Source organism: Mesoplodon densirostris, chromosome 17 (assembly GCF_025265405.1).
Source record: "Mesoplodon densirostris isolate mMesDen1 chromosome 17, mMesDen1 primary haplotype, whole genome shotgun sequence".
Lineage (NCBI taxonomy): Eukaryota > Metazoa > Chordata > Mammalia > Artiodactyla > Ziphiidae > Mesoplodon > Mesoplodon densirostris.
In genome coordinates, this window is record NC_082677.1 from 48,919,864 (window position 1) to 49,202,586 (window position 282,723).

The 282,723-nt window shown below is 40.5% G+C and overlaps 3 protein-coding genes and 1 pseudogene across 11 annotated transcripts; 2 read left to right on the plus strand and 2 right to left on the minus strand.

Annotated features, from left to right (window-relative positions):
- Positions 1–12,605: 12,605 nt before the first annotated feature.
- On the minus strand, positions 12,606–16,023 carry LOC132477339 (proline-rich protein HaeIII subfamily 1-like). Its single transcript, XM_060079634.1, has 2 exons — positions 14,514–16,023; positions 12,606–14,131 (listed from the first exon to the last, which is right to left on the minus strand). Exons 1-2 carry the CDS (start codon positions 15,013–15,015, stop codon positions 13,992–13,994), a joined length of 642 nt encoding a protein of 213 aa, XP_059935617.1. The 5' UTR covers positions 15,016–16,023; the 3' UTR covers positions 12,606–13,991.
- Positions 14,765–220,415, plus strand: LMO7 (LIM domain 7). Of its 9 annotated transcripts, none has more exons than XM_060079624.1 (32): positions 14,765–14,943; positions 15,333–15,403; positions 84,019–84,089; positions 97,243–97,312; positions 121,925–122,031; positions 158,258–158,288; positions 159,074–159,187; positions 163,790–163,988; positions 168,003–168,255; positions 169,215–169,493; positions 170,811–171,530; positions 172,514–172,543; positions 180,480–180,597; positions 182,707–182,849; positions 184,160–184,592; positions 186,488–186,796; positions 195,701–195,815; positions 196,870–197,031; positions 197,892–197,998; positions 199,292–199,352; positions 201,078–201,134; positions 202,991–203,016; positions 203,646–203,750; positions 204,738–204,830; positions 205,245–205,495; positions 206,412–206,477; positions 208,593–208,645; positions 211,302–211,515; positions 214,377–214,655; positions 216,973–217,081; positions 218,195–218,297; positions 219,656–220,415. In XM_060079624.1, exons 2-32 carry the CDS (start codon positions 15,344–15,346, stop codon positions 219,676–219,678), a joined length of 4,761 nt encoding a protein of 1,586 aa, XP_059935607.1. In that variant the 5' UTR covers positions 14,765–14,943; positions 15,333–15,343; the 3' UTR covers positions 219,679–220,415. The 9 variants fall into 9 exon arrangements, with proteins under 9 accessions (XP_059935607.1, XP_059935612.1, XP_059935613.1 ...); XM_060079626.1 differs by lacking the exon at positions 14,765–14,943 and adding an exon at positions 15,045–15,178 and having other exon boundaries at positions 197,811–197,998; XM_060079627.1 differs by lacking the exon at positions 14,765–14,943 and adding an exon at positions 15,045–15,174 and having other exon boundaries at positions 197,811–197,998.
- LOC132477774 (protein FAM204A-like) lies at positions 64,554–69,109 on the minus strand (annotated as a pseudogene).
- Positions 220,416–223,341: 2,926 nt separating the features above from the next.
- Positions 223,342–234,041, plus strand: LOC132477433 (WD repeat and SOCS box-containing protein 1-like). The gene is given in 2 exon segments (XM_060079777.1): positions 223,342–223,448; positions 232,959–234,041. Coding segments are annotated over 2 exon segments (1,119 nt in total). The 3' UTR covers positions 233,971–234,041.
- The last annotated feature ends 48,682 nt before the right edge of the window (positions 234,042–282,723 follow it).

Genomic DNA, 282,723 nt, shown 5'->3' on the forward strand with positions numbered 1-282,723 from the left:
AGATCATATTTCATTTCTATGCACAAGAGAACTGTGCATATTTCTTTTATAACTCGGACATGGTTTAACTTAAAAAAAAATCTCAAAATAGCTCAAGTTAGCAGACATGCAATTTTAGCAAGGATGATTGGAATTTTGGCCTTTCCTGTAATACAATTATATCCAAGCAATCCAAGCATACTGCTCATTAGAAAACATTTTTATCTGAATCTTTTACTCCTGGGGGCCAAGAATGCTGTTTTTCTTTTTCTTTTTTTTTTTTTTTTTGCGGTACGCGGGCCTCTCACTGTTGTGGCCTCTCCCGTTGCGGAGCACAGGCTCTGGATGCGCAGGCTCAGCAGCCATGGCTCACGGGCCCAGCCGCTCCACGGCATGTGGGATCTTTCCGGACCGGGGCACGAACCCATGTCCCCTGCATCGGCAGGCGGACTCTCAACCACTGCGCCACCAGGGAAGCCCCTGTTTTTCTTTTTTTTTTTTTTTTTTTGCATTACGCGGGCCTCTCACTGTTGTGGCCTCTCCCGTTGCGGAGCACAGGCTCCGGACGCGCAGGCTCAGCAGCCAAGGCTCACGGACCCAGCTGCTCCGTGGCATGTGGGATCTTCCCGGACCGGGGCACGAACCCGTGTCCCCTGCATCGGCAGGCGGACTCTCAACCACTGCGCCACCAGGGAAGCCCCTGTTTTTCTTTTTTATAGCTATGTTTATGGAATGTAAATCACCCTGAGCAATTATTTTGACATTTCAAGTTATTATAACTATTCATTCTTCATTTATAGCTATTTGAATTTTGACAAATTTCAATACAGTGACAAAACAAGGTCAGGTACATTCAATATAAGGTTATGGTGTACACCTATTTTAATTTGTTAGATCTACTATGAAGAAAATGAGGATATACAATATTTCACTTTTTACAGTTGGACTTCCTATACTAAGAACAGACCTCTGAGCTCTGGGAATTTTGAGGCAACTGATCATTGCCCAGTGTCTGGGTATGTGTGGGCTGGCTGTATCTCAGGGAGGGAGTCAACAGCACAGAAGGTAATAGTCCCTTGACTACTTCTATATTGTTGCTTTGAAAACAGCAAGGCAGAATGTCCTCATTTGGCTTTCTTCCGGAAACACATGCAGACGGCAGAGAGGAACTCAGTAGAAGGTTAAGAAATAAATACTGCAATTGAGATAAAAATTAAGTCAATATTCCAGACTATTCCCAGGCACATTTTACCTGAACTTTTATTGCCAATATTCACAGTATCACAGATAATTAGCTCTGTCTTATCTAGTTTATAATCATTGTCGATCTCTTACACTGGTAGAATATGCACGGATGGTGGGAGATATTAATATAGCATAAAGCATATTGTAATTTGTAGCATGCTTTCACATACAAGGTGATGAGGGCATGCAGAAATGTCAGCCAAGCTACTTGAAGCCAGTTGTAGTTTAGGTTTGCGGGCCCAGTGTTATTAAGATCCTGCTGGACTTTGCTTTGAAAAGTTTTTCTCATTCTTCTTCTAAATCTTGTAATTGTTAAGTACTACCTTCATAATTCATGCTCCTATTCTAATCATGCTTTTAAGCGCTTTAAGAATTCTAAGCCCAGGGATCCCTTCAAAAGGACCTGACTAGAAATGGATGCTTATGGTGGGTGCCATGCTGATTTACAACAACTATCCTAACCTGACATTAGATCTATTCAACAGATACAGCAATAAACATGGAGGATACTGATGTCTGATTCTGAAAATTTTAGTTATGCACATGAAGAGTTTCTTTTCTCTACTGCGTTGGCTGAGTATATCAGGATACCAATTGAAAGAAGATCTGAAAATTAATAACTCCTGCTCTTTTGATTTAACATCCAATAAACTTTTCTCTGGCCATAATGGCTTAAAGAACTAAGCACTTCCTTGGCAAAGAGTTTTTCTGGCATGAAATATTACTGTAAAAATTTTTTTGTTGTATAACTTAAAATGAAAGGTTGATTTTACATTGCATTTATTTTGCAAATGATATGAAATTTCTACAAGCCACTAGAAGAGCAAAAATAATTTTAAGTGTCTCTAAAATTTGAATTAAAGTAAAAATATTCTTAGTATTTTATCGGGTACATATTTGTGTTTGACTTTTTTGGGACCAGCACTTATGTATCTTGGTATCTCTGCTAGCTAGTATAGTGCCTTGGAGACTCAGTAAATGTTTGTTGTTGCTCAGTAAATATATGTTGATTAGTTAATTTTCATTTTTCCCCATGTTAATGGTTTAGCTCTCCTAGTCATGAATTTTTATGCAGATATAAATTTGGAGATCAAAAGAAATTCTGGAAGGACTATTCCTATTAAGGTAAAAATTCTCTCTCATTTCTAAGCCAGAATCAGAAAAGTCAAAGCATTTTTTGAATAATTAAATTGATAATTTATTGTAGGTGTTGTCAAGTAAAATTTTTCTTTCAAAATGGTGAAAACCTAAGCTATTGAAGCTTATCAATTTAGGTTTGTTTTTTGTCTTTTTTTAGAAGGAAGTTAAGAGTGGCTTTATTATTAACAGTAAAGTAGATACCAGGATAATACAAAACATAAAAAACAGAAACAAAGAGGAACATTACATAATAACAAAAGAGTCTATCCATCCAGAAGACATAGCAAACCTAAATGCTTGCACCAAAAAATAGACTTCAAAATATGAAAAGCAAAAAATGATGAAATTGAAAGCAGAAATAGACACATCAAGGCCCCTTAATTTAGATTTATTTTTAAATACGTTATAGGAAGATAAAAATTATTGAAAATTTGGCCATGGTATAATTATTAATAAGATTTTAGAAAGTGAAATGATGGGTAAGTAACATTCTTCTGGCCTATTCCACCACTAGGAGAATAAAGTCAGTTCATAAATGCATATGATACCCTGGTGTCTCTTGGGTATTCCTAAATCTTTGATCTTTTGGAGTTACATCTCCTTTAATTTTCAAATAGAATGCCTTAAATGACTATTCTAGCTTCCCCAAATATCTCCAAGGATTTTAAAGAACATATGTATCTCCAGCCTTCTCTGGTTCAATTGTATGCTTCTGTTGAATTGTCAATTTCTTTTTTTTTTTTTTTTTCTTTTTTGCTGTACGCGGGCCTCTCACTGTTGTGGCCTCGCCCGTTGTGGAGCACAGGCTCCGGACGCGCAGGCTTAGTGGCCACGGCTCACAGGCCCAGCCGCTCTGCAGCATGTGGGATCCTCCCGGACCGGGGCACGAACCCGCGTCTCCTGCATCGGCAGGTGGACTCTCAACCACTGCGCCACCAGGGAAGCCCCTGAATTGTCAACTTCTGTTTCAGTCATTCAACTATGACAGACACTGATCTTTCCCAGGTAGCACTTTGCCTCATGTAGGACATTACCGTACCCTTCAAAGCACCACTAACATAAAGCTGTGTATCCAACTTTACCAAAGGTCTCCACACTTCAGGAGAGAATTAGAATATAACAATGTCCACCACTACCTTACATCTATACTTTGAATATAACTATATCTCGAATCTAAGGCAAAAGAGTTAAACCTTTTGCAGGTATATCCAGCTTCCTAGCCATTCTGCCCCACATCAGAGTCCACCCTGTACTTGTTTGTTGGAGAAAACACCTTTCATAAATATTTCACAGGGCCAACTTCCATCCTACTTTGAGAATATTCCACTCACTACGTACAGGAGTTGGTTTCTCTCTAGAACTCATTAGACATCCTTAGACACAAGAATGCACACAGGGGGACTTCCCTGGTGATGCAGTGGTTAAGCATCCGCCTGCCAACGCAGGGGACACGGGTTCAAGCCCTATTCTGGGAATATCCCACACGCCGCAGAGCAACTAAGCCTGTGTGCCACAACTACTGAGCCTGCGCTCTAGAGCCTGCGAGCCACAACTACTGAAGCCCACGTGCCTAGAGCCTGTGCTCACAGCAAGAGAAGCCACCACAATGAGAAGCCCACGCGCGGCAATGAAGAGGGGCCCCCGCTCACCGCAGCTAGAGAAAGCTCGCGTGCAGCAATAAAGACCCAATGCAGCCAAAAATAAATAAATAAATTAATTTAAAAAAATTGCTGTTGTTTAAAATAAATAAATAAATATAAATAAATAAATAAACAAAGTGACCCATACATTCAAGGAAATCCCTTTGCTTTGTTTCATAAAGAACTTTCTGAAGGAGGTGGGACCAAAGCTGGCCTCTTCTGTGGTCATTTCCAATCCTTGAGGGAACACCTGACTCTCCTCTGTGTAGACTATTTCATGGCTGTGCTGGAACTCTGAAGAATAGACAAAGGCTTCAGTTCTTTCTTTTTTCTTTTTCTTTTTTTAAAGGTAGAATATTTATTTATTTGTTTGTTTGTTTGTTTGTTTGTTTAGGCTGTGCTGGGTCTTAGTTGTGGCACTCGGGATCTTCATTGCATCGTGCGGACTTCCTACTGTGGCATGTGGACTCTTAGTTGCAGCATGCATGCGGGATCTAGTTCCCCACCAGGAATGAACCCGGGCTCCCTGCATTGAGAATGCAGAGTCTTACCCACTGGACCACCATGGAAGTCCCATGGTGTTCATTTCATAGCTGTTTTGTAAGGTCTCTTCACTCTGCATGATGGTGAGCATGAGATGTGCTAGAGATCACTCTGATCTCACTACTGATTCCCAGACAACTACTAGGGCTAAATCTAGGAGCACAACTTAGGTCTCTTATTCCCCAGGCCAGTCCATTTTGTAGTTTTGGAAACCTTTCCTTTTTGAAGCTAATATTTTTTTCAATATCCACCCACTAGTCACAGAATAGGAAGAATGAAGGGGTTATTTTAAAAAATGTAGTTTGAATTTTTACAAGTTTCTTATAATATATGGCTGTTTCCTCTCTGCAAAAATAAAATGAAATATATATATATATATATATTTTTTTCCGGTACGCGGGCCTCTCACTGTTGTGGCCTCTCCCGTTGCGGAGCACAGGCTCCGGACAGGCAGGCTCAGCGGCCATGGCTCACGGGCCCAGCCGCTCCGTGGCATGTGGGATCCCCCCGGACCGGGGCACGAACCCGTGTCCCCTGCATCGGCAGGCGGACTCTCAACCACTGCGCCACCAGGGAAGCCCAAAATGAAATCTTTTATACTTCAAAATATAAATAAAAATGGCTATTACAATTCTAAGTTAATAACACAGTAAATGCTGTGCTTAATTTTTCTTCCTGTTTTTTTTTTAGCAGAACAAGTTGAACAGACAGTAATGTTGTTGCTCGTTTCAAGTAAACTTAATGAGAGGCCAGGTAGAACTTCTGTGCCAGAACATAAAATCACTAAGAAAGAAAATGTTTTAGAGAAAGCAGGGCTTGACTATTCTTATCTTTGATTATCATTACTAAATATATCCTTTTAGGGAAAATACAGAGTTCAGTTTACTCATTTCACTAGGTTGCAGGAAGAAAAGTTTAGTAAACAGACATTCCCTCTTTCTTCTTACCCAGAAGCCCCAATAGTTTATTTTAAAGATAATTTTAGGGTAAGTCCTTTTGATCTTACTGCTATCAGAGAATTATAGTGTGGTTCTGCAAATCTGGCTAGAATGCAGGACCTTAACAACAAAAAAACCCCAACAAAAACCAAAGTCTTAGATTCTCTGTTAAATCATTTGAGTTCAACGATAGGAAACTCTTGTACGTGCCGAAAAAATGAAACAAAACAAAAAACCCCAAAGCCTTAAGATCTTTACAGTAGGAAGAAAATAACCAACTACTCTTCAAATTATGGGGTTGGTCCCATGTTTTGAAAGTTACCATCTCTACTGGTCTCTTAATGAGCTGTCTGTGCACACAGGGGGAAGGTCAGTAAGAGTCAAGGGCTTCTGTCTAGACTATCCCATCTACTCTAGCAGATTCAGAAGATGTGTTTAGGACCCCTGCCTTTATCCACTGGGCAAAGCACTCATTATCATCATCTTAAGGCTGTACTGAAAACTTCCTCCGTATTTGTCTGCCTTTTGGGGGAGTGATATAATACAGGATTCACCTAGAATATTTTCCCTTTCTGCTTCCTGCACATCTACATTCCTCCCTCTTACCTTCATCTCTTAAATATTGTCTGTAACACTGTGGCTACTTTTTTCTCCCTGGCTTCCATTTCCAAATGTAGGATTAAACCTACCTTTCTGAATATCATTATGTAAGTACTGACAACATCCGTAATCCTTTAATTACCAACACTGAAGGATATATTTTTGTGGGCAAAGATGGGATAATTAGAGTTTTATCATTATATATATATATTTTTTTCTGTTTACATGAACTTTTATTTTTTCCAGCTTTATTGAGACATATAACGTATATTGACATATAACATTGTGTAAGCTTAAGGTGTACAACATGATGATTTGATACACGTGTAATTGCGAAATGATTACCATAATAAGGTTAGTTAACACTTCCATCACCTTACATAATTACCATTTCTTCTTTTTTGGGGGTTATAACACTTAAGTTATACTCTTGGTAACTTTCAAGTATATAATAAGGTATTGTTAACTATAGTTACTATGCCGTACATTAGATCCCCAGAACTTATTCATCTTCAATCTGGAAGTTTGTATCCTTTGACCATCTTTCCATTTTCACCAGTCCCTGCCCCTGGCAATCACCATTCTAGTCTCTATTTCTATGAGTTTGGTGTTTTAAGATTATATATATATATATCTAATATATGTGTATATTTTCTTTATCCATTTATCCATTGATGGACAGTTTGGTTATTTCCATGTCTTGGCTATTGTAAATGTTGCTGCAATGGATATGGGGTTGCAGATACCTCTTCAAGATACTGACTTCATTTCCTTCAAATATACATTCAGAAATGGAATTACTGGATTACATGATAGTTCAATTTTTAATTTTTTGAGGCATCGCCATACTATTTTCCGTATTAGCTGTATCAATTTACATTCCCACCAACAGTGCACAGGGTTCCCTTTTCCCAGCATTCGTGCCAACACTTATCTCTTGTCTGATGATAACCATTCTAACAGGTGTAGGATGATATCTCATTGTGATTTTGATATGCATTTCCCTGATGATTAGTGATGCTGAGCATCTTTTCATGTGCCTGTTGGCCATTTGTATGTCTTCTTTAGAAAAATGTCTATTTTTTAAATCAGATTTTTGTGTGTGCTGTTGAGTTGTATGAATTCCTTATATATTTCAAATATTAACCTCTTATCAAATAGATGGTTTGCAAATACTTTTTCCATCTACATTCTGTAGATTACCTTTCATTTTGTTGATTGTTTCCTTTGCTGTGCAGAAGCTTTTTAGTTTGATGTAGTCCCACTGGCTTATTTTTGCTTTTGTTGCCTGTACTTCCTGTGTCATCCAAAAATCATTGTCAAGACCAGTGTCAAGCAGCTTTCTCCCTATTTTTTTCTAGGAGTTTTTCGGTTTCAGATATTACAATTAATTTATTTCCTGTTAGTTTCTGTGAACGGTATAAAATAAGGGTCCAATTTCATTCTTTAGCATGTGAATATCTGGTTTTCCCAACACCATTTACTGAAGAGACTATACTTTCCTAATATGTATTCTTGGCTCCCATGTCAAATAATAGGTGACTATATATTTGTGAGTTTCCTTCTGGGCTCTTGATTCTCTTGCATTGGTCTATGTGTCTGTATTCATGCTAGTATCATACTATTTAGAGTACTATAGCTTTGTAATAAAATTTGAAATCAGAAAGTGTGATACCTCCAGTTTTGCTCTTCTTTCTCAAGATTGCTTTGACTATGCGGGGTCTTTTGTGGTTCTGTACACATTTGTCAATTGTTTTTTCTATTGCTTTGGAAAATGCCATTGGAATTTTAATAGGGATTGCACTGAATCTATAGATGACTTTGGGTAATGTGAACATTTTAACAATATTAATTCTTCTAATCCATGAACACTGGATATCTTTTCATTTAGAATTTGTGTCTTCTTTAATTTCTTTCATCAGTCTCTTGTAATTTTCAGTATACAGATCTTTAACCTCCTTGGTTAAATCTATTTCTAAGTACTTTATTGTTTTAAAATAGGATTATTTTCTTTCTTTTTCAGGTAGTTTGTTGTTAGTGTATAGAAATGCAAATAATTTTTGTATGTTGATTTTGTATCCACAACTTTACTGAATTCTTTTATTGGTTATAAGCTTTTTGGTGGATTCTTTAGAATTTTCTCTATACAAGATCTTATCATCTACAAACAGAGAAAATGTCATTATATTTAATATATTTTTTCATCTACCTTCTAGGAGTGATTCTTCCTGTTAATAAATGTGTTTTATAAGCTTGAGAAATATACCGGCCATTCGGATGTTGGCTATCTCAATCCACGAGGGTTGACCTTTTTATGAACCATATTCAACCAGAGTATAAAACTCAGTTATTTTATTAGAAGTGTTTCCACTGTACCTGTCTCTTCTTGCAATTCTTTCCAGCCACAAAGTCCCTTCGTTCTTATCATCTTTGCCCCAGGCTTCATCCAGCCCAGTGCTTCCCTGCCCCTTCCTCTTTCGTAACACAGAGTAACTCCTTTCCCCCAATTCACCTAACTCCTCTCTACTCTACCCCACACACTTGTTTAAAAAACCCTGGGCACCTCTACTGAACCAAAGCACTAATCAATGAAGCCAGTCTCTCCCTGTAGAGCAGTGGTTCTCAACTGGTGGTGATTTGGCCCCCAGGAGACATTTGGCAATGTCTGGAGACATTTTTTTTTTTTTTTTTTTTTTTTTTGCGGTACGCGGGCCTCTCACTGCTGTGGCCTCTCCCGTTGCGGAGCACAGGCTCCGGACGACGTGCAGGCTCAGCGGCCATGGCTCACGGGCCCAGCCGCTCTGCGGCATGTGGGATCTTCCCAGGCCGGGGCACGAACCCGTGTCCTGTGCATCGGCAGGCGGACTCTCAACCACTGTGCCACCAGGGAAGCCCTGGAAACATTTTTGATTGTCACAGCTACAAGGGTGCTACTAGTATCTAGTGGGTGGAGGCCAGGGATGCTGCTAAATATCCTACAATGCACAAGACAATCTCTTATGACAAAGAATTATCCAGCCCAGATTGTCAATAGTATACCTGTTGGGAAATCCTACTGTAAGGAAATTCTTATATTACCTTCAGTAATCATTGGTGTTTTCTACTCTGCTCCTATTAATGTTTTATTACTTCTGTGCATTAAGTTATATATTTTATACCCATACGTACACCAGTCAATAAGCAATTGTTGAATACCAGATACGTGTCAGGCAGAGTTAGGCACTCCTAAGTTGCTCATAGTTCTATGAGGAAGACAGACACTATAATACCTCGTGATTGAAGGGGCTATGATTACATAAAGAAAAGGTACCTGGGCTTCCCTGGTGGATCAGTGGTTAAGAATACGCCTGCCAATGCAGGGGACACGGTTCGAGCCCTGATCCGGGAAGATCCCATATGCCGCAGAGCAACTAAGCCTGTGAGCCACAACTACTGAGCCTGTGCTCTAGAGCCCACGAGCCACAACTACTGAGCCCGCATGCCACAACTACTGAAGCCCACGTGCCTAGAGCGTATGCTCCACAACAAGAGAAGCCACCGCAATGAGAAGCCCGCACACCACAATGAAGAGTAGCCCCTGCTCGCTGCAACTAGGGAAAGGCCACGCACAGCAAGGAAGACTCAACACAGCCAATAAATAAATAAATTAATTTTTTAAAAAAAGAAGGGGTACCTAATGTAGCCCAGGATGATCTGCAAAGATATTTTGAAGGGTTCTGAGAAGGAAGAGGCCTGAATTGAGCCTGGAAGAATACGTAGGAGAAAGCCAGGCAAAGAAAGGGAGAGAAGCACGTTTCTCATAAAGGGAAAAATATGGGTTAAGACACATGGTTAGAGAAGAGGGCAGCAGCAAGTCCTGAGGATGTCAATGTGCTGGCAACGATCAGACGGCCCTTAAGCTGGCAACTGGGAGTCCTTGAAGGAGAAGCTAATTGGGTAGAATGATAAGATTTAATTTTAGAAAGGTCATACAATTTCTGAAATCTGGCTGAGAGCTAATGAGGGCCTGAACTAAAGTGGAAATGAGGATGAGTAAGAGGGGCCAAGTGGAGTGATATTGAGGAGACAGAACGGACAGGACTGGGGATGGGGTGGACATGGAGGTAAGAGATGCGGAAGTCCAGCATGACCCCCAAATTTCAGGTGTGGTACCATTTACAAGTCAGGGGAGGCAAGGGGAAGTTTGTGGGATGAGATAGAAAGTCAATTTTGGACGTCTCTTTGTGTCATACAAATGTTTTCGTTTATAAAAGTAGTATACATGTCTCTTACCAAAAAATTGTAGACGAGAGAGAAGTATGAAATGTCCATTCAACCAGTGTTAAACTTTGGATGGAGTTTCATTTCGTTTTGTTTTGGCTGTGCTGTGTGGCTTGCAGGATCTCAGTTCCCTGACCAGGGACTGAACCCCGGCCACATCAGTGAAAGCCTGCAATCCTAACCACTAGGCCACCAGGGAACTCCCATTTTTTGGGAGGGAGTGGAGTTTTTTCCAATTTGTTCTATGTGGAAAATTATGCATTTTAAAAATACAATCAGTGGGATGAATTGGGAGATTGGGATTGACGTATACACACAAATATATATATATGATAGGTAACTAATGAGAACCTGCTGTAGAGCACAGGGAACTCCACTTTGCTGTACAGTAGAAAGTAACATAACATTGTAAAACAACTATACCCAATTAAAAAAAATGCTTATGGTTTCCTTTGCTGTGCAAAACACATATATATGGAATTTAAGAAAAAAAAATGTCATGAAGAACCTAGGGGTAAGACAGGAATAAAGACACAGACCTACTAGAGAATGGACTTGAGGATATGGGGAGGGGGAAGGGTAAACTGGGACAAAGTGAGAGAGTGGCGTGGACATAGGTACACTACCAAACGTAAAATAGATAGCTAGTGGGAAGCAGCCACATAGCACAGGTGCTTGGTGCTTTGTGACCACCTAGAGGGGTGGGATAGGGAGGGTGGGAGGGAGGGAGACGCAAGAGGGAAGAGATATGGGAACATATGTATATGTATAACTGATTCACTTTGTTATACAGCAGAAACTAACACACCATTGTAAAGCAATTATACTCCAATAAAGATGTAAAAATAAATAAATAAATAAATAAATAAAAATGCAATCACAAATTTGGGTGCTTTATAGATGTTTTTTTCCCCACTTTGTAATATATTTTTAAACATCTCTCTGTGTCATTGAACATCCTTTTACATTTTTATTGACTGCACAATATCTCACTCTATGGAAGAACCGTAATTTACCCCACCATCCCTAGTTTAGATTGCTTCGAGATTCTCATTTCTAGCAAATCATGTGTAATGCCATCACAGGTTGAGTCCTCCAGAAACTGACAGAAATGCCGCTTGAAACATAAAATATTTATTAGGGATTGACCCCAGGGAAGTGAAGAGGGAAGGAACAGCAATGGGCCAGGGAGAAGCTCAACTATGACAGGCTGACTGCTTCAACAGACCTCATCTCTACAGAAAGGGCGCATCAGAGTTGTCCTGAATTGGGTGGAAATGACTGGGCTTTTATAACCTCAAGTCATCCAGTCACCAGACAAGGGCTGCTCTGGCAGGGGCATGGCCTCAGGTGAGGCTGCACTCTGTGGCTGAGGTAGACTTCCAAAGGGAGGTTTGGCCAGTGCATCTCTGTGTCCACTGCAGATGCTCATTGTGTGCATATATCTTCACTCATATCCTTAGGATAAATTCCCAGAAGTAGGATTGCTGCAGTAGAACGTGGGCATTTTAAAAACTTTTAATATTTATTGCAAAATTATCTTCCAGAAAGATGGGTCACTTTCTCCTACCAACAGTTCAGTTCATCACTAATATATAAGAACATGACAATTGTACTGTTTTATGTATTTAAATATTGAAAGGCACCTCAAATTCTTTTGGAAAATAAATAATATCTGTGATGTTTTGTTTTTGTGAATTTCATTTTTAACTCCTAAGGCAGGTTACCTTTCTCTATAGAGCTGTATAAATCTTTCCAAAAGGATAAAACACTCTAATGACCGATGGTAAGACACAAAGAACTGGATTTGGGTCTTGTGAGTTGCAAATCTGCAACACTGAAGAGAGAGAAATGGCTGGTGCTTGAGCTGACTTGAAACAGAATTTGCAGTACCCTATAGCTCTTTTCCTGTGAGTATTTGAGCAAATAAATGAAATTCCCACTTATTAGGAAAAATCCATATTTGACACACTACTGTTAGAGAGAGATGAACGAGAAATAACCACCATTTATTAAGTGCCTGCTCCATGCCAAGCAATGCCCTTGGCTTTTACATACACCATCACATTTAATTCTCACAAGAACCCTTTGAAGTAGTTATCATCGCCACATTTTTCAGGTGAGGAAATTGAAGCTCACAGAATCTGGTAACTTGGTAACCTTAGTCATACAGGTTCCCAAGCCTGTGCACTTCTTGCCATCCTGGGCTGCTGCCCCCAAAGCTGTAAGTCAAGTGACACAGCAGTAGCTTTAAATGGTATAGTATATATATATATATATATATATATATATATATATATATATATAACAACTGTAGTAACAGTAACTCTCATGAAGCTTGCAGAATGTCTGTCTTTCTACTGGGTTGGCAGTCCATAGGATTCACTGTCTAAAATTTAAAAATTTTTGTAACACTTATGATACCCAGCACATTACACATACAATGTGCTCACTAAATATTTAATAGAACAGGTCTTGAATAGCCAGAAAGAAATTTCTTCCTAGTTTCGTTTATCCTTTCATCCTCATTTTGGGTTTGTCCTGATCATGGTGTCATCAGGAGGCAAAGAGATGATCCAGTCAACGGTTTCCCACTTTAGCAGGAACAACTGTGAGCTCTTCTAAACAGACCCACTGATTACAGACAACGCCAGTGAAAAAAGGGTTGGATGGAAATAAACATAACAAATTCCTCTAGAAGTCACCCCAATCGGGAAAGATGCTGGTGAAATCTTTATTCAGAAGTGTAAATGAGTTTAATCTAGCCTTTAGATCTAACTTCTAGGTAACAGGAAATAGTGAGGGAAGAGAACTATGTTGAAGACACCACAGAGAAGCCATAAGACAAATCTAGAAGTCTGCCTAGTTTCTTTTTAAGAAGATAATGTCATTCTAAAAACGGGGAGGGGGTAGAGTGGGAGAGAAGGAGGAGGCTATTCTAGGCTAAAAAAAAAAAAAAGAGGTAACCGAATGCAATGTGTGGTTATTGTTTGAGTTCTGGTCTAAGTCAGCTGTAAAAGACATTTTGGAATCCATTGGAGGAATCTGAATCTGGACTGGGCATATATTAATACCAAGTAATTAAGGTTAGCTTTAGTTAGGTGTGAAAATGGTAATATGGTTATGTAGAAAAGCGTTCTTTCAAGAACGAGATGTAGAGAGGAAATATCTATTTTTTAAAAAATTTATTTTATTTATTTATTTTTGTCTGCGTTGGGTCTTCTTTGCCGCGCGCGGGCTTTCTCTAGTTGTGGCGAGCGGGGGCTACTCTTGGTTACGGTGCACAGGCTTCTCATTGTGGTGGCTTCTCTTGTTGCGGAGCACAGGGTCTAGGCGCGCGGGCTTCAGTAGTTGTGGCACACGGGCTTAGTTGCTCCATGGCATGTGGGATCTTCCCGGACCAGGGCTCAAACCCGTGTCCCCTGCATTGGCAGGCGGGCTCCCAACCACTGCGCCACCAGGGAAGCCCTGAAATATCTATCTTTAAGTGGGAAATATGTATATTTTCAGCAGAAAATGTGATGAGGTAAATAAGGCAAAACTAGGTTTTAGCTATCCATTATACTAGTCTCTCTGCTCTTTAACGTCGTTTTGCATCAAAAAGAGGATCAACCAGGAAAAAAAAAAAAAAAAGGGATGGCTTCCTTTACCGGAGTAAGAACCGATCTTTATCTTCTTCCAACAGTGACAACATCAACGTGTGGCCCGGATAGGGCTTCAGGAGCATGAAGCGAGATTCCAGGGAGCCTAGACAGACGAGCAGGTTCCTTTCCGGAGATCTGATTTCTGTGGGAAAAGAACCCGCGTAAGGCAACCCTTGAGCCTCCGACCCTCCAGTCCTGCGCACCTACCCAGGCGCCCTGCGGATGGTGAATAACCCGCCACCTTACTGATCCCTAAGTGTTCCCAGACCACGCAGGGTGGCGGGTGTGACGCTCAGGGTGAGGGCGGGAGAATGCTGGGTTTCCCTCCTCTCCGACCCTTCGCGGAGGGATGGGGCCTGGGTGGCAGGTATCTTCCGCCTCACCCACCTGGAAGCGAAGCGGAGAGGGGCTGGCCCAGGCTGGGGCAAATGGGCCGCACCTGCCAAGGCCACTACCCTCACCTGCCGCCAGGAGAGCTCTGGCCGCGGCAGGGGGCGGAGACCCGGGAGTGCGGACGTCCTCACCTGGCGGCGGGGCGGGCGCGCAGCGAACTCCGCCGGAGAGGGAGCGGCGCGCTGCGAAGTCGGGCCGCAGGTGAGGGCGGCGGGCCGGGCCGCGCTCCACCGCGGGGGACGTTTCTTGGCTGGGAAAGGTGCAGTTGTGAGCAGCTATTCCTGGTATGTCAGGCGGGCCGGGCGGCCGCGAGCCCTGAGGGCGCCGCTTCCCGGGGCCCCGGCAGAGGGAAGGCGGCCAGGCGGCCGGAGGCGGGAAGGATGCAGACAGGATGCGGGCGCGGGGGCACATCTCCTCCGGGCGGGGCCGCGGTCCGGCGGGCGGCGCGGGAGCGGGTGCGTGGCCCGGGCCACGGCCTCCTGGCGGACGGTGGCATCCCCTGCGCCAGACTGTCCGACCACAAAGGCCGCTGCGGCCGGGAGCCCCCGAGCGCGGCTGCGGGTAGGGTGGGGAGGACGGAAGCGGCGGCTGGGCGGCCGGGGGTGGGCGGCGGGGGTGCGCGGGGCGGGGCATTCCGGGAGGGCGGCGGCCGCGCAGCCACTTTTGAAGTCCAAACAGTCCTCGGGGCCGGTGCCGCGCGCCGCCTCTGGTAGCCCTCTCCGCCTCCCGCGCTCTGCCTGGGTCTCCGCGGCGTTTTCAGGAGTTTAGAGAAAGCCCCGGCTTCAAGTTCTCGTGGGTTCGAAACTTTACCAAACTGCAGGGCGCAACAAAGGGTCAGAGAGCCCGGGCGTCTTGCAGCCGGAGAGAGGCCGGAGCAGCGGGCCGGACGCGCGCGGCACTCCCGCCTTTCCGCACACCCACTATGTCTCTCTCTCCCCCTCTCCCCCTAGTTCTGGAAGTGATGGAGGAGGCGGAGGCCGACTGCGCCCTCGCGTTCGCCGAGGCCCAGAGATGGGTGGAGGTGAGTGCCTTTACTCCTCTTCCCTCCGCACGAGTTGGCGGCCTCGCGGCCGCTCCCGCCACTCTGCTTTCAGCCGCCTCCCGGACCTTAGCTGTCGCAGCGCCTCAGCCTGGTTCGCTCAGCAGTTTGGGGGACTTGAAAGTTCTGCGCCTCCTAGGATTTAACGTCCAGCGAAGCTTAGCGCTGCCCCCCGCCCCCGACGGTCTCGCTGGCTTCCCCGGAGCTCCTCTGCCAGGACAGAGTCGAGAGCTTGGCCCCGCGGGTTTGGGGACCGCGCATCTCTGTGGACCAACCCACGTCCGCGCCAGGACGCCTGGGATGTCCCTGCTGGGCAGAGACGGCCCAGGGTCCTCGGGAGCGTTTCTTTGGGGGTGTCTAGAAGTGGAAATGCCTGAAACATACCTGCTTGGGCAGCGTATTGTGTGTTTTGTGGGAGGGCAGATGGAGGAGGTTATAGACACCTGTGGCGCACCTGGAGAGATGCTTTCTCCGAGGCAGCTTCCGGAGCCCAGGGTGTGTGAGTCAAGGCGCGTACGTTTTCCAAAGTCGGCATTGATAAGACTAAGACATCCTGAAATCACTCACTCAAGGGTTGTTAGTTTCCCAGCTGTGCCTCAGGGAGGAGATCTTCCGTTCCCCTCTTTGCCGTTAAAAAGGAGATGGTCTCTTGGAAGTTCCTTGATCAACGCATTCGTGTTACGTTTGTCTGTAGAAAGTTAACACCAGGACTTCTAGCCGTTTTATTATTGGATGAAAAAGATGACTTTTATAATGATGCTAAAGAAGTCTTCCGAGCAGATGTGAATCAGGAACCAAAAGTATTGCCTTTACCAGCCTTGCAGTCATTTAAGGGTTATTGATGCCACGTGCTGGCCTACTCAACGTATTTAAAAATTCAAATTAGGATTAAAGGTTATTCCATGGAAAAACAATACATTCAAGAATCCCAAAGCAAACAGTACTTTAAAACAATTCATTTCTCCTTAAAGAAGTAAATTATGTATGTGGAAAAAAAGATAAACTTTACATGTTATGTTTTTCACGCTAAAGGAAAGTGAATGTATCATTACCCACTAGAGAGTGGCGGGAGATGGAGATGGGGGTGTCTAAGAAATTAGCTTTGCCGTCTTTTTGTACTGAAACTTGAGCTGGCTTGAAGGTGACTTAGAACGGGGTGAGGGGGTGAGGGGAGGGCGTGGGGAGGTTGGGAGAAGAATAAACACTGTATTCTGAATTGAAATGAGGGTGGAAAAATTCCAGCAATGTAGTTAAGAGACATAACTTCCCCCATTCATAAACCTTGAAAAGTCAAGGCTTCCAAAGGTACTTTTCCATTAGCAGTATGTGTACTGCACAATCTTAGAAATCAAACTTACCCTTCTGTGTTTGAATGTTGAGATGGAGAGAGGGAGAAGGGAAGAAATATGGGGATACTTTTTTGGCCATACAGGGCTCCTGTGTGGGGTTTGTATCTGCAAGTTCTGTATTTGCTTCAGGGAATCTGTGAATATGGATGATTTTACATCCTTTCCATTTTCAGTATACAGATTTTTGAAATCTAAACATCTTTGTGTGTGTGTGATAGCTTGCTTATAATTGGAGACTCCTGTGAGAAATTTGTATCTAATAAACTCTGGGGAGGTGCGTTGTGATAAAACGCACCTGTGTGCACGGTAAATGCGCTCATCTTCCCACCACCGTCCCACTCCACCTAAAAGTGTGTGTCAGCAATGATTTGGCAACTCTGTAAAGTGCTTTGTTCATCATTAGCAGAAAGCCAAATCTTCCTAAAGGCTTTGCCACATCATTTTAATATGGTGAACTCTTATGAAATTAAAATTAAGTGACTTTTTTCCCCTAGTGCCACAGGGAGCGAGACAGCACGTTCCCTGAAGATCCGTGAATAATTTACATCTTCACATATACTCTTGGGATACTCGGGACACTGAAGTGATAGCACTGTGTTCACTGTTAGGTTTACGTTATTTCTCCAGTTAGTGTCCAAGTTTATCTGTCTCCTTAGCTTTGCCTTTATAACCAGAGCACATATTTTAAAATATTGCTCTTGCCAAAAGAAGCAGAGTGAATGAGTGTCTCATTCCACAACCACTTAACCCTGAGGACCCCTAATTTGAGGATAAAATATTGATTCCAAAGTGTATTTATAAACTATTTTGGAAAGCAAGGAAGATTATAGTGTACATCTTTCTCCTGCTTACTAATAGTCTTGCTCCATTTTTCCATTTCTATCATACGTTCTTCTACATACGTTGAAGCATAAGTGGTTCATTCATATATATATATGTTTTATATATACACAGTACACATATATAAACATATATGTATTATATTATGTGAATTATATCATTCATATATATGTATTTATATATATACATATAACACAAATAAATACATTAATATATTATATACTATAATATACATATTATATGTATTGTATGTAATATGCATAGAATATAATCTGCTACCTTTATTCTCAGCTGCAGCTTTGACCAACCCAAGGTCAGAAAACTCCGATAACCTTGTAAATCTTTGAAAGATGACCGGAGTCCATGGCAGTATGTCTTTGCCATTTCCATTCTCCATCAGCGATTTTAAATAACTAATGTATTATTCCCACAACCAAAGTTAAAGTCTTACATTTGTTTTGTTTTGGGAGGAGGAGAAAGGGTAAGGTGAGGGCTAGTGCTTGTTATTCTGCCAATTATTGTCATTTCATGACTCTTTTTGTTTATTTCAAATTGTTTCTTCGCTCTTTAAAAGTTTACATGTACTTCTGGTTAGTTTCATATTTGAAATCAAAACAAATGTAGGAACATAACCTTTTAAGGTAATCCAACATCATGATTTTGGATTATTATCTGGTTGGAAATGTGCTTTGGAATATTAATAATGTATTGAGCTAGTTTATGATTAAACACGGGTTGAAAGCCAAATAGTGTAATGGTTTGAAGGCAGAGGGGAAGCTTGATTCTAGCGAGGTCATGGAGTGGGAGAGGAAGTGGTAGAAAATGCAGCCTGGACCCTCTAATTTTAGTCCTCTTTTCCAGCACCTTTTAATTTTCTGTACCTAATAGTTGCCTCTGTCCCTCTGTTTATGGAGCATTTAAAAACCTGTGATAAACAGACAAGATACCAGTGAAATTGAAAACTGAGTATAGTGCTCATTGCATTGGTTGGTCACCCATTCCAGTCTGTGACTTAATGTTCCTACCTAGGTTGAGGTTTAAACACAGTAGTAATTTTTATGGCTGGAGCGGATCAGGCTAACTTAATTCAACACCTTCCTGCTCACCTGCCCGTCTTGTTATCTCTGTGTTCGAAGTTTTCAGTATCACTGTCACCCTGTAGAAGGACCAAAAGGGATGCCAACTTGAGCTCATTGCCATGCCTGGCACCAGAATATGAATCCTTCCCCAGTTACTTCTAACCGGTCTGTTTCTCCACCTGCCCCATTTTTATCCTTTGGGAGTTGTGTGCTGGTCATCACTTTTGTTTGCCTTTAGTGCTAAATTTTTAAAGAATCACACTCTGTGGGTCCCCCATTGATATTTATAAAATTCGCCTAAGTGGTTTCCCTCTTTCTCTGTAAACTGCATCCCTTCTATTGGTAGTTTCCAACCTGTGTTCTGGTGTGAAAGGGTTTGCTGGGTGCACTTGAATCCTCAGTGCATACCAGTGTTGTCTGTAGACTAAATGAAGGTCTCATGATTTGTACTGTTGCTTTTCAAATGGATGTAGAGTGACGTAAACATGCATTTGAAAATGTTACTGAATTCATAGAAACATTTCTGGTAATTATATATAATTTCAATGAACAGATATTAAGCTTGAAAAGACTCTGATGGTAAAACTTTGTTTAAAATTTTAAATGTTAGAAAGCAATTCTTACACTAGCTGTTGCAATTAAAATTAGTTTTTCAGAATATAAACCTGATTTTGTTTTTTGTTTTTCTGAGGAGCCATGAAAAGATTTTAAAAGTCCACATTTACATTAAGCTGTGATGTGTAGCATTCACAGCCCTTTACAATCTGGTCTCCGTCTGTATATCTATCTTTATTTTTTGCTCATTTTCTCCATTACTATTTGCATAGTTGCCAGACATTAAAAGCACAGATTTGTACAGATATCCCCAGAACTTATTTATCTTGTAACTAGAAGTTTGTACCTTTTGACCACCTTCATCCAATTCATGATGACTGCCATTAACACTGCTGTACAGTATATTTGAAAGTTACTAAGAGACTAAATCTTAAAAGTTCTCATCACAAGGGAAGAAGTTTTTTGTAACTATATGAGGAGATGGATATTGACTGAGCTTACTGTGGTAATCATCTCACAATATATATCAAATTGTTAGGCGGTACACCTTTAACTCATACCAAGCTGTGTGCCAATTAAATCTCAATAAAGCTGAAAAAAAACCCCAAACACCATTTTGGAATCAAATCATTGTTCAGGTCCTGGCTCAGCTTCTTAAATGCTGCAGGCCTCAGTCCGTGTTCTTCCTTGAGCCTCCAGTGGTGCTTACGCCAGTTGAATGAGATGCTGACTGTAAAGGAATTAGTGCTCCGTAATCCTTGCTTGTGTTTCCCCGCCCCACACAGCGTGCTGTTTTCTCACCTCCAGGCTGTTGTGTGTGGAATGCCTGTTACTCCTTGTTTACCTGGTATGTGTTGCCCCTCTGCATTCTTCCATGCTTGGGCTCTACAGTCAAGCTTTATGTGAAGCCTTTTCTCGGCCACCAAGCCTCCCCCCCACCCATTCCTTCCTTATCACTATGGCTGGTATGGATTTTTCTTTTTTGCTCTCTGTGGTGTAATTACAAACGTTCTTCTGTATTAGACTTAGACTAGGCGCTAACTGAGGGCAGGAACAATAGCTTGTCTTTTGCTTGAGGATTTGGCACAGTACCAGGTGAACACTTGTTGAGTGAATGTACAGTCCTAAGGCTGGAGCTTGAGCAAAACCTAAGGACCAGGACTCTTTCCTTCTCCCAGTGGAAATGTGCATCAGTGTCCAAAGCTGAGCTTGTTGCTTTGGCAGTTGGTTGGGACCAGCTACAAGATCCGCCCTCATCTGGGTGCCAGTGTGTACTTACCTGTTTACTCAGTATTTCCTCTCCTGCCCCAACCCTGTTCCTCAGTGAGGCCGCTCTACTTCTGCCTTTTAGTTACTGGTTTTCCTCATGGAGACTTACATTCAGTTGTTCTGTTATCCAGAAAATGCCTATGAAGTGCCTACTCTGTACCAGGCACTTGCTGGGCTTACTGATTCAACTGCCAATTCTTTAGTATCTCCCTAGGACCTCCAGACAGAGTGCACCCCATGGGGAGCAGACCTGCACACAGACCCTGCAGCGCCATCAGATAATTGCTGTGATGGAATTTTGCCCCGTGTGTATGATGATGGCATTTGGGAGGCAGCCTGAGCTCACAGAGGAGGCGGCACTTGAGTCGAGGCTGGAGTGGGGCTGACACCTTTGCCCCCTGAGCTAGAGCATTGTGACCTTGTAATTTGTTGAGAGATCTTGAGGTTGCATACAGCACAACTTTCAGCAGTTGCTTGGAGTCGTTTATTTATTTTTTATTTTTTACATTAAAAAAAAATTATTTATTTTTGGCTGCGTTGGGTCCTCGTTGCTGCGTGTGGTCTTTCTCTAGTTGTGGCGAACAGGGGCTACTCTGTTGTGGTACACAGGCTTCTCATTGCGGTGGCTTCTCTTGTTGTGGAGCACGGGCTCTAGGTGCGCGGGCTCAGTAGCTGTGGCTCGCAGGCTCTGGAGTGCAGGCTCAGTAGTTGTGGCGCACGGGCTTCGTTGCTCCACGGCGTGTGGGATCTTCCCAGACCAGGGCTCGAACTCGTGTCCCCTGCACTGGCAGGCAGATTCTTAACCACTGCGCCACTGGGGAAGCCCCACAGTAGTTTATTTTTGTTCAGGTAATCTTTGCATGCAGCGAAATGCATAGATTTTAAGTGTAGAGTTGCAGGCTATACCTTTTTGTCAAATGTATAGGCCCATTTACCCAGCACCCCAATCATGTTATTGAATATTTTTACCACTCAAGAACGTTTCCTTCCAGAAGGGCACATCAGTCTTTCCCTCTCCACTCTTCAGATTTCTAGCATCATAGATTTCTCAGGGCAGTTGTGAGCAGCCAAGGAGTGTCTTGATGTCAGTTTGTTTCCTTTTTCTTTAGGCAGCATCTTACTATTTCTTAAACACATCCTCTTTATTGAGCAAATAAGAAAGGATCCCAGGACAGGAGGGGTGGCGAGAGATGAGGGCGTTCACAGAATTCTCTTGGGAAGGAACTGGTTCACACAGAGAGGAACCAGGGCAGAGATGCTGTTAGAACAGCTTGATTCCAGGAAGGGTAAACAGACATGACAAGGTATTTCCTGAGGAAGTGGGAGGATTCTAGCAGTGTCAGTCATTCTGGATCCTTCCAGTGTACTGGTACACTGAAAGCTAGAAGCGGACCTCTTCTTTTCTTTCTTTTTGTTTTTTTTTTTTTGCGGTACGCGGGCCTCTCACTGTTGTGGCCTCTCCCGTTGCGGAGCACAGGCTCCGGACGCGCAGGCTCAGCGGCCATGGCTCACGGGCCCAGCCGCTCCACGGCATGTGGGATCTTCCCGGACCGGGGCACGAACCCATGTCCCCTGCATTGGCAGGCGGACTCTCAACCACTGCGACACCAGGGAAGCCCTGGATCTCTTCTTAAAGTGGGGGAAAATACTAGGAACTGGTCCCTTTAATAAACCAGAGGGTTCTTGAACCGGCTAGAGAAATGAACTCCCTGGGCCAAAGGAAATGAATGATTTTTTGATTCTTGATGCACATCGTCAAGTCACTCTGTGAAAGCTTTGTGCTAATTTGCAGCCATGAGCAGAGGCTGGGGGCCCCAGCTTCTCATTATTCTGGCCAGAATTAGAAATTGTCATTTGCATTTTCCCTCTAAATAAATAGACGAAAGATATACATTCTACTTTTTCTTAGGTCACTAATGAAGTTAAACATTTGTCTAACCGATGACTCATTGGGTTTTCTCCAGTAAGGAAGGGTGAAGCTGAAACAGGGAGGGTTCTACCTCCTCTAAATGAGGTCACAAAAGGCTCAGAGGGCCCCTGGCCTGGTGAGGTAAGTCTCTAAGGTCATAGGCCAGGGTAGGGCCATTGAGGAAGTGTCCCCTGAGTTGTGTCACTTTGCTTTTGGGTTGTTTGGAGATAGGCCCGTTGAGTTCTGAGCACAATTATGAGATAAAGAATGGAACAATTGGCTGTTTTTTTTGTTTTTTTTTTCTCACTGCTGTGGCCTCTCCCGCTGCGGAGCACAGGCTCCGGATGTGCAGGCTCAGCGGCCACGGCTCACGGGCCCAGCCTGCTCTGCGGCATGTGGGATCTTCCCGGACCGGGGCGCGAACCCGTGTCCCCCGCATCGGCAGGCAGACTCTCAACCACTGCGCCACCAGGGAAGCCCCAAATGGCTGTTTGAAGGAATTCTTAAAGCTTCTCCGAGGCTGAGAGAGGAGTAATTTCCCCGGTGTGTGGAAGGAAGTGTGCGATTCGTTCAACCCATTGGGCTCTTGGCCTTCTGTGCGGTGCTCCAGGGCACTCTGTCTCTGGACGCCCAGAGGGCTTTGGGTGGTCAGGGATTTCTACTGAGATTAACTGGCTCCTTTTATCTCCTCCTTCCTTTCAAAATTACTTCTCACCATAACAGCATTTGAGTTTTAGAAAAGCACTAGTTTTGACAACGTTAGTTAAGAAAAACCAAGCAACATCAGCACATTTATCTGATTCTTTTAGTTCGGAGAAATAGATTGTAGGTGAACTCTTTCATTTATTACATCTATTATCTGCAGATTGAATTGTCCATATTATTCCTGTGCTCTACAGTCCCTGACAGACAGTTCTCAGGTTCTTGTTGAACAAATGAAAGTTTTGTGTCCAGTCAAAAAGTTGGCTGATTTAATTGATGTCTGTAGAGCTCCTTAAATCTGTTAACTGTCAAAAATTTATCTGGGGCTTCCCTGGTGGCGCAGTGGTTGGGAGTCCACCTGCCGATGCAGGGGACATGGGTTCGTGCCCCGGTCCGCGAGGATCCCACATGCCGTGGAGCGGCTGGGCCCGTGAGCCATGGCCGCTGAGCCTGCGCGTCCGGGGCCTGTGCTCCGCAGCGGGAGAGGCCACAGCAGTGAGAGGCCCACGTACCACATAAAAAAAATTTTAAAAAATGTATGTGAGCCCGAGGAAATGATAAACTATGTGTTGTACCCGTGTTTACTCTTTCCGAAGGTAATTGTCGGGTATGTTTCTTTAAAAACACTTTTGATGTACTCAGAGCTCTTAATAAGGATGATACCTGTCATATATGCACAGCTTTGAAAACAGGTTTAGCGCACTCACTCTGCCACTTACAGATGAATCGCCACACGGCCCCATAAACAGCCTTTTCAAAGACTGTAAAATCCTCCCTGATAGGCTTCTCAAAGCGTGGTTCTAATTCCCGGGTATAGGATGCTCAGTTTGGTGCTTACGTGTGTTTAGATGACAGTGCGCAGCCCTAGACATCACATCTGTCTTTAAGTACCTGGGGGATTGTCTTAAGGAGAGCAGATAGAAAAGTCTTCCGTGGGCTTAGAGGGTAGAACTGGTAATAACTGATTGAGCACAGTGAGACCTTTGACTCAAGTAGTTTAAAGACCCTTCTATAAATAAAGAGCTGTCCTACACCAGAATGGACTGACTTGAATGGTGGGTTACCTCCTAGTGAAGGTTTTCCAAGAGTAGGTAAGTAACTGACAGTTAAAGCAACTAGTATTTATTTTTTTTAACTATGTGGAAGACATGTGGCTAGAGCATCATACTCACATGCTCTTATAATGAAGGACTATTATTACCCAAATATGTGTGTGTGTGTGTGTTTCCAGATGAGGGAAAAGAAGGGTGAGAGGTAAAATAATTTGCTCAAGGAAACACTAGAACTAGTAAGTGGTGGTTGGGGATTTGAACCCAAACAATCTGACTCTTAATCAGTATATGCTGTTGTTCAAGAGGGACACCGGTCGGTAAGTCGTGGTGAAGGATTTATGTCAGGAAGAGAATGGGCTGTCAGTCTTCATTCCAGCTAAAGCTGTAAGATTAGCTGCTTTCTGTTTATGACAAGTCCTGCACACACAACAGGTTCTGTCTTGTGATGTTAGTGCCTGGAAAGCTCATGATCAAATATTATGTAAGCTACAGCATTGCTAACAGACACTCTTGAGTAATTGCAGACTTTAGGTTTGTACATTCTGGTGTATCTAAGTGCTCCATAAATCCTTGAAAGGGTTACAGAAGGGAAACATGGTTATATGATGACACTGAGTTATACTTTGTACTGCAGTAGGAGATAAATTTTATCTAACTAGTTTCTTCTCTAAACAATGTATAAAATTCCCAATTTTTTCTCTTATACTACCTGATTTTAAGTGGTACATGGTATATCAAAATTGTACAGTCTGTTACTGTATAGTGCTTTGAAATATATTTCATATTTTTGATGAGGATACTTTCTAGTTAGTGTTTTAGACTTTTAAGGACTGAAGCCAAGATCATGATCAAAGATTTTGCATTCTTGACTAGATTTAAATTTGACCTAGGTGTCTGAGCTGGGAAGGAAATACCTGATTTATTTTACTATATCACCATTTCATAATATTCAAAGGAAGGGTGGTTGTTACCAACCTTGTTACAAACTTTGATTCTGGAATGCTTTCTCATTAGAGTTTGAGGTCTCTCATTCTACCTGAGGAAGGAGAAAATAAACAAGCATTTTACCTTTACTTCTTGAGTGGTGTCCAGTCAATTTGGAATTTTACCCTATTGCCTGAAAAAATATCGTCCATATATCAGTAGCGTCAGACATAGTTGGCCACACCTTCTTTCTTGAAACATTTTCTTCAATTGCCCTCTGGGGTTTTCCTCCCATTTAACTTGGTATTTCTGATTTTCCTTTGCTGAATCCTAATTATTTGGGTAAATATTAGAGTGCCCTGGGGTTCATTCATCTTTCCATATTGTCTCTTCTTTGTCTCCAACCTCTCCCTTGCGGGTGTTATGAGATCCATAGCTTTGTACACCTTCTGTGTGCTGATAGCTTCCACATTTATATTCCTGACCCTGACATTGTCTCTAACACCCCCCTCATATATGTATGTGTGTACACACACACACACAGTCTCAAGATTTCCAATTGTAGGTCAAATAGGCACATCACACCTTGTTCAAAACAAAATTCTTAGTTCCTCTCCCTCCCTACCACCCACCTACTCATCCCCTCAATGTTTCCCATTTTAGTAAATGGCACCACCGTCCACCCACTTGCTCAGGTTCCCAACTTCAAAGTCACTGTTGCCTCCTATTTTTATCACACCCCACATCCAGTCTGTCAAGATATCCAAGTGGCTATATCTCCGGATACACCCAGAATCTGACCACCTCTTACCATGTCCATCATCGCCTCCCTGCTTCCAAAGTAACAGCCAGGTTCCTCTTAAAAAAAGTGAACCAGAGATTGTACATTCACCTCTTGCCCTCTCTTCCCTCCACAACGGCTACCATTACATTGAGAATAAAATCTGAGTTTTTAACCCGTGGTCTCCAGGTCCCCCCACATGACCTATTCCCTGTTTGCCTATCTCCTCTCTGCTCCCACTCTCCATCTTGCTTGCCATGCTCCAGTCATCCTGGCTTCCTGCTATTCCTTACATGTGCAAAGAAGGTTTTTATTTTAGGGCATTTGCATTGCTGTTCCTTCTGCATGAAAGCATTTCCTTCCCCTATTCAGATCTCAGCTTAAATGATACCTCCTCCTCCCTGTCTCCCTTTCTTTTTTTTTTTTTTCTGCGGTAGGCGGGCCTCTCACTGTTGTGGCCTCTCCCATTGCGGAGCACAGGCTCCGGACGCACAGGCTCAGCGGCCATGGCTCAAGGGCCCAGCTGCTCCGCGGCATGTGGGATCTTCCCGGACCGGGGCACGAACCCGTGTCCCCTGCATCGGCAGGTGGACTCTCAACCACTGCGCCACCAGGGAAGCCCCGTCTCCCTTTCTATAAAATATCAGCCTTGTGACCCCATACTCTTACATTTCATAGCACTTATCATCACTTGCTGTTGTATGATATATCTTTTGGTTTGGCTGTTACTCCCACAAGAATATGAGTGTTTTGATTTGTTTTCAAGCCTTGAATAGTGCCAGGTATTTAGTAGGCACTCAATAAATGGATAAATAAATGGATGAATGAACAAATGTCTTTTAATTCTTTACAGTTGATGTCTTTCTCACTCTGATGTGACTGACTTTCAAGCTGTGCTTCCCTCAATAAGACAAGTTGGTTTTGTTATATTAGGGTTTTGTTGGTTTTGTTTTTCTTGTTCAAGTTCAGTTCTGGATTGAGCAAGTTCAAAGCATGTTTTTAAAAAACAAGTTTAAACCATGTAAAATTGACTTTGCTCAACCAATTGTAAAGATGCCCAAAGGTAAGCAAGTATCATAAGGTAAGAAACATCCTAGAAAATTTGAAGATGAGCCTCCTTAGCTGAATATCCTGCACTGGGGACAATGCATCGTCACGAAACTCTGGGTTTTAGTTATGAAAAACATCTTACAGCTCCCTGACCGGTGTCCTCCAGCTTGAGCGTGGACCATCCCCAGGAGCTAACTGGAGACAGAGTAGAAGAAAACAGCTTTACCTTGTTCAAAAACAAAAGAAAATAATTACAAATTTGAGAACAAAAACACTTCTTTCTGTCCCATCTCAGACATCTGAGTCTACTTCACGCTTTCCCAGTGCTGCACTTTACACCAGTTTTTTCAGGAATCATTCTGAGATGGCACATAAAGCCGAGAAGCACAGGTTTCCAAAAGAGCTTCATTCAGAAATGAGGGGAAAAGGGAAGCTGAAACTTTTCGTCTGTTTTTATGCAAGCCGACTTTCTCTTAATGTGCTTTAAAAAAATTATTCCTCCTAGCTGTCCTATGGATTAAGTGATAGTGCTCTTTTCATAAATAGAATTTTTTATTCTGTAAGTTTCAGGTGGACAGCATTATAATTCGACATCTGTATACACTGCGAAGTGATCATCAGCACAAGTCTAGTTACCATCTGTTAAATATAATTTCTTTACAGATGAGGGAAGAGTGGCTCAGAGAAGTAGAGTTTCTTTCGCAGCACTGCTGATACTGTTAGAACAAGTGTTTGAAGTTATATTTTTCTCTCAGAAGAACTCAAGCTCTCAACCATTTCATTCACCTTCCTCTGTTTCTCTTCCTCTTTTATGACTGTACCTGATGTTTTGGCACGTACACGCTCTGTTGTACTGTTCCATATGTCTGCCTCTGTCTCTCTTTTTTTCTTATTTCACAATTAAAAAGCATAAGAAAGTGCTCAGACTTAATATAAATGTGATGTAAATTCACACTAAGATGTAAGTAGATACTGTTGAATAATTTCCTGCCGTTGGGATGAGACGGGCCTAGAGACAGCATGTGTGTGTGCGTGTGTGTGTATTGAGGAAGGGGAGGGTTGGGCCCTGGCTTTGGTGGTTCTTCCTGGGGCTCGTCCTGGCAGGGAAGAGACAGTCCCAGGGCAGCATGGGGATAAGTGTGAACGTGTTGGAGAGCATATCTCTGGGGAGATGGGAGAAGCATTTGGAAGCTCTTCGAGAAGGTCCTTCTGGAGCTGGACCAGAAAGACGATGGAACACAGTGTGCAGGGCAGTTGAGTTGGGTAGCAGTGGTGCTGGCATGAGCAAGGGCCTCTTGGATTGTTCTGTTGGCAGGACAGAGAAGCTCATCGTCTACTTAGTGCGGAAGGTGCTTATTTGAAGGTAGTGAGAATTTCAAGCCCAAATTGTGGATAAAGAAGTTACTTTTTTTTTTTTCCTGTGAATGTCATGTCAGGTGAATGTTGGAACCCATGGGACAGAATGGGACAGTGGAGGGGAAAGACCATATCACCTAGAAGATCAAGGTGCTTGCCTTGGGAGTCAGTGTCTTCTGTTAAGAGGAAAGAGAGGTTGTGGTCCGAACGCAAGGCAGGAAACTAGGAGGGTGTTAGGGAACTCTAAGGGAAATGTTGGTTCCGTGAAACGTAGAAAGGAAGAGGATTGTCAGCAGCGTTCAGGACTAAAAGAAGTGATCAAGGGAAAAGAAAATGGAAAAAGCCCATTGAATTTGGCAAGAGATGTCTCTCACTTGTTGAAAATAGAGCTTTGGCTTGTTAATGAGAGAGCCAAATGAAGCCTCAGGAAATCCTTCTGGGAAGTCTCAATATAGGCGTGCGAGTGCTCTGAGAGAAGAGGTAGGGAGAGCTATTCAAGAAATCTAGATTCTCTTTACTTGTGTTAACAAATCCACTCCTTAGCCCCAGCTTACATATACTAAAGGTTCAAACCCTTCATACTTACGGGGAGTACACTCTAGGACAACAGGTCCGAAGGCATCATTGTGGTCTCTACATGAAGTACTAAAGTTGAAGCATACTGTTCTCTTTTAGAAATCTGTGCCCATCACATGCTGGAGATCATCTGGAAGCCATTTTAATCTCCTGAATTTATTTCCTGTTTCCTTAGCAGGGAAAATGTCTCTTTTGTCCTCAGGGTTTTTAGCCGATAATAACTTGGTGAAGTAACTTTGTTTACAGTATTTAGAATAAGTATATCTTTTTAAAAAAATATCTTTATTGGAGTATAATTGCTTTACAATGGTGTGTTAGTTGCTACTGTATAACAAAGTGAATCACCTAAACTTATACATATATCCCCATATCCCCTCCCTCTTGCGTCTCCCTCCCACCCTCCCTATCCCACCCCTCTAGGTGGTCACAAAGCACAGAGCTGATCTCCCTGTGCAATGTGGCTGCTTCCCACTAGCTATCTATTTTACATTTGGTAGTAAATGTAAAATAGATATTTGGTAGTTATTTTGGTAGATATTTGGTAGATATTTTACATTTGGTACTGTATATATATCCATGCCACTCTCTCACTTCGTCCCAGCTTACCCTTCCCCCTCCCCGTGTCCTCAAGTCCATTCTCTACATTTGCGTCTTTTATTCCTGTCCTGCCCCTAGGTTCATCAGAACCTTTTTTTTTTAAATTTTAATTTTTTAGATTCCATAAATACGTGTTAACATACGGTATTTGTTTCTTTCTGACTTACTTCACTCTGTATGACAGTCTCTAGGTCCATCCACCTCACTGCAAATAACTCTATTTCGTTTCTTTTTATGGATGAGCAATATTCCATTGTATATATGTGCCACATCTTCTTGATCCATAGAATAAATATAAATAGTTTTGATTTAGTGACTCTAAGAAGCTTAAGGTCATATTAACCAGAAAACAGATGGTAATAAAAGAAATAAAACTTTTAAATATAGATGCACATCGTTGCCATGAAGGTGTACATTTTTGGCCTGTTGGGTCTGTTTCTTTTCTGTGTTTAGCGTGGTATCGTGGCGAGAGTGGCAGGGTTTGAGGTAGTACTGCATAGGCATAGCTCGTACATGGCAGGTCCCAGAGTAAAAGGTGTGACATGGACAAGACACGTAGCATCCCTAGGCGTAAATTCTTACTACTGTAGAGTGAGGGTTGCAAGGTGGTGATAAGGTTTAAAAAGAAAAGAATTTTGGGAGATGTGTAGGTTACTCAACAAAGTGTCCATGTTAGTATTATTATTCTACTTGCATTTGTATACAGTCAGAAACCAGATGATTAATTGATGACTTTTTTGGTCTTCCCTAGAATGGCTGATTTTTATGGATGTGTGTGTACGTGAGCGCACGTGTGCCTTTGTGTGTGTGAATCTCACAATGCACTTAGATAACTTGCTGTGTATTCTAACCTCTGGTTTTCAAATATGGGTCTTTATTAAGTTCTTCTATATTGTTATTAAGCTGTGATAAAAATCCTTTCATTTATAAGGACTTGAAGTTAGAATGAACAAAATGCCTTACGAGTAATGAATTGTTTCTTTTTGTTGTTGTTTCTACTTTTTTTTTTTGGTTGTGCTGCACAGCCTGCGGGATCCCAGTTCCCCACCTAGGGATCAAACCCTGGTGGGTTTGGCAGTGAAAGTACAGAGTCCCAACCACTGGACCACTGAGAATTCCCTGAATTGTTTCTTTTTTTTTCTTTTTTTTTTTTTTGCGGTACGCAGGTCTCTCACCGTTGTGGCCTCTTCTGTTGCGGAGCACAGGCTCCGGATGCGCAGGCTCAGCGGCCATGGCTCACGGGCCCAGCCGCTCCGCGGCATGTGGGATCCTCCCGGACCGGGGCACAAACCCGTGTCCCCTGCATCGGCAGGCGGACTCTCAACCACTGCGCCACCAGGGAAGCCCTGCCTGAGACCTTTTAAGTTGAAGGAAGAGAATTCCATATTTATTGCCTTGTTGAAAACACTGCCATGTATTCTGTCCTCACTGCTGCTTTCCGTTCAGCTACTAGTTTCAGATCAGAGAGAAGCGTATGTAGATTACGTGCATTAAGAGTCTTTTCACATAAATGGTTTTTTTCGTCTCTGTGCCTTACTGTTATTTCAGTTATTCTTTGTTCTTCATGTGTCTTTTTTATCCTTTAAGTTACTTTTCATGTTTTGTGTGTGTCTTTGAGTCATCTCGTTAATTTTGCTTTTCTGCTGTATTCAGTTCGGAAGAGGCAACTGTAAGATCCTTTCAATAAAGACACTTTCTGATGTCATCCTAAAAGTGAGCCTAATGAGCTATTTTAGAAAAGAGAAGCTTTTACCCTTTCCATGAAGAAAGGAAATGCATCTTTAGGTGTTTTATTCAAAGGATAACATTATACAACTGCTGGTTTTTAAGCCAATTTGCAAACAGTTTTAGACTTGGAAAATGCTTCTAAGTCCTGAAAGGTATCACTTGCCAAATAGCTGATCCTTGTGAAATTTGGCCTGACTTCTGGGACAAGAATGTGGTTGACAGCCACACTGCAATTTACAGTAATCCTTTTTGTGTAAGGAAATGAATCTTCTTGGCTTGATAAACTCCAGATGAGTTTCTGGCTCCTTGATTATTACCAAGTCATTTAAAATTAAGGTTTCATTATTCGGTTTAGGCACAGCCACCCTCTCTGTGCTTGTAATGGCCAATGTGATGTAAAAATCCTTTGTACAACTGAAGCATTTTGGGAAAAAATTACATTTGGGTGGGTCATTTTGGGGCAGAAGCTTATGATGTGCCTTAAGGAGATCAAGTTGAAGACCCATAGGAAGTTCTGCTGGTGTCATAAAGGAGAATTTTCTTGGAAGCCCACCTAAATGTTTCTCCTTAACTTTTCATCAGTCACACTTTTCTGCAAAATAGTCTGAAAAATGTAGCTGGACACGTAACTGCTCCCAACAATACGGCAGTTTCATTACTGAGGAAGAAGAGGTTGACAGTGAAATCTCTGCCATACTTATTTTCTGATTGTTCCTTTTTTTGTAGCATTTTGCTTTATTATGATTGCAATCTAGTGTCTTAGCTCTTTGAAGATATTATAATTTTTCCCCCTTACTCCCTGCATTGTCTCTGTCTTCCAAGCTCCTTTTCTGTTTTTTCCCTTTTGACTTTGGTCTCTTTTAAATTGGAAGTTAGACCACTGTCTAACTGCTCTCTAGATTTTCTGTCAATTTCTGTATATGGAGCCATGTTCCTCACTACCCTCCGTACCCGGAGGACCCGTTGCCTCTAGACTCTGATTCTTTTCTGGAGGAACTTGCCTGCTTTGGTTCTGCACTACGCCTTTGCATGTCCTGAGGTTGGAATTTCCTCCATTCTGTTTGGTTGGTTACCACTCCTCCGTCTACTTTCCACGTCCAAACGTTTGTTCACGGTTTTCTTCCACTGTTGTCTCTTTTTGAATTCCCTTTGTCTTTGTGGATTAATGCCTTACATTTCTGTTTTGTTATTTTGGTGAGGTTTTGGGAGGCAATGGAGAGAAATGTGTAGCCAGTTCATTGTGTTCAAGCAGAAGTCCAGTGTGTGTGTGTGTGTGTGTGTGTGTGTGTGTGTGTGTGTGTGTGTGTGTGTGTGTGTGTGTGTGTGTGTCTACAATAGAATAAAAGAGTAGAAAAACATGGGTTGAATGATGGTTATAACTATTGCCTAGGTGAATTTCATACTAGTAAAATAAATGCCACCTTATATAAACTTTTAAAGAATCCTATCTTATTGTAAAATCAAATTGAGGAGCTTGTATAAATCTTAAATACATACACTGTAATGAGGCAAAATTTAAATCACAAATAAAGGGATAGTGAATGCAGGACAAGCAGAAAATGAGCATAAGAAAGATAAACTAAAGCCACAGATGAGTTGCAGTTTCTGCTATGTTTTCTAATACGTGTGCTAGTAATAGGTCATAAACTTCATCTTTGTAGCAGTTAGTTCAGTTCAGAGACAGAATCTTGACCCTATCTGTGCCTTTCACAGCCTGGCTTTTTTTTTTTTTTTTTTTTTTTTTTTTTGCGGTATGCGGGCCTCTCACTGTTGTGGCCTCCCCCGTTGCGGAGCACAGGCTCCGGACGCGCAGGCTCCGGACGCGCAGGCTCAGCGGCCATGGCTCACGGGCCCAGCCGCTCCGCGGCATATGGGATCCTCCCAGACCGGGGCACGAACCCGTATCCCCTGCATCGGCAGGCGGACTCTCAACCACTTGCGCCACCAGGGAGGCCCCACAGCCTGGGTTTTATGCACACTCTTTCACTCACCTCTGAAAAAACTTGGCCCTTCAAGGGAAAAAAAGGAAGTTGACATGAGTATCTAGGTTCTAGTCACTTCAAATAACTGCATCCTACAAAGAAGAGAACAGAAGATCAGAGAGCCTGAGTAACCTGCCCAAGGAAGAGCAAGCCATACCTCCAATCCTGGCTTCAGTCCTGCTGTCCTGTCTGCGACATCACAGTTGCTTCCAGTGACACCCCTTCTGTGAATGTTTCCCTAAATGAGACCGGCACTTCACTTGTTATAATTAGTTGTTTGTCTCTTTGCTACAAGCTTCTTCCTCTTTTTTTACCAAAGATTTAATATTTATTTGTTCCGAGTTTTATTGAGATATAATTAACATATAACTTTATTACTTTAAAGAGTACAACACAATGATCTGATATAAGTATATTTTATGAAATGATCAACACAGTAAGTTTAGTTAACATCCATCACCTCACATAGGTACAGATATTTTTTCTTGTGAGGAGAACTTTGAGATCTACTGTCTTAGCAACTTTCAAATATACAAATCAGTATTGTTAATTGTAGTCACCATGCTGTACACTATGGTGCAAGCTTCTTTTTTTTATTTTTTATTTTTTAATAATTTTTTTTATTTCTGCTTTATAACAAAGTGAATCAGTCATACATATACATCTGTTCCCACATCCGTTCCCTCATGCATCTCCCTCCCTCCCACCCTCCCCAGCTGCAAGCTTCTTGAGAGGAGTTTCCAAACCACCTAGGGCCAAGTACAGTACCTGGACCCTTAATGATGGCTCAGTAGAATTTTCTTGAAAGGAAAAAGTGTGGAATAAATTTAGTGCTTTGCACATAATACTGGTACTATAAATCCTTACTGAATGAGACCTGCGACTTGGTGACTTAGACGTGTAACCTCTGGAGGAAAGAAATGCTGGGGCAGAGAAGGAAAGCTATCAGTACAACTGGAAACAGTGTGTAATGGTGCTGGTATTTTGTGGTCAAAGGGAGTGTATTCCAAGTCTGATGACAGAGCCCAATAAATAGTTTTCTGTTACTCTAGTGAATTTAGACCTGTAATTCTGGCATCATTAGTCAATAAATAATTCACAACTTGACCTTAAGATTATTGGAGATGTTTATATAATACTCATACATAAACTTAGGTTAGATTTTACTAATCACATAATGCACGGTGATCTTAAAGTTAGCAAATAAATAATTTAAATTCATTTTGTACTTTTTCTTTTCTTTGCAACCATGGTGGGTCTCTCTATGGTGAGTGTAATAGAATCATAAGACAACACAGGATCTTGGGGGCTTTTTATTTTTTTTTCATATAAAAAATACCCCTTTCTCATTTTTTTCATTAATACACTATCCTCTACCCTTTCCCCAAAGAAGAAATTTGGAATGTATATCAGGATCCTAGCAGGAAACAGACCACAACTCACATGATTCAGATGAAGAGTTTTTAAAGAAGGCAAGGTCTTACAAACGTGTAGAAAGAAGTAAGGGAACCACTAAGAAACAAATCTGGGGCCATTGAGGAGGGCAGGCAGGTTTGAGTTTTAGTTGTGAAGTTTCTTGAGAGGCAGTGGGAAGGAACAGGGGAAAAAATACCCTGATCCTTCTGTTATTCTTTGTCACCTTCATCTGACACATCTCGTTGGACAAATCCAGTCAGAGGCCCGTTGGCTAAATAACCAAGATGATGCAGTCCTCAGGGGGACAAGAGGGGGGTGTAATCAGATCGGGGGTGGGGGGAGCTAGAGAATAGATTGGGTTGGAGGTGAGAGCAAACAAACTAACCAGCATAGATTTCACCCATTCGCATCTCTTTCTTTTTGTGTAGCCCAATTTTAGGTCTGGACTGAGAATTTTCCTTGTAAGATTTTGATCTTAAGAGTCCTCTTTGAACATTATTATACATTCCAGTCTCATTACTCAGGATCTTGGTCTACCATTGTTTCTTCTTTTTTCATCTCAAGATCTCTGATACATGCTTAGATATACTTCTTTCTCAAATATTTTCCTTAGGTCCTATTTTGGGTAAAAAAGTTTCTGAAGCTTTGCATATCTGGAAATGTCTTTCTGTTACCTCATGGATGAATGATTCTTGTCTGGCTAGAGTTTTAGATTGCAGGCTTCATACCTCTGAAGTCTGTAGAGATGTTCCACAGGCCTCTCATTTCTAATGTGGTCGGGGAGAAGTTTTTGTAACTAGTTCTTCTTATCTGGAAGCTTGTTATATTTTTTCGTGTAATATTTTGATCAGAAAATATCAGATTTTATTCAACTCAGTGAAATTTTATTCCATTTGTTTAATTATCACTCCCATCTTTATTCACCTCCTTTTGTTGGTACTTAGGTCTCCAACAGCTCTCCCAGAAGTCTACTCATGATCTCTGTTTGTAATTTTGCTCTGTGGCTGACATTTCTTTGAGGCCTCTGATCTTGGTAGTGCTGATGTTTCAGTTCACCCGCTAATTTTTTTAGTTCATGGATTATACATTTTTTAGGTTACAAAAAGGATGGTTATAATTTTTTGGTATTGACTTGAATTTCCTGAAGTGCTCGTTTTTTGCTCACGTTGTCGTCTGAGCCTGGCAGTAGCTCTGTTTCATTAGGAGTTGGGAAGATTTTTCTTGTTTATTCTTCCTTTGGCTGCTGGGCCCCCGTAGATATGTAGTTATTTTGCCTTGTCTCCTCATTGCAGTTCAGGTCCAGCTTCTGGGCTTCCTTGTATGATGGAGGCTTGGTGGTTTCTGTCCGTGTGGTGGGCAATGAATCTGTTGGTGGGTCCTTGGTCTGTCTATCTTGAGACACCGGCAGGAAACTTCTGTGCTCTTATGTGTGTTTATGCTCTTCTATCCTTGTCTGGTGGGGATACATCCCTACCTGCTCTCATCCTGGGGCCTGTGGAAATTGACTGTGTTCCCTTAGGGATTCAGGTCTGTCTGTGGGTCACTTCTCCCTAGGAGCCACTCTGGTCAGAGCTTTACCCTGGGGCTCTTCCACCGTTGGTCCCCCAGTTCTCTCATGCGGAAGGGGAGACAGTCGTGCAACAACTCCTTGTGTACTTGTTGGGGGCCTGGTATCTTGCCTGGAGCTGTGGGTCCAGGGGAAATGTATGGCTTAGATTTGAAGTTAGGAGAGGGAAAAAGGCTGTACATATTTAATATGCTACCACCTCCACTATATTTAAACATCTCTTAGGCTTTCTATAGATACATTATTAATATTTATCATGTTTTTGACCATCTATTCAGCAATTCAGAGTGGTTATTCACCTTTGCAGTATGTTTAAAAGTTTAACTTCAGAGTCTTTGAGTGCATAAAGATGTTTTTGCATTTCAAAATCTGGACTGTAACATTTTCTCTTAAATTATGACTTTGGAGTAAATGCAGGCAGATTTTGTATACTAACTGGTTGTCATAGTTATGGTTTCAGAGATGCCATGTTTAGCCTGTGGTTAGTAGACTTTAGAACGTTTGTAGTCAGTGGAGAGAAATCCTAGACAACAATTTTCATTTGGATGTAAAATGTGTGGCTCTTGGAAAGGTCACATCAATTCTGTTGGCTATGGAAAAGCTTAGTTCAGGTCTGGCACACTGGCAGCCTTTCTAAGGACTGCCCTGTGAAGAAGATTAGACTTTAGGACCCTTCTTTGCCTTCCCTTCTTGAGGGAGATTTGATATGATTGTTTCAAATAACTCTTCTGTCACCTTTTGTGAGAAAAACAAACTCGTCCTGTGATGATCTCAAATAGTACTGGTAGGCAGGAATAATTTTATATTTAAAAAAAAGTAAAATTAATATCCAATTCATAGGAGCTCATCTTTGGGGATAGAAATTACTACTAAAGTTTTTGTCACCCACAAGTAACCTTGATTATTAAGTGCCATTTAAAAATAAACGTTAGCGAGCTTCAGTTTTGTCTTAAATTTTTCATGGTCGCTATATTTTGTTCCTTTAGTACATTTTTCTGTCCTATTTTGGACCATTTAAGAATGGGCCCATTTTAGGGAGGGACTGATTAAACATTCATTTCTTCTTGAATTTATTTTTGCATTTCATAAGATTCCAGGAATATATCCATTCTCTTTAGATTTTCAAATTGTAGTTAATAGTTTGTAATATTCTTATAAAAAACTTTATGTATTTACTGAGATAATGTTTATTGAGCACTTACTGTGTTCCATGTGATATAATTAATGGGACACAGCAACAAACAAGTAGGTATAAGTCCCTAGCCTCGTGGGGCTTACTTACATTTTGGTGGGGGAGATAAAAAATAAATGAGCTGACGTTGTATTAAAGTTTTGTTTATTGCTCCATTTTAGTCTGGTTTTTTGCTCATTGTAGTTTATCCTTTCTAAAAAGAAAATTTTAAATCCCACCACACTATCCAGAGGTATGTGTATCTTACTGATCGTTTCCAAGAACCAATTTTGATTTTATTTACTTCTATTTTTGGTGTGCATGCCGGGGATGGGATTCCTATTTCATGGTTTCTGCCCTTCTCTTTAATATCAATCTTTTATTTTTTTATTTTTTTATTTTCTGCGGTACGCAGGCCTTTCACCGTTGTGGCCTCTTCCGTTGCGGAGCACAGGCTCCAGACGTGCAGGCTCAGCGGCCACGGCTCACGGGCCCAGCCGCTCCGTGGCACGTGGGATCTTCCCGGACCGGGGCACGAGCCCCTGTCTCCTGCATCGGCAGGCTGACTCTCAACCACTGCGCCACCAGGGAAGCCCTAATATCAATCTTACTTCTTGTTTCTTGGCTTTTACTCTTGCTTTTTCCAACTTCTTAAATTCCCAGCTCATGGGGCACGGTGCCTTCAGTTATTGCCCTGGGAGACCCAGTGATTGCTGTCTTGCCCCTTTTCTAGTCTCAGGGTCTTGTCTTTACTACTTTTGCTTTGCTTCAGAGCTCTCTGCTTGCCAGTGGGAGAGGGGCACCTCGGTCTCCCGAGGTTGTCGAGTTAACCCCATGCTGTGCCATGAGGAGAAGCTACCTTTGTTTCCTAAATAGTATTCCATTCGTTTGTCATGATTCCTTAGAAACCCATTCCCTGGAGTTTTCGAAATTTTATTTGAGTCTCCCTCCTGAGTAGTAGAAGAGATGCCTTACGCCTGGTCAGGATTTTCAGGTGCGGAGCAGGGTTGGCTGATAACAGGTACTCTGTCAATGGAATTTAGAATGTCAGTAAGGGAGCATGGGGTCTCCAGGAGCACAGTTAGGTAATAACGCAAGGCCACAGCTATTTTTGCAAACTTGTATTTTGACATTTAATCTTCCCACTGTTTACTTCAAATCCCTTATTCTAAGAAGTTTTGATTATTCTCTCCAGCAGTAATTCTTCCTCCTACATGTTATTCTCCTACTTTATTTTTACCTCTAGTGTAGATAGCCATATCTTTTAGCTTTTTTTAAAAAATTGAAGTATAGCAAAATGAGTAAGTTATACATATATATTCTATATTCCTATATAATATAATATATATTTTCAGATTCTTTTCCCTTATAGGTTATTACAAACTATTGAGTAGAGTTCCCTGTGCTATATAGTAGGTCCTTGTTGGTTATCTGTTTTACATACATACAGTAGTGTGTATATGTTAATCCCAAACTCCTACTTTATCCCCCCCCCCACCCCTTTCCCCTTTGGTAACCATAAGTTTGTTTTTTATGTCTGTGAGTCTGTTTCTGTTTTGTACATAAGTTCATTTGTATATTTTTAAGATTCCACATGTAAGTTATATCATTTGATATTTGGCTTTCTCTGGCTTAACTTCACTTAGTATGATAATCTCTAGGTCCAATGGCTGAGTAATATTCCATCGTGTGTGTGTGCATGTATGTATATATATATATATCTCACATCTTCTTTGTCCATTCATCTGTTGATAGACATATAGGTTGCTTCCATGTCTTGGGATAGCCGTCTCTTTTAAAATAGTGATATTTGCTTGGCTTCCTCTCCCATCCTAATGTGGGAACACTTGAAGGGCTGAGGCCCTGTTTTTTTCATCTTTGTGTTTCCCATAATACTGTGTGTGTGTGTGTGTGTGTGTGTGTGTGTATACAGATATACATAGTATGTGCCCAAAAAAGGCTGAGGTGTTATTAAATTAAATATTGTCACATACTAGTTTTAGACAGAAAAGGTAGCTTCTTGACATTGGATGGCCAAGAATAAAATTCACATACATGAATTTTCCATGTGCTTTGTAAACTGCTAAGTGAGACCATGAGAAAGTGACTGAACTTCTCTGTGCTTTAGTTTTCTTATTGCAAAACGGGAGTCAAACCTGCTTCATGGGGTTTGGAGGATGAAATGACACAAGTACAAAGCTATTTCAACTGGAGTTTTTAAGGAATGCAGAAGACGTGGACACCAGAAGTAATGAAAAGGGCCAGATTCCAGAAAAGGTAACTAAGACACTGGGAGCACACAAAGGGATAAACAGTGACTCTGAACCAGGACTGACTCCCAACCTCTGCCTCCTGTTTCTAGTTTCCCTTCGCCCGCTTGCTGGGGAGTTACAGGAGGCATGAAAGGTGCCCCCGTGCCAGCACTCTCAACGTTCCGAGTGCGTCTGTGCCTTGTCTCCTTCTGTGCTTTATTTTTATTTTATTTATATTTTAATAACTTTATTGAACTATAATTTACATCCCATAAAATCCTGTGCTTTAGTAAAGATTCTTAAGCATCCCCCCTACCCTATGAAATTGTTGTCACTACATAGGGTTACCTTTACAGCTGAACAATCTTTTTTTTTTTTAAATAGGTATGTTTCACTACTAGAAATGGTAAATCACAAATGTTTTGTATATGGAATTTATAACCTTACATTCTCATTTACCTGCCAATTTAAATTTTCTTCTTTGGGTTTTCAAATTCTTTTTTTACGTGACAAGGAATGCGTTTAACTGAATGGCTACTCAAGCCTGACCTTAACTCACCCTTAATCATGTGTTAAACTAAATTTCTTAATGTTCCCAGAGTTCCTCTCTGTGGTACTCATGGAATTTTTAGAAACTGATCATTTCACAAGGACTATAATTTTCAGCTGCTTTTTGGCTTTCTCATTTATCTTCACATACTTGAAGTATTAGACAGTTTTTTACAGTTACCCCGAGGAGGGAATGATTAACCCCTGAAAGAGGACTTTGTGAGCAAAGACGTTGATTTAAGTGTCTCAGGTTCTCATCTCTCATATTGTTGCTAGGGAAGAGTGGCAGATGAAGTTCCCATTTTACAGGTGAGGAAACTGAAGCGCACTTAAGAACCTAATACACAGCTTCCAAATGGTGGAACTGAGGGCCTCTGATTTTAATCCTAATATCACTTGCGGATTGAGAATATTTTCCTGTGGATTATTCTAGTTGTTAATTAAAAGTAGAAGTAAAGTTTTGAAATATTCAGTTTTAACTCACTGAGTATTGTTGATTTCCTGGTATGTGCCTAGGAAAAAGAAGACCAATACATCCCTAGGAGGAAAGCAGCTGGCCTTGGGGAATAAAACCAAGCCCTGACCCTGTTCACAAAGGAGGGGACCTCTTATTAATTCCCTTTAATTATCCCACCAACCTTTTTTTCCTTTTGGACGTTTTCCGACTTTGATTAATGCTCAGAGTTTCAAGGAGCACTTGTAGCATCCTTAAGCTAAATAATGTCTTTGAAGGGACCAACACACTGAGTTTCTCATTTGCTTTTAAGGCTGATGGTAACTGAGATGACTTGTTATGTAGGGGACAAGAATACTGATGATTGCTAGTGAACTTTTGAGATGTCCTTCATGACTGTGTATACAGTTTACCTGATCATAGCAAAGGTAATAAATCTGTTTTAATTGCTAAATATAAGACTTCTGTATCTTAAGGATTTTCTCTGAGATATCTGTAGTTTAAATTTAGATTTGTAAAATATTTAGTCATACTTTTTTTCAAAGTTCAGGCATAATTTTTAAATTTTTTTTTTGCGGTACGCGGACCTCTCGCTGTTGTGGCCTCTCCCGTTGCGGAGCACAGGCTCCAGACGCGCAGGCTCAGCGGCCATGGCTCACGGGCCCAGCCGCTCCACGGCATGTGGGATCTTCCCGGACGAGGGCACGAACCCATGTCCCCTGCATCGGCAGGCGGACTCTCAACCACTGCGCCACCAGGGAAGCCCTCAGGCAAAATTTTTATTCCTTTTCATATCTCATGCTTCTTTAATCCATATAATTTTAAATAGAATTTTGAATTAAGATTTTGAAGTTTTAATATGTTTTAAACTATCAGTTTAAGAAATATGAATTTAAAACAGTATACATAATAATACTGAAGTTACTAAAATAAAGTGCTGATGTTTTTATTTACCTCCCTGGGTTAATGTTTTAGTAGGGCTAGTCCTACCAGTTTTAGCATGGTTGGGGTCAAATGCTAACTGTTAAGTAAAATGGGTTAAGATTTACCTTTAATTGTCTTTAAGCTAATCATTTACAAATTGTTATGCTGAGGAACACAGGATAAAGACATTGCATTCTGTTGAAAGGTAAAAACAACAACAAAAATTCTTCTTCCTGGGGTGTAATGCAAAAAAGTGACATAAAATTCATTGTACTACAACTTTAGTTATTGCTTATTTTGTCTTTAAGAATCAAAATAGGACTTCTAAATGCTTAAATAAAAACTTTTTAAGTTTCAAAATCTTGTGATGAATCAGTACTAATGGTGAATACCGGTATATTTTAGTTTGGGGGCCGTTTCTGGTTTTTATGTCAGATGTTTAAGATACAAAACACTTATGTATTGCTTCTCATAAAATGAGAAACATTTACGTGAATATGATTTTTTTTTGTTGTTGTTTATTTTTTTATTTTTATTTTTTATTTTTTTATTTTACAAATTTAATCAGTTATACATATACATATGTTCCCATATCCCCTCCCTTTTGCGTCTCCCTCCCACCCTCCCTATCCCACCCCTCCAGGCAGTCACAAAGAACCGAGCTGATCTCCCTGTGCTATGCGGCTGCTTCCCACTAGCTATCTACCTTATGTTTGGTAGTGTATATATGTCCATGCCGCTCTTTCACTTTGTCACAGCTTACCCTTCCCCCTCCCCATATCCTCAAGTCCATGCTCTAGTAGGTCTGTGTCTTTATTCCTGTCTTACTCCTAGGTTCTTGATGACATTTTTTTTTTCTTAAATTCCATATATATGTGTCAGCATACAGTATTTGTCTTTCTCTTTCTGACTTACTTCACTCTGTATGACAGACTCTAGGTCCATCCACCTCATTACAAATAGCTCAATTTCATTTCTTTTTATGGCTGAGTAATATTCCATTGTATATATGTGCCACATCTTCTTTATCCATTCATCCGATGATGGACACTTAGGTTGTTTCCATTTCCGGGCTATTGTAAATAGGGCTGCTATGAACATTTTGGTACATGTCTCTTTTTGAATTATGGTTTTCTCAGGGTATATGCCCAGTAGTGGGATTGCTGGGTCATATGGTAGTTCTATTTGTAGTTTTTTAAGGAACCTCCATACCGTTCTCCATAGTGGCTGTACCAGTTCACATTCCCACCAGCAGTGCAAGAGTGTTCCCTTTTTTCCACACCCTCTCCAGCATTTATTGTTTCTAGATTTTTTGATGATGGCCATTCTGACTGGTGTGAGATGATATCTCATTGTAGTTTTGATTTGCATTTCTCTAATGAGTAAAGATGTTGAGCATCCTTTCATGTGTTTGTTGGCTGTCTGTATATCTTCTGTGGAGAAATGTCTATTTAGGTCTTCTGCCCATTTTTGGATTGGGTTGTTTGTTTTTTTGCTATTGAGCTGCATGAGCTGCTTATAAATTTTGGAGATTAATCCTTTGTCAGTTGCTTCATTTGCAAATATTTTCTCCCATTCTGAGGGTTGTCTTTTGGTCTTGTTTATGGTTTCCTTTGCTGTGCAAAAGCTTTTAAGTTTCATTAGGTCCCATGTGTTTATTTTTGTCTTTATTTCCATTTCTCTAGGAGGTGGGTCAGAAAGGATCTTGCTGTGATTTATGTCATAGAGTGTTCTGCCTATGTTTTCCTCTAGGAGTTTGATAGTGTCTGGCCTTACATTTAGGTCTTTAATCCATTTTGAGCTAATTTTTGTGTATGGTGTTAGGGAGTGATCTAATCTCATACTTTTACATGTCCCTGTCCAGTTTTCCCAGCACCACTTATTGAAGAGACTGTCCTTTCTCCACTGTACATTCCTGCCTCCTTTATCAAAGATAAGGTGACCATATGTCCGTGGGTTTATCTCTGGGCTTTCTATCCTGTTCCATTGATCTATCTTTCTGTTTTTGTGCCAGTACCATACTGTCTTGATTACTGTAGCTTTGTAGTATAGTCTGAAGTCAGGGAGCCTGATTCCTCCAGCTCCATTTTTCGTTCTCTTAAGATTGCTTTGGCTATTCGGGGTCTTTTGTGTTTCCATACAAATTGTGAAATTTTTTGTTCTAGCTCTGTGAAAAATGCCATTGGTAGTTTGATAGGGATTGCATTGAATCTGTAGATTGCTTTGGGTAGTAGAGTCATTTTCACAATGTTGATTCTTCCAATCCAAGAACATGGTACATCTCTCCATCTATTTGTATCATCTTTAATTTCTTTCATCAGTGTCTTATAATTTTCTGCATACAGGTCTTTTGTCTCCTTAGGTAGGTTTATTCCTAGATATTTTATTCTTTTTGTTGCAATGGTAAATGGGAGTGTTTTCTTGATTTCACTTTCAGATTTTTCATCATTAGTATATAGGAATGCCAGAGATTTCTGTGCATTAATTTTGTATCCTGCTACTTTACCAAATTCATTGATTAGCTCTAGTAGTTTTCTGGTAGCATCTGTAGGATTCTCTATGTATAGTATCATGTCATCTGCAAACAGTGACAGCTTTACTTCTTCTTTTCCGATTTGGATTCCTTTTATTTCCTTTTCTTCTCTGATTGCTGTGGCTAAAACTTCCAAAACTATGTTGAATAAGAGTGGTGAGAGTGGGCAACCTTGTCTTGTTCCTGATCTTAGTGGAAATGGTTTCAGTTTTTCACCATTGAGGACGATGCTGGCTGTGGGTTTGTCATATATGGCCTTTATTATGTTGAGGAAAGTTCCCTCTATGCCTACTTTCTGCAGGGTTTTTATCATAAATGGGTGTTGAATTTTGTCAAAAGCTTTCTCTGCATCTATTGAGATGATCATATGGTTTTTCTCCTTCAACTTGTTAATATGGTGTATCACGTTGATTGATTTGCGTATATTGAAGAATCCTTGCATTCCTGGAATAAACCCCACTTGATCATGGTGTATGATCCTTTTAATGTGCTGTTGGATTCTGTTTGCTAGTATTTTGTTGAGGATTTTTGCATCTATGTTCATCAGTGATATTGGCCTGTAGTTTTCTTTCTTTGTGACATCCTTGTCTGGTTTTGGTATCAAGGTGATGGTGGCCTCGTAGAATGAGTTTGGGAGTGTTCCTCCCTCTGCTATATTTTGGAAGAGTTTGAGAAGGATGGGTGTTAGCTCTTCTCTAAATGCTTGATAGAATTCACCTGTGAAGCCCTCTGGTCCTTAAATAAAAACTTTTTAAGTTTCAAAATCTTGTGATGAATCAGTACTAATGGTGAATACCGGTATATTTTAGTTTGGGGGCCGTTTCTGGTTTTTATGTCAGATGTTTAAGATACAAAACACTTATGTATTGCTTCTCATAAAATGAGAAACATTTACGTGAATATGATTTTTTATATAAAATAAATCAAGTAATGTAATGACTAGGGAATAATTAATATTGGTAACTAATATCTTTGTCTTCATGTATTTCATCTAGAACTTAACATTTACCAAATGAAAAGTTTGATTGTCTTTTTACCAACTCTGCAAGGTACATGTGGAATCCAATGATAGGGTTGATTTAATTTAGATAATTTCTGGTCCTTGAAAGGATATTTCTAAATATCTTTGGAAGGCAACAATAGGTATATGTGTTTCTGCTCATAGTTTTTTGGGAAAAATTTATGTTTCATGGTTGAAATTGATAGCTGAAAAATATTGTTTTCAATTAGAAAAAGCATTTATGTACTGTTTTTGTGTTTAGTTATTTTAAAAATCTGAAAGTAATTGATTTAATTCTTACTGAATTATATACAACTGATAGATAAAATGTGGTTTATCTCCTTTGAAAATATACATCTGTTCTTTAGGTTTGACTATTTCCTACACATTTTTAAAAATATAGTCTTCTTTCTAGAAATTCCCTTCATTTTCTTCCCTGTGTCAAGATGCTTTTATCAGTGCTTTTTTTCTGTGATATTTTCTCTTTGCTTTGCAGTGGTGCCTCCGATTTTTTTCTTGGTTTTTAAATTTGGTAAATGGGATTTCGGGATAGACAAAGGTGAATGTAGGAAGTCTGTCGATAAATATTCTTAAATATTGCTTTTAAATCTAAAAAGTTGCTTCAATTTAAACTTTACTATTCCAGTTGGCTAAGAGAACACAGGAATGTGACCTCTTCTCAAGCCGGGCTTCTTGCTCACTGTGGACATACAAAGAAATGTTTTCTAGTCCTTTAAGTCCACTTTTATATATATCCAAACATTCAGAAATATGTTACATGGTCTTTCTTGATCTCATCATCGCCGGTTTTTACACATTCTGCATTCATAGTACAAAATCATTGTAAGATAGTATTCCTGTAGCCAGCATGGTAAGTCTTATTTACATGAGTATTCTTTGGGGCCCTAAAGCTGGTAAAAATGCACTTTCTTTTACTGAGTTGAAATTAGCACAACGGCAGAGGGTCAGATATGTGTATGGAATAAAATTTTTTTAGTACTTTTTACTTTTGAGGAAATAAAATGGCTACTCTGAATTATACTAAATGCTTCATAGTAGTTTAAAATTTTCTTTCATGCTCTTATCCTTCGGTGGAATAACCTATTAGATTTTTTAGTAATTTCTTTAGAAATTTACAGCTTTCAGAAAACTTTCAATTTTTTGACTGAGGTAAATTTTAGAAGCAATTAGAGTTCAGAAAGAAATATGTTCTGATAGTTTCCTTTTTTCTGTAGTATAATAATTGTTTTTTTTATATATTCTGCATATTTGGGAGTAGTCATTTATTTTATAAACTTTATATGAGAAAAGATCAGATTTACTTTTGGATTCTTATTTTGTAAGTTAATAAAATTTTAGTCTGAGTGGAGTAATTAACTTGATATATTTCTAATTCAAGGGGCAATTTGTATCTACTTGGCCTACATTTTATATGTTCTGTAACTATCCATTATTGAAGGCTAATATAGTTAATATAGTAGGGATTTTTACAAGCCTTGGTAGTTAATTAAATGTATATTTTCTATTTAAGATCCTATTTTCTGCGTTATGAAAAGAAAATTGTGAGAAGATAGTTAGATGATATATCATAAAGTATTAGGATTTTTTCCCAATAATTTTTGGTGTAAGAATATTCTAGTGTGTTTCTGATTTCAGTTGGAGTCAAAGCAAACTTTTGTTTTTAATTTGGTAATGTTTTGGGGGTTATTTGTATTGATATAAACCATACTTACAACTTACACCGAAATGCGTTTTAAAAATTGACAATAAATTGGATTCTATTTGGAAGATGGATGTTATGGTGACTGTTTAATTTTGTAATTGTAATATTTTTTTGAAAATGAAGTTTTCCCATTTCTTAATTCTTTGTGTCAGGATTTCGAAACTTTAGAAAGTGGAAATCTTCCTAAAGTGTTTTCATTTCTGCTCCATTAGCTCTAGGATGAGGCATTTAATATTCTTGATCACTTAGAATGGTGTAGAGTTGCTGCTGCCCTGGGACCTTACTGTGTTCCTAAGGCCGTTCCAGCCTTCTGCAGGGATGAAAAGGCAGCACACTGGTCCTTTCATTCTCTCCCTGTATTCACATCCATTCACATCCAGTAAATAGTCCTAGGCTGTTAAGAGAGGACTCACGTGTAGGCTGTTTAACTTACCAGGCCTGGGGACTGTTCCCCTCTGCATCTGCCCTCCTTGACAAGCGAGAGTGTGGTACAGAGTGGTTCCAGCACTCCAGGCCCCCATACCCAAATCCATGCACGCTCAAGTCCCTTGTATAAAGTGGCCTGGTACAATTAGCCCTTCGTGACCTTGGGTTCCATATCAGCAGAGTGACTTGACTTGTCACTCTGCTGCTGGTCCCTCCCATTTTCTTCCTTTAGTATTTCTCATTGTTTACTTTGTAAACTTTATCTGAAAAACATAGCTAATCAGAGTGCTTTTTCATTTCTCTATGAGAGCTAGACCATCTTAGCTCTTCACCTGTCATCTTAGAATTTTTTCCTGGTGACCCAACATGGTTACTGGGTATTTTTTTTTTTTTTGTGGTACGCAGGCCTCTCACCGTTGTGGCCTCTCCTGTTGCGGAGCACAGGCTCCGGACGCGCAGGCTCAGCGGCCATGGCTCACGGGCCCAGCCGCTCCGTGGCATGTGGGATCTTCCCGGTCCGGGGCATGAAGCCGTGTCCCCTGCATCGGCAGGCGGACTCTCAACCCCTGCGCCGCCAGGAAAGCCCAGTTACTGGGCACTTTGTTATTTCTCCACCATCAGAAATGATTCCTGTCACCCGTCACATCTGTCCCCAAATTCCTTTTCTTCACTTTATTTGAATGCTGAGAGGTCTGAAATACTTAGGTAATGGAGATTCTTCTATAAAGGAGAAACTCCTAATAATTTTGACATTGGGAAGTAGGATGAATAGCTTGCTTATATCCTCGTAAGCCAGGTTGTCAACCCATGTATTGATATTTCTAACTGGGAGAATGATTGAATTTACTTCTTCATTAGATTAGTATCTATTAAGGATTGTGTGTGTGTGTGTGTGTGTGTGTGTGTATTCAATGCATGAGTGAAATTCTGGGCCTTATTCTGGGGGTACAGAAATGAGTAGCCTACGTTATATTTCTTGGTTTAGTTGTCTGATAAATGTCATCAGGCAGACAGGCAGAGGGAGCTATGGGGGAGGATAGAGCACGCCAGAATCAGACTGTAGGGGAAAGATTAGGAAATGCTTTCCAAAGAGGCTGTACTTAATCAGAGTTGTGGCCATGGGTAGGTGTTAGCTGGGATACGTGAAACTGAAAGGCTTTTCTTCTAAGGAGAGGGAACAGGGTGTGCAGCACATGAGAGAGAGGGGCGTGCTCAGGGAATTCCCTGAAGGTTGGCATAGCTGGAGCTTCCAGGGGCAGCTGGACACCAGAGGGAACCATCTAAAGCAGCAGTTTTCAAGGTGTGGGTTGAGACCCCTGTGGGTCCCTGAGATCCTTTTATTTATAAAACAATACTAAGATTTCATTTGCCCCTTTCACCCTAATTCTCTCAAGAGTATGCTAAGAACTTTCTAGATGCTGCCCTGTGTATGATGATATCATTGTTCTCTTGTTTAACGGGATGTGTGCTTGTGGATTCTTGTGCTTTAAAAATTTCTCACTTTAGGGCTTCCCTGGTGGCGCAGTGGTTGAGAGTCTGCCTGCCGATGCAGGGGACACAGGTTCATGCCCCGGTCCAGGAAGATCCCACATGCCGCGGAGCGGCTAGGCCCGTGAGCCTTGGCCGCTGAGCCTGCGCGTCCGGAGCCTGTGCTCCGCAATGGGAGAGGCCACAACAGTGAGAGGCCCGCGTAACGCAAAAAAAAAAAAAAAAAAAAAAAAAAAATTCTCACTTTAAATTTCTAAAACAGTAAATAAATATTGATAGATAAGCCCACATAAACAAAAGTTCTTCAGGACCTTCAGTAATTTTTAAGAGCGTAAAGGAATCCAAAAATCAGAGAATGCCCTTTTAAAGAGTTTGGATTTTATCTTGAGTGTTGTAGGGAGTCATCAAGTAACTTCTGCAAGAGGGTGATGTGTTCAGTGTTCTTAGAGAGCAGGGGTGCTGATAGAAACACCAAGTGCTTAGGGGCCAGCCTGGGGCAGAGAGACTGTTAAACAGCTATGGCTGTAATTCCGGAGAGACGCGAGGGTTCGAGCTACTTTTGGTGGGATACACATGGTGGTGCAAATGGGGAGACCAAACGGGGTAGAATCAGTGGTTCTGGGAGGGTTTGGCTGTGAGGAAGAAGTCCAGCTCACTCCCAGGTTTTTGATGTGGGATGCTGGCAGCCAGTGGTATGATAAACTGAGTGGACAGGTTTGTTTGTTTTTCTTCTCCCCAGCCTTTTATAGGTATGTTCCTCTGTTTTCTGGCTTCTGTTGCCTCTGATGAGAAGTAAGCTGTAATTCAAATCATTGTACTCCTGTAAGCAAAGTGTCACTTTTCTCACCTTGTTTTCAGGATTTTCTGGTTATACTTAGGTTTTAGCAGTTTGATTCTGATGTGTCAAGGAATTATTTTCTTTGAATTTATCCTGCTTGGTATTTGCTTATCTTCTTGAATCACCAAATATGTTTCCCAATTTTTGAGGAAAGTTTGGCCATTATTTTATCAGATTATTTTTTTCCTGTCACATTCTTTTTTTCTGGGACATCAATGACAATTGTTATGCTATTATGTTGGACATTTTAACAGTATCCCTCATGTCGCTAAGATTCACTTTTTTCAACCTTCTATCTTTTCTTCAGATTGAGTAATTTGCATTGATCTATCTTCAGCATATCTTCAATATCTTCAAAGGGTTCGCTGACTCTTTCCTTTATCATCTTCCTCCTGCTGTTAATATCGTCCAGTGAAGTTTTTATTTCAGAAATTTTATTTTTCATTTCTTGAATTTTAATTTGTTTGTTTGTTTGTTTGTTTTGCGGTATGCGGCTCTCTCACTGTTGTGGCCTCTCCCATTGCGGAGCACAGGCTCTGGACGCACAGGCTCAGCGGCCATGGCTCACAGGCCTAGCCGCTCCGCGGCATGTGGGATCTTCCTGGACCGGGGCACGAACCCGTGTCCCCTGCATCGGCAGGCGGACTCTCAACCACTGCGCCACCAGGGAAGCCCACTGTGCCACCAGGGAAGCCCTGTTATTCAGTTTTATAGTTTATATTTCTCTGCTGAGATTGTCTTTCATTATTAGCATTTTTCCTCTCTATACCTGAGTACTGTACCTAAAATGCTTGCTAATTAGAACATCTGAAACATCTTAGGATCTCCCTTGATTGACTTTTCCCTTGGGAATGAGATCCTGTTTCCTGGTTCTTTTGTGTCAACTTATTTGGACAGTATCCTGGACATTATAAATGATGAGTTGTGGGAACTCACAATTCTGTTACATTTTGCCAAGAAGTGGTATTTTAATTTGTTTGTTTTTGTTTTGTTTTTGGTTAAAGCAGGTACTTCATTTGCCTGGATGCAAACTGTAAATTCTGTTTTACCTGTGGTGGTGGCAGCTTAAGTCTCAGTTCAGCTCTTTTTCCCTTAGTCTGGTGCTTGGAGTCTGCCTGCACGTCTGTGGTTTGGGGGCCTTCAGAGATTTGGGAGGAGTTTTTATGCTTCCTTTCTCTAGCTCTGTCTGGCCTGGAATGTCCCTCTCATCTTCTGGTGACTGTGGTTTCCTGGGCTCTGTCCTCTAGTGCTGAAGCCCAGTGAGACTGTGCGAGTTCTACCAGAATTTTAGCCACTTGCATGGTACAGACTGGGGCCTGTCCTCATCTAGCGTAGTTCATTCATTCTTTCACGTGTCAACTCACCTCCAGTCATTGCTTGTTTTCATTTCTTCCTCCAGGGCCTTCAGAAAATTTTTTTTTTTTAATATATTAGTCCTAGGGTTGTAGTTCTTGTCTGTGTGAGAGCTGGTCTGATAGGAGTTATTTGGCCATCCCAGAGGTGGAATATGGTATTGTATTGGTATTATTTACCAAGAAAGAGAGATTATAGAAAGACAGTCTAATTAAGTGGGAGGTGAGAGGAGTAGGAGGATGAATTTGATTTTGGTCGCGCTGAGTATGATGTTAACCAAAGTAGTTATCCACCAAGTGGTAGTTATGGAAGTGGGACACTTAGAGGTGTGGTTTGGGCTGGAGGTACAGATGTAGGACTTCTAAACATGCCAGTGATAACCAAGATCATGAGAGTGGATGAGCAAGGAGGAATGTTTTGAACCAGAGGACTGACCTGAATTCATAACTCTGGGGAACAGCTGTGTTTAAGAGGTAGGAATAGGATGAGGAACCCAGGAAGGAGATTCAAAGTGGAAGTGGAATACAGTGGACCCTTGCACAGCATGAGTTTGAATTGCGCGGGTCCACTTATACATGGATTTTTTTGGTCATCGATTGTGCACTACAGTACTACATGATCCACCAGCCATTTGTTGAATTCATGGAACTGTGTATACAGAGGGTCAACTGTAAAGTTATACTCGGATTTTCAACTGCGTGGAGGGCACCCCTAATCCCCTAGTTGTTCAAAAAGTCAACTGTAATTTGTAAGGGAATGTTGTTAAAGAAACCAAGCTGGTGATCAGCAGTTCTTAACCTGGGATCTCTTGACCCGGTTGGTTCAGGATTAAGTTTCAGGGGGTTTCTGAACTCTCTGCAGTGTGTGTATGTGTAGGATTTTTCTGGAGAAAGGGTTCATACCATTCATCAGATTTCCAGGAAGGTTTGTGACCTACAAATAGTTAAATGTTGAAATAAACAGTATCAAAACAACCCAATCGAAAAATGGGCAGAAGACCTAGACATTTTTCCAAAGAAGACATACAGATGACCAAAAAGCACATGAAAAGATGCTCAACATCGCTAATTGGTAGAGAAATGCAAATCAAAACTACAGTGAGGTACCATCTCACACCAGTTAGAATGGCTATCATTAAAAAGTTAACAAATAATAAATGCTGGAGAGGGTGTGGAGAAAAGGGAACCCCTCTACACTGCTGGTGGGAATGTAAGTTGGTGCAGACACTATGGAAAACAGAATGGAGGTTCCTCAGAAAGCTAAAAGTAGAATTACCATATGATCCAGCAATCCCACTCCTGGGCATATATCCAGACAAAACTATAATTCAAAAAGATACATACACATCTATGTTCACAGCAGCACTATTCACAATAGCCAAGACATGGAAACAACCTAAATGTCCATTGACAGATGAAAGGATAAAGAAGATGTGGTACGTATATACAATGGAATATTACTCAGTCATAAGAGAGAACCAAATAATGCCATTTACAGCAACGTGGATGGAACTAGAGATTATCATACTAAGTGAAATAAGTCAGAAAGAGAAAGACAAATACCACATGATATCACTTATATGTGGAATCTAAAATATGACACAAATGAACCTGTCTATGAAAGAGAAACAGACTCACAGTCAGAAAACAGACTTGTGGTTGCCAGGGGAGAGGGGGGTGGGGGACAGATGGATTGGGAGCTTGGGGTTAGTAGATGCAAGCTATTACATATAGAATGGATAAACAACAAAGTCCTACTGTGTGGCACAGGGAATTATGTTTAATGTCCTGAGATAAACCATAATGGAAAATAATATAAATAAGAATGTATATATGTGTGTAACTGAATCACTTTGCTGTACAGCAGAAATTAACACAACATTGTAAATCAACTATACTTCTATAAAAAATAAAAAAATAAACAGTGTCAAATTAAAGTTCAGAAAAATGACTGGAGAGTGTCTATTTAATCTACAAATTTGGAGCTCACTAGTGGCTTAGAGCGATTTCAGGGTGCAGGTGGAAGACAAATTGGACTTCACTGAGAAGTGAATCGGAGATGGAGATGCAGAGCTAAGGGCAAGGAGTATAAAATTCTCCTGCAGGAAGAGTGGATGGTAAGGGGAGGAGAGATTGCCTGATAGAGGGGAGTAAGATTAAGAAAAGCCTAACAATGCCCTGCCTGGCCTCATGTGTCTCAGGGCCCTTGCCACACTATCCCCTTTGTGCTTATGTCCTGAGATTTTTAGTTTGTGAAAGCTGCTCTGCTGTCAAACTCTGGAGACTGCTTGTGTGGGCCAGCATGCCCGCATTCATAGCTTTTGATCCCAAAGATGTTATGAGCGCCATGACGACGACGATTTGTTTTTCTCTTTAGTTTGGTGTTCTTTCCCTATAGCACATTTTATTTTACTCTGCATATAGTAAAGGCTTAATGTCAGTGGCGTCAGTTTCAGGTTATGGGATAGGGCCATGATCCGGTGGAAACAGTGGTCCCAGTGCCAAGGGTGTAGAGAACATCTCTGGTGCATGGTTTCCCTTACAGCTCTCCATGGATGCTCTCAGGTCCCTGGGGGGATTCCAGGTTGCTATGTATGAAGGTTTCCCTGTCGTAAGCCCTTAGAATAGGGAAAGGCTTTCAAAACGTTGTCCAGGAGAAGTAGGGAAGTATGGAATATATCCCCCGCTCCCCATGCTCCCTTCCCCCGACCTTTGGACTTCTTTTCTTAAGAGAGAAGTGTGATTAGATGGGAAGACACTAGGCTGAACTACTATGGGAATCAGAAAAGTAGGCTGAACTGGGGAAACTGAGATTTTGTAGCTTTCTGAACTCATCCTGATATCCTTCAGTTAAAGGAAATCTGCAAAATAGCTATTGTGGCTCATTCCTATTGCTTGTTTTATTTTCTGTCGCTGAGAAGTAGAATAATTTTCAGCCTGCCTGTGTCCCCTCCTCACCCAAGCCAGCTACCTTAACACTAATTCTAGTTACTTCCAGCCCTAATGAAGCCGTGCATTGTCACTGTACTTCTAATATCAGATAATGGTGAAAATAATTGATCAAAGATTAGATGAGAGCTAATTCTCTAGCAACATTCAATTCTTTAAGAAAAAAAAAATTTTAATTTATTTATTTTTTGGCTGCACTGCAGGGCACGTGGGACCTTAGTTCCCCAACCAGGGATCAAACCTGTGCCCCCTGCCTTGGAAGCGTGGAGTCTTAACCACTGGACCGCCAGGGAAGTTCCTCAACTTTCAATTCTTATACTAGAAACTTGTTAAGAAATGAATCTATAGTTGGATAAATTTGTGGTAAAGACATTTTGGACCCTACCCTTCTCAGACTCCTAGCCAAAGAATAAAATATATCAAATCAGTTTAGAAGTTCCAGCTCCAGAGCCAATGCACTGCCCTCCTCACCTCTGTGAAAGCTGTGTATCACCTTGAGTTGTCACTGCTTGGTGAGAAAGTACAGGGCAACTGCGCACAGAAAGTGGAAAAAGTTCACAGGGCTTCTGAGAAGCCTGAATGCTTTGGATAATCTTCATATTTTGTTCACTGCTTAATTTCTAAAAGTACAAATGGAAACGTAGTATACACACTATTCCGTTCCATGATTTTGGTACTTAACAGGATAGCTTGACAGCCCTTATATATTGGCACATAAAGGGCTTTAAAAAGTTTTTGACAGTTGCAAAATCTAATATTTGTAATTACTGTATTTTATTGACTGGATGAACTAGAGTTTATTTAACCTGTCCCCTTTTGATAGGTACTAATTTTTTTCTGATTTTTATAATTATAAGCAACGCTTTTGCAAATGACATTGGGCGTACGTCATTTTGCATGTGTGCGGTTATAACTGTAGGATGAGTCCCAGCAGCTGAATTGTTGTTTTCCTCTCTAGAGGGTCTGCCAGTTTACACTCCCACCAGCCACGTAGGAGAGGGTCTGTTAACCTCTATTCTTATTCTTTGTCAGAAAGATGAAGATGGTATCTTGTAGTTTTGATTTTGTATTAATCTTATTTATGAGATTGACCATCTCTTAATATGTTTAAGGGTAATTTGTTTCTTTTCTGTTAACTATATTGCTTCCTCCTTTTTGTAAGAGCTCTTTATTTATTAAGGAAATTGGCTCTGTCTAGGATGTGAGCTGCAAGAATTTTTATTTTGTGTGTGTGTGTGCACGTTGGTTTGTGTTTTGACTGTTTTTCTATGAAGAAACTATCTTTGTACGTAGTTGAGTTTATTAATCTTTTCTTTTGTGGTTTCTGGGTTTTGTATCATAGGGACCTTTCTCATTCCTAGAGTACCAAAATCTCCTAGTTTCTTTAGGTTATTTTGTAGATTCATCTTTTATACTTTAAAATCATTGATCTATCAGGAATTAACTTACTCTAAGGCATGAGCTATGGATCTAACTTTCTTTTTCCCTCAGATGGCTACCCAGGTGAATTCACCTCTTTTTTTTTTTTTTAATGTGATCTACCTATGGCAGACATTACAAGTTGTCTATCTGATATCCATTCTTCTCTTGTCACCCTTTGAACAGTGACATTTATGAGAATATTAGTAAATCCAGATGAAAAGATTTGTCTTCTTAGACACCCTTGTGCTGAGAGTGTCCATGTGTCACAGGTGACTATAGGGTGGAGCTTCCAGGAGAGCTATTGCCTGGGTGACAAAGAGGGACAGGCTGATAGCATAACCCTTTGGTTTTATCCTTTCCCTCTTTTCCTGCCTAGGTGAGGGTAGAAGGTACATATGGCCAGCATTCGTAGGCCATCGGGGAAATGACTGTGGATTACACTTTGAGGATGGATACTAAGAACGTCACAGAAAAATGTAACGGAAATAAAACCCTTGTGGAAAAAATTCCAATCTCTGGCAGCAGAGGTCAGAGTGCTTCTGTGTATGTGTATGTTGGCAAACTCAAAGCAGAGGGTGAGGGCTTCCCTGGTGGCGCAGTGGTTGAGAGTCCGCCTGCCGACACAGGGGACACGGGTTTGTGCCCCGGTCCGGGAAGATCCCACATGCCGCGGAGCGGCTGGGCCCGTGAGCCATGGCCGCTGAGCCTGCGCGTCCAGAGCCTGTGCCCTGCAATGGGAGAGGCCACAACAGTGAGAGGCCTGCGTACAGCAAAAAAAAAAAAAAAAAAAAAAGGGTGAAATACAATGGAAGAATGCAACTAAACAGAAGGACCTACTTCTTAGCTTTTATTCATAATATATTGGCCTTCCCCAAATTGGACACGAAAATTGGGGTATTCACAAAACTACAATGAAATATGAAGGCATCTCAAACCAAATGTGTTGGTTTTCTCACTGGGTTGTAGCCTGGTTTTTGAAAGGTAGAGAAAATCTGCTCAAAGGATGTGATCTATTTGGTTTCAGCTTACAGACAATATCCTGATTAGAGTAATGAAATAAATAGTATCCAATATTTAAAAACTAGAGGTTGAATTATAAAGGAAATACAAGTAATAATTTATTGAAATTACTGGATCGAATCTGCCAGCAACAGCAAATAGTTGTGGTGAATATATGGTTTCAGAGTCAATTTCAACTCCCCATCCCTGCTGTTTATGATTTTATTTTCAGGTTAGATTATAACAGAAGAATGTTCAAACATATTTGTACCCTGTATTTCCTTTCAGTTAAAGTCTTTTCTAAACCAGATTTAAGTTAGGTTCCACAGTTGTAAAACAAATGTTTTCATGAAACAATGTTTAAACAGACTTATTTAGGAAATTGAGCTTTATTTTTTTTAAGGTTGATACATCCTCCCCCCCCCAATCTTAGCATTTGTTTCAGTTCCAAAAATAAACTTAAACACACTTTTTTGGAATACATTCTCTCCTCTATGGTGTTGATGGAAGTCTGAACCAATGAGCCAAATCCGGAGACATCTCTGTCGCTAGAGGCAAGCTCTGGAGGTGGTGGGTGAGCTTTCTCAGAGGGAGCTCTGTATCTAAATGTTACCCAACCACTCATTGCTGGAATGCTATTCTTTAAACAAAGAATGAGTTATTCACTTGGTTGAAGAAGGTGGTCAATGAGACATGATGCTTGTAACAGAAAATTGAACATTTTTTAAAAAATTAATTTATTTTTGGCTGTGTTGGGTCTTCGTTGCTGTGCGCGGTCTTTAGTTGCGGCGAGCGGGGGCTACTCTTTGTTGCAGTGCATGGGTTTCTCATTGTGGTGGCTCTTCTTTGTTGTGGAGCATGGGGTCTAGGCATGCAGGCTTCAGTAGTTGTGGCACGCAGGCTCAGTAGTTGTGGCTCACGGGCTCTAGAGCACAGGTTCAGTAGTTGTGGCGCACGGGCTTAGTTGCTCCGCAGCATGTGGGATCTTCCCGGACCAGGGATTGAACCCGTGTCTCCTGCATTGGCAGGCAGATTCTTAACCCCAGTGCCACCAGGGAAGTCCCTGAAGAACATTTTATCAATTGTCTCCCTCTTCGTAAATGTCTCCTCCTTGTGAAACAGACACACACACCACACACACACACACAGATGTCATTTACACGGTGCCTCTTCGAAGAAGCAAAGTAATAATTAAAATACAGGGGAAAATTTAGAAAGTTTCCCCTAAAACTGCACATATTTTTAGAAGATTGCATATATAAAGTGTAGCCACCTTCTTGTTTTTTTTTTTTTTTTTTTGCGGTACGCGGGCCTCTCACTGCTGTGGCCTCTCCCGTTGTGGAGCACAGGCTCCAGACGCGCAGGCTCAGCGGCCATGGCTCACGGGCCCAGCCACTCCGCGGCACGTGGGATCTTCCCGGGCCGGGGCACGAACCCGTGTCCCCTGCATCGGCAGGCGGACTCTCACCCACTGCGCCACCAGGGAAGCCCCACCTTCTTGTTAAAAGCATCCTTAGCATTCTCTGCGGAGCAGAGTAGACCATCCGTACACGTTGACGGAATGGATGAATAAAATTACACTGTCAAGTGCAGCATGTTAATTATGGGACTTTCTCCAGACTGAGTATTTGACTGACTTGATGAAACAGTGACTGTGGCTACTCATTGATCTCTGTGATTGCTAAAGGAATCATAGTTAACAGAAACAGATTTTTCAGAGCTTGCCCTGATGCATCTAAGCTGTACACAGAGAAGCCAAGCCCTGGAAGCTGGTTTCTTTACATTAATATGGATGCCTTCTCAGTGTCTTTGACTGCAGCGGGTCAGTGAACCTGAGGCAGTGTAGCAGGTAATGTAACACCAGGGCGGGGGAGCAAGAATTTGTGAGGTGTTGATTCTCTTGAATTCCGTGAATGTCCCTCTCTTTGTATCAATCCACACCTGAAGATTAGGTTTGTTCTCCTCTGGATAAAACATTCTTTATTTAATGCATTCCACAGCAGCTACCAACTGAATGTGAAATTTAAACCTTGTTTCACTAGCTAACAAAGATGAGAAGACATTGCATTATTAAAGCTTTTAGCCAATAAGAGGGGTGTTAGGTACATAAGTTGAGGACAACCCCGCCCCCTTCGTTGTTTTTAAAACAGAAACAACTATTCAGGGGTAATACTTTTCTGTAATAAGGTGGCAATTCTTTGATGATAACACCTAAGGCCTTTTTCAAGGGCTTTTAACCTATTAAGTGTTTAAAATTGTAAATTGAACTTATTACTTTCAGTCTGCAATTGAAGCTTTTAATACGAAAGCTATGAAGTTTTACTTTTGGATCAAATTCTGGTAGCTCAGCTTTTATTTTGTGCCCAAGATAAGAGCAACCTATCTTTCTTTTTTAGAGAGGTTTTTAAGGCCTTGTTTATGGTATAGAATGAGCCCAAGTATTTTTTTTTTCCTGGATTGTTTTCCATGATTTTGTTTAATTCAGAAGTGACATAGCTAATCCTACATACATTAAACACTAATAAAACCTGCATGTTTGGAGTAATGGCATGGACACTGGTGGGAGATATAGACCTCGGAAAGTCCTCTCTACATAAATCTACACTAATACTTTTCACTAATTAGAGATTAATTTATTTAATGGTTCTTTAAAATTGCAGTTCTTTTCTGGGAGAATTAACAATTATCATTCAATTTTACCAGTATCTGCCATCAGATTTTGACTCACTGGGGATATGTTTTGTATTGATGTTTATAAGCTGCTTTATATTTAGATACTCATTCAATAAATAGGAGTACCTACTATGGGCTAGTGACTTTTGTAGGTATTTGGGATATATTAGTGAAGAAACCAGGCAAACATACAGAGTAACTGTAAGTGTTAAGTTTATTACATAATTCAGCCAAAGTGTTAAGTTTATTACATAATTCAGCCAAATTTACTGATTTTACTGAAACTCTTATAGTAGAAGTTAGCTAGATTTCTTGAACGCCTGAACGACCTTTTTGGCCAACCCAATAGGCTGTGCATTCATCCCTGCAACCTTAGTTTTTAAGGAATATTTTCTTTTTTTTTTTTTTTTTTGCTGTACGCGGGCCTCTCACTGCTGTGGCCTCTCCCGCTGCGGAGCACAGGCTCCGGACACACAGGCTCTGTGGGATCCTCCGGGACCGGGGCACGAACCTGTGTCCCCTGCATCGGCAGGCGGACTCCCAACCACTGCGCCACCAGGGAAGCCCTAAGGAATATTTTCTAATGGGGCTCCGCAGAGCAGAGTTTCCATGGCGACCTTTGGAAGATGGGGTGGGGATGGGATTTATAGACTAGTGTATATGGCTCTTCAGTGATGCTCAGAATCTTCTGCCCCCCACACCCCCTTTTTTTTTTATTAGACCAGCTCTACGCCTATCAGTTTACACATGGGAATTCAGTATACTATTTCTTTAAAAAGGAGCAATCTACTTTAGGTTATAAATGGAGTGGGTGAGTGTTGGAAAACGAAGAATTATCTTTTTGTTTGAAATTTGCCTTAGACAACAGTGGTTTAGATATTCTGTGATTAACCTTTGTTGTCATATTCTGTGTTCATCTATGAATTTAACTTCTTTCTTGTCTTTCCAGCTTGGTAAAACTGTTCAGGACACTAAACAGATGATTATCTGAAATCCACAGCTCTCTTAGATGAAAGTTTGGAAACGACCTTATACATAACCTGGCATTTGATCATGTTTTTTCTGCTCACTCCCTCAGATGAAGAAATGATGAGAGGGTATTTGTATCAGCTTTTGCCATGATCATGCTGTGTCACAACTTTGAAGTGTAGTCTTTGGACCACCTGCATCAAAATAATCTAGAGTGCTTTTTAAAGCTACAGATTCCCAGCTCCCACCCTGGACCCACTGACTCAAGTTTAAGAATCACTATCTTAAACCTCGTTTCATATCAGCTCAGATAATGGCAACATTTCTGATAGCTGTTTCACATCACGTGTCTCATATCTTTTTTTTATTGAGGTGTAATTTACAGTGAAATTCACCCTTGGTAGTGAATTGAGATCTGACAAAATGCAGACAGTTGTGTGACTGCCACCTACATCAAGATACAGCAGTTTCATCCCCACCGCCCCCCTCCCCCAAATTTCCTTGTGCACCTTTTGTAGAGGATCCTTCCTTGTTTACCCCCTGTCCCTGGCAACCACTGATCTGTTTTCTGTCCTTGAAGGTCCTTGGGGTTTTGTCATTTTGAGAATATCATATAAATGGAATCATACTATTTGTAGCCTTCTTTCACTTAGCATAATGCATTTGAGACTCATTCACGTTGTTTGTATCAGTACTTCATTTTCGTCGCTGAGTGGTATTCCTGGAACAGATGTACCTCAGTTTATCAATTCCCATTTGAAGTATATTTGGGTTGTTCTTAGTTTTTGGCAATTATGAAGCCACTGTGAACATTCATGACAGGCTTTTTATTTCACTTGAGTAAATGCTGAGGCATGGGATTGATGGGTCTTCTTGTAAGTGTATGTTTAACTTTATCAGAAATTGACAAACTGTTTTCCACCTTGATTCTTTCTCTTTATTACGCAAATGATGTTGAGTACTTTTTGTGTGCTTAGTTGCCATTCATATACCTTCTTTGATGAAGTGTTTGTTCAGATTATTTGCCCTTATTTTATTTTTTTAAAGTGTTTTCCTTTTAATGTTTAGCAATTTTCATGACATGTGAATAGTATTCTAAGCTGTTAAATGGTAGAATGGGAACTGCCTTGTTCTGTGACTTTTTTTTTTATATATAAATTTATTTATTTATTTTTGGCTGTGTTGGGTCTTCGTTTCTGTGGGAGGGCTTTCTCTAGTTGCGGCGAGTGGGGGCCACTTACTCTCTCGGCCTCTCTTGTTGTGGAGCACAGGCTCCAGGTGTGCAGGCTCAGTAGCTGTGGCTCATGGGCCCAGTTGCTCTGCGGCATGTGGGATCTTCCCAGACCAGGGCTCGAACCCGTGTCCCCTGCATTGGCAGGCAGATTCTCAACCACTGCGCCACCAGGGAAGCCCCTTGCCCATCTTTTATTTTTTTTTTTATTTATTTTTTTGCCCATCTTTTAAATTGGGTTATTTGTTTTCTAGAGTTCTGTTTTCTGGATACAAGTCGTTTATCAGTTGTGTTTTGCAAAAATTCTCCCAGTGGTTTGATTTTTTTTTTCAGTGTCTTTCAAAGAGTAGAATTTGTGTCCCAGCACTAATTATTGTCATCCTTATTTAATGCAATCATATATTTCTGTTTTTCTTCACAGATTCCTATTCAGCTGTGCCATTCTTCTCTAGTACTTTTAAGCCCACAAACATATCAAATATATCCACTGGCAGTATGGCGTAGTGGGAAAGAGTATTTTCTGTGTATCCAAATTTGGTCACTTTGACATTTCATAGTCATTTTTTTCTTTTTAAAATTTTTATCATCAAAGGCAGAAAGTCTCATGGGAAAGGCATAGGAGTTGGCCAAGCTTCTTATGAAAATTTGGTTCAGTAAGAGAAAAAAATAGAGGCTTAGCAATTCTGTAACTTAGCTAGAGAGTGTCAGAGCCTGAACGGGACAGCAGGTGTCTGACCCAAAGCTTGTGCTTGTTACTATGTACTGTCCATTCTTCACTAACCATTTTACTCTTCTTTGTCTGTTTCAGTGAAGAGCCTTAGTTTTTTCTTCTTATGTATTGTGATGTACAGTTTACAGAGAGCTTTGGTTGACAGCTATTGAGTAATCTTAGAGACCCCTTCAAGGTTTGATCATCTATGACATTGTGCTTTATTGGATTAATTCTGGTAAATTCCACCCATCTTCAGCTATTTGTAAGTTATTGCGTAAAAGCAGTGATATTGGAAAATTTAAGCATGTTTTCTGTAACTTTCCAATTCGTTATCCCACAGGTAAGTTTCCCAGAACTTGTTAGATTATGAAAAAAGGTTTTGCCTTTGAGTATCCTTTGGTTTAGATTTTCCACGGAATTTGCCTCCATTTCATTTTGCATAGATTTAGTAAACATCCTGTAAATGCAGACTTGAACTTGGAGTAACCTGCGTTTGCAGTTTCTGTGAACCCCGCTGGCCTCCGGGAACTAGGCTGCCACACCACAGATTTGCGTTCTTTCCCCCTTCTGGCTAGAGTTGACTCATGTTTGTGTAAAGTTGAAGGAAACTAAAGCCTCATCCCACACTATTGTCTTCCAAAAGCATGCCAAAGAAAGAGACCAATTAAAAGATGAAAGCCTGGCAATGCATTTTAATCTTCTGCCTGGTCTGGGTGGCCTCCAGGCTCTGTGGAGGAGAGGAAGCAGCAGAGCCTGTGGAACATTTACTTGGATTTGTCCTATGGAAACTAACTCAGAACTCAGCTGCTCACGGTTTGCACCGAAACAGCTCACGAAGAACAAGTTGAAATGAAAGCCATGCTCTCCGGCCGACCTTTGAGTGCAAAGCTCTGTGAGGCCTGCAGTGGTGGCTGACACACACAAACATTCAATAGTGAGAGAAGTTGGAGGAAGCCTGCATATAGAGGAAGTATCTGCGGGTTGTGACAAATGACAAAAAAATGATACAATTTAGTAGCAAGTTTGATGGTCCTTTATTCAAGGGAAGATAATTCATGGATGTGGGGGAGTACTGTTTCTGAGGGATTTGGGCAAAAGCGAGTTGACAGAGCCTTCGAGGCAGCAACATGGACATTGCATGATTGACCAGGAGGCCAGGAGTATCCTGGGAAGGCTAACAGGTCTAGCGTTTTCTAGCGTGAGGTGAGCCGAGCTGGAGGATTGGGGTCCGTGTATGTTAGGTGTCCTTGGCAGTTTTCCGTAAGTGTAGGCTGACTTAGGTTTAGGTTTGTGATGTGGGCCGGTCCACTGGAGTGGCCTCCATTTTTTATCAGCCGTAATTATGTATATGAAATAAGGGGTGATGAAGAGGGAGAGAGTGGCTACTTCAGTTATATCAATTTACTGTGAAAGAAGGCTCCGGCATCCAAGATTTCCCTCTTACCTTTTTTTTTTTACCCCCCCCCTTTTTTTTTTACAAGGGGTAAAATATGTTGACACTGGCTTTGTGAGAGGGGGCTCAGCTATGACAGATTAATGGACTGTGTGCAGATGTGTCTCTAGGCAAGGTTTGTGGAAACAATACCTGAAAATAAATCCTTACAGTGAAAGAACTGGCGGAGCATTAGGAGAAAGTGGGTTACGCGTGCAATTGGTCATCCCGTGGGGGATGAGAGACCCTCTACAGGGTCTGCCTGCATGAAGGCTCTTCTCCCTGTTCTGGACTTGTTATCAGTGACTCTTTCCAGAATGTGTTTCTATAAAGTGACTACTGTTTATATGGAAGGGCTAAACCATGACTGTATTAGGATTTGTTTGGTCAGAAATATTTGGCTGTCATGTGAGATTGAAGTCTTAAGTCACTGGAATAAAGGATGTGTAACTGTTGAAGGGAAAGGACTTGGGAAAGCTCCAGAACACAATACGAGTAATTTGGGAGAAAGCTGTGATAGGGGATAGCACTTCTGGGCCACCAGAGGGCAGCATGCATTCAACAACTATTTTCTGAAGTCTGCATTTTCAAGTACCACTGAGGACTGTGTGAAAGGGGGGCAGACCCTGGAGTGAAGTCAACTTTGTACTGATTTTATGCTCATTCCATCCACCTTGGATGACTCCAGCAATATGTCATTTTTTGTCTCTCCATCTTTTTCTTTCTCCCCAAGCAGAGTTATTCCACGGCTTTCAATATATATCTCTATGTAGCACTTACTATATTTTTCTGTTTTTTACTGAAATATTTTATTTGAAGGAACATAAAAATTAATTGCTTTTACCATGTGACTGTGAAGAATTAACTGCACCTTCCCAATAAAAATTTAATCGTTACTTTTATGACATGAAAGTAATTAAAGTCATTTACAAAGACAATATCAATTGAGACTCACCCAGTTATAACTAATCCATTATAAACAAATAACAATCTTAAAATTTCAGAATAAGTATCATTAAACTGAATTAGAATATAGGAAGCTCATTGGCTATGCTATAACAAATAGATGAAAACTAAAATGGATTTTACACTCTAGGGCTATATAAGTGTTAAACATTCTAATTTCTTATACAGATAACAGAAAGCTTCATTTCATTATTGTAAGCTCCCAAAATTTATGCTTATTTTTTCTACTTCTGTCAACTTCCTGACACATTTAACACAAGCATGGAAATCTTTTCAGTAAATTGAGCATGTGCAGCTCACACATGTAATGAAGGATACTGGCCAAGTGACATACGTCTCATATTGTTTGAGTTTCCCATCTATTCTTTGCTTCAGACCCCCATACAAGTTTATTCTTTTCTCAAGCAACCTGTGAATTTGAAGTATCTTTTTTGGCTTTTACAGAGTTGGGGCTGGCAGCAGCTCTGATAGTTTTACAACAAGCTCTCCTGTAGCCATTTGGTTGCTGAGTCCTCAGCTTTCTCCATTTTTCAGTTGTCCACAGCCTGGTCTATGCTCTTGAAGACCTGACTTATCATTTCTTTTTCTTTTTTCAAACCTATCCCTGACTCCAAAATACTGAATACGTTCCTTCCACTGGGCTTTGTTTAAAGATTGTTTCTGACAAGGTGCCCCTTCATTCTTCATTTTATCTTTTCTGGAGAGTTTCTTTCCGCCCCACTTCCGCTTCCCAGGCTTGAGGTCAGGGTTTCATGTTTGGAATGCTTTTTATGCAATTCTTGAAATTTATTCCACATATTTAAGGGAATTCCAGAAAGGCACACTTCATGTGCATTTACATGTGGCTCTGTTTCAGTTTTTGGTCTAAGAGAAATCTGAGATTTGTTTCTCTCGTTATCTGACCTTTCTCTTCCTGTGAGTTCAGGCTTCATCGGCAGAGTTCAATGCGACATCACGTAGGTCAGGAGGAAGCAGCCCACGCCCTGTCTTTTCCTGAAGTTCAAGTCTTTAAGAGAGTAGCTCTGGGCTTCCCTGGTGGCGCAGTGGTTGAGAGTCTACCTGCTGATGCAGGGGACATGGGTTCGTGCTCCGGTCCGGGAAGATCCCACGTGCCACGGAGCGGCTGGGCCCGTGAGCCACGGCTGCTGAGCCTGCGCCTCCAGAGCCTGTGCTCCGCAACGGGAGAGGCCACAACAGTGAGAGGCCCGTGTATCGCAAAAAAAAAAAAAAAAAGAGAGAGTAGCTCTTAGAAAGGTACACCTTCTCCTGCTGGCTGCACACCTGGAAGCCTGCAGGTTCTCCGGCAGAGCCTCACTATAATCCCAATGTGGGAAGAATCCCTTCCTGGGCATAACACTCAACGGCCAGGTCCCAGGTAGGATTTCTAGCCTGTTGACATTTTCATGCACTGTAAGTGTTTTCCAGGATTCTCTGATTATAAACATAGTCCATTTTCTCAATGGGAAGCATCCTTACCCCCTCACTTTGGTGGGACAGAAAACCCCTTTCCCACCAAAGAGCTTGGGAAGGTGCTGAGCTGCCCCTTCCAAGGAAAATATGGGCCTGGCTGGGGTCTCCTCTGGCCCAATCTGCCCGTGCTGGGCCTCCTGGCAGATCCTCTGGAACTGTCACCAGGAGCCCAAGCCCATATTTAATTTTGTGTTAGGCTTTATGGGCAATGGATCTTTGTTAGGACTGCTCAACTCTCTCTGCCCATTGTAGTGAGCGATCTCATTGCAACTGATTGGAGTTTGGGTTCCAATAAACTTTTATTTATAAAAACAGTTGGCGGGCCTGGGTTTGGCCCATAGGCCCTAGTTTACCCACCCCTGGTTTAAGATGTGGTTCTCAATAAATTAGGTTAATAAGTTATTTTGTCTCCCATGTTGCTTTAACATAGTACTAAGCAAATGCATAAAGCACACTGATTTTGTTGAATATACTCTGGTGTACTTTGAATGTTCTTTGTTCAGTGATGAAGAGTTATTTCCAATGGGGAATAATAATTATAACTACTTTTTCTGGTAATGCTTCAATGAAGTTCTCAGAAAATATGTAAGGGATCGTCTATATGTTGTATTTGTAAATATTTAATTTACAGTTAAAAACTGGAGATTTGATTTTAGTAAATGAAAAGTGCTGATAAGTGCATTTGGAGTGTATAGTCTAAGCAAAACTGAAAGGTTTTTCTAAACCAAACTGTGACCGAGAAGAATGTTCTTAAAAAGCTTTAAAAAAATTAGTTTTGCTTCAGGTAATGTGAATGTAGCCAAAATATCTCTCTGTTTATAGACCAGTGACTTAATGTTTGAAGTATTATTCATCCCATCAGTCTCCTGGGTGTGTGTTGAGTAGACGTGTTTTCAGTGTAGTTTCAAAATGCAGGATGGTTTATCATAAGAAAAAAATGCAGGATTTGTGTGGTCTTGGCTTGACGTAGTGTCACAGGTTACTGACTGTTAAATGTAATACGGAAATGCTTAAATCACACCGAGGTCTTCCCTGTAGCCGCCTAACCTCTTGTATCCTTACTGTCAGCCTTTGTCCCACCAAGATGGAAGAACTTCGGTCATGGTGCTCAACGCTTGGCCTCTTGGTCCAGTGCCCTGCTTCCTCCCAGAGCTTTCCACTCTGTCCCCTGGAACAATTTTATGGTGAACCCGCCAACATTTACCCCTCCCCTAAACCTTCTCTTTACCTCTTTGCCTTAAGAGAAAGCCAGTCCTCCTTTTTTCCTGTTGCCTTCTCCAGTGGAGTTTGCCATCTCTCGCCCACCTCAGGGCTGGAGGAAGTGGCCACTTCCAGAGAGTTAGCCTGAAATGTTCACACAGCAGTATCTATGTCTTAGACCAGTGGGTTAGACTGTCCAATATCCTTCTTCCTCACTGCTTGCTGACCTCTGACCTCTCACTTGCTCCTTTTTATTCAGTGAAGACTTGAGCACCTGACTCATGCATCCCTCCTGCCCTGACCTGCCATCACCCTGGGTAACAGTGTAGACTGGGAGGGTGCATCAGGTTCTCTCACTTCCCAATCCATGATATCCTTTCCTACTCCAGCCACTTTCTTTGACACCCTAATCCTGGATTTAGTTATTTCCTGGAAGGGCTGCACTTTTGCATGATTAAATCCCAGCATCTTACTCTACAGCTTACTCAGCAGCTTCAACTAAACATGCTTAGTCAAAACCCCTTTACTGGGCTTCCCTGGTGGCACAGTGGTTGAGAGTCTGCCTGCCGATGCATGGGACACGGGTTCGTGCCCCGGTCTGGGAGGATCCCATATGCCGCGGAGCGGCTGGGCCCGTGAGCCATGGCCTCTGAGCCTGTGCGTCTGGAGCCTGTGCTCCTCAACGGGAGAGGTCACAATGGTGAAAGGCCTGCATACCGAAAAAAAAAAAAAAACCAAAAAAAAAAAACCCTTTACTTTCTTCCTTCTTACCAGCTGCCTGTCTCTGCTTCCCTCCCTGCTTAGTGTAGTCTGCACGGTCTAACACTAAGCCGCTTTCTTGAGGTCGTCTTCAAACTGGCTCTCTTGTCCTCTCACATCTACCTGGGAAAACCCAACTGCTGATGGCCTGCTCAGGTAGTCTTGATCTGCACGAACTCCAGGTTGCCCCAACCGTACTTGTGTGGAGTGGGTCCCAACAGATCCCAGCTAGTTTCAGAATCCTTGGTCTACTCAGTGTCTCTCAATTAAGAGGTTATTTACCCAGGACCTGCAGGAGGGCTGCAGTTCCCTCCATTCTTTTCTAGTTATCTCTGGATCCTTCACGCATGTGTACAGCTGCTCATGTTCCTTCGGGGTTATCCAGTCCAGTTTTAGCTCTTTCAACCTGAAGCATCACTTCATGCCAGTTATCAGATGGCTGTGCCTTCTCCCACAGTGTCTTCCTGGAGGTTTAACTCCAGGAAGATTTAACTCATTTCATCAAGACTTTTGTAGAAGGCAGATAAGACCAGTCACCTTCAGTCTTAGTTCGACTTTAGACTTTGACTGGATGCAATTCAGAAGCATCTTGCCTTGCTTAGACAAGCTAGAGTTCGTAAGGCACTGTGCATACTCGTGTGTAAATTAGTCTGCTCATTTTGAGGATTAAGAGTATGTTGTTACAGAAGCTGTAACTTGGCTTGATTTCTCACGTTGAGATGCCGGGAAGTGGCGTGGACGTGTATGGTTCTCCCCAGTCCACGACTCTCGCGATCATTTTGGGTCAAGTGTGTGGGTAGGTGTGTGACCCAGCCTTTTGTTGTAATGCAGTTACCACAGTGGCTTGGAGCATCAGCTTAGGGTTCAAAAAATAACAGCATTCGTGGCATAAACAATGATCATTGTCACCAGTGAAAGCACTTATTAAACAACCACATTTTGAAAAATGTCCAAATATAGTTGAGTAATGAATGCAGGCGGTTTTAAGTCTTTTGTTCTGCACTGACGTTTGTTCTATTATTAGCCTCTTTCTGGAATATGGCTTTCATGGTGTGGCCATTAAGGAATTCATCAAAATTTCATGTGGCCTGCATGGGTCTCCATTGTCTGTGGCTGCCATCTGGCTCTGCTTTAGGCTGGGGCGATCATTATTTCATGCGGCGCTCCCGGTCCCCGTCCCTGCCGATACCCAATCTGTTTTCCTTCTCCGGCTTTTCTGTCTTCTGACTTCATTCTCTGTTCCAGGATGTAGGACGTCTGTCATTATTCTCTGTTAGGGGAGGAAAATATTAGTTCACGCTGGTTTTCGGCTTTTCCTTTTCCCCTAAGACATTAGTTAGGGCTTTCATGTGCTGCCAGAAGCTCTCAGGTGTTTTTCCCCAGCGTAGGTACCATCTGTCTGATCCAGGACTCTTGTTCCTGGATCACGGCCTGAGAGGTAGGGAGGCTGGTTTGCTCTCCCATCCCCTCCCGCTTTCCACTGCTGCCTTTTCTTTTTCCTGAGCTGTGTTCTTTTAGTCTCTGAATCTGAATTAAACCTTCTCTGTATATCTCACACAGCAGTTTCTCTTTACTTTTTCACCTTTTGGCCTTTAGGAGAAGCGAATTAAGATACATTTTTTTCTTACAGATGTTTGTTGTTGTGTATGTTACTCAGTGGGGGAGGGCAGGAGAAGATGTGGAACCTTGACGGAGGTTCCTGAGCTCCAGAAAGTTTCAGTGTAGGACAGAAGAGCAGACACGGCCACTTGATGGTGACATAAGGCACAACGGGGTATCTACTGAACGAGTGGCTCAGAACATCGGTCTCACAGAAGCTGTAGATGGAGAAGGACTCTTTTGGGGGCAGTGGTGTTTGGGGAAGACAGTGGAGGGGGTACACTTGGAGTTGTTGAGATGGAGGGATGAAGGCACTGGAGGATGCTGGTTTCTTGTGTTTACACAGAATCAAGGAATCACGTGTGAGAATCCAGGGGTGAAAGACCTAGAGGGAGGGAGGGAGGGAAGCCTTACCCTAAGGACAAATGGACCTTTGGAAGATTTTGAGCAGTGGTTTTTGATTTTTAAGGCATGATAGGTAGCCTTTGAAGTACAGAGTAGAAAAGGGGGAGATTAAGGCAAGGTGATCAGTAGGTTGTTGAAATGTTACATTTGCCCGAGGAGAGAAGCCAAGAACTGGGGTGGAGAGAATGACATGGATTTGGAGGGGCAGGAAGGTTCATGCTCGCGTTTTGAGTCTGGGCAGCTGGGAGGGTGTTGGTATCGTGATTTCAGTAGAGAAGTGAGGTGTGGCGGTTCAGTCCTGGGTGAGAGGGTGAGGTCTGTCTTACACGTGGTGAGGTCTGGGTGCTCAAGAGGAGATGCTCAGCGGGGAGGTGTGAATATGAGGCTGGAGGGGCGCTTCGCGGGGAGGACAAGGGTTGGAAGTTCAGGGCTACCTGCTTGGAGTTTGTAATTGAATGAGCAGAGTTTAGGAGGTGGAGGAAGGCCACTGAGCAGGTGAACTGAAGAATCTGGAGGGCGTGGTTGGCAGGTCAAGCTTCACGGTTTGGAGCAGGGTGAAGTAATTACCCTGGAGAAGTTTTCCGGACTAACCCATACCCTCCTGCCTTGCACACATTCTGTCACACCCAGCTGCCCTCTGCCAGGGATCCTTCTCGGTTTTGCCTGAACATTCAGACGCATCTTCAGTTTGTTGTGCTTGGTTGCCTGCCCATATTATCTCCTCCCTTTTAAAGCATAGTTCTAGGCTCGGAGAGCAGAATCCACGTATAACCTAAGCCTCATAGAACCCAGATCTGTGAGCTTCCCTGATGCTTTACTGGATGAGAGAGAAATCATCCAGAGTACTGAGAGGAATCTTAGAAATCTCACCCATATGTTCGAACATTTTTTATATCAGGAGTTTACTTTCTGCAAAAATGCAGATCATTCCACATTGGAGAATTTTATTATGGTAGAAAATTGTTCCATGTAGTTGGGTCCCAGGTCTACAATTTAAACAGATTGTATATCTTAACGTGCAAATTTTTCTACAGAAGTCTCAAAATCTATGGTGTGTTTCAAAATCAATTTGGTAGAAACACATCAGAAGCTCTTATAGAAGAATAAAGGAGACAGATTAGTGGTGTTTATATTACTTAATTATTTTCAGCCGTATTGAGGTATAATTGACAAGGCAAACTGTAAGATATTTCTCTTTTTTGTTTTCATCAAATGTTGCTTGGTGATATGTTTTTAAGCTATTTTGTTGAATTTTTAAAAAAATGTACTTGGATCTAGCCGTGAAAACTAGGAAAGAGTAATTCCCCAACTGAGGGATTAAACTGCAGTTTATACCTCTGCAGTACCAGGAACTTGCCAGCAGGTGGTAGCAGAGAGCAGGAACAGATTTCCTGTTCGGTTTCCTTCGATTTCCAATAAAGAACCAAAGAAAGCATTTGGAGTTGTGAGCGGTAGTGATGATTTACTCCAAATTCTTTTTCTTATAAGGAAATCAAGACTCACAGAGCTCTAGATACCTAACACTGAAGCAATGTTTATCGTAGACCATTCTTAGCAAAACTCCGTAAGGGCACTTCTGGAAAAGTTGAACTTCAGGTGTCTGTCTAGGCTGTCTGAATCAGGCTCGCTTAGAGAAAGGCCTGGGACCTGTATTGTTTTACAGGCGCCACAAGTGATTCTTTTACACGCTAAATTCTGAGTCAACGAGTGAGAGTCCTTCCTACAGGGCAGGATTTATGCTGGGCCTTCAGAATGCAATGAAAATCCCTGAGGATTTTCAAACTGACATGCCTGCGGGGCCAGCCAGGTGGTGAGCTGGGGCGAGGAAGGGTGGGTGTAGCAGATGGGAGGATAGGGTCTGTGGCTCTCTGCAGAGTGTGTTCTCCCCGGGGCCGCCCATCACTAACTCAGGGCAGCCAGTTGTGGCTTATGAGATAAGGCATGCCCAGCGTTGGCAGACATTTCTTTTTTAAAGAGAAGCTGGTAATCCAGATCTCTACTCCCTCTTGCCCAGCGTTGTGCGTGGGCCAAACAAAACGTGTTCAGGTTGGAGTCAACCTGTCAGCTGTGACATCCCCTTCAAGGACTTAGGCCAGTAGAGGAGCCACGAAGGCGAGTACACATGTGCCTGCAGTGATGTGAATGTCACGGGCAGCCAGGAGTTGAAGGCGCAGCGGGGGAAGAGGGAGCCCTCAGCGCTGCATGAGGGGGTCAGGCACACGTCCTGACATTGAGCTCTCAAGGTCAGTGATATACATATATTTTTTTTGGCAGGGGGGAAACAATCTCATCCATTTGTATGGGCAGAGTCTTCCTTCTGTTATCCTAAGATGGAACATTCATATCAATCTTTTCACGTGTCACTATACCAGGATACAGTTGTCCCTTGGTATCTGTGGGGGATTGGTTCCAGGACCTCTTGGGGACACCAAAATCCGGGGATGCTCACGTCCCTCAAATAAAATGCCCTAGTGCAGTCGTCCATCCGTATTCGTGGGTTCCACATTCCCAACGCTCAGTACAGAGGGCCGACTGTGGTGTTGAAGAAGTTACTCTCAGTCCTTCCGTTTTTATAGTCTTGAAACAAAATTAAAATTATTACTAAATTAAATTATTACTAACATTATTACTAAAAACTAAAATTATTACTCAGCCAAGGATATTTTAAACTAATAATTAGATGTGTTATGGAGCCCTGAACAATATCTTTTTTTTTTTTTTTTTTTTTGCGGTATGCGGGCCTCTCACTGTTGTGGCCTCTCCTGTTGCAGTGCACAGGCTTCGGACACGCAGGCTCAGCGGCCGTGGCTCACGGGCCCAGCCGCTCCGCGGCATGTGGGATCTTCCCAGACCAGGGCACGAACCTGTGTCCCCTGCATCGGCAGGCGGACTCTCAACTACTGCGCCACCAGGGAAGCCCCAATATCTACTTTTGAGTTAAATAATCTGGAAACTTTGCTGATCTATTAAGGCCCTAGAAAGAACCTAGAGGAAACTTTGTTCCTACAAGTCATTTGAGGAAATCTGATTTCTGAACCATTCTGTTGTGGGGATGGTAATTAATTCACAAAAGGAGCTAATGTGGAGGTGCTATGGCCCTCTGTGTCCCATCTTACCTGTGTTTTCTGTTTTGAAACCATATACGTAAAGTGAGCTATAAAAAAAGGCCATAACTGCACTTGAGAAAACTTAGGGTTGTAGAATTGTTTAGAGATAATGCAAAGATGACACATTTAAAAGTAAAAAGATAGATGCAAATACATAAAAGGAAATATCATGATTAAAACATTTCTGTATGTGAGGTAGTGGGCTGGAAGTTTCACTTTGCAAATTTAGACCTATTCCTATGAAATTATAAATAAGTTTTTTAGGGAGATAGGTGTTTAGCAGATAGTAAACAAATTACTTTAATAGCTTAACATATATTGAACTTCCTTTGTGTATGGGGTATGAGATGGTATTGAAAGCCTTTTTAAAAGTCTTCTTTATTGAACTTGAATAAAATGCGCAAATTTTTAAGTGTACAATTCATTGAGCTCTTTTAGAACATGTTTATTGAGATATAATTCACAAACCATACAATTCACCCTTTTGAAGTATACAGTTCATTGGTTTTTAGTGTATTCGCAGGATTGTGCAACCCTCACCCCAGCCTAACTTCAAAACGTTTTCGTCACGCCCAAAGACACCCTATGCCCATTAGCACTCACCCATTCTTCCCTTCCCTTCTTCCCTGGCAACCACTAATCTACTCTCTGTTGCTATGGTTTTGCCGTCTCTGGGCACGTCACAGAAATGAATCATAATATGTAGTCTTCTGTGCCTGATTTCTTTCACTTAGCCTCATGATTTCTAGGTTTGTCCATGATGTAGATGTATCAGTACTTCATGATATTCCATTGTATGGTTATACCATCTTCTGTTTATTCATTCATCAGTTGATGGATTGATGGGTTATTTTCAGTTTTTTGGCTAATACAGGTAATACTGCTATGAAAACTCATATGCAGGTTTTCGTGTGAACATGTGCTTTTATTTCTCTTGGGCATGTACCTAGGAATAGGAGTGTAATTATCTCTCTGCTTCCTAGAAATTCACTGTTGAATGGGAGGAAGGCTGACGATTGTGTACCAGAAGGACGACATTGTTAGCTTGCAGTAGGAATCCATCAAGAATCATTTAGGCAGCTCCTGTGTCACAGGTCACCTCAAGTTCGTCCCTTAATGCCAAACTTACACTGGGGAGTAAAGCATATCCTAGGGGTGTGACTATCCATTTGAAGTTCATGTAAAATAAGTAGTGACTCTCACCTGTAATACAGATACACTATTTCCCAAAATGAATGTTTCCCACAGTGATGACTCTCATAGTAATTCACCGGGAGGTAAGCAGGTTAATTGTTGAGACTTGCTAATGTGTGTGTGTGACATTTCTGCACAAAACAATGATGTCTCTTGACCCTGAGAACCAATGATTATATTAAGCATTTGAACTCTACTTAAACTATCCTGATAATGGATATTCATGTCTACATGTGCCTTGTGTGCTATTTATTTTAAAAACTCCTTGATCGAGGAGGAAAAAATTTTTTATGCACTAGACTAGGCTTTTGGTAGACTTTTTTTCCTTTGCAATATTTTACCTATTGTCTGCAACAGCATAAATTTGGAGTCTGAACTTGTATTTATAGACAAAATGTACTCTATACTTTAGAAGTAGTTTTGTGATTCTTAACAGAACAAAGTATAGCTGTAAAACTTGAGCACATTTTTGTGTGTGATGTTTTTGGTGAATTTAACTAGCTGCTAATAGGGCTCAGGTTGTCTTGGATTTTGTATCTAGATGAAACCTCATATATAAATTGTCAGCCCTGGAGCAAATCTTTCTTCCCTTGGTTTTATTTAGTTCTTTCCAGTTGTTTTCCATTTGTGGCTTATTAATAGTTGTGGTTTAGCAAAAATAATCGGAGACTCTAAGCTAAAAGTTGGTATCAGGAAGTGGCCACTTCTCCTGGACCAGAAATTATGTTTAAACTCATTCTTTTTTTCCCCCCCCAAAATATCTGAGTGTAGCTGGCATTTGGCCTAATGATGATTAAGAATTTGGAGGGTTTATAAAGACAGTTGGCTTTTAATTATCCAGAACACACCGGGAGCTGGTACTTTGCTGTTTGTCTTCCCTTCCCGGCTGCGTGAAGACTTGGGAGCCTTCCCAAGAGAAGGGCAAGTGGGGAGGTGTAATTTACACTAGCCGCTAAGACCAAGGGCTGACCATGGGCAGTGGGGCAGAAAATGTTTAGATTTTTGACCACTATGAGACTTTTGGATTCCATTTAGAATTCAGTGATCTGTGCAATTCTAATACCACGATTTTGGAAGACTGTGAGTTGGCTTTGGGTTTGCTATCAAGTGATATTAGCATTGGCAAAAATAGTCCTGGTATATGCCGGGATATTATGTAGTATGATGCCAAATCTTGAGAGGCCAGTGACTTGAGAATTATGTCACTTAAAGCAATGCTGAATATACAATATAAGTTAACCAAGAACATGCTGTAATTCAGAGGCTTAACCACATTTTAGAGAGATGCCTAGGCTTAAAATGCCATTTTGACCACATATTTCAAAACAGGGTTATTAGACTTCTAAAGAGGAATTTCCAAGAATTGCTTCATCTTTTTATATTCTGGTGCCAAGCACGATGCCAGGTATGTGCACAGCAATTGTCACTCATGATTTTTGAATGAGTGAATAACCAAATACTTTCTTAGTATCTTAGTTAAAATTAAGAAAGATAATTTAGGGCTTCCCTGGTGGCACAGTGGTTGAGAGTCTGCCTGCCGATGCAGGGGACACGGGTTTGTGCCCCAGTCTGGGAAGATCCCACATGCCGCGGGGCGGCTGGGCCCATGAGCCATGGCTCTGAGCCTGCACGTCTGGAGCCTGTGCTCCGCAACGGGAGAGGCCACAACAGTGAGAGGCCCGCGTACTGCAAAAAAAAAAAAAAAAAAAGATAATTTAAATGGAAAATTGAATTCTAATGTATTCTTCGGTCTGGAAAAAATTTATGTAGCAAACCAGTGGTAAAATGCTCTCAACTTTGAGGTTTTCATCTAAGAATATTCCCTTTTAAAAAGGTGTATCACTAGAGTGGTGTGTTTCCATAGAGTCTTGTATGTGTTTGTTCTTGAGCTAGTGACAAAACTAGGGTGAGTGATTTTTGGGAATTGAGGCAGGTTCTTCTTCTAAAATACAATCAATCTCCACCCTCCCTACCCCCCATACACTTGAACTTTAACCAGCAGTTTTGCTTTTTTGGGGGTCTTGTTCTTCCTTGCTTCAAATACTTGTAGTGCAAATATTCATCAGAAGAGTAACTAGATTTAACGTAAGTGACTAGTGTGTGTAAGCCGTATTTCAACCAATGAGAAGTTGGGTAAGACAGTCCTGCCCTTGAGAGTATGCAGAATAGATTGGGATGGCTGGGAATAGGTCCCTAATTACATTGTCAAGTTCACTCAGTGCTTCCGTAGACATTCTCACTGGATGCTCACTGCCTGTTATGTAGGGACTGACCTAGGTCTCAACTCAAGCAAGCATAGTTTTACTCAGTTTCCCCATGTCAAGATGGGGTAAGAGTGTCCACCACACAGGGTTGCTGTGAAGATTAAGGGAGATTGTGCACGAAGTAAACAGAGTAAGGGTTAGCTGTCAATCCTGGAACCCCTTTTCTAGCTGAGAAGACTGAGGCCTGGGGAAATTGGGAGACTTCATTATACAAAGGGGTCTGAGACTCCGTCTCAGCTTCTTGACTTCAAATTTTTATTAGTTTAAAAAGGACACTACCCAGACTCCCAGGTATCGAAACCAAACTTACGGTTACCAAAGGGGATACGTTGGTGGGGGTGGGGGGAGAGATAAATCGGGAGCTTGGGATGAACATACACACACTACTATGTATAAAATAGATAACCAACAAGGACCTACTGTATATAGCACAGGGAACTCTACTGAATATTCTGCAATAACCTATATGGGAAAAAGATCTGAAAAAGAATGCATACATGTATTCAATATATGTATAGCTGAATCACTTTGCTGTACACCTGAAACTAACACAACATTGTAAATCAACTATACTCCAATAAAATAAAAAAAAATAAGATAAAAAGGACAGAGCCCCACCCTTTTTGGAAGAATTGGTTTCTCTAAAATTGTGAATAACAACCTTTTCAGTAATTTTACTCTGGGCAAGGAAAGAGCTAGAAGGTAGACTTTTTTTATATTTAAATTATGTTTAGTTTTTACCTATTATTTTCGACTGTGTGCCACAGTTCTTGCATTATAGGTTTTTAGTATGTGTGACCAATGAGATTCGTCAGAGTTTTTGAATCTTGAATAATGTATACGTCTCATGGAATTCATTATAAAAATTGGACCTGTTTTGCGACATGGGAATCATATAATGATTGCTTCAAAAATGAAGTTTGATGGAAGAAAGGAGAGAAGGGTGTTTTTAATTCTTTGGTGGCTTCTTAGAGACTGAAAACACGACAGCTCCTTGATGTGTGCCAGCCTGGGGGGGAGTCTCTCTGTGGAAACCATGTCCTATAAGGGCTCTCTCGTTGGAAGGTGGGATACTAGGTTATGTTTCTTAATGAAAATGTTAAAGCAGACCCATTGTTTGTGAATTGCTTCATGATGTGGTTCCTGTGTTCCCCAGTGCTTTCTGAGGGTAAATATTCCTTGGGTTTTTTTGTTTGTTTTTTGTTTTGCCATATGCGGGCCTCTCACTGTTGTGGCCTCTCCCGTTGCAGAGCACAGGCTCAGCGGCCATGGATCATGGGCCCAGCCGCTCTGTGCCATGTGGGATCTTCCCGGACCAGGGCACGAACCCGTGTCCCCTGCATCGGCAGGCGGACTCTCCACCATTGTGCCACCAGGGAAGCCCCCCTTGGGTTTGTTTTTTGGTTTTTGGTTTTTTTGGCATGACTTTGGTTGAAGTGATTGGCATGATGATTTTATGTGTGTATCTTACATGTCCTGATGTAGTAGCTGATCAATCAATTAGTAACTTAATTTGGAATCAACTCTGAGCCCAGTTGAAGCTCATCATCTAGTTTTTTGTCAGCAAACATCCCTTTCCCTCTTTTAAAACAAGCTCAAATGGGCACTGTGTTTTTGCACTGTGATTCACAGAAAAGCATGGTGGAGAGTGCTTTTGGGATTCTAAACATCTTTTAAATGGCTGCTTAAAAGGAACTGAAAAATTTAAACGAGATGAGTGCCTGCTGACTTGCATTAGTGAGTGTTTTGCTGATATAAAGTGGTCTTTGAAAAGTTCCCAGAATGTTTGGGGTTTAGGTCATGTGGTTTCTTGGCCAGAATTGGAGCTGAGATGTGAAGTTTTAGAGAAACTTGTTGCTTAGATTGGTGGGAAATCTCATCCAGTGAGAGGATTTAAATAAAGCTGTAAACAAAACAGTAAAGGGTATGAAGATAATTCCCATTGATATATTAAGTTAATATATTTCATAACAAAAGAAATGGGTTTTTTTTTTGAAATTTGCCAACTTGGCACTTATTGAGGGTGTATTCGGTTGGTAGGTATTTTATTCCACAACATATGCCCTTTGAAAGCTTTGTATCAAGGGCTTCTTTGGAGGCTACAGGTGGTAGGACGGGTTTGACGGCAGTGTTTGTGCGGTGTGTACCTTTGGCGTGCTGCTCCGCCCTTAACATGCTCAGGGGGAGTAATTATAACTTCACAGGAAGCATCTCACCCAAGAGCCTCACACTTGGCCCTGTTGCTTCTTAGCTTCTTTCCAACAAGATGGCTGCTCAGCACACAGGGACACATGGCTGGAAGATGCAGTGGCCTCGACTACAGTGTGTAGTCTTTTTTATTTTCCTTTTCTTTTTGCAGATATCAAATATTTTCACATATCATTTGTGGGCTGTGAAGCAGATATGGCAAATACTTCTTTCCCTTTGAAAATTAGGGGACTGAGCAGTAACTTAATAGAAGTGTGCAGAGTGAGATGGGTCCAGGATTAAACCCCAGATGAAATCTGATGTACGTCTTAGGTTATTTCAAGTGGTACTGATTTTATTCAACTGCATTAGGAAAATATGGAAAGGGACAAGGAAGAGGGAAGAAAACAAGTTTTTACAGAAGGCAAGGTGTGGCCGTTTGACGACATAGTGATTACTCCTGTTTGTGTTGACTTTTGATAACTCAGTGGGAAACACGTGGTCTCTATTTAGTTCCTATGAATCACAGCCTCGTTACATAAAATGTATCACACCTCAAATAGCTTGCTAATGAGTGAGGTTGAAAATTATTGAAAATCACAATGAGTAATTGTTAGATTAGAACTACCAAACAATTTTTCTTTCAAAATTCTGGAATTTCTTTTAGCATACTGAATTCTTCAAATACGGATGCATTCACATTTTAAGGTATGATTTCATTTTTTTGAACAAAACAGCCTTCACTCTATTTTGAGGTCCTTTCTAGATCTCTTTAATTTTTTTTTTTTTTTTTTTTTTTTTTTTTTTTACAGTTTCCAGCATATAGAAGGTAGTCCAGTGGAGTTTTATAATGTAACTCAGTTTCTTCCTTTTAAGTAAAGGATGTTACTTCTGGCAACATGGACTTTCTCTTTGCTAAGATGAAACTTTTTATCTTCATTCTACAGAGGGATAGTAATAGCTAATTGTGCTAACATTGCTGAATGCTTTTTCTGAATCAGGCAAGTGCTGAGGGCTTCATATGCAGTATCCCATTTAATACTCTGTGCAGCCCTGTGACTTTGGTACTTTGTATCTCTGTTGCATCCCTGAGAAAACAAAGAGGTTAAGCACCCTGTCCAGGGTTATAGGTAGGAAATAGTGGGGCAGGGATTCACAGGCTCTAGAGCCCCGCCCTGGCCTCACCTGGCCATGGTAGGTGCCGTGCTGTGTTTTGCTGTGTGTTTCTTTCTTTTTTTTTTTTTTTTTTTTTGGCGGTACGCGGGCCTCTCACTGTTTGCTGTGTGTTTCTTAAGGAACGTGGCCCAGGCAGCTGCTATAGACTGAAAATCCCTGCTATGAATTTATGTTCTCTTTTTAGTTTAAAACTCTTGGGAAAACTTTTTTGTTTTAATTTCTTAGGAGAGGTCTTAGATGAGTTTTTATTTATATGGATATATAAATTGCTAATTAAAAATTTTAGTTTACAGTGATCAGATGATTTTCCTTGTTGAGCTTGAGGTAGATAGTATATACAGTATGAACATTTTGTAATGTTCATGAAAATGTCAAGAGAAATGCTGAAACCATTTACAGATGAGTTTTCATTTTATTAACATTTAGAATGCCACTTTATCACACACACACACACACACATACACACACACAGTCATTATGTGTTAAGACACAAGTCTTCTTTTTTTCAGGAACATTGAAAAAAAGTTAATTCAACATTTTTTATTTACAGAGTTACCTTTTTAATACCCTTAACAGTGGAGGATTATTTTTGAAGGCACACTGCATGGTAAAATACATTAATTTAAATTTAAAAAGTCTGAACACAGATGGAAGACAACTTAATTTTTTTCTTAGTTTAGAAACACTTTGTGTCTGATGCAGTTGAGACATTCTCTTACTGAGTGCTTGTAAAATGCTGTAGGTTTTTGGTATCTGTTCCATGTGGATGATTCTATAACTTTCTAGAAAGTTAAACTTTCTGAACCTCAACCTTCTTACTAGTGAAAGGGGGAATAATAAGGATTATTAAGCTTAAGGATGTGTGCATTTCATAGATGAGAAAAATTACCTACATGAAAACTGGTGTCCTTCTCTTCCTTTATCCTTTAAATGTAGGTGACACAGGAAATTGACCTAAATCTGATGGAATCTGACTTCTTTTGAATATTTTTTAAAATATTAATTTATATATCTATTGCACAAGAAACACCTGTGGTTACTACAGAATATACATAAGCAAAAAAATACTAAAATTAGCTATAATTCTACCACTTAGAAATAATTACTGTTAATATATTTATTCTATATTTATTTATATAATGCATACTTATATATGCATATTTATATAATGCATAGAGTTGTAGAAATTAGGATCATACTCCATGTACTTTTTCACAAATTGCTTTATAATTAATATGTTCAGTATTCTTTACAAGTGATAAATCCACTTTTCTGACATGAATTGAAATTTCATGAAGTTTTCTGTTTTATGGTTATGTTATAATTTATCTGATTTCTTATTGTTGAGCATTCAGGGTGTTTTAAGTTGTTGCTATTATGTGTAATGCTGTGAAGCAGTTCTACTGATGTCTCTGAGTTCTTGTCCTGTTGCCTTAATATAAATTCCTAGATCTGCACATAGTGTGCCCAAGAGAATGTGTGTTTAAGATGTCAGACACATTTTACAAATCGCCTTTAGCAATGGTGGTGTCATTTTATATTATCTTCAATAGTGTACAGAGCATGCCAGATTCCCATGTCTTCAAAATATAGACTATCATTTAAGAATCTATTTAGTTTTTACATTCTATCTTTGTAAATACAGTATAAATGGAGTCTGGTCTTATATCATCGTTATTTAGATTTTGATAAGTGTATATGTACAAGAGTACATTCATATTTTGACATATGGAGGGAGGTGGTCTGAAATCCGCTACATACTATGATTTTGCCTTTCTCTAGTCTTTTTGGAGAAATGAACCACTCTGGATAGTTGGGATTTCTAAATATCTCTCTCTATTCCATTATTTCTACTTTGTTAATATTCTGAATCTAATTCAGCTTTTTTGTCTATATGGTGCAGAGGTATTCTTTTTTTTTTTTAACTTAAAAAAATTATTTACTTATTTATTTATTTTTGGCAGTGTTGAGTCTTCGTTGCTGCGTGTGGGCTTTCTCTAGTTTCAGTGAGTGGGGGCTACTCTTCGTTGCCGTGGGTGGGCTTCTCACTGTGGTGGCTTCTGTTTGTTGCAGAGCACAGGCTCTAGGCGCACGGGCTTAAGTAGTCGTGGCACACAGGCTCAGTAGTTGTGGCTCATGGGCTCTAGAGCACAGGCTCAGTAGTTGTGGCGCCTGGGCTTAGTTGCTCCACGGCATGTGCAACTAAGCAGCCCTTAGTTGCTCCAGGGCTCTAACCCATGTCCCCTGCATTGGCAGGTAGTTTCTTAACCACTGCACCACCAGGGAAGTCCCCAGAGGTATTCTTTTGAGGGCTAATTATTGCGATGTGTTGTCAGCGTGTTACTTGAAGGTTGATGTGTGTAATGAGGTTAAGCATATACCTCTGTGAGCTACCCTCAGGTACTTGATTGCACTGCATCTTGGCCATTATAAGCTAATAAGTAGGTGATATTTACCCTGTTTCAGATGAGCAGACTGGGGTTCATGGAAGCTATTCAACTTGCTTAAGGTCACACAGCTACTAGATAATGAAAGTGGGATTTGAATATATTTTTGTCTGACTTGCGCCCTTTCTCCTTCTATTTCGTCACTTGCTACACTGCCTCTTGACTGGCCCATCCAGTGCTGTTGACGGTCACTCTTCACTGCTCTCCATGTGTCTGTGGGGCACAACCCTTCTTCCTTCTAACTCACTGCTTCTAATCTACCTTGATTGGGGAACGTAATCCCTAGATTATTTCAGTGGTGGGTAATTGAGTATTGGTGGCTCTGAGTGGCTTTCCTAATAACTAGAGAGAATGGGCTTTGACATTTGCTTTGGCTGTTCCTGGGACTTTTTCATGCTTTTTAGCTTTGGGTAGGAGTTCCCAGATAAAGGAGATACTACTGTGTTTTCACTAGCTGGGATTAGTGCTCACCTTGAGTGTGTTTTGGATTTATTTGGGGAAAATTCAAGAGAGTTTGTGCTGCATAGGTTACCTGGGATAATCCATGGGTCACTCAAGGTTATCCCTGAAGGAATATACCATTCCATTTGGATATGTTTTACTGAATTTTTAAACTTTGTGTTTTACTTAACGTGGCTGTGAGCTCCTTGCATTTTTTTTTAGATCCACACCCAGTATCCAAGTAAACGCACGTAACGGAGACACTCAGCAAATGTTTAATTCTTGCAGCAGTGTAGCCCTTCTGTAGATTAATGACCTTTGTAGGAAAGGATCTGCTACTTCTTCCTGCATTTGAGTGTGTCACCTCCTGGCACAGGTTCCTGTCCCTGTTTATAGAGCCAGCTTATGAGAAACTAACTTTAATTCTAGAAATAGCCATTGTTTCGTCAGTTACCCATTATTATGTGTACCTATGGCACTGTTGGGTGTTGTGGAAAAGATGCAGAAGACATACAGGGACTCTAGGTAGACGGTAAAGGTCACAGTGGTGAGTAAGGACAGCAGGAGCTTTGTAGCTCACCTAGGGTTTAAGATTAGTGACTTCCCAATCAGGTTTCCGAGATCCGATTTCTCCCTGAAGTGTCAGGTGGAGCAAGGCTTCTGCTTGTGGGTGGTGGGTCCGTCTCTAGGGCGGCTGCTGTCCCAGCCGTTGTGGTACACCTGCCCACACCCTTGGCTGGGGACTCAGTCCCAGGGTATCCCTGGAGCACCTTTTCCCTACATGGCCTCCATTTTCTCTGCTACTCTTGTCCCTATGGAATCCCCTTTCCTCCCAACCACTCCACCCTCAGAAGACAGAGGAAGACAGAACTGGTAGACATTTTTTCAGCAGTTTCACTAAGAACATTGGTGGCGGTAACCGTAGATGGGCTGTTCATATGTAAAAGCCTTAAGTGGGGAATTGTCTGTTTAGAGTATGTACCATCTTCCCTCTCTGTCTTTTTGTCTCTCAGTGTCAGGATTTAATCTTTTTCTTCCTATTGCAGTACAAAGCTCTTTACACAAATCAGGGCCATTTCATGAATACGTTTAAGGAGAGTCACGCCCTCTGCTATTTAGCTTTGTAATGAAACTTGAGGAATTTAAGGGTGGAATTGAAATTAATGATGTGCGTATACAGTTGGTATTTCAAGTTTATATCTTAATCTGGTTTTATTTACTCTTAGTAGAGTAGACTGCCCATAGGGCTTCTTTTTTAAATAGAAAATATGCTGGAAATTAAGCTTCTAACTTTTGTTTATCCTCCATAAAATGGTTGCGTCATAGAAAACACTCGTGGTTTTTTCTGTTTATATTTGTTCATACTAAAATGGTTAACCTTTCTCTTTGTAACATAGAACAGTGCATAGAATTTCCTGTATGGAACAACTTTTGGTGATACATGCACATTCTCCAAGTATGATATTAGATGCATGTTAATTAATCTGATGCTGGATTTGACTTGTGTATAATCCCTGATTTAGAGAAAACTAATACCCAAATATGTCTTTCAGGCAGTGACAGAGAAGAATTTTGAGACAAAGGATTTTCGAGCCTCCCTGGAGAATGGCGTTCTGTTGTGTGAGTAAGTATTTAAAGCATTAAAAAAATACTTCAAAAGCAAAGGGGCACGTGCGCGTGTGCGTGCGCGTGTGCGTGCGTGTGCCTGTTATGAGGTGTCTTCATCCCTCCCCCATGGCCACCATAGTCATTGATATGTCTTCTTGGTAACAAGTGAGATTTGATCCCTGCAAATTGACACCCCGACAGTACCAGACCGTAGGAAGGGGTTATCGGTCTCTGTATCTAAAGATAACATTGGTGAAATATATATTATTTTAAATTAGTAAACAAGAAAGATTCTGTTATTGCTTGATGGGCCAGTAGGGGTGGGTGGTTGAGAAGCAAGCCCTATCGCATAGCACCAGCTCTCACTTGCTGTGGATATTCTAATGTATGGAGTTGCCTGGTTTAGAAGTTAATATAAAGCTTGTTTCCTTCATCAGTAAACAGTGATGATTGTAGAACAAGTTTAGGCTGTAGCAAATATTTCTTTGAACCTTTAAGTGGAGTCATTACATTACCACAATCAATTTGAGTCCCAGGCCAGCCATTCATTCAATTAATATGACGTTACTGAGAATCACATCTGAGGCTTTGGTTATCCTAAGTCAAACAGGCTTGTGCCACGATTGATGGTATGGGGCCTACAGTGTATGTTTAGTGTATTGTTTTGATCCCCACTGGATGCAGAGTACAGTTAGCCGGGTGGTGACCTTTGGGGGTGAGGGGCAGACAGTCTGTGGAATAGAAGAATGCAGTCCTGGCTGAGGGTCCAGGTTGCAGACGTGAGCAAATAAAGTATAAGAATGTACTTGTGTATGTACCCACATTTTTGAAACCACTTAAGTATTCCAATCTAGACACTTATCACATAAGTATTTATGGAATCTGTCCACAAGCAAGCACTGGGAGTGTATGTGTTCATACTTAGATGATTTTGATTATCCTTTTAAAGGAAGGTTGTTTGCAGCAAAGATCAGGAGTCAGAGGGCCTAGGTTTGATTCCTTGCTTCATACTTTTGGACATTTGAGCAAGTGACTTAACATCTGAGCCTTATTTCTCATCTGTAAAGTGGAGATCAGGGTATCTGATCTGCCTAATTCACAGAAGTGCAAAGTTCTATAATACATATATTAAGGTTTCCATAAACTATCAAACTTTGTATGAATACAAGTTGTTGCTAGGAAGACGGCCATGAAATAAGTCTTTATCTCATCAGCTGTGTTGATAGGTGTTCACACTTCTTTGTCTTAGAGCAGTGTTATTAAGTTGAATCATATGAAGTGTTGATATTCAACCACCTGTGACCTACAGAAATGTCAATTTCATGTGATTCTACCTAATATGTAGTAGGACACACATATGAATAAGGGTCACAAGTAAAGTTTAAGGGATGTTTCTTGTCCTTTTCTGATGCCACATTCAGAGTTGTTGTTGCCAAATAGTGTTTAAACTAATCTTAGTAGGTCACGTGGCTAGCTCAATTGGTCACTGATAGGAAATTATCTTGGTTTGCAAATTTTATGTTTTATATATTCTAATGTGTTCAGAAGATGGAGGGAAAAATGGTTGTTAGACACATGTGATCTGAAAAGAACCTTAGCTATGAGTGTAGACTATTTAGAGCTTTGCTGCAAAACAACTTTGATGTCAGTTTTAAGCCCCATAAGTCAGGATAGGAGTTAGGTGGGCTTATGTAGGCAGTGGGCCTATGGAGCACAGAGTTGTTTTTAGACATATGAAAGCATACAACCCAAATAGGTGATCTTTTTAAGAAGTCACTTTGTGGTTATACAGTTCCAGTGATGAACTATTACTCAAAATATTTTTAGGGATCCCCTTTTGGGGGCATAGCCTCCATAACTAGGTCCTTAAACATACTTGAGAGTGACACTTAGTGTTTTATTTAAAACGCAATTTATGCAGCAGCCTAAATTACTTGAGGTGATTTCCAAAAACTATATCCAACCTGAGTATATTGTTACCAGTGAGAATATTCAGAGTTGATAAAAAACTGTTTTGATCACAGGCAGTACTGTTAGGTTAAATATTATAAGTTCTACCTTAATGGTCACAGCAAACATTTAGATGCATGTTTAGAGATATATTAGTTTTTTAAAAATGTCATTTAAATTCACAACTTCCAGAAGCTCATTCTTAGATTGTTTCCTTATTGCAATAACACCAATTTGGGGTTTTGTGCATTACCAGCTAAGTCTAATCAATCTGTTCAGTACACAGTATTCTTTATTTTTATTTTTTAAATTTATTTATCTTTGGCTGTGTTGGGTCTTTGTTGCTGCGCGTGGGCTTTCTCTAGTTGGGGTGAGCGGGGGCTACTCTTCATTGCGGTGCGCGGGCTTCTCATTGCAGAGCACAGGCTCTAGGCGCATGGACTTCAGTAGTTGTGGCATTCAGGCTCAGTAGTTGTGGTTCACAGGCTCTAAAGCGCAGGCTCAGTAGTTGTGGCACACAAGCTTAGTTGCTCCGCGGCATGTGGGATCTTCCCGGACCAGGGCTTGAACCCGTGTCCTCTGCATTGGCAGGCGAATTCTTAACCACTGTGCCACCAGGGAAGTTCACCCAGTATTCTTTAAATGAATGTTTCCCAAAAGTAGTGTCAGTAAATATTAAGCTGTGGTAATCAGTAATTTTAGTTTATGATGGGATCCCAAAGTACCACATGATGTTTGTATTAAAAAAATCTCTTAATGGTGAATTGCATTATTTTTAGCCACTGGTTAATGAAGGCATTTTAATCTAATAGATGTAGTGTTGGAAAAAAGTCCAGGTAACTATATTCTGTGTAAATTTATAACTAAAGAAAAGCCTAGCTGGTTGGTCTACAAAATGATTAAGCATCATTGATCACATATGCCTGAGTAGTTATTATGTCTAAGAGGAAAGCAAAACCTGCTATCCAGAAGCCTGGTATTGTAAACCCTGACTTTTAAATTAGTGGTAAATATAGTAAGCTGTCTGTCTTTGAGAATATTTTGCCCATCTGAGATCTCAAATTTTAGCTGAAATATGACTTAAAAATAAATTCAGATTTTTAAAATATTCTATAGGAAAAGGCTGACTTCTCTTTGGTTCACTGCCAGAAAAATTACCAATTCTTGTGAAATATAGGGTCTGCTTATTGCCCTTTAAAAATCTCTAGGCATCCTAGTTCATTATCACCATTAAACAGCTTTCTTATTATTTTATCTAGTAATTTCAGCAGTCTTTTATGCTTTAGTAGGAGTTTATCCTTTTTGAACTGGCATTCTGGAATATCAAAGTCAAGAGTTGGAGGAAATGAGCTCATTATAGCTTTTTCCCAACTGGCACTGTACTGACATTTCAGATAGTTTAAATTGGGTATGAACTCTGCACTGAGGTTTCAGACAAGATACACATCTGAATAATGAGGGTAGTTACGTGCATTTATTGCCTTTTAACCTGAAGTTAGTATCTTCTGTAAATCATTTTAGTATCATTTACTTTGATTGACTGTGGGATCCAATCAGTTGAGGGCTAAAGAATACTCCCCCAGTTAGAGTCTGTTGTAGTAATTATTGTACTGTATACCTTAGACATGCAGTCTCTCTTGGCTTTCTTAAACAGTGAAATGTGAACGAAATCTAATTTGTTTTTTTTTTTCTAATTAGTAAAAGGATTGACAGGGGTCTGTAAGGTGATTTCAACTCCTTGTTATAATTTTCTGTGAATTTTATTAATAGTATTCATTCATCTGTCTCCTATCTTCAGTGTTTATTAGGGCTCCTGAAGACTCCCTTACTATATATTTAAAAATATAAGAGATTTGCTACTACATAAGTATCTGCAGTCCTCTCTTGCTCTGTGGTTCTGCAGAATTATTTCTCTTTAAATATATTTAGTTGGAGCATATCCAGCTAGTGATTAGTAATTTCATAGTTACTCATCTTACGATAGCGATCTTGGAAATATTTAAATGGAAGCATTGTTTATGATCTTTATGAAGTAAGAAGATGTATTTGAAGGTAATCTTACTGGGTGTGTCTCTGGTTACTCAGTCAGTACTTCCCATCCCTGGAATAATGCCAAGTCTTTGCTCTGTCCCAAGTCAGCCATGCAGACGTTTATGCCTTTTTGAACTCACAGCTCACATTTGTGAGGAAACTCTTCTCACACTGGCACCAGGCCTTCCTTTCCATGACTTGCAGCTTGCAAAGAGTGGAGCAAATAAACATTCACCTCTTGGTTTGAGAAAACCTGTTTCTATTTATATCTGCTATGTGAATACTATGCTGTCTTCCTGAAATGACTGTAGTATTTTGTTAAAGGTGCATTCAAAAAAAGAAAAAAACTATTAAAAAATACTCCTGTTAATTTACTGTGGGATACTCGAGTGATTGTTTTAAGACATCAGACAAGATAGAGACCTTGCCACTTCTCATTCATGCGAGAGAGCTCTGTCCTTTGTTAGAGCTGGAGACTTTTACACGCTGAGTGACAGTGACATCAGTGGATTCAGGGCCTCCTATGCAGAGCTCCATGTAAAGGTAAAGCTCAGAGGTCCTTCTGAAAGGATGAAGGCTTTTTTCTTAGAGCTCTTACTGGTTTTGAATTTCCTGAGGACAGGTGCATTCATACAGCTCTCCAGCTCACCAGCGCTATCAATGGACCCTGATCTCATATTATGGCCATTTGAAATTTAAGTAATAAGAACTATTTTTCTTCACTTAAAGTGATACAGACTTTGAAGTTTCTATATTATTTGATAATCCAGTAGTACGCAAAGATGTACGTGTTCAAGCTCATAGAGATAATTAAAAAAATTAAAACTGCTTTCTTTTCATGGCAGTGTTTTATGGTTGCCATCTGTGTGCAGGCTTTTTAAGCTTCACAGTCAATTTTTTCTGTAATTTTTTTTTTTTTTTTTTTTTTTTTGCGGTACGCAGGCCTCTCACTGTTGTGGCCTCTCCCGTTGCGGAGCACAGACTCCGGACGCGCAGGCTCAGCGGCCATGGCTCACGGGCCCAGCCGCATGTGGAATCTTCCCGGACCGGGGCACAAACCCGTGTCCCCTGTATTGGCAGGCGGACTCTCAACCACTGTGCCACCAGGGAAGCCCTTCTGTAATTTTATATCCACATATAGCAAAACGTAATTTTTTTAAAAGTAGTTTTTCAAGTTGAAGGTCAGCTTGGCAAACATCAGTTTAAAAATTCACTTCTGTAATGGTAGTCATGTTATACAAGTTTTGCAGAGGTTTTTTTTTACATTGTGGCCTTAGACTTGAATGTGGAAAGCTTTGGTCCTGTCTCATGAACTTGCACGTACCATCTACAGGGCTTTCTCATCCTAAATATAAATTACTAAGAGGAGGGCACACAACATTTCAGTGCTAGGGTCTCTGAGGAAAAAAAAATGAGAATGGTGTTCTACTAAAATTAAATAGGAGTAATGTATGTGCTAAATGTGTGTAATATAAACAATTTATATTAAAGTTGATCAGAAAAAAGTTATTTTTGAAGTAGTTTCTTGATGTCATGAAGGCTCTCAGGTAGGTAATGGAAAACCACGTGTTGGCCAGGAAATGGTGAAAGTATAGGAATTCTAGTCAGTGCAACGAGAAGTATTAAGAAAGGGAAATGAATATTGCAAAAAGGACAAATATATAATGATATCACATCAATTAAAAGTAGAGTAGGGCTTCCCTGGTGGCGCAGTGGTTGAGAGTCCGCCTGCCGATGCAGGGGACACGGGTTCGTACCGAAAAAAAAAAAAAAAAAAAAAATTAAGAATAAAATTACCATTTAATCCAGCAATTCCACTTCTGGTTATTTTCCCCAAGAAAACGAAAACACTGATTCAAAAAGATATGTGCACCCCTAAGTTCATTGCAGCATTATTTACAGTAGCCAAGATATGGAAGCAACCTAAGCACCCATTAAGAGATGAAGGGATGAAGAGGAGGTGGTATATATGCACAGTGGAATATGACTCTGCCATAAAAAGAATGAAATCTTGCCATTTGTGACAACATAGGTGGACTTAGAGGGTATTATGCTAAGTGAAATGTCAGAGAAAGACAAATAACATGATTCACCTAAATGTGGAATCTAAAAACCAAAACAAGTGAACACATATAACAAAACAGAAACACAGTCATAGAGAACAAATAGGTGGTTGCCAGAGTGGGGGGTGGGGAATAAGTGAAATAGATGAGAGAGATTAAGAGGTACAAACTTCAGTTATAAAATAAATGAATCATGGGAGTATAGTCAATAATATTGTAATATCTTTGTATGGTGACAGATGGTAACTAGATTTATCATGGTGATCATTTTGTAATGTATAGAAATATTGGATCACTGTGTTATGTACCTGGAACTAACATAGTGTTGTAGGTCAATTATACTTCAGTAAAAAAAAAACCCAAACCCAAACCTTATGTATACCAGAATATAGCCTGGATTAAAATAATAAAAAACTGAGAAAATAAAATAGAAGAATTAAAAAAATTTTGGAGGCAGTTTAAAATTCTAAGCTTTGAAGGAATAGAAAAAATGCAGAAAAAATAGACTTGAAGTTTTATGAAATAGATAACTCTGGCAAATAACATTCTGGGAAAAATATTTTAAGCAGAATTGGCTTAAATATTATCTAGAGTTCAAATAAACTGGTAAGATACACATTTGAAAATCTCAATAGACAAATGAGCAAAGGATGTGACCAAATACTTCACAAATGAGGAAATACTACTGGAAATAAATAGTAAAATCTCTACCATCAATAGTAAGAAATAATTATGTTTAAATCAGATACGAGGGCTTCCCTGGTGGCGCAGTGGTTGAGAGTCCGCCTGCCGATGCAGGGGACACGGGTTCGTGCCCCGATCCCGGAAGATCCCACATGCCGCGGAGCGGCTGGGCCCGCGAGCCATGGCCGTGGAGCCTGTGTGTCCGGAGCCTGTGCTCCGCAACGGGAGAGGCCACAGCAGTGAGAGGCCCGCGTACAGCAAAAAAAAAAAAAAAAAAAAAAAAAAAAAAATCAGATACGATTTTTAAATTGAACTAGTAAATAATTTAAAATCTGTTAAAAAAATGATGGCCGTATTATGGCAAAGTAGTCTATGATATTCTCAAAATGACCAGTTGAGTATAAGCTGGTACAGTGCTGAACAGCAATTTGGCAGTATCTATCAAGTAATTATATGCTAGTTTATTTATTAATATAAACATATTTATTTATCATAAAGGTTATAAGACTTTCCCCAATAATTCTTTTGTTTCGGACTCTTAAGAAAAGACTACAAAATGGGAAAAAGGTATGCATAAAGCCTCTTCATAGTGGAAAATATTAAAAAGAGCTTAAATATCTAAAATGTGATACATAAAACATTGGTAAAATTTTTTATATCCCTTTCAAGCAGTGCATATAAAGCCTGCAGCACTAGGGAGATCACGCAGTAGATCTGACAGGCAGAGGGAAACAGTGTTGCTGTTTTATCATACCATGAGGTAGACACAGGAATGCTACCTGCTGATGCAAAAGTAAATTGGTTCATATTGCCAGGTTCCTTTCCAGACAAGTACCAAGAGCTTGTCACTGATGATTTTATTTCTAGAAATAGAATATAAGAAATGATAAGGAGCATGGTCAAAGATATATATACAGACATGCATCCAAGCATTTTTACAGTGGCAAAAGTTGGAAAGAACCTGAGTTCGACTGTGAGAATCCTCTGATTTATAGGACGGGATGGAGCAGAATTTGCGATGTTACTTAATAGTAAAGAGCAGAACCAGGACAGGAAACCAGAGTCCTCCTGCTAACACGTATGGCTACTGATGTTGTATTGGGAAATGTCCTCCTACTCAGCAAGATCCATTAGTGCCATAATTGTTGAAGTTGCCTAGAATAAGAGGACTCTGCTGTCACACCGCTTGAGCTTTGCTAGACTCACTTGAGGATGCTTCAGGCATAACAGTGAAGCTAAACAGAAAGTCCTATCATCATGAAATGATGAGTATCAATGTATTGGTACTGACTTGTTGCTGCTTCACTGACTTTCCTATCTTAGCATGTATTGTTAACCATTTATTTGTGTTGTATCCTAATTCAGCAGTATTCAAAATTACTGCCACAGGAATTCTGGAAATCAAACTTATATTAATTTTACTACTAGTCTTTAAAAATACCAATACTAAAGTAATCATAAAATTCTGTATTGAATGTTTTTTTTTTTTTTTTTTGCGGTACGCGGGCCTCTCACTGTTGTGGCCTCTCCCGTTGTGGAGCACAGGCTCTGGACGCGCAGGCTCAGCAGCCATGGCTCACGGGCCTAGCTGCTCCGCGGCATGTGGGATCTTCCCGGACCAGGGCACGAACCTGTGTCCCCTGCATCGGCAGGCGGGCTCTCAACCATTGCGCCACCAGAGAAGCCCTGTATTGAATGTTTTTAAACTTTAAAATTACATATGCTTATTACTTTACCCATGGATGTGTGATCACTACTCAAGGTGGTTTTTATTTTTAAAATATTACAACTTATGAATTTAGCTGTAGATAATTAATTAAAAATCTCAGTAAAGTATGGACTTATGATAACCATTCTAAATTAATATATCTGGTAGAGAGCTTACTCTCTCTTTTTTCAAAAAATATTTATTTACTTATTATTTATTTATTTATTTATTTAGGCTGCGCCAGGTCTTTGTTGCGGCCCTCGGGAATCTTTGTTGCGGAATGCGGGCTTCTTAGTTGCGGCAGGAATGCGGGATCTAATTCCCTGACCAGGCATCGAACCTGGGCCCCCTGCATTGGAAGCATGGAGTATTACCCACTGGACCACCAGGGAAGTCCCTAGAGAGCTTACTCTCTTGATCAGCATTTGACAATCAGGAGAGAACACTGAAGATTGACTTGTTTAGTAACAGAAAAAATAACAAAGAAGAAAAGCACAAAATCATGTCTAGCATTTGAGTGAAACTAAAAAAGTTCTTCTGAATTTATTTCTACAAAGAAGAGAGAGATTTTGAATCATTCACAGGAAAATTTCTGCATTAGAAGTTAGTGGGTTTATAAAATATTTGATATGCCAGGTCCTTTGATAAGTGCTAGGAGATGTGTTTGGAATGAGAGAACATCCTTGCACTTAGCGGCTTCACTGGCTGGTTGCTCTGTGGCTGATCCCAGGGCAGTGCTCTGTCTTTACTTGACATCTGTTTGTTGAGCAGAGTCTGCATCTCGAAGAAACCTAGACAGATGATTGTGTCGAGTAACAGATAAAACAAGGCATTGCTCCTTAATTTGTAAGGAAATGTGAAATATCTTTAGTATATCTTTTAAACAAATACTTAGCTTACTGATAGGAAGAGTTTGACTAATGTGGGGATATATGTTTAGAAAATGCAGCCGACAGAAAGATATTAAAAATATGTATGTGTGGGGCTTCCCTGGTGGCGCAGTGGTTGAGAGTCCACCTGCTGATGCAGGGGACACGGGTTCGTGTCCCGGTCCGCGGGTATCCCACATGCCGCGGAGCGGCTGGGCCCGTGAGCCATGGCCGCTGAGCCTGCGTGTCCGGAGCCTGTGCTCCACAATGGGAGAGGCCACAACAGTGAAGGCCCGCATACCGCAAAAAAAAAAAGTATGTGTGAATGACTAACCAAATACTTATAGGTTAAAAAGTTCACTCTCATTGCACTGATATGCTCTTTGATGTCAGTCTTTCTGGTACATTTGGAAAAACTCTTTGGAAATAGGAAGTCAAAAGATGTCTCTCGATTTTCTACGTCTGCTGAAGAGCTTTCTGATAAAGGGGAAATGAGATTTGGCATTTGGAACTAGTTCCTGGAGACCAAGAGACAGAGCTTCACATTCTAGTTCTCATTAAAGCCTTTTATAACTGAGCCAGACGCCACATTGAGCTCTATGTGCAGTTTTCTTGGAGTGTTGCCTCTGACTTATATTTAAAGTCAGGTCACATTCACTGGTGACGAGATTTCTGAACAGAGGCAACTTCCTAGCATCTGTTATGTAACTCAACTCCCTTGGAGGGAGAGGACAATACATTTTGGGGAGGAGGAGAAGAGGAAGTAGATAAAACTGGAGGAAAGAGATGAAGGAGAGGGGTTGTAGTCCTTTTTGCGGGAGGGCTCTACCATGGGAGATAGCAAGTGACTAGGTGTCTCCTGTTCTGGTTTTCATCTTACTAAAAGAGCACACCCCTGGTATGCTAGCAAAGCACATGGCCATGAGGGAAAGCTTGGGGGAGTCGAGGTATGATTCTACATAGGATTAGAGGGGTGGGGCAAAGGGATGCAGGCAGATAAAGTGGTCCCTTGACTGCCTGTAGTTCCTTGTGTACAGAGGTATCTGGAAAGTTAGCATGTTATATGGTTCTTAAATAGAGCCAGTGACCTGAAGCCAGTGTTGTGTTTAGGAATTCCACATGTGTAATTGAAGAATGCCTATTATGCAAAGAAGTTCCATTTGTGAAAGAGAGTAGTATCTCTCTTGTGTGGCACTTGTATTTTATTTGACATAAGACTAAGCCCTATTCCTTTAGATAGACTTAAATTTCACAGAATTTTAGATTTTATAAAACCTGTTTTTCTCCCCAGAAGGAATATCCTAATCTTCCTTTAATTGTATATGAAAATAATTACTCATGATTCATAATCCGATTGGATGTTCACTATTTGCCAAAACTATATGAGCATTTTCTCCATATTCTAGTGCTTAGAACTGATACCATTTTAACAGTTGACAAAATAAAACAGCATTTTCCTCTAGTGACACCACTTCTTTTAGAGGGTAGTTTGCATGTCATCCAGAGTGTTGTTTTTCCTTGTGGTTATTTCCATGTTTGTACACATACGAGGAGGCTCAGGAATGGATGCCAATCCATTGGGTGTATGTTGCTTCTAAGTAATAGCTCTGAAACTTTCTGATGAGGGAGGAGTCCATTGACTCATTATTGGGAGACGTCATTTATCTGTGCTGTTTCCTTTACCTCTATCCCTTGCCTCCTTTGGCTGACTTAATTGAGAGTAGCCTGTGTTATTATCCATTCCAGAAACTGTATTTTTAAAAAAATTCTCTCGATATTACTAACGCTGTAATACAAAAATGGTAAGTGAAGTAAACAGGTAAATTGAATGATCTGGCCAAAGTTACCAGTGACTCAAGTGGGTGGAGGCAGAATTTATGACACTGTTCCTTTAATAAGGACAACTGATGTCAGACTTCCCTGACATTTTATAAGGTGCCCCAGCTCATAATGGTGTCTAACTGTTTTTTTTTTTTTTTTTTTTTTTTTTTGCGGTACGTGGGCCTCTCACTGTTGTGGCCTGTCCCGTTGCGGAGCACAGGCTCCGGACGTGCAGGCTCAGCGGCCATGGCTCACAGGCCCAGCTGCTCCGCGGCATGTGGGATCCTCCCGGACCGGGGCACGAACCCGTGTCCCCTGCATCGGCAGGCGGACTCTCAACCACTGCGTCACCAGGGAAGCCCCGATGTCTAACTTGTAATATCACAGAAAGATTACATTTTAAGATTCAAGTTCCGTAGGGAAGTCACTGTCAAACTGGTGTTCAACAACTGCTATGAATTTCTTGGTTGACGCTATGTTAGAATTATGTTTCTGTTAAGTAACGTTTCAGTTATTTGTACTATGCGTTGCAAGAAGCCACCAGTAATAGAGTTCAAGAAATACTTGCTTAATAGGGAACAACTAGAACAATTAAATTGGAAATGTCATTTCTTATAAACCTGCTCAGTTCTTTGCTAGCTCTTCAGCTAGTGATTAAAGAAAAATATTGTGACCATGAGGGAGAAAGCCTTCCTTCCTACGTGGTTTTCAGTGCACAAATAAGAAATTAGGAGTCAAAGAGTAACAGTTCTTGGAAATGCTTAAAGTCGAGGGGTGGTTTTGTCATCTATGTTATCTAAAGATCTTTGTGTGAAGAAACTATGAAAACAGAAAAACAGCTTTTGTTCACCAGACTAAACCTTCATAAGCCACTGTTTTGTAACTTTGAATCCTGTTAACAACATTCTGAAGCTTATTAAATTGGGACTTTTGTCTTCTTTATTTTTAGCACACTCAAGTGTATATATAAATCTCTGGAATGTTGAAGGAGTGACATTCCACAAGTGTCAGATTTTTTTTTTTTCTGTTGCCCATTGTGAAGGGGAGACCAGTAAATTAAGAATGTTTGATTCTTTCTCCTATATTTGCTTTCCTTTTGGAACTCTTACAGAATAAAGAATTGTTCTTTTGTGGAAGCATTATTGAATAGGAAAATCATTGTTTCAAATTGTAGTTTTCTGGCAGTGATTAATGATTAATTAACGAGGCTAGCTTTACTAGAAAAACATTATTATAATATTAAATTTCTACATGGCTTGGCACTGTTATCACTGCGCAGCAACAAAAATATAGAATTAACAATAATCTAGATTTAGAACGAAAAATTGTACTCTTAAGTTTCAGGTGTCAAAGCTGGGTTCTAAAAGTGTTTTAGAATCTAGAGACTTACAGATATACTTGCAGATTCTGTAATAACAACATAAACTTTTGTTCAGTGTTAGATTCGGAAGTGACTGTTAGCCTATTCTGGGGAGTTCTGGTGCATTTAAATTTTTACCCAGTCATTCTGCAGTGATAACAAAGCAATCATAGAGTTGAATGAGTTACCAATGGGAAATAGTTGTTATTTGGATGAGTTCCACTGCACCCTTTAAATATGGCAAAAAAAAAAAAAAAATACGGTTTGAATCTACCTTCTTAAAACATGGATCAGTTTGAGAAAAAAAATCAATAAAAATGATTAATAGAAAAAGGTATTCTTAGGTTGAAGAGAACTATATTATAATGAAAAAGATTCTTTAACTGTTGAAACAGAATCAAATATTACCTTTCTTTAACAAATGTGGAACTATTTTTAAGGACATGTCTTTGAATGTAGAACTGTGTCTGTATGTTCTAAGAGGCCCGTTCACTGTTGTTGGCATTGCTGGTCTGTTTCTTGACTTATTTTCTTAGTTGTTTGCTTTCTGTTGGGCTCTTGGACCTGAAGAAAACATTGGGATGGATGAATGACATGTATGATTTTTGAGGATGTTAAAAAGAACACTAAACTAATATTGGCATTCTTGTAACTGCATATGTTGTTTGTTTATTTACTTTCAGTTTGATTAATAAGCTTAAACCTGGTGTCATTAAGAAGATCAATAGACTGTCCACACCAATAGCAGGTTTGGTAAGTAATAAATTATCTTCAAAATTAGACTTGTTTCTGAAATGTAAAAAGATGGGCATAAACACGTTCTCTTACCTGGAATTATCATAGATATTAGGTTTGGGGTCTTTTTTCTCAAGAAAAGACCTTTCTCAAGAAAAGATCACCTTCTAGTGATCTTGTCCTTATATCTTTAGTTCCTCCTTCTGTTTCCATTCTGCCTGGAGGCTTTTATTCTATTTGTTTAAATTTTTGTTTGTTTTGCTTTTTGTGCCCTCAAACTGCCTATAGCACCCCTTTTGGCCCATTTCTTCCACAAATTGCATGTGTTTAGGATCACGGTCTTTCCAAAACTCAGCCCTCCGTATATTGGTTGCTAGTTGACCACAGTTTATGGAAACTGGCCAAAGCTGATGAGTTGTTACATTTCAGGTGCTTCGTGCTTATACATTGCCCTCGCTCAGCATGCAGGTTTTGGAGTGTATTTGCAACATACTTAAGACCTGTCAGCTCTTTTGGTTTCCTACCAACATCCTGTGTGATGTTGGGCAAGTCTCTGTCTTCTACTTTGCCTCAGTAATATTTTCCATAAGATGACTATGGATGACTCTCTAGATTCATTCTAGCTTTAAATTCAGAGTTTTGTGTATGAAAAACACCCCATACTATCATTATATAGATTCTCTGCTGTATCAAGACCCTAGAGAGATCAATAATAATGTGGGACCATATCTTTGGAAATAAATAATTTATAATTACAAATGATGGATAATTTTCAAAATGTTAGCAATCCCTAAAAATCAAGGCTGATGATGGGAGTCAGGTAAAAAATTAATTTTACAAAACACTCAAGTTTAAGACAGCTAATAACTGGAATGTAAATAAAATATGTTAATATTTTAGCTTTGGAATAGTCAAGCTGCTTATAATACATTCAGGAACCTTCTGTTTGGCCATGCATGTGTTTGCAGATGTTAAAGGCATGACGGATTAAAGGTAGCAGTACTAAAATTTCTGGGTTTGCAGCTGGCATGAAGGTGTCATCAGAATTTTGACAGGAATAAGTTGGTGGCAGAGTGTTTATTATTAGAAAATATCTGTCTAGGAGAGAAGGAAAGAAGAGTTTTTACAGTTTTTTCTTTGAAAGATCAGAAAAGTACTATTTTCTTTTGAAACATAGAATGCAGTTGACCCTTGAGCAAAGTGAGAGTTAGGAGCACCAACCTCCTGCGCACTTGAAAATCTGTGTGTAACTTCTGACTCCCCCCCAAACTTAACTGCTGATAGCTTACTATTGACCAGAAGCCTTATTGATAACATAAATAGTCGATTAACCCATATTTTGTATGTTATGTATATTATCAATATATACTGTATTGTTACAATAAAGTAAGTTAGATAAAAGAAAAGTTAAGAAAATCCTAAGGAAGAGAAAATACGTTTACAGTACTGTACTGTATTTTTTGAAACCATAAGTTTACGTTGTCTGTTTACAAGATGAATCATCTGTCTGCCAATACCAACATCAGTATTGTCTCATATGATACAAAACACTATAGCTGTTATACATATTACTAACATTAGTCATAAAACTGAAAAGGTAATGTGAAAAAGAAATTCATATTTATTTAAAGGTATAATGATTCATGCATTTATAACAAAGAAACAGCACTATGATTGCTTCATGGTTGCCAAGCCTATACACTAATAAATGAATCATTATATGATTTTTGTGGCATACAGTATTACAGTCATATTTATAATACAGTATTAGAAACATTGTTACATTGAAAAACCCACTTACCCGTGATGATAGTCTGATATGCAGTTTCTCCAATCATGAGAGAGGGAGAGGCATATTGTACTGTAATGTAATTCCTTGAAAGCAAAGTTATAAAACAGTAAGAAAACTAACAAATAATTTTATATTAAATATCACTCACCTTATGCCTGTGTAAAGATAGTATCTACATATATTTTATGCATTCATGATAGATACTTTTTCTTAATTTTTTCGATATTTCTAGGCTACATGGTTCATCTGTGAGTTTTTTTCAAATTGTCGCAAATCTCCAAAAAATTTTCCAATATATTTCTTGAAAAAATATCTACATATAAATGGACCTGTGCAGTTCAAACCTTTGTTGTTCAAGGGTCAACTGTCTATATATAAAGTTCCAGAGCAGTTGGGCTCAAATATTAATTCCTTCTTTCTTACCAAGTTACATCTATTCTATTTCTGTCATGACTAAGCAGCTGACATGATATTTTTATTGGTCTCAAACTTGGTTGGGTAAAAAACTTTCATATATATGCATATATTGCAATGTACATATATGTATGAATTACTTCTAGTAATATAAGAGTCAGAGGTATTATTTAAGGAATAAAGTTAAAGAACTTTTGTTTTTGAAGTCTTCCTATTCCTAGGAAGAAACATTCAATTTAATAAAATAAGTATGTTTTATCTGAAAATAACTTTTACGAAATAACTTCTGTGAAAATGAAAAGTATGAATTGTACTGAAAGTACTCTGTTCTTTCATATGGCTTGAGTTTTTCTCAGTGTTATAGGTTGAATTATGTCCCGCCTCTCAAAAAAAAGATACAATACCAGGCATACCTCAATTTATTGTGCTTCGCTTTAGTGCACTTTGCAGATATTGCATTTTTTATAAATTGAAGGTTTGTGGCAACCCTGCATCGAACAAGTTTTATCAGCGCCATTTTTCTAACAGCATTTTTTCACCCCATGTCTCTGGGTCATTTTTGGGTAATTCTTGCAGTATTTCAAACTTTTTCATTATTATTATATTTGTCGTGGTGATCCATGACCAGTGTTCTCTGATGTTACTTCTATGACTCTCTGAAGGCTCAGATGATGGTTAGTATGTGTTAGCAATACAGTATTTGTTAATTAAGGTATGTGTGTTGCTTTATCAGACCTAATGCTACTGCACACTTGATAGACTACAGTTAGTATAAACATAACTTTTATATGCACTGGGAGACAAAAAAAAAATTCATGTGACTTGCTTCATCGCGGTGGTCTGGAACCCAACCCACAATATCTCTGAGGTATGCCTGTATACTGAAGTCCTAAACTGCAGTACCTCAGAAGGTGATCTTATTTGGGAAGAGGGTTGTCACATGGAGTATGGGAACAGAGGTCATAATGGAGTAGGGTAGGCACCCTAATCTAATATGATTGGCATCCTTATAAGAAGATGGCCTTGTGAAGGCAGATACACACAGCAAGAATGCCATGTGACAACTGAGAATTGGCGTGATGCATCCATAGGCCAAGGAGGAGCAGAGATTGCCAGCAAACCACCAGAAACTGGAAGAGACAAGGAAGGATTCTTCTATAGGTTTCATAGGAGCATGGCTTTGTGAATACCTTGATTTTGGACTTCCTGTCTCCAGAACTGTGAGACAATAAATCTCTGTTGCTTTAAGCCACTCGGTTTGTGGTACTTTGTTATGGCAGCCCTCGGAAACTAATACAGATAGGTACATGTTTTAGTTAATACTTGCCTTTTAAAAAACTTTTTACTTTGAAATATAGATTCAGAGGAAGTTGCAAAAAAAGCAGTACAGGGGGGTCCTCTGTGCCTTTCACCCCAGTTTCCCCCATTGTAACATCTCGTATAACTCTGGTACAATATTGAAACCAGGAATTCACACTGGTACATTCAAAGACTTTAATCAGATCCACCAGGTCAATGCTTTTTTGGTAACAAAGAGCAAAGATGCTTTCAAGCTAAGTGAGATGAAGAGTGTTTTATTGTAAGGATTTTCCAGAGGACTCTCGTTAATCTAGTGCTCAGGCATAAACGTGGCAGCTGCGTTCAACATGATTACCTTTTTCTGTCCCATTTCTAACAGGAAATGGCATCCCTTAGTTGCGTTTCCCAAAAGAGGAATCTGAATGGATCAGATTACCTTTTCTTTTTTTTTTTTAAATTGGAGTATAGTTGATTTACAATGTTGTGTAATGTTGTGTTAGTTTCAGATGTACAACAAAGTGAATCAGTTATATGTACACATATATCCACTCCTTTTCAGATTCTTTTCCCATATAGGTTGTTACAGAATATTGAGTAGATTTCCCTGTGCTATACAGTAGGTCCTTATTAGTTATCTATTTTATATATAGTAGTGTATATATGATAATCCCAATCTCCTAATTTATCCCTTCCCTTTGCTAACCATACGTTTGATTTTGAGATCTGTGAGTCTGAGATTACCTTTTTCTTTCCAGGCTACAGATCTCATGGGTCAGTGGCCAGCTAGTAGGTGAGTTCCTTCAGGGAGAGAGTGGTCTTGGCTGACTGGGCTGTGGTCAGGAGTATTCATTTCCTTTAGTTTGTTCAGTTCTGGTGTGTGGGTTGAAGTGGTTTCATGAATGAAGTTTGTGTGGGGTAGATACCAAGTTAGGTCAAATACAGCAATAATTACACAATTTTCTGTGTAAGTGTTTGTTAAGCTATGTGAGTATAGTGCTCCAAGCCCCCTCTTCCATTCCTCCCTTTTTTACTCTCTTCTTCAGTTATGACTTTTATCTGTTTCATGTCCACTCCCATGTGTATTTAGCTTTGAAGCCAAGGCTGTGGATTTACGCATGGCAGATAGACCTGTGTGAAACACTTGGAATATCCCCTGAGCAGTGACAACACAGAGGGAGATGTTAAGATGATTCAGAAATATATTGAATGCTTTTCTTAAAACATTCATATGATTATATGATTTTTTTTTCTTTAGGAGGGCAGTAATCATGTTCTCATAGACCTTCTAGAGATACAGCTTTCCTTGCTTGATTGAGTTTTGTAAAGAAATACATTTTCCCCTATCCTTTAAATTCTTTTTGTTCTTTATAAAGCCGTGCTTAAAAATTCTAATGCAAGAGTTTGAGTCTTTCAGAAAATTAGCTGGTGTTAAATGTGGGTATGTTCAAGTCATTGAAACTCAAAACCAAAACTTTGAGAATTAAAAAACTCAACCTCAAAACAAAACCCTGAGGAACAGGCAAGATACTCTGATGGTGAAAAGAGCCATTGAACCAGAATATTATTTACCATCTGCATTAGTGTGCATGAGATACAATATGTGTAGAAAACATCAAGGAAGTTATTAACCACGAGACTTACAGTCATCTTGGACCCCTAATGGTTTATTTGTATTTTCTAAAGCAAGGTTTCTCAACCTTGGCACTATTGACATTTTGGACTGGATAATCCTTTGTTGTGGGAGTCTGTCCTGTGCATTGTAGAACGTTGAGCAGCATCCCTGGCCTCTACTCAATAGATGCAAGTAGCACTGTGCCTTCCTTCCCCCCCTTGTGACAACTAAAAATGTCTCTGGACATTGCCAGTAACCCCTATGGAATAAAATCATCCCTGGTTGAGAACCACTGAGCTAAAGAATCAAGAAAGTAAACCCTACCCTTTTACATGGGCTAGTTTGCTGACTGACTACAGGTTTGATGGTTCACACGCTTGGCATTTCAATTGTGATTTCCCTTTGAAAAGCAATGGTATCCTAGAAAATTTAGTTTGAATCATTTGTTTGTTTGAATGTTTGTGTCTGTCAGTGGGCTTAGTAGAAAAATCCTTGGTATATCCGGACTTGCATGAAAAACATGGGCTCAGTTTGAACATCTTTGCTCTAAAGTGTTATTCTTTCAGATTCCTTTAAGAGTGGAATGTGTACGGTTGACTACAGAGGCTGGGAAAGTTGCCTCCTCATTCAGGAATGCTGTAGAAGGTAGGCAATGGGCAAAGATGCCAGCTAGCTTAAGCTGTTAGATGTGTCATTTTCTCCTGCCTTCATAATGGTTATTTTAAGAAATAAAACAAGTCTATGGGTCTGTTCTTACTGCTGTTTTTCAGAAGGTTATTAGTGGTCAGTGTTCTTGTACCTGTGTAAAATTACTTCTGATTCATTCATCTTCACTCACCTATACATTTGGGTGTCAGCAAAGTAGTGCAACCTAGTCTATGCCAAGGTCACTGTAGAAACATCTAGTTGTTCCCTTCCACTGTGGTAGAAAATTCACCTGAGGAATCAGCTATAAAATTTAAATATTCTGATCCAGGTTTTATCATGTACTTTTTTGAAAACTACTCTTAAGCAATGACTATAGTTATCCCATTAAAAATTTTTTTTTAGTAAAATAAGCCCAGGGGTTGGGAGAGGGGAGGTTTGTGAAACGCTGAGTTTGTGAGTTCTTTCTACAAGTAAAATCAAAATGTGAGACCTCAAGACAGACTGTTTTCAGGAGAAAAAAACTTTCTTCTGTTTCCTTTCCTTTCTCGTCCAAGTTGAAATAATGTAAGAAGTACAAATATAATTACTAGTTTCATTCAAGGGTCGTACTTTTCTGGGTAAGAGGCAGGAATGAATTTTGTATGGTTGAAGAGAAAGTACTCAAGGAATATTAGAATGTGGCTTGGATGAGCAGCCAGTATGAATATATGCCTTGCTTGAAAGAGTGGTGATTGAGAGTTGCTCTGTACTAGGTCAAACCCAATGTGTGTCTCAGAGGGAATATCTCTCTAGCTGGTGATAAGCAAGATGCATTTGTGAATATATTTGGATGTTAATATATGCAAAACACTGATAACAAGCTGCAGCATGAGAAGAGAGGGGAAAATGGTGTAGAGCTAGTTTAAAATAACCATTTAATGGTAAGATCAGTAGTGTCTGTTTTCTGGTCTTGAATTTTATTGCTGACTTCATAGATTTGTTGAAGGAGATCTTCCACCTGGTAAATTTGAGAGAGGCTTCCACCAAGCAGATTCTTTTTGATTCACTCATCCTTGCCAATTTGATTATTTAGCCAATAAGAGCAGGATTCATACTGAGCTGATTCTGACTGCCCTGCTCCGCATCTTTAGATGGATGGGGGTCAACATGGAGGTCCCCTCCCATAACCCTACTCTTGCCTCAACTCTTAGTTTTCATGTTCTTGATTTACTCACGGTTGATAAATAACAAAGGCTAAATGTTTCTATAAATTACCATTTCTCACCTCTTACGGTATTGGAATAATATCATATATGTTGGATCAGACCTTGGAGTTTTGAGTTAAAAGATTTTTTTCTTTTCTTTCATTTCCTAATGAGACAGTGAAGGTTAAACTATATCAATACACTTGATTAAAACTGCTCAGTCTTGGTCTCATGATTAAAAGTCTATTAAAGAAATGTTTTTATTACAAAGGGAAGGTGAACCACTGTTACAAGCTGTGTAACACTAACATTTAAACTATTCTTATTTTACTAGCATGCCAATCTCATTATTTCCTTTGAAAACAAAACACCAATAACACAAATATGGAGTACTTTTTCTTACTTCTTAATAAAGACATAGAAGAGTACTATAATGTTACCATTTTTAGTGTACTATTGCACTGGTGTAAGAAATCGTAGCATAAAAGTTAGACACTACTAAAAAAAAGATCACTTTGTGCATTTGAAATGACATTTTCCATGGTTGTATTTTAATGTAAATAATTTTTTTCTAATATATCTTTTATTGGAATTTCTGTGGATCACCATCTGTATTTTGAAATGGTTTGGGGTTATCCAGTAATCAAGTCTGAGGAAACAGACTGATGTACATTGGATGTCTTCAAGGTAACAAATATTAGATATTAAATATCCAAATGCCTTAATACCTCCATGTAAATGGCATATAAATAAGTCAATGATGACTGAGTTATTTATATAAAGTATTTTTAGGAGATCTCAAGTTTCCTTGTCACCCTATTTTTCTCCAACTCTCAACTGAAATTAAGTATCACCAAGAGTAGAAACTTAGAAACTTAGTGTCAATGTTGAAATTGGTTACAATGCCCTCATAATGATGCAGCACTGTAAATCAGGAAACTCCGGTTTTATTTCTAGCCATAATCTCTTAGTCATGGCATTGGCACAAGTTTAGGAACACTTCCCTATGGTTCCAAAACTTACTCGTTTTTAAATCTAAGATGAACATTTATGCGCCAGCTTTCAGCCTTGAGGGCAACTTTTTTCAAAACATTAATGAATTAGAATTCCTAAAGCAACACTATGATTAACTTTTAGAGTTAAAAAAAATTGATTCAGAGTAAGATTATGTCATACATGGCTGTTTTATTCAGATACAAAGACACTTTGAACAATCTCTCTTTAGGCATCTTTTTTTTTTTTTTTTGCAGTACACGGGCCTCTCACTGTTGTGGCCTCTCCCGTTGTGGAGCACAGGCTCCGGATGCGCAGGCTCAGCGGCCATGGCTCACGGGCCCAGCCGCTCTGCGGCATGTGGGATCTTCCCGGACCAGGGCACGAACCCATGTCCCCTGCATCGGCAGGTGGACTCTCAACCACTGTGCCACCAGGGAAGCCCTAGGCATCTTTTTAATGTAGAAATTGGAAACGGAAGAACAGATGATGTTAATATGAAATAGAACCCAGGTGTAAGACTGGTGTCAGGGCATTGGTTACTTGATGGGGTTTAGGCCCATGACTATCCCTCCTTTCCTAAAAATACTGAACACCTACTCTGTGCCAGGTACTGTTCTAAGAACTTGGGACACAACCACAAGTAAGGCAGAGAACGTTGCTCCCTAATGGAACATAGGCACTAAGTCGATAATAACGTGTCAGGTGCCAATAATTATGATGAAGACTCTATAATACCTCGCCAATTACCTTAATTATACTGAAAAAATAAAGTGAGTGGGTAGAGAATGATTGAATGCATGTATGAGAAGTATTACAGAGAAGGTGCTCAGGGGCATCTTATTTCAGGAGGTGGCATTTGATCAGGGACCTGAATGAAGGGAGGGAGTGGGAAGATATGAGGATGGGTGGGAGTTTTCCAAAGAGAAGGAAAAGAGGGGCAGGGTCAAGGCAGGATCACACTGGACCATTAAGGAGGACTCTGCGTCTGGAACTGAGTGAGGCAAAGAGGTAGGCCAGCAAGGTTGTATAGGGCTTTGTGGGCCCCTAAGCCACTGGGGATGAGAAGCTATTGGGGACTTTTGAGAGTAATTTAATTTGTTGTTAGAAATTATTGGTTGTCTGTGATAAAGGATGCACATATTTGTGAATACACTGAAACCCACTGAATTGTACCCTTTGGATGAATTGTAGAGGATGTGAATTAATGTCTCAGTAAAACTTAAAAATAAAAAAAGATCATAGATTGGTGTTTGAAGAGTGGACTGAAGGAAATTGAGAAGCAGAAAAGTCAGTTAAGGTAATTGTGATGATTCAGTGATTGTGATGATTCATTTTATGTGTCAACCTGACTGTGCTATGGGGTGTCCAGTTATGTGGTCAGACATTATTATATTATCCTAGGTGTGTCTGTGAGGGTGTTTTGGATGAGATTAACATTTGAATTGGTGGACTGAGTAAAGCAGATTGCCCTTTCTATTGAGAGTGGGCCTCATCTAATCAGTTGAAGGCCTGCCTAGAAGAAAAAGTTCAACCCTCCTGTGAGTAAGAGGAAGCTACTCCTGCCACAGTGCATGAGCTAGGACATGGGTCTTTTCCTGCCTTCAGACAGACTTGAACTGAAACATTGGCTCTTCTAGGGTTTCAAGGCTGCTAGCTTTTGAACTTGTTAGTTACACCATCCCACTGACTCTCCTGGTTCTCAGGCTCTGCCCACAAACTGGAACTATGCCATCAGCTCTCCTGGGTGTCCAGCTTATAGATGGGCAGATTGTGGGACTTAGCCTCCATAATTGTATGAGCCAATTCCTTATTATAAATCTCTTTATATATGTATCCTGTTGGTTCTGTTTTTGACTAATACAGTAGTTCAGGCAAGAGAGTGTGGTGGCAATATTGGAAATGGTGAGAAGTGGTCAGAGTTTCCAAATGTTTTGATGGAAAGAGTGTGTAGGACTGACTTATGGGTTGATAGAGAAGCCAGGGTTTTTGTATTAGTAGTCTATTGACATAATACATATGGAGCAGAGGGTTGGTGGAGGGGAGGGGACAATCAAGAGACCCTGTGGAGGATGAGGTGATTTGCATAAGGTGGCAGATTTGCAAATGTCCGAAAAAGTGGTCAATGTTGATTTTAGATGTTATTCCCTAACAACATCATGGAAAAGATAATTAAAGGGGTGGTTTGTGATTATTTAACAAGAAGGAAAATAATCACTAGAAGCCAGCCTTGTCCACCCCAAACAAATGCTCTAAAGCAACAGATCACTGGGCTGGTCCCATGGAGAGTCCAGGAGACCTACTAGAGGTCATGAAATGGCCCACAATGGATTTTCCTTGACTCACACAGGTTTTGCTTGTCTTCAAAATTTAAATCAACATTTGCATACCCTCATATTTTAGATAAAATCTTCATCTCTAGCTTTGCAATGAATCTGGTAACAGCAGGCCTGTATTCCCCCAAGGCAACCATTATATGGGGTGTCCCATAGACAGGATGGGAGCCTCTGGTTTCTTTGTTCTCTTTTGTCATCTCTTTGACATTATTCCCATTTTATTCATTTGTATTTGATTTATTCATATGACCATCCTTGGCCTTTTAGGCGTCTGTCTTAATTCCTGTAATGTGTCTGTTGTTGTAGCCTTGGTATTGTTGAGATGGAAAAGCGGACCAGATAATAATGTCTGTAGGCGAAATCTTAAATAATTGAGAAAAAATGCTCAGTTTTAAGGACCTGAATGTAAATCCATGTAAACTTGGAGAGAGGTTTCTGGCTGTTTGCCTTAGGGCTTGTACTTGCCCTATTTTTATTTTTTTTTTAAAAAAAAGGTGGGATGAAAACATGGGAAATTTACTTCGTCTAGTTTGTAGATGTTGGAGCAATAACGCATAGCTCATGTACTGGATATCAAAAACTGAAACGAAAAACCATCCGAATGGGCCTCAGTCTCCAAAAGGATATTCATCAGGAATATATTTCCACTGTATTCTATTGAAAAAAATCAATCACTTGAATTCTGTGATTTTATATTAGCTACAAATGGAATCATGCATTTTATGCCTTTTTCTGTGATACCTCACTAACAGGATCACGTGACTTTCAGATTCTTTATGTCCACCTTATTTTTATTCTAAATTTGACTAGCTTCCTGGTCTGTTAAAACTAACAGGTCTTCTTCCTATGAACTGTGATGTCAGTTCATAGGAGGTGACTACGCCACTGTACGTGAGCTCAGCTGACAGTATAATATAGATGCCACGATACAAAGTACCTGTGGTCTGCCACAAGAGAAGTTGGGTAAGTTCTCTCCATTTACTGATCACTTACTATATGCTAGAGACTGTGCCAATCACATACCTATTTCCTCACTCCATCCTCACAATCACCCCGTTATCCTCATTTTACAAGATGACCATTATTAATGACCTTTACAGTGATGGTTTTTTGTGATAATTAACCACACTTGGAATCCTGTCTTGAGTTACAGATGCTTCACTCTGAGAAGGGAATAGCACACAGGAACCTGTTTTTTAAGGAGGCTTGGTAGCTATAGGCAGAACAGCTCCCAAAGATGTTCACACTCTAGCCCATTGAACCTGTGAATATGTTGCAAGGCAAGGGGGGCTTAGGTTGCAGGTGGAATTAGGGTTGCAGGAGAGGAGCCTGGATTAGCCAGGGAGGCCCAATATAATCACAAGGGTCCTGCTAAGTGGAAGAGGGAGCGAGAACCAGTTAGATGGTAGTGGAACAGAGACTCAGCCCGATGCTGCTGGTTTTGAAGACGGAGCGAAGGCAGCCCCGGGAAGGAAAAGAAAATCGATTTTCTTCCAGAGCCTCCAGAAGGAATGCAGCCCTGCCGACACCTTGATTTTAGCCCAGCGAGACTGATTTTGAGCTTCTAACCTCCAGAACTGTAAAATCATAAACTTATCTTGTGTTAAGCCACTAAACTGTAATTTGTTACAGCAGCAATGGGAAATTAATACAGTGGTTAAGAGCATGCACTTGAGTTGAACTGCTTGGTTTGAATCCTAGCTTCACTACTTACTGGGCGACCTTAGGCAAGTCACATACCTCTTAGGCCTCAGTTTCACCGTGTGTAAAATGGGAACAGTTAGACTTTGTAAGCTTCTTTTCATGGGAAGTTGAGATTATTGGGAAAATTAGCTATTCTATGGAGAGCCAGTTGGGATAATAAGAGAATGGAAAAATGTCACATGAGGGACCAGAGATGTTGAGGAAACCAGGGATGTTTAAAGAGAAGCTGTGAGGTGGGGGAGACACGTGGAGTGTATGAAGTAGGAAAGCTCAGGGGCTCTCCTGTGGGAGAAAGATGAGATTCATTTTGCATTAAGTAGGCAGGGTTAGGATCAATATTTTATAATTACAGTGAGAAGTCTCTGGACTTTTTTGACGTAGAAATGACTAAAAGTGAGTTAGCCTCATAAAGCAAGGAGTCCCTGGGGTTGGAAAGACTTAAAAAAGGGCTGATGATCCAGACATATCACCTGTAAAAGTCTCTGAAGGGCTTGGGGCGGGGGCACGTTGATGTAAGCAATTACTTGTTTCACTTTGGAACATACAACACGGATAATTTGAGGACAGAACTCTGTTTTCTTTTCTTCCCATTTTGTCCCGTCCCCCCACCTCTGGCAACCAACCAACCTGTTCTCTCACAGAACTTCTTAAGAATCTATGTCAGCACCTTTCTTTTTTCTTTTTTTAACAGAGTAGGTAAGTTTTAGAATTACTTCATTTTTGATGTAAAGTTTAATAGAAATAATATGCAAGACCGTACCTTACTTCATGCTGCAGTTTGACAAAGGCTGTTATGGCTCCTGTGTAGTTAATTGTAACCCGAGTTGATTAAGCATTTCAATAACTAGCCTTTTGTTGTTGTTGTTGTTTTTAACATCTTTATTGGAGTATAATTGCTTTACAATGTTGTGTTGGTTTCTGCTGTATCACAAAGTGAATCAGCTATACGTAAACATATATCCCCATATCTCCTCCCTCTTGCGTCTCCCTCCCACCCTCCCTATCCCACCCCTCTAGGTGATCACAAAGCACCGAGCTGATCTCCCTGTGCTATGCGGCTGCTTCCCACTAGCTATGTACCTTACGTTTGGTAGTGTATATATGTCCATGCCTCTCTCTCACTTCATCCCGGAGTGAGGTGGATGGACCTAGAGTCTGTCATACCGAGTGAAGTAAGTCCGAAAGAGAAAAACAAATACCGTATGCTAACACATATATATGGAATCTAAAAAAAAAAAAAGGTTCTGAAGAACCTAGGGGCAGGACAGGAAGAAGGACGCAGGTGTAGAGAATAACTAGCCTTTTACCGGAGCGCTCAGCGCTCCATCCCTCTGACTTGCTGCTGCCCTAACCTGCCAGCCCTCAGTCTCTCTCTCTTGGTCTGGTTTTGCTCTTGCCCCGCCAGACAGTGCTGGGGCAAAATCAAACCACCAAGCTGCTGGCACAGTTATCATGTATAAGCCCCGGGCCCTCCGTGTCACCTGGCGATTCCTTTTAAGCATTTCTGGTTGGGTCCTGTTTTCACATGTGACAAAACTTTACTGCTCTCCTTGTCCTCAGTTCCTTTCTTACCGGCAAGTGACCGAGCCTTTTTCTTTGTAGAGAAATAAGGACCCAAGGACAACTTAAAGACTAGCTGCTGGACTTCCCTGTTGATGCAGTGGTTGAGAGTCCGCCTGCCGATGCAGGGGACACGGGTTCGTGCCCCGGTCCGGGAAGATCCCACATGCTGCGGAGCAGCTGGGCCCGTGAGCCATGGCCGCTGGGCCTGTGTGTCCGGAGCCTGTGCTCCGCAACGGGAGAGGCCACAACAGTGAGAGGCCCGCATACAGCAAAAAAAAAAAAAACAGACTAGCTGCTTATTTTCTTCACAAATAAGGATGGAAGTCGAATCTCTTGTGTGTTTACCTACATATTAGAATCATAGATTGTAGGTGTGCCACTTCACAGCTTACATTTATTAACTAAGCCATAAAATAGAGGATGAATTTTCTAAAACAATTAAAAAGAGCTAGGGCTTGCTGATCAAAATTGTGACTAAACCGCTTTCTTAATGGAAATGGTATACTTAAAAGGCAAATTTGGATATATTGTCATTGCTGCTTGGGAATTGCTTTAAAATAATTTTGAATGACCACAATTAGTGTATCATAAAAATGGAATTCATTTCACTTTTGGTGATGGTCTAATGTGAGCTCTATAATACCTAGGTGTTTCGTGTTTATGCTAACGAGAAACACTGCTTTAGTTCATATTTGGAAAGAGTGTCCTTATTTTGTTATTTGTCAGAGAACTTGTCTACAAAGACTCCAGTCACCTGGAGGAGTATCTTAGGATGCGCATTCCGATTCAGTAGGTCTGGGGTGGAGCTACAGCGTCTGCATTTCTGACAGTTCCCAGGTGATGCCAGTGCTGATGGTATGTGGACCACATGTTGAGTAGCAAGAGGCTAGGTCAGCTGTTGCCCAGTTTGATCCCCATCAGCATCACCTGAGAGGCAGTACTGCGTGCCCCTTTGGTCAGTCTTATGTGGCTGACAGGAGACTGTCACTCTAAAGCATGGACTTAGTTTCTCCGCCTCCAGCAGTGCTTACGCCCTCTTGCTTGCTGGCACGTACCTGCTAACTTTCTGGCACTGTCAATTCCCGAGGCCGAGGAAGTAGGGGCTTTGGTGCCATGTCATTAATAGAAGAGGAGTTGAGGTCACCAAGCCTCTTGGCCTTAGGATAAATTGACCGGCACCATCCTGTCCTCATGTTCAGAGGAATTGGATAACAGGCTCTTTAGAAAATGGAAGAATCTTGCTTAAAGTAGGCCTAGAGCTGTACTGGGAAAAAAGGTCAGTCTGAGCATGGGAAGACCGCTTGGTTCATTGATGGGAAACACTGCCGAGTGACGCCATTCTGGGAGCTTTGGCTTAAGATGTTGCTGGTATGGCTCTCAGGTCACAGACCTGAGCACAGCTTCACTCTTCTTTAGAATTAGTTAGGATTTTGAGCTTATTCAGGGATTCTGTAATAAATCTCTTTATTAGTCTTGTCTTTATTTAAAGAACCCATTTTTGTTTATGACAGCCCTTGACCCTGTACACTCAGGAAGTTTCTGCAGAAGTGGGTCTAACTGGTTTGATCTTATGAGCAGACAGTTCCCCATCTGTTGTGGCATTAAGGTTTCTTGATACAAAGTATTCCCTCTACATGTTGGAAGTCATCACACTTGAAATTTTATCATTAATGATACTTAAAGGGGCTTCCCTGGTGGCACAGTGGTTGAGAGTCCACCTGCCGATGGGGGGGACACGGGTTTGTGCCCTGGTCCGGGAAGAACCCACATGCCACGGAGCGGCTAGGCCCGCGAGCCATGGCTGCTGAGCCTGCACGTCCGGAGCCTGTGCTCTGCAATGGGAGAGGCCACACAGTGAGAGGCCCACGTACCGCAAAAAAAAAAAAAAAAAAAAAAAAAAAAAAAGATACTTAAATAAGAAAAGGTCCTCTAAGTAAGAATGAAAGTGGCTTTGGGAAGGGTGAGAGCCTAGGGAGATGGAGTATACACTTCAATGAGGATTTAGACTTTGTGTAACAAAATGATCCAGCATGTAAGAGAAAATAGTTTGTTGACAATAATGCAACAACACATCAGTGTATACATACATGTCAATCCTGATCTCCCAATTCATCACACCACCACCACCACCCCCGCCGCTTTCCCCCCTTGGTGTCCGTATGTTTGTTTCTCTACATCTGTGTCTCTATTTCTGCCCTGCAAACCAGTTCATCTGTACCATTTTTCTAGGTTCCACATATATGCGTTAATGTAAAAACAAATATATTTGTTTTTCTCTTTCTGCCTTACTTCATTATGTATGACAGTCTCTAGATCCATCCATGTCTCAACAAATGACCCAATTTCGTTCCTTTTTATGACCGAGTAATATTCCACTGTATATATATACCACACCTTCTTTATCCATTCGTCTGTCAGTGGCATTTAGGCTGCTCCCATGACCTGGCTATTGTAAATAGTGCTGCAATGAACATTGGGGTGCATGTGTCTTTTTGAATTATGGTTTTCTCTGGGTATATGCCCAGGAGTGGGATTGCTGGGTCTTATGGTAGTTCTATTTGTAGTTTTTGAAGGAACCTCCATACTGTTCTCCATAGTGGCTGTATCAATTTACATTCCCACCAACAGTACAAGAGGGTTCCCTTTTCTCCGCACCCTCTCCAGCATTTGTTGTTTGTAGATTTTCTAATGATGCCCATTCTAACTGGTGAGAGGTGATACCTCATTGTAGTTTTGATTTGCATTTCTCTAATAATTAGTGATGTTGAGCAGCTTTTCACCTGCTTCTTGGCCATCTGTATGTCTTCTTTGGAGAAATGCCTATTTAGGTCTTCTGCCCATTTTTGGATTGGGTTGTTTGTTTTTTTAATATTGAGCTGCATGAGCTGTTTATATATTTTGGAGAGTAATCCTTTGTCCGTTGATTCGTTTGCAAATATTTTCTCCCATTCTGAGGGTTGTCTTTTAGTCTTGTTTATGGTTTCCTTTGCTGTGCAAAGGCTTTGAGGTTTCATTAGGTCCCATTTGCTTGCTTATTGATTGATTGATTGATTGATTGATTGCGGTATGCGGGTCTCTCACTGTTGTGGCCTCTCCCATTGCGGAGCACAGGCTCAGCAGCCACGGCTCACGGGCGCAGCCGCTCTGCGGCATGTGGGATCTTCCCAAACTGGGGCACGAACCCGTGTCCCCTGCATCGGCAGGTGGACTCTCAAGCACTGTGCCACCAGGGAAGCCCCCCATTTGTTTATTTTTGTTTTTATTTCCATTACTCTAGGAGGTGGATCAAGAAATATCTTTCTGTGATTTATGTCAAAGAGTGTTCTTCCTATGTTCTCCTCTAAGAGTTTTATAGTGTCCGGACTCACATTTAGGTCGCTAATCCATTTTGAATTTATTTTTGTGTATGGTGTTAGGGAGTGTTCTAATTTCATTCTTTTACATGTAGCTGTCCAGTTTTCCCAGCACCACTTATTGAAGACACTGTCTATTCTCCATTGTATATCCTTGCCTCCTTTGTCATACATTAGCTGACCATAGGTGCATGGGTTTATCTGTTGGCTTTCTATCGTGTTCCATTGATTTATATTTCTGTTTTAGTGCCAGTACCATATTGTCTTGATTACTGTAGCCTTTTTTTTTTTTTTTTTTTGCGGTACGCGGGCCTCTCCCTGTTGTGGCCTCTCCCGTAGTGGAGCACAGGCTCCGGACGCGCAGGCTCAGCAGCCATGGCTCACGGGCCTGGCCGCTCCACGGCATGTGGGATCTTCCCAGACCGGGGCACGAACCCGTATCCCCAGCATCGGCAGGCGGACTCTCAACCACTGCGCCACCAGGGAAGCCCTGTAGCTTTTTAATATAGTCTGAAGTCAGCAAGTCTGATTGCTCCAGCTCCACTTTTTTCCCTCAAGACTGCATTGGCTATTTGGGGTCTTCTGTGTCTCCATACAAATTTTCAGATTTTTTGTTCTAGTTCTGTAAAAAATGCCATTGGTAATTTGATAGGGATTGCATTGAATCTGTAGATTGCTTTGGGTAGTATAGTCATTTTCACAATATTGATTCTTCCAATCCCAGAACATGGTTTCTCTCTCCATCTGTTGGTACCATCTTTAATTTCTTTCATCAGTGTCTTATAGTTTTCTGCATACAGGTCTTTTGTCTCCCTAGGTAAATTTATTCCTAGGTATTTTATTCTTTTTGTTGCAATGGTAAATGGGAGTGTTTTCTTAATTTCTCTTTCAGATATTTCATCATTAGGATATAGGAATGCAAGAGATTTCTGTGCATTAATTTTGTATCCTGCAACTTTACCAAATTCATTGATTAGCTCTAGTAGTTTTCAGGTGGCATCTTTAGGATTCTCTATGTATAGTATCATGTCATCTGCAAACAGTGACAGTTTTACTTTTCCTTTTCCAATTTGTATTCCTTTTAATTCTTTTTCTTCTCTGATTGCCGTGGCTAGGACTTCCAAAACTATGTTGAATAAGAGTGGAGAGAGTGGACATCCTTGTCTTCTTCCTAATCTTAGAGGAAATGCTTTCAGTTTTTCACCATTGAGAATGATGTTTGCTGTGTGTTTGTCATATATGGCCTTTATTATGTTGAGGTAGGTTCCCTCTATGCCCACTTTCTGGAGAGTTTTTATTATAAATAGGTGTTGAATTTTGTCAAAAGCTTTTTCTGCATCTATTGAGATGATTATATGGTTTTTATTCTTCAGTTTGTTAATATGGTGTATCACATTGATTGATTTGAGTATATTGAAGAATCCTTGCATCCCTGGGATAAATCCCACTTGACCATGGTGTATGATCCTTTTAATGTGTTGTTGGATTCTGTTTGCTAGTATTTTGTTGAGGATTTTTGCATCTATATTCATCAGTGATATTGGTCTGTAATTTTCCTTTTTTGTAGTATCTTTGTCTTGTTTTGGTATCAGGGTGATGGTGGCCTCATAGAATGAGTTTGGGAGTGTTCCTTCCTCCACAATTTTTTGTAAGAGTTTGACAAGGATGGGTGTTAGGTCTTCTCTAAATGTTTGATAGAATTCACCTGTGAAGCCATCCGGTCTTGGACTTTTGTTTGCTGGAAGATTTTTTTTTTTTTTTTTTTGTGGTACGCGGGCCTCTCACTGTTGTGGCCTCCCCCGTTGCGGAGCACAGGCTCCGGACGCGCAGGCTCAGCGGCCGTGGCTCACGGGCCCAGCCGCTCCGCGGCATATGGGATCCTCCCAGACCGGGGCACGAACCCGTATCCCCTGCATCGGCAGGCGGACTCTCAACCACTTGCGCCACCAGGGAGGCCCTGCTGGAAGATTTTTAATCACAGTTTCCATTTCATTACTTGTGATTGGTCTGTTCATATTTTCTGTTTCTTCGTAGTTCAGTCTTGGAAGGTTATACCTTTCTAAGAATTTGTCCATTTCTTCCAGGTTGTCCATTTTATTGGCATAGAGTTGCTTGTAGTAGTCTCTTAGGATGCTTTGTATTTCTGCAGTGTCTGTTGTAACTTCTCCTTTTTCATTTTTAATTTTATTGATAATTTTATTGATTTGAGTCCTCTCCCTCTTTTCTTGATGAGTCTGGCTAATGGTTTATCAATTTTGTTTATCTTCTCAAAGAACCAGCTTTTAGTTTTATTGATCTTTGCTATTGTTTTCTTTGTTTCTATTTCATTTCTTTCTGCTCTGATCTTTATGATTTCTTTCCTTCTGCTAACTTTGGGTTTTGTTTGTTCTTCTTTCTCTAGTTCCTTTAGGTGTAAGGTTAGATTATTTATTTGAGATTTTTCTTCATTCTTTAGGTAGACTTGTATAGGTATAAACTTCCCTCTTACAACTGCTTTTGCTACATCCCATAGGTTTTGGGTCGTCGTGTTTTCATTGTCATTTGTCTCTAGGTATTTTTTGATTTCCTCTTTGATTTCTTCAGTGATCTCTTGGTTATTTAGTGACGTGTTGTTTAGCCTCCATGTGTTTGTGTTTTTTACATTTTTTCCCTGTAATTGATTTCTAATCTCATAGCATTGTGGTCAGAAAAGATGCTTGGTATGATTTCAAGTTTCTTAAATTTACTGAGGTTTGATTTGTGACCCAAAATGTGATCTATCCTGGAGAATGTTCTGTGCACACTTGAGAAGAAAGTGTCATCTGCTGTTTTTGGATGGAATCTTCTATAAATATCAATTAAATCTGTCTGGTCTATTGTGTCATTTAAAGCTTGTGTTTCCTTATTTATTTTCATTTTGGATGATCTGTCCATTGGTGTAAGTGAGGTTTTAAAGTCTCTCACTATTATTGTGTTACTGTCGATTTCCTGTTTTATAGCTGTTAGCAGTTGCCTTATATATTGAGGTGCTCCTATGTTGGGTGCATATATATTTATAATTGTTATATCTTCTTCTTGGATTGATCCCTTGATCATTATGTAGTGTCCGTCCTTGTCTCTTGTAACATTCTTTATTTTAAAGTCTATTTTATCTGATATGAGTATTGCTACTGCAGCTTTCTTTTGATTTCCATTTGCATGGAATATCTTTTTCCATCCCCTCACTTTCAGTCTGTATGTGTCCCTAGGTCTGAAGTGGGTCTCTTGTAGACAGCATATATATGGGTCTTGTTTTTGTATCCATTCAGCCAGTCTGTGTCTTTTGGTTGGAGCATTGAATCCATTCACGTTTAAGGTAATTATCGATATGTATGTTCCTATGACCATTTTCTTAATTGTTTTGGGTTTGTTTTTGTGGGCCGTTTTTTTCTCTTGTGTTTCTGACTTAGAGAAGTTCCTTTAGCATTTGTTGTAGAGCTAGTTTGGTGGTGCTGAATTGTTTTAGCTTTTGCTTGTCTGTAAAGCTTTTGATTTCTCCATCGAATTGGAATGAGATCCTTGCTGGGTAGAGCAAGGATCTGCTGAGAAATCAGCTGTTAACCTTATGGGAGTTCCCTTGTATGTTATTTGTCATTTTTCCCTTGCTGCTTTCAATAATTTTTCTTTGTCTTTAATTTTTGCCAATTTGATTATTATGTGTCTTGGCATATTTCTTGTTGGGTTTATCCTTTATGGTGCTCTCTGTGCTTCCTGGACTTGGGTGGCTATTTCCTTTCCCATGTTAGGGAAGTTTTTGACTATAATCTCTTCAGATATTTTCGCAGGTCCTTTCTGTCTCTCTTCTCCTTCTGGGACCCTATAATGTGACTGTTGTTGCGTTTAATGTTGTTCCAGAGGTCTCTTAGGCTGTCTTCATTTCTTCTCATTCTTTTTTCTTTATTCTGTTCAGCAGCAGTGAATTCCACCATTCTGTCTTCCAGGTTGCTTATCCGTTCTTCTGCCTCAGTTATTCTGCTATTGATTCCTTCTAGTGTAGTTTTCATTTCAGTTATTGTATTGTTCACCTGTGTTTGTTCTTTATTTCTTCTAGATCTTTGTTAAATATTTCGTGCATCTTCTCAATCTTTGCCTCCATTCTTTTTCCAAGGTCCTGGATCATCTTCACTATCATTATTCTGAATTCTTATTCTGGAAGGTTGCCTATCTCCACTTCATTTAGTTGTTTTTCTGGGTTTTTTTCTTGTTCTTTCATCTGTTACATAGCCCTCTGCCTTTTCATCTTTTCTATCTTTCTGTGAATGTGGTTTTTGTTCCACAGGCTGCAGGATTGTAGTTCTTCTTGCTTCTGCTGTCTGACCTCTGGTGGATGAGGCTATGTAAGAGGCTTGTGCAAGTTTCCTGATTAGAGGGACTGGTGGTGGGTAGAGCTGGCTGTTGCTCTGGTGGGCAGAGCTCAATAAAACTTTAATCCTCTTGACTGCTGATGGGTGGGGCTGGGTTCCCTCTCTGTTGGTTGTTTGACGTGAGGTGACCCAACACCGGAGCGTGCAGGCTTTTTGGTGGGGCTCACGGCAGACTCTGGGAGGGCTCACACCGATGAGTACCTCCCAGAACTTCTGCCGCCAGTGTCCCCCTCCCCACGGTGAGCGATAGCCACCCCCTGCCTCTGCAGGAGACCCTCCAGCACCAGCAGGTAGGTCTGGTTCAGTCTCCCCTGCGTTCACCGCTCCTTCCCCTGAGTCCCGATGCGCACACTTACTTTGTGTGTGCCCTCCAAGAGTGGAGTCTGTTTCCCCCACTCCTGTCAGAGTCCTGCAATCAAATCCCGCTAGCCATCAAAGTCTGATTCTCTAGGAATTCCTCCTCCCGTTGCCGGACCCCCCAGGTTCTGAAGCCTGACGTGGGGCTCAGAACCTTCACTTCACTGGGTGGACTTCTGTGGTATAAGTGTTCTCGAGTTTGTGAGTCACCCACCCAGCAGTTACGGGATTTGATTTTATTGTGATTGCGCCCCTCCTACTGTGTCACTGTGGCTTCTCCTTTGTCTTTGGATGTGGGGTATCTCTTTTGGTGAGTTCCAGTGTCTTCCTGTCGATGACTGTTCAGCAGTTAGTTGTGATTCTGGTGTTCTTGCAAGAGGGAGTGAGAGCACGTCCTTCTACTCTGCCACCTTGGTTCAGGCTCTGTGTTCTTTGTTGTACAAGTATTGTAGCCAGCTTCTAAAGTGGTCCCAGTGATTCTCACGTGATAGTCACTCCCTTATACCTATAAATTGTACCTAATTAACTAGATGCTCTAGCTTAAATGATTTCCAGGTGGAGTGTTAATGTGCTGCCTGGCTTCCTCTTGATGATTATAGTAAAATGTGAAGGGTAAAGTGACAGGTAGAGTAGTAAACATGAGGGGTCTCAGGAATTGCTGGTTTTGGGAATTATCAGTCTCTTTATGTTAATAAATGATGAATTTTTTCAGAAAAAAATTAAGAGAATTGAGAAATGGGTTTTTGGCAGAGATCAAATTCAGAGCTCTGGCAGGAAAACAAGATGGTCTAAAGATGAAGCTGAGGGTGTGGCTGTACAGTTGCTTAAGATTTTAGAAAGATACAAAGTGGTGCCTTGGAAATCTGTCTGGTCTAGCAATAGGGCTTCTAAAAAGCTTAAGGGTGGTGTCCCTCAGTCATCTCAGCAGATGAAGAGAAGGGCTTGTCTTGAAGGAATTCATGGTTGTGGCTTTTGTCTGAGGGAGTGAAGTCCAATAAGATTCACAGAAGACATATGGTATTTTTGAGGGAATTGTATTTGCAGAAACTTTGAGGGAATCGTATTTGCAGAAACTTTGTAAACTTAGCCTGAAAGGGACAGAGAATCACAAAATAAAAAGACCTTTAGTCCTCCAGACTTCTGCAGCCAGGAGGCAGACTGAGAAAGCTGCCCATCTGCAAACACAGGCTACTTTCCAAGGAAATGGAAAGATCATTTTTAAGGTGGAGCCAAGTGTCCGGAGAGTGAAGCAGCAAACCATGAAGGAAGTGTTCCCTGGCCTTGAATCCTAATGAAGGACCTGCCAACCTATACTTTGCAGGACTTCAGAATTTCTGTGGGTCAGTGACCTTTCATTTCTGCACACATTGAATTGGAGTGTGTCTATTGGTTACCCTACACCTGTCCCACCACTGTATGCTGGGTGTATGGGGCAGGTAACTTGTTGCTTTAATTCACCGGCACTCAAGTTGAGAGAACTATTCCAGGGCTGTTTCTAAGGCGCTACACCTGAGGAGCCTACTGCTCCTCAGACTGAATGCCTTCCACTGAGCTGTTCAACTTTTGACTTAAGTTCCTTTAATCTTTGACCTCTATTCAAAATGAAGAAAATGAATCATGGATTGCAGCTTTCAGCTAGGTAGTTCACGCTGCCTTTTCCTGATAGTACGTACACTAGACTAACAGCCTACCGCTACAACCAGGTTTTTTTTTAATGTCCCTGAGCTCCCTAACAGCATTGCTTTTCTCTGCCATACATTTGCTTCCCTTTTCCCTAAGTCCTCTCATGCGCCAAGAACCCAAACTGTTGAATTTAGCCTCCTTCACCTTCCTTCATTTATTTCCCTTTCGATCATTCCCTCCCACGTTGCCATCGCAGCCTGCCTTTTCTTCCTGTGGCGATGAGCTTCCCAGCGTGGGAAAAGAGTAACTGCCTCTCTCCATGTGGCAGAGAGGACCCTCACGGCCACCTGTTAGGGAGTGAGGTGAGGTTTCAGGGGGCCTGAGAGGCTCACCCCTCCGATGTGGCGTTGCCAGCAGGTGTGTGAGGGGACCAGCCTGTGCTGGCATGTGAGGAGGCCATTCTCTTGCCTGAGAACCTAACAAAGTGAAGGTGAAGAGTTGCGTGGCATCTGCACAAGCTCAACCCCATAAAGGGTTTTGTTTTTTGAAGCGGAGTAAAGATAGAAGCCCCAGCTAATTCTGCTCACCCAGTGTGTCTCTACTGTTGTCAGTGTTGGTGCAGCTGTTTACGTGATTGAAAAGCCTTGGTTTGTGAATGGAGGATTTGGGTTTTGAAATTAGATAGGAGGGCAACCTAGATTTTCACGCTGTGGAGGCACTTCCTGAGGCAGGTGCAGGGCGTGAGTAACGACCACACCTCAACTCTGCGGTTCAGCCAATGATCACTGGGCTTCTCCTGGGTCCTGTAGTGTGGTTTCCCTGTCTGTCAAGAGCTGGCTAAGCAACCAAACCCAGATTCCAGGTGTGGTATTCCACAGTCGTTCTGTAATTTGTAATCATAGAAACAGAATGTTCCTCCTCTTCTTTCTTCCCTGCCAACAGTTTCTGGGTGGGTGAATGTCAGTAGCTGGAGTTATTTTTAAAGAGGAGAGGTGAGGCTTGTCGTGCAAAGCTGGGAAGAGGGCGTTTGTTTGCAGAGCAGAGCTGACATCCAAGTGTAGATTACTGCTCAGTGACCAGGCACTTGTCCTATAACAGGTAATGTTTAACGTGCCAGTCACAAAGATCACAGGAACAGCATATGCCTGGCATAAGAGAGCACTGCCGTTTATGGTCTGGAAAACTGAAAGGCTATACATGCGCATGTATGAATATTATTTTTTTTACATACATGAGTGGCCTGGTCTTGCTTCCTCCTTTTTTGCTGGCTGTAATTGGACTTTGAAGCTTGGAAGTTATATCATAAAAATTGATAACCTTTGTCTGAGAGAGAGCTCGGCTAAGCATTCACTTTCCACTTCTTTTCACAGGATAATATAAACGTTTTTTTGAAAGCTTGTGAACAGATTGGATTGAAGGAAGCCCAGCTTTTCCATCCTGGGGATCTACAGGATTTATCAAATCGAGTCACTGTCAAGTAAGTTTCACTGGTTTGTTACATGTTTTTTTAAACTTAGGGCTTGTAGCTTAAGTGTAAATAATTCCTGAGAGCTCTGATTACAGAAAAATTGTCCCTCTGTCTTCCTCTGTTTGCATTCCAAAACAGACCATTTAAGAAATAGCTTAGGGATTGTGAGTGTGAAGCTGTCTGTAACTGAGACCATGATATGTTATTATTTTAAATTCCTGTATTAGCCAAAATGGTGGTTTATATTTTAATGCTTGTCCAACATCATAGTGTTTGGTTGCTAATGGTGAGGCTGCTCATTATATTTATAAAGAAAATGGAGAAGGTCATATTTTAGCTTACAGAGTAAAAATTATTTGAAATTAAGACATGATTGCGAACATAAAAATGAGAGTGGGACAGTGATAAAAGAGACTTAATATTTGGAAAGCAGCGGTGCTTGGGACCAACATGTACCGCTAATGACTTTTGTCAACTGGCTGATTTCTAAGAATGAACTGTTTTTCACTCTTTTAATAGTATGGATGACAAAGTGAAAGTGGGGGGTGTGTGAAAACATGTGCGCAGGTGTTTGTGTTGTGTTTTAGATGGAAAATGCCGTTTGTGTTTGAGCATATGGTTTCAGGAAATCTGGTTTTAAACTCTTGTAAGATTTTTCTCTTATAAATCTAAATTTGCTTTCAGTGAATCACAATAAACTCATGTTACCAGATCAATGTTACAGGAAAATGATTTAATTTTGTAATAATGACTTCCTCCTTATCATGGCTCTTAAACATAATTAGCATTTTTCCACTGGAAAAAAATAAGCACCTTATTCTATCTATAGAAATAATAGAAATGAAAAAAATAGCTTTTACCAATTCAAAGACTAAGTTTGAAGAGTTAATATCCCCGTTGTAATAGCTTTAAAGTTATTACAAAATGACTGTAAAATCTTAAATATGGCCAAGATTTTTTTCTAAAGAAGAATAACCCTCTGTATAAATATTTTTATAGTAAACATTGTCTTTAGCCATATAACCTAAAAACCTGGGTAGGATTAATCTTTTAAAAGCAATGATATAGTTTTAAATGAACAAGCCATTTCATATCTATATGCTTCTAGTTCTGTTGAACAAGCATTTCTAAACGACACAGCAGTGATATGTGCATAGCAGGGATGGGTCTGTTAGCATTTCTGGTTAATTGGAAGATTGTTGAGAGATGCTAAGTTTCATCACCAAAATGGCATGTTTACTTCTGCAGTGTTCGAGGTCATGTTTAATTTCCATGAAAAATAACTATGGATGAGTTTATTTTTCCTAATCAGCATTCTCTCATATGACCTATCTGATGGGCAAAGAAATTTTTAACTTTCAAAGTGTTTTTCTTCAGTTGTTGCTGTCTATTAAGAAGAAATGTCTTTTCCCCTTAAAATCATACTGTTTTGAAACTCTGTAGCCGATGTTCGAGGAGGCTATGAACTTAGTAAAACATGTTTGTTGGCTTCTAATAACAAGAGTGCCCTGAGCGAAACTTGCCTGGAGCCTGTTTCATGAGACACGGGGTCTAAAGTGTTCAGGAAAAATCAGTATCTGGGCTCAGCCTTCAATGAAATTAAGTTAGTGACAAACTGAAACCGGGAGGTCACGTAGTTACAGCCGTAGTAGGAAGTATGCAGAACAACTTGTTTCAGTGGAAACCACAAGTCCATAAAAGCAAGATGTGTCCAAGTAGTCCTAGTGAGAATATCTGCATGAGGACCTCGACTCTCTTAATTAAGAACATCACCCCAACAGCTCCGTCTTGTTGGACCAAAGAACACAGGGGTCGATCATGGGGCTGCCTCAAAGGAAGTGGAGGGTGGAGAGTGAGAAAGCTGGCAGACGGCTTCTTTAAACGGTTGACCAGAGCTCTTCTGCCCTGAGATAGCATTTTTTTAAAAAAATTTTATTTATTTATTTTTGGCTGCGTCGGGTCTTCATTGCTGCACGCAGGCTTTCTCTAGTTGCGGCGAGCAGGGGCTACTCTTCGTTGCGGTGCGCGGGCTTCTTATTGCGGTGGTTTCTCTTGTTGCGGAGCACGGGCTGTAGAGCGCGGGCTTCAGTAGTTGTGGCATGCGGGCTTCAGTAGTTGTGGCTCGCGGGCTCTAGAGCGCAGGCTCAGTAGTTGTGGCGCAGGGGCTTAGTTGCTCTGCGGCATGTGGGGTCTTCCCACACCAGGGCTTGAACCCGTGTCCCCTGCATTGGCGGGTGGATTCTTAACCACTGCACCACCAGGGAAGCCCTGAGACAGCATTTTTATAGAAGGAAGGGAAAATGTGAAGGAAAGCAAATAATTCCTTACGAAGTAGTAATGCATTTCTCTTTAGTTTCAGTTCTTATGCAACGTGGAGGCTTCTGTAGGTCAAAGATCTTGTCCTATATTTATCGTAGATTAAAAGCCTTGGTGTTGGTTAGACTGGTGGTTCTCAACTGGGGGCATTTGGCAACGTCTGGAGATCCTTTTGGTTGTTATAGCTGGGATGGGGGTGCTACTGCCATCCTGGGGGTCAGGGATGCTGCTAAATACCCTTCAGTTCACAAGGGTATTTAGTGGCCTCTGTAACAAAGAATTTCTGATCGCAAATATCAGTAGTGCTGAGGTTGAGAGGCCCTGACTTCAGATTTTTAGATTTCCACTCTGCCAGCAAGATAATCGTGTGGAAGGGAGAATACTGACATACACTTTCAGCTGAAGTGTGACTTTTTACTTACTAGTATAATAACATGTATTTCTGTGTTAGTATGTTTGTTCATTTTACGGAAAGGCTCATTGTATTTGGAGCGTGCAGTAAGGTGTGAGTACTTGGACATTATCTTGCCCATCCATATACATGAAAATTAGCAAAATTGTGGCAAACTATTTATTATTATTTTTTTTAGATATCGGGGTAGGAGTTTTTTTATTAATTAATTAATTTATTTTTGCTGTGTTGGGTCTTCGTTTCTGAGCGAGGGCTTTCTCTAGTTGTGGCAAGTGGGGGACCACTCTTCATCGCGGTGCGCGGGCCTCTCCCTATCGCGGCCTCTCTTGTTGCGGAGCACAGGCTCCGGACGCGCAGGCTCAGCGGCCATGGCCCACGGGCCCAGTTGCTCCGCGGCATGTGGGATCTTCCCAGACCAGGGCTCGAACCCGTGTCCCCTGCATTAGCAGGCAGATTCTCAACCACTGCGCCACCAGGGAAGCCCCCTATTTATTATTTTAATTGCTGTATCAAAATCCAGCCCCTAAGATACTGCATTAACAGTTCACAGTCCTGTTGTTGGTCTTCCTGCACATGTAATCTAAGATACATGTTTGCAGAACATACTGAGAGCAAAGAACTACATGTTGGCAAACGTGAGGTATTTTTTGTTGTTGTTAGTGGACAACAGTGTTTAAAAGCATAGGTGACACACGGACCTAGGAGAGTTGTGTGTGGTGAGAATGAGCGGCAAGAGCAGAAGAAATTAATTTAAGGACCCACCGCTGTTGAGTCACTTCAATAATCCAGACCCTAAGTACAAATCTTATTTTCCAGTAGTTTGAGATTTACCATTTACGTTGTAACAATTTTCACTAGTCAACCAAGCTAGGGTACTTTTTATATTTCTGTAATTATACATATTAATTTTCTAACTGAATCATTTTATTTGAAGGAAGTAAGAGTTTGAACTTTTCCAAATAGCTTTGAATTATTCCACTTATTTTGGGACTACATATATGCAAAGGTCAGTTGATACTTTTAAGTTTGACATTCCTGACTTTGATGGACAGGGTGTATCTTTACTCCTTTTCTTCCCAAAAGGGTAGTAAGCAAACTGGGGGCTTAGCCTCCGTGAATGGTAGATTGAGGTTGAACCTATCCTAGTTGAGGTGTTTACTGAGGCCATGAAATTTAGCTTCTGCACCAATGATTAACTGCACCGTATTATTAACCATTTACCAAATATCCATACTGAACTTAGAAACACACACAATCTGCAGAGAAGAGGGGTGCGACTCCCCCAGGGCCATCTCTGCACACTTGCTCTAAAAGGCCTGTGGGGGAGCAAGCACAGTGATGGCAAGGCCATGCCACAGCGCACTGCAGAGCTCCTACAGCAAGTGTCATGGTCTTTGTGGTGGCATCTGGTCATTAAGAGGCACAGAACAATGACTCGTTGTGGAAAGCAACTCAACAGAGCAGCCCAGACGTCCTGTATTGGAGGATTGAAGTTGACAGAAAGGTAGAGTTGAACATTAAAGGTTTTAATTTTGTGTCTAGCATTTTGACTCAGCCTGAGTCCTGCATTTAAACCATTGCTGTAAACCAAATTATATATTGAAATCTTTAAGCTGAGAATTTGAACAGATTATAAACGTTTGTTCTTTCCACCCCCTTACCATTCCAATCCAGTTTTTCGCACTTCCTTAGATACATTCTGTTCGTAATACAGTTATAAGCTGGCGATGCTTTTGAACACAATATTTGTCATGCAAAGAAAAAGTAGTTTTTAGTGCACACTTACTCTTTCGTTATTTACGATATTAATATTTTAGGTCTAAAATGTGACTTGAAATATTATTGACTGAGTTTTTAAAAAAGGTCTATTTATCAGATGGAGGGTGGAGAAATCAAGAATCTTATTCTTACATGTACTAGTTGCCAAAGGAACAGTAGTTGAAAGCAAAATTAGTGTTAACATATTTCCCTTGTGAAAATAAAGGAGGCTCAAAATGATATTTTAAGGATTTAGCTGACCTCTAAAGCTTCAAAAGGGTGCTTGATTTTGCAGCAATACTGTAAAGTCATGTCTTAGGAATTAAGTTCCCAGATGGCTCTCTTTTACAGTCTGCCAAATTTGACTTGAGATATGAATGTGTATGTGTATTTTTTTAAGGTTGTTATTCATGTAAGTAAAAATATACCTACTTTGAATTGTATAATTTTCAACTTTCTCTCATTTAAACCTGATTTTGCTACTTTTTTTTTCAGATGTCTTTCAAATGAGTTTCTCAATGTCTTAATCTGTTTTAAAAAAACGAAAAGGAAAAAAGCAACCTTAATGGTATCCAAACTTGGATCTGTAACTTGAGAATGGGGACTTCCACCTGTCAATTCATGTTACTATTTTAAAATGTTCCCTCCCTTCCTACCAAGTACTTAGAACAGAATAAAAGAGAAAGAAAGTTTACTGCATCACATACATCTCTATCCCATTCATTCTCTGGTGTTAGGTAGATACCGAAAGGGGGACATTAATTCTTTTGGGTTGCTGAGGTCCTGTTTAAGGCCAGCAGCAAAAATATATGGTCACATTTTTCAAATGATCTTTAATTGCAAAGTTTGAATTTCTAAGAGTCTGCTCAGCTGCAGAGAAGGTGGTGGGATATGAGCTTCAGGGACAAACTGTAGAATAACTAGCAGTTTTATCTGGCATTTATTTCTCTCCATTTCTAGTTCTTAATTTATTTCTTTGATAGATCAACACTTTCTGGATGCCAGGTCTCCTTCCTCAGCTCCCCACTCCCTCAAATCCAAAGAGCCATGGGGTCTGATTTTGTCTTGGTTTGCTGGGTGAGACTTCCTGTTATAGACTTTTGTGGCCAGGATCTTTATCTACAAAAGTAACCCATCCTAAATTCATTGCTCCAAAGAATCTCTCACTTGGTGGCTCATCTTGATTAGCCGTTGTCATGAGTCAGTTCATGGGAAGGTGGTAGAATTTGCTTCCCCTATCAGATAGCATTTGTTTTATAACGTGGTCCTCCAAAGGGTTAAACCAAAGAGATATTTTGGTTGAAGAGATTCTTTTTTCACCTAATTATCTATAGGGCTGCCTATGTTGAATTAATCAAACTTTTACAGTTACATGCACTGTAATATCTGTAGTCCTGTCAGTCATTTTTGAAAATGAGAGCTTCACCAGTCACTGGAGATGTTAAGCATTGTTTTCCCCTGAATTTCATGCTATATTCTGGTCTGATTTAACTGATTATTTGAGTGAAGGGTGTACATGTGAGGTGCATGTGCTTACATCTGTTTCTGGGGCTACAGAGTAGAAAGTGGCAGTTCATCCAGCTCTGGGGAAATTTTGGTTTCATTCACTTGCCAGTCATACAGCAAGCATCGATTCAGCATCTTCTCTGTGGCCGGTACTTATACAGACATAAATAAGATGGAGTCCTGCCGTTAGAGGGCTTCACATTATAATTGAGGAAATGTCCTCATAAGTTAAGTTAGAATACATTGTGTTAAATGCACAGGGTTCTCCGGGACTATAGAGATGAGCAGTCATTTCAGCTTTTTCATCAGGAAACACTTCTAGTTGAAGGTGACGTTGGTCTCTCTTCTGGGCTTTCAAAGCCTTTCTTGTTTTTACCTACATCTAATTTTTCCCTAGACTTGAAGCTCTTTGAGGGCAGAGATAATGCATTCCCTACTCCCTTTAATCTCCTCCTGACACCTTAGGTGTTAAATACTTATTTGAAAATCAGATTTTAATTATGAAGGTATCATGGAAATCTGAAAACCAGGCTTTGAAGATGAGACTGAATTTGTCTTTGCCAAGTGCTCCTCTCTTTCTTCCTCATCTTTCAAAATTGCAAAGCAGATCTGGGAAAGCAGTCGCTAAACTTGCGGTTTACTGGGTGAGACTTTTACTTACCATTTCAGAATATTACCACACAATCTGAAACGTATACAGTTTAAAAGAAGAATGTGTGTTTCCTCTCAGTTGTGTGGGTAAAACTAAAATTGGAATTTGGGGCCATGTACTTTCCAGAGTATTTGGTGGAAGTTTTAATCCTTACGCTGATGTCAAATGATAAATGCTAATATTGTTTTTAACTGACATTTGAGGGATGTTGTTCCATGCTTATATATATATATTTTTTTCTTTCTGTACGCGGGCCTCTCACTGTTGTGGCCCCTCCCGTTGCGGAGCACAGGCTCCGGACACACAGGCTCCGCGGCCATGGCTCGCGGGCCCAGCCGCTCCGCGGCATGTGGGATCTTCCGGGATCGGGGCACGAACCCGTGTCCCCTGCATCGGCAGGCGGACTCTCAACCACTGCGCCACCAGGGAAGCCCATGCTTATATTTATATGAAGTTTTAGAAACATTTTAATGTTCTCATACCATCACCAATCTAAATGTATGCTTAAGACTTGGGTGGAAAAGTATAGTGGTTACAGAGGTAGCTGGAATATTTTGTAGAAGCTCAAGGGCAAGGGACAGAAAATTTTAAAAGCAGGAATCAAGAGTGGAGGTAACTTAACGGGAAGTCATTAAAGTTACTTTAATAAGAAGTTTTACCAACAAGTTTACAGGAAGCCTTGTTTCTTCCGAAGTCAGGCTATCTGCCTTGGTACCTCTTACCTTTGCCTAGCATTAAACACCAAAGCCAATTTGAAAGAAGTCACAAATTGCCTTTGACTTTGGCATGATAAAAACTATTTGAAGAGTATGAGCACACAGAAACATGAAGATTTCTTAGCAGTTCATTTGAATTGTTTCTAGTATACCCCAGGCTGAGTTTCTTTCTCACCCAGGATGGAATAGAAGTTCAGTTGATGTGCATCAGTTGTCATGAATATATAATCATCCTAACAATAGCAGGGACTTTAGGTGCCTGATGTGGGTTTAATCCCATCCCATTCAGTCACCTGGTGGCTGAATGACCTTAGACAGGTTAGTTTTCCTCTCTGTGATCACTTTACTGCTCAGTGAACAAGAGAGATGGAATGGCTAATATCCTAGAGCTTAGCAAATAGTACAATTTGGGGGATAGCCCTACCCCGCAAGGACATTGTACTGATTTTCATAAAGTCATGTATGTAAAGTGTATAGTGCTTGACATATAGTAGTGCTCAATAAGTGGTACTGAATTATCAATTGTGATCATTTATTTTATTTTATTTTTTTAACATCTTTATTGGAGTATAATTGCTTTACAATGGTGTGTTAGTTTCTGCTTTATAACAAAGTGAATCAGCTGTACATATACATATATCCAGATTCTTGACCCTATGAAGTGAAGATATGTGTGCCCTGTAGAAGAACATGGAGGGAAAAATTTGGCCCCCAGCTACCTAAATTGTGATGATTGGCTATAGGCTCTTTGTTTTTTTATGAGAATTTTAGCCATTTTAGACTTATCTCTTCTTTCAATTAGGAGCAGATATTAAAACAGATGTTTTTCTGACATGTATGTTTAGTCAGCTTTTTGCAGTTTATCTATTTTGTTAGAATAGCAAAACTGGAATCCAGAGAACATATATCTAAGTTATTTACTCTCCCTCCTGTTTATGTGGGACCAACATAATTTTATTAACTTTTTGAGACCTCAATTTTCTGTGTATTTTATGAAATGTTAGAAATATTGTAGTTTGATTTGTTTCCTTAAAAAGTTTCTATTTCCATATTTAAAAAAGCAAAAAAAAAAAGACATAAAACCACAAGCAGTCTACAACACAAATCCAAATTCAAAACTTTACTTTGGTGATTGGTTTAATTCTTTCATCCCATTTTTCCTCTTCTGTGAAAATTCTTATCGTTTTGGTCATTAGGAGTGGAGAGGTGGTTATCCTTTGGATAGGCAAGATCAGATCAGATGCTGTTCTCTAAAAGTCTTTTGTAGGCCTTATGAATTTTTGGGGGGCGGGTGGATAGGTGTTCATAATGTTTACAGAATTCAAATGCACACTGCAGCTATGTTGTCCCCCAGACAGAAAACTTAGCTGCTCCTTTTGGGCATCTCCCATCTGTGCTGTCCATCAAAAGCCTACTGTACTGATAGCATAAAGGTCTTGATTATATTCTCTAAAATATTTGTAGTTTTAACTCTGGACATGAACAATCATAAATAGCAATAGGCACTGTTTGTGAGGTCATAAGCCTTGGTTCTTATTTACTTCCAGTTGTACATGGTGAAACACATCAAGAAACTAGGAAGTATACTTTCATGTTGATGCTTTGACATAACATTATAGCTTGGTTCTTTTAAAATGAAGAGCCTCGCTATCAAATGTTGAATAGGTATAAAAGTTATATATTGATCATTTATTGGTTATTTTAAAGAGTCTAGGTTAATGGAGTAGTTATATTTTAGGGGTAATTGCCCTGGTATAATTTGTCATGCTGAGCAGCCATCCCAGGTGGGATTGGCTGCTGATGGACTGATTCTCCATTTTTCAGAGACATACCTTCTCCATATCCCTACTGAACTGAGAGGCGGGGTGATGGTCACTTTTTCTTAAGAGCTTAAAAGCATTGCTTCAGATATTACTGACCAAAATATACACAGTAAACTTAAGAAAACATGTTCCCAAAGTGTTACTGAGAAACCTTTAATTTTAAGGAAACAGTGTACACCTGCTGTATAAATTAAGGATACTTGCCACATTAAATTCATATGATAGTGTAATAAAATTCCATTCAAAAATACGTAGGTTAAAAACATACTTTGAATGAACACACTTCAGGTAAGCCAGTTTTTAAGTTAAAAAAGGAAAAAGTGGGGGATCTTGGTGGCCTGGAAAAAGCAGCTGCTTTGAATTAAGCTCTGTTTGCATTAACCACCATCAATTTAAGAAGGGTTTGTGCTGTGTATTTTGAGCACTTTGGGGAGAAATCCCTAGATATCAGGTATCACTGTTATTACATTTCACCATTTCATTACATTATAATAACATTGATGGCTGCTAGACTTTGTTGAAATGCTTTTGTTCTGTATTTTTTCTTTCACATTTACTGAGATAAATGGAAATAATCTTCAAAAGAATCTATGTCTGGGTAGACAATTTGGCTGACATGTTACTAGGCTTCTTTTGATTTAATATTGAGAAGGAAAATTCTCTACTAAGTGGGGAGCTCAGACTTTATTTTGTGTATAATGTGTATTCATCTCAAAAGTGTGCAGTAGAGCACACACGTGTACACACACTAAGAACATATGTGAAAATTTGTAAAAGGCTTCAAAGAGTGAGGCACTAGACCCTGAGGGTCCCTAGATCCTTTTTTATTTTGGTGAAGAATTCATTTCACCAGAAGGGCTTGGTCCCTGTCTTGGAGGAGAAATAGGAATAGTATGATTAAATATTGGTGTCTAAAGCATGCCAAACCCAGATTAAGAAATAGAGCTCTATGTCCTTTCTCATATTTTTCATTCTCTTTTTCATTCTGCTTACAAGAAAGAGTCAGGGTAAAAAATTCCCGTAAAGACTGATATCCATTGATGTAAGCCTTGAGCTGCTAGAGCCAGAGATTACTGCTGCTCGGGTATCTAGAAGCAGCACAGTCCTGATGGGCTGAAGAGGGAGGGTGGGCAGGTACGTGAGGCTTAGCCTAGGGGTACTGAGTTCTCTCATCTGTACACCTTTTATCTTGTGGCTTGTCAACTGCATCCATTGAATATTTAATATGTGCTGTGTACAGACCCTGAATGCTGGGTGTGTAGAAGAGAAAAAAGACCTACTCTTTCTCTACCTCGTTCTTAAAACCATAAATGGGGAAGATGAAAAAAGCATTCTTCAGTCTTAATGTTTGCTTTTGTGTCTTAAAGAGCATTGCAATGATTTACAGTTTACAACTGTAAGGGAACGATGGATTTGGACTGATGAATATCAACTAGGTGAGGGCATCACTGTACTAGAGTGTCCAGAGTATTTCATAAATACTCCATCAGGTTTAGACACCTGTCAGACAGCTAGCTATCTGTCAGGTGTTTTACATTAGTTATTTCTAACCTAGTAACAGCCCAGCCAGCCATTTTGCTTCCAATGCATGAAATGAAGGGAGTCAGAGAGAAGAGTAACTTGCTTAGCTTATCTTGGGCAAATAACAGAGCTAGGATTTAAATTCAGGGGGTGTCTTAGCCTTCAAAGCTTGGATTGCTTTCACTGTATTGTCTAAACAGACTTGAACAGACTTTAAAAACTTGCTGATATTCTTTCTAGTGCTATAGGACTGAAATTGTCTGAGTTGCTGCTTAACCAGGCCAGCTATAGCCCAGATGGATTTGTGTGTATGATTGATATTACCTCATTTGATACATGGCAAATATCTTTATATTATAATTAAAATTTCCCCCTAGTTTGTGAGCTAAGTAACTTCAAATAGATATAATATTACTAAGTGCCATTAAATCTAAGATCAGTGCTTTTAAGATCTCCTTATTTTAGAAATGTTAAATAGACACATGTGTGCCTTAGAATAGAAGAAATATGCTACATGTGGTCTGTTCACCCTGTCTAGTAGAGAAATAATAGAGTATTTGGATTTTATTGATATGCACACGTAAAGGTCTTTGTAGGTTTTATGACTGTCACACAGATAGTTATGAATGTTCAGCTGTATTGCCATTATAATGGAACACTCCTGTTAGAGGCTGTGGATTGTAAAACATTAATCTAAATTGCTCAGGATCATACTACCACAATCTGACCTTTACAGCATTGGCATGAAACCTATATTTAAAAACATAACTGGCAGGAAATTATTCTAAATAAGTTATTTATTTACCAATTTTTGATGCTTCATTTTACTTGTTAAAACCAAACTAAAAAACTCTCCAGAAAGTGGGCATAGAGGGAACCTACCTCAACATAATAAAGGCCATATACGACAAACGCACAGCCAACATTATTCTCAGTGGTGAAGAACTGAAATCATTTCCTCTAAGATCAGGAACAAGACAAGGATGTCCATTCCCGCCACTGTTATTCAACATAGTTTTGGAAGTCCTAGCCATGGCAATCAGAGAAGAAAAAGAAATAAAAGGAATATAAATTGGAAAAGAAGAAGTAAAACTGTCACTGTTTACAGATAACATGATACTATACATAGAGAATCCTAAAGATGCCACCAGAAAACTACTAGAGCTACTCGGTGAAGTTGGTAAAGTTGCAGGATACAAAATTAATGCACAGAAATCTCTTGCATTCCTATACACTAATAATGAAAGATCAGAAAGAGAAATTAAGGAAACACTCCCATTCACCATTGCAACAAAAAGAATAAAATACCTAGGAATAAACCTACTTAAGGAGGTAAAAGACCTGTACTCAGAAAACTATAAGACACTGACTGATAAAAGAAATCAAAGAAGACACAAAGAGATGGAGAGATTTACCATGTTGTTCTCGGATTGGAAGAATAAACATTGTGAAAATGACTATACTACCCAAAGCAGTCTACAGATTCAATACAATCCCTATCAAATTACCAATGGCATTTTTCACAGAACTAGAACAAAAAATCTTAAAATTTGTTTGGAGACACAAAAGACCCCGAACAGCCAAAGCAAACTTGAGAAAAAAAAAAAAAAAAAAAAAACAGAGCTTAAGGAATCAGACTCCCTGACTACAGACTATACTACAAAGCTACAGTAATCAGGACAGTATGGTACTGGCACAAAAACAGAAATATAGATCATTGGAACAGGATAGAAAGCCCAGAGATAAACCCACACACCTATGGTCAACTAATCTGTGACAAAGGAGGCAAGGATATACAATGGAGAAAAACAATCTCTTCAGTAAGTGGTGCTGGGAAAACTGGACAGCTACATGTAAAAGAATGAAATTAGAACACTCCCTAACACCATAGACAAAAGTAAACTCAAAATGGATTAAAGGCCTAAATATAAGACCCCACACTGTAAAACTCTTAGAGGAAAACATAAGAAGAACACTCTGGGACATAAATCACAGCAAGATCTTTTTTGATCCACCTCCTAGAGTAATGGAAATAAAACCAAAAATAAACAAATGGAACCTAATGAAACTTAAAAGCTTTTGCACAGCAAAGGAAACCATAAACAAGATGAAAAGACAGCCTTCAGAATGGGAGAAAATATTTGCACATGAATCAACAGACAAAGGATTACTCTCCAAAATATATAAACAGCTCATGCAGCTCAGTATCAAAAAAACAACCCAATCAAAAAATGGACAGAAGACCTAAATAGATGTTTCTCCAAAGAACACATACAGATGGCCAAAAAACACATGAAAAGATGCTCAGCATCACTAATCATTAGACAAGTGTAAGTCAAAACTACAATGAGGCATCACCTCTCACCAGTTAGAATGGGCATCATCAGAAAATCTACAAACAACAAATGCTGGAGAGGGTGCGGAGAAAAGGGAACCCTCTTGCACCGTTGGTGGGAATGTAAATTGATACAGCCACTATGGAGAACAGTATGGAGGTTCCTTCAAAAACTAAAAATAGAATTACCATATGACCCAGCAATCCCACTACTGGGCATATACCCAGAGAAAACCATAATTCAAAAAGATACACGCACCCCAATGTTCATTGCAGCACTATGTACAATAGCCTGGTCATAGAAGCAACCTACGTGTCCATCGACAGAGGAATGGATAAAGAAGATGTGATACATATACACAGTGGAATATTACTCCGCCATAAAAAGGAACGAAATTGGGTCATTTGTAGAGATGTGGATGGACCTAGAGACTGTCATACAGAGTGAAGTAAGTCAGAAAGAGAAAAACAAATATCGTATATTAACGCATATTTTTGGAATCTAGAAAAATGGTGCAGAGGAACCGATTTGCAAGGCAGAAATAGAGACAGAGATGCAGAGAACAAGCGTATGGACACCAAGGGAGGAAAGGGGGGTGGGATGAATTGGGAGATTGGGATTAACATATAGACACTACTATGTATAAAATAGACAACTAATGAGAACCTGCTATATGGCACAGGGAACTTCACTTCGCTGTACAGTAGAAACTAACACAACATTGTAAAACAACTATACCCCAATAAAAAATAAAATAAAATAAAATACACAGAATCACAAGAGAAACCAATTACACTGAAACATGGTTGTTAAAATAGTTCTGAAACACAAATATGAAATATAATACTATGTGTTTTTATTAATGTATTAAATTTTAAAATACATTAAAATACAAACAAGTTAAAAATAAATTTATCCTTAAAGACTTAAAAAAATTAAAAATTAAATTATCTTAAAAAAAAAACCGACTAAACCATGACTCCCTCCTCCAAACATCCTTGGCTGGGAATAAGTGCTTATAAATTATTTATATATATACATATAATATAAATGTTTATATATAAATATATATAATATTTTCATTTCAGTTTAGGTTATTGTATATTAAATCTTATGTAAAACCTTAATGCTTGATAATTTGAAGTCCTGTCTGAAAGCTCAAACTAAAAGCAAAATGATAAATTATAGTCATATTACCTAGCTTATTGAATTAAAGAAGAAGAATTACTTCAGTACATCACTGCATGTCCTGCTCTCAGCGTAGCCATTGGAGGGTTTGAAACAGGTGGTAAGTACAAAGCACCAAGTGTAACAGTAAATAACACAGTCTAATTTCGGTAAGATGAAACTCCTGGGGGATCAGATAGTGACTCAGAAAAGCAAAGTCCAAGAAATGACTCAAGCACAGAGACACTTTAAGAATTCCTTTACTAAGACTTATGACAAGTGGAGTGATCACTTCTTCTACCAAGTCATTAGAAGTTATTTCGTGCTAGTTGTTGAATGTAAACCTTTCATTCGTAGGAAGAAGTATTACACTTTTATGTTGTGAATGTGATGTTTTTAGAGAGCCAAAGATAGATGAAACTAATAGTAGCCTAAGATACATGTATAGGAGAAGAATACAAACAAGGAAAAATTTCCTTTTAAATAACTAGTGGGATGGGTTAGATGCAATAATAGAAAACACTTGTTTTAAGGCTGTTGAATATGTAAAAGGAGGAAAAGTACTGCTTTTGAGAGACGGAGTGGAGGAGAAGGGAAAGAAAGTAACATTTGAATGCTTTGCTTAATGCCTTGTATAATCTTACAACCTCTTTATTAGAAAGAGTGGCTGCTTGAGTATACAGGTATGGAAGCTGAGAGGTTTGGCCTCTCACTCAAGGTCATGTGCCTAGCACAAGTGGGAACCCTCATTAGGACTCCAAACCCAGTTTCTCTCCATTATAATCATTCTGCTTCCAAGTGTATCCTAACGAAAGATAGGAAGGTCAAACAAAGGAATTTTGAACGTGTTCACGTGTATCTGTCAGACACGAACTCCGTGAAGTTGGTTGGATAGGAGGGAAGTTTTGGAGATACAAAGGAATTTGTAATTTCTAGAAGCTGTGGGTGAGAAATTACCCAGACTTTACTGAGAGTGAGAGTGCTTTAAACAAGTGCTTCTCAAACTTCAGTGTGCACGTAAAACACCTTGGGCTCTGATTCAAATGCAGATTCTGATTCATTAGGTCTGGACGGGGCTGGGATTCTGTATTTCTAGCAAGCTCCCAGGCTGTGCCGATGAGGACCACACTCTGAGTTACATGTATTTAGGCAATTAATGATAGTGATCACACTGGAGTGAGGGTTTAGTACAGATATTGGGGCAGATGTAAGGCTTTAGTGTGGATCTGGAAGATGAGTTGGATTTGAGTGAGGTGGGAGAATACTACAAGAAGACTGGCACATCCAAAGGCACAGAGGCGAGAAGTTCTAATCAGTCATTTTAGAGAGCCCTTTAGATGCAAAGCAATGAGTAAAGTTAAGTAAGATCTCCGCTCTTGAGGCCTGCACTTATTTGCGGAGAAGGGTGGGTATGCAAGGCATGAGTTTCTAGTCTAGGTTGGCAGACTGGAGGCAGGCTGACAGGTAGGTTGGGACCAGCTTGAGTGGTACCTCCAGTATCCTGGCTGGGGGAGTTTGAGCTATCTCTTAGGTAGTGGGATTACTACCAAAAGCTTGGTGCAGAAGGTTACAATGTTAAAATCAGAGATTTAGAAAGATGGGGTAATGAAGTAGTATATAAAATGGATTGACTGAGAACTAGCTTGGAGGCTGAGACAGATGTTGGGAAATTGTTGCAGTTCATGGGTGTTTTGATAAGGATGCAAACTGCTGAAAGCAGTAAAAATGTAAAAGAGGAGAAGACATTTGAAGTAGACATGATGGGGGTTGATTAGAATGAAAGCAAGAAGGGCCAGCTTTTGAGCTAGTGCAACTATTAGCAGAAACGGGAAAGGTAGCCAATTTGGGGGCAAGATAGAAATGAGGTCTTAACACATTGCACTGGACATGACAGTAGAGTATCCAAATGGAAATGTAGGAGCTGTTAATGCATTTAATCAGAAATTATGGTCTTTTTTCCTTCTTTTTTTTTTTTTAAATCCCACATTATTTTTTGATTGCTGGTCACAAACATTAAAGGGATTATCAGAACTAGGCTTTATTTTACTTATTTATTTATTTTTTTTTGCGTTACACGGGCCTCTCACTATTGTGGCCTCTCCCCTTACGGAGCACAGGCTCCAGACGCGCAGGCTCAGCGGCCATGGCTCACGGGCCCAGCCGCTCCGCGGCATGTGGGATCCTCCCGGACCAGGGCACGAACCCGCGTCCCCTGCACCAGCAGGCGGACTCTCACCCACTGCGCCACCAGGGAAGCCCCTTTCCTTCTTTTAAATGCCAACGAAAAGAAGGAATTATTATTTGAGTCCAAAATCTCTTTTCTGTAGTGCCTTCTGGAAATGTTAGGCCGGATTTCTTGTCCTAGGAACTACTTTGCTTTTGGAGTAAGGGCAGTGGGAATGTCATGCCCTCCCAGGAAACACTGTGGGCTTGGCCTCTGGGCTCAGGTGGATATTCAGATCAGTTTAGAGAATCCAACATCACTGTGTGTCCTAGCCTTGGGGTCCTTAAATCATAAATACCCCTGTTTGCGTGGTAGCCACAATCTGGGCCAGTGTTGGCCATACTAACCCCACTCACTTGCTTTGTATATTCTCCTACAACCTGAGCAAAAGTTGTCCCTTGTCTTTCTTGTCAACATCTTTTAAATCTAAACTCTGTGTCTCTTGTCAGCAACTGTTCCAGACAAGAATATGTACAGCCCCCCATAGCATAGACCATTTCAGGCACATTGTATCCAAATTCGTACAACAAAATGTACTTAACTCCTTGTTTTTTCTCCCACCCATGAAAACCCTACTCCCAAACAACAGCATTGAAAAACAAAACTATGGAGTCTGCAAAACATCTCATTCAGCCTGACGGAATTTTATAACCCAAAACTGCTTCCATTTCTGTTCATCAAGGTTGGAAAAATAACAGTATTTTAGGGCAGGTGTAACACCAGGGAATTTGATTCGAGAACTAGATGGATGGATAAATGACTGAGTTTAACAAATATTTATTGTGTTCTTACTCTGTGCATGGCACTGTTCTAGGGATTGGGGATCCAGTTTTGTGGTGAAAAGGACAAAGCCTTGCCATTCTTAGGCATAAATTCTAATAGGGAGGACAATAATGAATAAAAATATAAGGTGATGGGAGGTGGTGATAGGACTCTGAAACAACATAAATCAGGGGTGGAGAGAGCACGTCAGGAAGGTTTGTTTTGATATGATATTTTAAGCATAGTTTTAGATAAAATTCTACATTCAGTAGATTTTAAAGGTACTAATAAAAGTAGCTGTTGGGATTAATGTGACATTTTATTAGAATCATAAAGAGTTTTGGTAAACTTTTCTCCTAAAACAAGCTCACTGATTTGAAGCTTTAGTGTATTTTAAAGTGAAGCATCAGAAAGGAGGCCCATTAACCTCTGAAGGTCGGGCTGCAGGTTGGGGTGCATCTGCACACGAGGCTTCCCCTCCTCTGCACCTGACCCCCATCTGGCAGCCTGCTGGCTGGCAGGGCTTGTGTCTTTGCATTTAGGTTTCACCCTCGCAAATGAATTAAGGGTTCAGTTTTTGTTTTAAGATTTTATATGGTTTGAACTCAAGGAAGCTTGCTTTGATCAGATAATTAAATACTTATGGTATTTTGACTCCTGCTTTTCATAAAAGATTTCGTATTTTGTCTGTTAGTCTCCTCAAGTCTCATATGTGTACTTGAATCATGTATTCCCACTCATGAGCCCATCATGGCTCCCACTTACCCACAGGTCAAGTCCAAGCACACTTGAGACTTTAATGGAGTTCTACTGTCTATTCATGTTTGGCTTATTTACTTGCATTTTTATTTCCCTTCTACACAAGCTTTGTCAACCAGTCAGGCCAGCTTCTTCCCCTGGACAGCCATTCTTACAGGCCAGGCACCATCTTGCCTCATCCAGGAAGCCCTTCCTCCCTCACTAAGAGAGGAAGCCACATGCCTGGTTATTAGTCCCAGGCGGCCCGTGCTGACTGCGGTCTTTGGTCAGTTCCCTTACCCTCTCTGTCCTTCCATTTCTTTACCTGCGAAATAGAGGACAACACTAGTACCTACTACACAGGGACCATTGTGGGGATTAAGTGAGTAAAGGTGAAGAGCTTAGATGCCTGACACATGGCACACATTCATTATATGCTGGCTGTTAACTACTATGGATACTTTACGATAACATTTTAGATGACTGTGTTCTCTAAATACGGTGTGCATAATCTACATGATAGCTTTTTAAAATTTCCTACTCCATTTTTTTTACCTTTATGGTAGATTTGTAAACTCCTAACTTTTAATATATCTAGAGCTAGATTGAATTATAAAATATTTGGTGATTGATGATCAGGTAGGAACAGGAACCCTATGGAGGGAGCAAAGAACACTTAGGGACGGTTCTTGTCTATTGCTCTTATCTACTTAGAGGAAATGCTCGAGAGGAGGGGATGGACCCAAGGTGCTGAGAGAAAGTACTGCTGAGTTGCTGCCTTTTTTCTTTCTTGACTGTCTTAGATACAAGTTAATCTATGAATTTTCTCATACTAATTTCTTTTTTGTTATGGTAAGAACACTTAACATGAGATCTATCCTCTTGACAAATCATTAGGTACACAAACCAGTGTTAACTATAGGCATAATGTATTTAGCAGATCTCTAGACTTATTCATCTTTTATAGCTGACACTATATACCCACTGAAAAGCAATTCCCAGTTTCCCCTTCCCCTAGTCCCTGGCAACTACCATTCTATTGTCTGTTTCTGTCTGTTGACTATTTTAGATATCTCATTTAAGAGGAACCATGTCCTTCTGTGACTGGCTTATTTCATTCGGTATCATGTCCTCCAGGTTCATACATGTTGTTACAGATGGCAGGATTTCCACTTCCAGGTGTCTATTCATAAGAATTGAAGTCAGGATCTTGAGGAGCCCTCTGGACTCCCATGTTCATTGCAGCACTATTCACAATAGTCAAGATATGGAAACAACCTAAATGTCCATCGATGGATGAATAGATAGAGAAAATATGAGACATACATGCTATGTACAATATTATTCAGTCTCATAATAATCTTAATTCTGTATGTTTTCCTCAGTTTAAAACCTTAGTCTCCAATGCCCAGTAATATCTCATTTAATAAGATGCAGTAGACATGACTTTGGGGTTAAAAATTGTAGGTGAGTCTTCTTTTTTTAAAAAAAATAGATTTATTTATTTATTTATTTATTTTTGGCTGCATTGTGTCTTCGTTTCTGCGTGTCAGCAAGCGGGGGCTACTTTTCATTGCGTTGCGTGGGCTTCTCATTGTAGTGCCTTGTCTTTGTTGCAGAGCATGGGCTCTAGGCACGTGGGCTCAGTAGTTGTGGTGCGCAGGCTTAGTTGCTCCGCAGCATGTGGAATCTTCCCAGACCAGGGCTTGAACCTGTGTCCCCTGCATTGCCAGGCAGATTCTTAACCACTGTGCCAGTAGGTGAGTCTTAAGATAGGATTGTAAGGGTGTGTTTCTTAAATGAACTAAGCAATATGAATTTACCCTTGGCGTAATAAGGCAGAAGGGAAGATAAAGGATCTGTCCATATAAGGAGATAGAGGAGGGGGAAAGAGCTGCATATATGGAGAAAGGAGAGGTGTGGCAGAGGGACAAGAGTGACTCCCTCTGCCAGGAGAGAAAAGTGTGACCCAGGTGACATTCCTGTAGACTCAAATCTATGCAACAAACAATAATAAGAAAGGAAGGACCTCTACTCTTACCCTTAAGTGTGAAGAGGATAGTTTTTCTTTTTCTTTTTTGTTCTTTGACATTTAGAGTAAATGGAGAAGTATCTACCAACTTAAATCTTAAGAAATGTAAGACTACAGATCTAGGGATAACTGATGATCTCTCCATAGTCCTTGGATATTTTGATTACTATGATAACAACTATAAGCATTTGGATTTATTTTATATAAACAGATAATATCCAACAGTGTTCTTAGGATGAAAAAGTTGAAAGCAAAAATAATTGAATAGCCCGCTAACAATTTATCCTTGCTTTAATCTTCTGTTATTAGGAATGATTGTTTTTACTCTTTCCTTAAAGACTTATAAGTGGATAATTTGTCCTCTTAATTTAACAGTTGTGTTAAAGAAAACTATGAAAGTAAGAAGGGCATTATCTCACCAAGAAGTTAGTAGTAAATCATTTTGCTAAAGGTCTCAAGTCTTACTAGTTCATTCATAAAACAGAATGATGTAATCAGGAAGAACTTACCTTAGTAAACTTTTACACTTCTAAATATTCATTTCCCTCCCAAATACATTGTTCATGATTCTCTTCATTCTCTCTCACTCCTAAGTAAATAATTTGACATTCCGGTGTTTGATCCCTTTTTTGTGTTCTATTGAAAGTTTAAGGCAAAATTTGGGGTTACATTATTTGAAAGGTTGTTTTTTATTATGTCTGAGAATTGCTTTCAGGGAATGACTTTGAAAACTTATTAATTTTCTGCTATCAATTAACTCACTTGTGATTTCAAAAGCATTTTTAATTTCATAATCTTTTAAAAATTGACATATAGTTATGAGGAGAATAAATACTGTATTCAAAAGTTGTCAACCTTCAACTCTGGAGCACGTTATGCCACAACTGTAATCAAGGTAATACATGGGAACATTTATTTATATTAGTTCAAAATGCTTAGTCACATCATGCAGTTGATGTGAGTGTTCACTGTTTTATTTGAACTTACCAGAAAAGCTCTCTAGGGAGTCTCTCTGCTGCCTTTCATATCAAATTAAAAATCGTGGTGGCGCAGTGTTTGAGAGTCCGCCTGCTGATGCAGGGGACGTGGGTTCGTGCCCCGGTCCGGGAGGATCCCACATGCCACGGAGCGGCTGGGCCCGTGAGCCATGGCCGCTGAGCCTGCGCGTCCGGAGCCTGTGCTCCGCAACGGGAGAGGCCCACGTACCGCAAAAAAAAAAAAAAAAAATTGTGGTGGGAATATTCCTTTATAAGAGGTAAGGATCAGACTATCAGAGCTGGAAGGTACTAAAGAGACAGCTCCCTCCAGTGCAGTCCTCCTTTCACATGAGAGGGAAAATGTGGCCCAGAAGAGGTCAGGATGCTATTCCAAGGCCACTCGTGAGCCAAGACATGTATCCTGACTTCAGTCCCACCTTCTGGTTTGGGTGTAGTTATTTCCCCCTGTCTTATGCCCAGCTTAGCCAGGGCAGCAAAAGACTTGAACAAGAATAATATTTAATTTCACCTGGCTTTAACCTTTTCTTATTTCCGTGAGTGACTGTCTATAATATTGATACTTTGTCTACATTTTAGTTTATTATTCTACTTCAGATTTAGTAACTTGAAAAGGATAAGGGCTATACTTAAATTTCAAAGGCAACCACCTTCTTTAATCAGTAGACCTGAATATGTTTACATTATTTCACATTTTAGAAGATAAAGAAGGAAATTTACCAATGGCAATTTAATTGGTCTGTGCAAACGCCGTCCACTTTTCTTTATCCATGTTTTGTACCTGTTTTCAACAAGTTGGTCTGTGTTGGTGTTTGTTAGTGGTGCCTTACAACCCTAATATACACAACCATTTTTATGTAAGCTACTTTGGTGTTATAATTTTGTGTGTAGGATTTTCTAATAACGTGGTCTTAGATTCATGCTCATTTAATCTTTCACCAGATGCATTATTCCAGTGTTACTTAATCCAGACTTTCTTCTTAACTGGGGAAAACAAATTAGAGATTAGGTAATACAAAAATAGGTCTAGGCCAGTTTCTCACCAATTACCCTTTTTCAGAGACATATAACAGGAATGTATGATTTTATGAGGAAATTATAAGATGACTGTAACAAAATTAACTTATTTTAACTTTCTGAATAGCATTCATTCCTTTAAAGCTGACAGTGGTTGACTTTTCAGAAAACTTACAGGAGAAATCATTTCTGTCCTTCTTGAAACATGGACATGGTTTGTGTGTTTTTATGTTTGGCTGTTCTCTTCTGGATCCCATGGAGTGGTGGTGCTTATGGACTGTTAAGCAGTGAACTCAATGATCTTCCCTGTCCTTTAGATCCCTGGACCAAGACATCCTAAGTGACAGCTTAGTGAGCAGCGACAGCAACAAATCGAGTGCATTTTTACGGTGCTCTCTGAAGCCCATGCAAGCCCAGGGAAACACATTGACGTTTTTCAGTCAACACTTGAAAATCATTGGCAGCAGTTCCAGGCTTTTCACTTAACTCTGAGTTTCTTTGTGCTTTTTATTGTTTGTTTTTAATTCTAGTTGGGTAAGGCTAGAGGAATTATGTTTCAGTTTAACTTCCTTCTTCAGAGAAGTACCTAAACTAGTTGAAGCTGTAGCTCAGTTAAGCTGTAGTTTTAACTTTGGTATATATTTCAAGGGCACTGACTCTCAATCATTTGCATGCATCAGAATCACCCGGAGGACTCACTAAGACCCAGATTCCTGGACTCCTAACCCCAGAGTTGCTGGTTCAGGAGGTATGGAGTAGGGTCTGAGGATTTTTATTTCTAACAAGTTCTGTGGTACTGTGGATACTGATGGTCTGGAGACCGTGGTTTGAGAACCTCTGTTTTAGGGGATAAATCAATGGGAACTACTCAAAGAGAAGGTATGTGACATTATTACCCTAAGAATATTTTTACTCCATCTTGTATAGATATTCAGGAAAACCCCCAGTACAGTTGACCTTTGAACAACATAGGTTTAAACTTGTGAGGGTCCACTTACACGTGGACTTTTTTCACTAAATACGTACTATGGTATTACATGTTCAGCACTGTTCAAAGGTCAACTGTATGTGAATAATGTTTGTGGAAAGAAAATAGTCCTCAAAGGTCCTTTGGAGGTAGGTAGACAAATACACAAAATGTATTTTATTAACGTCAGTAATGGATATAAGTGGATGAATAATGGTATGGCTCTATATTTGTATGAGCGATTAGGACTCTAAAGTGATGGTGTATCAGGGACTTGGCAATGTCCAATGGGAGTTTCCTGGAAATTGACATTTAAGAGTTAAATGTGTGACAGATTCTGGGCATGTTAGGCTGAAGGAATGGAATATATAGCTCTGGAGTGAGAGTAAACAGGTCCTGTTGTGTTAGACTTGTTTGATTAAAGTCAGAATAGAGTGAGATGCAACAGGAAATGGCTGAAAGATGGAAATGGGGATGTAACTAAAATTAAGTTCAAGATAAAGCATAAGAATTGAAGTCAGGATTTAGTGGAGATGAGAGGGAGTAAATGGCCCCTTAAAAATGATTCTAGGTGATTGGTAGGATAGATTTTTAGAAGAGGCTGAAGATCAATCTCCTCTTTCTGGTAATATATATATATATATATATATATATATATATATATATACTTTTTTTTTAATGGCTGTGTTGGGTCTTCGTTTCTGTGCGAGGGCTTTCTCTAGTTGTGGCAAGCGGGGGCCACTCTTCATCGTGGTGCGTGGGCCTCTCACTGTCACGGCCTCTCTTGTTGCGGAGCACAGGCTCCAGACGCACAGGCTCAGTAATTGTGGCTCACAGGCCCAGCCGGTCCGTGGCATGTGGGATCCTCCCAGACCAGGGCTCGAACCCGTGTCCCCTGCACTGGCAGGCAGATTCCCAACCACTGCGCCACCAGGGAAGCCCTTAATGGTAATATTTTAATGCCTATATTTTAAGTACTTAGCCAGAGATGAACAGCATTCTGTTTCTGAATTCATGGAGTTCACAGTCCAGTGGGAGAGACTAGGAAGATAATTTAATGGAATGCTTTAAAAGCACTCTGTGCGGAGCACCCATGGGCTCACATGAGAGAGGCCTCTAGAAGATAGGAAGGCTTCAGAGGCTGGTGACATTTGAGTTTAATCTGAAAGGATGAACAATTCAAAAGTGGGGGAGAACAGTCAAGAGCCTTCTAGGAAGAGAAAACCTCCTGTTGTCTCTTCTGTGGAGGTGGGAGAGATCAGGGCTGTTGAGAGAGTTCTAGAGCTGTTTTATAGAAAAAGTGTCGGGTTTATGCTGGGGCAGGTCAAGAAACGAGGTGACCGAGAGTGGGCAGATGATGAATGTGAATGCTATGTTTTGAACTTTATTTGAGGGAAATAAACCGTAAGAGGTAAGAATGTCAAGATAGCAGACATGGGGCTTCCCTGGTGGCGCAGTGGTTAAGAATCCGCCTGCCAATGCAGGGGACACAGGTTCGAGCCCTGGTCCGGGAAGATCCCACATGCCGCAGAGCAACTAAGCCTGTGCACCACAACTACTGAGCCTGCGCTCTAGAGCTCGTGTGCCACAAATACTGAGCCCCCGAGCCACAACTACTGAAGCCCGCGCACCTAGAGCCCGTGCTCTGCAACAAGAGAAGCCACCGCAATGAGAAGCCCACGCACCACAACGAAGAGTAAGTAGCCCCTGCTCACTGCAGCCAGAGAAAGCCCGCGCACAGCAGCAAAGACCCAACGCGGCCAAAAATAAAAAATAAAAAATAAAAAAATTTATTAAAAAAAAAAAAAAGGAGACGTGGAGAGGATTCCATTTTAGGATGATTCTTCAGGAATCTCTGGGGAGGAGGAGGACCAGGGGGAAGATCGAAGACAGGAAATACATCTGAGAAAGAAGCAAGGAATTCCAGAGAGATTTAGAGACTAGAATTGATAGGATTTGTTTGGTGGGGAAGTGAGTGTTCGAGGGAGATGTTGTTTGGCTTAGGCCTTAGTTTTCTGACTCTGAAATTTGGGGCCCTTCACCAGTGGAGAGCATGTGGAAGGATGAACAGGCTCGGGATTAGATGATGCATGCACTTAGGAAGACTTATTCAGTTTAAATTCTGAACTGGTGATAGTGGGAATATAAAGGGCATATCTGAGAAAAGTTGCCTGGGAAGTATTATTTGAATTTGGTTTAGATTAAATATGGTGAAGGGGAGAAAGAAGAAGAAAAATCTCACTAGATTCATTAGTCTTGGAAGTTTCAAAAAGGTATTCACAGAAAATGGGAAAATTGAAATTGATTGCAAGAAATGTAAACTACTCTGAAGGACATCGGGATTGAATGTGTACTGAACTTGAAAGTTAATTGAAGAAGGCAGTGTTCTATTAATCTGAATTTGAAAACCAATTATGTTATTCCTTTGAAGCATGTCCATTCTTTCTCAATGATTTATACAGAGTGATTGGTGATACTTTGATAAGATTCCGAAATTTGAAGCATTATATGAAAGGCTAAGAAGGAAATGGCACATCTATGGAAGGCGGTATATGTAAATGGAAATTTTAAAATGATGCATGGTGTTAACTCTCTAATGAAAGACAGGAAGCTTTATACAAATTGCAAGGAAGATAAGTCATAATATGTTGTTTTTTTTTTTTCTTTTTTTTGCGGTACGCGGGCCTCTCACTGCTGCGGCCTCCCCCGCTGCGGAGCACAGGCTCCGGACGCGCAGGCTCAGCGGCCATGGCCCACGGGCCCAGCCGCTCCGCGGCATATGGGATCCTCCCAGACCGGGGCACGAACCCGTATCCCCTGCATCTGCAGGCGGACTCTCAACCACTTGCGCCACCAGGGAGGCCCCATAATATGTTTTTAATTTAATATTTGGTCGTTCTTGGAGAGTGAGTCAACTCCTCAGACTTCATTTACTACTCATGAGATTGGTTTTGGTTTCAGCTAATTTTAGGCCCATGGAACCTTGAGTATACTTTATGAAGAGGAATAAGTTAAATTCTTATATCCTCTAAAACAGTGGTTCTCAACGTCGGACAATTTTGTGCCCCAGGGGATATTTAGTAACGTCTGGAGACATTTCTGATTGTCTTGAGTAGAGTGAGGTGAGGTGTCTAGTGAATAAGGCCAGGAGTCTGTTTAACATCCTGCAATGCACAGGGTAATCCCCCGCAGTGAAGAATTGTAAGGTTCAAAGGGTAACATTGTCAAGAAACTCTGTTCTAAATATATATTGCCCCTAGGAACCTTTGGATTAAATATAGTTGTGAAAAATTTGGTGTTTTTTTTTTTTAAAAAAACACTAAGATAAGAGAGGCTAATCTAGAACAGGCAAAATTTAGGACTAAAAATGATTTATGAAAAACTTGGGCTAGGGATTTTTTTGAGGGGGCCATGGTGCTGATTTTTCCCATGGTGGAATTAAAATTTTGAAACAAGTCTCACTTATAGGCAAAGGAGAATAATGTACTTAAAAGCAATATGGAGACTTTTGAATGTGTAGCATGAATCAATAGTTTGGTATGCACTACTTTGTCAATACCGGTTTGTACTATACACACATAGCACATTTAATATAAATTACAGCTAAGGAATTGGTGTAATGATATAATAACTTACTACTAATAATTTACACCTTATGCTTTCATGTTCATCAGAAAGAAAATAAGTATCTACATGCTAGGCACTTTAAATATTTTTTGTTTAATTTTCACAAACCTAAAGGTAGATTTAGCTTTTTTTTTTTTTTTTTGCGGTATGCGGGCCTCTCACTGTTGTGGCCTCTCCCGTTGTGGAGCACAGGCTCCAGACACGCAGGCCCAGCGGCCATGGCTCACAGGCCCAGCCGCTCCGCGGCATGTGGGATCTTCCCAGACCGGGGCACGAACCTGTGTCCCCTGCATCGGCAGGCGGACTCTCAACCACCGTGCCACCAGGGAAGCCCCCTTTTTTTTTTTTAAGATCAGAAAATGTACCTTCAGGAGGCTAACCAAAATGTTTTCCCATTTAATCTTGCTTGTGCTTAATTTATAATCTTTTTATTTATATTCGATGGGTACTTGCTTTAAAGAAACGACACTCATAAAGGCTTAGCAGTGATAAGAACAGGTAATCTCTGCCTTGCATTTCTCTCACTACGAGAATTATTGTGATATATTTCAGTTACTCAGAAGGAAGTCCTTTAAAAAATGCTTTGGCAATTTTCCATCTGCAGAATCCCATAACGGGTTGTACGTGCAAGATAGTACAGTACAAATCTAAATTTTGCCAGAAAAGGTAAGGGGGAACTTCTGCCATTGTCTTTGAGAGACAGATTTAGGCAGGAAATTATTGCTGCTATAGATAGGTTTTGAACCAACACTTGGAGAGGATATTGAGAGACATTTATACTTCTCAAGGATATTACAGACAATTATTTTTCAGGATTAAGAAAGAAGTAAACTATTAAAAATATATTAAGGTAGAAAGGGTGACTGCACTAATACTAAAACAGGGTCTTAATCCATGGCTTTTAGTGTATGGCAAGCATGGATCACATCAAGTCTTAATAGTTTTGTGACCTTGGGAAAGTTTTTAAGCCTTTGGAGTCCCAATTTCCTAATCTATAAATCTATAAATCTATAAATCATTGGATTGTTGTGTGGATTAAAGGAGATAATAATGCAATACAGTCAACATAATGATTAATATAAAGTGCTTAATAAAGGTAATTATTATTAATATGCATGATACAATTAAAGCATAAAGTGGACTTAAACAGAACACAATTGGGAAATACTTCATCGATACCAGAATTCCTTAAGATTTTAGTAACTGTTCTGCCAAAAACTATGAGAAAGTGAATTTTTCAAAGTATAAGTAAAACAGATCTCTTGTTGTAGGGCTTTTCACAACTTCAATTTTCTGTTATGTGTTAAGGAGAAAGTATGCAACACTTTGTAAAAAGTTTAGACCTTAAGCCCCATTCAATCTGCCAGTTTCTCATGCTTCATGGTACACAGTTTGACAAATACTGACTTGGAAAATTCCTCACCTGGCACATTATTATTCCAATATCATGATGCTAAAGACAAGAAGATTTATACCTATAGTTGAATTTCTTGTTGGCTTTGCTAAGTGTGGGCTCAGAAGTCTGGAAGGGCACCTGAGCCATCTAGCTCAGTATTCTCCTAAATTGTATGTTTAGGAACATCAGTGGTTTTGACAGGATTTTTGTTGATATTAATACTTCTTTCTTTTTCTCCTTTGAGGAGAAGCAATTAGTAATTGAGTGAGTGTGTATTACATGTGTGTAAGATATTATAAGGGTTAAGAAAAGAATACAGCAGTAATTCCTCAGCGCTCATCCTCATTCCCCTCTCAACAACATTTTTGACTGTTCCCTCCATCTCAGTCTCCTTCCCTCTGGCGTGCCACTCCCATCACATTGGCTGGTCCTTCTGTGTCTGCTTTGCTGGTTTCTCCTCTACCTCTTAGCCCTTATGTGTTGGGTTTCCCAGCCCTCAACCCCTAGACCTCTTCTCTATCTACACTTATTTTCTAGGGGTGTCTCATTGTAGCTTCATGACTTTACACTTAATCTCGATGCTGACAACTCCCCAGATTATATCTCCAACCTAGATTTCTAGCTTGAACATCCCACTTGTATGTCTAATTACCAGTTACTTCACATTTCTACTTTGTCATGTGTCTCAAACTTCCCATGTCTAAAACCAAGCCCACTCTTCCCGTTGCTGCTGCTACCTGGCATTGTTACCTACAGAAGTAAAATGATGGGTAGGCCTGTAATTGACACCCCCTGTAGTCTCTCCCCAGCACATTTTATATAATTGAAGGTCATAACTCCATTTAGTACACGGAGCATATATCATGGATATTAAATTCTGTATTCAGGAATTGTCTGTTTCTGGGTTACCATCTAACAGGGGATATACATGTGTGAGTCTCAAATTGTGAAATCAGTTTTATGTAATAGCAAACATACTCCAAAAAGTAGAAAAGAAGATTTGCAAAAAGTCTGTGGTTGAGAGAGTTAGGAAAAAAACCCACTTTTCAGCTCCTGCAGCAGCTCTTCAGGTTCATTATTTAAGTGGAACCATGTGCCAGTGTCTTCGAACGCATGTGGGTTTTTTTTTTTCCTTTCTCTTCAAGTGAAACTTAGCTATTCTTAGTACTGTGTGGGTGGGGTGTGAAATTTAATAAGAAATGATTTTTAACGAGAGGGTACTTACTCATTTGTCATGTTTGGAATAAGCATTATGTTCCTAGGGCAAAAACTGTTGAATTTCCAAGAGTTTTGTCTCACATAGGTAAGTACAGAAATCATCGTTTATCTGTTTTTGCTCACTGATTATCTCCAGATTTGGTATTATTTTCTCAAGTGCCGTTTTTACAATTTCCACAGTCAGGTAGAGCTGCACTTTGTAGCAAATGGCAGATTAAAAGCTATGAGTCACACGTGCCTCACATTACTGGCAGATTGTCAAATGGAATACAGTTTCATTTTTAGGGATGAAGGTGGGAGGAAAGGAAGAATTTCAACTTCATTTTTTTAAATGCAGCTTACTTTTTGAGTGCAGTATTCCAAGAATTCGTCTTTAACTTTTATCCACACATTTCTTCCTCCTTCTATTTGCCAGTCATTAGAGAAAGGTTTGCTCTATTTTATGTAATGCAAAGGAAGAGCTTCCATGAATAAAAATGTCTGTTAATAGAAAAAGGAGCCGTTACCTGATAGATTCCTAAATTCCTTCTTCACTTCCTGCATTTGGAATAAAGACAGGCCCTTCCCTCAGCGACAGTAGCATCAGAAATTATTATGTCACTCTGCGTCTTAAAATTTCACCCAGTATCCTGAGCAACCCTTTCCTCCCATTTGGAGGCAGACCGTCTTGTCTCGTATAGAAAACGATGCCGCGGTTGTAATGAGAAGGGCATCTGCTTTGAATGGTCTTAACCGTCTCCCCTGGCCACACACACGCCTCCTCCCTAACCTCATGCATACCTGACAGATTGAAAGCAGATACAGTCCACACACTTTTTTCTACTGGTGACCGCTTATGAAATCATGATCCAGGACCTCATTTCTTGACATTTTTTTAAAAGTTGTGAACAGGTGGCCAGACTACATAAGCAACAACTGGAGGGCAGGGATTACTTAGTGGCTTGGAGGAGGACCAAGTACTGTGTGAGCCCAGCTTCTCTGATGTCAACCCCGTTTCCCAAGCAGCATGTCCCGGTCAGCTGAAGCTGCCCAGGGCAGGGCAGGGCAGGGTTAGAACGGACTCTGGAAGGGTTGGGTCCACGCCCTGCTCTGGGAAGTAGCCTCTGGAAGTGGATGCTTGGGGACATAATCACCCAGTGAGTTGCAGTTGTTCTGAGGAACAAAGGTAAAAGCTTTTTTGAGGCCAAGAGAAGGGGATGATCGGGGCTGTAGGATTAGGGATAGAAAGAGGGGTGAGTGTGTATGGCAGGGAGGAGACCGGGTGGGGTAGGAAGTTATACTTGAGTCTCTTATTGAACTCCAGATTCCTTGTAGCCAGAGAAGCCTGGGGTAGTGGCAGGTGGTACCACATGTCTCATCTCTCCTGTTAGGATGTAGGGAGTCTTCCCCCGTGGTATCTGGAGCAAAGATATTCCCACTCTATCAGAAATTCCAGCATGAGTTTTTCATCACACGCTTCCTTGTATGATGCTTCGGTAAGACAACTGTATTTGATCTTCACCGAGGCTGGATTGGGCAGGGTGTGGGCTGGGATTTAGGGAGGAAGGATGATTTTGGAGCATGAAGAATTCAGTGTCAAGGGATTTTGATCTTAGGGCAGAACATGACGAGATTGAGCTTATGGTGCTGCCAATGAAGAAGTTGGTACCTTGAGGAAAAGATGTATCAAGATATGGAAGAAGAAAAAAAAACAAAAAGGTATGGAGGAAGAACATAAAGAGAGAATTGGGAGTCGGTGTCAAGCTCTGTGAAGCTTTATCTTATTTGGGGGGAATTTTCCTCCAACTCTTTGTCCTTGATCTGCTGGACTGGCTCTGTGAGTGGCTTTAGGTGACTTATATATGAACATTGGAAGCTTGGCAGCTCTTAGCCAGGCCTGTGAGTCAGGTGTGGTTACAGCTCTCTGCTGTCCACCAGGAGAGATTCTATGAAAGGCTGAGGTGGGTGCATGCATGTGGGCCCAGCGTTAGCTCTTTGGATAAACAGAACGTCTTTGGAAATATTTTTGATGAAGCCCTAGACTACAACTGGCTGCACCAAACTATAATAAAACTAGAATCTCATCCTTTAACATTCTGTTCCCAAACTATGCTATCAGATATGAGAGAGATAGACTTCGGCCATGTAGGCACATTTTTTTTCCCTCAGATTTTGAGCTTTTGGAAAATTGAAGGGTGTTGGCCTAGGCAGTCCCTGCTAGATAAAGGGCGGGTGAGGAGGGCTGGCTTGGGGCCAACATGGATGTTTGGCCAACAACGGTCATACCACACTAGTTTGCCTTGCTCTTTGTTTGACCTTATTCTAGAAACAATCTCTTGTTCAAAGCCTTTCAGAGAAAGAGGGAAAGGAAAGCAGAACATGAAAGAGTGTCTTGAATTGTGCGTCACAGAAATGTCTCTTCTGGGGGAAAATACTATGTGTGGGGAAACTTGCCTGTTCTCTCGCCACTTCCCTTCCACCATACTGTGTGGTTGAGGTGGGTAATTGGAGGATAGTCTTGAAGTGTCTCCTTTACTTGATCTGCTTGGGTTCAGTACTTTTCAAATGTCTGTCTTAAGCCCAGTGAAATGGGTATGTGGTTTCCAGGTGAGACTATGGAGACACAGAGTTAGATAAGCCTTGCCACATTCTCACAGCTCCCAAAAGTGGAGCCAGAAATCACACCCAGGAGGTCTGACTCCAGAGCCTGCCCTCTTAGCCACGCTGCTGCCTTGGGGGAAGAATGGGGTCTCCCGATGAGAGCCAGAGCATCCACATGGATTTTATTTCCCTGGTCCTTTCCTTAGAGATGGTTGGTGCTCCTTGATGGAGGATTTGTACGAGTATTTTAAAACAGCTTTGAATAAAGAAAGGATCAGACCTAGAGTTTCCTGGCTCTGAGTATACCTTGAAGTTAGGATAAGGTGGTTACTGATGGATCTTGTTCACTGATGGGCTTACTTGAGGGTTTATGGCTCTTTTCTTCCTGGCCTCTGGCAGGAAGTTTAGAGCTCTGTGATGAGCACATGTTTTCTGGTCCTTTGTCAGGTAGTGAAGAATTACCAGAGCTTTTCCATTAACAGAGTGGAAGATGATATCTACGTCATACTTGGTATTTCCTGAATATTAAACAATATTTAAATTAGCGTGTAATACACAGAGAAGGCTAGCAACATATTCAACATAGTCATTTTTTCAAACTATTAATGTTTCATCTCTGTCCCTTTTTATGGTAAATTTGGGTTTCAAGGAAGGTTTGGATTCTTTGGCCTTTGTCTTTCAGAGCTCTGCTGGGAAGCTTTTTTATCCCAGAGGCTACCACTTAATCTTTGTACTCAGCACTTTGAAGCTGCCCTTTGTTTTTGAACCTGTGCCTTTTTTGGGTTATTGATCTATGATTATAAAGAATTCCTTTTATTGCAATTTTTAAGAAAATAGCTTTAAAAAAGAAGCCCAGTTATGAGTATCAATACAGTTGGAGTCAAAATTGGATGTTTTAAGTAAGCTAATGTAATTTAACTGTTCTTTGACATCTCATAGGAATCTCCTGAGCTTTTATCATTTCAGGCTTTCTTTTGCTGACTTACATTTCTTTTTGTAAGCTAAATAAATGTGTTCAGATTAGTATTGGTGAACATCTGTGTGCCATGCACTGTGCTAGGCATTTAAACTAAAATTATGGAAATAATTAACTTAGAAAACTCAGAGGTTTTGTTTTGGTTTTTGTGTTTTTTGGCCACGCCGAGTGGCATGTGATCTTAGTTCGCCGACCCGGGATCGAATCCACGCCCCCTGCATTGGAAGCATGGAGTCTTAACCACTGGACCACCAGGGAAGTCCCATGTGCTAGGCGTTTTTAATAAAATATTTTAACGTACTCGTCAGGTGGTAGACCCTGTCTTAAGACACTTGGGATATAGCAGTAAATAAAATCACAAAAATTCCTTTTGGATTATGAAGAGACAGATAATAAACGAATGCATGCAGTTGATGGTTATAAATACAAAAATAAAGCAGGGACGACAGATGGGGAGTGTCAGGCAGGCTGGTTGCAACTTAAATATTGGAGTCCAGCATGACGTCACTAAGAAGCCTGTGTGGGTAGCTTGGTAAATAAGTTGGGCCCTGCCCTCACATAGCTTACAGTCTAGTGGTAATTGCTACTTGATGAGCACTTACCATGAGGCTAAGGACTCTGCTAAATGCCTGTGTACTTTTCTTATGATGTCCTGGAATAAGGGCCATTATTTGCAGTTTCTCCAGAAGGAGATGGAAGCTTCAAGAGTTAAGATGAACATAGCTAATGGGACCTACATCTGACCCAAAGACCATGCTTCTGAACATGGAATTATACCATGTCAACTGTTGAAATATCTGTTGTAAGGGAATTAGCCTATTTGTAGATCAGACTGTCTTATTTTCGGTTCTGATGGGTTAGGCAATATCTTGGATGGTCATAGAGAGACTGATACCAGGAGCTTCTCCTCTGCCCTCACGCTTGCTCTATTTGGAAGGCCTTGGGGTTGTGCCCTGTGGCCACAGCAGGGAAAGGAGCCGCCTGGTTACTGACTTGCATACAATGAGATGTGTTTGTTGTGTGTCAGAAGTTGACCTCTATGGACTCCAGCAAATCATTGACTACTTGAATTCCTGGCATTACATTTCAGTGATAGAACAGCAATTTGGCCGGCATGTGTGTCCCTTTGTTCAAGAGCATGTTATAAATGCTCATATGCAGAAGGGATTGTGAAATGAGGGAAAGGTTATAGTGCCAAGGTCACTGCTTATTGTGAGTGTTTATTCCAAAATAGGCCATACCTTGTGTTTACAATTATTGCTTTGTCATAATACAAAGTAAATGAGTGTGATGGATTAGGAACCTTTAGAGAGGGCTGTGGAAAGGAGGTCAGGGGTCCAAGAGAGCTCTGTTCCTCTTCTTTCTGCCCTCAGTGTACTTCTGAGAAAAGTGGGGTGGTTTGCATTGACTGTTAAGAATGTGGTGATTTTCAGCCTAATGTATCCTTTTCATTGAGTATTGATGGTTCTTTGTGCTTTGGTTAATGTCTGAAGTGTGTTTGTTGGTCATTAACATAAAAAGAGGCTATATATTTTATCACTTTTTTTTTTTTTTTGCCCATGCTGTGTGGCTTGCGGGATCTCAGTTCCCCAACCAGGGATTGAACCCAGGCCATGGCAGTGAAAGCACTGAATCCTAACCACTAGACCACCAGGGAATTCCCAATATAACTCTTTTTTTTTTTATTGTCAGTTTCTAATGATTTATTTTCCCCCCACTTCTTTGAAAAATGTTGATTTTGTTTTTACAAGATGATTTTCTTTTTTACTTAAGAGATAAGCTAGGATTTAAGTACTTGGGCTGTAAAATTTATTTGCTTTTTTGAAGCATGTATCTTTTTCTATATGTGTAGTTTAAGTGTACAATTCACAGACTTTAGAGATGGAACTCACTTAAATAGCCAGCTTACAGATCAAAATATAAGAAATTTTCAGCGCCCTAGAAGCCCCTCACCTTTTTCCAGTCACTTCCATCCTCCCCCACCAGGGCGAAAAGTATCCTGACTCCTAACATCATATCTTTGTTATGCCTGTTTTTGTTCTTGACTTGAATGAATAATACAGTCTGTGCTCTATTTGGCTTCCTTTACTTCCCATTGTTTGTCAGATTGAACCAGATAGCTGCAGGTGGTTTGTTCTCATTGCTATGGAATATTTCATTGTGTGGATATTCCATAATTTATCCATTCTACTGTTAAAGACATAGATGTAGCTCCAGTTATTTCTATTATAAATTGTGCCTCTATAAAGTTTCTCATATATGACTTTTGGTGAACATCTGTAAGCATTTCTGTTGGGTATATATCGAGGAGTGGAAGTACTAGGTCATAGAATATGCATATACTGTATATTCAGCTTGAATAGATGCTACCAAATGTACTAAAGTAGTTGTACCAATTTACATTTCCACAGTAGGGTGAGAGTTTGTGGATTTTATTTTTGTTAGGCTGTTTTGGGGGTAGGTGAGAGGCAAATGTTGTTCTTAAGTTCATTCAGTTCATGTTTATCTTATGGGAAGGAGTGGTCGTAGCTGTCTTCATGGATTCTTTGAAAGCTAAGTTAAATGTTTGTCTCCATTTGTGTGCTCACTCTCTCCCCCTTTTCTTTGTCTCCCTGTGTATGTATGTTATATATGTGTGTTTTATATGTCTTACACACATGATGTGTGTGTATACATATATATTTTCTTATAAATGTACTACTTATGACTCTTAGACTGAAAAGCGACCTTGGAGGTCATCTAGCTCAGGCTCCTGCATCTCTCTGAATTAGCAATGATACTGCTTAAGTCTCTGATGGAAAGCACCAATAGTTTAGGGTCATCCATTGCTTTGTTAATTAACTTATGTTTTTCGTCTTCAACATTGCAGTGACATCTGCCTCTTTAACTTTTCCCACAAATACCATGCCCTTTTACAGGTAGGGGGAAAACTCATGATGCTTGTAATAGAGTGAAATCTCTTTAGGCAGAGGTTCATGGCTATTTTTTAAACTGCACTTTTCAACATCTGCAGGGTTTGGTCTCTGAGCAATTTCCTCTGGGGAACTTGAGTGAAAAAACCCTCACGCAAAGTGGAAAAGAAAACTCAGGGCAAAATTACTTTTGTTTTTTCCTATTTAAGGGCTTTTTCCCTCATTTCCTGATTTTTTTTTTCTGCTGTGAACACGCATTGATTTTTTCGCCTTTTGCTTGGGTTTAAACATTGTTTAAAATGAAAACTTATAAATGCAAATAACACATTTAAAAAATCAGACTGTAATGAATAAAGTAAGGAAAAAAGACAACCTTGCTTTTTATAGAAAACTGACAGTTATATTTCATGAAATCAGTGAATATGGAAAAATCCTTCTGATGGATAATAAACTAAGGTTTCTGAACTTCCAGGTGGTATTAATATTGATAGAACTTTAGAATACAAATGAGTTTTTTCTAGTTAATAATTAACAATTTAAGGTTCATAGATATTACTAATGGATATTTTCTTTTTTCTTTACAGGCAAGAAGAGACTGATAGGAGAGTGAAAAATGTAAGATATATTTAATGGGACATTATAAATGGTTTTTTACTTACATGTTCTGTGAAAAGGTAGTGGGATCTAAAAATATCTGATATACTCTCTGTCCTTTTTCTAAGTTTTGCTAGAAACAAATTCTAAATGTGTTTAAATATGGTTGAAACATGTATTTTCTGACCTCACAGTATAAGAAGGTGGGTTAAATCTAGGGAGTGGGTCCTTACATGTTAGTAATGTGGTAAAGGCAAATGAATAGGCTGTAGGATTTTTAGGAGAGCAAGTCAGAAACCACCAAAATCATACTTTAAGGAAAAACATTAAATGTTTAAGGACTCTGGGTAATTGCCCAATGTAGACTTATATCTATAATATTCTGCATATTAGAAGAATTTCTAAAAATGTGACAGCTTTATTGAAAAACATAAGAGCTCAATATCATTATTAGGGAAGCTGAGAATTTTTGATTTTAAGTGTGCAGTCTGTAAGATTGTTGGAAAAATATTACTTTAGAAGTTTAATTTATGTTTTCTTACTGTAAATTTTTTCCTTCTTCTTGTGTACCAGTAGAGTATAAATACCTGTTGGGGTCTAGGCTCTTGCTCTGAGAATGTGCTCAGAGATGGAAATCTAAGAGGAATAACATTTTTAGTGACCCTTCTCCTTTACATAATTTAAAAGAAAATCTACTTTTCAACCATAGATACTGTCTTTTATCTAGAGCGCTCACTTGCATTTGAGCTTGCCATTTAGTTACTAAATAGACTGATCTTGTTGTTTCATGGAATTTTTTTTTAAAGGTTTTGATAACGTTGTACTGGCTGGGAAGAAAAGCACAAAGTAACCCCTACTATAATGGTCCCTATCTTAATTTGAAAGCATTTGAGAATCTTTTAGGACAAGCTCTGACTAAGGTAAGGAAACTCTATATGAGACAACTACTCTAACTAGTACTACTTCTCATCTTCCCCTTTCCCCTTCCTCTCTTTTTTCCACATGCCCTCTGCCTTCTTCTCCTCCCTCTATAATATATGGCGGCTCTGATTGGGATGGGTGGAGAGGATTGTTACTCATTTGCTGGCTTTGTAAGCCACCACAAGGAGTGAGTAAGTATTTCAGAGCAGTTTCCAGGGTATATGATATAGGTATACGTATTTATTTCTTAATTTTAGGTAACTCAACAAAATACTAATTTACTTTCTTTCTTAGGCACTTTATATAACCTATTATGAACTTAACCTGTAATAGAGAGGTGGTTCAGGGCTATTAAAATGTATGGAAGTTACTCGTTTCTTTATCTTACTGTCTTGCCATGGGTCATATCATATATCTCAAGTGCCAGCGCTGACCAGAGTTGGCCAAATCTTCACTCATAATATTCAAATGGGAAAATGAACTTCACTATGGCGGTATTTATGCAGGAGAATCTGCTGTGTGCAGAAGAAAATATGTCATCAAAATAATATATGATCATCTAATTAATAGTAGTTGCTTGATGGGTCTTAATGATGATTAAAGGATACTGTACCAGTCAGGCATTTAACATTAGTCTCTGGCACATTGTAAGGATGTAATAAATGTTAGTTGCTATAATTGGAAGATAAAAGTTTTAGGATGAAAATGATCACTTTGCCTTATAACTACTCTAATCTCTAAATAGTTTTGCCTGAACCCAGCCACATACATTATAGGGAGATGGGATTATAGTCTAGAAGGTTAGGGTATTCCTTCTGGATTTTTATTTTCTAATTGTAAAGAGTTGATAATACCCTATTTAAATTCCTTAAAGCAGTTAATTCAGATAACAGTTGAGATAATACCATGCACAAGCATTGTACTAGTTGTTGAGAAAACACTCATACAAGGCTGATGACCCATCCTTACAGCACAACCCTCTGATGTAGACAGATGAACAGGTAGGTCAGTGCAATGGAGGAGGGCAAGGCTCTGAAGGATGAATGTGGCAGGGATTTGAGCAAAGGCAAAGCCTTGCCTTACAGGTATTTCAGCTAAGAAAACATCCAGTTAAAAATAACGTAGGACTTTGGCTCTTGCATTAGTGTTCTCGTTACAGCCTTTGGTTCTTTTTATGGCAGTCTGACTCAGGTTGAATCATCCTAGTAGAGTGTTTGTGCTGGGAATGCTTTATTCGAGGCTGCTTCCTGTCACCAGTGTCAAAATCAGAGTAGATAAAAAAGAATTTTCAGGGACTTCTCTGGTGGTGCAGTGGTTAAGAACCTGCCTGCCAATGCAGGGGACACAGGTTCGAGCCCTGGTCTGGGAAGATCCTACATGCCGCAGAGCAACTGAGCCCGTGCTCCACAACTACTGAGCCTGTGCTCTAGAGCCCGTGGGCCACAACTACTGAGCCCGCATGCTACAACTACTGAAGCCTGTGTGCTTAGAGTCCATGCTCTGCAACAAGAGAAGCCACCGCAATGAGAAGCCCGTGCACCGGAAGAAAGAGTAGCCCCCGCTCGCCACAGCTAGAGAAAGCCCACACAGCCATATGACCCACTCAGAAGACCCAATGCAGCCATAAATAAATAAATGAATAAGTGAATAAATAAATAAATAAATTTATTTAAAGAAAAAGAATTTTCATAGGTAAAACTATAGTTGTGGTTCCATTCCATTATTGTGGCACGTGGAGAGCCATAAGAGGTGAATGAATATATGAGCTGTTTTGCATTGTTCTGTTAAAATCAAAATCATTGTGTTCATCAAACTTTTCTCCCTTAACTAGATAATGCTTAATGGCCAATCCAAAATATATATTAAAAAAAAATACTTGCAGTAAGCTGTTGGCCCTTAGTCCTCCTATAAATTGTAGATGACTCATTTTAGATGACTTGTCAGAGTAAAGTCCTTGGTGGGGGTTAGGGGGAGGAACCAGGCAACGGGGCCAAACTTAGGTTCTTTTATAACCATGGTGGCACATCATCGTTATCTTTAACACTTACGAGGTCAAAAATCATCTCCTTGAGTTGAACTCTAAGGCTTCAACAAGTGTGTGTCTAAGAAACCTGGTAAATATAAAGATTTACTTAGAATTTTAAAATCTATATTTTTTTAGAAGTATTTTGGTGGTACCAGCACTAAGCCCAGCTTCCCTATCCGCTTGGAAATAGGGTACAAAGCAGGCACTTTCATTTTCATGCTAGGATGTCAACTCTAATTCCGGGGTGTGTGTGGCGTCTAAAATATATGAAATCTCACATAAATCTACTAGACCCTGCTGGCACTTAAACACTTGTCAAACAATTCAACCACGAATTAACATCTAGTCTTAGCCAAAAGTATGCCTGAGACAGCTGCTAATTATTCATTGTAAACATTCTTTCTTCAGCTTTTTAATATCTTGAGAGTGTTCCTAATTAAAAGTTGAAAGAATAGTACAGCAAATACCCACCTGTGTTCCATCGGATTTAATCATTAAACATGTCCCATATTGGCTTTATTTATGTATCCATCTGTGTTTTAATTAATCATTTCAAGGTAAATTGCAGACAACTCACTCCTAAATACTCAGCATGCATCTCTTAACAGTAAGAATATTCTTCCATATACCTGTGATGTCTACTAGACCAAAGAACAGTCATGAATTCCCCATTAGTTAATATCCAGTCTATATTCAGAACATCCCAATTGTCTCCTAACTCTCTTTCATAACTTTTTTTCTGAATAATGATTTAATGAAAGTTGACATATTACATTTGGTTGTTAAAGAACCTAGGAATTCCTGGGGCTTCCCTGGTGGCGCAGTGGTTAAGAATCCTCCTGTCAACGCAGGGGACACAGGTTCGATCCCTGATCCGGGAAGATCCCACACGCTGTGGAGCAACTAAGACTGCGTGCCGCAACTACTGAGCCCGTGTGCTACAACTGCTGAAGCCCGCGTGCCTAGAGCCGTTGCTCCGCAACAAGAGAAGCCACCACTATAAGAAGCCCGTGCATTGCAATGAAGAGTAGCCCCCGCTTCCCGCAACTAGAGAAAGCCCGCGCACAGCAACGAAGACCCAAAGCAGCCAAAAATAAATAAAATTAAAGAAAAAAAAAAAAGGAAAACCCTCTGCTTTAAAAAAAAAAAAAAAAAGAACCTAGGAATTCCTATCTCTGTATTAGTATCATCACCTGAAAGTAACATTTCTGATTTTTACTATAGTAACAAAATTACCTTCACCATATTAAAAAAATATATATTTACTAGCTATTCATTGAGTACTATATATTAGAACTATGCTAAAGGCTTCATAAATTCTACTTACATGCTAATTTTAAAAAGTCCAGTTGTATTTTGCTATTAACTTTCCTAGAGGAATGTTAGTTAAAAATGCTTATTTTAGTAAGTTCTATATGATTTACAAACCTATGGTTAATAACATTTACATATTTCTATATAGCTGTTATATGAGCTAAACAAATATTTCATTTAGATCCAGGGAAAATGTTTTATATTCAACAAACAAGTCTACTTTCTTTGGTTCACATCTAGGTTTTGAGTGAAAATAAATGAATTTGTGAAGTGTACACCTGCTATTCTTGCCCCTCTCTCTTTTTTTTTTTTTTTTTTCGGTATGCGGGCCTCTCACTGTTGTGGCCTCCCCCGTTGCGGAGCACAGGCTCCGGACGCGCAGGCTCCGGACGCGCAGGCCCAGCGGCCATGGCTCACGGGCCCAGCCGCTCCGCGGCATATGGGATCCTCCCAGACCGGGGCACGAACCCGTATCCCCTGCATCGGCAGGCGGACTCTCAACCACTTGCGCCACCAGGGAGGCCCCCCTCTCTCTTTTAAAACTTTTCTTTTTGTTAAAGAACTTTGTTATGGTATTTTTGTTTATTTAATAAAAATGAGCCCTAATATTTCCTGGAGGTAGGCTGAATATAATCTTAATAACTTTTCTCCCTTTGGATATCAAAATTAAGGTTGGTTTTTCTCATTGGCTCCTTTCATGTTTATTGCCAGAAAACTGTAGATAATAATTGATTTTAGCCTTTGAATGTTACTCTAATTATTAGCTTTTCTTTTATTAAAATGTTCCCCCCGGGCTTCCCTGGTGGCGTAGTGGTTGAGAGTCCGCCTGCTGATGCAGGGGACACGGGTTTGTGCCCCAGTCCGGGAAGATCCCACATGCCGCGGAGCGGCTGGGCCCGTGAGCCATGGCCGCTGAGCCTGCACGTCTGGAGCCTGTGCTCCGCAACGGGAGAGGCCACAACAGTGAAAGGCCCGTGTACCGCAAAAAAAAAAAAAAAATGTTCCCCCTTATTATTACCTTATTAAATAATATTGAATACCTCCATATAGTCACATGAGTGCCAAGTATTAGTTGTGGGAAAACATTTACAGATTTATATTCTGATTTTTATCAGTTTTTTTCTGATATTTAATGGGGCAGTCTCATTGCCTCACCTATCAAATGCAGCACAACTTGAGCTATTGCAAATAAATAAACAATAACTGATTACATTTTTGGAAGTTTATGCTAACTTACTAGTCTTTAAAAAATGTTCTTCAGGCACTTGAAGAGTCCAGCTTCCTGAAGAGGAGTGGCAGAGACAGTGGTTACGGTGATATCTGGTGCGCTGAGCGTGGAGAATTACTTGCTCCTCCAGGCAACTATAAGAGAGAAGATTCATTTGAAAGCTTGGACTCTTTCGGGTCTAGGTCATTCACAAGCTGCTCCTCTGATATCACGTTGAGGGGGGCACGTGAAGGTGAGTTACGTTTTGGACTCGACGGTTTATTTTTATTTCTTTGTGTATTGAGAGAAAATTGGGAATTGGAGAGAGTAGAAAAATGGAGTGAAACTATTGAGGCAAAAATTTCGCCAAGAAGTATATTTTTGTAGAGATGGAAATGTAATTGGGGGTGTCTTTTCTTTCCTTCTTTCCTTCCTCCCTCCCTCCCTCCCTCCCTCCCTCCCTCCCTTCCTTCCTTCCTTCTCTCTGTCTCTCTTTCTGTCTCTCTGTCTCTCTTGTTCCTTCCTCACTATATTGCCACTGGAGGGGTGATAGTTTCACTTCTTTTAATCTTCTGTTTTTAGAGGAGTTTGGGGAAGACACAGTTAACTATGACCTGTTTTATCAGCGATAATCTATCCTAATTCTTTTCTCTCCAGATTCAGGTTTAATAATCTCTGCCTCTGAGGCCTAATAACTGATATATCTAAACATAAAAAAGAAAGTAAATAAGATTCTATAAACGTCTGTTCTAGTTCCTGAATAAGCTTTCTTCCCTTTTCTTACTTTTCTGCAAAAGATAAAAAAAACAACTTCTAAGAAAAAAGAGGAAAATATTTTAATAATTATCTCTATCTAAGAAAAGAAATGATTGATATCTGTCATGAGAGAATATTATGCTAAACTTTGATTAAGTAACAACACTGGCATTGTGTTAGAAAACATCTTTTGCGTCCGTCAGGGTCAGAGTAAACCCATGACAAGTGTGAAAGGAGCGTGTTAATGAAAGTCTTTCTGTTGTGGGAAGGAACTTTCTTTCAAAATCCCAATATTATGGTCAAATCTGTTATTTAAACACAAGTCTTTTTCCTCTGGCTGTTGGGTGGTGTCAGAAATTTCTGACTGTATGCCTCTCGCAATTCAAATTGACTAGATTGGAACCACAAGTGAAGTTTCTTGAACTATTTCTGTGCTTCCACCATCAGCATGAAAAATTGAGAGTTCTGGTTGTGAGTTTTTGCTGGATTGTTAGAGAGTTTACTTTGCTTGTTTATTTTGATTATTATTTTTTATTTTAAATGTTTTTCCTAATGTTTTTATTAGAAAAAATTTCAGACATCAGCAAAGTTGAAAGAATTTTCCATGAATACCCATGTACCTGCCACCTAGTTTTACCATAACATTTTACTGTGCTTGCTTTATCACATACCTTCTCTATGCATTAAAGAGAATGCATCACATGCATTCTCTATGCATTAATTATCCATTTTATTTTTTGAGGCACTTCAGAGAACATTACACTTGTCCTAAATGCTTCAGCATGCAATCATTAGCTAGAATTCAACCTTTATTTGCTGTTCTTTTAATGTAAATGTACATAAAAGCAATGTACAATGAATTTGTTTTTCAAAAATAGAATGAATCCACAAATATTATAACAAAACCCCAAATTCTTTAGCTTTTTGAGTAGTCGTGGCATTTAAATGTTTAAAAAGTGAATGGCTATTTGAGTTAACCTTTACAATTACTGCCGTATTTGTTGGCTGTTTGCTGTCTAGGTTTAATGTTTTCATAGCCCAGATGACTCTTATAATAGTTTAAAGGAAATGAATCAGAGTTCATAATTCATCTGAGTGATTAAAGCTGTAAAAGCAGAGGTTGAAATTCTCAACCCACTATATTACTTTGTCCTGACTGAAGAACCTAACACATGTGATGTTTAAATTTATATCTGACCAACAAAAATAAAAGGGACATGTATTGAAGGCATGTGGGAGTATACAGACTCCAGCCAGTTCAAATGCAGTGGTCCAGTGGTGTGACTTGAAGCACTGTCCTCAGATAATACTTGTTGGGCTGGGTGCCTGGCCCTTGTGAGGAAAAGCAGAGGGTTACTGTCACGCTGCTTCCTGATCTTGGGAAAGGAGTTGCAGACCATGTTTGAAGAGGGTGGAAGTGAAGACTTGCTAATTAAAACTAAGGAAGAAAAAAAAGAAAATCCTGGGGGCCACCAGGATGCTAAAACTTTTTTGTGATCAGTATGTTGAAATTCTGCTACCTACCAAGTTGTAGTCCCAAATTGATGATCAATATAATATTGATGATAAGATAATATTTTTAGGTTAACAGAATTGCAAAGTCATATTCCTTAGTTTTATATGAAGCCTCTGTTGACTGGAAAAAAAAAAAGCAAAAACACAATCGAAAGGTTGAGAATTATGTTTTATTCAGCAGACTTCATGAGGACTTAAGCCCAGAAGACAGTGTCTCAGATAGTTCTGAGGGACTGCTCTGCAGAGGTAAGGGTGGAGCCGGGATAAATAGGAGTCTTTGTAAAACAAAACAAACAAACAAACAAACAAAAAACAACTCACTCAGGTAGTCAGAACATCAAAAGATGACTGTTAATTAAAGAAAAACCAGACATCTCAAGTTAATGAATTTCAGGCTTTCCTATGTATGGAAAGATGAAAGTCTGGGCTCACTGAAATCATTCCTTTGACATGCACCCTAACTATATGGGGCCAGTAGCCTGCTTTTCTCCATCCTGAATCCCCTCAGGGTGCACAGTCGGGGACAGGTGCAGTGGCTGCTGGCTGGCTGGCCGCAATATCTTTTGTTTACTGATATGGCAGGTGGCATTTTTCATCCATATCTCTTCCCAGATCAAGAATATTTGCCTACTCTGCAGCATACTGTACTGGACTTAAAAAAAAATGTAGCTTAAAAAATTCCAAAGTAGAAGGATCTTTTGTACAAATTTCACATGTACAAAATTTTAGCAAGAATCCTTGACATTTCTCTCTTATTTTCAAAAAATGTACTAATTTAGGAGGCAGTAAAAACAAAGCGCGAGATTATTGACTATTAGTCCTTCTGGTCATAGCTGCTATACTTCCTCCTTTCTTTCCATGACTCTCCTTTCCCTGTTCCCATCTCAAGGGCTCCTGGCTGTGTGTTCAGCCGCTTCCTGTAGCCTCCTCTCTGTCATTACTGTAGACTCCTGCCAGGCACGGGGAAGGGGACGAGACTGCCTCTGGCTCAGGTCTACCCTGCAGGTGTGCTCCTGCCGAGAGCCCACTGCTCCCAGGTCCTCGGGTACTGTGCACAGCCAGCCTCTGAGAGTTCTGGCGGGAAGCATGCAACATCATTTGCAAAGTTTCTTAACAGATACACAGGCAGGAAGAAAAGGGTAGAATGGGAGGCAGCTGAAGCTTGTATCTATCGTATCTATATTGTACCTATTGTCATGTTTTGTACCCTCATTTCTTCCCATGTATTTGAAAGAACAGACTGACTTTTTTTTTTGAGAACAGATTAGTGTTTGTATCTATCTGACCTTGAGGTGTACCAAAGTGTATTCTTTCAAATTTGTGTGTAAATGATGTTGAATCAAAATACAAGGTTCCCGATATTTCCGTGACCACCATCAGAAGAAGCCTCGAGTTCTGTGTTCTGTTAATATTTTGGGGGGACATTAGAAGTCATTTGGTCCAACCTCATATGTAACGTGTGATTCTTGCTCATAGGGGTCTCACAAGGATCTATCAAACTTCTTTGTGATCTTGTGCTTTTTGCATCTCTTTCTTTGTCTTCCCTTGTCTCTCGCCTCACAGAAATTTTGGATGACTGCATGATTTATTTTAAATGACTGAGTTTCCCTCGAACTACATTCAGATCTCATTTTAGGCATCTTTGACTTGATTGCTAGATTTTATTCACATGTATTCCATCAACAAATTTTATGACAAATCGTGAGGGCAAGGAAGACTGGGAAGAAAAGGGCTTCAGCCATAAACCAGGACTTTTTCTGCTTAGAATGTGCAACAGTGAAAGAATGTCCTGCATGCATCTCCAGTATGCAAAGCAAGTTCCTCCTGATGGGTCTTATCACAACTTCATGACAAATTTCTAAAAATATTCCCTGCAGTTAGCAGTAGAGCCCTGGGTTTCCAAGGGAAAGACAAAAGCAGGCATGCTGTGTGGGTTTCAGTTAGACGAGTAACCTGGAGAGTAAAGCAAATTCTTGTGCCTGTTTTTTTTTAATAGGTTGTGAAAGTGACACAGATTCTGAATTTACATTCAAAATGCAGGACCATAATAAAGATGATATGTCATATCGAAGGATTTCGGCTATTGAACCAAAGTCTGCTTTACCATTCAATCGCTTTTTACCCAACAAGGGTAGACAGCCCTCCTATGTGCCGGCGCCCTTGAGGAAGAAAAAGCTGGACAAAAATGAGGATAACAGAAGAAGCTGGACAAGCCCAGTCTACATAGAAGCCGATGGAACATTTCCAAGGTACTGGGATGCGAGCTGATTGTTGAATTTTAAAATTCAGTCTGCTTTGTGAATTTGCCAGGGTATTTAAATTTGGTAAAAAGGAATGGTCCTTAAAATGTATTTCACAGATAACATAAAACTTCATTAATGAAATATTTCTTTTACTTACCTATATTTTTAGTCATCCGTATCTTGAAGAGATTTCTTCCGTTTTAGAATGTCAGCGTATGATTTGCCGGTTCTTTTTTTAGATGCATGCCTTTAGCTCACTGGTTATCTTTCAGCTTATTGTTCATTGTGAGCTCTGCTGTGTTACTTTCTTCCATTTTTTTTTTTTTTCTGTGTTGACTGATCTCAGTGGACACAAAAAGAATTCTTTAATTTCCCATCAAATCAGCAGAGCAAAGCATGATTTTTCGAATCCAGATTCCTATCAGAAGGAGGTGTATGGTTCTGAAAGTGGATCAGACTCGGAGGAGGAACGGAGGTTGCCGGATGTAGTTTTGGATGACTTAGCCAACCGTAGATTCCAAACGAAAAAGAGGCCCGAGGGTTTCATCTCGAAAAGCATCTCTCCTAAGTCTTGTTCACCAATCTTTTCTCCTGCTGACCCATTAGCCACTGGGCTATACAGAATGACGAGGTCAGAAAAATTTCTCTTGGATTGGAATGTCTATTTTGCTCTTGATTTTTAATATGTAAAGTAACACCCCAGATGGTGTGCAATTTGTCTCTCTCTTTTAACACATCTTATAGTTGTCTTTGGCCCTTCTGTATCAAGCTCTTCTCTAATTAAAATGAGATGCTATTATAATGCCTTAACTTTGTTGTAGGAGCTGGAATGATGAGACTGATGAGAATGGGAACTAATTGGCTGCATTCACAGTGTAAACTTTGTGAGACAGAAAGCATGCCTCTTGTGTTCTGTGTCACAAATTGCTCACGCAGTGTCTTAACTGGTTGGATGTTTTGAACAGTAACGAGAGGAGGACTTGGGGCACAAACGTGGAGAACTGGCCAACGGTACACGAAACTTCCGACTCCTCTTGTTATTTGGAAGAGGCAGAAGAAAAGACAAGCGTACCCAACACTGTAAAGGATGATCTTTATGTGCGAAAGCTAAGCCCAATCATGCCAAGCCCAGGGAGTGCTTTTGATCAGTTTCTTCCCAAATGCTGGATCCCAGAAGATGTGAACTGGAAACGAATAAAAAGGGAAACTTATAAACCATGGTATAAAGAATTTCAGGGATTCAGGTTTGTCTGCGTGCATGTTTCTTTTATTCTGGTGTCCATTCAGTACCCTGGCTGGGTACATTCTATGTGTGCTTTTTATGAGAGAGGTTAATTTCCCTTCAACATCTGTAGAACTGCTAACTGAAAAAACTACTGTTTAAATTTAAACTTTAGGATCTGGATCTTAAAAAGTCCTCTCCGTAGCCAGAGCTTGACATTATTTTGAGTTGCATCGTTCTCCAATTCTTTGTCTTCTTTTCTCTCTCCTTTCGCTGTGTCACTCCACGGTAGAAGGAATTCAGACTCTGACGATGAGGATTCAGGCTCTGACGGAAGCTCCGCCAGTTTTAGTAGCATACAAAAAGCATATCATAGGCTAGACAGCAACTGTCAAAGATGTTCACTCTTGCTGGAACTGGCTAAGAAATGGACCAGAAACTCCCGGGACACCCATGCAGCCAGGAGAACTAGTGGTGCTTCAGATGAGCCCAGGTGTGCCCGCCTGCTTGGAGTCTGGCCTGTGACACTTGTACCAGCCTCTGCTGCTACTTTAACCTCTGACCATGATGTGCTGAGTCATGAACACTTAGGCACTTAATGTTTAGTTATAGAAGCATAACATATGGCATCATGCTTTCTGTACAAGCATGTGAGCTTGAAATTCTATGGGATTAAATATTCTTTAGCACAGTCACGTACAAGAGAGTATATAGTTACATGTGGCATAGACAGTTCTTGGGAAAACCGTTTTTAAAAGGCTTTTTAGGCAGTTGACCTAATGTTACAGCTGTGCTATGTGTGGCGCTGTGGAGAAAGGAAATAACTTATAGACAGACACTGGGACAGGCAAGACTGGTGGGAAAATGCAAAGAAAAGATTCATAGGAGTCTCTAATAAAGCTTCAGAGCATTTTATTTAATCTGCTGACTACCTGTGCCTGTTGCATAAAGTGCTTCTTGCTCAGCTCTTGAAACCTTCCAAGATGATTGCTGCTTCTCTGGGAGGGGACTTAGGTCACTGTGGCCAATGGGATGAGGAGGGGGTGGAAGGGAACACTGTGTGTATCAGGAAGCTTCACTCTCTTCCCATTCTGGCCCCATCGCTTGGCCTCAGTGGTGCCCACTGAGAGATACACTCTGCTCTTATTCCTTTAAATGGTATCCAGGAAAGTCATGGATTACGGCATTAAATGCTAATCTTTCTTCTCAGCAAGAGTCCCTCCCATGGCCGCCTAAAATAATTCACCCATAGTGACTGGCTAATTAGTCTGCTACCTAATTACCTTTTCTCCCCAAATTTAATAAGATTCTCCCTTCCTTTTTCTTTTCTATGCTTCAGTCAGTTTTTATTACTTCAGGCCCTCCAGACATATTCTGATGACATCTTGTCTTCTGAAACAAATATCAAAATTGATCCCACTGCTGGCCCAAGGCTCATAACACGCAGAAGGAATCTCTCTTATACACCAGGATATAGACCAGATGACCTGGAGATGCCAGCCCTGGATCCTGACTTAGAGAATGATGATTTCTTTGTCAGAAAGACTGGGGCTTTCCATGCAAACCCATGTGTTCTCCGGGCTTTCGAAGACTTAAGAAGGCTTTCTGGGCAAGACGATCCTGTAGAGCAAGATATAATTCTGCAGTGTAGGGAAGGTGAACTTGTACTTCCAGACCTAGAAAAAGATGATATGATTGTTCGCCGCATTCCAGCACAGAAGAAAGAGGTGCCTCTGTCGGGAGCCCCAGACAGATACCAGCCAGTCCCTTTCCCCGAACCCTGGACTCTTCCTCCGGAAATTCAAGCAAAATTTCTCTGTGTACTTGAAAGGACATGCCCACCCAAAGAAAAAAGTAATAGCTGTAGAGTGTTAGTTCCTTCCTGTAGGCAGAAGAAAGATGACATGTTGGCTCGTAAGATCCAATCTTGGAAGCTGGGAGCTACTGTGCCTCCAGTCAGTTTCACCCCTGGTCCCTGCAGCGAGGCCGACTTACAGAAGTGGGAGTCCATCCGGGAGGCCAGCAGGCTTAGGCACAGGAAGCGGCTGATGGTGGAGAGGTCAGAGTGTGTTTCTGCAAGGATTTGCTTGTCATGGATGGTCTTGTGTGATTTTTCTTGTGTGAGAAAGTGGCATCGTATTGCCCAGCTCTGCATGTCATGAGCCATTTGGAAGCATCCTGTAAAACCTTGATTTTGCTTTGAGAAACCTTTAGTCTTTGTGTGGAAAAAGTGCAATTCCATATTTGCACATCTCAACATCACCTCTCTGAGACCTGTTTAAGAAGGCGTATACACAAATGTTGCCCTTGGCCTTAAGGATGACTATGATACTACTCTGCCACATTGACGTTCCACAAAAATGTTTTCTAATTATATTTACAGACTTTTATTCTCACGTCCAGGCATTTCTGAAACAGTCTGGTTGTTTGGTTTTATGTGTTTCTCATATTTCGGAGTACATGATTTTTGTGTAAAAATTTCCCTTAAAATATGGCATTGCAAGTTTCATTTAACTTGGTTTTGATTTTTGATTTTGACCTAGACTTCTTGGACTATCAATGTGTGACTTTTTAAATTCATGGTTTAAAGTTCAGTGCAAACATTATTAAAATGCATGAATGTTATTTGCTGTGGGCTACACTTTACATGTATGTAATTATGGCCATTTTGATCATGAGTCTGCATTTATGTGTTATGCAACTTGCTGTTTTGATGACTGTTCAGTTTGTTGAACTTTGGGATCGACAAATATTGGGTTAAATGAAATTAGTAGATCTAAATCTAACTTATTAGTTCCTGGCAACAGGAAGCTTTTCTAAAAATGGGTTTGTTGGTTCAAAGGAAATCAGGAAATTCTTTATCTTAATCTGAATTCCTTGAGATATGAGATCAATGAGATTTTGAGACATGATCAAGAATGTGACTGAAGAAGCAACCTTTTGAGATTTGTCCATCTCTAGTTCAACTCTTAAAGATGCTGATTTAGAAACTAACACAACTAGAAACAATGACTTTTAATTTTTGGTTTTCTGATTTCTTAGACTCTTTCAAAAGATTTACGGTGAGAACGGGTAAGTTTTGTGGTTCACAGTAAAAAAAAAAAAAGTCTGCATTTTGTTTGTCCTTTGTGTAGTACGTCTTTGCACTTCTATCCTGGCATGTCACTAAATGGGGGTGCTCTGTGCTGTGCATGAGACTTAAACAATGGGAAATCTTTCTTAATTATGCAACCAAATGGTAATATTTCTGTCTGAGTGCCCAGTGCGTGAAGTCCTATAGGACTGCAACAGTTTGTTTTATTAGAAGTCAAAAACTCAGGTCCTTTTTTTTTTTTTTTTTTTTTTTTCCTTAAGGAGTTGATTAAAAGTCACAAAAACACGTGCCAGAGATTAGGTGTATTTATTCTGGTATCTGATTGCTGCATAGACCAAACCTCTCATTTCTGGATGTTGAAGCCCAAATAACTACATTTTAGAATATCTATGATGGAAAAAGAGTATTAGCATTTACTTTGAGGTTGGAATGCATGCAGTTGGCATTAGCTGTATACTCTCAGTTCAAGGGGAGCTTTGTTCGTTGGGATGGTGAGTGGCATTAGTCTTCCCTTAGTAGGATTTGGAAACATTTTCAAGATCCCTGATTAGGGTAAGATTTTATAACATGGCTGTATTATAAAGGCAAGTCAGACTTCCAAAACTGCAAAAAAATTAAAATACTGGTAGTTTCCAATATAGCTGCAAGGACTATATTTAGAACTAATGCCCAGTTTTTGTCTACATTGGTCCTCTGTATCTGAGGATGCAGATCCTGAAACCAATCCCCCTCGGATACAGAGGGGCGACTGTCCTGTTGTTTAACTGTAGTCACCCGGTAGGCATAAAATATGATAAAAATAACTTTCTGGAAATATTTTCCCTTTCTAGAATAACTGAGTTAAAATAAATGCTTCTTTACTTCTAGTACACACTAACTATGTAGACTTAACCATTCTTAGTGCAGAATAACCAGCTGGCTACATCTTAATATTTTATATCAAACTTTCTGTAACTTTGTGAACCTAACTGCTAATACTTTTTGTTCAAGAAGAAAATTTAAGTATGTCAAATATTTTAATCTGTCTAAGCCTTTTCATCTCTAAGGTTCTCTAATTTTAAAATAATTAATTAATTAATTAATTAAATTTTTGGCTGCATTGGGTCCTCGCTGCTACGCACGGGCCTTCTCCAGCTACGGCGAGGGGGCGGGGCCACTCCTCGTTGTGGTGCGCAGGCCTCTCATTGTGGTGGCTTCTCCTGTTGCGGAGCACGGGCTCTAGCATTGCTCGGGCTGCAGCAGTTGAGGCTCGTGGGCTCAGTAGTTGTGGCTCGCGGGCTCTGGAGCGCAGGCTCAGTAGTTGTGGTGCACAGGTCTACCTGCTCTGCAGCATGTGGGATCTTCCTGGACCAGGGCTTGAACCCGTGTACCCTGTATTGGCAGGCAGATTCTTAACCACTGTGCCACCAGGGAGGTCCCAGTTTCTCTAATTTTGATAGCTTTGGATAATTTTGATAATGTGGAGATCTTGGAAGGTACTAAAAAGTACTATTTAAAGCAATATAGCCATTCTAGATGTCAAAGGTGTAAAGGAGCGATGGGCAACTAATTTCAAGTACTTCTCAGCCACTGATTTTAAAAATCAGGCTCCCAGCATGCTTTAAGTGTGCCTTGCAAAGGCACATTATCTCCTATCCAGTTCCTCATGTGTGCTTAAAGCGTTTCCATCAGGGAGGGTGAACAAGGCAATTTTTAGCATGACGCTTAAGCATCTGCTAATCTCAGTTCATCATGGGAAAGCTGTTTTAACTTGATAAACAAATCTCTGCAGTATCAAGCATTTTGAATGATAACTTTCAGAGGAATTTTCTTTGGTAAATAAGGCTTTATAACATAAGCAGGTTGTTTTTCTTAAAGGGGATACGAATACACTGAGTACAAGTGCTTCATGCAAATGTAAACCTGTACAGTTATTCCAATGGCTGTACCTTTTCCCTCTTAGGAACACACTGTATGACTGGGTTAAGAAAAGAAGAGAAAAACCCAAATGCTGAGGCTCAGCAAGCTAAGGGTTTTCCTGGGCCAGAGCCAGCAGCAGCAAATGCCTTCTGTAGACCCTTTCAAGATTGCTACTTGCATAGTACACTCTTTGTTTTAAAGGCTGTTCCCCATGCCGTTTACTGCCAAGGTAACACAAATAAAGCAAGGTTGTCTGTAAATGGAGACTGATGAATAATGCATGACTTGTCAAATAATGGAAGGTAATACAGATATATCGTCAGAAAACTGAATTGCATTTTAGACCACTTGCAATTAAAATATATTATTTGGGATTAAAAAAAATTCTCGCAGTTAGCAATGTTTTTCTTAAATTGATCTGCAGTGAAAACAAAAAAAGATTTAAATTGGATTGAGTATAGACATTTAATCTAGAATTCAGCTCATGTTTATAAACATGTTTGTAAATGATTATAAACATGAAACAAGTGATATTTCTGGGTGATATTCCTCTGGACATCGTGTATGTTGTCAAGCTTGGAACACTTACCTGGAAAAATCATTATTGCTCAACATCCTGTGATGGAAAACTAACTGCCTGTAACATGAATGCTTTCTTTTTGGTAAGAACCAGGTTAAAGAGAAATGTGCGTCACCTTTTGCAGGCTTAGATTGTTCATTTCTGGCTTGCTTTTTATTTGGCATTTAACACTTCTCACTTTATTTCTAGTAAGACGCTTTGTATGTGGCAGTCATTTTCTCACATGTGCTTCTGTGTTGCATGATTTGTCTTATGGTTCTGTGACATTTGAAAATTTGGTTATGATGCCTCTTGGCAGAAGCTGTTAATGACAAAGAATTTGTAACGGTATATAGCTATAATTTTGTAATATGATTAAGCCATTGAGTCTACTGCCAGTATCAACAGGAAATGAACATTGATTCAAGGTGAAGTTGTAATCAAAGACAACTAAGACACGTATATTTTAGTTATGGGGTTTTATTCTACAAAAAATTCTGTAGAACTCTAAGACACCTAAGACAACAAGAAGGAAGGAAAAACAAAGTTGATGTGAGTTACTTTCTGAAGATTTTACCCCCAGGGGACATTCAGCAATGTTTGTAGACATTTTTGATTGTCACATTGGGTGGGTTGAGGGGAACGTTGCTACTGGTATTTAGTGCTTTTATAGCCAAAGATACTGCTAAATGTCCTACAGTACACAAGATTGCCCCCTACAATAAATAATTTGGGGGCCCCAAAATGTCAATAATGCGGCCATAGAGAAACACTGATTTAGACTCTAAACCTGTAAAGGAAAAGTCTCTTATGTTATCTTATCATTATAATTTATGGTAATTCTAAAGCCTCTTACCCTGGTTTTAGCATTAATTACTCTTCAGAGAATTCCTACAACACCTAATGGAAATATATTTAGAGGTGCGTAAATAGGTATATTCTTATTTTCCCTTGAAAGTTGGGGACCCAAAACTTAGCATCATGGAATTTCTGTTTGCCATATAAGGTTATCGGTGATTTTATATTTAGGAAATTTTGCTACATGTTGTTCCTTTTTGATCCCTTAGTTCCTAGATATTCATCTATAAATTTCCTGAAATTGAGTTCTAAAAATATACTCATCATAACACTAGTCCCTGCACTGCGGGAAAAGAAAATAAGATTTTAGTGATCTTGTTTTATAATCTACTCCCTTTTTCTTAAACTTCCCCTTCTTTCTCTCTTCACCCTACATGCGATTTAAAAAAAATTCTACTCAACTGAAAATGCAACATGATAGACCTGTATTTTTTGGGAAAAATCCAAATGCAGTTTTAAATTGGAGCTTTTCCAAATAAGGAAATACAAGGGTAAATGAACTTCAGGGGAATTATTTGCCAGTGAATAGTAATTCATTCTACAAAACATTCTAGAGCTGTGTAGTCCTTTCAAGTTTTCCCAGTCTTCCTGGGAGTATCTCTGGTGCTTATCTCAGTTTGCGGAGGTAGACAGGTAGGTGTTATGTGCATTTTAGAGATGTGGAGAAAGAGAAACAGATGCCACAGCTTTCCCAAGGACCTGCAGCTTCTGAGTTGCTAGAATCAGACTAGGGTTTCGTACAATGAGGTAATCCATGGAGACTGCTCGGCAGTTGTTGTTGGCACACAGTAAGCCCTCAGAAGTTTAATATTATGCTGTTAACTCTGATAAGGAAGGAAAGAATTCTTCATGATCTGGCTGAAAGACTCCTACACTCAAAAAGTTCTCGATTTTATCAGTGTGGCCTGGGGTGACCTCTCTAACTTGAAACTGCTTTGGGAGTTAGTTTTCAGTAGATCTCTAATGATCATATTTGCCTTAATAAGAATAGTTGGTGTATAGCACCAGATGGCTATTGAAATGCCGTCAACATAACCTGACCCATTATTTCTCCTAACGACTCCTTCCTGGCTTAGCAGACAAGGAACTGAGACTGAGAAAAGTTAAGTGATGTTAGGTGGGGGTGAAAATTGGTGCCTCTGCTGGGTCTTACTTCCTGTCTCATTCTGGTGCCTGGCTCAGCCTGTATGGAATGTGCCAGGCTTTCTAGAGGTAACTTTATCGATCCCAGGGAACACAAGGGGCTCATATTCCTGCCTTCCACAGGGACTTGTCTACTCTAGCCATTGTTTGGCTCACTTTGTTCATATTGGGGGGACCTCCTGTGTGCCCGGCTCTGTGCTTTGGGCTCCCCGGAGGGTGATGCAGCCTTTGCCCATGGTGATACCATGTTTTCTGAAAAGACACATGTTAAGGTTTCATAGTGCAGGAGGGTGAGGGCTGAAAGGGTCTGGGCCAGTTGAGACTGTCCAGCCTTCCTCCCACCAAAAGATTACTTAAAATACTTACATTTCCAATTTTGTTCTGGAATTTATGTAACCTCATGTGTTGGGCATCCAGATTCCCCTCATACCTTCGTCCTGAAAAAATTCTCTTTTTAGTGAGTCTGTTATTGTATTAGCTCATATAGCCTTATTCTTTGCAGTTATGACTTAAGTGAGTTTATATTCTCAAATCATATGATGATTTTTATATAGTCATACCTAGTTAATTATATATGATGTTAACAGCTCAATATATAATTTCATATATGTACTCATATATGTAATTCCTTAATATTCTTGAATAAATCCTATAAAGCTTTCTGTATAAAACTTTGGGGGAGGAGCCACAATTTCTTACAAAATTAGAAACATTTCGTAGCTAGTTTATTTTGCATGATTAAATATGATAAATCATACCTCATTCTTACCACAGATGTTAAATGAGTGTGTCCTGCATGCCTTGTGCTGGGTTAATGTGTTTTCCTTCCAGGCAGCATGTGAACTTGTGAGGGAGGAAAGCTAAACATGCATGCATGCGTGCACACTACATATGACATAATGCTGAGTGTTAAGTGCCACAAGAATGGTATAACGAAAGCATCACTTTTTGCAGGAAGACTTTATCAAAGTGGGAGAAGATTATCTAGATCATTAGGACATTTACGAGCACCTACCAGGGGCTGGGCACTCTTTTAGGCGCTGGTGATAGAGCAGCAAACAAATCAGACAAAATTCCTGCTTTATAATAACCATACAATTCAGATGGTGATAAATGCTATGCAGAAAACGAGGGATAATGTGAGTAAGGGGAGAGGGGCATTAGCTCTTCTTGTAGGGTAGTCAAGGGAGGAAACCCTGAGGTAACATTTAAGCAGCTGACGGGAAGTGAGAGATAAACCATGTGAATATTCGGCCGAAGAGCATTCCAGGCAGATTGAAGAGCAGGGAGGGAAGCAAGAGGTGGGGCCTGAGCAGGGAAGCCAGTGGCTGGAACAGAGTGTGTGAAGGGGAGCTCAGTGGGGACAAGAGCAGAGAGGTAGGCAAGGGGCCAGGTAGTGTCAGACCTGGAAGGTCTTGGAAGAACCTGCTTTTAACTCAGGTGAGATGGGAAGAAACTGGTGGGTGCTGAGTGGAGTCATGTCACGACCTGAGTGCAATTTCAAAAAGGTCCTTCTGGCTGCTGTGTTGAGAATACACTGTTGTGCAGAAGGTGGTGGAAGCAGGGAGACCGATTATTGTAATAATCCAGGCAGGAGATGGGATGGATCAGGATGGCAATGGTGGAGGTGGTGAGAAGTGGTTGCCCCTAGATATATTTAGAAGGTAGAGGGACAGGATTTCCTGATGGGATCAGTTATGTATAAGAGAATGAGGAATCTGGGATGACTTAAAGATCTTTGGCCCATAATATGAAAGGATGGAGTTGGCTTTTATTGAGATGAGAAAGATACGAGACCATGTTTTTGGTCTGTCAAGTTAAGTTTGAGTTGCCCACGAGACTTCTAAGCAGAGAATGAATACCCAACCAGACTGTAGTCTTGCAGGGATCCTGAGGAACGAGTGGCATTTAAAAAGGCATATATTACTGGTGAAGGATTTCTAAGTTGGAGGGAAGAGCTCAGGAGAGACCTTCACTGGATTTGGAGCCTGGGTGATAATTTAAGAAGCTTTTTAAAAAGTCTAGGTAAGAGTTGACTGTGCTCTGATCTAGGGTGTTGGCAATAGAAATGGAAAGAAAAAGACACTGAATAAGAGGACTTGATAACTAGGGAGAAGGGAGAGAGAAAGGTGAAAAATGGTTCTTGGGTTTCAAATGTGGGTCACTGGGGGCAGGTAGCATCACTGACAAGACGAAAAGCAGGTTTGGAGACAAAATTGAGTTTGGCTACATCAACAATAACCATGTGTTTAGTAAGTTACCATTTACCAAATCCTTTCTAGGTCTTATTTCCTTTGATCCTTTTACAGTGGCCATGCAGAGATGTTTATTTAACAAGCAATTGGAATTGAGCCAGAGAGGCTGGGCCTAGGCCGTGGATTTGGGGGAGTCACTTGCATAGAGAATGTAATTGAATTCCTGAGCTGGCTAAGGGCAAGCATGTTATTAAAAAAATGTGGTGATGGCAAAATCTTGGGGAAGGCAAACTTAGGGGCTCAAGAAGGAGAGGGAGAGTTACTTAAATAACTAAAAGTGGAGTCAGTTACAATGAAATAAAAATTCTGAAAGCTTGGTAGGAAAACATTTTGGGCACCCCACGTTCGAAAGCTCTGTGTCTCTCTCTTCTCTCGTTCCTCCTAGCTGCGACTCAGTATTCAGCTCTGACACCTCTCTTTCCCGGAGGCTTCCCTCAGTCTCCCTTCTCTGGTATAGCTTACCATACTCTTCTGTGTGCGTGTACAGCACATGTGCCTCGTGGGCGGCACCCCACTCTGCTCACACTACCCTAGCTTGAGCTCTTTGAGACCTAACCCGCAGTACATCCTCATGGCAGGGGTCACACATGGACAAAACGAAAGCTGCCTTAACAAAAAAGAGGATTATAATAGAGGTTATATTGTAACTGGCTCTTGGCAACCACCTGTGGTCTTTGAGACCAAACCCAGTGCAGTAGTGGGGCAGATGTTATAGAATCTTTGAGAAGCCGTGGCACATTTATTCCTGGTATTGAACTTGAGGAGAAAATATCAGGTAATCGTTAAATTATTTAATAAGTGCTCAGAAAAGGCAGCCAAACCTCAAAAGATTATCTCTGGGGGAGATAGAAAAATAAAGACAGGTGATTCTAGGGACTAATATTGTTTTTTTCCTAAAGTAATCTTTTTCTGCGTCGACTACCTAAATATGAGCATTGGATTATTTTTTCAGACTTGTTCAGGGTTCATTTAGCCATTTTGTGAAAGAATTCACGCTTGACTTGAGTGCTAGGCTCTTGTTTCTGCGTTTTGGAAAAACACCATTTATCTCTGTAGTGCTATTTCTGTGATATTATCACGAAAGCATCTAGGTAGTACTGCAGAATTTTAGATGGAATTTCCAAATATAAGCCCAACCTTCCAGTTTTACCTTAAATCCGGTCACATGAACCTTGGTTACCATGGGTATTTTTGTCGTAGGAGCAAGTCCATGAGTGATGTCAGCGCAGAGGATGCTCAGAACTTGCGTCAGCTGCGTTACGAGGAGATGCAGAAAATAAAGTCACAACTAAAAGAACAAGATCAGAAATGGCAGGATGTGAGTATTATTTTTACTGGGACATGGGGAGGCAGGGAGGATGTGTTTGTTTGACTCTCCCTTCTTTAAAAAGAGAGTCAGTATACTCAAGGGACGAGTTTCCTTGCTATTGAAGATTTCAGTTCTGTAGAAAATGTGATGTTTTAACCATTTTGATCTGTGACTGCTGCATATCTTAAAGGCCATTGTGTAAAACGAAAGCTGTTTGTCTTCTGGTATTTTCTGTGAGTTCTCAAAAATGAGAAGCTGCTTCTGTGCAGTATAGGTAACTTGTTTACTTGCTTTGGTGGTAGAATTTGGCATCTAACTGTTCCTGATGCTCATGAAAGACTTTGCTCAAGGGTTAGGGAGAACAGGGGAGAAGAGGGTCCAGCCCAGAGACTGGGTATCAGCCGGGAGAGAGGAAAGGGTTCTTAGAGTGAATAGAGGAGGTTTGGGGGGAAATACGAATTATAACTCAGTAATATTTTGGTGGAAAAAGGAGTTATCTAATGTGAACCAAAATTAGGTGTTTTTACAGCGCTGACAGATGTCCAGATGTCTATTTGGATAAAGATTTAACCTTTCGTTTTGTCCCCGGCAGAAGGGAACTCTACCCTTTTAAAAAGCGTTCATTGTTTTACACCAAAGGAGTGTAAAGAAATACGATAGATAAACTACACAGAGCAGACCCACAGAACTCTGAGGACAACCTTTTGGTAAGAGGGTTGAGTGGTAGCATAAACAAAAGGGCTAGAGATAGTAAATCTTAATTTTCCAAGGAGTTAAAGATTACATAATACAGATGAAACCTCTGCCTTGGCCATGTTTCTAAATCCCAGTTCCTCTTTTATTTGGGAACTCATTTTAATTGTCAAGAAACAGAAATTCAGTGTTATGTTGCCAAAATACATGATGACTGAGGCTGAAAATGAGAGGTATGGAGGGTTTATCCCTTAGGTTAAGTCAGATGAAAATTCATGCCGGTTACCCTGTAGGACTAATGTGCACTGCTTTCATTCTTTCTGAAAATAGTTCATATGGATTTCAGGCTGTTTTTTGAAGCAGGAACGGCCCTGTCTGCTCCCAAAGGGTGTAAACCAAACCTACTTTATGTGCCCAGGGGATGAGGTTCCTGTCAGTTTGAGAAGCTTACATGAGCTTCTGTTGGAGCTGCAATGCCACTAGGAGTTCTTAGCATGGGATTTCTCTGTTTTGATGACATAGAAAAGTTGGTACCATCCAAACTGTCTTTACCCCTGGGTGTCAGAACCAGCTTAGGCTGCTAGGACTAATTTTAAAGGTGAATTAGGTTGATTGTCCCGGGGTCACCCAGCTAGGTGAGACTTAGGTTCCTGGATGTATGGGAAGCAGATGTCCACTTGTTCCGGTCTGAGCCTCCTTACTGCCCTGTCCTTATGGGGAGTTGACCCGCTTTGAAATCACATACTTGAGGCTGGCTTCCCCATTAAAGCCTTTCCAAACTCCGCCTTCCCCTGCCTGGGATAGAATTGATCACTTCCTCCTTTGGATCTCTACTCTCTCACGCAATCCTATCTCACTCATTGTTGAACTGTATTTACCTGTCTGTCTTTCCCTCTAGACTGAGAGTTCCTTGAGGGGAAGTGCATCTTATTCATCTGTGTGTTTGTGGCCCCCTTGTCTCAAAGCAGGGATTGAACTCAGTATTTGTTCAATGTATGCTTCTACATTTAGCTATTTTACAATCATGTTTCTCTTCCAGTCTGACTAGTGAAACATGTCATTTTGTGTAAGAGCCAGATTATAGGAGTGAGATGGAAATGAATTTGAAACAGTTCCTGATCTTTTCTGACCTGGCATCTAATTACAGGCGTTTAGCATTCTTTGTGAAATGGGCAGTGAGGTAGGCTACCTGGGAAAACAAAAATGGGGTCTATCTTATTAGGTCAGGGCTTTTAGACAGATACATGAGATAAAAGGCTTGGTACAGAAACGCTGGCTATAAAAAGCAAAATTAGGGCACCTTGGCATCGAAGTTGGAGTGAATAGTTTCAGCGATGTAATGGGATCCTCTGGCGCGCACTCACTGCTGGAGAGGGTGTGTAGAAATTCAGGTGTGCCTGTGGTGATGTGATTTTCTTCTGTCAGGACCTTGCAAAATGGAAAGATCGTCGGAAAAGCCACACTTCAGATTTGCAGAAGAAAAAAGAACAGAGGGAAGAGATTGAGAAGCAGTCGCTTGAGAAGTCTGAGAGAAGATCTAAGACATTTAATGAAATGCTGCAGGACAGGTAATGAGGCTGAATGCATCTCAGGGTTGGAGATACCAGTGTTAGAAATAGATACTTTGTGTAAGTGTAGTGGGATGTACCTGTGCACCAATATTAAACTGTCATCAAATATGCATAAGCTTCGAGCATTTTGCTCTGCAGTGAAAAAGCAGAGTATTGCTGTAATAAGTAGTGACTTGGATTAATGAAAGAAATGAGTACTTAAGGGTGGTGTACGTAATTTCTTCATTTTACACTGTATATTCACATGCAGGATTGGCTGTATATGCAGAAATTAAACAACTTTTTCTCCTTTTAAAGTAAATTTAGGAATGGAATGGTCGGATAAAACCAGCTCTCACTCTTAACTAAATTGTGTAAAAGTATAGCAAAGTTCTTTTTCATGTCTTCGTGGTGCAATTAAAATTGTATTTTTAAAGGAAGACTATATAAACATCAGTGTGAGGGTTTATTTTTTTTTCATTGCAACATAACAGGATAAAGGTCCAATGTATACTTGCCTGTGGAGCAGTTACTATGTGAAACCTTGAGATATTTACAGGTCAGGGAGAAGGCAAATAGGCTTTAAGGATAATGTCAAAAAGGAAATGTGCTGTCAGGTGAAATTAAGCAAAGCTCCTTTGTCCCCTAGAAGCCAATGGTAGACACAGTTTCATTCACTTAAACGCAATGCAGTTGGCTTGAGAGGTACTCCTTACTAAATGGTAGCCGTGAGACTGTTTCATCAGCCTCTCTATAGACAGGAATGGTGACTTTTAATTTGTAATAATTGTCCATGGAAATTCTATCAAGCTGTATGAAATTATATACTAACTTGATCTTAATGAAAGTCTGAGTCTTTTGTGGTCTTCTGTTTTTACGAAGCTATTGTAAATTGTGTACAAGAAAACTCTCAACCCTGTTAAGGAATCCACATCTTTGGAGGGTTCAAATTGGTTGTCAATTAGTTATCGTTATAGTGTGTTAATTTTGGAGACGTTATAACACTTGTGGATGAAATTTTGAATGATCCCTTATTAAAGTTTTCTTATTTTCTTATTAAAGTCTCTTTACAATTGCAAATACTTCAGGGACTTTTTTTTTAACCTCTTTAAGAAAAAAAAGTCAAGCTCTTAATCTTTCTTAGTGTGACATTAAAAAATTTGCATGTATTTATTCTCACATTCTCTTAATATTGTGTTATGATATGAAGTCAGCAGTCTTTTTGTTCCCACCCATTTTTTTATGTTAATGACCAAAGTAACATCTGTCTCTCCACCTCTGTGTGTCAAATGCATAACTTTGTGGTTTTGGCATTTCTTTCTGCTAAGGGAATCCCCAAATCAGATGTCTATAGTTACATCGAGGAGGAGACTGTATTCTTCCGATGATGGAGTGAATGAAGAAAAGCTTCCCCCTATGCTGACTATGTCAGAAGCAAGTTCCCAGAGTGAGAGAGTAGAAGAGAAGGGAACCACTTATCCGACGGAAATTCCTAAGCAAGATTCTATAACTTTTGCAAAAAGGGAGGCTACTATCACAGCTGAAATTCAGCTTCCTTCGAAAAGCCCCGTGGAAGAACAACGCCCAGCTTCTTTGTCTTCTCAGCATTCACTGAATACACAAATGGAGTCGACTCGAGTTTCAGCTACTCTCCCTAGAAGTTACCAGAAAACTGATGCGGCCAGGTTAACGTCTGTGGTCACACCGAGACCTTTTGGATCTCAGTCAAGGGGAATCTCATCACTCCCGAGATCCTACACGGTAAACGTGTTCCTAGTTCACTTAGTCTGTTCGCCAGCGCAAAACACCGGTGAACTTGTGCAGAGGTTTGAGTTACAGATACTTGATGGGTAAAATGTATATAACTTGTATATAAAGCAATTGTATTTTTACCAATTTAGATTCAGTAGACATTTAATGCTTAAAATATAGCAATGATGCAGAACTGATTAAACTTTAAATTCAATGAAAGTCGAGCTGATACATTTTAAAAAATAAGTAGTCGACATTCTAAGGCAGAGCATTTATTTTTTAGTGTCATATTTTCTCGAATATATCTTTTGTAAAGTATTAGGTTGCACTGTATGAATTTGCCAGTAGTCAGTTCTTTTTGACCTACAAAACAGCAATTTCATACGGTTTAACCTAAATATTTTCAGGTGATTATCACAAAGTTCTATTTTTCCTGATTTCCCACTTCATTAGAACTTGATATATTTGATTGTAGTTATTAAAATGTATCTCATGGTTCAAAAAATACATATTTTATTGGGGTTTTAAAGGCTATAGAATCATTTGCCCTGAGAATGAAGCAGGGCTGAAAGTGAGTGTGTTATTTTGAATTATTTAAAAGGAAGCAATACAGCCTTGAGCACATTGGTGTTCAAATTCCTTTTACCTCTGCCAATGAGGAATCCTAAAACTCGAAAGTAGAAAAAATTTGATTAAAAAAATTCAAGGTGAGGGAAGCCTGCCTAAACTAGCCAGAAAAACCGCCGACCATTATATTAAGTAAATACAGGCATATTTGACAACATAAAAATTAAATTTATATGATAGACACCGTTAATGTAGTCCAAAAGACAATTTATATAGGCTCAGAAAAATATTAGTAAAATGTATTTTATATATAGGTTTAATATCCCTAAGATTTAAAATGCCAATTGATAAGGAAAGATAATCAGTTGAAAAGTGAATATAGAAATGAATAGTTCAAGGGAGAGGGAATTTAAATGGTTGGTAACATAAAGTACTTAGAAGCATGTGCAGTCTCATTAGAGCAAGAATGAGGTGTACAACTTTTCACCCATGAGATTGACAAAGATTTAAAACATTCAAAACGTCTAGTGTTGGCAAGGATGCAGGGACAGAGACATTCTTATACATTACTTTGGGAGTGCATTGCTACAATTTTTAAAGATATATATATAAACAAACAAACAAACAAATAAATAAATAATTATATTTTATACAACATACATAAAATATTCTTTGGTCCAGCAAGTCTACTTTTGGGAATCTGTGCTATAAAAATAAACATTCTGGGGGCTTCCCTGGTGGCGCAGTGGTTGAGAGTCCGCCTTCCAATGCAGGGGACACGGGTTCGTGCCCCAGTCCGGGAAGATCCCACATGCCGCGGAGCAGCTGGGCCCGTGAGCCATGGCCGCTGAGCCTGCGAATCTGGAGCCTGTGCTCCGCAACGGGAGAGGCCACAGCAGTGAGAGGCCCGCGTACCGCAAAAAAATAAATAAATAAAATAAACATTCTGGTTATAAAGAGATGTGCAATATTTTTGGTACACTTTAAATGACATTGAATGCATATCAAATGAATAAACTGTAGAGATCCATAGTGTGAAGTATTCAATAGATCTAGTTTAGATTTCTGTCTATTGACCTGGAGTGATGTAGATGGTCAAAGCAAGTTTCAGAGGTCTGTTTATAAAATAAACACTTTTGTAAAAAATAACTACTCCTACCACTTCATATGTACAGATCTGTTAGTGTGACAGAACATGCTCCAAGCTTTTAGTAGTAGTTACTTTGCTGAGGGAGGTATATATTACTTGCATGACTTTAAAGTATTAATTTAATGTATCCACTTGTTAAATAGAAATCTAACAGAATACGAAGTTTAAAATGATGTTTCCTATTTAGATGGATGATGCTTGGAAGTATAATGGAGACGTCGAAGGCATTAAGAGAACCCAAAGCAGTTCGGTCAGCATCTCTGTGCAAAGACCTGACACGAGCCAGCTTGCGTCCAGGTCATCCAGCGAAAGACAGGCGGCGGCATCCAGAGAAAGTGTGACGAGGCTGCTCTCTCCTACACCCACCTTCTCATCTCCTTCCCAGGGGCAGGCTGCCACTTCGAAAGACACATTATCTTCAACATCTAGCCCCGATTTAACGTCTGAGCTTGGAGAAGGGAGAAGCTCACCACAGACAGAGGTCTCAAGATCACAGGTGAGTTTGGGCAGGCTTTTCAATCACCTGCTGCCCAGAAACCTAAGTATTTAAATCAGGAAACCACGTTTCTAACCTCTAGGCACTACAGTCTGGGCTGATAACGTAGAAAATGACATTGCATTTTATTTGTAACAGATCTTGGAGGAAGTAGATCTCTTCCAACTCTGAGTTGATGGATCCAGATGACCCTTGTGATATGGGTGTATGGAGACTTTTTGGACCAGTCTCCCTGGAGTTGGCTGGCTTTGCTCTCTACTCCCCATTTCAGCACCTGTTGCCTTGCACCGTTAGCACTCAGTAGTCCGGATTCGGGTGCAGGAGTCACTCAGGAGGTTTTAGATGCAGGTCTAATAGAAAATGGGTAATAAAAGCCCCTTCTCAGGGGAGTGAACTGACCACAAGGAGAAACTGGTACACATGAGAGGGGCTGGCCACTAAGGACAGGGAACTTCTTTCTCTACCATATGAAAAATCTAGTGACTTTCAATACTAATTTGTACTTCGGCAAGCCTAGAATTTTGTACCACTCCTTGTCTTTTAAGGGGAATATTGAGGCTTAGTTACAGTATAACAATTGCGTTCTTTAACATTTGGAATCCAAATAAAATATACCATCAGATGAAGAAGGACTGGGGGCATTTGTAGTTTTTCCTACTTAAAATCCCACAGATGACTTTAAGAGAATGATTAGGTAATGAATGTTCTTTTAGTTATGTTTTACACATAGGCTAAAGAGTTGTTGCTTGTCTAGAGAACAGAAAGAAACTTTTCTCTTTTAGAGAAAAACCTTCAATAAGCAATTTGATAGTTGTGTGAACCCCTTAGTGTGGAGATGCTGTTATGGTTCTGTGGCTTAGTCTAGCATTTTCTGATGCCTTACTAAAGTGTATTTTTTTCCCAAGGCACAACATCAAGTATATAACTTGGCCCAAGTTATATTAATGAAATATCTTTGTGTAAAATACGATACAACATATTTTAATATCGTTAGTTTTTACTAGTACAGGAAAGCTTTACAAGTTTAAAGTAAGCTTTTTTTCTTTGTGATTATATTAAAAGAGGCTAAGTGTGGGTGTGGCTTTCAGGTTAGAGCAGTTCAGAGGAACGTGAGTTAACATGGTGTGGTTTCAGGGTTTTTTTTTTGTTGTTGTTGTTGTTTTGCTGTACGCAGGCCTCTCACTGTTGTGGCCTCTCCCGTTGCGGAGCACAGGCTGTGGACGCGCAGGCTCAGCGGCCATGGCTCACGGGCCCAGCCGCTCTGCGGCATGTGGGATCTTCCCGGACTGGGGCACAAACCCGTGTCCCCTGCATTGGCAGGCGGACTCTCAACCACTGCGCCACCAGGGAGGCCCATCAGGTTTTATCATTAGTGGATTTATGATCTTTAGTCACCCAACTTGAAATGGAATGCTACCGGGCAAAATTAGGCTTGACTTAATAAGTGGGGCAGTTGGAATTCTTGAACAAATGTATATATCATATGGTGACTTGCCTATCCCTGAGATGCTTGGTGTGTCCACTTCTACACTCCGAGGAAAGTAGCTTATGTAGCATCACCCTGCTCTTGTCACTGAGAAGGAGATTCCTGACTTGGGAAAAGGACTAGGAATGCACAGAACAGCCTAGGACCAGTATGGCCAGGGCATATGCAACACTCCTCCAAACTACCTAATTCTAGGAGTTCAGAAAAATAAAAAATGGTGTCTGGCTGAACATCTAGATGTCTTTCTCTCTTTTTTTTTTTTTTTTTTTTTTGCGGTACACGGGCCTCTCACTGCTGTGGCCTCTCCCGTTGCGGAGCACAGGCTCCGGACGCGCAGGGTCAGCGGCCATGGCTCACGGGCCCAGCCGCTCCGTGGCATGTGGGATCTTCCCGGACCGGGGCATGAACCCGCGTCCCCTGCATCGGCAGGCGGACTCTCAACCACTGTGCCACCAGGGAAGCCCTATGTCTTCCTCTTTTAATTGAAGCGTACTTGATTTACAATATTATACTAGTTTCAGGTAGACGTCTTGGTAGCTTTGTAAAAGAGTGTTCTTCAGGTCCTCTTCCTTATGCACACTTGTGCTGGCAGTGTCCTTTCATTTCTTCCTACAGCATCTCCTTTGATGTTGTTACCCTTTTCTATCCCTGCTTCCGCTACCCTAATTCCAGCCGTTTCCCTTGTCCATGCAGACCCTTTGTAAATAGTCACGTCTTTGTGCATTCTACACAAGGCTGGCACCAGATTAATTTGCATGATGCCAGGCTGGACTGGGTAATTTCTCTGCTTCAAAGCCCCCAGTGGCATGCTGTGGTCTGTTCAGTGAAGTTCAAAGCACTCCGGGGAACACCGAGGTCTCTCATGACTGTTCCCAAACTCCCTCTGTAGTGCCGAAACGGCTAATGTTTACTGAGTAGCTGCTATGCCGACCAGGCTTCGCAAGGCATTATTTTATTTAATCCTCACAGTGACCCTCTTATTGATGTTTTGTAGCCATGAAAATGGAGGCACGAAGTGGTCATGCTACTTGCCCAAGGCCATGCAGCATACCAAGTGGTGGAGTCAGGATTTGAACTCAGTTAGTTTGTCTCAAGATTGCCTCCACTGCCCTGTGTTGTGAGAAAGAGAGCGGAAGTAGGTGATATCTAGCCACATGAGACTGCTTGATTTTTCTAGAACATACCCTATACTTTCATGAACACATCATATATATTTTTATTCTTACTGTTGCCCTATTTAAAAATGTTCATTTCACCTATCTCTGTATTTTGAAGTCCTCCTGTTCTTCAAAGCACAGGAGGGTCGGTTCCTTCATGGATCAAGAGATCGCCTCCCCCTTGTTGGAACTGAACTTCCTACCCTTGCAAGTTTCATTCACTGAATGCTTCCTTTTCCATATGTTCATTTCTCCTTCACTGGTATTGTTTATACCCTCCATAGCCTTTACCCGTAGTTGGCACTTAAGTATTTACTGCCTTGAATTACATTCAAGGCCTTGATTACTAGACTAAAGAATGAACTTGATTCAGCAGGTAATTTAGGTCTTTATAGGTTCTTTAAGATTAAGGGGTGTTTTAGGAATGTGAGCACTGTGATGCTATATAGAATTATTTTAAGGAGGCGAAATCTGGGGGCAGAGATGGGCTAGGAGCCTCTCACAGAATTGTGATAAGAAGGGAGTTCATGGCATAAAGAAGCAAAGACTTAATGAGGGAAGAACTTAAATGACCTCATTTAAAACCTGCCCAGGAATTTCCTTCTCACCTCCATTGCTAGTCTGGAGTTCTGTTTCTCTCTCTTTCCTTTTCTCACAGACTTCTCTTATGGTACTGCTTCTTTTCCAGCCTCCCCTGCCAGTCTGGGCTGCCAGGGCAATTCTTGGGGCACCCGAGCAAGGGGAGGCAGTGGGACTCCCAGAGTCCTCCATCCCGCTCCAACTGCCTCGCAGATATGGCTTTTCCCCCAAATTGGTGTTGCATACAGGGTTTGGTTTGGTTTTGCCTTGTCCAAGCCCTCTGCGCCCAAATCTCATCCAAATCCACATTTCAGGACCTTTGCCCCAGATTTTTAAATCAGAACCCAGAAATAGGATGATACACGTGGAAGGAAGGAAGCTTTTTACACTTCCTAATGCCCAAGTCTACGAGAGTACCTCTTTTAAGAGTACCCAGGGTTTACCTTATCACAACTTCCTCCTGTGCATTTTACCTGCTTGTCACCTTCACTAGACCCCTACCCTATCTAAGGGTAGGAAGCAAGCCTGTTGTGCTCACTGTTAGTACGGTGCCTGGATCTGTAATTATACATTGAATGCTGACCGAGTTCTATTAGCTTTAGAGCTACATGCGTGAGAGTTAAATAGGATTTTCTTTAGTGGATCTGGAAACTGCCTAACCAGCATATATTACCATGTATAACATTGTTTCCATGGGAAAAAGAAGATAATTACTGGGCATCAACCATGTGGCTTGGCACCTTTTAAATGTTTCATTTAATTCTCTCAGTAACCTAGCAAAGTAGGTGGTATTATCCTCACTTTCACCAGTGAAATACTTGAGAGTTGAAAGTTATGTAACACACCCTGGGCTAGTTAAATGCTTGGGCCACATTTGCAACTTCTCTGATGCCAGTTTTTTTTGAAATGTGACATGCTTAAATTTGAGAACTGCCTTAAAACACCAAATATTGACTTAATTTAACTTTGCCATGTCTCTAGAATTTTAGAGCCAATATGGACTGAAATATCTTCTGGTTCATAAAGAGAAAATCATTCTTAAAATTATTTTGAGGAAAGGTAGGTATGTATCAAAACTTACCCAAACTGAATCTAATTCTGAGGTGCAGACTTCAGACTCTACCCAGCAGGCAATAAGGAGCTACTAGCAATTTTAAAACAGGGTATGATATAATAATAGGTATTTTCTGTAACTAAAGTTCTGGCAGATGTGAGCAAGATGGGGGGAAAGAAGGGTTGGAGGCGAGAGAGGCAATTAGGAGGTGACCCACAGCAGTTTAGAGGGGAAACCATGACCTGAGTTAAGATGAGAGCCTGAAGGAGAATGGAAGGATGGGATGGTTCCAGATGGATTTATGGCTTGTGGACTTGCTAACACTTTATTAAGTGCATGTGTGTGGTGGTGCTTGGGAGACCACGGTGTAGAGGTGGGGTGGGGAGCACTTAGGGGAAGGAAGGAGGAAGAGGCCCAGAAAGAACCTGATGTTTCTAGCTTGGGTATCTGGTTAGACAGTGATGTGGTTAACCAATATGTGAAAAACACGGGGTGGAAGAGCAGGTTTGGGGAGGAAGATAATGAATTTAATTCTGAGTATGTTGGGCTTAGATAGTAGTTGATGACAATGCATGAGGTTGACTCAGGAAAACATGTGGTCAAGAAGGTGGGAGACTGACTAGGGGTGAAGAAGAGCACCAAAAAGAAAATAGAATAAAGAGGAACACACTGATGAAACTGAGAGGTGGCCAGAGGATAGAGGAAATAGGCAGGAGAAAGTGGAATAATGGGTGACTTGGAAGACCGTTTCCCGTAAGCAAGAATAGTTCATAGTGCCTGATGGGATGAGGGCCGAAAATGGATTTGGTAGGTAAGAGCTAAGCTGGGGAATGGGTTGAGTCAAGTGGTAGAGCTGGAAACACCACCTGCCTCTTTGGAACGGATAATGGAGAGGGGAAACAAGTAGGTATAGACGCATCTTGGGTGAAGGAGAGTAGCTCCAGTGCTGGAGCTGCACCATGAGTTGAGGGCTACTCACTATGTTCTCGTTCCACTAAGACCCTGAAAAAAGAAACTAAAGAGCCATGTAACAGAAATCAAAGATTATATATTTCCTCTGTTATTTATGATTTTACAGCCTGAATCTACTTTCAGTGTTATTTGGTTTTATCAACTTAAGTAGGCTTTCTTTAAGGGAACATGTTTATCTAATTGAAAAAGTTTGAGAATAGCCATCTGATTGACCCTGTTGTTTACTGATTTCCATCTGTGTTGATACGGGAATCTTAATTCATCAGATCTCATAAAAATAAATCTTACCATTGCTATGCCAGATCACCATTGTCATTGTTTAAAAGTCTCAGATTTAAGTGTATATTTCTGTTTAACTTGTACCTAAATTGAGGGAAGTTATTTTTATTTTAGATGCTGATATGTTGGTAACTGTATTTTGTCTTTCCCAGAATAGGCAACTGTAACCACTTGGGATAGTTCTTTATCAGTCATCAAGAATCTAGATTTCTCCCAATAATTTATATTCCTGGTTCCATCCAGTTCAAAAGGAAATTCCCACAGTGTCATCTTCTGGAAACATGGACCCTTTGTAGAATACTCACATGGCATATATCTTGCAAGGAAAAATAAGGAAGTAGAAATCCTAATCATTGTTGAATAGTTTATGCTTGACTATAATTATAGATATATTCACCTGCAAAAAGTCTCAAGGATAATTTAATTCAAGAACCCAAGATTCCACAGAGATGCCAGAGAGACTGTCATGGCGGGGAGGCCATGCAAGAGGGGCCTCTGGGGCCCTTTCCCTGAACTGCCACCACCTACTTTAATCCTTTCTGTGGTGTGGGAGGGAGATGGTCTGCCCTGGAAGATAGGGTTTTGAAAACAGAAAGCTTTAAAATTAATGTCGCTGTGAGAGAAAATTCTCTGGCAGACTCAGTGACCTGCCTGAGGCCACCTGGCTGTTGACAGAAGTAGTCCTGTAGTTGCTCACATGGTTCTCTCTCCTTTGCCTGTGTGCACTCCCAGGACCCACGTGACAGGCTGCCAGGCTGGAGCCACAGTCCGGCTGACCTCCTCTATTAACTATTTCAGAGAGGTGGTTACCTGCCTTTTTATTACGTTCAAGTAGAGATTGATCTCCAAGCTAAGAGCAGTCCTTTGGAGGACAGTTCTTCGGGTCTAATACAGTTGTGACACTGCCATCTAGAGCTGAAGCTCATTCTCTTTTATCCTGTGTTTGGAGGAAAAGGGTAATGTTCACTTGCTCTCTCCCACAAAGTATTCTTTATTGTAGTTGGAAACTATTTATTAAAACTCCATCCTGTCTCTTATTCTTCAAGATAAAAAAACCTCAATTAGTGTCTTGGAATTTCTAACCCACCCTTTGTCTCTGTGCCCTTATATAGCAATAGATCCTGCACTGTGATTGGCTTTAGGTCAGAATTTGGCAGTGGGAGTAGAGTGGGGTAGCAGTGGCGAAGACGGCTGTTTATTTTCGTTGAATCATCTCTAATTTAAGTGTGTGGTGGCTTTGGTTAAGGAGTAGAACTAACCAGTAATTTTTTCTATTCATAGCAGAGTTTTGATATACTCTGGAGATTGGTAGCCATCAGGCTGATCATTAATGACTGTTCTCACCGTCTACTTCTGGGTTCCCATATTTCAACTGCTTTACATGATGTCTGATGAAAACGTTTCTATATTATTAGCTACAATTTTTTTCTTAAAGAATTCCATACCCACTTTGAAGAGTCAGTAATTCTTTCTTGAGAGCAAGGACCATGCCTAATTCCTCTTTATTTCCCAAGTGTTTTATGCAGAATAGATGCACAATAAATGTATGTTGAACAAATAAGTGTGTATTGTTACAACACTTATTGCTCATATCCATACAATACAGTAAGTTCTTGATCCTTTATTCAGTGCCTTGCTTGTCTTCCTTCTAATTCTTATATAATATCACAGTGTTTCTTAGAATATAGTCACTTAGATTTCAAACTCGTTCTAAAGGTAGAAAAACTTATGAATTGCCCTGTTGGTCCTAGGTCTGGATTTAACTGCTAAATTAAAATAGAGAAGTTATAGGCCTTTTTCTGGAAAATAAAGTGGCTTTAGGAAGAATTTTTCTTTTTAAACAGTTAAGTCTAAGTTCTTGATAATTATGAATCAAAGAACTGGAAACACTAGTCTGGGAAACACATGCTAAAATTTATGTCTGCTGTTTACCCAAAACAAAAAATGTAAATTATGGAAGTTAATTAAATTTTTCACAGACCTAGTATACTATACTGTAAAACTTAAAATATTTGTTTTGGAAAATGGCCTAAGAAAGTCCATGAAACTGAGAATTTGTGGCCGTGGACTGTAGGGATGGAGGTGAAAATAGAGGTCTGCGTGTTGTCCAAGTTCTGGGCCTGCGGGCTGTTGTTACTTAAAGGAGGTTGTGGCCTGGAGCTCATGGTGTCTCAGTGGGGCCCTCTTGGCATCTTACTGGTGGTTCCTCGGGCATGACCCAGTTCTGCATTTTGTAGCATATGTAGCAGCTCTGCCTTTCCCGCTCGATCTTCATGCAGCAGTAGGACAAGCAAAAATGCCTTTTGCCAAACTTTCAGATACCCATTCGGGGGTGGTACCAGTCCTAGATGAGTGATTCTGGTAGCTGAATTTTGTGTCTATGAACCCCTCAAAATTATTTGGCTAAATATATTGAATGTTGGAGGTAGTTTAAGTATTGTGACATTTTAAAAATAAATGATTTAAATCTTTTTTGCATTTTCAAAGATGCCATTTTATTGCAATGTATTTGAGATATAATGTGTAAATTTTAAAGGTACAGCATGTTAATTTGATACACTTATATATTGTCATGTGATTGCTGTTGTAGTGATAATTAACATCTCTCACATTACATAATTATCCTTTCTTTTTAGTGGTTGGAAGTTCTAGTCTCTTAGCAAATTTCATTATAATAAGATATTGTTTATATGCACAGTACTGTGTATTGGATCTCTAGGGCTCATTTACTATTCACTGGAAGTTTGTACCCTTAAGCAACATCTGTCCTGTCCCCTCACCCCCATCCCCTGGTAACCACCACTTTACTCCCTGTTTTATGAGTTTGGCTTTTAGACTACACGTATAAGTGATATCATACGTCCTTGTCTTTCTCTGTCTGACTTACCTCACTTAGCATTATGTGCTCAAGGCTCATCCATATTGTCACAGATGGCAGGATGTCCTTTTTCTCATGGCTGAATTCCATTGTGTGTGTGTGTGGGGGGGGTGTACACACACCCCCCCCACACATACCACATCTTCTCACTCACCTTCATTCCTGGGTAATAAAAAATGGTCTGTAACTTAGACCCAACTGTATGGTGGGCGAAAGCCTAAGCTTTATCAATATAAATCAACTGACTTATAGTATGCACGTGAAGAAAAATATCTATGGATATGAAGATTTCCCTGATTTTAGTAGCAAAATAATAAACTCAGAGATATTTATGTAAGTGAAGGTTTTACCAAACCCAAGGGGAAAAGAATGAAGCTTCCGGTTTATCATGAAATAATTCAAGTGTACCTTGCGTGCAGCCTCCCTTCTTTCACGGATAGACTTTCCTCCGTGTGGGCGCCAGGGACACTTGATCCCACCGTTTCATGTTTGTTTTCAGGATCAGTTCAGTGATATGAGAATCAGCATAAACCAGACGCCTGGGAACAGCCTTGACTTTGGATTTACAGTAAAATGGGATTTTTCCAGGATCTTCGTAGCATCAGTCGAAGCAGGTAAATCATAGATTGAGCTCTACTGAAGTTTCTTCTCCTTTGTTGTCCTGTGCTGTTCAAGAAGCCCCCACAGAAATTAGTTTCTTTGATAGAGGAGGAGAAAACACATGTGAAAAATGCAGCAGTAAAGTGAAGAGGCGCATCCTCTTCCCAGAGACTGATAGTTGGAGTTACAAATTACGTATTGTTTGATCTTGCCTCGTTAATTTTAGTTTTGAAGAGTTGTAATTTTGTGACTTTTACAGACTTCATTTATCAAAATTTTAGGCTTAATATTTGGAAATACTAACAAACAATGCTAAATTGAAGATCCAGAAAGAACTTTCCCTGATCATTTGTGTTTGTGATGGATAGATAGGTGCTATATAATCAATATTTTCTGAGCGTCCTAATGTATCTATTGTACAAGGACTCCTGAGGATGCTTTGGGACTTTTACAAAAGCACTGCCCCTCCTCCACCAAATCAAGCCCAGAAACTCTTAGCAAAATAAAGACCTAAAATTAAAAGGAAAGCTATTGTATTTATGAGGAGTTCCTCATTTACATATTTTAGCTATATAAAAATGCATGTGAACTCTGGTTATTTCTTTGAAATTTCAAGGCTGCTTTAATTAGATAATGGTAAGTAGTAATTTTAAGCCATTTTAAGCGGCCCTGTTTTCTTCTCCATTCTAGAGTGCATTTGGCTTTGGAAGCTCAGCTAAAGCGGAATATATATTTCACATTTTTAATTTAAAAATAATTTAAAGTTTTCTTCTTAGGAGGTTAATAAAGAAATTTTATTGAACAGATGGGTTTATCATTTCTCTTTAAACGTTAAGGAAGATACATTCTATAGGATTAAAAAATGCCTTTGGTTGCTTTGTAATGTTGTAGCTGCTCAAATACTTGATAACTTTAAGAAATTTTGTGACTCCCCTGTACCTGAAAAAATATGAGAAATGATTAGGTGAGATTAAGAAGTCATTTTTTCTCTTAATTTAAATAAGCAGTGACTAGTAGGACATATTTTTATTTTTTTATTGGTAGTTTAATTTATTTTGCTTTATTTAGGTAGCCCAGCAGAATTTTCTCAGCTACAGGTAGATGATGAAATTATTGCTATCAACAACACTAAGTTTTCATATAAGGACACAAAAGAGTGGGAGGAAACCATGGCTAATGCTCAGGAAACTGGAAACCTAGTAATGGATATCAGGCGCTATGGAAAGTCTGGTGAGTTGGTTATACCACCGTGTTTGGCTTTCTAAATTGGGAACTGGTCTTTGGCAAGTGGTTATAACAGCTTGCTTCAATAACATTTTCTTCTCTCTTCATTTCACTTTTTTATTTTTTGGCTTAAAGATGTTTTGTGGTTATGTCGAGACAAGTCTTGAATGATGCTTCTTTGGATGTTCTGTCTGAAAGCTTTTCACTAGCAAATTTACTGAATTCTGCATTATTTATTGACTGATTTATATGCTGGACTGGCTTTGAATGCACATATCAGCTGAAGGCTCTTGTAATTATATCTGCATTTGGAAGTCATATGATGATATATTAAGAATTACACCATGGTTTCACTTCCTCTACAGCATCATGACTGTAACTGGTATAAGAGAGAGCACAGTAGGTCAATATCCCAGTTGTTCATTCTCGAAGAACTTTCAATGTACATTTCATTATTGTGTTGCTTAATTGTTGAGGTTAGATGGGGAAGGGTGTTAAGCCTTCCCAGACCTACCAACTTATGATATCAAAATATTATTATATTTTGTCCTGGGTTACAGAAAGATTCAGCAAATTTGCCAGTCTTTTCACCATTAACATGCTCTAACCCTCTGTTTTTGGAAGGTGATCTGTTGGTAAAAGGCCTAAACTCTTCATTTCTTTCACACACTGTCTGACTTGTTTGTCTTCTGTGTGTGTATTTTGTATATGTACATTCAGTAACTTTGTTCTTTCAACTTCAACATTTACGTGTACTCATTTCTTGATCTTCGTGTGCCAATCAGACTGGGGCAAAGACCAGCCTTCCCTGCCATTTACACGGCATAAAACCCTCAATCTCACCAGTATGGCTACCAAAATTATAGGTTCACCTGAAACAAAGTGGATTGATGCAACTTCTGGAATTTACAGCTCAGACAAATCTTCAAATCTATCAATAACAGCTGATTTCTCAGAAAGCCTTCAGAATTCTGTAAGTATTTTGAGAAGTGGGAGTATTTGGGTAGAGCAAAGCAACTATAGGAAGTGTGTTTGTGAGGGGAAAGAATCTGCTTTCTTTGAACAATTTTGATGCTGTTTTAAAAACATAGATAATTGAATAAGGTAATTTATAGTAATGAGAATAAAATATATTTTTGAAAATCATAAGGCATTTCTCATTAATAATTTAGAGTAATAGTGAGTTATATAATGAAAAAAAATCAAAAGATCCATAGTGATGTTTTGCAGGGTTTTTTTAACATACGTACATACATACATAATACATACATACATTTATTTATTTATTTATCTATCTATCTATCTATCTATCTATCTATTTATTTATTTATTTATGGCTGTGTCGGGTCTTAGTTGCAGCGGATAGGCTCTTTGTTGCGGCGCGTGGGTTCTGTAGTTGTGGTGGGTGGGCTCAGTTGCCCCGTGGCATGTGGGATCTTAGTACCCCGACCAGGGATCGAACCCACATCTCCTGCACTAGAAGGTGGATTCTTAACCACTGGACCACCAGGGAAGTCCCTGCAGGTGTTTCTTACCAATCCTTCATCATTATACCCCTCTCTCAGATCTTTGTGAATGTGAAGTAGTTAATTATGTAAAATTATATGCTATAACTTTTCTATGCTTTCCTTAGTCTTTACTGGTAAAATAAATATGGTAATTGTGTGCAGTTTTAAAACCTCATGAAGCAGTTTTAGTTCTTGTGTGGGTGAATGAGATGGGTAGACTTACATATGTGGTTAAGAGATACACACTTACATCAATTGATTTAAAATAATTATAATGTAGAAAATTTCTAATTATCAAAGTAATAGTTAAATTTAAATTTGCAAATAAATGTGTTTATATTGACTCCCTAGATATAATTGCTGTTATCCCAAGATGCTCCCTTTCATGTAATAAGGAGATCCTGCTACCTTGTATAAGAAAAGTTTAAATGTTAGAGAATCCTATATAACTGTGTTGCTTACTCATAAATATAAACCAAATGGACCAGTGATTATTTGGCCCATCATGTTTCTTGGAAAATTAATGACTGATTGAACTTAAAGTATTCATGCTTACAGTTGGTCATTAATTCTTCCACAAATATTGAAGAGCAATAAAAAAATTATGTTTTATTATATGTAAAAGGCTGTAAAGAATATATTCATACTGTGAAAAACTCATCTCATTCGAAGATATTTTCACTAATGAGAAATGCATTATTTAAGCCTGAAGTCCAATTGGAGAGAATATTGTTAACTGGCATTTTTATCCTTTCTAGAATACTGAATCAAAGGAAATTAATGGAATTCGTGATGAAAGCAATACTTTTGAATCAAAAGGTAAACATTACCATTATAGCTTACATTTATAATATAGGAGAAGTCATTGCACTCAAGTTCTGCTACTATAAAAATTAATATCTGTGAGTGAAAGCAAAACTGATCCACTGCAAGTTGAAACTCGGAGGTTAGCACACAGATCCAATTGCAGCCAGGTGGAAGGGCATTCAGTTCCAGTGTTGAATAGTCCAGGAACTGCAAACAAAGCTTTGGCAGCCTGTCCAGGAGCTTTGAGTGCCTGTGTGTCTAATCCAAATAAGAAAGACTGGTTTTCCCAAGGCCATCAGCTTTCTCTCTATGGTGTGCTGGCAAAGGGAGTCTTAGTTAAATACGAGGTTTCCTTTCTCCCTTTTATGTTGTAAAAGGGACAAGCCTGGAAGCAGCTAGTAATAAGGGAATGCCAGTGGCAGTAACAGTTGTTAGCAGAAGTACCCATCTGTAAGGAAAAAACAGACATAGCATCTAGGGAAATTTTGCATTATGGAGTCATCACTTCCTCCTGCTGTCTATCTACAAATAATTGAGCTACCACATGCTGTGTGCTATGGCTTAGGCATACAAAATAAATAAGAAAGATCTGGTCCACATAGGCAGGGAAAGAGACCCAAAGAAGATGAAGCTTCTCTTAGCATGAAACTAGACTGCCAGGCACAGGTCTAGGTTTTCTCAGTGATTTGGTGGTTTTGAATCTGCATTTGTCAGTTCATAATACCTTATGTCAAAATCAAACCAAGTTTATAAATTTCCCTTCCTTTATTGATTATTTATGTATTTATATATTTATGTATTTTATTTATGTATTTAATTTCTGATAATTATAAGTGACTATATTTTAACTGTTTGATATTGCATTCTTTGTCAAAGGAGTTTTTAAAAGTGAACATGACTGCTTTTTTCTTCGTGATATTTTAATCTAAGATGTGCGGGTCCCGTTCTGTCTGTGACTCAGCAGAGCACTTGTTAGTGACACAGGCCCTGTCATTTGAGGGTTTTGTTTAGATAAGTAAATATCAACTAGTGTCAAATAATAATTACATTTACATTTTATGAATAAACTGAAGTATAATAATCATTTGCCATAATCCTGTGACAGATCTGTAGAAGTCAGAATATTTTCTTTTTCTTTTTTATCTGATTGAACTCTATTTGCTTTATGTAAAGTTAGGGGCTATAAGATCTTGGAAACTAGGGCAAAATAGTCTAGTTAGAAGAATATTTTAATTTTAGCATTTGGGGGTTTTTTTAGAATTGTTCTGTGGATATTTATTTTCTTGTCCTCCTCCCCATTATTTTTTAGTTCCTTTTTTACTTACTAGTACTATGAAAAATCTTAGTTACAAACAATTCTTCCTGTACTAGAAAAGATTTTGAATTGATTAACCTAAGCAAAAACAATTTAATTTCCACTTCCCTAAAGGGGTGTGATCTAGCACGGAAGATGTTACTTCAGCTTCTATGAAACTGTGATGCTACCTGCTAAAATTTATTAATCAAAATATTAGTTCCTTTTACTAATTTGAATGTAGTATAGACTACTAAAACTATGTGTCTTTGTGCATTGAAATAATCGCTATCTTCTATGGCAATCAGTTTTATCATTTTAAAAATAATATTGCTACAGAATGGAAAGATGTATCAAGTATCGTTTAGTTTTCCAGTGGTGAGAGATTAAAATGAATGACATGGTATTGATGTGTTTTTTTTGTGTTTGTATTTTTCAACTAGCCTCTGAACCTATTTCTTTGAAAAACTTAAAAAGGCGATCACAATTTTTTGAACAAGGTAAACTGCCAAGCTAACAATTCATGTACTTTCATGGAATTGTTCCCACTCTCCACTCTTTTCCTGATAGTCTGTGGTGCTGGGCACTGAGCCTCTTCTATTTGGCCATCATTATGACCAAGCAACATAACCCATTTCCATTCTTTCCCTAGGGTCATCAGGCTTTTCTTACAGTTCATGGGTCTACCTCTGTGGTAATGGGTCTTTGTGTGTCCTTTGTATACCTCTGAAGTTTTGGGGTTTTTTTTCATTAAAAAAATTGAGATGCTGTTTAAACACACACTACTTGCCACTGGGTGACAGTAAGAAATGAGGAATTTCATTTATGCCTTACTGCTTCCTACAAATTGCATAATATTAGATTACACCAACATACAATTGGCCAACTTTTAGAGTCAAATTTTGGGTTTTGGAAAATGCTCTGAATAAAGAACAGAGTTGTTGATTGCTATTGGGATGATGGCTTTGGAGTGTTAATAGGACCGCTCTGTAAATTTGGTCACATCTGTAAACAAGTACATTTTGAGATTCTCTTTGTTGGTGTAGTCGGGCAGTGCTGCATTACAATGTGCCGTGCATGTGGCATTTCCTCCCCTTTCACGTTTGTCTAATACTCTGTCTCATGAATGCAGTTTGAACTCTGTGCTTTGCAGTCAAGAGCTTAAAAGTAATATCCAACATTTGAGATGCAATGGCACAGTCAGTAGGGGGTGTGCTGTTGGTGTCTAAAATGTTATTATTTCTTACTTTTAAGATTATCAAAAATATTTCCAAACTTGCCTTATAACATGGTACTTACTGGATTTGTGTATTTTGTGTTAATCTATTCGTAGTCTCTTTTGGTGAATTAAGATCTCTTTTTGACCATAAATAGAAGTAGCTTACCAGCTCTGCATGTACAGGGGTCCATTTGTGTCAGTGTCCTTTGTGTTTTTGATAATTTTTGTTCAACTCTTGTTATTCTATGGTAATTTAACTGAAACCGTGTGATACGCCTAGCTCAAATTGGCTAAAATAAAGCAATTCCTTTTCTTTCTCCATTTTCACACACTTTTCTTCAACAGACTATTTTAGGGAAGAATAGTTTCTTAAATCTCAAAGCAGTTTTCTTAAAAATATGATTGTGTAAGTGAATAATTTATTTGACAGCGGAGGTTTCAGGAAAATTTAAAAATACAGTATGGTAGTGTTTTTTATGAAATTTGCTTACATGTTTATAATCATTGTACTACATATAGGCACACACAATTATGTAGGCCCCCTAAGAATAAAAAGAATAACATTCTGCCCATAGGTTTACACCTGAAGTCTGAATATTTTGTTTTTCAAATAATAGGAGTGGAAAGGGAAATGCTTCTTGAATATGTTTGTTGGTGGCTTATTTCAGAAAAGTAGCTCCTTAGCAATAAGACCTGAAAAATGTGACTTACTACACCTGTCACCATGTAATTGAATAGCAGCCAGTAAAAAAATTGGGTTTGGTAGATGTTGTAATATTTGAAATTCAGCTTTTCTTCTATTAGGCCAAGTTATGAGAATACTATCCACTCTATTAATAAAAGAACCCTGAACGCTTAGAAATAAGCACACTAGTATCTCAGCTCTAGCATCTAGAGATAAGATGAAACTTTGGCATCCACTGTTTCTCTTCTTTTTACTGACTTTGAATTTGGAAGATGAGTAACAAACAGATGGGACTAAAGAGAGAAATGTACTTTTGTTTGAAAAAACTGATGTCACTTAGTATACTGGCATAGACACAGTTAGTGATACAACTTTCTGAAAGGAATTATTTCATAGAAATGAAGATTTATATTGTTTTCTTTTTCTTTCCTTGCCCACGTGCTGTAATATAGGAAGTTCCGATTCTGTGGTGCCTGATGTGAGTAGTATTCATTTGGTTTTGGAATAAACAAGAAGGCCTGGGTGGGACTGAATTAGCACACAGTAGCATTGCTTACTGTTATTTTAAGCTGCATAAGAGTTTATCCAGGAGTATCTTTCCAAGATAAAGAGGCCTATTTTTTTTTTAATTGAAGTATAGTTGACTTACAACGTTGTGTTAGTTTCTGGTGTACAACAAAGTGATTCAGTTTTTATATATATATATATTCTTTTTCATATTTTTTCCATTATGGTTTATAACAGGATATTGAATATATCAATAGTTCCCTGTGCTATACAATGGGACCTTGTTGTTTATCCATTCTATATAAAATAGTTAGCATCTGCTCATCCCAAACTCCCAATACAACCCTCCCCTGCCCCTTGCCCCGCTCCCCCTTGGCAACCACGAGTCTGTTCTCCATGTTTGTGAGTCTCTGTTTCTGTTTCGTAGATAAGTTCATTTGTGTAAGAGACCTATTTTGATATATAAAGCCCACCCTCCTTTAATACAGCGTAGGCCAAGGGTGATATGAATAATTTATGTATGCAAAAGTACTTCAGTAGATGACTTAATGAAGTAACATATTCTTCTCTGTTTGCACCTTTTCTCTTGTAACTCGGCAGCTTCCAGTCCCGACCATCAGTGCCCCGAGTCGCTGGACGTGGGATCAGGAAGGGGAGAGGAAGCGGCAGGAGAGGTGGCAGAAAGAGCAGGACCGCCTGCTGCAGGTAAAGCAGGGTAGTGCGGGTCAGCAGGAACACCGTTTGCTTTAACAGCTTTTCCTGCTCAGTGTCAACCTACATTAAGAGGCAACTTTAAAAAAATTAAAAGCCAATAACCTCATAATTAACAAATCTTTTGATATGTAGCACATTTTAAAAAAAGTAATCTATTTATTTATTTATTTATTTATTTATTTATTTCTGGCTATGTTGGGTCTTCGTTGCTACGCGCGGGCTTTCTCTAGTTGCGGCGAGCGGGGGCCACTCTTCGTCGCAGTGCGCGGGCTTCTCATTGCGGTGGCTTCTCTTGTTACGGAGCACGGGCTCTAGGCGTGTGGGCTTCAGTAGTTGTGGCACGTGGGTTCAGTAGTTGTGGCTCGTGGGCTCTAGAGCGCAGGCTCAGTAGTTGTGGCACAGGGGCTTAGTTGCTCCGCGGCATGCGGGATCTTCCCAGACCAGGGCTCGAACTCGTGTCCCCCGCATTGGCAGGCGTATTCTTAACCACTGTGCCACCAGGGATGCCCCTGTAGCACATTTTATATGAAATACTTTTCCATTTTGAAAATTTCCAGAGTCCCCCATTAAAATTATTTATTAGACCCTTTGTATATTTTTAGAGTATGTGGCACCATCGTTTTATGGATTTTCTTATGCATGAGAGGTGTAGAGATTTGTTAGGACCTCCACCTGCATCAACTGTGTGCTTGGTCCACTGCACAGTAATTCAGTGCCCCTTCCAGTTAGCTAGGGGCTTCGATGAATTACAGCCACAGTCAAGAGTGGATATGGGTTCAATTCGGAATGTCTGCCCTTTCCCAAGTCTGCATTTTAGCTCAGTATAAGCTATGATCTGCTTAAGGGGTGCAAATCTGATTGGTTAAACCAATATCTCTGTCTTTAAAGATGGAGGTAGAGGGTAGAGCTGACAAAATGCAAATGAGAGATTAACATCATTAACCTATTAACTAATTAATATGCCATCTCCTCTTGTAGGAAAAATATCAACGTGAACAGGAGAAGCTAAGGGAAGAGTGGCAAAGGGCTAAGCAGGAGGCTGAGAGAGAGAATTCCAAGTACTTGAATGAGGTAGTGTTGGCCACACCCTCTTCTTCCTTCTCGACCTTGTTGGTGAAATTCGCTGTAAAATGGAAGCTACCCCGTTTCACCTGGCTTTTGTCACACATTCACCTGTGTAGTTCTCTGAAAATACCAGGCTCTGGTTTGTCCGCATTTCACTTTGACGTTTCAGCCTTTCTCCTAGTTTCTCTACTGTATCACTAAATAATCCTATCACTAGGCTCTAAGGGCATCTTCCTCTTCTGTGTTACAGCTCCACCACCCATGTGTGATTTTTGTTAGTGATAAAACGTTTCACGTTATTTCAAGTTGAATTCTGGGCCAACTACAATAAGTATCATTTAAAACTGAATATAGACATATCTGTGCATAGTACGGAAATGCACAGATTCACATGGGTTTCTTTTCTCCCTCGTCACGTAGGAGCTAATGGTCCTAAACTCAAACAGCATTTCTCTGACCACACGGGAGCCTGCTGTGGCCACCCGGGGTGAAGAGTCCAAGGCACCTGACACGGAAGGAGCCCCGGCAGAGGAGGAAACGAAGCAGCAGCAGCAAGAGAAAGACCAGGAGCAGAAGCGGCGCGAGGCAGAGGCAGAGGCGGAGGCGGACGAGCAGAAGCGCCAGGCGGAGAGAGAGGGGGAAACTTCTATCCAAATCTACCAGTACAGAAGGTCTGTCCCCACGGCCAAAGGGCGCGTGTGCTTTTTCAGTTGATCTGACTTGGGTGCCTCTGAAGTGAGGAATGGATACAGCTAACTGGTCCCCCTGCTCCCCGCCATCCGTCCTCCACGCAGGGCCACACAAGCAGAGGTGAACCTTTTTCACTGTCAGTGATCCTGTCACCTACCTTCCCTCCTCAAAGTTCCCCTATGGCTCCCTGTCACGTTAGAACATCATCCAGAGTCCTCGCCGTGGCCCCGATGGCTTGAATGGATGGCATCTCGGCCTTCTTGTCCACCCGGCTTCCAACCACTCTTCCCCTCACTTGGTTGCTTACAGTCACACCGGCCTCCTTTTCCTTCCATGAAAATGTCCGACTGACTCTGCCCCGGGACTTTTGCATTTTCTAGTCCCTGTACCTGGAGAAGACTTCCCTCACGTGTTTGTGTGGCTTACTCATTTTCTTTAAGTCTCTGCTCCAATGTCACCTTCTCAGACTTTCCAGAATACCTCATCAGAAACACGTCTCTTCCCCGCACCCTTTCTCTCTAGTGTGCACTTGCCTGCTTTACGTTATGCGTTTATTTGCTTGTCTGTTAACCTGCCCCATCCCACTAAAAAGTATTATGAGTCCAGTAAGTTTGTTTTGTTTACTTCGGTAGCCCAGCCCTGGAATAGTACCAGAACATACACTGAGCAGGCACTCAGTGTATGTTTGTGGAATGAATGAATTGCAAATGTCTGTTGGCGGTAGTAGGTCTGTTTTCTGTAGGGATGGATTGAAATACTTTTGTATGTTTAGTTTTCAACTCAGAGACCATTCTCATAAAGAGGCTGGAATAACATTACTTTGATATCCATTTCTTAAACTCTGGGAAGGCATTAAAGTCTAATACTTTGAGCATAAACTCTTTTTCCATCTTTTAGACCTGTTGATTCCTATGACATACCAAAGAGAGAAGAAGAATCTTCAGGTTTGCTTCCTAGTGACAGGTGTGTAGAACTTTAATTGTAATTTGGTTGGAGTAATTGGCTTCAGAAGAATATTTGAGGTCTTGCCTAGATGTTTCGTAGGACTGCTTTAGCGCCTGCTCTTTTGTGGGATACAAAGATATCCTGCTGGTTGATCCTTGCATCAACTGGCTTTTGCTGTGTAACCAACTGCCCCTAAACTTAGTGACTTGACTTACGATTTCATAGGTCAGCATTTTAGACTAAACTCAATTGGTGGTGCTTTTAATTGATTGGGTCCCTAGTGCATCTACCACCAGTTTACTAAGCAATTCTGCTTTTGGGAGTTGACTGGCTGTCAGCAGGGACAGTGAGAACAACTAAGCCATGTGTCTTTCAACATCCAGCAAGCCAGTGCAGTCTTCTGTACATGGTGGCTGGACAGAGAAAAGAGAGAGAATTAAAGAGAGAAAGTGTGCGAGGCATCTTGCAGCCTAAGGTCTGACCTGGTACACCATTGCTTCTGCTACATTCTGTTATCTAAAGTCACAAGGCCAGCCCAAGTTCACAGAGAGGAGAAAAACCCTATCTCTTTGTGGGAGGAGCCACAGTGCAAGGGGAATGGACACAGAATAAGACGTGTTCATTTTTGCGATCTACCTGAAGCTTTATTTTAAAGAAGTTATAAGCAATGGCATAAGCTTACCAAAAGTTCCATGCAGACATCTGAAATGAGAATTGTAGCCTTTCTCTTAGTTTGATTAGAACTACTAGTCGGTTTCAGGGAATGAAGATAGGATTTCAGATACCTGAAAAGTTATATATTTCCTAAAACATTAAATTTAATATTTTAAAGGAATTTAAAAAATGTTTTGCACTCTTGAAATCACTAAGGACTTCTGAAAAGTCTGTCTATATATATATCCAGTGTATGACCATTAATCTGTGTTTTCACAGCTAAAATTTCTCCTCTAGGAAGTTCGCCTTAGAAATAAGGAAAGACTCATCTCTGTAGGCAATCAGTATGACTAAATAGGGCTCAGAGTAGATAGGGAAAAGAAAAACAACATACGTAAAGGTACTAATGGGCTGACATTAAGCTAGACAGAAAATTCTAGTGATGGATAACCTTATTTATAGTGAATGTTTCTGGGTAACTTTAGATCATTAAAATGTGTATCTCTCTTTTTTAAAGCTATGATTTATTTATATATATATAAATAAGCTTTATGTATGTAGTTCATTACCTTGAGAAAATAAGTAGATTTTAGGGAAAGGAAACTTAACGAATCCTGGAAAATATGAAACACTCGTAGGTAGTTGTGATAAAGCATGCCCTAGAGGCATTACGGAGTGTAGCTAGGCATCATGCATTAAAAGTATTTTCTTCTATGTTAATACAAATGAAACCATTCATGGATGTTGCTAACAGTTGTGATATATTGCGTGTTACACATAATTATATGTTGTATTGATATATTATAAACATCTGCATATACCTATGTACGACAGTGTATATTATTATTATATAATATATTATTATTCATTATTATTACTAGTATTGGAAGTTATTGTGCCTAGGAGAGTGAGAAAGAGATGAGCATGTATTGGTATATGGACCCAAGGTTTATCATTACAAAGTCAGGCCTTTTCAGAAGTTGCCTATGCCAGTGCGCCCCAGTACCTCTTTGGAATGCTAGGATAACATTTGTTGAGTTGCTGTTTCAGAGTAGGACCCTAATGCCCCCAAAGATGACTTCTTGATCCTCGGGCAGCATGAAGGAAGTGCTGACAGTCTGATGTTAGGTGATCTGATGACAGATGCTTTGTACAGCCTGGTAAGATTGATGTCTGGAAGAGAAGAGAGTCAAAGTATTCAAGCTGGTCAAAAAATCATAGGCTTTAACGGACATCAAATTGGACAGGATTTTCACATGCTTCTGTTTCTAGCATCAAGCTCTTTTCTCTTTAGAGATGTCTTGTTTTCTGCTAGTTTGTGCAACATGAAAAATGCCTTGGTATGAAAATAAATATGGCTCTCAACAGACATGGGAAATAAATCAGCTGCTTTAAAAAGTAATCTTTTGGGGGTTCTTACTTCATAAATATGAAAAGGATGTTCTTAATGAGATGTATGTAATCTGTTCTGTGTTTTAGGAATAAATCCAGATCCACTACTGAACTGGATGATTACCCCACAAATAAAAACGGTAAATGTGAATTTTTTTCAGAATTTTTCAGCGCAGTTGCTTCATTATGCTATCGCACCCTATGATCGGTATTTTTAAGGTCAAGATATTTCAGGTTGATTAAGATTACATATTTAAAATACTACAGATTTTGAACACCCCTTCCTATTTGTGTATAAAAACAAAATTATCTTGTGCTTATTTTGGCTTTATTTTATGATGGAGGGAGTACTGCAAGATTTAAATAATTATAAATAGCTAAGGAAATCTGTGGAAATTTTGCAAAGTGATGCTGATATGATTTTGTGTAGTGAATTTCATCTTGCCTCCAACGAATTGGGACAGAAAAGTTTTCTGCAGAGTACCAGAGAAATTGTATATAAACCTGAAATTGCATGTAAACCTGAAATTGCACATTTAAATGACAAGATTCAAAAAATTCAAAATGGGGCTTCCCTGGTGGCGCAGTGGTTGAGAGTCCACCTGCCGATGCAGGGGACACGGGTTCGTGCCCCGGTCTGGGAAGATCCCACATGCTGTGGAGCGGCTGGGCCCATGAGCCGTGGCCGCTGAGCCTGCGCGTCCGGAGCCTGTGCTCCACAACGGGAGAGACCACGACAGTGAGAGGCCCGCGTACCGCAGAAAAACAAAATTCAAAATGATGATTTCACTAACTTGGCAAAAACAATCTGGAGCCTGATATTTTTAGTATAAAGTGTATTTCTAGGAACACATGTTAACTGAGGTTATGTCAGTAAGGGAAGAAAACTATTGAAAACCCCATTTTAAGCAGGGTTTGCCTACCAGGCTTTGAGTAAGTAGGGTGCTGGTCAGTTATGTAAATGAATGAAGATCCAGATGAAGATGGAGGTGCACTTGGTGGACACGCCTGTTTAAGTGGACAGCCACTCCCTGGCTCCAGCTTGTCACTGCCACATGGGAAGATAGAAACCTGTGATTGCCAACTCTTTCTGTTGTAAAATAGAAGTAAAAAAAAAAAGTCTGGATTTTTATGTTGTCTTTTAAGTGGTTGACAAGGAATTTAAAAAACCCTCTAACGCACCATTGTAAAGCAATTATACTCCAATAAAGATGTTAAAAAAAAATTTACAGCCCTCTGTGAACAAAACAGCCTCCACAGGCCCCAGTGGTCTGAAGGCAGCTCTGGTTAAAGCTTGTAGAATTTATAGTTTCTAATAGGTTCTGTACGCACCCCTCTTCCTTTAACACAGAGGACCTTCCATCGTCTGGTCCTAGTTTAACTTTCCAGCCTAGTTTGCTGTTTTCCCCATTAGGGGCCCTTAACTATAACCAAATTGGTCTCTCTCTCATTTTCCAACTTATCAGATGCTTTCTGATCTAGTTCCTCTGCTCTCACCTGTTTGGGTTTCCAGTTTCTTCTCCCCTGAATTTGCCCCTAAGCCCCCATTAAAATTAAAGTTTAAGTACTTGAATCTGCCATGAAACATGTTTAACCTGCAGTGATCCCATTCTCTCTTGAACGTAAACACAGGACCTGTTAGTAATAACAAGTGTGCCTCTCAGAAATAGTTTTGTTAATATTTGTGACTAGTGTTATTAATCTGCCTATTTTTCTATGTATGTTTTCTCCCCTTTACTAACTGTAAGCTCTTGTATAGCCCACGGTAGACGTTATTAAATATTTTATTGAAAAACTTGGCTATGCCAGTAAGGCGTCTTTAAAATAGAAAACATTTTATTCCAAATCTGACCAAATTGATAAGCTGTGTGCATACACCAGTGTGAACATAGGCGTGTATAAGAAACCTTTGGTGGCCTTGTTCATTGCTTACTGGAAGATAAGCTAAGGCAGAATGAATTTTGAAAGAAAGGCAACAGCAGTGAATCTGGAGAACAAAAGAAAATAAATCCTTAGATGAAATTTTCTAATCCAAATTAAGATGGGGAGGGTACATCAAAGTTATGGATGTTTTACCCATATCAGGAATTAATCAGCAAATCCGAGGAGACAAAGCCTTCAGGATAAAACCTGACTTAATTGTCATTCATCCAAATTATAGTTCTGTCAGTTCCTTTACAGGAGATACAAGTCTGATAACATCCCTTGGTTATCATTTGGACTACCTGGCTATTTTTCAATTTCACAAAAGCCATTTCAAAGGTCATTGAATATGCTCTCATTCCTATGATTTGGTCATGACTTATTCTGTGACTTATACCATGAAGACTTGAGCCATGTTAGCTGGAGATGCACGCGTTTATGCCTTCGCTCTCTCCGCAGGGGGAGTGTACGTTTTTTGAAAGAACAGAGTGCCCTGTTCCCTTGCAGAGTTGTCACAGCAAGCATTCAGTGAGCAGGTGCTTGATTGATTTTAATTTAGGAAGGAAGGAAGTAGTGGAAGAGAAACTTTCTAGATGAGCAGTTTGTAACGTAATACTGCTGAAATCAAGGCTGGTTGTTTCCTTTTTAGGCAGCCCTCTGGTATGCCTCTGGGTGTGGAATTGGAATTTCTAGGGACAGGAGACTGTTCCTTTATGTTCCGAGGTAGCAGTCTCATTGAGAATTGATAATGTGAGCATATGTGCCCAATGTCACTTTTTTTTTTTTTTTTGCTCCACTGTATTTGGAGATTTATCCACTATCCCTTTTTTTTTTAATGTGCTAATCCCAGAGCTTTTGATGTTTTGAATTTAGGAAGCAGTAGATACTTAGACCGAACTGGGAGCAGTAGCTCATCGCAGAAAAGCTCCAAGAAGGAACAAGTCCCATCAGGAGCGGAGTTGGAGAGACAACAAATCCTTCAAGAAATGAGGAAGAGAACGTCCCTTTATGATGACAACAGCTGGATCCGACAGCGCAGTTCCAGTGTCAATAAAGAGCCGATTTGTCTGCCTGGGATTATGAGAAGGTGCGAGACGTCTTCGGAATTATTTCTCCTTCTGTACTGAGGTGCAGACATTTAATTTCTAGACGTGCTGGCTGCTTTGGACAGAAGAGATGTCATCATTTCTTTTCTTATGCAAGATTTAGTGGGGGAAAGAGAAGGAGAGCAGATGTCATTGGGCACCTGTCACGGAGCACTGCTTAGCACCAGACACGTGGCAGGTGCTTTGTCTACATCATCTCACTTAATCTGGAAAGAATGTCTTGAGGCAGGGATAGTAATTCTGTGTTTCCATACGAAGAAGCTGTGACTAGAGCAAGAAACGCACTCGGACAAAACCACACGGCTAATAGGTTGCCAGGCTGCCTGTGGAGCTCTGATGTGTGATGCAGGTACTTAAATAATTGATGTGGTTCTTAGTGCATCCTTGGATGCTGAACCAAAAAAATAAATAAACATCTGTTTATAATGAGATCATGGTTAGATTGGAATCATGAAAGTAGTGTTCACAAAATGTGGACACCTAATTTTTGTAACTTTAAGGAAAATACAGAGATATAAATTAATTGGAGATGAGAGGATGAACTAAACAAATGTATCTTGGGTAAGTGAATACTGAAGCTACTTTTATTTAGTATTTCCACAGCTGACATACTGAGGAAAATTACTGACAGCACATTACAGACAAAGGGCTAATTACCTCAATGTAAAAGTAACTCTTGAAAATCAGTAAATAAACCCTGACAACTTTATAGAAACATAAACAAGTGATATGAACAGGTAGTTCATAGAAAAAGAAACAAAGTAAGCATATGACAGGTCAACACTTCTCCTAAAGCAACAGTGGTATGCCTCGCTCGTGGGATTTGTAGAGTTAAAAGGTTGATTAAATCTAGTATTGATTAAATTAACTTAAATGTAGTATTGACTGAATCTAGTATTGATTAAATCTAGTATTGACAGTTGTATAAGGAAACAGGAATTCTTGTTCCCAACTGGGTGGGCAATTTTTTCAGTGTTTATTAAGCCAAAGTTTTTGTGTATACCCCATGAGCACTTGAGTTTCTGGCACTTTATCTTCTGGGTATATTTGGGTAAGTATGCAAAGTTATCTCAAAGGATGTACACTTAAATAGTATTGGCAGTAGCAAAAAAGAGAAATTATCAGAATATCTACAAATAAGAGTGTACTTAGAGCTCATTAAATAAATAGTGGCACCATGATAAGTGGACTACTGTACAACTGTTAAAGAGTGATAGAGGCATCGCTCTATAACATACCACCTCAACAGTGAGTGGGTTAAAATAAAAATTCACTACTCTCAAAATTCTGAGCGTTGGCTGGGCAGGTCTTTGCATAGTATTGGTTGGGGCACTTGGCAGCTGTAGTCATTTAGAGCTGGGGTTGGCAAATTTTTTTGCATGCAGGACCAGATTGTAAATAATTTAGGCTTGGTAGGCCACCCAAATCTGCGTCATGTTTTTTTTTTTTTTAATGACTGTTTGAAAAGATAAAATACCCTTAGCTCATGCATTTTATGTATCCTGGCAGTGGGCTATAACTTGCTGACCTCTGATACTCCGCTGAGAGCTCAGCTGGAGCTATTGGCTGGGAGCTGCTGTTTTCCAAATAGCCCTCCCCACATAGCTGCTTGGGTTGCCTTATAACCTGGCACCTGGATTTAAAGAGGAAACCTTGCAAGAGGTATAAGCCCTAAAGTGCAAGTGCTTATCAAACCTCCATTTGTCTCATGTTTGCTAATGTCCCATTGACCAACATGTCACATGGCTAAGCCCAGAATCAGTGGGAGGGGACCACGCAAGGATGTGGATACCAGGAAGATGATCCACTGGGGGCCACCAAAGTACCTTCTGTCACCTGAACTGACATGAAGATAGTTCCAAGAAAATGTATATTACGTGGAATAAAGCAAGTTTTGAAGAATATGAGTTGTAGAATAATCCCATTTGTTTAAGCATGTTAAACATATGAACACATTACATATGTATATAGACATGGTTATACGTACATATGTAAATTTGTATATGTATGTAAATATATACTTGCATGTGTGAGGAAAAAGTCTAGAAGGATACACAGTTAACAGTGGTTACCTCTGGGGATTAGGGCAGGTAAATTGTAAGTAAAAGTGTATATACCCTGCTATATTGCTTGGGTCTTTCTCATCATGATGATATAATACTTTTATAATTTGAAAAAAATACATATTTCAAACTTGGGGTAAGAGAGAAAGTTTTAAAAGTAATAACAACAAAATTGACCAGGTAGGAAAAAACCCTCATAATTTGGAGTCAGTCTTTGTAGATCAGAATTAATGTCAAGTACATAACGATCTTATTTACAAAGCGGAAATAGAGACACAGACATAGAGAACAAACGTATGGATACCAAAGGGGAAGGGGGTGGTGGAATGAATTGGGAGACTGGGATTGACATATAAACACAATTGATACTGTGTATAAAATAGATAACTAATGAGAACCTACTGTATAGCACAGGGAACTCTACTTAATGCTCTGTAGTGACGTAAATGGGAAGGAAGTCCAAAAAAGAGGGGATATATGCATACGTATAGCTGATTCACATTGCTGTACAGCAGAAACTAACACAACATTGGAAAGCAACTCTACTCCAAGAAAAATTTTAAAAATTAAAATAAATGAAGGTTAATTGAATATGAAACATCATGATGCCTTTGATGAAAAGGAACTTTAGCTGTTAAAGGTAATTTTATATGTAACTGGCCTTGTTAGATTCATACCTGCTTATAAAATACATGGATATTTTAATGACTGTAATGGTGTTAAGTGGATTTCTAGTTGAACGTGTTATGTAACTTGGATGAACCCTTTCTGTGTTTCAGAGGTGAATCTCTAGATAACCTGGATTCCCCAAGAGCCAGTTCTTGGCGACAGTCCCCTTGGCACAACCAGCCTTCAGGAGTCTATGCCACTTCCTCTGTCCAAGACTGCAGTCGCCCCCCACCTCAGCTGCTGTCCACTTCGAACCGTGCCTACATGCGGAACCCCTCCTCCAGCGTACCCCCTCCCTCAGCGGGTTCCGGGAAGACCACCACCCCGTCCCCCATACCGCGCAGCCATTCCCCTGCGGTTCCGCAGCCCGGCTGCCAGCCACGCAACAGGTGAGGCCCTTTGGGTTTTCCCTCTTCTTCCCTTCATCTCAAGGGGTAGCTTTTCATTAAAAATTTCCCAAAATCTTGTCCAAGCTTTCCAATGAAAAAAGAAAAACAGGCCTTTTTGAGTGTGTCAGATTCAGTGTTCCTTTCCCAACTCAGTTCCTTGCTATCTTTCCATGCCAACCCAAGGGCATTTATGGATGTCTTATGAAGCCATTGGAGGCCTTTAAAATGTTTACTTCATTGCCACTGCCTCGTGTACTTGGGCCTGTGGTCAGTGTCTTAGATGCAGACGGACCTGAACAGTTCTCACTGTGGAATCATAAAAATATACAGTAGCTCAAGAATGCATGACAAATTGATGAGTAAAAGCAGTATTGTAAAATGTTTGACTGTTTTGATGAGACTGTAATATAAAATCATTTTATAGGAACTGAGTATAAAAGGAAAGCATTATAACGCAGACCCATCGTCTGTGGAACTTTGAACAAGCTGGCTTAAAAAATTCTTAAGTTAGGGCTTCCCTGGTGGCGCAGTGGTTGGGGATCCGCCTACAGATGCAGGGGACATGGGTTCGTGCCCCGGCCTGGGAGGATCCCACGTGCCGTGGAGCGGCTGGGCCCGTGAGCCATGGCCATTGAGCCTGCGCGTCCGGAGCCTGTGCTCCGCAATGGGAGAGGCCACAGCAGTGAAAGGCCCACATACCACAAAAGAAAAAATATTCTTAAGTTAGATATGGCATTTTGGGTTTTTGATTTCCAAGACCATTGCTTGTCTCTTATCTGGTTTTCCAACATCTTGCTCAGACTACATCAGCTGAAGTCTGCAGGTCATATGCTGTGGGAACTGTGTGAGAGTTATAATGGTGGGTCTTGACACGCCTTTTGGTATGGGTTAAAGCTCAGATTATCAACGTGTGTTGGGGTGTTATATCTGTGTAGCTTCTCCACAGATCACTGATGCTTCACAAAGCCACATAGAGCAGTGTTTCTGTTGAGACCTGAAGGGAGTTCTACTGGCCTGTGCTACTTTTCATCACTATTGAAATACTGAAAAGTAGAAACACAATGATTAATATTGGGATTTTTTTTAAGCTATCAACTAAAGGATTTCATTCAGAGAAGATATTGTTATCTAGCTAAAATGTTGCTTGTCCCAGGATTTATAAAATGTGTATCAGGGAGCTTAAATTAAGAGAAGAGATGAGGATTTTTGGTAAATTTGGGGGGAAGATAGGGACTGCAGAGTTGGGGGGGAGCCAGAGGAGAGAGTACCTGTTTCCTTACTGAGAACCCTGCCCTCGGAAAGCAGAAAGGAGATGGGGCTGTGGACTTCTCTGCCCTGAAAAGGTCTCTATCTAGAGCACGTGGTGCTCTAACGTGAGGCACTCAACAGCTATGCCCTTTCCAATGTCACTGAAGTGCTGTGCCAGTCCAGTGGGGTGCAAAGATAAGAAGTAGCCTTCACCTTTCGGCCTGGGAGAAGAGATAAGCCTTGTAAACAAAGCAAAGTAGAAACCTGCCTTACCTATCTAAATGGTAGCTGTCGGGCAGTTTTCATGTCATTCTCTGCAGAGGCAGTCCTGTAATCCAGAGGCATAGTCAGGCAAGCACTGATACTTCTGTTTACCTAGAATATCGGGTGAATGAGAAAGAGGTTGAGGGCTTCCCTTGTGGCGCAGTGGTTGGGAGTCCGCCTGCCGATGCAGGGGACGCGGGTTCGTGTCCCGGTCCCACATGCCGCGGAGCGGCTGGGCCCGTGAGCCATGGCTGCTGAGCCTGTGCGTCCGGAGCCTGTGCTCCGCAACAGGAGAGGCCACAGCAGTGAGAGGCCCGCGTACCGCAAAAAAAAAAAAAAAAAAGAGGTTGAGAAAATAAGGTTGAGGCGGTAGGTTGAATAGACTTGCAACATCTCTCGGAAGCGGGGCTGCTCGTCAGTGTTCGATGAGCAGAAGACATGATTAGAGCTGTGCCTTGGAGGGTTTACCTGGCAAGGTGATGTCGGCTGCATTAGAGGAGGGGGGACTGTTGCCGAGTACAGATGTGGTCTGAGGGGCATAGCGTCGTGAAGTGCAGAATGGACCGATTACACAGAAACCGTTCATGTATGTGACTAGGGGTTCCAGAGCCGTCATGGAGATCCATCAAGGTACAGTATCATCAAGGCATACTTTGATTGGCTGGTGAAAGTTTTCCTGCCACAGGTATATAAAATAAAGAGTTTCGTAAACTATGATTCACGTTAATACCAGAGTGTGATTTTTAGATAAGAGCTTTGAGCTACTCGGATGAAAGCCACCCTTCCATTCTTGTTCTACGTCTAGGTCGGTCAGTGGGAAGCGCGTGTGCTCCTATTGTCATAACATTCTGGGCAAAGGAGCCGCCATGATCATCGAGTCCCTGGGTCTTTGTTATCATTTGCATTGTTTTAAGGTGAGACTGAGCCAAACAGCCTGCAGGGCCGCATCGCTTTGCTTGGAGAGAGCATGGCTTCTTGCAGCACTGGGTGTGGACCTGCCACTAACAAGCTAGGTGCTGCCTGTCGGTCTGTGCTGCACTTTGAATCACACATGGCCTGCTACTGCTACTAGGTTCCCAAACCTTGAACCTGGCTTCAAAACTTAAAGCCGGAAGCACTATGCACTTCCTATTTCCAATCTAAGATTCTATAAGTAAAATTTACAGTGCGTAAATGCTTTCTCTAACATGCTGCCACGGTTATTAACAGCATGGGGACATGAATTATAACAGGGTCCAAAGCCTAGCTTTGAAGAGGGAGAGTATGAAAGGAAAAATAATGTATTTTTACAGTTGCACAGTCTGCTTGCACCTAAGGAGCTCTTGCACATAGGAAAGAAGTAGGGCTCTATGACTACCTTAGTTTGCAGTATCTGTCTTTAGAGACACATCTGTTTGATTCTTGAACTTGCCGTTGGGCCAGAGAGAGAAATTCCGGTGGTTGATCCTGGAGTCCTTCAGAGCTCAGCTTGTTTAAGCTTGTCTATCTCTGGCTTGGGTTGTTCCTAGGCATAGCAGAATGAGTCAAAAGTATTAGTGTTTGAGCACATGGAACCAAAATAACCCAGCCTTGAAGGGAAAGCACCCTGAGTGAGCCTCACTGAATTGGTGCTGGGGGGAATGCCTGGGGTGACCCACCCCAGGGCACAGAGCCCGAAACCCAGTCTTGGTGCCCTTCACCCGTTCCTTCCTGTGCTGCTTTATCCTCTCCATTCCGCTGGGAGAAAGGAAGACGCAATTTCTTTAAACCAATCAACGAATCATTTCTATTCTTGGTATATTTAGAATGATATCTTGGCTCTTCTAATTGGCTTTATGAATTCTTTAATGTCTCATCTGGCAGGCTTCCTTTTAATCTAATTATCTTTGGGCCTTTTTTTTTTTTTTTTCCTTTGCTGAAATGTATCTAAGAGCTTAGAAGCTGCATTTTGCTCAATTTTTTTTTTTTTTTTTTTCTGGGAGTGCCCCAAGCTTTCTTGAGCTAAGTGTGGACGTTTCCTGTTTTTGCTTTTTTTGTTTGTCTCCCAGTGTGTGGCCTGTGATCGTGACCTCGGAGGCTCTTCCTCAGGAGCCGAAGTCAGAATCCGAAACAACCAACTGTATTGCAACGACTGCTATCTCAGATTCAAATGTAAGAGAGCAAATCAGGGAGAAAATTTCTTGTCTTTTACAGAGACCACGGGTTCCCATGCATTTCCCTGAACCTACCACCAGCTCCTCCTCAAGCTCCCTGCCCCAGAGCCCCGGGCTTTAGGAATCTCAGAGTATCCCCTTCAAAGAGGGTCCGGTGAGCGGGTCAGTGGGTCAGTGCTCAGGACTCCAGCCACGCAAGGGTGGGTGTAGGACCAAGGAACCAGAGAGGGATGCGTGCCGGGAGTCAGGACGGTGTGCTGTGCAGTCTGCTGGGTCTGGAGAAACTTCTGATGACTCAAGCATACAAACCAACCAAGACCGACAGTCAAAATGAATCTTCTGTATAGACTCTCATCAGTTTCTTGGCTAAGAAACTCTCATCATTTTAGCTGATTTCTGTTATTTACCAATGGGGTCTGATTATGTGATTTAGAATATGACCAACTTTAAAAACTGTGGTTTAAAAAGGTAATAAAGAATAGTCAGTGTATGCTTTGTTACTCTATAATCATATGCTATCAAATTATACAATAATTGAAGCATTAATTCTGATGACATAGTGTTTCAGTGTCATTTTTGGAAAAATTGAGTTTTTTAAACACTTCACGTGCTATTCTGTGTCTAAGCATGTTTTTGCCTGTAAGTGTGTTATAAACATAGGGTAGCGTAAGTAGATTGCATATCGTTTATAGCTGCATAAAGACAACCATTCCTCCTTTTTATATTTTGAGCCTTGATGCTGGTAACATGTGTTTCTTCCTTATTGTGAAAGGGTGTTTGTTACAAGTGGTATCAGCCAAACCATATGCTTTTGAGCTCTGAGGTATTTATATGGCCTTTATGTGAAGAGTGCTTTGGAAATGGCTTCAGCCCAGTCAACTCTCTCTTATCTGTCACCGTATTTTGAGCCTTCTCACCCCATTGGTCCAGGCCTTTCCTGGATGCCAGCACTGAGGTTGGAGAGTGTCAAGGCTGGGCATGGAATGGGGGGGAGTGTGTGTATGTGTGTGAGCTTTTCTGTCTTTAGTCAAAATTCCAAAGCCAAATATAATTGATTTTTGGAATCATCATGGAAAAATTGCCCATGCCTTTTCTCTCCTCCAGTACAGATAATAGAGAGTTGAGTGTAACTTGTTTGTATATCAGCAGTTAATTTTTACTCCATTTTTTTGCAAAGAAAGATTTGTAGAACCCAGAGGTGTGATTTGCCCAGCTTTATCCTAAGTGAGTAACAGGATAACTCTTTCTACCTCATGGGGTCATTCTCTGAGCGATTCCTGCTATGTATCCCAGGTGGCGATGTTCAAGTGTTTCTGAATCTAAGCACTTTTCTTTCTTCTCTCCTTGCCTGATCAGCTGGACGGCCAACCGCCATGTGATGTAAGCCTCCACACGAAAGCACTGTTGCAGATAGAAGAAGAGGTGGTTGCTGCTGATATAGATCAATAAATATACGTTGTATGTCCTTTTGCTCTCTTTTTTAAAAAGAATAATACTTTTTCTGGCCTCTTTAGATTATATCAGAGCATCATAGTCTTGGTAGAACCTGTATTTTTGTTGTTTATTTATAAGAAGGTAATTATGTGTGGGGAAAAGTGCAGTATTTCCTTTTTGAATTCAGCATTATAAAAGCACAGGGGAAAAATAAGAACTTCAAAATATTTTTTTGATGCTGATAATGATCTAGTTTGACTTTCTAGTGGTGTTTTGAGGAGGGTTATTTTATTGTTTTTTTTTTAAGTTTTGGAAACATTATTTGAAATAGTTAATATAAATATATAATTGCATTTGCTCTGTTTATTATAATGTATTCTAAATTAATGCAGAACCATACGGAAAATTTCACTAAAATCCACCCCCAAATTTGCTTTCTGTATCCTTCATTTCATTTATGTAATATTATTAATTTTTTTTTTTAGCTTATATGACATTTTATTTGCTTGATGAGGGGAGCTCTATTTTCTTCACCAGAATTGTCACTAAGCAATTCCCAGTAGAAATTGCTTCTTTTCATTCATGGAAAATCATCATGGTTTGTATGCCAGAAGTTTTCTCCAGAAACTAGTGAGCCTTTCTGTTCAACTGCATTTGTAAATAAACTTGCTGATGCATTTAAGCAGTGGTTCTTTTTCTTCTGTGTGTGTCTGTGTTTGTCTACCTTCCAAACCTTTTAATTATGTTTCAGTGTGTGGCTTTTCTTGATACTATGTTTTATTTAGCATATTTACTGAGGTATAAATTGACATACAATAAAATGCACATATTTAAACTGTACAGTGACAGGTTTTGACATGTGTATATACCTATGAAACTATGACTGCAATCGTGATATTGTTTTTCCTGAAAAATTTTAACAAGAAACTTTATTTTTGATGGAAAGTTATTTTTGAATGCAGTACATTTTTATGGTGAAAGGTGAAGTGAATGGTGAATTGTTGGATGATTTGCATAGAATCTTTACATATTCTTTTGCTTCCTCAGTGATAAGTTTAGAAAATCTATAGGATAAAAAAAATCTATAATGTTTTAGAAATCTGGAGTGAGAGTGCAAGAACGCAAGACTTTAGCATGTTTTGAGCAAAAATATAAGCTTGCTTGAATCCTTTATAATAAGGAAGCTGGAGTGGTTAATTTTAGGATATGAGAACTGTACTGGGATAGGTTAGAAATATATAAGAAGCTGTAGTGTGGGAGAAAATAAAAAAATTAGTTCCAGTTTTTATTTTTGTTTAGTATTCTTTATTTCAGATTATTAGAGTAATGTGTGTTTTCTGATGAAAATTTATCAAGTACCTAAAGTGTAAGGAATATAATTCTCAGTTCCAAACTTTGAAGACAAGAGCTCTGTGTTTAAACTCAATCTGTACATAGTTATTTATCCTGTGTTCCTAGTTAACGTTGGCTTGTGAATTTTTCCATGTTCTTAAAACCATTTCTATATATTTTTATTAATGGTTGCATAATACTCCATTGTTTGGTGCTGTTAATACTTATCTGATAGTTCCTCTACTGCGTGCATCTCAATTGTTTCTAATATTTAACACTTTTTTTAAACAAATAGATTTTATTCTTTTTAAAGTGATATAACAGTTACTTTTATTTTTTCCCCATTATTTTTATTTTTTATTGGAGTAGAATTGCTTTACAATGTTGTGTTAGTTTCTGCTGTACAGTGAAGTGAGTCAGCTATATGTATACCTGTATACCCTCCCTCCCCCCCCCCATCTAGGTCACCACAGAGCACTGAGCTGAGCTCCCTGTGATATATATAACATGGTTTTATATACTATATGTATGCATATACTTCTTGTATAAAGTCTGTGATGGACTCTCCATGATCATATCTATTTTTTATATTATTTTCATAGACATGAGGTTATTGGCTCAGAGGTTATGCATCTTAAGGCTGTCATGATACATATTGCCACAGTGGTTTCCAGAAAGATGCTACCAACTTAGACCCCCACTATCACCACACAGGAATTTCCGTTGCCTTGTTCTCTGCCTGACATATAGTAGCCCTCAGTATGCAGTAGCTGAATAAATTAATAAATAAACCACTGCTTCAATTTCTGTCTTGTTAATTCTGCTTGTTCCTGCCTCTAGTACAAGCTTTAATTCTTACCTCACAGTTTTAGTTTTCTCATCCAACATCTTTACTGATCAGTACTCCTTTTCATCTAAATCCTTTGTCTTTTCATCTTAACCTTGTATACTGTTTTTTCTTCTCTGTACATTCTTATGACTTTTCTCCTCATCTCTCATATTATCTTGTTAAGTGATAATAATTTTGTTAGTACAAGTTGTTAGGACAGCTTTCAGAGATTTTCTTCTAAGACACCGGTGTTATAGCCGGTGTATATGCCCATGAGAATTTGTAACTTCATTTAGGAACAAGGAAAGATTCAGTCATTCAACATTCTTTATTCAAGTGGTATGTGCCAGGCACAGTTTTAGATACTGTAGATAGTGCAATGAAGAAATACAAAGTCTTGTCTCTGACTGGGCTTAGATTTCCAGTTGGGGGAGACAATGATAAACGCAATAAAATGTAACATGCATGTGGAGATAAGGGTGTTGAAGCACAAATGAGCAGGGCAAGGAGGCTCCATGAGTGTTGGAAATGAAAGTTCCGTGGTGCCTTTTTATATGGGTTGTAGAGACAGCCTCTCTGATATCTGAGCCAAAGCCTGAAGGATTGAGGGAGCAAACCTTACAGATATCTGAGGGGAATGCATTCCGGATATAGAGAATAGCAAGTTCAAGAGCGTTGAGGCAGGAGAATATTTGGTGTGCTCAGGAAGCGACCATGTGGTTGGGACGGATCAAGTGAGAGTGATACATGAGCAAGGAGGTGTGGGGAGGAGGACGCAGGTCTGCTGAGCAGGACAGAGACATTGGAGGGTTGAGCTGGGGAGTGAAATGAACTGACTTATGTTTTAAAATGACTGCAGACCACCACATAAACAACAGGTTGCAGAGGAGTAAAGGTAAAAGCAGGGAGGCGAGTTCGGAATCTATTGAAATTGTCCAGGTGAAAGATGTTCTCTTCAGCAGGGCCGGAGCAGGGGAGGTGATGAGGAGTTGGCAGATTACACAGTGTGCATATGTATCTCGAAGATGAAGTGACAGAATTTGGTGATGGATTGGATGTAGCATAAGAGAAAGGGAAGAGTCCAAGTCTCAAGTGTTGTCTTGAGGAGCTGAACATGGAACCACCACTTTCTAAAATGGATAAGGTGGTAGGTGGAGCCCAGTTGGGGTTGGTGGGGCAGGGAGATCAGAGTTTGGAGTTTAAACATGGTGAGGTCTGAACAGTCTATTAGATAAACTAAATGACAGTGTTGAGTGGGCAGCTGGCTGTGCAAATCTGGGGTTCAAGTCAGAAGTCCAGCCTGGAGACGTAAGTGTAGGGTCATCAGTATATAGATGGAATTTAAGCTGAGAATCAAGAGGACATCACCTGGATTCTGACTGTAATTAGAGCAAAGAATATCTCAGAAGGATCAATTCCTGGGGTCCTCCAGCATTGGAGATCAGAGATGCAGAGGCAGGAGAAGAACCCACACACTGGTGTTCTGGAAATCAAGTCAAGAGCATGTTTCAAGGCGGAAGGGACCTGCTGTGTCAAAGGCTACCCAGAGATGCAGTAAGATGAGAACCCAGTTGATGACTGGAGATCATGTACATTTTGGTATTGGTGGATTGACCACCTCAGATGTTCAGTTGGGGGGTCTTTCATGTACACAGCACCCAGCCCAATTTCCAGTGCCTAGCAACCTCTGAATGTCCTGATGTGTGGTCTATTTACCCAGTGAGATGAACTGAGGGAGAGCTTGGAAAGCCATCTCCAGGCCACGTTCTCTCTGTACCCACCCCCCACCGCCCATGATATATTAGGAATCAGAGCTGCACTTCCCAGTGTGTTGTGAGTTCCCTTGACACATGTGCTGCTTCCCCTTCACCACTTGCCCTGTAGTTTTGGGGGACTCTCAGAATGTCCTGGAAACAGAGGCACTGGGGTTAGAGTGCACTGGCTGCTTCCAGAGGCAGAGACAGCCAGCTGGGTTCTGTCTGTTCTGCCGTGTTCTGAGACGCAAACTTTGGGTCTCTCGGCTGAGGCCCCGGACCTGGTCGCTGTGCCTCACTTCAAGCTACAGACAATCTTTGGTCCTTAAATTATGATTCACAGTTGAGTTTCATGGTAGTTGATTGAAATTCTGTACCCTCCCACTCCCAGAGTCTAGCATTGCCAGTGGTAGATCTCAGTGTTAAGACTTTTCATCACTTTCAATGTCTCCATGTATGCTTTGTGGGAAGCAGGGAGAGGCCAAGTCAGAAATTGCCGTCTAGGTGCCATATATTTTTAAAATTAATTAATTAATTAATTTTTGGCTGCATTGGGTCTTCATTGCTGCACACAGGCTTTCTCTAGTTATCGTGAGTGGGGGGCTACTCTTCGTTGTGGTGTACGTGCTTCTCATTACTGTGGCTTCTCGTTGCGGAGCATGGGCTCTAGGTGCACCGGCTTCAGTAGTTGTGGCACACGGGCTCAGCAGTTGTGGCTCACGGGCTCTGGAGCGTAGGCTCAGTAGCTGTGGCGCATGGGCTTAATTGCACCGCAGCACGTGGGATCTTCCTGGACCAGGGCTCGAACCCGTGTCCCCTGCATTGGCAGGCGGATTCTTAACCACTGCGCCACCAGGGAAGTCCTAGATGCCATACTAAGACATAAGAAAGTTCTACGTTTTAAAATTTTGTAAATATTCTTAAAGTTACCCTTTATAATCTTGACTTAAAGAGGCAATAGGTACATGTGTATTCTCCAGCCTTTCATTTGTTTTGTTTACATATGAGAATTATCTGTGTGTGTATGGGGAGGAATAATCAGAGTGCTGGGTCCATTGGGAATCTTTGCAAGGGGCAGGGATCAAAAAATATCACCGTCATTTCTGCTGGCGCACTTCCTGCTTCCTCCTACTTGAATTGAGCTTAGCAATTGAGTAGCCAAGAGAAGAGCTCTTTGTCCTCTGTGTTTGTGGGAGAACCACATGGGGGGAGAAGGTGGCACATGGCCTGTGGACAGGCAGCTTCATAAGACAAGGCCAAGGAAGGATTGAGGGGCCAGGCCATTGGTGAGTGGCAAATTCTAACATTCAGTCTGTCCCAAAGAGATGGTGGGGAGGAGTGAGTGAGTGAGAAGAGTAGAAGGAAGGGATGATTTCTTCAATATTTTTGAGAAATCAAAAGTTTTTATTTTATGGGTAGGCATGACTGGTAGAGGAGGGGAGAGGATGCTTTTATCCCCTGGAGTCATTAAAACCCAGAGCCTCTGCAGTGCTAGATTCAAAAAGGAAAGTAGCATGAAAATTAAATTTGTTCTATTCAAGAATGTAATCTAGGCATTTTATTCAATACTTAATTTTCATTTCTATCATGGTGTGAGAAGTAGCAAAAAAAAAAAAGAAAAAAAAAAAAGAAAGAAAGAAACTAGCTGGGTTCCAAGGAATAGGCCTGGAATAAAAACTACTGCCTGATTGTAGGTTGAGAGACAGCTCTAATAGTGTATATGCCAGGGCTGGGATTTTACTCATTTTATCTACCGCTCTAACATCAATCCTTGCCATCTGGAAGAGGTGTTAAGGTGTGCTAATGCAAGTCCCAGTTAATACCAGTAAAAATGGAATAAAAAAAAAATTGAACTGTTTGTAGTGAGGTGGATGGATCTAGAGTCTGTCATACAGAGTGAAGTAAGTCAGAAAGAGAAAAACAAATACCATATGCTAACACATACATATGGAATCTGAAAAAAAAAAGGTTCTGATGAATCTAGGGACAAGGACAGGAGTAAAGACAGAGACGTAGAGAATGGACTTGAGGACATTGGGAGGCGGAAGGGTCAGCTGGGACGAAGTGAGAGAGTGGCATGGACATATGTACACTACCAAATGTAAAATAGATACCTAGTGGGAAGCAGCTACTTTGCACAGGGAGATCAGCTCGGTTCTGTGTGACCATCTAGAGGGGTGGAATAGGGAGGGTGGGAGGGAGGGAGACGCAAGAGGGAGGGGATATGGACATATATGTATACATATAGCTGAATCACTTTGTTATACAGCAGAAACGAATGCAATATTGTGAAGCAATTATACTCCAATAAAGACGTTAAAAAAGTGGCATTTAAAAACCCTAGTATGTGTTTAAAATCCATGTGTACAGGACAGGGAAAAAGCAATTTTCAGATTAATGTCATAAAACATGGAAGGAGTGTATTTGATGAATACAAAGCAATCCTTATTCTCATGGAGGGGAAAGGCACATACCCAAAGTATTCTAGTGCCTGGTAGAAAAGACCAGGGCTATGAGAGAAATCCAGTGTGTGAGAATCCATGAGACATTTACATTTACATTTACTCAGTTGTGAAGCAACTTCACAGCTGAGTTGATATTTGAACTGCATCTTTTTTTTTTTTTTTTTTTTTCGGTACACAGGCCTCTCACTGCTGTGGCCTCTCCCGTTGCAGAGCACAGGCTCCGGACGCGCAGGCCCAGCGTCCATGGCTCACGGGCCCAGCTGCTCCGTGGCATGTGGGGTCCTCCCGGACCGGGGCACAAACCCATGTCCCCTGCATCGGCAGGCGGACTCTCAACCACTGCGCCACCAGGGAAGCCTGAACTGCATCTTTAAGAGCAGACATAATCTTAGCAGATAGAGCATGCAGAAGGAACAAAATACCATTTCTGAGTTGGGATCAGATCCCCAGAGGTGCCTCCCTTACGTTGTATTCGATCAAAAGCATACACACTTTGGCCTCTTTCCTAGAGGAATCAGGAGATCCCTAGATACACTATGTGGGATCATGTCTCCATGGAGTGGTGTAGATCTGACATAGGGTGGTGAGACCACAAAAAGGAATAAGCCAATGGTTGAGAGATCATGACTCAAAGACATGACACGACCTAAAGAGAAGCAAAAGAATAACTGTAGGACCCCAAGCCTGGATAGTGTAGAGACTGATATTGTTGGAAAAGGAAATGAGTTCTGTTTTGGACATGCCACAGTACTCCAGGGTTGACGTACATGGAGAAGAAGTAGGTGAAGGTAGCTGGAAATAGGGGTTTGGGTTTAACTAGAAAGAAATGACATTCATTAAAGTTGGTTCGTTTGCAAGCTCAAATTGACTTAGATATACGTTTATTTCCTCACCTGAGAGAAAGTCAAGAAGGTCAGTTCATCCAGCAGTTTAATAATGTCATCAAAGACCCATATCATTGGGCTTCCCTGGTGGCGCAGTGTTTGAGAGTCCGCCTGCTGATGCAGGGGACACGGGTTCGTGTCCCGGTCCAGGAAGATCCCACATGCCGCAGAGCGGCTGGGTCCGTGAGCTATGGCCGCTGAGCCTGCGTGTCCGGAGCCTGTGTTCCGCAACAGGAGAGGCCACAACAGTGAGAGGCCCGCGTACCGCAAAAAAAAAAAAACAAAAAAAAAACCGTATCATTCATCTCAGGCTGTTTGGCCATCACAACGCTGTCTGCTCCGAAGGCTGCTTATTACGACGGTTGCAAGATGGCAGACAGGCTCCACGCTTCTTTTTTCATATTCACTGGAAGAGATGCCTCAGCATCTTCATTGCTCTTCAGCGTATAAGGGACCTTTTCCAGAAGCCATTAGCCAAACTTCTGTCTTCTCATAGGCCAGCCTTGGGTTATTTGACCAGTTTTGAACCAGGGGGCCCCCTTAAGTGAGAATCAACTTCCTGATGATGCTACTGCTGACTGATGGGAGTTTGGTGGAGTAAATGTTGGGGGTTAAGCACAACATTTACCATAGTTAGCCTTTATGAATTCTCTTAAAAATTGTGTACTTGTATCAATATGATGTGAGACCCTGTCTCTCAAAATTAGAACCTTGTAAGTCCGCGAGTTTCTTAAGGAACAGTATAGAGAGCACAGGGGAGGGGACAAGAATATTTCCTTCTGTCGTGCCCACCAAGGATTATGTGAGGGAGTACTTGAGAAAATTTGATCTGTTCAAGCAATCTTGAAGAGATCATGGTGGTGATGAGGTGAAAAATTGGTAACCTGGATAATTTGTAAATACTTGTGAATACTTTGTGGGTGTGAAAAATAGTCTCATACTTTTTCTGGTTTCTTCTGTAAAAATTCATGAAGGAATGGTGGGTTAAATGCTCATCTTCTTATGATTAAATTTTAAACTTAAGATTGTGGGTTTTAGGTACTGTAATCCCATGAGATTGTTTAATACATTTAGTTGACCCAGTAATTCTCTTGGTGATTCTGTTTGACGATTCTGTGTGAAGCTCTTTAATGCTTACGCTGTAAAGATCCTCAAAGCTCGTCATGGAGAGTATTTTTCAACACCAGTTTTATAACACAATCCTGTGAAAGATTATCAAAACTCCTTGCTATTGGGCCTCCCTGGTGGCGCAGTGGTTGAGAGTCCGCCTGCCGATGCAGGGGACACGGGTTCGTGCCCCAGTCCGGGAAGATCCCAGGTGCCGCGGAGCGGCTGGGCCCGTGAGCCACGGCCGCTGGGCCTGCGCATCCGGAGCCTGTGCTCCGCAACGGGGGAGGCCACAACAGTGAGAGGCCCACATACCGCAAAAAGAAGAAGAAGAAGAAAAAAAAAAACTCCTTGCTATTAAAATTAGATTGGGAAAAATAGGATTTATTGAAAACTCCATAGGAGAGACCTATTAGAATCAGGAAAAGGATGGAGCAGTGCTTTCTAGGTTACATTTAGGCTTTTAACTTACATATTTTTGTGTGCTACTTGCTGTTACTTAAATTTTTGTGTGTGTGTGTATTTTTGATAGCTAAAGTGCTTTATTAGATCTGTAATGAATTCAGTGTCACAGACCTGCATGGGAGGCGTTGGTCTGCCTGTTGCCATTTCAGGCTAAATAGAGAGTTCTTACATTTGTCAGAAGCTCATTTGCCCTTTCAACCTGTTCTACGGCAGCAGGAAAATATTCATCACAGATGGCCAAGAGAGCTCCTGGGTCAAGCTTGCAAGTCCTCTGTGTTCTTAAATCCGTTTCTACCTCCAAATCAGACTAGCTTCCTGGGAGCCCTTAGTCGTAAAATACTGACTTTGTGTCAGTTTCAAGTTCGGATGTATAATGAGGTTTAGGATATCCATGTTGCCTTCTTTCTGAATACATTTAAGTTCTAGGGTCAGGAATATAGCTCACAGCTGAAGAGGAGGCCAATGGAAGTGCAGAGAGAAGCCAAGAAAGAGCCTCTCCCATGACCTCAGTTCACCTTAACAAGTCTTTACTGAGTATTCACTGTGTGCCAGGTGTATTAGGGACAGGGTACAAGTGTGGTATTTTCATACTATAAAATAACTATGAATTCAGCCATGAAAATTAATATTTTTATAATTAAAATTATTTACAATTTTATAGTCAAAATTAATATATACTTAGAGCCCCATTCCACCTGAAGGCAAGAAAACTCAAATCTAGTCTTGCCTATTTCTTCTCTCCAGCTTTTTCAGATTTAAGTCCAATCAGATCAGGATATTCCCTAACCCCTCTTCTGCCCCATAGTTGTTATCTGACCTTGGCTTGGTTTACATGGTGACAGAGTCATGGCCCCATGGTGGGCCTGTGGAAGCACCTTGTTCTATGCACCTAGTTGCTATGCCAGTGACCACTGCAGCACCTAGCATCCTGTCTGGTCTTTCTACTTGGTTAGCCCTTCATGATGGCATCCACTGGGGTGTCAACTTTCCCATCTTCCATGGCTTGAAGGACCATGCAGCACAGGTCACCCAGTGTTCAGCTTCAACCCTCATCCCTTCATCTCAGGCAGGTCATCTCTTTGGGTCACCAGGTCTGCTCTGTCAACCAAAGGTCCTCTCTGCCCCTAGATCCTGAATCAAATCTGCAAAGTCCCTCTTTCACTTTTCAAAGTCCCTTTTCATAAGGAAACATACAGCTTCCAGGGATTAGGATGGGAACATTATTTGGCATACCACAGTTACTTTAATATTTACCAACTAAAACCAGGAGTTAGTATTCTCCCCTTTTGCCACTATTTAAAAAGAGATCATTAGGATGATTCTGACTAAAAATGTTAAAGTTTTTCTCAAATAATATTTATAAATGTGTGCTCATCACGAAAAGGTGTAATAAAATGACATTTGTCGTCTCAGTAGGCTTAATTTTCAGTAGGACAGTGGTGGTTCCAGTGACCTCTGCGTTGCCCGTTTCGCCTCATCTCTTTGGGAGCAGTCTCTACAACGATGGGCAAGATGATCCATTGTGCTGTATGAGGAACATATTAGAAAATTTATTTATATGTGTCTTTATATTTGAAAAGAAACATTTTAAGCATTTCTGGTATTTCATAGAAGGGTTGACACAGACACGCTTGTCGTTACGGCTGTGTTAGTCCCATGTAGTGCAGAACGCGTAGTGTAGTACGTAGATGTCCTGAGGGCTGAGTGCACACCCCACCCTGTGGCGGGGTGGACAATGGTTTCTTCATTTGGCATGTTGTGATGTGTTACAATTTATTTATGTCATCACTTTGCAAGCAAGATTTTTAGAAACATGAGGAACATGAACATCTACAATTTTTCCAGTGATGCTTAAAGTCAAGTAAGATTTAATCTCTCTTTGACATACTACATACAGTAATAAATGTTTACAAGCATCTTTTAAAAATTTTTATTATTTATTAATTTATTTTTTTTGCGGTACGCGGGCCTCTCACTGTTGTGGTCTCTCCCATTGCGGAGCACAGGCCCTGGATGCACAGGCTCAGTGGCCGTGGCCCACAGGCCCAGCCACTCTGTGGCATGCGGGATCCTCCCGGACCGGGACACGAACCCGTGTCCCCTGCATCGGCAGGCGGACTCCCAATCACTGCGCCACCAGGGAAACCCCTACAAGCAGCTTTAAAAAAAAAAAAAAAATTTATCTATTTATTTATTTATTTATTTTTGACTGTGTTGGGTCTTCATTTCTGTGCGAGGGCTTTCTCTAGTTGTGGCAAGCGGGGGCCACTCTTCATCACGGTGCGCAGGCCTCTCACTGTCGCGGCCTCTCTTGTTGCGGAGCACAGGCTCCAGACGCGCAGGCTCAGTAGTTGTGGCTCACGGGCCCAGTTGCTCCGCGGCATGTGGGATCCTCCCGGACCGGGGCATGAACCCGTGTCCCCTGCATTGGCAGGCAGATTCTCAACCACTGCGCCACCAGGGAAGCCCCCTACAAGCATCTTTTGAGCTTACGTAATAACAGATGCATATAACGGCAAATCCTCTTGCTCTTCCTACTGAGGAAAAATGGCTGCAATAAAATACTGGAAATAACATGGAAACGGATACAAGTATATTCCTTTGTCAGCAAATATTGCTGGAAGAGGCACAGAAGACATCACTGAAGTAGAGAAGAAACAAGAATGAGAACAAATAATTCGGTGTGAGACTTTTGCTCCATAATACAGGTGTCTCCATCGTATCTCAGCTTATGGTATTTGCTAAATTGTTTCAATGATGAAATACAAAAAGAACTATGTATGAGCCATTAAAATGTTTTAGGAGACTGATACTCAACAGTAAGTTACTTCTTTATTAAAAACAAGGGACTTCCCTGGTGGCACAGTGGTTAAGAATCTGCCTGCCAATGCAGGGGACACGGGTGCGAGCCCTGTTCTGGGAAGATCCCACATGTCGTGGAGCAACTAAGCCCGTGTGCCACAACTACTGGGCCTGCGCTCTAGAGCCCACGAGCCACAACTACTGAAGCCTGCATGCCTAGAACCGGTGCGCTGCAACAAAGAGTAGTCCCTACTCGCCGCAACTAGAGAAAGCCCACGTGCAGTAACGAACACACAATGCAGCCAAAAATAAATAAATATAAATAAATTTTAAAACAATTTATGGTAAAACTGGGTACATTTACCCATTGACGTAATGACTATTTTGGAATAAAAAAGAGATTCCAGAATATAGTTACAGAGTCTCTATAATATTACTATATTATTTTTACTGCATCATTTATTGCAAGTTTTAGTCTCAAATTGTAGTCAGAAATTAGCAAATGTGGTTCATTTTATAAAAAACAGGATCTTTTTTCAGCTTTATTGAGGTATAATTGACGCATAAAATTGCCAGATATTTAAAGTATACAACGGGCTGATTTGATACACACGTACATTGTGAAAGGATTTCCCCCATGGAGTTAATTAACACCTCCATCACCCCACACAGTTATCCTTTTTATTTGGTGAGAACATTTAAGTTCTACTCTCTTAGCAAATCTCAATTATACAATACAGTGTTATCAACTATAGTCACTATATTATACATTAGATCCTCATACCTTACCTTATAATTGAAAATTTATACCCTTTTATCAGCATCTCCCTATTTCCCCCACCCACAGCCCTGGGCAACCACTTTTCTACTCTTTAAAAACAAGATCTTGCTCCAGTGTCTCGTCTGCAGTCGGTTGTGTGGAGGGAAGCGTCTTGGTTCGTAGGCGTGAGGAAGGGAACAGCATCTATTGTCAGTGTCTGACTCCATAGTTTGGTCCGAGGCCTCCCAGAGCTTTCCCGGGGCGGTCGGCAGAAGCCGCCAGGACCGCCCCGCCCATCCCCTCCGTCCCTGGGACCGGGAGGGACCCAGCCCGCGTCACGCCTCTCGGGCGCTCGCCTTTCCTTTCTCTGTCGTTGCGTCCGCATCGCGCCCCCGGAATCAGACGGTGCCCCTTAGATGGCCAGCTTTCCCCCGAGGGTCAACGAGTAAGAGATCGTGAGATCACGTACTACAGGTGAACTTTTAGCTCCTGCAGCTCCTTTTGACAAGAAATGGGGTCGTGAAAATTGGACTGTTGCTTTTGCCTTAAGAACTTTCTCTTGCATGGCACCAAGAATATCACCAATTCAAGCAGTTTAAGATTGTCAAGACAGGGCTTCCCTGGTGGCGCAGTGGTTGAGAGCCCGCCTGCCGATGCAGGGGACACGGGTTCGTGCCCCGGTCCGGGAAGATCCCACATGCCGCGGAGCGGCTGGGCCCGTGAGCCATGGCCGCTGGGCCTGCGCGTCCGGAGCCTGTGCTCCGCAACGGGAGAGGCCACAACAGTGAGAGAGAGGCCCGCGTACCGCAAAAAAAAAAAAAAAAAAGATTGTCAAGACAAAACAGTGATGGTGGTCAAAAAAATAAGCCTCGTGAACATATTATAGACTGTGGTGCTATAGTCTGGAGTCTTGCTTTTGGATCTTCAGTTCCAGAAAAACAGAGTCTCTGTGTAAACATAGAATGGCATCGATTCAGATTTGGACAAGATCAGCTACTCCTTGCCACAGGGTTAAACACTGGGCGTATCAAAATATGGGATGTATATACAGGAAAACCCCTCCTTAACTTGGTAGGTCACACTGAAGTGGTCAGAGATTTAACTTTTGCTCCAGATGGGAGCTTGATCCTGGTGTCAGCTTCAAGAGACAAAACTCTGAGAGTGTGGGACCTGAAAGATGACAGAAACACGATTAAAGTATTGAGGGGCCATCAGAACTGGGTGTACAGCTGTGCATTCTCTCCTGACTCTTCTATGCTGTGCTCAGTGGGAACCAGTAAAGCAGTTTTCCTTTGGAATATGGATAAATATACCATGATACGGAAACTAGAAGGACATCACCATGATGTTGTAGCTTGTGACTTTTCTCCTGATGGAGCATTACTGGCTATGGCATCTTAGGATACTCGAGTTTATATCTGGGATCCACACACTGGAGATGTTCTGATGGAATTTGGGCACCTGTTTCCCCCACCCACTCCAATATTTGCTGGAGGAGCAAATGACCGATGGGTACGATCTGTCTCGTTTAGTCATGATGGACTGCATGTTGCAAGCCTTGCTGATGATAAAATGATGAGGTTCTGGAGAACTGATGAGGATTATCCAGTACAAGTTACACCTTTGAGCAATAGTCTTTGCTGTGCCTTTTCTACTGATGGCAGTGTTTTAGCTGCTGGGACACATGATGGAAGTGTGTATTTTGGGGCCACTCCAAGGCAAGTCCCTAGCCTTCAACATTTATGTCGCATATCAATCCGGAGAGTGATGCCCACCCAAGAAGTCCAGGAGCTGCCGATTCCTTCCAAAGTTTTAGAGTTCCTCTCCTACCGTGTTTAGAGGATGCTGTCTTCCCTAGTATTAGGGACTAACAACACACTTTACACAAACCTCAAGCTTTATTGACTTCAAGGTTTAGAAGATTTATTTATTTATTTTGTGGTACGCGGGCCTCTCACTGCTGTGGCCTCTCCCGTTGCAGAGCACAGGCTCCAGATGCGCAGGATCAGCGGCCATGGCTCACGGGCCCAGCCGCTCCGCGGCACGTGGGATCTTCCCGGACTGGGGCACGAACCCGTGTCCCCTGCATCGGCAGGCGGACTCTCAACCACTGCGCCACCAGGGAAGCCCTAGGAGATTTATTTAATTTGATACATTCTTGTATTGCATTTTGATCAGTTGAGCTTTTAAAATATTATTTATAGACCTTAGGAGAAATATTTCTGAACATATCAAATGTAAATTTTTTTCTAAAATGTAACTGTGAAAACATATACATACATGTATATATTTCAGTATAAGCTGCTGTGTGTTGAATGGACCCTTTTGCTTTTCTAATTTTTAGTTCCAACATGTATATATTGCTTCAGTAGGGCCACAATATGTATCTTTGCTGTAAAGTGGAAGGAATTTTTTCATTCTGGGACACTGAGTTAGCTGGTAAATACTGACTTAAGAAAGCTGAATGCCTCATAACAAAATGTGTATTTGGTTGGGGGGTGGTCAGACAACTGACCTTCAAGTAAAACAGCTTTTGTCTAGGGAAGGATTTTGTTTTCCTTAGGAGTGGCGGCTGAGAGGTAGAATTTGAATGCGACATTATTAAATGAAAAATAGCCAGGATATAACCAGGAAAAAAGGGTGTCTTTTTTTTTTTTTTTTTCCTAACTACTGCTGTGGGCCTTAATTTTGGAAAGCAGCTTGCTACTTTAACCCCTGTGGTATAAATAAAGTATTATAATAAATTTTAGTCAATTTGAAAAATCCATCTACTGCATTATTGCTAAATATTTTGTTGTTTGTAATAAGGGACAATTATTTTAAGACCGTGGTGGGTATTTTTGCTTTTTGTTTATTTTTTACACATATCCTATGTTTCTGCAGGGGATAATATTGGTGACTTGCCAAAGAGAAGCAATACAATTAGTATATCTGTTTTTGCCTTCTGTTATTTATCTTATCTGCAGATATTAAGAATGTATACATTATGTAAAATGCTTGATTATATATTTTTGTTGAGTTTTTTAATTAAAGACTTGTAAAAAAAACAAAACAAGATCTTTACTAGAATAAAATAACATTTTGTAATGAGATAGGCAATGACCATGAAAATATTTTTTTGCTACACTTGATGGCAACAGTGTTTGATGGCTTTGTTTCCATTACTTTGGCAGTGGCTGAAGATATTCTGCACTTTTTCCTTTGCAAACAAAAAAGGGGGGGGGGGTTTCAAATTTGTTGACCTTTTCCCAAGGTGGCTGCCTGTAGTTTTCCTAGTAGATATTTAAAATACAAAAACAAGCTGAATAATCTTCTTGTACAATAAAGGTGAAAAAACAAATACAATGCATAACCCCTTTTGAAAGAAACATATGCTATGAGAGAACAGTTTGAAAATTAAATGTGTAAAAAGCTTCCATTGTTATATGGTTTTGTTGCAAAAAAAAAACCCCTAAATATTACACACATAACAATTCTCATTAGAAACTAAAATGTTTAACAGTATTTTCAAATGATATATTTTTAGCAGAATTTGAACCAGTTTGTTTAAATATACACAAAAGGCAGAGGACTCAGTGAGTGAAGGTAGTGGGATGGAAATTAACTAGCTCATCTTATTTTTAAAATAAATTTATTTATTTATTTTTGGCTGTGTTGGGTCTTTGTTTCTGTGCGAGGGCTTTCTCTAGTTGCAGAGAGCAGGGGCCACTCTTCCTACCGTCGCGGCCTCTCGTTGCGGAACACAGGCTGCAGACGCACAGGCTCAGTAGTTGTGGCTCACGGGCCTAGTTGCTCCGCGGCATGTGGGATCCTCCCAGACCAGGGCTCAAACCCGTGTCCCCTGCATGGGCAGGCAGATTCTCAACCACTGGGCCACCAGGGAAGCCCCAAGCTCATCTTTAACAAAACATCTGCCTAAATGGTAGATGGCTTTGAGCAACGAGTAGCTGCTTAGTAAATTACTAAGTGTGACTCAGTAAACCAGCCAAGGTCAAACTCCTTCCACCTGTCCCTTTGTGCCAGCCATGCACACCAAGGATGCCCGTACATTAGTCCACAGCAAAATCTTCCAATCTTTGTATCACCAATCAAGATATTTTGTAAGGTCAGAATATTCAGTCATATTGTGTTCATAAAAATATCTAGAAAAATAAACATTTTGAGGGAGGAAAGGCTTTATTTTAGTGCAGCAACGAAGACCCAACGCAGCCAAAACTAAATTTATTTTAAAATAAATAAATAAATAAAATAAAAATGTTTACAGTTCTGGCAACTGAAATGGAAAGAAGTAATGTATCTCAGACCAGAACTGGAACTTAGGTCTTGTTCTGTTTGGGGTTTTCCCATCTTAAATCTTTTAAATGTATTTTTTTTTTAACTTCTTTATTGGAATGTAACTGCTTTACAATGCTGTGTTAGTTTCTGCTGTATAACAAAGTGAATCAGCTATACATATACATATATCCCAATATCTCCTCCGTCTTGCACCTCCCTCCCACCCTCCCTATCCCACCCCTCTAGGTGGTCACAAAGCACCCATCTCCCTGTGCTATGTGGCTGCTTCCCACTAGCTATCTGTTCTACATTAAATATACTTTAAAAATTACTCCAGGTGAAGGGAATTGCACTAAAACACACATCTGTTGGAGAATTGGAGCATTAGCAGTGGGACTCACTCTATTGTTTGGTTATAATACACATGGGGTAGAAACTTGAACGTTCAGAGACACAAATCTCCATGTGGAAAGCCTTTAGTGATCAAATGAAGCACTCGGTCTCATCCTGAATTTTGCATTTCTCCATTAGGAGCTGTATTTACTTGTCCCCCAACTTGTTGATGGTTGGATCCAAGTTTTCTAAATATTTTGTATCACCTTCATGGCAATTAGCACTTAGAATGAGGGGCCGGACGCTGTGATGGTTAAGACAGCAGTGCTGAGTCACAGGGCCTGTGGCTCCCTGTTTACCAAGGTGTAACCTTGAGTGACTTAGTTTCCCTCTCCGTGCCTCACTTATGTGTAAAACAAAAATAATATGGGGATTACTAATAACCTATATCTCATGAGCTTCTTGTGACCAAGAACAGTCCCAAGTCCATTCACGTAATGCTCTTAGGAAAGTGGCTTGCCAATAGAAACAGAGAATGCACGTTAGCTCTTCAGCTGAATGGCAAACGCTGAGTGTTGGAAGAAAGAATAAATAATCAATCTTCTAAAAACTCTATTTCGGCTTTTGAGATGATACAGGGTTGACACAGTTTTAGAAAATCAACAATAAGTAACAGCTGAGAGTGCACCTATGTGCCTAATTCCCCATTTCTTTGGAAGGATTTACTTCCTTTTGTGTATTTTTAACAGTAGGTGGCGGTGTTGGCACAAGATGGGGAAAAAAATCCACCAGGTTTTGTTTTGTTTTTTTATTTTTTTCCTTTCCCCTTCATGTTTGATAACTTTCTGATTTAGTTTTTGAATCACCGATCAGTCCAGTATTAGTAGTCTGGGCACACCCCAATGCTAAGTCCAACAAGACAGCGGCTGAAGGATTAACAGGAAATTTAAATGATCGTTGCTTCATCAGGAGAAAATCCGGGCTGTTGCCATGTGGAGAATCTAGGTCCTTATTTCTCTATCAGATGATTACACCCTATTTTAGGGCTTTTTTTTTTTCTGCACGGGAGTAGATGTAGGAACGCTTCAGCTCACTAACCGGCGGTCTGGAGGCTGTCCCGGATTGCGCTGCCCGCTTAGAGAAGCTGTCCTGTCTCAGGCATCTCCATGTTTCCTCAGCTAATGAGCCACTTACAATCTGCCTGGGGGATTTTGTTGCAACCATTACTGACTCTCTTTGTGGGAGAGGCGAGTGACTGCCAAGACATTCGGGTCTTGCCTTTAAAAATGACCAGTTTTTAAAATAATTCTCATATTGTTTTAAGATTTTTCACCTGGAGCTTCTCTGAGAAGGGTGAAGGTAGATTATCACCTGTTAAAATGAAAAAAAAAAAAAAAAAAAAAAAGCAACTGACACAACTGGGCAAAGGCATGGGGCCCACAGAAAGATGAGGAGGATTCCTCTTCCTCCTTTGAATTGGATTTTTACAATGTTAATTGAGCCCAAAGATTTCCCATCAGGCAGATGAACTCTTTAATGGATTTGGGCATATATATCTGTCTTTATATCCACACACACACACAAATTTTATTCATTCAATCCACAAATATGTTTTGATTGCCCACTATGAGCTAGGCATTGTTTACTGAAAAGCAATATATGATCTTAAAGTTGAGAATTGTTTTATTCGGTGGACAAAATTGAGGACTTAACCCTGGATAGCAGCCTCTCAGATAGCTCTAAGGGGTTTCTCTGAAGAGGTAAGGGAGGAGCCAGGCTTCCAGAAGTTTTGCCACAAAAACCAAGTAGTCAGAACATCATAAGATTGTGAGCTCCCTGGTGGCCTAGAGGTTAGGATTCCGGGCTTTCACTGCCATGGTGGCTTGGGTTCAATCCCTGGTCAGGGAACAGAGATCCTGCAAGACGTGCAGTGTGACCAAAAAAAGAAAAAAAAAAAAAAAAAAAGAAAGAGATTACTGTTAATTAAAGGAAAACCAGACATCTTAAGTTAATGAATTTAGTGCTTTTCTCTGGATGGGAAGATGCAAGAGTCTGGGCTCACTGAAATCATTCCTTTGATAGGCACCCTAAGTACTAGGGCCAGTAGCCTGCTTTTCTCCATCCTGAATCCCCTCCGGGTGCACAATTGGTGGTGACTGCAGTGGCTGCTTGCTTGATGGCCACAACATCCTTTGTTTACTGATATGGCAGGTGACATTTTTCATCCACAGCACTGATATCAACAATGCAGATAAAGCAGTGAACGAAACACATAAGTCACCCCTCTTGTGGTGCTTATATTATAGTACACACAAATGTGGCAGGTGGTAAGTGCTGTGAAATAAGTGGTGTAAAGTGATAGAGGGATAGGGTGGCCAGGCAAGGATTCCTGAGTGTGGTGACGTCTGAGCAAGCCCCTGAATTACTATAGATTGTTCCTGTCTCCCCCAAATCCATATGTTAAATCCTAATGCCTGACGTCATGATATTTGGAGATGGGGCCTTTGGGAGGTAATTGGGTCATGAGAGTGGAGCCCCCCACGAATGGAATTAATGCCCTTATAAAAGAGACTCCATAGAGATCCCTTGTCTCTTCTACCATGTGAGGACACAGTGAAAAGATGACTATGTAAGAACCAGGAAGTGGGTCTTCCCCAGACACCACATCTACTAGCACCTTGATCTTGGATTTCTCAGCTTCCAGAACTATAAGCAATAAGTTTCTGTTGACTAAAAGTCACCAGTCTATGTTATTCTGTTATAGCAGCTCGAGCAGACTAAGACATGCATGAAGTGAGGGAGTGAAACAGGCAACGTTCTAGGGTAAGACTATTCCAGAGGAAAGGGCATCTAAATGCTCTGAGGAAATGGGGTGATAAGGCACTGAGACAGGGGCAGATGCAGATTGATGGGGGCTGAAGCTTATGAAAATTAGCCACCCGCTTTAAGAGAGAATATAAAATTAGAGACAAAAGTGCATATGTGAATAAAAATCCCAAGAAATGACAAAATTATAAAAGTTGACAAACTGTGTAAGCATCAAAGTCCAATAAAGACATTTATACTCATTAACTGCCCGACACACCTATGAAATAGTTTTTTCCTGTAGTTTTGGCTACATACTCTTTGATTACTTCTTCATACGACTCTCGTGGTATAATACATTTTTATAGAGATAATAGATAATTTAGTCTTTCCTTTAACATCGTTGAGCAGGATATTATGAACAGTTTATAAATTTCTTTCCACTTCACACTTCTTTTTGGTGATGCCATGTAAATTTTCAAGATTCTCAGAGTTGAAAAAAATCTCAAAAATTTCTTTGAAATGTGAACTGTTAAGATTTGGAAGAATTTTCCACAGAGAAAATTCTGGTTTTGTTCATTTCCACTATGAATACTTTGAAAACCGGATGCTGTGGAACCACATTCATATCTCATTTGACTTTTGCCCTCCCGTCTTCACATCCCGACACTGGAGGGTGGGTCAGCGTGGAGAGGGCCGGGCATTTCCTGGAAGCCCTTCGTGAACCACAGCAACTACCACGCACAGAAGTGACTGCAAGCTGCAGGAATACACATCACACAGATCACATGCCCTTGGATCTACCGCCCCTTAGCCAGACCCCAAATGCCCATGGCCACGCCACTGCCCTCTGACAAGAGGGGAGATGTATCAGAGGGAACTTAGGACTGGAAAGGAGACAGAGGCCTTAACTGATTGGGGTTGAACGATTTTTCTTTTGCAAGCTTTACAAAGCTTATGAGTACATTGACACATTACTGTACAAGTAAGGGCCCTGAACCTTAAGCTTCATAAACTCCATGGAAAACCCACCTCTCCTAGAATGTGAAGATATCTCTGCCCTACCCTTAAGTCATTGAAGGCAAAGGAGGTCCAGCAGTGTGGGATTTGTTTGGGAGAATATCTTAATATAACAGAGTTCCAAAACATATCCAATAAGCCATGGCAGACAGATTTCCCATCTTGGGCAGTTGTATTTCCCCAACAGGGGTGACATGAGACCATGGGATGAACACGGCAGCATCTGGGATGGTGACTTTATTGGATGTCTGGTGGTGAAGACTGAAGGGGACGTGGGTTTGGTAGTTTCACTGATAAGTTACTAGTCATTTTAATTTTGAAATATTTAAAAAAATATGTCAATCCCATTTATAAATTATGCTGATTGCATGTGAAGTTTTAGGCTAAAACAAGCTTCCAGAAGAACTTCTCCCTTGCAGTGGCCTGCTGTAGGGACAGCGCGATAGCCTTTTCACAGTTAGGGCTTCCTCAGTAGGAAATTTAGGGAAATGTATTCAGACTAAATGTCCCAACCTGTAGTGGCCTATGATCCCTCATTTACCAGTGTGGCACTCCAGACAACACTAGAGCTGATGGTCTTTCTCTATAGTTTCGGTTATTCACACGATCTATTTGTATGGTTAAGCAATACAGCACAGAGGTTAAGGGTGCAGATCTTTGGCGCCAAAAGTCACAGAGTTGTTATGAGCATCAGCTGAATTAATTTTGGGCATTAGTCATTGGTTGGCACAAAGTAATATAGTGCATGTCAGCTGCTTGACTGATTTCTCTGGGAGACTTCTCCTCAAGCTCTTCCCTTTGCCCCATCAGTCCTCACTGATTAGACCAATCATTGGCATTCATGGTGCTACTTCTGGAACATGTCAGAAGGCCCGACTAATCAGGATGGGACCTGCCACCAGACCTTATGAGGGCCATGGTCTAGCCTGGTCATATTTTTAAAGCTGTCTTAAAGCAGAAACTTTCCCTTCCAAATAAAATCTTATAAAATGCAGCTGTTCAGGTTGGACCACAGATGGGGGACACAGAAGCCCACCTCTTTGCCCTATATTACTATCCCTCCCTTCCAGAGCCCTGGGAACCGTCCAAAATCTTATTGTTTCATAGAACACTGTTTGGAAACCCTACAAATCAGCAAATTCTCTTTCTTAAATGTCAAAAGAAAAGGCAGATATTTTTCTAAATATAGCCATGACTGCTTGTCATGTTAATGGGGCCAGGCTTACTAAGGGCTGTTTATCCACCTGTAAATCCAGAGTCGTGATCTTGTGTCTCAACCAAATCTTCTAACCAAACTGTTGAATGGACTGACTTGAGTTTCTTTTCTGGTTCCTGCTCTGTGTATTTTATGGTTTGGGGGTGGACAATGGCAGGAAGAAAACTGAGGGTTAGCTGTTTCCATTTTAGATTCAACGAACATTTATTGAACATCTATACATCATGCCATGAACTCTCATTATTAACCTGTAAAAGTATGTTTTCAGATGAATAAAGTGAGCTCAGAGAGGTGAAGTGCTTCCCTCACCTCAGAACCATAATGACTTAGAAACATTTCTTTAAAAGTTGTATATTTTATACCGACAGTCCAGCGTGATGTGAAAATGGTAACAACTTGCATTTATTTGAAGCTCTATTATGTGCAAAATACTCTGACTTTTGAAAATTTTGACATGTGGTTCTCAAATATAGTTTCTTTCCCCCCAATTATTATTATTATTAATTTATTTATTTTGCGGTACGCGGGCCTCTCACTGTTGTGGCCTCTCCCGTTGCGGAGCACAGGCTCCGGACGCGCAGGCTCAGCGGCCATGGCTCACGGGCCCAGCCGCTCTGCGGCATGTGGGATCTTCCCGGACCGGGGCACAAACCCGTGTTCCCTGTATCGGTAGGCGGACTCTCAACCACTGCGCCACCAGGGAAGCCGGAGGCGGTTAATTTTTATGGGCGGGGTAATTTCACGGGCTAATCAGTGGGAGGAGTATTCCAACTATTTTGGGGTAAGGGGCGGGGATTTCCAGGAATTGGGCCACCGCCCACTTTTTGGCCTTTTATGGTTGGCCTTGGAACTGTCATGGCGGTGCCTGTGGGTGTGGCCTTTCGCATATGCTAATATATTACAATGAGCACATAATGAGGCTCAAGGTCTCCTGGAAGTTGAATCTTCTGCCATCTTGGGCCCAGTTGGTTCTAATCAGTTTTTGCGTACCCTCACGTGCTATGTCATTCTTTTAAAGGTTGTGCCCTGCCCCCTTCCCTTCTGTTTGAAGACCACAGAGCAAGAAGAGATACAGTTCGGATTCCAACCAGTTCATCTGGCTAGGAGCCCGGCGTATCACCCAGGTCAGAGGGCTTTCATCCCTTCTATCCTATCCTGACCAGTTTACTGGTAGAAAATGTTTTTGGTGATTCTAAGTCAGGATTTTCTTAATAGGCTTTGACTTGGCTGCCTCTGCCCCTGGGAGTCCAGCCCCACCTGAAGCCCTGCAGGCTTCCTTTTTACATTTTTTTTCCAACAACAATCGTGCCTGACTCCATGGAAGGTTAGCCAGGTGGCCGGAGGGCCTGGCAACTTAAACCCCTTCATTACCAAAGGAAAATAGCCTTATTGCCTAAGGGAGGTGAAGCGAAGGGAGACCACTATGTTGTATTCATTAAATGTCCAGCTTAAACTTCCCTCAGCCCTCTCCAGCCCTGCGGTGGATAGAAAAAAACATGGAGAGGAGTGACGAGACCTGGATTCCAATTCGACCTTTTAGTACTTAGTGACCTTGGGGAGGTCACTTTACCTCTGCAGCCTCTGGTTTCTAGATAAAGAATAAAATGAGGTATTTTGCCTCATACCTGAAGTGGGCTTATCTTACCACGAGGGGGCAGGCGAATACAACCCGTGACGTTCTTGCATCTCTCTCACACGCAGGAGTATACAATGAAAAGTTATAATACAAATAAATTTGTAGACGTTTTAAAAAATTGGTACAATAATATACGGATTTTCTGATAGGGTGTTTGAGGACTCTCAACTGTTGGTTACACCCTTCCTGTTGTTTGGGTTTAGTTGCCTGTATTGTACGTTGCAATAATGGCTAGCATTTATTGAGTGCTTGCTGTGTGCAAGGTGCTGTGTTGTACCTGTTACCTGTAATCCACACAACAAACTGTGCAACGTGGGCATTATTCATGCTTTACCCAGAAGGACCCTAAATCTCAGCAAGGTTAGGTGGCTTGCCCAAGGTCAAGCAGCCAGCAACTGGCAAAGCTAGGCTTCAGATGTAGGCCTGATTTCCCCTCAGCCAGACCCTGCTTTTATTCCCACAGTTAACTTCTTTCCACAGCTGCATGAGTGTGTACACGTGACCTCATCCATCCCTGCGGTCATCCAGAGGCACAGCGATGTCATGGAAATATTCAATATTTCTCTCTTTGAATGAGTGACTCTGATTTCATAAAACCACAGAAATCGCTAGTATAGAAAAGGTTAAATCATGACAGTCTTTCTGGAACATCATTGGATTCACCTGTTCTGTTTCCATCGGTCCCACAGAGCTCCGAGGCCCGCACTCCACATTCCCACACAGCCTGCTCCCTGGAGGCCTTCCTTCTCCAGCTCCTCTCCTGTCGTCTCTCCTTGTGGTACCCAGCAGGAGGTGGCAGCTTGTGGCTCTGTACGCTCTCTGTTGGGAGCCTCTAGAGGCAAATGCTGAAGGATTCATTACACAGGCTTCCATCAGACGTCTCTGTTCTCCTTCCGTCCCTCCTCTCTCACCTTAGCTTAGGACCTGCTACTTCCAACTACGCAAATCAATGTATGTTTCCTAAAAACACCCAGCATTTCAGATACCTTCTCTCTTACTTGCTGCCTATCAAGGTTTTGTGTGTGTGTGTGTGTGTTTTCATTTTAATATCAATTTCAAAATGTCTGCTTCGAAATGCTTTCCTTGAGTATCACTACTCCACCCTGAACATGGCTTTGCTTAGCTTTCAGTTTCCATTTTGTTCATTTTGTCCCCTTGTACATTGCTTCTCAGATCTCCCCTTTCATGAGTTGGTAGTATATATATATATATTTTTTTTTTTTTTTTTTTTTTTGCGGAGCACAGGCTCCGGACGCGCAGGCTCAGCAGCCATGGCTCACGGGCCCAGCCGCTCCGCGGCATGTGGGATCTTCCCAGACCAGGGCACGAACCCGTGTCCCCTGCATCGGCAGGCGGATTCCCAACCACTGCGCCACCAGGGAAGCCCCATGAGTTGGTAGTATATTTCTAACTGTGCTGTAGGTTCCTTGAAATCACTGGAATTTGATTTCTCTCAGGATTTAACTGAGTGTTCATAATAATACATACTGAGCTGGATTCCATCCCTGATCCTCATTTATGAGACAGGGATTAGGGTGCATCATTTCAGTAGCTCAGGGGATCATCTGTATACCCACTGGGGGATATTTACGAGCACCTATAATGTTCCCAATTCTGTGTTTTGTGCTTTAAGCCATGGTCTGGTATCATTTACTCAAAAACCCAGTGAGGTAGCCACCATTATCATTCCTGGTTAACAAATGACATCTCTCATGGTCAGTCGTCTTGTCCAGAGGCAGAGTGCTGACCAGGGAAGGATTTGAATCCAGGCAATCTGACTCCGAAGGTCATGCCTTTAACCACTGCTCTATCTGCCTCATGTCCAGACTTTGGTACCGTTTGGCCTTCAGAGCTGGGTTGTGACAGGGAGGACAGGAATGATGCTGGCAAGAATGATGAACTTGGAACAGGGTAGCTGGTGGAAGTCTATTCCACAGTGTGACTCTCCCTGGGACCACGAACATCTTGAGTAAAACTAAAATTCATGAAACGTTTGAGACCAGAGTTTTTGCAGAAACCCTGGGAAGAGGCAAAGTAGCTTGACAAGGTTTAGGCATCATGGAGAGAATGCTGATTTTATCTAGATCTCTAAAACGAGTGGGCACCTCAGCTGAACAAAAATGACTATTTTGGCACTAGTCTCTGAAACAGAAACAAAACAACAAGAAATATGTATCACCTTGAAATAAAATGACTCAACAGGAGGCCACATCTCTGTCAAGGGAGAGAAAGTTCCCAGCTGATCATCATTAGGCTTCCAGCACTTCTGCATGGCCACTGTGGGGACCGCCTTGGGTGCAGTCAAGAGGGCAAAAGCAAAGGCTCCCTTACCCTTTCTTTTGTTTCTTTGCGTCTGTTACAGTTGCTGCAGAATAGCAATCCCATCACTCAAAATGGCTCCAAGTCCCTTCTTACTCATTTGTTAGTATTGGTGTTAACATCGAAAATACTGAACACCTGGACTGGCCCAGGCAGTGACCCTCAGAACAGATGATAATTATAAACAATTCATGTAAGTAGGAAGTGTCAATTAAATATTAGATATGGTTAGCCTAAACACTGGCTTTACTGTTTCTCTGATTGCAGGCAAACAAGGAGGAGGTGGTAAAATTAGCTCTTGCCTGGACTTCAGGTGGCAGAGAAGATTGGGATTGGCTGTCACCATCGGCGACTCTGGTGGGTGTTCAGGAAAATACTAGGGGGTGATGAAATTTTACGTGGCATCGCAAGACAGAAGGTCAGGTAAGTGGTACCCAAACCTGGCTGATTATTGGAGTTGCTTTGTGAGGTAAAAAAAATACAGATCCCAGGTTTTGCTTAAGGCCTGTTGAACTTTTAGCCACGGGGCTACATTCATAAAATAAAAATTCCCCAGGTAATTTCTGATAATCAGTTTGATCAATAACTGATTGGAGGAACACTCCATTATTGTTATTTATTTTTTCTTGAGACGCCTCCCTCATTTCCTGATTGAGATCCAGAACTGTTTCTCTGGTTATGAAGGTCAATTATCTGAGCAAAGTGATATGTGGATAGGGCATTCAGAAGGATTTATGCCATCCGTGTGTGTGTGTGTGTGTGTGTGTGTGTGTGTGTGCATATAATGAAATATGACTTTTAGTCTATAATTAAGCCCAATGAAAATGTGATATTTTAAGCCTTGGTTTCATTATATATAAAATAATAATGATCATCATAAAAATGATGATCTATGTAAACCATCTCAATGGCATCAGTTGTGCATCTCTGCCTAGTAGTACATGGCTGTTGCAGGTAGAGTTTTGCTAATCCCACAATCAGCCTCAGGGTTTTTTTTTTTTTTTTTTTCTTCTAGGTTAAGATAGTTATGATTTCTTTTTTTTTTTTAAGTGTTCTTTTTTTTTTTTAAACATCTTTATTGGAGTATAATTGCTTTACAATGGTGTGTTAGTTTCTGCTTTATACCAAAGTGAATCAGTTATACATATACATCTGTTCCCATATCTCTTCCCTCTTGCATCTCCCTCCCTCCCACCCTCCCTATCCCACCCCTCTAGGTGGTCACAAAGCACCAAGCTGATCTCTCTGTGCTATGCAGCTGCTTCCCACTAGCTATCTATTTTACGTTTGGTAGTGTATATATGTTCATGCCACTCCCTCACTTTGTCATGGCTTACCCTTCCCCCTCCCAGAGTTATGATTTCTTTTCTCCCTAAACTTTTAGTCTCTCATAGACTTCCCAATGATAGAAAAAGACTAGTACAATTCCCTTAATGACAGTTGCCCTTTTCTCAGGTTTTCTAATGTAGGGAGGCAGTTTTTGAGTCAATAGATTGGCCAGTGGGAAGTCTATACTGAAATCAGCATCACGCCTATAAGTTTGCTTGGGGATTACTTCAATAAACTCTGGGAAATAAAACTCTTTCTGCAGAAGAATCGATCATACTTATCTGGCTTGGAGCCAGTTCTGAAACAAAGGGCTGTCTCACTGGATATAGTACTGTTTCTAAACTAAGTGATACAGAATGTTCTTCATTGTCAGAAAGTGATAAAAATAAATATGGTGATTAGATACCCATTGTGTTTATCAGGAACTCCAAAGCAGAAAAACCACTGTTGGAAATTCTGTGATCACTATAAAAATAAACTCAAAATAAATTAAAGAATTCAAAGCTGCAATTCTCAGTCAGGTGTCTCTAAACTAAATAATGAATGGGGAAAGAGACTTTTAATTAAAAAATTCTAATAAAAAGCATATGTCTACTATGCAAAGACCAAATTATTTGGTGGATATTTCTTGGGAAAGAAAACTTTTAAAGATTGGGCACATAAAGGTATAAATGGAAATAATAAATGTAGAAAGGTTAAAAATAGTGAAAAGTTTGCTTCAAGGTGTTCATTATTCAAAAAGAAACTGGGTTCCTTGGATCTAATTGCATTTTATAAGATAGACTCGAGCATATCATTGAGGATAGTGGACCCCAACTTTTTAAATGCCCCAAGCTCATTTTTTCCCCTAATACACTCAACACAATATTATTTGTAAATTTATCTTAGAGTAATTGTGGTGATTCATAATTACAAGACCACAATAAATAGCTTTTCATATAAGTGGCATTTCATAAATCAGAGCAGCACATATAAACTATATAAGATTAAAAAAAAGTAGCAGCTATATGTGCAAGAAATGTATGTCATCTACAGACAATGTTTGAGGACATATGCTTGAAAATATAGATTCTTCCACCCCTCTTTGGATTAGCTCTCCAAATCTCTAGGTGATCCATGGCCCACATATTTGGGATCACTAATTTATCCAGTGAAAACAAGAACAGTGCATGGTTTAAACTCTCTCTCAGATACACTGTCTTGAAAGACTTTTGCCTGAAATGTATTTTTTCCTACTTTTGTCTGTGCTGACCACCATTCACATCTGGTCATACCCATCTGGCTGACCGTGATCCTTGGCAATTTTAGCCTGTGTCTCAACAATATGGTGTGGGACTAGAAAAAAAGAACTAAGGGAGAGCGTCCAGATTCTAGTGCTGGGTTGGGACTTGGGGTTAATCATTTTGACTCCCTTTTTATATGCAACATAAAGACTCCAATGCTCCTGTTATTAACCCAGCTCACAGGGGACCTAGAGGAATAAAGCTAATACAAAGGAACAATCTGAAGGCTTTGGCTGAAGGGTATTATTTAAGCCACTGGAGAAAACTCTCCAATTATGGAAAAGAAAGTAGTACGGAGGTGAACTTGTGGGTTTTTTCCATTTACGTAAATTAATGGTAAGAGGTCTAGAACATACAATTTTCTTACGTATATTTTATTCCTTCACTAGTAGATAGAAATAAAGGCACCCAGCCTGCAAGAGAAAGTTGGGAATAGTGGGGCTGAAATGGCTATTCTTGTTATTTTCCCTTCCCTGGAGTTAGCTTCATGCAATTCATGCTTCAGGGTCTGGCTGAACCTCCCAGGGCATTGCAATGCCTAATACTCAGTGGAGTATAAAGATTCTTTGGAAGTTTTTTAGATGAATACATAATAGCTTTTCATACATTCACAATACCTCTTATTCCTTGAATTCACAAGGGAGAAACACTAATCATGGCAATATTAAGTACAGTAATGAGCGCAAGGTAGCATATGGACCCTGGGGTAAACAATTTCTGTACTGTTGATGTACTTATTTGATTTTCCTGTAAAACGTCCACGACCTGAGCCATTGCTGCAGAATACAAATACAGGTTTTCAGTCTAAGCCACACATTAAGATTCTTTCTTTAAAAGAATCCGAGTGTTCTCTGGAAAGACAAAGGAAGGCTAATTAGTGTCTTGGGCCCTGGAAACCAGTGTTTTGCAGTTTAAGCGAGTTTTTGAGGATGAATCCTCTATAAAGAACGCCACAACTTCTATCGAGACACCACCAATATGATTTCATTTCCAGATGCTTCTATTTAGAGTTCAATATTTGCCTGGCATTCTGTTGTATATTATCACATCATGAAGGTATTGAGGTATGATTTCTTGTCTTCAAAGAAACACATAATATTTACAATATTCATATAATTCCTGAGAGTTCACAGAAGACATATAAACATATAAGATGCAAACTTAAATGCCTCAGGGGCCAGGCAGATAGCGTCAATGTGTGGCGCTGCCTGGTATAAGACAGTAGGGTGTGGTGGGGACTGTGGCCAACTGGGAGATGCATTACCCTCAAGTTCAAAGTTACATATAAAGAAAACTGCTCTGCTGTTCAAATGAAACATATACGTGGGCTACGTTTACCCTGTTGACTTCTTTTCAGATACACACAATCTCTTTTGAGCCTCTAGCAACTGTTCAAAGTTGACTATAGACACCATTTTGCAAAAGAAGAAACAGAGGCTCTGTGAGGTAAAAGTCTTGGGCAAAGTAACTCAGAGAGTAACTGGGAAAGCAAGAATAAGAAATTGAAGTTCTATGGACCCAAGCCCAGTTATTTTTGTAAAAAACTGGTAGAGTAGGAAGGGGCAGAAATTGCTATTTACTTTGAGATTTACTCACTCTTCTCATATCTAACTTATCATCCAAGGGCTCCTCCACTGATTTTTGTTGCCCTTTCCCCATATTTTTGTACAACATTAAAGAACACAGTATGTGTGTGTGTAATATCCTCTAGTCAACATGCTTCTGATTTGTCAGAAGTCTCTGGGCTGCTTTCAATACATTGATTTGCTCTCCAAAGACAAGAAGAAATTGCTGAGGAACATAGCTTGATGCAAAAGGTTGCTGCTCTCATCGGAGCAGGCTGGTCAATCCAGGGTGGACCCAATGCAGAGCTGCAGACCTCACTAGGGCTGACTGTGTACGATGCCTCAGCATGGGTACACATCACAGACACGAAGAGCTATCCTTATAGCCAGTTCAGGTGGCAAAATATAGGCTTCAGAGTCAGAAAGAGTTGGGTACAAAACATCTTGTCCTGGGTGGCCAGGGCAATCTAATTAAACCTTCACTATCACTTTTGTTGTTTGAAAATGGAGGAGACAATTATCGTGGGGCTACATAGGTGAATGTATTTGGAACAGGTGTTGGGCAGTTGTTACTGAATACTAGATGCTCAGTAAATGCTGGCTCTCCTCTCTCCCTCTTCCATTCCCCTGGCTTCATGCCCAGTGGAGGAGGCTTAGGTCATGCTGGTAAAATGAGATGTTGGGAGAAGATGTGCTTTGGGAGCTGGAAGACCACAGTCCTCATTGCCACGACCCATACAGTGTTGACAGGGACAATATCTGCCTTGGGATGCTCCAAATACTTTGTCACTCTTAAGGGACAGTGAGTAGGAAGTAAGTTATGGAAAGTGAAGTAGAATTTCTGTAAACTGCTGGTGTACAATCTCTGACAGGGTCACATGCAGATTAGCATAATTTTTGTCCTATTTTTGTCCTGTGAGATACTTATTTGAGTTTCATTGTGCCCATTGTGCGGCTTTTGTTCTGAGGCTATGGGTTTAATTATTTAGTTATTTATGAGTGCATCTGGGCATAAATGCCACAGTTTTATTTCAGTGACAAATTTATGGTCAGTGAATTTTAGTAATGAATGAATAAATTATTTCTCTTTCATAAATGCCCCTGCAATTTGTGATCTCCATGGCAATTCATAATACTTAAGAAAGGTTCTTTATTAGTTGAAAAAGCCAATGCTAATGGAATCAGGAAAGGGGAGATTTTAAATTGCTTTAATTAACTGTGTTAATTAATATTCAGCATGTGTAAGATATTGAATTGACTTTGGTTGGCTCGATTAGAATTTAGTTGCTTAAAATCTGTCTAATATATAAATGTTCTTTGTTAAAGGACATTCTAATTCTTTTGTGAAGTAAATGGCAGGAATAAAAGGATTTCCTCTTCTGTAATCTTTGATTCCTGGTATGTTATTGAAATAATGAAATTACTGAAATTTGCCAAAAAAAAAAAAATCAGCACATGCAAAAAAATCCACATCTTGGCTTTCTAATAAAGAAACCCTTAAAGCCACATTGTGATGTGATTTGAAGGAATTAGGGAAGCTTATGACTGATTGCATATTTCAAATCTTTTTCAAGAAGAATCAACACAAACAAAGAAATTTAAATAAACCCTATTCTCCACAAATCACTGCACTAAGTGGACTGGGGCAAAAAAAAAAAAAAGATGAAGAAGGCTAATCCCTGCTGCTGTGGAGCACACAACTGAGTGAAGGTGGGAGACTCACAGTTACTCAAATGAGAAGTTGGGAAGAGTGAAGAAGGAGGAGATGCTGAGTATGGTTTCTGTGCAGAAGGAACAGACTGTTTCCTTGAGGATAGTGAATGCCCTATTTTTAGATCCTCCTAGGCTTAGCATATGTTTCCTCAATGGAAAACATCAAGACTCATTCTTGATTTTTCTTTTTCTTCACACTCACATCCATTTCATCAACAATTCCCATCAGCTTCACCTTTAAAATATGTATTGAATCTACACACTTCTTATCACTTCTACCAATACCACATAGTCCAAACCCCTGTGCAGATTTCCTATTTCATCTAACTCTTCCCAGGTCTTGGAGAGAGTTAGCAAGTGCAAAGGCCCTGGGCCCTGGATATTCCCTCCGCTGGAATAATTTCCCTTTAGATATTCTCAGGACTCATTTGCTACCTCATTCAGGTTTCTGATCAAATGGTACCTCCTCAAAGAGACTTACCTGACTACCCTATCTAAAATAACCTCTTGCTATGTACTTGTCTGACTTTTAAAAAATCATCGTACCTGTATCAGTCAGGGTTTAAGCACAGAATTACATATATATTATATAGATATAATATATATATAGTATTTGCATCTGGCACTTAGTGTCCCCAGGGTGGTGGTCAGGAGGGGAAGATGGATGTGGAGTGGGGAGATCAAGTGTTGGCTGGAACCCACAAACATGACCTGGAACCCCATGGGGATGGACTAAAACCTGTATCCATTTTTTTTTTTTTTTTTTGCCACTGGCCTTGCTGACAAGGGTATCCTGCAGAAGCCAAGGCACTTCATCAGGGAGCTAAACACACGCACCTGGCCCAGAAGTCACTGGCTCAGGTGTTAAAGAAGCCGCAGGAGGATAGGGAAAGGCAGTCCAGCTACTGCTCTATGCCCCTGGGATATCTCAGCAGATCAGCAACAATGGGTGTGAGCTACAAATAGGCAGCTGCTTCCCTCTGCTCTCTACATCTCCCGGAATCTTCCCGTGGTCTAATCAGAAAGACACAAGAAATGGAATTCTGGAAAATGTAATTCAGCCCAGCCACACTGACATGTTACAAAGCCATCACGGTATCTATAGTACCTAACATTGTGCTATATACTTACTTGTTCCATGAAAGCAATTATTTTTATCTTCTCAACAGAGCAGATTCAGATATGTGATTTGTAACAGAGTCTTTCTAGATTGTTACCTAATTTCCATACATCTCCCCCATCAGCCTGTTGCTACTGTCTAGAATAATATTACTGATTCTTTCCTTGGTGTTATTAAGAATTTGTCACCAATTTGACAATGCCCAGATGACCTCCTCATTCAACTGACTAATGTGACAATTTTGTGCTAAGTGTCTAATAAATACTTCATTTAGTTAGTCCTCACAACAACTCTGAAAGTAGATGTTATTATCTCCATTTTACAGATAAGGAAACTGAGGCTTAGGGAGGTTAATACCCCAGTGAGGTCACATAGTAACAAAGCCCTGCAGGATTTGAACCCAGGTCTCATTCATTGAGAAGTTTGTTCTATTAAACTCTATATGTGGGTAATTATAGTATAAATGTTGGACTAATTGAGATCACTGTTATCCTTTTGAGAAGTGGGAATCAGCCACCGGTGTCTGGGTCTTGTATTCTACAGTGTGAGGCAGGATGAGAACCTGGTGGTCATTGCATCTTATTGATCTAAAGCTAAAGTAGTTAAAACCAAACGGGTTGCAAAATCCAGAAGATGGACTAATGTAACACATGTGATCAAATACAATCAATAAAAATGGTTCAAAGGATTGGTGCCTGACAGGAATTATTGATTTAAGAGGGAACAAGTTAATATGGATTTGACAGCAAATCTACGTTCTAGGCAGCCCTTAATGAATGGACTCTTGGATGATGGGTAGAAATTACACATCTTCAATATCTATGTTTTTCCTCTCTTTCCCAGGCACATAGCTGAACTACATCTCCCAGATCCTTAGCAGTTACTCTGGGGCCATTTGACCAAGTTCTGCCTAATGGGATATGGGTAAAGTGAAGCCTATCACCTCCCTGCCTGACTCATAAAAAGCTCTACGCATGACCCTCATCTCGTCTTTCTGTACTGCTGCATCCTCAGAAGTCAGTTTATTTTACAAAAATTTTTTTAAATAAAATTTTTTATTTATTTGTTTATTTTTGGCTGCATTGGGTCTTCGTTGCTGTGCGCAGGCTTTCTCTAGTTGCGGTGAGCGGGGGCTACTCTTCCTTGCGGTGCGCGGGCTTCTCATTGCGGTGGCATCTCTTGTTGTGGAGCACGGGCTCTAGGTGCTCGGGCTTCAGTAGTTGTGGCACGCGGGCTCAGTAGTTGTGGCGCACGGGCTTAGCTGCTCTGAGGTGTGTGGAATCTTCCTGAACCTGGGCTCAAACCCATGTCCCCTGCATTGGCAGGCAGATTCTTAACCACTGCGCCACAAGGGAAGCCCCAGAAGTCACTTTAAAGTAAATGTACTTTAAGAATAAAGGAGTCTGGAAGCCTGGGTCCCCCTATTATTCACTGCTTCTCGCTCTCCACTCCTCACCCTGCCTCACTGACTTATGTTGGACTGTGGCATGAGAGAGAAATAAACCTTTGTTCAGTTAAGCCACTGAGAATGTGGACTTTTGGTTATATAAGCCAATGTTATTTATTCTGTAAGAAGAGCATGCCCAATGGCTCAAGCTCACTTCTCCTTGGAGTATCAGTGCTGCTACTGGATTTTCTGCCTGTTCTCTCCTATTACTTTCTTTTTTTTTTTTTTTTTTTCTGTACGCGGGCCTCTCACTGTTGTGGCCTCTCCCGTTGCGGAGCACAGGCTCCGGACGCACAGGCTCAGCGGCCATGGCTCACGGGCCCAGCCGCTCCGTGGCATGTGGGATCTTCCTGGACTGGGGCACGAACCCGTGTCCCCTGCATCAGCAGGCGGACTCTCAACCACTGCACCACCAGGGAAGCCCTCTCCTATTACTTTCAATACCAGAACTCAAAGGTGTCCAAGCACCTAATGATAATCAGACCTTAGATGCTAGAACCAGGAGCTAAAGCACAGGTTCCCTGAGTCTGGGTCAAAGCACAGCTCATATTCAGCATTTGTGTCTGCTTGGGTCCTTGAAAAAAATAGCAGGCCTTTGATGGGAAAGAGGATTGTAAATTCTGAGAGGGTGCAAATCATGTCACATAACATTTCATATCTTGTGTTGAACTATGCTGGTGGGTGAAGAATTGATGAGATAGAAAGGAGGGAACTTTTGTACTTTTGGAAAAGAACGGCCACAATAAATGTGGTGTATAAAATGAGTGGACCCTGAGAGGCAAGTACAGACAATGGAAGAATTAAATTGTGAGTTGAAAGATCAAAAGAAAGCAGTGAACGCAGAGAAAGGAATAGATAAAGAGATGCTTTGAAGGAAATAAAACAAAGTTGGTGACGATAAGCATTAAAGATGGGAGGGAGGTGAGTCAAAGATAACTTAAAAGTTTCAAGGCTTGAAGATTTGGGAAAATAAATGGTAGTGCCATTGGCAGTGACAGCAAATATTTGGAAGAGGCATAATTTTTTTAGTGCCATTTAGTTGACCTGTGATGTTGGTTTCAGGTGTACAACATAGTGGTTCCATATTTCTATACATTACAAAATGATCTCCACAATAAGTTAGAAACCATCTGTCACCATACAGTTACTATTACAATATTGTCGACACTATCCCCTATCCTGTACATTACATCTCCATGACTTATTTATTGTATGAATGAAAGTTTTTACCTCTTAATCCCCTTCACCTATTTTGTTCATTTCCCCACCCCCTTCTCCTCTGGCAACCACCAGTTTGTTCTCTGTATCTCCAACCCTGTTTCTGTTTTGTTTGTTTTGGTTTTTAGATTCCATGTATAAGTGAAATCATACTGTAATTGTCTTTCTCTGTCTGACTTATTTCACTTAGCATAATAATTTCTAAATCCATCCATGTTGTTGGCAAGATTTCATTCTTTTTAAAGACTGAGTAATATTCCTTTGCATATATTTACCATATCTTCTTTATCCATTAATCTATCCTTGGATACCTAGGCTGCTCCCATATCTTGGCTATTGCAAATAATGCTGCAATGAACATATGGGTTCATATATCTTTTTGAATTAGCATTTTTGTTTTCTTCAGGTATTTACCCAGGTGTGGAATTTCTGGATTGTATAATAGTTCTAGTTTTAATTTTTTGAGGAACCTTTATACTGTTTTCCATAGTGGCTGTACCAATTTACTATCCCACCAACAGTGCAAGAGGGGGTTCCCTTTCTTTACATCCTCACCAATGCTTTTGTTGTCTTTTGATGATGGCCATCTGACAGGTGTGAGGTGATATCTCATTGGTTTTTTTTTTTTTTTTGCGGTACGCGGGCCTCTCACTGTTGTGGCCTCTCCTGTTGCGGAGCACAGGCTCCGGACGCGCAGGCTCAGCGGCTATGGCTCACGGGCCCAGCCGCTCCACGGCATGTGGGATCTTCCCAGACCGGGGCACAAACCCGTGTCCCCTTCATCGGCAGGTGGACTCTCAACCACTGCGCCACCAGGGGAGCCCTCATTGTGTTTTTTCTTTCTTTCTTTTTTTTTTTCTGTCAGTATTTTGAAATTAAGTTTAGATGAATGTTTCCTAAATTGTGAAACAGTAAGTGATAAAAGAAAGGATTTTTACATTGAAAAAAGCAATCTTTTAAAAACTGCTTTAATCACTTACATATATTTCTGTTTGCTGAGGTCTAAAGTTCCACTGGATTCCATATATATGTGTCAGCATACAGTATTTGTCTTTCTCTTTCTGACTTACTTCACTCTGTATGACAGACTCTAGGTCCATCCACCTCATTACAAATAGCTCAATTTCATTTCTTTTTATGGCTGAGTAATATTCCATTGTATATATGTGCCACATCTTCTTTACCCATTCATCCGATGATGGACACATATATATGGAATTTAAGAAAAAAAATGTCATGAAGAACATAGGGGTAAGACAGGAATAAAGACACAGACCTACTAGAGAATGGACTTGAGGATATGGGGAGGGGGAAGGGTAAGCTGTGACAAAGTGAAAGAGCAGCATGGACATATATACACTACCAAACGTAAGGTAGATAGCTAGTGGGAAGCAGCCGCATAGCACAGGGAGATCAGCTCGGTGCTTTGTGACCGCCTGGAGGGGTGGGATAGGGAGGGTGGGAGGGAGACGCAAAAGGGAGGGAATATGGGAACATATGTATATGTATAACTGATTAAATTTGTTATAAAGCAAAAAAATAAATAAATAAACATTTAATTCCTAAAAAAATAAATAAATAAAGTTCCACTGGAGACTTGCATGCACATCTGCATTAAAGGTGACTTTAATGATGCAATCCTTAACAGGTACCATGTTTTCAATCTGGTCTGATGCATGACCTGCTACTGCCGATCTTCCAAGTCCAGTAGTCTGGCAGTAGAGCCTGTAAAGGGGCACGGCGGCGTAGGACACCCCCAGCATGCCCACGGCCACCGTGGCCACATACGTGAGGACGGTCTTGTTCCGCCGCCGCCAATCCTCCTCCTGTACGTGCGTGAAGGGGTTCGTGCTCTTCGGCCGCCACGGCGGCTGCACCGCCAAGCTCGGGCGCCTCCATGTGCCGAGCCGTCTCAGCTCCCTCTCAGCACCCCCTGTCCCGCTCCTCCCCGACTTGAGATAAGACTCTACCCTCTCCGCAGCCCTGGTCGGGTTTCCAGGGTGGTTCCAGGGCCACCCGCACAAAGCCACGCGCACCCATCCCATACCCCAGAGCCCTCCCATCCTTCATTGTGTTTTTGATTTGCATTTACCTGAGGCTTATTGATATTGGAACATCTTTTCATGCGTCTGTTGGTCATCTGTATGTCTTCTTTGGAAAACGTATATTCAGGTCCTCTGCCCATTTTTTAATTGGATTTAAACCCTTCGGGTTTTCAAAGCCAGACATTTTGTGGGCTTGTCTTCCCTGTGCAGCACCCCCAGGGGAGCTCGATGTGGGAATCAGATTACTGGCTCCTTTAGGAGAACTCTGCAGTTGTGATTTTCCTCCCACTTTTGGGTCACCTTGCTGGGGGCGGGGGTCCAGACTAGATGCCCCTTTTGTTGTTGTTCCTTCTTTATATCTTTCGTTTTGTTTTGTTTTGTTTTTTGGGGGGTGGTTCACGGACCTCTCACTGTTGTGGCCTCTCCCGTTGCGGAGCACAGGCTCCGGACTTACAGGCTCAGTGACCATGGCTCACGGGCCCAGCCGCTCCGCGGAATGTGGGATCTTCCCGGACCGGGGCACGAACCTGTGTCCTCTGCATCGGCAGGCGGACTCTCAACCACTGCGCCACCAGGGAAGCCTCCTTTATATCTTTTGTTATGGAAAATCCTTTCTGCTAGTCTTCAAGTCACTCTCAAATATAGCTGTTCTGTAAGCAGTTGTAATTTGGTGTGTCCGTGGGAGGAAGTGACCTCAGGATGTTCCTGCCACCACCATTTTGTTCCAGATTCCAGGAGAAGAATAATTTTTGATGGAAATGTGATGATTTTTTTTTGTGTGTGTATGTAGAGTTTCAGTGACTGAGACATTTAGAAATGTCCAGTAAGCAGTTGATAAATTACTTTCTAATCAGGCTGACTTTTCTTTTTCTTTCAAGTATAGTAAAAACTAGGCTTCTGATTATTAGAGTCTTTTTTTTTTTCAAAACTGAAGTTAAACTAATACTTTCCAGGCATTTGATATATACCTTACGATGGTGACAATGCTTAATAACTCCATCATTTTGCTGCTATCTCTTGTTCTATTTCCCTTCCCACCACAATAATTAAGGATTCTATACTTTGCCCACACTGCTAATGTATTTATAAAGCATGGCCCTGCTGCTCTTTCATACCCTTCCTAGTTGCAATGTATTTTGTGACGTGGCCTTTTGACTTGGCCTGTGCTTATGTCAAATTGTCTTATACACGTCCTTGATCTTTTGCCCTGCTAACATTTTACACACTATTACATTTCAGAGTTTGGAATCTTCAGTCATGCAGTAAACACTGATGCTGCATTAATTTTAAATTCAAGAGATTGAAAAAGGGGGAGATTGAAAAAGAGGTCAACTTGGATCTAGAGACTGACTGAATTTCTGTAGGAGGCCGAGCACCTTAAAAGCCTGCATTTCAACCAGATGATTTGTGAGTGACCCTTGTGGCTGATAGTTAAAGAAAGAAATGACTGCTTTGGAGGTGAGAGCCAAGATGGTGCCTCACTGCTGGTCAGTTTCTCATCATCTTTGGAGAATAAAGGTAGAGAATATCAAGGACTGTTTGGACCAGAAGAACCTGGTTGGTTAGGACCCCATTGGATCTCCAGATTATGCCAGGAGAATGGGAATGTGTTCTGTGAGGAGCCCGTTAGTGCTTTTTCATCTCCCTACACATAGCAGAAATATTTGGAAACAGCTCCTTCCTCTCCCTGAACTCAATTTCACTGGCCTTACTGCTCAATGCTTTCTTTTCTTCAATGCCTTTCACATGAACAGTGCAGATCCAACAGAATGAACTGTCACTGAGTTTGGTGATTGTCAGCAAGGGGGGTAAATGTCTCTTTGATGGCTGTTTTGATGTGCTTGTTTAAATGTGCCCTCTGTCCACTGATGCTTGTGGAATGACCTCTTGTTGTCTCAAAGGCTGGCATCTCTTATTTCTGCATGGGAGGTAGAAGTGTGTTCTTCCTCCCACCCATTTCAAGTCTTGTCAAAGCAGACATCGAGAAGAATATTTGCCCTTTCTTCCCTTCTCAGGTCAGCTCTGCAAACTAGTAACATTATTGACATGGATTGTGTAGATATAAAAACAAAGAGATAAAATGATACTTAGTACTAATGAGCATGTGGTAAAATAATATATGTCTGCAGTGTGACCTGAGCTGTGCACCAACAAATGCACAATGATATTTTTCAGATTATCAGTGGACAGAGGGCATATCAGAATAAACTGGGGGACTCTTCTTCAAATATACTTACCAAGGATACATCTCCTCTATGACAAGCAATGACAGATGATACAGCTAGAAATGCACTGTGTATATGACCAGCATAGAGGAGAAAAAAGTTGACCACCAAATTCTGTGTGATTGATTAGAATAAGATAAGAAAACCTTTGTTCAGGTTGCAGTCTTTATTGATATCAGATCAGAATCTGAATATGAAAATCAGACCAAATATACTTGTAGAATTCAACATTTCTATGTATATGGACTTAGAATTAGATTAGGCTTCTTTATGCCTCAGGTTTTAATAAGATTAGAAAATCATGTTGCAATTTTGCATGTTTAGTTGAGAAGGGATAGTAATACTTACCATGTGGCTCAAAATCCCCATTTCACGGAGGAGAATTCTGAGGCCTAGAGAAATTACGATTGTCCACGGTCAAAGTGGTGTAATGGCAAAAACTTAGGCTTTGGAGACACAGCAGTCTGAGCTTGATTTCTTGACTTGCCATTTGACCTTGAGCAAGTTTCTTAACTTTGCTTAGTCTTAGTACTCTGATTTGTAAAATCAAGATGTCAATCCCTGTCATTCAAGCTTATTGGAAAAAATAAATAAGCTAAAATCTCCAAAACAGTTATAGGCATGTAGTAGGCTCTGAACAAAGGGGGACTGCTAGTATTATTATATATGCTGAGAGAAGACAGATTTGAGAATAGAATCTATATCAACATTATAGGATACAGCTTTTGTTTTTCTACCTCATATAGCTCATAAATCAAGTTTCTATCAATGAAAACTAGCACTTATGGAGGGTTTGCAAATGCTTTCACATCTGCTACTCATGACTAAATGGAGGGGCCAGTATTACAATCCAGCTGTAATGCTAGGGAACATTGACTTTTAACTTTAGGTGAAGTGACTCAATAATTCTAATAAGGAATAGAGTTGGGACTGAGTCCAAACTCGGGTCTTCTCCTTCCCTGAACCATTCCAGATTTGCTCCTTTGTAATCGATGTTTCATGGCTCGCCATTTCCTCCATTCCCTAATTAAAGTGCTGTATCAGTGCTCCACAAACATACTCTATTTCTTATTTTATATATATATTTGAAATGGTAACATAACTGGTATATTGAATTAGTTGAACACTATAGGGTGTAAGCAGAAAACAATTTTATTTCATTATCTCAAACATTGTGGATATTTCACTCCTGTAACTAGGAGAAAATCTCAGCCAGCCACTGAGGTTTCCAGGCAATCTTAGATAATAAAATTTCAGCTGACCTTCCAGCCATGATGGTAATTGGTACTTGACTAGCTCTTGCAATGTAAACAACTATAAAGCTAGACAAATATATATGGAACAACTGTTTTCAGATGATGGAAGACAGGCAGCAATGGACTGTAATCCCTAGAAAAGGAAAACACATGATCCTTATGATTACCCCAGATTTTTGACTGAAGGCGCTTTCAGACCATGGCACAGGAATTTGAAACCCTAGCAAAGTATGACAGTCTCACTGAATGCAGGAGCCAGAGTTTGGGGCTGCTGAGGCTGGAACTTGTAGGAATGGATATCTGAAAGAAGGCAGCTGGTCAGAAAATAAGCTTCAGAAATCTGCCTAGGGGTCCCCTTGAATCGTTGGCCAAATACTAATCTGCATGTACAGGGAGAGATACGGCAAGGCTTGACAGCAAGCAGCTACTTAGGGAACTGTGAGCTGACCTGAGATTTTTGAGATCACAAAGTTCAAGGGAGCATTAGAGGTCTGACCAACCAAAGTAGAGAGGTCTTGCTGAAACTTCAAGTGTTCAATTGAAACCCCATAAAGGCCACATCTCAGATGTTGGGCTACTCTGGCCTTAGAGAAAGAAGTAGGAAAGTGTGCCTTATACCTGTAGAAAAAAAAATGATCAATGGAAGCAGACCCAGAGATGACAGAGATATTGGAATTAGCAGGAAAGAACTTGAACAGCTATTATAAATATATTCAATAATTTAAAGGAAAATATTGTCATACTTAGTGATGAACAGATGGATAATCTCAGTAGAGAAATTGGAATTATAAAACAAGAACCAAATGAAACATTAGAACTGAAAAAAAAAAAGGAAATGAAAAACTCACTGGACTAGCTTAACAGAAGATTGAACACTTTAGAAGAAAATATCAGTAAACTATCCAAATTGAATGACAGGAAAAGAGCCTGAGAAAAGGAACAGTCTCAGAGATCTGTGAGGCAACATTAATCGCTCTAACTTATGTGTAACTGGAGTTCCCAGAAGAAGGAAGAGTGAGACTGAGGCAGAAAAACAAGGATGAAATAATTAGCAAAAATTTTAAATTTGATCTTTAAATTTTGGAACAGGGGAAGGAAGTTCACTCTTAAAACTTCTTTTCAAAATTGTACTGGGTGTATTAGAACTAGTAAGTGAATTTAGAAAGGTTGTAGGATTCAAGATCAATATACAAAAACAATTGCATATCTATATACAAGCAAGAAACAATTGAAAAATGAAATTAAAGGTCAATTCTATTGTCAGTAGCATCAAAAATTATAAAATACATAGGAATAAATTTAATGAAAGAAGTGTAAGACCTCTATACAAAACACCAAAAAAGATTACAAAAAGGAATAAAAGACCTAATTTCATGGTGAAATATACCATTTATGGATTGCAAGATTTAATATTGTCAAGAAATCATTTCTTTCCGAATTGTTCTATAGATTCATACAATGACAATTGAAATCCAAGCAGTTTTTAAAAAATAGAAACTGACAAGCTGATTTATATGGAAATGCCAAGGACTTAGAATAGCCAAAACAATTTTAAAGATAAAGAACTTAGGCTACTTGATTTCAAGATTTACCTTAAATTATTATAATCAAACATTATTATTGATGTAAGGATAGACAAATAGGTCAATAAGATGGAAGAAATGAGTCCATAAATAGACCCACAGGAGTATGTTGTTATGGTTTTAAAGATGTCTACAAATTCTTAGATACACCTCCCATCAGGATGTGGGGTTCCCTTGAATCTAGATGGGACTGTGACTACTTTGTCCAAAAGAATATGATGGAAATAAAACTGTATAATTCCTGAGAGTAAGTTGCAAGAGGCAAAACACCTTCTGCCAGGTTCTCTTGGGACACTCCTTCTGTGGGAAGCCAGGCTTATGTAAAAAGTTTGACTACCCTGTGGCTACTATACTGGAGAGGTCATGTGTAGATATTTTGATTGACACTCTCAGCTGAGCCCCTGACAGCCAGCCAGCATGCCAGTCATGTGAATGAGCCATATTTGACCCTGAGCCTTACTGAATCTTCAGAATTCTACAGCCCCATGCAACACCTAAGTGTATCCACATGAGAAACTCTATGAATAAACTCCAGCAGAGCCTTTCTCAGATTGCTGACCCATAAAATAGCAAAGTAAAATCCTTGTTCTAAGCCAGTCATTCTGGTGGTAGTTTGTTATGCAACAAAAGTAATTGGATAATTTAGTGGGTAAATGAGACTCTTTTCAAGAAATGATGCAAGGAAAACTGGGTATCTGTATGGAAAAAAAGAACTTCAACACATACTTTGTACTATACATAAAACAGTTCAAATTGGAGGATCGACTCAAATGAAAGAACAAAATATGTAGAGCTTCTAGATAAACACATCAAACTATATTTACATAATGGAATATACTCAGCAATAAGGAAGAAAAATAACTCACCGATACATGCAACATCAGGGATGTATCTCAACAACATTACCTTGAGTAAAATAAGCCAGACATGAAAGAGTACATATTATATGAATTTATTTATATAAAGTTCTAGGACAGGTAATCTACAGTGATATTGAACAGTAGTTGCCTCTGCAGAAGGGATGAAATTCTGGCACTGGTTCCCTCTGTTTATGGCAAGTCCCTAACACTATTTTTCTTTTAAGTGCTATTGTGACTTCCACAGAAACACTCCTGCTGGGGCTCTCTAATTGTAATTGTCATGATTTGAGTCTCAGCCTTTGTATATGCAGTGACCCATCCCATGCTAAGTCTCTCTTTAGGGTTCCATCATACATTCAGGGGATCTCCTGAGTAAAGTTTACTTTAAGGCAGCCCCAGGCCAGCTTTCTTCCCCATGTGGTCCACATCTCACGAATGAAAATGCTCACAAATATTTGCCCCACCAAGAACTGCAGTTTGTTCCCCATGCAGGGCTTTCGTCTTTAGCCATGGGCTTCAGCTTCTTGCCTCAGGCTTTTTCAAGCATGGTTCTGACATCAGTCTTGGACCCCAGATATGCCAGGCAGTCAAGGTCAACTGCTCTTAGCCATTCACTAGATGCTTCTCTTACTTGCCCTCTTCCCCTCCTCTATGATGGGAAGAGAAAATATTATAGTCCTCTAGAACTGGCTGCAGTAATTTTGCTTTGCAATCCCTTTAAACCTCAGTCCTTTTATATCCTCAAGAGGGTTGCTGAGCGAATCACGCAACACTGATTTATTATCATTTGCTTTGGAAGCTCTGCAGAGGTGGTCTTGCCCTACACTTTGTAATGTAGGGTACTTAGTACCTATTGTTTGCTTTCTCCAATTTTAGACTGAGAAATAGTCAAATTTTAACTTCTTATTACAGAAAGGGGGCATTTCAAAGCCCTGGGAGCTGACCTTTAGCTGACATTTTTGGCTTTCCAAATCAGAGCACTTTTACTAAATTATTGGCTACAGAAAATCTGTCAGAAGATTCAGTTTGTCCACAATTAACATTAATGTCAAGTGTGACAGCTATTTTTGTGATGGTTTCAGCGGTGAAAATTCTCTTGTCTAACTAGTGTTCCTGCCACCCACAAATTAAAAAAAGCTCACTGTTAATGGGCCTCAGTTAGTTCTTGTGCCCTGTAGAATAATTCTATGTTCTCACTTTATAATTTTATTTTAAAATAACAGTCACTACATTTGAGGGTGACCTACAAGATGGCGGAGGAGTAAGACATGGAGATCACCTTCCTCCCCACAAATACATCAAAAATACATTTACATGTGGAACAACTAAAGGACACCTACTGAACACTGGCAGAAGACCTCAGACTTCCAAAAAGGCAAGAAAATCCCCACGAAACTGGGTAGAGCAAAAAAAAAAAAAAAAGAAAAAAAGAGACAAAGCAATAGGGATGAGACCTGCATCTCTGGGAGGGAGCTGTGAAGGAGGAAAAGTTTTCACACACTAGGAAGCCCCCTCACTGGTGGGGATGGTGCGGGGAGCTTTGGAGACACAGAGGAGAGCACAGTAACAGCAGTGCAGAGAGCAAGGTGGAGAGATTCCTGCACAGAAGATGGGTGCCGACCAGTACTCACCAGCCTGATACGCTTGTCTGCTCACCTGCTGGGGCAGGTGGGTGCTGGGAGCTGAGGCTTGGGCTTCAGAGATCAAACCCCAGGGAGGGGACTGGGTTGGCTGTGTGAAGACAGACTGAAGGGGGCTAGCACACCAGAGCTAGCTGGGAGGGAGTCCTGGAAAGTGTGGACTTGCCGGAGAGGCAAGAGACCATTGTTTCAGGGTGAAAGAGGAGAGGGGATTCCTGCTCCGTGTGCCCACAGATGGCAGGGCGCTGCCTAAGCAAGCTCCAGAGACGGGCACGAGCTGTGGCTATCATCTTGGATCCCAGAGGCGGGCATGGACTGCTACCGCTGCCACCACTGGCACTAGAGACCCTGTGTGCAAGCACAGATCACTACCCACACCCTCCCAGGAGCCTTTGCAGCACACCATTGCCAGGGTCCTGTGATCCTGGGAGAACACACGGCGTGCCTCAGGCTGTTGCCATGTCACGCCAGCCTCTACCGCTGCAGACACTGCCCGCATCCCAATTAGGACTACCGTACCCTTCCCTCTCCCCAGCCTGAGTGGGCAAGAGAGCCCTAATCAGTTGCTGCTTTAACCCCCTCCTGTCTGGTGGGGAACAGATGCCTGAGGGCGACCTACCTGCAGAGGTGGGACCAATCCAAAGCTGAACCCCAGGAGCTGTGCGAACAAAGAAGAGAAAGGGAATTTTCTCTGCGCAGCCTCAGAAGCAGTGCATTAAATCCCTGCAATCAGCTTGGTAAACCCTGCATCTGTGGGATGCCTGACTAGACAATGAGTGTTCCCAAAATTGAGGCAGTGGACTTTGGGGGCAACTGTGGACTTGGGGTTTGCGTTCTGTGTTTGATTTGTTTTTGGTTTTATGTTTATCTTAGTTTAGTTTTTAGTTTTTGTCTTCACTTGTGGGTTTGTTTATTGGTTTGGTGCTCTCTTCCTTTCTCTTTTCCTTTTTTCCCCCTCTTTTTGTGAGTGTGTGTATGCTTCTTTATGTGACTTTGTTTCGTTTTGCTTTTACCCTTTGTCTTGGGGTTCTGTCTGTTCATTTTTTCTTTTTTTTTCTTCTTCTTCCTTTTCTTCTGTGCCATGTGGCTGGCAGGGTCTTGGTGCTCTGGCCAGATGTTGGGCCTGATCCTCCAAGGTGGGAGAGCCGAGTCCAGGATTTTGGACAACCAGAGACCTCCTGGCCCCATGTAATATTAATCAGTGAGAGCTCTCCCAGAGATCTCCATCTCAACACTAAGACCCAATACCACCTAATGACCAGCAAGCTCCAGTGCTGGATGGCCCATGCCAAACAACTAGCAAACCAGGAACACAATCCCACCCATTAACAGACAGGCTGCCTAAACTCAAACTAATTCACAGACACCCCAAAACACACCACCAGATGCAGTCCTGCCTACCAGAGGGACAAAATCCAGCCCCAACAACCAGAACACAGGCACCAGTCCCCACCCACCAGGAAGGGTACACAAGCCACTGAATCAACCTCACCCACTGGGGGCAGACACCAGAAGTAAAAGGGACTATGAACCTGCAGCCTGCAAAACGGAGACCCAAAAGTTAAACAAAATGGGAAGACAGAGTAATATGCAGCAGATGAAGAAGCAAGGTAAAAACCCACCAGACCAAATAAATGAATAGGAAATAGGCAGTCTACCTGAAAAAGTATTCAGAGTAATAATAGTAGAGATGATCCAAAGTCTCAGAAATAGAATGGAGAAAATACAAGAAATGTTTAACAAGGACCTAGAAGAACTAAAGAGCAAACAATCAATGATGAACAACACAATAAATGAAATAAAAATATGCTAGAAGGAATCAATAGCAGAATAAGTGAGGCAGAAGAATGGATTATTTACCTGGAAGATAGAATAGTGGAAATAACTGCCACAGAGCAGAATAATAATAAAAAAAAAGAATGAAAAGAATTGAGGACATTCTCAGAGACCTCTGGGACAACATTAAACACACCAACATTCGAATTATACGGGTCCCAGAAGAAGAAGAGAGAAAGAAAGGGTCTGAGAAAATATTTGAAGAGATTGTAGTCAAAAACTTCCCTAATATGGGAAAGGAAATAGTCAATCAAGCCCAGGAAGTGCAGAGAGTCCCATACAGGAAAAACCCAAGGAGAAAAATGCCAAGACACATATTAATTGAACGATCAAAAATTAAATATGAAGAAAAAATATTAAAAGCATCAAGGGAAAAACAACAAATAACATACAAGGGAATCCCCATGAGGTTAACAGTTGATCTTTCAGCAGAAACTCTGAAAACCAGAAGGGAGTGGCAGGACATATTTAAAGTGATGAAAGGGAAAAACCTACAACCAATATTACTCTGCCCAGCAAGGATCTCATTCAGATTTGACAGAGAAATTAAAATCTTTACAGACAAGCCAAGTTTAAAGTATTCAGCACCACCAAACCAGCTTTACAACAAATGCTAAAGGAACTTCTCTAGGCAGGAAGCACAAGAGAAGGAAAAGATGTACAAAAACAAACCCAAAACAATTAAGAAAATGGTAATAGGAACATACATATCGATAATTACCTTAAATGTGAGTGGATTAAATGCTCCAACGAAAAGGTACAGACTGGCTGGATAGACACAAAAACAAGACCCATATATATGTTGTCTACAAGAGACTTGCTTCAGACCTAGGGACATACACAGACTGAAAGTGAGGGGATGGAAAAAGATATTCCATGCAAATGGAAATCAAAAGAAAGCTGGAGTAGCAATTCTCATATCAGACTAATAGACTTTAAAATGAAGACTGTTACAAGAGACAAAGGACACTACATAATGATCAAGGGATCAATCCAAGAAGAAGATATAACAATTGTAAATATTTATGCACCCAACATAGGAGCACCTCAATACATAAGGCAAATGCTAACAGCCATAAAAGGGGAAATCGATAGCAACACAATCATAGTAGGGGACTTTAACACCCCACTTTCACCTATGGACACATCATCCAAAATTAAAATAAATAAGGAAACACAAGCTTTAAATGACACATTAGACCAGATGGACTTAATTGATATTTATAGGACATTCCATCCAAAAGAAGAGAATACACTTTCTTCTCAAGTGCTCATGGGACATTCTCCAGGATAGATCATACCTTGGGTCACAAATCAAGCCTCAGTAAATTTACAAAAATTGAAATCAGGCTTCTCTGGTGGCGCAGTGGTTAAGGATCCACCTGCCAATGCAGGGGATGTGGGTTCGAGACCTGGTCCGGGAAGATCCCACATGCTGCAGAACAACTAAGCCCATGTGCCACAACTACGGAGCCTGTGCTCTAGAGCCCACAAGCCACAAATACTGAGCCTGTGTGCCATAACTACTGAAGGCTGCATACCTAGAGCCCGTGCTCCACAACAACAGAAGCCACTGCAGTGAGAAGCCTGCACACTGCAACGAAGAGTAGCCCCTGCTTACCACAGCCAGAGAAAAGCCCGTGTGCATCAACAAAGACCCAATGCAGCCAAAAATAAAATAAATAAAATTTAATAAATTAATTTTAAAAAGGAAAGTTGAATTCATATCAAGTATATTTCTTGACCACAAAGCCATGGGACTAGATATCAGTTATAGGAAAAGTTGTAAAAAATACAAACACATGGAAGCTAAACAATACACTAATAAATAACCAAGAGATCACTGAAGAAATCAAAGGGGAAATAAAAATTACGTAGAAACAAATGACAATGAAAACATGAGGCCCAAAACCTATGGGATGCAGCAAAAGCATTTCTAAGAGGGAAATTTATAGCAATACAATCCTACCTTAAGAAACAAGAAGAATCTCATAAAAATCAGATAAGAAATAAATGAAAAAAAAAGAAGGAAACAATAGCAAAGATCAATAAAACTAAAAGCTGGTTCTTTGAGAAGATAAACAAGATTGATAAAGCACTAGCCAGACTGATCAGGAGAAAAAGGGAGAAGACTCAAACCAACAGAATTAGAAATGGAAAAGGAGAAGTAACAATTGACACTGTAGAAATACAAAGGACGGCGAGAGACTACTACAAGCAACTATATGCCCGTAAAATAGACAACCTGGAAGAAATGGACAATTCTTAGAAAAGTACAACCTTCCAAGACTGAACGAGGAAGGAATAGAAAATATGAACTGACCAATCACAAGCACTGAAATTGAAACTGTGATTAAAAATCTTGCAACACACAAAATCCTAGGACCAGATGGCTTCACAGGTAAATTCTATCAAACATTCAGAGAAGAGCTAACACCTATCCTTCTGAAACTCTTCCAAAATATAGCAGAGGGAGGAACACCCACAAACTCATTCTGTGAGGCCACCATCACCCTGATACCAAAACCAAAGATGTCACACAGAAAGAGAACTACAGGCCAATATCACTGATGAACATAGATGCAAAAATCCTCAGCAAAATACTAGCAAACAGAATCCAACAGCACATTAAAAGGATCATACACCATGATCAAGTGGGGTTTATCTCAGGAATGCAAGTATTCTTCAATATATGCAAATCAATGTGATGCACCATATTAACAAACTGAAGGTTAAAAACCATATGATCATCTCAATAGATGAAGAAAAAGCTTTTGACAAAATTCAACACCCATTTATGAAAAAAACTCTCTAGAAAATGGGCATAGAGAGAAACTACCTCAACATAATAAAAGCCATATATGGCAAACCCACAGCCAACATCATTCTCAATGGTAAAAAGCTGAAACCATTTCCTCTAAGATCAGGAACAAGACAAGTGTGCCCACACTCACAACTGTTATTCAACATAGGCTTGGAAGTTTTAGCCACAACAATCAGAGAAGAAAAAGAAATAAAAGGAATCCAAATCGGAAAAGAAGTAAAACTATCAGTATTTGCAGATGACATGATACTATACATAGAGAATCCCAAAGATGCTACCAGAAAACTATAAGAGCTAGTCAATGAATTTGGTAAAGTAGCAGGATACAAAATTAATGCACAGAAATCTCTTGCATTCCTATACACTAATATGAAATATCTGAAAGAGAAATTAAGGAAACCCTCCCATTTACCATTGCAACAAAAAGAATAAAATACCTAGGAATTAACCTAGCTAAGGAGACAAAAGACCTGTATTGAGAAAACTATAAGACACTGATGAAAGAAATCAAAGATGATACAAACAGATGGAGAGATAGACCATGTTCTTTCAATTGGAAGAATCAACATTGTGTAAATGACTATACTACCCAAAGCAATCTACAGATTCAATGCAATGCCTATCAAACTACCAATGGCATTTTTCACAGAATTAGAGCAAAATATTATATAAGTTGTATGGAAACACAAAAGATACTGAATAGCCAAAGCAATCTTGAGAAAGAAAACAAAGCTGGAGATGTCAGACTCCCTGACTTCAGACTATACTACGAAGCTACAGTAATCAAGATGGTATGGTACTGGCACAAAAAAATATAGATCAATATAGATATATAGATCGATAAAACAGGATAGAAATCCCAGAGATAAACCCATGCACCTATGGTCACCTTATCTTTGATAAAGGAGGCAAGAATATATAATGGAGAAAAGACAGCCTCTTCAATAAGTGGTACTGTGAAAATTGGACAGCTACATGTAAAAGAATAAATTAGAACACTCCCTAACACCATACACAAAAATAAACTCAAAATGCATTAAAGACCTAAATGTAAGGCCAGACACTATAAAACTCTTAGAGGAAAACACAGGCAGAACACTCTATGACATAAATCACAGCAAGATCCTTTTTGATCCACCTCCTTGAGAAATGGAAATAAAAACAAAAATAAACAAATGGGACCTGATGAAACTTAAAAGCTTTTGCACAGCAAAAACAGAAACCATAAACAAGACAAAAAGACAACCCTCAGAATGGGAGAAAATATTTTCAAATGAAGCAACTGACAAAGGATTAATCTCCAAAATATACAAGCAGCTCATGCAGCTCAATATCAGAAAAACAAAAAACCCAATCCAAAAATGGGCAGAAGACTTAAATAGACATTTCTCCAAAGGAGATATACAGATTGCCAACAAACACATGAAAGGATGCTCAGCATCACTAATCATTAGAGAAATGCAAATCAAAACCACAATGAGGTATCATCTCACACCAGTCAGAATGGCCATCATCAAAACATTTACAAACAATAAATGCTGGAGAGGGTGTGGAGAAAAGGGAACCCTCTTGTACTGTTGGTGGGAATGTAGATTGATATAGCCACTAGGGAGAACACTATGGAGGTTCCTTAAAAAACTAAATATAGAACTACCATATGACTGAGCAATCCCACTACTGGGCATATACCCTGAGAAAACCATAATTCAAAAAGAGACATGTACCACAATGTTCATTGTAGCACCATTTACAATAGCCAGGACATGGAAGCAACCTAAGTGTCCATCAACAGATGAATGGATAAAGAAGATGTGTCATACATATACAGTGGAATATTACTCAGCCTTAAAAAGAAACTAAATTGAGTCATTTGTAGTGAAGTGGATGGACCTAGAGTCTGTCAGAAAGAGTGAAGTAAATCAGAAAGGGAAAAACAAATACTGTATGCTAACACATATATATGAAATCTAAAAAAAAAAAAAGGTTCTGATGAGCCTACTGTCAGGACAGGAATAAAGATGCAGACGTAGAGAATGGACTTGTGGACACAGGGGTGGGAGGTGAAGCTGGGACGAAGTGAGAGAGTAGCAATGACATATATTCACTACCAAATGGAAAATAAGTAGCTAGTGGGAAGCAGCTTCATAGTGCAGGGAGATCAGCTCTGTGCTTTGTGACTACCTGGAGGGTGGGATAGGGAGGGTGGGAGGGAGGCTCAAGAGGGAGGGGATATGGAGATATATGTATACATATAGCTGATTCACTTTGTTATACAGCAGAAACTAACACAACATCATAAAGCAATCATACTCCAATCAAGCTGTAAAAAAAACGAAAGTCAATATATTTAATAGTATAATGGGATATGTCGTAGTCTACTTGATTTTAAAAGAAATCTTTATTTTTTTGTGTGTTTTTTAACTTTATTGAGGTGTGATTGATATATCAAGAAATCCACACATTTGATGTATACATCTTGCTGAATTTCGATATATGCATATACCTGTGATGTCATCACCACGACCAAGGTACTAAACATATCCTTCACCTCCAAAAATGTCCTTGTGTTCTTGTGTGTGTGTGTATGTGTGTTTTGTGATAAAATAATTACCATGAAATCTATCCTCATATTTAATGATGCATCATAATACTATATCGTTAACTTTATTTATTTATTTATTTTTTATTTTTTTTTTTCTTTTTGCGGTATGCGGGCCTCTCACTGTTGTGGCCTCTCCCGTTGCGGAGCACAGGCTCCGGACGCGCAGGCCCAGCGGCCATGGCTCACGGGCCCAGCCGCTCCGCGGCATATGGGATCCTCCCAGACCAGGGCACGAACCCGTATCCCCTGCATCGGCAGGCGGACTCTTAACCACTGCGCCACCAGGGAGGCCCTATCGTTAACTTTAGATACTATCGTTGTACAGCAGATCTCTAGAATTTATTCATTTTTCATAGCTGAAAGTTTATACCTATTAATCAGTAATTCCCCAATAGCAATTGCTATTGGATCAGCAGTTTCTGTTGCAATGACAAGTATCTGGGACTGAAGTAACATGACCTCTTTTTTGTGTGTGTGTGGTACATGGGCCTCTCGCTGTTGTGGCCTCTCCCGTTGAGGAGCACAGGCTCCGGACGCGCAGGCTCAGCGGCCATGGCTCACGGGCCCAGCCACTCTGTGGCATGTGAGATCTTCCCGGACCGGGGCACGAACCTGTGTCCCCTTCATCGGCAGGTGGACTTTCAACCACTGTGCCACCAGGGAACCCAACATGACCTCTTTTTAACAAGTTTTGTCAAACAAGATGATATAGTCATGGTTTCCCCTGATAGAAATAGTAACCAGCGTGAAAAGCAAACCAGTACCCAAGAGTGTGTAGTGACTACTATGGTTTTCTTGGTGAAGAACAGATTTTTCTACTTGGAAGTTGAATTTCCTTCTTCTCTTCCTTTCTTTTGATTGCTCTCTAAATGCCATTTTTAATTATAGAATTGGTTTTCTTGTAAGAAGATCCGGTGACTTCCACTTAAAGTTGTCATTTCCCTCCTTTCTTTTTGGCTTATCCAAAAGCAACAAGAAAAGAATGAGAAATGAAAACGTAATATCTGTCTTCAGAAGAGACAGCATAAATTTGGGACAACAAAGTAGGTGAAGAAGTATAATGATGGTGGCGATCAAACAGAGGGATGGAAAGAATTAGAAGGTATCCCTCTAGAGAGATCCCAGAAATCAGTGTGCTTTTCTAAGGTAGGGGCCTTAGAGGTGCAAAACTAAGACCTTTGCCAGGAAATTGGGAACAAGTTTCCCAAATTGGGAACAAGCTTCACGGACTGGCATAGTCGTTTTCCCTCTGCTTGGTTTTTTTTGGTTTGTTTTCATTGTCATTTGTTTCTAGGTATTTTTTTTTATTTCCCCTTTGATTTCTTCAGTGATCTCTTGGTTATTTAGTAGTGTATTGTGTATTTTTTTCTCAGAAATGAAAAGCAAGGCCAAATGATGAATTACACAAGTAATACAATTTGCAAGAAGCAGTCCACCCTTGCGGTGATGGGTGGACCTTCAGGGACCTTCAGGGGTCTTTATATTATAAAAATTCCTACAACTGACAGTCTCTACAGCTAGGGAAAAGTAAACTCCCAAAGAGCTCCTACCCCACAATTATATGACCTCATTCATATAATTGGTTCATGAAACTTTATCATATTCAAATAATGAAAAATTAAAAAAAGAAATCTATATCTATATCTATATATAGAGAGAGTTATTACTAGAAAAAAGAAGGAATGAGAAACAAATTTCGGATAATGAATTCTTACTAGAAATACATTGCAGGTGGAAATTGTAACCAGATATTTCACATTCATTAAAAAAATTAAGGAGGCAATCGCTCTAATATAGAAAACAGACAAAGCAGAAATATGAGGTCAGGGAGAGGTAGTTAGAGAGTACGAGGAGATCACTGTGCACTGGCAGAGTTCAGAAGTCAAAGCACAAAAGAAATAGAATATAAACAAAACTACTGTAGAACTAAAGGCAAAACTATTAGCAGACAAACAGAGTCTAGACATTGATGAAAATACAATAAGGGGCCTGATAAAAATTAGCACACTGAAATGGAAGCAAAGAGTTTAAAAGTTTAGAGAAAAAATAATAGACAAAGGGGATATGTGTAATTGGTGTCCTAAGGAGGAAAAATGGAGATAATTATTCAGAAAAATATTTAGAATATTTTATGGATAAAAGGAGAGTCTACAATTTGAAAGGACATGCTATTTCCTAGGAACATTTGGCACAGAATGATAAATACAAACTTCAAGTAAAAGAAAATTTTCAGTAAAACAAAAACAGTCCAGGTTCAAACTTCTTCACAGAAGAGAGTGGGCAACACTTAAGAATTTCATACCCAGCTAAAATATTTTTCCTGTATTAAGACAACAGACATTCATGAACATGTTAGAATGTAGGGAATTTTGAGTCCATGTATTATTTCAAAAACTACTTAAGGATAAGCCTCAGTCAATCAGGAGATAAGTGGTAAAATATAGAAAAATGGTGGTATATACTGAGTCTGTATAATTGCACAAAAACAAATATGGGGAATATGGCTATAGAACCCAACTTACGTTATAAACTTATGTTATAACAACTTATGTTATAAACCCTGACAAATACTGGAAAGAGATAAGGAGAGAGGAGAATGTTTATTATTATTTGGTTGGTTTTCTTATCTTTTACAGTGAAATGTTAAAAGATTAAGTAAAGCTGATAAAACAACTGATAGAGGCATACAAAGGGGGTAAGTGGCAGTAGGGTGGTCTCTCCTTATAAGAAATAATATTTTATCACTCATATTGTATTATTGGAGCAGTGTGGTAATGATGATCAGACTGACTTGTAGTTGGTTTTATTATTGTTTTAAAATTTTCTAAAGAACAATGCATGTTCTTCTTGCTAGCACCTGGCAGGAACTGCTCCTACAGACTCATCCTTGGTAATTCACTGGATAAAGGTACAATTAAATTTACCATTACAAAGGCAAATGCTAAAAAGATAATATCAGCTAGAGGGAGGCAAAGAGAAAGCAAAAATACATGTCTAATTTCTCTTCGGTCAAAGCGCGGAATTATTCGGTACTGCAAAAAATACGCCCCTGTGAATCTGAGTAGGTGAGAATTTATTAAAAAAGAATCCCACAACACAAACCACAAAAGAATGATTTACAACCTATGATAATTCTAAAAAACTTCTATTCTTCAAAATACACAGAGGACTAAATGTATTATATAACGTTATAAATATGAATGTTATCATTAGGAAAAAACTCTTCCAAATTTTCAGAAAGAAATCAGATACAATACAAAATGGAAAACAATAGACCACACAGGAAAAGATTTAAAAAAAAAAAAAAGAATATTTCTCTTAAGAAAATAAGAAGTTTCTTTCTCCACAAGCTGTCATGGCCTCTTTATCCATTTTTCTTATTTTGTTGTTTCTTGTCCTGCCTGTCTTGCATGCAGAAGCTGTGAAAAAATACACCTTTCTCTCTTGGAAAGGCTTGTGGTGGGGTGGGAGGTGTGTGAGCACTAGAGCAGAGAAACCCAGGCTTCTATAACCATAACTATTATCAACCATCGTTGATTGTCTATTACTTTGCCTACTTTTAGTTATGCCTGGGGGGGAGTCCCAAACTCCACCCATCAATTTCATTGGCTTCAGTCAGAGGTGAAAACCCTATTGACCTGTCCATGTGGACGCTTCCTTCTCTCTGTGTAAACTCTGCCTTTCAAAGAGAGCTTGCAAGTTTCGGCAGGGATCATGGGATCTGACTTGAAACAGAGAGCAAGTGTTCAGAGGAAAGGAAGTTGCCTAAGCATGTTAAATGCATGTAAAAGACTATTTTGGGATTTGGAGATGGAGATCTTTCATCCCCTCCCTCTGCCTCAGCCTGGGCCTGCTGGCAGCATATCGTGTCTGGCTGTGGGCAGAGAGCAAAGACCTTGGCCTTCCTGTGGCTCCGCCTCTTCAAACTTCCCAGGAGGAAAAGAACCTTATTCAATACTGCAACAGATGAGCTTTTGAGTTCACCTCATTCCCTGCCGCCATCCATCCTCACACGACCAACCTCTCTGCAGTTACGACTCTTGATTTTCGAAGTCCCAGTAATTTATTCGTGTTGCTCAAGCACTACTGTGTCCCTGCGTGGAAACAGCAGTTGTTATACTGTTTGCCAATATATTTATCTCCAGTCCCGCGGCCATGCTGAGCTGGTGAAACAGATGCCGCGAGGCTCTTTGCTCTTTGCCTCTCACAGAGATGAACCTGGTGGGAGGGCAAGGCCAGAGCAGCCAAGGGAAAGTCTCAGGGTCCCTTCCCCAGCTGGCTCCCCAAATGGTGCAGGCAGACGGTGTGCAAAGCTACTTGTGAGCGCTAAGGACGGCAGGCTCGGCGCCACGCCTAAGGCCCCTGCTCCTTTGTTTTGCCCAGTACAATGGGTGTGAGATGAGTTGTTAAAAACCATCCTGGCTTCCAGAGCCCATGGGGAGCTGCTGCCTTTCACTGTAATTACCCTTCACACCATTGCGCTGTTTAGCAGGGCCAGTTGGCTCTTGGGATGAAATTAGATTCCGAATATAAAGCCACGTGGGCATGAAATTATGTTCTAATTGGGCCATGGGATTGTAGTCCCTCCTACCTCTGTACCTCAGTCCGCTCCCCACACCCAACCAAGATGCTATTGATCTTCCCACGTTCTCCCTGGAGTCTGAGTTCGAACAGGCTCTAAGGGATAAGGTCACGTGGATAAAGCTGAAAACCTTCATAAGATGAGCCCAGTGGGTACTTGCTGGGCTTGAATGCTTCCAAATGTTTCTCTGCAGTGGACAGTATTTCTTTTCAAATGACAGTGAATGCATTGTAAGCTTGGGTGAGGCGGTTGTGTCCTGTTTTTTAATAGTTGTGATTAAAAGAAAAACTAGAAAAAAACCCAGATTAAGCAAATTAAAAAAATCAATTAGATGAGATTGGGTGTGTTCAGGGTGGTGTATACTACATGATTCCACTTACATGATGTATGTAAAATAGTCAAATTCATAGAATCAAAGAGTGAGTGGTGGTTGCCAGGGGCTGGCAATCTAGAAATATGCTGTATAGTACTGTGTCCATAGTCAACAGTATGTATTGTACACTTGAAAATTTAAGAGGGCACATTTCATGTGTTCTTACTACAATAGAATAGAATAGAATAAAATAAAATAAAATAAAATAAAATAAAATAAAAATAGATCTAGGAGAAGTGCCAGGGGTACATTAAGAGAGAGGACATAAAGTCAAAGGTGACTTTTTTCTGGAAGTGTTCACCCTGCTGCTTTTTGGTGACTGAGGCCCGGATGTCAGTGTCGCATGGGTATGCTCTGCTTGTCATGTGTCAATGCAAGGAAGGTAAGGATGATGCTGTCCTTTTCACCATTGTTTTCCCCTGACCCAGAGGCATTCAATGAATATTTGTTGAAAGAACATGTCAGCGGAATTGCCCTCTGCTGAAGATAAAGAGCATTCGATTATCTTCCCTGAAAGATCCACATGACCCTCATGGATTTCTGAGTCAGAAGGGGACCGAGGCTCTTTGTGTCAGGGAGAAGCAATGGCAGTAGCCCATTGATTTTCTGACTCCCCACATATGTGTGCAGAAGTTGGACTGACCTCTTCCCTCTAGACTGCCTGGAGTTCTTAGTCTACTCCACAGGAGGGGAAAACCCCAAGAAGATACCAGCTTTGCTGATAAGAAGAGGCTTGAGTCACCTTTGGTATGAGCTATTAATAGAAGAGATGCCCTCATATGTATACCCAACTCTCTGCAGCAGTTCATTATATTCATATGTGGAAATCAATTCATAAACTCAGTACTCTGAGTCGAGGCTTATATGAAAATGTGGACTTAGTAATAAAGGCCTGGGATTAAGAAGCAAATTCTCAACATGGATGCATGGGACAAGAACCATCTGAGACCTAGGTAAGAATTTAGCTTAAAGCAGATTTAAACGTTTTTTAAAAAAATTATCTTCAGGGTCTTCCCTGGTGGCGCAGTGGTTGAGAGTCCACCTGCCGATGCAGGGGACACGGGTTCGTGCCCCGGTCTGGGAAGATCCCACATGCCACGGAGCTGCTGGGCCCGTGAGCTATGGCCGCTGAGCCTGTGTGTCCAGAGCCTGTGCTCCGCAACGGGAGAGGCTGCAACAGTGAGAGGCCCGCGTACCACCAAAAAAAAAAATAAAAAATTATCTTCAATTTCATAATAAGGAGAAATTATTAACTAGTATCAATTTTCCATGCCTTATAAAATTCATGTTTTATAACTATGAATAGTAAAATATAAATATCAAAGATGTGGACTCAGTTATTCTCAAGTCAACTCTGAGAATGTCTGAGAGTTAAAGAAACCCCCCTAGGTTTTGTTACAAATACAGACACCTGAGTCTTATGGAGGCCTACAAGGTTCTGAGTGTGTCAAACCAGGTTAGCTGCTCTCCACAAGAATTTTGTCTTGAAACAGCTTCTTTCTGGCTTGGTTTGGTAACCATTGGTTTACAACTGGGTAGGGGTGGGAGAAGTAAAGGCAGTGCTGTAATGCTCAGATGTTATTTATCTGTAATTTTTTTTCTTTTTTTTTGCGGTACGCGGGCCTCTCACTGTTGTGGCCTCTCCCGTTGTGGAGCACAGGCTCCGGATGCACAGGCCCAGCGGCCATGGTTCACGGGCTCAGCAGCTCCGCGGCATGTGGGATCTTCCCGGACCAGGGCACGAACCCGTGTCCCCTGCATCGGCAGGCAGACTCTCAACCACTGCGCCACCAGGGAAGCCCTATCTGTAATTCTTTAAGACTGATAGTACCTTAATTATCATTTCTGGGAGGACATGGAGGGAGGGAGTTAGGTTGGGGGAGATGGATCATTGCTCTTTCTCAGGGGAAATGATTTTGGAGGAGAGTTGGTGGAACGATTCTCCCTTGGCGTCTTTTATTCTGTAATTTGGTCTGGATGGAGTCAATTGATATCAACAACAATAACACCTGGTATTTATCAACTATCCACTTTGTTTTGTAGGGACTGTGTTAAGTGTTTTACATATATCACCACATTTTAAACCTTTAGTACAACCCTGTGAATTTAATAGCACTATGTCTATTAGGTAGATGGGAAAATCTAGTAGTCAGAGAGAGGCTCTCCTATGGAGGTATGGCTGGGAGGGGTGTGTGCAGGGACCTCAGCCGAGTAGGGAGAGGAAAGCAGAGACAAACTCTGTAAACCTCACCGGCCCTGAGGCTGCCCCTGACTGTGTGCCTCAGGCAGGTTCTTCCCAGGCACCGTGTGTGTGCGTGTGTGCGTGTGTGTGTAATACCTCGTTGTGGTTTTAAGCACATTTGAGCCAGTTGAGGATTCATTGTGAAGGCTAAATGGAGTGATGCACAAGTGGAAATAAAGACTCGTGGGTATTTCCCATCTAGTTTGATAACTGTCAAATGAAAAGGATTCGTGCTGCCCACAGGAATGCTAGAATAACAATCTGATAATAGTATTTAGCACTTGCTTCACAGAGTAGCACTCTTCCAGAATGATTCTCTGAAACCAGCAGGATAGCAATCTTCTTTTAAGTCCACATAGGGAAAACATGTCCTCAAAATAAGACTCTTCTGAAGTCAAGGACTAGGGGTTGAAGTGGCTACCAGCTTCCCTTGCTCTTTAGCCAAGATGCCCAGGTTTGATTCCATAGTTGTTTCTTTTATATATTTTCTAAAATTTCATTGGGAAGGGAAGAAGGGAGAATATGAGGGATGTACAAAGCAGAAACAAACCCTGTTTTAGAGATAATATTATAGCGGTTCAATTTCTTTACAGCCTCACTGAAACAAATCAACGAAAACCCAAGATAGTCTCGGTTTAACCAAAAAAAGTATAACAAGGTGAAGAAAAGTTTACTTGCCATAATTTCTCTTGGGGAAAGCACTTTGTTGTGTGTGTGTGTGTGGGGGGAATTTCAGTGAATTGTTTGGGGTAGAGAGTGAGACCGCAAGGTTAGGCCCAGGAAGGAGAAGATAGTCCCTTAACCACATGATATAAGATGAGAAAGGAAATTTGTGTGCAAAACGGGTGGGGGGCGAAGAGCCAGAGCTGGGAGCTCCAAGGGCAGCCCAGTTGCAGGAGCTTTTGGGGAAAGAAAAATGTGTTTCATGAATTTCTAAGCTGGTTTTCATCTGTGCTCCATCAACTCTCTCTTCTCAGCTTTGGCCCTTGGACTCCCAACAATAATCTTCAGTGAAATGGACATTTCTCACTCTTCTTTTTAGTGGAGTATAAGTGGACACTTTTGATGAAATTTGAGGAGATGCCTTTCTGTGTTTGGATCAAAGTTGGGTCGAGGGTGGGCATATACTGGGGCAGCTTGTGACAATAAATTACATTAAATAGTAACCTTCATATTTTTGTCATTTAGAATACTGCATTTTATATTTAGAGTATTTAATTTTGCCTTGCTTATGATTCTATCTTTTCCATTTTGTGTGATATCTCATATGGCTCTCTCCAAGAAGGCTAAGGTGGTTGCTTACCTGTTGGCAGGTAATACTGTTTGTGGGTAATCTCTTGCCTTCTCTAATGAATTATATGTTTTGTGAATTTTTCAAAGCACAATCCATGGCTTGGCAAGCTGTCAAAACGGTCCCCTATAGTGTGGAGATACCATTCCTGGAGAATTAATTCTGGATGGAATTAGTTCTGAGTTGCAAAAATAAGAAAATAAGATTACAGGAGAGAATGAATTGTTCATGGTGAGCAAAAGGAAATGCAAAGGCAGATGGGAGTGAAGAGCTATTGGCCCCACCTAGAGGGAATTTTGAAGATAATATCCTTAACATTTATACAGCTCTTCATATTTTTTAAGTGCTTCCTGGTAATTGAGTCATTAATCAGATATTAGCTGCAGGTCATTCAATGAATTAGCTGTTGATTTAGACTGAAAGCTGTGCATAATTTGGGGGACTAGGAACAAACATGATTCATTTTACATTTCTCAAAAATTTTGACCTTCTTGTGCTCATTGAGAGTTACTGTGTGTGTGTGTGTGTGAGTTCTGATTATGGACACCAATATGTACTTATTATTGTATGAATTCACATTTATGTCAAATACTCATTTATAATTTGTTAGTTTGATCTTTGTAACATGTGTGGAGATAAGACTATGAGGGGAACCTCCAGTAGTTAGAGCTGTCATGGTGCCAGTCATCACTGAACACCCTCCCGCAGCACAGGGGGACATGCTGGTATTGAGTGGTCAGTAAAACGCACAACCGAGACTCCTTCCTTCTCCAGATTGAACATTTGCCATCTTGGATGCGCCAAATGATTGTAAGGAGATCAGGAATAAATACAATTTTTACTACAAGTAGATGCCTCATCTATTTGGCTATTGCTATAAATCATAACTAGTTTATCTTCCATCTAACCTGGAAATAAATTATGCATATACATATAAGGCTTAAGTTTATTTGGCACATTATGTCTAAATATCAAGACATTCTTATTTCCCACTAGTATTTCTGCATACGTGTTCTTCGACCAATAATTGCAAATAATTGAGGTTTAAGGGAAGCCATAGAAATTTGGAGTTGAGTTTTTCAGAAATGAATGGGGACTCCTTTGGCTTTGATGCTTGAATACATTAATATTACTATGAGTCTTGTTGATTTTCCTACAAAGGCTTTGAAACCGTGGTTATTTCTCCAGCAGAGCCTCTACATTTCCTTCCTTCCTATAATCATGCAGAGTCTCTGTGACCAGATGGCCTGGATTTGAATCCTGCTTCTCCTATTCACTAGCTGTGTGACCTTGTGTAACTTACTTTGCCTCTCTGATACTCTGTTTACTCATCTGTAAAATAAGGAATAATTTATCTGCTGCCTTTAGTTGTTAGGAGGATTAAATAAGTAAATATTTATACTGTGTCTGGTGCATTTAGAGCACACATCTTCCTCGACTTAAGATGGAGTTACATCCAGATAAACCCAAGGTAAGTTGAAAATGTCCTAGGTCGAAAATGCATTTAATACACCCAACCTACTGAATATCAGGGATTAGCTGAGCCCATCTTAAATGTGCTCAGAACATTTACATTAGCCTACAGTTGGGCAAAATCATCTAACACAGAGCTTATTTTATAATAAAGTGTTGAATATCTCATGCAGTCTATTGAATATTTTACTGAAAGGGAAAAACAGAATGGTTGTCTGGGTACAGAATAGTTGGTTATAAGTGTATCTGTTGTTTATTCCCATGATCACGTGGCTGCCTAGGAGCTGTGGCTTGTTGCTGTTGCCCTGCATCATGAGAGAATATCGTGCTACATCTCTCTGGCTTGGGAGAAGATCAAAATTCAAAATTCCAAGTACGGTTTCTACTAAATGTGTATTGCTTTTATTACCTACTTGGGTTCTTGGACTCTTTAATCAATAAAAATTGATGAGGCCAGACAAGAAATTCAGGCAAGGCTTTA

What these genes read in the sequence shown, in the direction of transcription:
- LOC132477339 (XM_060079634.1), bottom strand. Translation starts at nt 15,015, where the DNA reads ATGCCCCGCCCCGCGCACCCCCGCCGCCCACCCCCGGCCGCCCAGCCG. An exon ending in CGCGCCCGCCCCGCCGCCAG is followed by an intron (nt 14,132 to 14,513) that starts GTGAGGACGTCC and finishes CTTTTCCCACAG; the next exon opens with AAATCAGATCTCCGGAAAGG.
- LMO7 (XM_060079625.1), top strand. Translation starts at nt 15,305, where the DNA reads ATGTCTCTCTCTCCCCCTCTCCCCCTAGTTCTGGAAGTGATGGAGGAG. An exon ending in AAAGAATTTCAGGGATTCAG is followed by an intron (nt 169,494 to 170,810) that starts GTTTGTCTGCGT and finishes TCTATGCTTCAG; the next exon opens with TCAGTTTTTATTACTTCAGG. An exon ending in CAATACTTTTGAATCAAAAG is followed by an intron (nt 199,353 to 201,077) that starts GTAAACATTACC and finishes TTTTTCAACTAG; the next exon opens with CCTCTGAACCTATTTCTTTG.